The sequence below is a fragment of the Anarhichas minor genome, unplaced genomic scaffold (genome assembly GCF_050575085.1).
Source record: "Anarhichas minor isolate MPS153535 unplaced genomic scaffold, ASM5057508v1 ptg000007l, whole genome shotgun sequence".
Lineage (NCBI taxonomy): Eukaryota > Metazoa > Chordata > Actinopteri > Perciformes > Anarhichadidae > Anarhichas > Anarhichas minor.
In genome coordinates, this window is record NW_027466453.1 from 13,683,807 (window position 1) to 13,972,164 (window position 288,358).

The 288,358-nt window shown below is 43.2% G+C and overlaps 10 protein-coding genes and 3 long non-coding RNA genes across 20 annotated transcripts in view; 9 read left to right on the top strand and 4 right to left on the bottom strand.

The window, feature by feature from the left end:
* Positions 1 to 6,171, top strand: part of tfap4 (transcription factor AP-4 (activating enhancer binding protein 4)) — a 9,462-nt gene extending 3,291 nt beyond the window's left edge. The window contains exons 1-7 of one of the 2 annotated variants that reach the window (XM_076085964.1): positions 1 to 37; positions 277 to 442; positions 535 to 633; positions 750 to 920; positions 1,041 to 1,190; positions 2,853 to 3,020; positions 3,131 to 6,171. The exon at positions 1 to 37 is cut by the window's left edge and continues 2,339 nt beyond it. In XM_076085964.1, coding sequence (XP_075942079.1) covers positions 1 to 37; positions 277 to 442; positions 535 to 633; positions 750 to 920; positions 1,041 to 1,190; positions 2,853 to 3,020; positions 3,131 to 3,289 — 950 coding nt within the window. In that variant the 3' untranslated portion in view covers positions 3,290 to 6,171. The remainder of the gene's footprint in view (positions 38 to 276; positions 443 to 534; positions 634 to 749; positions 921 to 1,040; positions 1,191 to 2,852; positions 3,021 to 3,130) is intronic. The other variant, XM_076085963.1, reaches the window with a different exon arrangement.
* A 1,844-nt stretch (positions 6,172 to 8,015) lies between these two features.
* srl (sarcalumenin) lies at positions 8,016 to 20,156 on the top strand. The gene is made up of 7 exons (XM_076080534.1): positions 8,016 to 8,076; positions 15,646 to 15,750; positions 16,134 to 16,229; positions 17,078 to 17,113; positions 18,343 to 18,459; positions 19,001 to 19,234; positions 19,345 to 20,156. The coding sequence occupies exons 1-7, from the start codon at positions 8,016 to 8,018 to the stop codon at positions 20,154 to 20,156; spliced, it is 1,461 nt and encodes a 486-aa protein (XP_075936649.1).
* A 4,626-nt stretch (positions 20,157 to 24,782) lies between these two features.
* LOC142937556 (adenylate cyclase 9) lies at positions 24,783 to 53,578 on the top strand. Its single transcript, XM_076080545.1, has 10 exons — positions 24,783 to 27,590; positions 45,875 to 46,047; positions 48,569 to 48,679; positions 49,117 to 49,373; positions 49,670 to 49,772; positions 50,508 to 50,716; positions 51,324 to 51,483; positions 51,627 to 51,769; positions 51,946 to 51,969; positions 52,255 to 53,578. Exons 1-10 carry the CDS (start codon positions 25,778 to 25,780, stop codon positions 53,576 to 53,578), a joined length of 4,317 nt encoding a protein of 1,438 aa, XP_075936660.1. The 5' UTR covers positions 24,783 to 25,777.
* Positions 53,579 to 58,159: 4,581 nt separating this feature from the next.
* On the top strand, positions 58,160 to 96,909 carry LOC142944824 (heat shock protein 75 kDa, mitochondrial-like). 5 transcript variants are annotated; one of them, XM_076085970.1, is made up of 49 exons: positions 58,160 to 59,059; positions 68,499 to 69,094; positions 73,859 to 74,026; positions 75,018 to 75,270; positions 75,963 to 76,076; positions 76,879 to 77,118; positions 77,233 to 77,332; positions 77,596 to 77,733; positions 77,860 to 77,977; positions 78,156 to 78,330; positions 78,494 to 78,556; positions 78,872 to 78,993; positions 79,466 to 79,654; positions 79,810 to 80,184; positions 80,326 to 80,505; positions 80,804 to 80,981; positions 81,196 to 81,314; positions 81,439 to 81,678; positions 81,768 to 81,856; positions 82,837 to 82,917; positions 83,076 to 83,132; positions 83,238 to 83,315; positions 83,461 to 83,528; positions 83,663 to 83,825; positions 84,292 to 84,438; positions 84,549 to 84,662; positions 84,766 to 84,931; positions 85,834 to 86,001; positions 86,242 to 86,403; positions 86,703 to 86,984; positions 87,093 to 89,170; positions 90,216 to 90,222; positions 91,489 to 91,651; positions 91,750 to 91,832; positions 91,923 to 92,063; positions 93,113 to 93,184; positions 93,292 to 93,452; positions 93,552 to 93,661; positions 93,737 to 93,810; positions 94,036 to 94,191; positions 94,347 to 94,467; positions 94,556 to 94,625; positions 94,763 to 94,910; positions 94,993 to 95,178; positions 95,283 to 95,421; positions 95,527 to 95,612; positions 96,045 to 96,190; positions 96,286 to 96,358; positions 96,676 to 96,909. In XM_076085970.1, exons 1-49 carry the CDS (start codon positions 58,975 to 58,977, stop codon positions 96,775 to 96,777), a joined length of 9,144 nt encoding a protein of 3,047 aa, XP_075942085.1. In that variant the 5' UTR covers positions 58,160 to 58,974; the 3' UTR covers positions 96,778 to 96,909. The 5 variants fall into 5 exon arrangements, with proteins under 5 accessions (XP_075942085.1, XP_075942080.1, XP_075942083.1 ...); XM_076085965.1 differs by lacking the exons at positions 91,489 to 91,651; positions 91,750 to 91,832; positions 91,923 to 92,063; ... (12 more) ...; positions 96,286 to 96,358; positions 96,676 to 96,909 and having other exon boundaries at positions 79,807 to 80,184; positions 80,801 to 80,981; positions 87,093 to 90,669; XM_076085968.1 differs by lacking the exons at positions 91,489 to 91,651; positions 91,750 to 91,832; positions 91,923 to 92,063; ... (12 more) ...; positions 96,286 to 96,358; positions 96,676 to 96,909 and having other exon boundaries at positions 79,807 to 80,184; positions 87,093 to 90,669.
* LOC142944829 (uncharacterized) lies at positions 64,175 to 81,507 on the bottom strand. Its single transcript, XR_012952883.1, has 4 exons — positions 80,759 to 81,507; positions 78,128 to 78,354; positions 74,997 to 76,040; positions 64,175 to 69,077 (listed from the first exon to the last, which is right to left on the bottom strand). It is a non-coding gene; the product is annotated as an uncharacterized LOC142944829 (long non-coding RNA).
* Positions 96,910 to 97,418: 509 nt separating the features above from the next.
* Positions 97,419 to 103,726, bottom strand: LOC142944826 (MAPK regulated corepressor interacting protein 2-like). The gene is made up of 5 exons (XM_076085974.1): positions 103,185 to 103,726; positions 103,014 to 103,083; positions 102,333 to 102,472; positions 100,962 to 101,060; positions 97,419 to 97,905 (listed from the first exon to the last, which is right to left on the bottom strand). Exons 1-5 carry the CDS (start codon positions 103,237 to 103,239, stop codon positions 97,835 to 97,837), a joined length of 435 nt encoding a protein of 144 aa, XP_075942089.1. The 5' UTR covers positions 103,240 to 103,726; the 3' UTR covers positions 97,419 to 97,834.
* On the top strand, positions 102,261 to 113,721 carry LOC142944830 (uncharacterized). The gene is made up of 3 exons (XR_012952884.1): positions 102,261 to 102,661; positions 105,889 to 106,114; positions 108,324 to 113,721. It is a non-coding gene; the product is annotated as an uncharacterized LOC142944830 (long non-coding RNA).
* Positions 103,931 to 108,960, bottom strand: LOC142944827 (glycerophosphodiester phosphodiesterase 1-like). The gene is made up of 6 exons (XM_076085975.1): positions 108,346 to 108,960; positions 106,842 to 107,017; positions 106,558 to 106,663; positions 106,274 to 106,366; positions 105,887 to 106,098; positions 103,931 to 105,676 (listed from the first exon to the last, which is right to left on the bottom strand). The coding sequence occupies exons 1-6, from the start codon at positions 108,604 to 108,606 to the stop codon at positions 105,529 to 105,531; spliced, it is 996 nt and encodes a 331-aa protein (XP_075942090.1). The 5' UTR covers positions 108,607 to 108,960; the 3' UTR covers positions 103,931 to 105,528.
* On the bottom strand, positions 109,036 to 131,359 carry dnaaf5 (dynein axonemal assembly factor 5). 3 transcript variants are annotated; one of them, XM_076085972.1, is made up of 13 exons: positions 130,817 to 131,359; positions 130,143 to 130,327; positions 129,898 to 130,022; positions 129,646 to 129,764; positions 127,772 to 128,001; positions 127,198 to 127,419; positions 123,154 to 123,297; positions 121,356 to 121,524; positions 118,534 to 118,681; positions 115,322 to 115,472; positions 113,422 to 113,578; positions 112,954 to 113,145; positions 109,036 to 109,734 (listed from the first exon to the last, which is right to left on the bottom strand). In XM_076085972.1, exons 1-13 carry the CDS (start codon positions 131,352 to 131,354, stop codon positions 109,580 to 109,582), a joined length of 2,535 nt encoding a protein of 844 aa, XP_075942087.1. In that variant the 5' UTR covers positions 131,355 to 131,359; the 3' UTR covers positions 109,036 to 109,579. The 3 variants fall into 3 exon arrangements, with proteins under 3 accessions (XP_075942087.1, XP_075942086.1, XP_075942088.1); XM_076085971.1 differs by having other exon boundaries at positions 127,772 to 128,004; XM_076085973.1 differs by lacking the exons at positions 109,036 to 109,734; positions 112,954 to 113,145 and adding an exon at positions 114,075 to 114,137 and having other exon boundaries at positions 113,448 to 113,578; positions 127,772 to 128,004.
* A 1,201-nt stretch (positions 131,360 to 132,560) lies between these two features.
* On the top strand, positions 132,561 to 189,205 carry prkar1b (protein kinase, cAMP-dependent, regulatory, type I, beta). The gene is made up of 11 exons (XM_076080557.1): positions 132,561 to 132,697; positions 133,751 to 133,939; positions 145,863 to 146,033; positions 148,586 to 148,677; positions 165,797 to 165,858; positions 168,800 to 168,846; positions 172,810 to 172,968; positions 177,477 to 177,537; positions 180,022 to 180,143; positions 187,427 to 187,508; positions 187,719 to 189,205. The coding sequence occupies exons 2-11, from the start codon at positions 133,766 to 133,768 to the stop codon at positions 187,889 to 187,891; spliced, it is 1,143 nt and encodes a 380-aa protein (XP_075936672.1). The 5' UTR covers positions 132,561 to 132,697; positions 133,751 to 133,765; the 3' UTR covers positions 187,892 to 189,205.
* An 11,800-nt stretch (positions 189,206 to 201,005) lies between these two features.
* pdgfab (platelet-derived growth factor alpha polypeptide b) lies at positions 201,006 to 220,626 on the top strand. The gene is made up of 6 exons (XM_076080569.1): positions 201,006 to 201,399; positions 202,694 to 202,790; positions 207,177 to 207,311; positions 208,569 to 208,756; positions 217,076 to 217,202; positions 218,558 to 220,626. Exons 1-6 carry the CDS (start codon positions 201,337 to 201,339, stop codon positions 218,569 to 218,571), a joined length of 624 nt encoding a protein of 207 aa, XP_075936684.1. The 5' UTR covers positions 201,006 to 201,336; the 3' UTR covers positions 218,572 to 220,626.
* A 53,257-nt stretch (positions 220,627 to 273,883) lies between these two features.
* On the top strand, positions 273,884 to 274,913 carry LOC142938511 (uncharacterized). Its single transcript, XR_012949651.1, has 3 exons — positions 273,884 to 273,927; positions 274,302 to 274,370; positions 274,765 to 274,913. It is a non-coding gene; the product is annotated as an uncharacterized LOC142938511 (long non-coding RNA).
* Positions 274,914 to 282,614: 7,701 nt separating this feature from the next.
* The window catches only part of LOC142945286 (nuclear GTPase SLIP-GC-like), an 11,422-nt gene continuing 5,678 nt past the window's right edge, over positions 282,615 to 288,358 (top strand). Inside the window, exons 1-8 of the mRNA XM_076086703.1 lie at positions 282,615 to 282,681; positions 283,716 to 283,828; positions 284,012 to 284,056; positions 284,714 to 284,747; positions 284,898 to 285,008; positions 285,252 to 285,342; positions 286,638 to 286,854; positions 286,952 to 287,179. Of these exons, the coding sequence (XP_075942818.1) occupies positions 282,615 to 282,681; positions 283,716 to 283,828; positions 284,012 to 284,056; positions 284,714 to 284,747; positions 284,898 to 285,008; positions 285,252 to 285,342; positions 286,638 to 286,854; positions 286,952 to 287,179 (906 nt within the window). The remainder of the gene's footprint in view (positions 282,682 to 283,715; positions 283,829 to 284,011; positions 284,057 to 284,713; positions 284,748 to 284,897; positions 285,009 to 285,251; positions 285,343 to 286,637; positions 286,855 to 286,951; positions 287,180 to 288,358) is intronic.

The window sequence follows — 288,358 nt, forward strand, 5'->3', positions numbered from 1 at the left end:
GAAGTAGACTGACCTGTGAATGGATGTCAGTCAACAAGTTAGTATTCGTTATAAATGTGTTATTGGTAATGTTTTGGTTTTATTTTATTGAAAAATTGACTTTTTGGTAAAAAAAAAATGGTTGTATAACATTTTGTATGGTTCTAGCCCGTGCTGTCTTTGGATTAGGGTTAAAGTTCACTCTGTAAGGGTGATGCTGCTGAAAATGTTTTATTTTCTCCATTTGTCCAACTAACTGCTTTCTTCCCCCTTTCCTCCCCCTTTCCTCCCCCCTAGTCTGGCCAACATTCCTCTGACCCCAGAAACAGCCCGGGACCAGGAGAGGCGAATTCGCCGAGAGATCGCCAACAGCAACGAGCGTCGGCGTATGCAGAGCATCAATTCTGGATTCCAGTCACTTAAAACACTCATCCCACACAGCGACGGAGAGAAGCTCAGTAAGGTGAGTCACGAGAGAGGTCTGAACCAGTTAAAGGGGGCCACACGCACCTTCACGACAGACCTGTCACAGCCTTCCTCTTCTCTTTTCCCCAGGCTGCCATCCTGCAACAGACGGCAGAGTACATTTTTACTTTGGAGCAGGAGAAGACGCGCCTATTGCAGCAGAACAGTCAGCTCAAACGAATCATACAAGTAAGGCATCGCCGTGCGAAACCTGGAAAGGCTTTACCGGGATTTTCTGTCCGTCAGGATCATCGGTTTAAGTGTTCATCTGAAACGGATATCAAATTTCTGTTTGCTCTCCCTAGGAGTTAAGTGGTTCCTCCCCTAAGAGGAGGCGTGCAGAGGAGAAAGACGAAGGGATTGGCTCACCAGACATCCTGGAGGAGGAGAAGACTGAGGACTTGAGGAGGGAGATGATTGAGTTAAGGCAGCAGCTGGAGAAAGAGCGCTCAGTCAGGATGATGCTGGAGGATCAGGTAAAAGGAACAACCCACGACATGTAACGCAGTTTCGGACAATCCTAAAAGTCTGTGTCCAGAGAGATGCAGTGACTAACATGGTTTTGAACCTTCATCTCCTGCTCTGTTGCGTGTCAGATGCGTTCCCTGGATGACCAGTTGTACCCAGAGCAACTGAAGGCGATCAGCCAGCAGGCCCAGGAGCACCAGACCCAAACACAGAGCCTTGTCCGTCTGCAGCAGAACAAGCAGCTGGAGAGGGACCTTACTCCAGCCCACAGCCCGCAGGTTGGAAACGTTTGCATACGAGTGTGACTCGCACATAAACTGTTGGGTCCTTTTTGAGAATTTTGCTGATAAATTTCACTTTTTGTAATCGGTTAACTTCCTTAAGTCTGATGTACGAAATCCAGAGTACACATTTCATGCTTAAAGGGCCAGTGTGTAGCATTAAGGGGGATCTATGAGAAGAAATGGGACAAAGTATTATATTAAAAAGCATGTTTTTACTTTATAGATTCTGTGTCCAACATTTAGAGATTTTTTTTTAAACAATCATCGTTGCAGACAAACTATTTTCAGCCCAGTATATTTTTAAAAACAGTGTTTTAGGCTCTTTACCCTAAATTCATCTGGCAGCTGGCACCAAAACTCCCCTCCTCCCTTCTGTGTGTAGCTGAAAAAGTTTATAGACTTCTTTGAGTCGATCACGTTGAAGCATATTGCTTTTTAAAACACTTACACACAGACACGTGAACTAATCTCACAGCGTACTGTAGATCCCACCATGTCCAGAGTTGGACTCATTTACAGCGCGTCAAAGGAGCAGCTTACACAGCTTCCTGCCCTGACAGCCACAGTATCCTGTTTCGTCAGACTAACCCTAACTGAACACGATGCCAAATCAATTGGAGTGTGCTGTCTGCCCAGCCACTACTTGTGGCAGCTGGGTGCTGGTAATGAAAGATGATTGATCGACTCGGCATGAGACACTCTGTGACTCACCAAGCAGATCTGAGCCATATGGCCTCAAATCAATATCACCGTGAATTATTGACAAAATGACCTCAGTAACGAGGAATTACTGGAAATAAAACGACTCAAATATATCGTGTTTTTTGTTACAATCATGGCTCCATAACAACTAAAAGCTTGATCTGCTCTAATATCACATTTTAACTTTTCTGTATTATTGGAAAGGAAACTCATAAACATATTATAATATATGCATCAAATCTTCAATCAATAACAATAAAGGGAAATTGACAAAAACGTCAACAAAAGCTTCTCTTACTAACTTTTTCTGGAGCTTTCAAGTGCATCTCTAGTTATTGGATGTTTTTAAGTTATAAAAATAGTTGACATTGATTTATTTTTCTGTTCAAATGTCAATAATTAATAGAAACAGAGGCAGGTTTTAATGAACATTTAAATTGCGAGTTGTTCAGCGGCAGATTGGGCGGCCTGACGGATCCGTTAATGGGAGCTTAATCATTTGCACCAATATGGGCTTGTGTGCTGCTTTTAGCTGAAGCTCGGGTTGATCTAAAGCACCGCGATCTGAGCACCCCCGACTTTCACCACTTCAGAAAAAAACTAACTAGCTCCCCACTAAGTTTTGTTGTTAGAGGCAGCCTTAAAACACTCGCGTGAAACATCCCAAACACAAGTACAGGACACCATTTAGGTTGATGAGTGATTCCTAACATCTGGCCTGGTTATTATTCAATATGCCGACAGCTGTATTCCCAATTTTGTGTGTAATATAGTGCCTGCGTATGTGCACAGTTTAAGCATGTTTGTATTTATATATATTTATGGTAGTTTCCGCAGGTTTAAGTGTTCTCTCCATTTAACGTTACTCTACGATACTACTTGACCGTTACAATATGTTATCACAGTGTAGTGGTGACACGAGAATATTGTGTAATAATGCCTCCTTTCCACCAGGTGATGGCCCCGGCTACCCCCCCTGCACCTACACACCATGCCACAGTAATCGTCCCTGCGCCTGTGCAACCCGCCCCACCCCATCATGTCACCGTGGTCACCATGGGCCCGACATCGGTTATCAATACGGCGTCCACATCTCGACACAACCTGGACACCATCGTTCAAGTAAGGGCAGGAGTAGACTTGTGAACCGTTTTTAAGGTTGGATCGGTTTTCCACATCTGAACACCAGAGGGTGCTGTCGTCACTGACATCGCTTATCCTCTTGTCTCCAGGCGATCCAGCACATCGAGGGCACCCAGAGGAAGGCTTGTGTCGGCGAGGAGGAGAAGCGGAGGGCGGTCATTGTCACTTCAGGTCGCGTCCTCTCCGACGCGGCGGGCTCAGACACGGCCTCAAACAGCGACGGGCCCGACGACTACTCATTGCCCTGAGTTCATCCCTGACGTCTCACACGCCGTACACTTACACACACACACACTTACACGCAAAAGGCCCAGGCAGACCGGGGCTACAGGAGGCTTCAAACCCACAGCACTCTAGTTCAGTGGACATTAATAGGGCTGGTAGACAGATTGAAGCACTCCTTTTTGTTTTTTCTTTCTTTTCAGTACAGTCTTACGTGTTTTGTTGTGATAGGCAGCCCAAATAGGTTTACACTCGTACATGCAGTCTCCTCTGCGTCTGTTTTCTGCTTATCTTAAACTCCCCTGCTCTTTCACACACACACACACACAAACTCATTCCTCTCCATTAATCTAGAGAGGTTATTAGAGTACCTACTTCACTGACTGATCTATAACGATCCGTCATACTGGACAGTAGAGTGTCTGCTAAACATCACCATTAATCGCCCGGACTGTTCTCTTTATTCGGCCCTGAAGAGATGTGACTGATCCACGAAACCAGAGACACAGAGCCCAGCAGTGTGGCGTCATCACCACCCAACACCGGAGCGTTTTTGTTTAAGATAAACATCCTTTAAACCTCCTCCTCTGAGCTGTTTGGACAGACACTGTGAGCCAACGAGACTGTTTCAAAGTTCCACCTTTTTAGACTTCTGGATGAAAGAATATGCTGTTTTACTCGTGTGAAGTCTACTTTTCCATGTTTTGTTTCTTTAAAGCTCCCTTATCCAGCAACTTAAAGTGATTGTACTGGAGGTAAAAAACAGCACAACATCAATGGGGATTTAAAAGCTGTTTTTATGGCTGACTGGTGCTCACAACAAAATTAAGCTAAGGTTGGGGGGAGAAAGTGCGCTTACAGGTTTATAGCTGTATTCTTTTTTTATTTTTTTTGTTTGTTTTGTTGCCATTTTTTACTGGGCTGGGTTCCCGGTAATCCCACATATGTATTAGGCATGTTCTTCTTTTTACTCATGGCCTGACAAAAAATATCAGTGCTTTGACATGTCCTGACAACGTCCCCTCTTGAATTTAAAAGCACATAGCTTGTTAAAATAAGCTAATCTGTGGGGACTTTTGAGTGATTTCCACTGGTGTGTGTGTGTGTGTGTCCGTGTCCCATTTCGCGTTTTGAATCAGCAGGGCTTAGCGGTGTCCCAGACTCTGGCAGTCTGCGACAGCACAGCTTTTGCCTTGACGTTGAGGCAGGCGCATATGTGCACACAACATACGTACAAATATGACTAATATACAATCACTTGTTTGCGCAATCGTAAAGCCCGTTACAGTGTAGCTTCTTGTCCAACTGTTGGGACATCTATCAAAGCAGACTATACTTAAAATACAAGGAAAGTGCCCGGTGAAATTGTTTGAATGTGCCATGGAGGTGACTGGGTTGGCCACACATGCTCTATGCATTTGTCCCTTTTTGCGTGCTTTTTGTCTAGTGTACCATGCTATTGACACGTTTCTGCTTAGACCATACTTTAAATGTTTTTGCCTGGAACTGTTGGTTGACAGACGGACATAAAGACTTGTAGAGAGAGGCAGCAGCTTGCCTTACTAAGAGCCCGTGGGTGCAGGGAGGCACTGTGAAGCCAGCCTTAACACAGCCTGAGAGATGTACCTGAACACTTGATCTGGGCTGGTTGGTGGCCACTGGAATCCCTCTGGTTTCCCCCTCGCCCTTCCAAACAGGCTTGTAAACACCCGAGTGTATTCGAGCATATATCCCCGGGTATTTTGTCTATTTTTCTATGTTTTATTATGTTTGCCACAAACATAAATAGGTTTCTGGTGTGTACTAATGCATTCAAGCTCTCTCTGATATTCCAAAATGCATCCAGTACTGACTCTTGGTTAGATTCACATGTAGATTTGCAACCGTCGGCCCCTTCATGTGCACTATTAAAGCCAGAGCTGTGGTTAAAAAAAGAAATTCCACAATGAAATGTTGACATTCCATAAAATGTTACAAATTCTTCCACGTCAGGTTGAAGTGAAACCTGGTCTATTTTGATATTAGTCACATTTAGCGCTTTACACACATTACTGCTATTATATGATTGCATTTAGGGACAGCGTCATCATTAGAGTCCTCTGCATAGATGGAGCTTTGAACTGCTGGACAGATAACGTGTTCGATTGAACGCAATCTCATCTATCATGATTTATGTCATGGAATTGCCCTTTAAAGAAATATTGATGTCAGCTGCACTGAAATGAGTGACACATCTGTCGAATTAAATCATGGGACATTTGTCCCAGTACTTATCACTAGAGGCAGGGGATTCCTGGATATTGAAAATGTGTTTTGCAAGCTCTGCTTTTGTAGAGCCCTGTGCTTTTTCTCTCTTGAGTATCTGCATTTGATAGTTTTTCTGCTGAATCCCAGACCTGTTTTTGTTCCATCTGTGTTTTGTGTGTTAGGAAACGTTACGTGAACATATCGACTTGTCAGATGAGTAGGGTGGGCCTGGGGATCATTAACTAGGGTCATGATTACAAAGCACTTACTGTACTATACTGGAGTCCGCCTCTTTCGTTTGTATAAAGAGGCGTCTCCTCAGCTGAAGCTCTTTAGGTAATGAGTAATAGCCGCACAGCTGTGTATCCCCCCTTTTCCTCCAACATCTTGTCCTGTTTGCGCCTCTCATCTTTTTTTTATTTTTGGAAAACCTTTTATGCTAACTTTGTTTATCAATTGTCAATATCTCTCGTGTCCCTTCACATTTCGCTCCCTCCTCTTGTCTTATCTGTAACTTTTTGTTTTGTTAGACCTGTGCATATGGTTGTCAAGAAGCTATTTTGTGTCTTTTTTGTTTTTGTTTTTAAGAGAAATGTTTTGGGGATAAAGAGGCTTGTGCCTTTGTAAAGACAGAATAATAAAGTTTGTACTTTGTTTTTTACGCATTGGGCCCATTGTGTGTGTCTTTCTCTGTGTTTTTTGTGTCATTTAAATACGTATTTTATTCTTAATATTGACTGTTCATTGGCGCAGACAGTTTTCAAACCACGAATAATGACATAACCAGCTGAATTTGTCTCCTCTCCGGTTATGGTTGGCCGTCACTCAAGCAGTACAGTTGATGCACAAGTGTCTATTCCTGATTGGTGACTGGGGTTTTAAAGCCCCCCCCCCCCCCCTCCCCTCCCTCTCTTGCTTAACAGCTCATTGCTAAATTAAGATCGCCCACCTTATCTGTGACAGTTAAAATGTACACTAGGGACAGTAGATGGCATCTCTTTGCCATCATCCTCTGACATGCATTCATTCATTCCAGGCCTCCTGTTCACACCCTCACACGTTCATTCAGAAATACCTCCGTTTTGTGTGTCCACAGAGGCTCAATCATTTCAAATTTTTTGTATCTTGTAGCATATGCTAATAAGCATAGACGGAGTTTCCAAAAACAGTTTACTGTATTATTAATATGTCATGATATATTAATATCATATATGAAATTCAGTTGTGGGATATGGACCAAATGGCAAAACTATGTGCGGTATTAAGGTGGCATCATGTCAAGGAGCAGAAGATCAAAGAAACATTTAAGGTAGTCGTGCAACAATCGACACTATAAAACCCTGTAGACATTAAACAGCTTAACTACTGTTATGCGGTTATTTTCCATTGCAGTGACGGCAGCATCAAAGCCGCAGCTAACATTTTAAAGTCACCTCAGTCATCTCTAATTAACAAAGAATTAATGTTCACTAGAATTTATAAAAGCTCAGCCAAAGCACAGTTTTTCTCATCAACAAATCATCCCACCACCAGTGAACTTCCTGAGGATTAAGGCAGTTTTTACGCACCAAAATGAACACACTGTATTGTTTGGACACGCTTCCCGAATCATATGAGACGGACTTGCACGAGTAAGAAACGCCTGCCATATTTGGGGATTAATTCACAGTTGAGATGTTGATTCCCGAGGAATTGTGAGATTATGTTCAGCCCAGTATGTCTGCTTGAGTGTGATAAAGCAGTAATCCTCTCAGTGTCTAGCTGTGTTAGGGTTTCTAGGTAGACTAGAGGGCCTATATGTTCCAGTCATTCCCACTCTTCAGCTCTTCCTCTCTCTCTCTCTCTCTCTCACGGTCTTATAAAGGATCATTTTACAAAATTTTGTTTCAGAGAAACAGGATATTTAACAGAATTTAAAATAGAATATTTTAGAACTGTTAGGTTCAACATTCTGGGACATACACATATTCACCTTCTTGCCAAGAGTTGGATGAGAATATTGATACAAAGTATGAAGCTGGATCAATCAGCATATTTTAGTATAAAGATTAGAAGCAGCTGACCTGGCCCCCTCTCCAAATTTTTAAAATCTGTCTAAACCTACATCTCTCAAGCTCACCTTAATTCACTTTATGTCTCGTTTGTTTAATTCTTACACATATTGCTTCCAATACTTAGGCTAAGTGGTATCAACCTTCTCATCTCACCTTTCCTTCAATACTGCTGATTTCAAACCAGTTTGCCTTTTAGGTCCTAGTAGCATATACAGTATCTTTTTTGTTGTGTGATCCAGCACTGACACATTTATGCCAAGGTCCGAGCTGCGACCGCTCTAAAAAGGAGAGTCAGCTGCTTGACTCCTGCAACACCTCCAACTCACAGACCTCAGCCCCTCCACCAACTGGCCCCTCCCTGTGCTCCGCCTCTTCTCTCTGCATGCCCTTTAACCTTCCTGCCTTGGTATATATAGTCTGTGTGACTATCACAGTTCTCCTGGCAGCCATCATGAAGGGTACAGTCTTGATCTGCTGTTTCCTCTCCCTGCTGCATTTGCAGGCCACAGCAGGTAAGACTTTTAAAGATAGCATTCGGTCAAACATCTGGCGGATTCCTCGTTTTTTTTATGTTGGGCGGTGCATTGTGGGCACGAGATACGTTTTGTGTACAAATGCTGCTGATGAATGAAATAGTGATGCGGTGTAAATTTAGAGGCGGGTTAAATGAATGTTTAATGAAGGCTTGATTGCTCTGTTAGCTTGATCATACTGTGACCCTTCAGAGATTCAGAGGCTGTGATTCGGACTGTTAAAAGTAGATGGCCTAAAGTAGCTCTTGTGTCTATCGTGGAGGCAGTTTGGTCAGGAATGGCACTGTTTTCTAGAGGCAGAGTGCGTTTGGGGACGGTGACAGTCATGAGGACACCAGCCGAGGATAGACAGTGACAGTGACAGAGACAGAAATGTAAGCCCTGTGCAACCAAGCAGGACTATTTCAAATCGGTCTCAGTTTATAATTAGATTTGAGTGGCACTTTGTCGTCTTTCTAATCATCAAAATCCAAAACACACTCGACACTTTTGATGCATGAAGAAATGTCTTATCGTACATTTAGGTGACTCCACAAAGGAGAGCAGTTGAGGATCATTCAAACTAGAGTTCAGGCTCTCCTGTGGACTGACAGCATGTCAGCTGTCCTAACGCATGGCACCAGCTGATGGAAAGTCTTAGTCTAACCAAGGAGAGAACAGCCATGCGGGAACTTGAATGAACATTCAAAAAAGTGATCTCTTTGCTTCATTCTTGAACTTTATTTTCCACAACTTGGTTTTGAATTGTTAATCCAGACTTTTAATACCTTTAGGGGGCAACATTTCCTACAGGGATCGAGACAACTTCACAATACAGACATTAGATGGCACCCATGAAGTTAAATGTCATACTGACAACATCTTCTCCCAGATTACCTATTCTAAAAATGCGGACTGGTCACTGGGTCTGGACTAGAGTGGTTGGCGTTACCCTTGTCCGTCACCCTTGTCCGTCCTTGGGGTAGCTCCACAGCCCGGGCCCAGGGCTCCATATTCCACGCTGCTGTCAAGTGTCTAAGATTGGAAGGCCTCCTGAAACCCAACACTGTTCATTACAGTTCCTCCCTCCCTCCGCTCCACTCCCCGTCCCTTCTGACTCCTCACCCCTCCCAGCCCCATGCTTCTCTTTAGATACACGGCACAGCTGCTGTCACTCTGCACTGTCACAATCGCAATTTATTCCCAGCAGTTGACCTTATAGGGACATGCATTCTCCAGGCAGGAGGGGCCCGGGCTTTGGCTGCAACTCATGCCTTCATAGACCCCTTTTGCAGCCCCGTGCATCTTTTGGTGGCCTTTGGTATTCATTTTTTAAAGCCGCATCGCACACAGGAGTTCTGAGTCCAATACCTGCAGGTTATGGACAATTATGAGAATCCTGAACTCCTTGCCGCTCAGTGCGTAATCAATTGTGTTATTGATCTGTTACATCGATATCAGGAACTCTATTTAATATATTTTATGTACAGTTTGTGAGAAAAACAGCTGACACATTGACCTGGTAATCTTGATGTTGTTGATGTCTTTAATTTCAGTTGCCAGTTGATTACACCAATATAATTGTCTACATTTTTATGTTAAGCAAGGACACCTTGACTTTGGAAATTGTAGGCGGAATAAAGGGAATCATTTTGTTATCAAAATGCATTCCTATGTGTGTGGTTAGACATCATTAGGCTCTGGTGTAGCAGTGTGAACACACCTGCAGGTGTAGTAAGGCCAAAAACATCTCCCAAGCCTGGTGAGCTCATCTGGCTCTGCCTCAATAATTTCCTCACAGTCATTTACCAGCAGCTGTTCAATCGCTTCCATATTTTATACCAAAGCAAGGAGCAGAGGGAACCTATGTTTTTTTTGGTGGTGGTGAATGTGTCAATAGGTTACATGGCCAACCTGGCCCCATGATGCTCACATGTCATGTAGGAGTAAACATAGGTTGCTATAGTAATGATTGGGTTATTTTAAGGTTGCCAGAAACCCGACACTAATCAGGTCTTGTGTGAATGGCGCTGACTGACCAATTACAATTGAATCCATGTCCAGATTTTGATGTTATATGTGGCGTTTGAGTGTGAAAGGGGTTTTAAGGAAGCTGCGAATACAATATACAATGTCATTAGTGCAAATACAATCACAACATATTGCTAAAATGCAACACTCAGAACCTGAGAGCTGACTTTTTTTGATATACAAATATATCACAGCCTCTTTGGGACCTTGATTGGTTCTTCACACCAATGTGTTTATACTTGAGTGGTAACACTATCCATCCTCGATACAGTAAAAACATCTTTGACCTCCTCGCTTTGCGGAAGGGAGACATACGCACTGTCTCCACGTGATCTCCTCTAATGGTATGTGGCATGTCTGGGACATCCCTACGCTGGCAGTAGTAGAAGGGACGCACCAGTCACACTCCACTGCCTTACAACACACCCCTTCTTAAGACAAGCCCCCCCCCCCACAGTCCCAAGGGCACCTGACGTCCTCTCCTGGCTTTTAAACAGGAAAGCAGAGACAGAGGCGTCAGATCAACACCTCAGGGTGAAGTGTCTTTGCCATTGCGCCTTCCTTTGAGCTTGTCACTCAACTAAATGTCTACTTGTCAGTGACCCCTTAGAGGACTAATACAATAAATTACAATCTGGATGTGTTTCACATAACATGGTCTGTAAGGGCCAGTGGCAACCCTAAGGGTCAGTGATGTCTTTTGTTTGGTTGTTTTTTGTAAAACTAAATACACCAACATTTGCATCTAGAAAATAGTCTGGCTTTTCTGTTAAAGACTGTCTTTCTGAAATAAATAAATTTTAATTTAATTTTAGTTTGGAAGTAATGAATTATACTAGTGATTGAACTGTATTTCTTGTGTAAAATGCCTGAGGTACCAGGAAAACCATAGTGTGTCTTATTTGCCAAGTATCAGCACTGTATTTGAAGCTCGCATGAGCTACTGAACCAGTTAACAGTAGCTCTCAGTCCATTGGCCCGTATTACACAGTCCGCTCTAGGGATGTGGATGTTTCTGAGTCTCCAAACTGACTAAAATAGGAGCTACCAATTCTGCCCCCTCCTCTGTCCATCTTCTGACCCATTGTGGGTCTATTTTTGACGATGGGGGAGTTCTAGCTACACAAGCTGTGCCACCTGTTGCAATCCGTGGCCTCTTCTCACCACGCCCTGCTCAGGCTCTGCTGACTGCTCTCACACCTCTGACCCCTGCCAGAGGGAAAAAATAAATCATGTGCATTTCTATGGCTATAGGTTGACTTTGTATTCACTCGCTTCGTTTTGAGTGAAATGTATAAGCCATGTCCTTAACGTGTGCAAGAGAATTGGTTCGTGTTTTTGTAGCATTAATGCTATATCCTTTGGTATTTTACAGACCAGTGGTTATGTGAAAAGTGTCTGCTCTTTTTAAATTTGAATGAAGCCGATGCTTCTCTCCATGGATCTTTCCAGTGGAACCCCCTGGCCTTCAGTTAAGGTTGCCTGAATCCCCCTGTGCTCAGGATAAATCCTCTGACTGGGGATTCCAGGCCTGTCACCCTCATCATGTTCATAATTCAATGTACCTCCGCTGTGCTCCAAGCAGAACATGATCCGGGTTTTTTTTATACATACACAGATATACCTAATATATACAGAGTAAGTGCACATGTCTGCAGATACATACTAGCACATAATTCATGTCCACATCAGATGATATTATGCACATAGGGTAATCCCGGCTTGTATGTTTTGCCTACATAACACTGTTTGCTTGTGTTCTTATGATTGTCTGAATTAGTTGACAGAGCTCAAGATACATTTTTGTTTAATTTATCTCCATTTCAGCAGAATTTGCTGTGTATTTCCACAGTGGATAGTGATTGGCTCCACAAACCATACACAAGAACGACTCCTATTTCAGGGAAGTACGAAGCCTTCTCCACTCAGCAGAGTAAATGTGTTCATACATCTATCGATCTTTATAGTAAAGGTGGTCTTTAAAATTGAGCAAATATAGACGTTTCACACTTACAGTAGGTGATTGACCTTCCTTCTGATGATTGAATAGCCTCCACACAAGGATCTATAGTTGAGGTGTGACTTACTCGGCCGCTGATGCCGCGGTAGGCTTAAATCTCCAACATTCCCACTGGATGTGCTGATGCCACCAGAATGTTTCTCCAAACTGAGGGAGGGTTGTGTGGCAACGGGCTCATTGCGGACACATGGTCCTGGGCGCAGATGTCCGGGGTTCAACTCCCCTGGCGCCTGCAGGGTTAATTTTGAGCGCTGATGCAAGGCCCGCCTTCTGCAGGCAACACTACCTCTCTGATCTTTGCAGACCCCTGTCCCAGTGCTTCCATCAGGGATTGACTGGATTGGGAGGTGTTAACACACTCGAAGCAGTTAAGGCCCACTCAAGAGGCTTGTGTTAACAGATACGACTCTTCTGAGTGATGAGTCAAGTTACGGAAGCTTGAGTAAGCTCTGTGTGCTACAGGGACAGGCCTGGCACTGTGAAGATATGGTTCTCCTCAAAAGCCACTTCAGCCTCCAACTTGAATCATCCTTAGTGTCCTCTGAAAGCCGGCTTCTCTCAAACACTTCCTCATTGTGTAATTCATCCTATCTTGTAGTCGTGTGTGTTCAGATTACTTCAATTCCTGCTTTGCAATGTTTCTCTTGACTCAATTTGACAGTGTGTGTCATTGCTGCCACCCTGCAAAAGAGCAACTGTTGAGGTCTCAATTAAAGACGAATCGTCCTAATCGTCACATCATTGTTTACCTGTGCACATACTGTACTGAAATACCTCTTTTTGCTTTCTGTGGTCTGATACGCTTTCAAATCATTTGATTGATTGAAAGTGCTTGCTGTGTTTTTCATGAATCGAGAGACTTTCTTTCTCTGCTTTATTGACCATTTCATTGAACGAGAATATATTTCTACCCGTGGTTCATTAATGCAATCAAAACAGTTTGCTTCAGGCTTGTAAACACAGAGGACTTCAGAAGATTTAGCTTGTCATTCGATGACGCATCCGTTTTGCCCAAAGCAGAATGCCATTCTGACTTCTGTCCAGAAACACTAGAAGTCATTGACCTCATGCCTCATGACCGGTGGTTGCACTCCAGGCGAGGGCGCAGGATGCCATGACAGTGCCGCCCTCTCATTATTTACAATGTATACATTCATCGAGACAAAAATCCATAAGCTTTAGCACTAATTTAGTACCATGGTGGAAGACATAGAAATGTGCAGAAGGTCAGCGATGATGTTATTTTTGTGATACATACATATTAATAGGTGGCATACGTTAAGCAGATATTTGACAAAATTGTCACTTTGATTATATACCATTTGTAATACCTCAAATGTTAGCATTAATGAGGATCAATCAAAGTGGAGAAAACCATGTCATCATGTGTTATTCCTTTGTTATGATATATTTGGTTCTGACTCCAGAAAACAACCATTTCTTAGCATCTCTCTCATCAAAAGATGGTTAGTACACAAATGTACAATTAGGTAGTCTTTGAAAGGACTTGTGAATGTGGATAAGATGGTGAGAGGGGCGTAATGGAGTGTGTAAAAGACTTAAAGCTGTCACATCTAAGTTCCAACTCAATATGCTGTAACTACAGAACAAAATGACTGAAGGGAGACTGTATCTGACTGCAGTGTACATAAAATGATTGCAGTATCATCCCTCAGGTCTAAGATGTCTGTGAAATTATATTTTACCTTCCCACACCAAGTGCTTCTGCTTCACACCAGTCCATTTCTGATTGGTGATGAGTACTGCAGGCAGAACCACCCAGCTGAGATCAGAGGGTCCCTGGGAAACAGTGCCAACTTTTCATGCTTTCTGATCCTACAAACATGCAGATCTCCTAATCCGAACATACGATATTATTAGTTTTCCGTCTGCAATGTTGAACCGTTTTTTGTCATATTTATGTCAAGGAGAGGTGTGCAGCTGAGGAGGTTAGATCAAACTTTTGAGTTGAGCACTAGAGCACTAAATTTGATCTGTTTTTTGAATTTAGCATCTTTAACAATGTTAATATGTTTCCTGTGCCAGTAAACTCAATTTAACTGGCCTGTGCTGACATGAAGTATGCAGATGATGCGTTTATATAACAAGATCAATATTCAGACTATGCCATGTGTTTTACACGGCCTGATTTACAATTGAATGACTGCAATTAATCACCCCTACAACTACTACCGGATTTAAAATTCCAGAAACAAGCTGTAAATACCTTTAAAATTCACTAACAACTTTATTAAGGCAGTGTCTGGAAGCTAGAATTCAAAGACCAATAACCCTTCAGGGACATAAAGGTATGAGCCAGGAAGACTTCCCCGCTCCTCCTATATATAGCTCATAGCCGTAGCAGGTTTGTCTGAAGCCGGACTGTGTGGGAGGGGTTACAGGGAGGCCTGTTCTGAGGCCTGGACACACAAGGACAGGCCTAACAGTGCGATAGGTCTGTGATAGGTGGGTAAATATAGAAGAGAAAAAACACAGGATTGCACATCATTGTCTCATAGTGTAGCCTATATTCCTCATGGGAACACTCAGTCCAGCTCTGAGTTCTCCTCCCAGTCCATAATGCAACTGGGGAAGTCCCCCTTTTTCTCTGTCTCTCTCTCTCTCGGCCCCTCTCATCTTTGCTGTGGCTATAAAGCCCATGGTGATGCCAAACAAACTATGTTTATTTACAGCATTTGCTTTCTAAATTAAGAGCTGATTGTACTAACAGCTGAGATCTGAACGGGCCGATATGTTCCAAAGAGATATGAGATCATGTCATGGTTATTTTATGCACATTTACATTAAAACTGATGAATTTGTAGGCTAGAGCGCACACAGGGTGAATTTAGTTCTTGTTCCTAATGGATGATTCACATTTATCACACAGCAGGAAAAGGACATTGTAAAGGATGTGTGCCACAGTGTAATCACCAACAATTGTCAGTTCAATAAGCTGTAATTGTGCATAGCAGCTAGCTATGCATTGTTATTCATGCATAGCTAGTTATCATCATTCAGGTTTTGTAATTAACAAAGAAAAAAGGGAAGACAGAAAGGTAGATGTTAATGAAGATAGAGCAGAAAAAACAATGTTAAGAGGCATTCGCTGTGCTTGTGGCTGCAGATGAAATCAAAGCTCAGGTTGGAAACATCTGACGGCTCAAATATCTGTGTCTGAAGTTGCTATTAGCATCTAATGCAAAGCTGTCACTCGGTGCTTATTATCATTTATCTGTGTGTCACACTTAAATTCCCAGCAGTCGTGGTACTTATTGAGACGGAGGATGTATTGACTGACGTGCATCCAGAAATAGCTACACCGTTGGTCTCTATTGAACATTGTATTGAACATGTACAACTGGCTGCCATCAGCCCTATAGTGAGAGCATCATAATGAAACTGTCACTTGATTGGTTTGCAGCCACCTCGGTCCACTTCCATTATTCATGTTATCAGATCATTAAGCACATACACTGACAAAGTTACATTTTGTTCATTTTTTTTTTCTTTTACAGAGGAAGAAGAAGGAGGAGATGATTTCATCTCCACCCTCAGGGACAGATCTCACATCGACGAGACGCTGCGGCTTGCAACTGAGGAAAAATCAGGAGACTATGCAGGTGAGCATCAAAGATTCATTAGAAGTGTTTTTTATAAAGTTTTATGCTCGCTTGTACTGTGTCTGACGAATTGAAGTTACCTCAGTGAAGCATGTCAAGCAGTTGAATACTGTGTTATCCTTTGAATCTCACTCCCTGATTTCCTTTCAGCTTTCATATGTATTCCTCAACTTTGACATTTGTTTTGCAACACATTTCTGCACCATTTTAAGGCAGAAAGGCTGGGAGCCACTGTACTATCATGGTAGAGTGACATTTTACAAAATTGGACTTTTATTTCTCTCCTTCTTCTCCATCATGGCCTGTATAATTATCCCTCTTGCCTCTTTTTAGATCTCTAACGTCTTTATCATCCTTTCCCCTCTCTTATCTTGTTCCTTCAGGGGCTATACAGCGGTTGCGGAACGTCTACCACTCATCCATCAAGCCGATGGAGCAGGCTTACAAGTACAATGAGCTGAGGCAGCACGAGATCTCAGGTATCACAGAAGCTTTGGCTACGTCTGCACTTTGGTCTGATGTGTGGGTTTCTCTGTTTGGGTTGCTTTGGTGACTGATTTGTTGACTTGTTTGTACAAACACATCATCCTCACACCGTCAACCGATACATAACAGAAGGATCTTTTTTTCCATTGTAGGGGATTTCATCGTATGTCACTTTTTATTTTATTTTTATGGGGGGGGGGGGGGGCTCTCAGAGTCACTGTTATGTGAGGGTACTCTTTTTTTTTACTTGTATGAGTACCTTTAGAGGTAATTTGTAGGCTTTTAGGTACAGAAATAGTAAAAATATACCTTATGTAGTCATTATCTCTCCATTCATGCTCCTTAAAAATATTTCTTCCCCTTTTCTTCTATTCATTGACATACTTTTTGAAATGATTTTTAAATGAGTGTGTACAGTTTCTTCACTGTAACCTCAGCAAGGACAAACTCTACTTTCCCACAATGATGTGAAGCTCGCCCTCCTGTGGCTTTTTAGGCTGTAGCATGCTTGCAAACTTGACAAATATCACTTGAATCATGCTTCTAATTTCAAAATATATATTTTTAAAAGACAGTAAAAAAACAAACGGACAAACGATTCACCTTATCACCCGACTACAAAAATGCATACCATCCATTTGCAGACGGACATGTTTGACACATCAGGTCAAATATGGGACTAGATTGCCACCCGTTCATCCACATTGTTACTCTACCCCTCCCTGTTGTTACTAGAGACCTCACACCCTCACTCCTCACTCTCCTCCACCTCCTATTCCCTTCGCCTCTCTTTACTCCACCCTCTCCTGTCCCCATCCCCTCCACTCCCCTCATCTAACAGCCTACCCTGGACGAACCCTGGGGGACTCATCCGCAGGTTGGTGTGGGCGGGGCTTACCTGTGCATGGCACAGCCTGAAGTGCTCAGCCCCTTACTCTCCCCCTTCATTTGTCCTCATACATGTGTGAGCCACTCAGACTAATTAATACTGCACTGCTCTCTGTGGGTCACACATTTCAAGCATGTTTCACTTTGGGTGACACCCAGGTGTACCAGCCCAGATTGGGGCCTATAGTCAAAATGATCCATAGGTGAAAGGTTCAACCCAAACAGAGCAAAATGGATTTACACTTTCTTGATTTAGAATCGTTTAGAGTTTCAACCAAAGCTCCATAATTTAAATTCCATATTAAAGAAGTAAAAGGGAAGAAATGTAAATGAAACAAGTTTTAGAAATTTTAGGATTGATAGTGTATTTACAGAGAGAACAAGCATTAAGTTGCGTAGGGTATGAAATGTAAAATATAGAGGGGGTTGCATGTGCAGTTCTGGCTTTAGCAAAGGACACATAGGTGTGAGACACTGGTGGGAGAGGATGGTCAGTGTTCGGCTTGTAGGTAATTGACTGACTTTTTGTCAAACTTTGGTATTTTTTAATCAATTTCAAAGCCACTAGATTCAGAGGTGTTTTGATGAGGACATTTTCTCTTTGTTCTTCTTCTGTTTTTGTTCTTTTGACATTTGTATCCTCGTCGTCTTTTGAATTCATTCAGCTTTGGACCAGTAGGTTAAAACAGAACTTGACTGCACCCTACCACCCCAACACCATGTCCACTCACAACACACATGGCAGCTTGTTATGAGACACGCAGCTTGCTCTGAAAGCCTCGCAACTGAGGAGTCAATGGCACTGCTTTGACGTGTGTCCCTGAGTTATGGCTGTATCACTTTGTTGAGACCTTTCTTATGCTAATAAAGAAGCATAACAGCTTTGACGCGCTTTTCTTTGCTCATATTTCTTTTTATTTGCTTTCTTAGTCTTACAAAACATTTCTCTGCGCTGCTCATTAAGAGTGACAGTGCTATCCTGACGTGCCTGTACTGTATAGTTAACACATACATTTTGGATGGATTATATTTTGGTTAAACTATCTTTATGAGGATAATGGAGAACGTTGCAAACATTGGCTTCTTTTGGCAACATGAACAGCTCAAGTTCTCGCGCCTTCTCTTCTCAGCCGCAAATAAAATCCCAGCATAACTGGTAAGCTCGTAATTTTTCATGTAAACAGATTTTAACCACTGTTGTCTCTCCTTGCCCGACAGATGGAGAGATTACCTCCAAGCCCATGGTGCTGTTCCTGGGACCCTGGAGTGTAGGAAAGTCCTCTATGATCAATTACCTCCTGGGCATGAACGACAGCCCCTATCAGCTCTACACAGGCATGTTACACAGATTTCGTTCTCGTTGTTTCTTTCTTTTTTTTGAACTATAATTTAATGAGGATAAAGTAACCCTTAAATGTCATTATAAATCTACAGGACTATTAGAGAGGCAGCTACTTTATCTAAAAATTACAGGATTGAGCAAGTCAGTGCAAGAATGCATAGTGGTTATCAAGTAGGCAGTCAGCATCACAGAGGTTTTGTTAAATTAGATCCATGACCTCTTAAGAAGACTCAACAATGATCTCTGACAATTTAGTACCACTGCTCAATATATTTACAGCAGCTTTGATCTATATTAATGTTAATGATGTTGTTCCATAACTGCTGGATTTGTGAATTTGCTAAATTTTCCGTATCAACTTAAAAGCTGATGATATGACAACATCAAGAAAATAATTTATTGCGGGTTTAAACGTTTCCCCTGTGCATACACATCATGGGATTCTCTTTCTTTAACATGTTTCCGAATCTGTTCCTCTTCTTGGTACTACCCTTGTTAATTTCTCTCTCTTGTTTTCCACAAATTTGTCTTCAGGAGCGGAGCCTACTACCTCTGAGTTCACTGTAATTATGCACGGCGAGAAGATCCGCTCTGTTGAGGGTATTGTGATGGCAGCAGACAGCTCTCGGTCCTTCTCTCCCTTGGAGAAGTTTGGCCAAAACTTCTTGGAAAAACTGGTCGGTATTGAGATGCCCCACAAGCTGCTGGAACGCGTGACTTTTGTGGACACACCAGGAATCATTGAGAACCGCAAACAGCAGGAGAGAGGTAAAACAGAGTTTTACCTTCAGTTTGCAGGTTTTCACAAATCACAATTCAAATACGAAGCAGCTGGCTGCAACTCAGCATTCAGTGATTTATTTATTCTCTTCTTCCAGGCTATCCCTTCAACGATGTTTGCCAGTGGTTCATTGACCGCGCTGACCTGATCTTCGTGGTGTTTGACCCCACCAAGCTGGACGTTGGCCTCGAGCTGGAGATGCTCTTCCGGCAGTTAAAGGGTCGCGAATCCCAGATCCGCATCATCCTAAACAAGGCTGACAACCTGGCCACCCAGGACTTAATGAGAGTCTACGGAGCGCTCTTTTGGAGCTTAGCTCCCCTCATCAATGTGACCGAACCCCCTCGCGTCTACGTCAGCTCCTTCTGGCCATATGACTATGCACCTGATACCAGCCGTGATCTCTTCAAGCGAGAGGAGATCTCCCTCCTGGAAGATCTGAACCAGGTGATTGAAAACCGCATGGAGAACAAAATTGCCTTCATCCGCCAGCATGGTATCCGCGTACGTATCCACGGCCTGCTGGTAGACCGCTACGTCCAGACCTTTAAAGAGAAGATGAGCTACTTCAGTGACCCTGAACTAGTCTTCAAGGAGATTGTGGACGACCCAGACAAGTTCTACATTTTCAAATCCATCCTAGCCAAGACCAACGTCAGCAAGTTTGACCTGCCCAACCGCGACGCTTACCGTGACTTCTTTGGCGTCAACCCGATCACCAACTTCAAGCCCTTGACGGCTCAGTGCTCCTACATGGGAGGCTGTCTGCTGGAGAAGATTGAGCGGGCAATCACCAACGAGCTGCCTGCCCTTCTGAGCAGCATTAACTCTGGTAAGCAGCCTGGCCTGTCCTCCTGCGAGACAACTGGCTGTGGTGAAAAGCCAAAGAATCGCTACCGGAAGAACTGACGAAAACAAAATAACTTGAGTGGGGAAAGTAAGAAGAGAAGGGGTCTGGTGGAAGCCAACCTTGCTTTTGTCACAACGCCTGTATTGTTGAGGAGACAGAGGAGAATAGTGTTTGTTTGTTTTTCTCAGGAGAATATTGGGAGGTGCATTTAGGGACTCTAGGAATGAGGCAGATAGAGGGAGGGAAGGGTCATTGTTTGATAAGGCAGCTTAAGGACAGAAGTCCTGAAGAAATGAGAACATGCCACTGATCACTGAGTTTTGTTAAAATACATGCTCTCCTCTTTCCCTTGCACAATCACTTTGGACTGTCTGGGATTTGGGGGTTGGGAAAGTAATGATGTGAAGAAACACAGAAATGAAAAAAGTAAGATCAAATAAAAATTGAAAATCCCGAGACTGAAAACAGTCAAATACCAGCTCCCTTGTATGTGAATAAAATGGGAAAAAGTAGAAACAGGACTTGCAAATTTGTGTTGTAAAATCTTGAGAATTGCATTGCAGAGAGTCAATTCCATAAGCTTCAGAAGCTGATTTTGAAGTAGCCTTTTTGTGGGTGCTATACATGTTTGTCATCCAAACCTTTGCTTTTGACATAGATTAACTTTAACATTGCATGTTAGATGTTATTTAACAGATGCATGCATGTCCTGCTAATATAAAGTTTAAGTAATATTTCCTCGTGTAACTGAAGCATGAACCAACCCTGCCATGCAACAAATAAGGCCGTTTTTCGTTTTTGTTTTATACGCTCGTCAGTCCTGGTTGTTGACAACCTATGAAATGAGCACTGTGATGGAAGCAGAGGTCAGGGTTCAAGGGTCAGAGTCTTCAGAGCGGGGTGGGTATGTTCATTCTGCTTCACTTCTTAACTGTTCTTACTGTTTCTGTCTTCGTCTATAAATTTTGTCTTTGGCAGAAATTCAATACTGTGTTATGATTTATTTCTTTTCTTGAACAATAAGCTTCCCAGCTTTTAGCTGAATGACCATAACAAATAACACATGAAGAATGTGTTGGATTATAGCTATCTTTAGCCATTTCTTCTGCGGGATAGCAAGCTATTTATTGATTTGTATGTAAAAACTTTCTAAATGGGCATTGAAGTTGGCTGTGTATGTGTACTGAACACCAACTGCTATATAATTTTACTACCCCTGCAAGATTGTTATTTCCCAGCGTGCGAAAAGTGAGCTTAAGGTAAAGGTAAAGTGGAGGACTCATGAGTTGACCCCTGACCTCTGTGGAAAGAAGGAAGAATTAAATACTGACTTTTACACCCACAACGATGTTGCAGTGTCATAGCTGCAAAGTCATATGTAAGCCTACCTCAATGAACTTCCCAGAAGTGTGGCATGGTTATTGCTTAAAATAGTTTGACATTTTGGATCGGCTTCACTTCCAACACAGGGATATTTCTTGGGCAGTAACTTCGTCACCATGGGTGAGAGTGGTGTCAATCTACCAAAATGTCAAACAATCCTCAATGGATGGATAAGTAGTAGGCCTAGGTTTCGAAAAAGTTAACTCATGGACAAATGCACTTCCAGTTCCCTCTGTGTCCTCCCTCACTAACCCCATTGTGAAGAGTGTCTACCCAACTAAAACCTGAAACATAGCTAATTAAAAAGAAAAGAAAACTAACAAACACACACATTGCTTAATTTTCTCTGTTTATTGTGAGTGTGAGTGCTCCACTGGATGTTAGTACGTTTACACTGCAGATCCAGAAGATGCCCACTAGAGAGTGCTGTGTAAAAGTGTAAAAAGTTATACAGACCACGATCACTCATCGTGGCAACCATTTATAGTGGTCGAGTGATAGCGTGAGCTAATTACATTGTGTGGTTGTGCTTTTGGTATATTTCAGCATTAATCATCTTAATTTACCTGTGAATTAGATCTGGAACGGATGTGTGTCCCATTTAAGTAGTTGTGGATTCACTTTTTTTTGTTTTGCAATCAAATTTAAATTAATCTTGGCCCAACTTTGGAAGCTTGATGATAAAGAATAAAGATTTCTGATTGACTATAGTGAAACTTTGTGGTTATTGTGATAAAACTATCAATCCTTAATCAGGGAGACTCAAAAAAAGAAAACAGATCAAAACTTGTACCAAACTGATTTTCTTCACTATCTCTGTTTCTCTCCTTTTTGCTTGGCCTACAGCTCTTTATCACAACTCAATCTACATCCATTTCCTTGTTTCTTTTCTCAGAAGGTTCAATCTCTCACTTTTGGATTTTCAATGACTTTATCCTATAGCTGCAATGCACCAACAGTTTGTCGTGACTGGAAGTGGGGAGGAGACTGTGTGTGTGTGTGTGTGGTAGATGGAGTTTGTATGTCTGGGTGTGAGACCCCGAGACAAACTGACTTCAACCTGCAAGTGTTTCTCCGTGAGTGTATTTCCACTCTTCCTCAAACATTATTTTGCATATATCCTGAGGAGACTGCAAATGAAAAATAAAGTTAATAAGAGCTCAAACACTCTTAAGGCATAGACCAAAGCCAATTTCCGGCTTTTTTTTGTGTGTATGTACACAATATTTTATACACAATGACCTTAACAAAATGCTGCTTTATGTACGCGTTTTCAAAACAGTCCTTTATGATTGAACAGACATACACATTGGCATCAAGAAATGCATGGATCATATACAATAAACACGTAGCGTAGAGGGCAGTTTTTTTTACCAGCAGCAGAGTAAATGCTTTGAAAATCACCAGTTCAACACAAAGTTTTATTATAAAACTCAGCATTGCAAATTGCACTCTGATCCAAATGTGGAGGAAATCCTGCCATCTTGCAAGAAGTCCACTGTCCCTCTTGGGGATCTTCTCAATATACCGTTCAACTGTGAAGCCACAGTGCTGACTACAGAGGGCTGTTGTTTAATATTTCTCTCAGCTCACTGATTTGAGAAGAAATCTAATGCTTTATTCTCAAATCAGTGAGCTGAGAGAAATACTAAACAACAGCCCTCTGTAGTCAGCAAGTTCTACTAGACTGTGCTGCACATATATACTGTAGGATTATAGGATTATATTGTCTCACCCCTGAATAGTCATCGTTTTTTATCATGTTGATGGTGCTGAAATATTGCAGTGTGCATTAACATTAATATAATCCAATATTCCGGTTACATTTGAGTGTCTAGAGCAGTTTAGTGACCTTGTATTTAGGATACTTTGTCTCCTGTGGCTTCAATAAAATACAATTACATCATTGTATTCCATTTCCCTCAAAAGAGAGCTATTCATTTTCCTCTGTTGTCATCCCGAGGCAGATGTTTGCATCCATACAAAATGAAGCAGAGTTTATTCTAATTGTAAAGGGCAGTGGGAAACACGAGAAGGTGGGGAGGGGGTGCGCTCATTGCGGTCAAAACAAGACGTCCCCACCCTTCTCTACAGTGCGCGCTCCTTACCTTTCACGCTTTCTACCAAGCGCGTGCACGTACCTCGACCGTACCCCTCCCCTCCCATCAATAGTGAGTCCTTTCTTTCCTCAGCTCGCCAAACACACACAGCAGCAGCATCAAGTCAAATGTAACTACCAAAACGGAAGCACATCATTATTTCTTTCAAAACAAATTACTTTGATTTTCACTTTTTGGGTTGAGGCTCACATATTTTAGAGCCTTTTCCTTAGCCTGGCAATGTATGGCTGAAGTTTGAATACTTATTAAGAGGACGAATGACAACACTAGTACGTAGGCTGCGGTGTAGATTGCCATCAAACACACGTGTGATTTTATTTTGAAAAGAAAAGCGGAAATCATCTATATTTTGTTTTTGCGTACTTCACACGCGTATGTACACGCACGCACACACACACACATACACACTCACACACATACTTGCGGCTGGACGGCTGTAAGCGCACAGAAGATGGTGGCGGCTGCTGCCACTGCGATGCCCACTGCGCCTGGATAGCACGCACAACAGATTTCATGCAGGTGTCGACGCTGCTGCAGCGCACACACACACTGGTCAACTAACGGCGATAAGACAATCTCACTTCACTGTGGACGATGCAGGGAATGGAGAGACTGGACGATGCAGCAGCCCTAAGCCATTATTTGTCTAGGGTATAAGTGGAATTCTTTGGAGGTATGGATGTGTTTTCTAGTGTATCCCGTGCAATTAAATTCGAGTGGCTGGATCACGGCAGCACTCAGCCTTGACCTGTGGGACTCTTGGTGTGGGGGGCGTGGAGCGGAGGTGGAGACCTTTTAATTAGCCCGACTCCCTCCGGGCATTTCGTCGTCTGCCGTTTAGAAGGGGGTCTGAGGAGCCGTGGCCAAAGTTTACTTCAGAGGGGGAAAAAAAAGACAATACTTCATGTAGTCAGCTCAAGGCTGCATTTTCTTTTTTTTCCCCAACCGTCTGGGTGACAGATAATACAGCCAGGAACCGGCATGGTCAGCATATCTGGACAATTTCCTTGGGGCGCACTGTGACGATGAATTGGCGACATTAGGTGTGTGACTGTGGAAACCAAAGCTATACCACTCAACGCTGATCCAAGACCGGTTGGTGCATAGCCCTGGAGGAGCGCGTTTACACACGAGTCACTGGCAGCTAAGCTCTTGCAATAGAACTGCTAATCGGGTGTTTTCTGCGCACCACGTCTCATGCATTTGTCTCCTGCGGACCTGTGTGCACACGATCCCTTGTGGGTTTGGAGACGCAGCGGTTGCGGAGACTCCCGACTAGAAAGTCAGGAAAGGACGGGGCTCCGTCCACGGAAATAGTCGCGATTAGGCCCTGCAGCAAGGAGCGTTTGGGTATAAATAAAAGCGCTGATGGCAGTTTTTGTGCTCAGGTTCCTATTATCTGGAGTTGATGTGTGTCTTAAAGTTCAAAGCTGACTTTTTGTATCAAGACGGGAAACAGCATGTCGAGTCAAAGCAAACAGAGAGGAGGATGCGTTTTGGATGAAGTTTTGTAGAGTTGTCAACAAAACGTGGTGAAGGTATATCAGTAGTTAAACTGAGAGGAACAGAAAACTGAGAATTGACACGCACCAGTTATGAAAGTATATTGACTGAAGCGGGCTCTTCATCACAAGACATTTTATATTCCACACGCAGTTGCGACATCTCAAGGACCCATTGATTCACTTCTTTGGCTTTTTTTTTTTTTTTTGAAACTTTCCCCGTTTCGCACATTCTTTTGTAATTCTCAGAGTTTTCCTAAATACTTTTCCAATGAGTGATGCAGTGTGTAGGCAGCTGAGTGGGTTTGGACAGGAACCGAGAACGCATCGAGTGAACCTTGCAGTCTCAAGTGCGCCAAAACAGACGGGACCATAGAGGAATGCAGGGACTGACGTCAAGAGGGGCAATAATGAGCTTTTCAAAACCTTTGAAAGGTCTGCTGGCGTTTCTACAGCCACTACACTGCTAACGGAGTGGAATTTCCTCAAACGGGTTTTGTTTGTGCTCTCCTTTTAGTTATTTTTTTTAACTTTGAAGAGTAAACAATCATTGCCCTAGTTGTTATACAGCCTCCCCATACCTTGCCTTACTTCTTTATCAACTTTATCTTTGCAATAACTGTCCTTTCTGCATCGTCTTTGATTTTTTTTTTTTTTGATAGATTAAAAAGCAACATGGCATCCCCACAACATCAACAACTGCTGCCTCGCAACACAGAAGTGAGCTGTGACTCAAGTGGAGATGGAGGCGTCTCAGTGAGGATTGGCAGTAGTGTCAAACACAAGCATGGAGGCGGGCCGCTGGGTTCAGTCGGGGGAGGCTTCATGGGGGGATCCAAGCACTGCAAGTACAGCATTTCCTCCAGCTGCAGCTCTGGAGAGTCCGGAGCCAAGAGGCTCGTGGTCAGGAGCAATCGCGCACATAAGAAGATGCCTCAGCTTTTTGAGAGATCTGCTGGTCATTTCTGGGACCCAAAGTTTGACTCTTCAATCCTGGAGGAGGCCTGTAGGGAACGGTGTTTCCCTCAGACCCAGCGGCGCTTCCGCTATGTGCTCTTTTACCTGGTTGCCGCGGCCCTCCTCTGGGGATTATACTTTGCTGCCAACCCTTCCCGCTGTGACAGGACTGCCTTTCTCCTTCCCACCGCGTCCTTCCTCCTTTTCTGCCTCATTCTCTTCCTCTTAACTTTTACTAAGCTCTACTCTCACTGCTACAACCAAGCGTCTCTGCTGCTCATCATTGTAACCTTCACCCTGACCCTAGCCCCTCAGATCCAGACATCAAGCTTCAGGGACCCGGAGACTCCCTCACCTGCACTCGATGGGGAAGAGTTCAGTGGCATGGGACCCACATACAACCTGTCTTATGACAAACCCCTGGGAGGTAACGCCTGGTCCCCTTGTCTGTCTCCTGTTGGCACCTTCTCCCTCTGTATCGAGGTTCTTCTGCTGCTATACAGCGTTCTCCATGTTCGTCTCTATGCTTCTGTTTTGCTTGGGTTTCTCTACTCTGTCTTTTTTGAGAGTTTGGGCTGGCTGCATCTCACCCAGGCAGGGGAAAGCTGGGACTTAGCCTCTCAATCAGACTGGGATACGTTATGTTGGCTTGGCCCAGCCAAAGCTCTGCTTCATCTCTGTGCCCACGCCATCGGCATCCACCTATTCATCATGTCTGAGGTGCGGTCACGCAGCACCTTCCTTAAGGTGGGACAAGCTATCATGCATGGCAAAGATCTGGAGGTGGAGAAAGCCTTGAAGGAGCGAATGATCCACTCCGTCATGCCCAGACTTGTGGCTGATGAACTGATGAAGCAGGGTGACGAGGAGATAGGTGATAATTCTGTCAAGCGATACTCCACCAGCGGTGCAGCAGCTGTCATCTCCAGCCCTAAAAACAATAAACGCAAGAAAACCTCCATCCCTCGTGGCCAGATTATCTTCAGACCCTTCAACATGAAACGGATGGAGCCTGTCAGCATCCTCTTTGCAGACATTGTGGGTTTCACAAAAATGTCTGCCAACAAATCTGCTCATGCCCTCGTCGGACTTCTAAATGACTTATTTGGACGTTTTGATCGACTTTGTGAGCTCACTGGCTGTGAAAAGATCAGTACTCTGGGAGACTGTTACTACTGTGTGGCTGGTTGTCCTGAACCAAGACCAGACCATGCCTATTGCTGCGTGGAGATGGGCCTGGGCATGATTCAGGCTATTGAACAGTTCTGCCAGGAGAAGAGGGAGATGGTCAACATGAGGGTGGGTGTCCACACTGGCACTATACTGTGTGGTATCCTGGGCATGAAACGCTTCAAGTTTGATGTTTGGTCCAACGACGTCAACCTGGCCAACCTAATGGAGCAGCTGGGAGTGGCTGGGAAGGTCCACCTATCACAGGCCACTGCTAACTTCCTGGATGATCGCTACCAGCATGAAGATGGACAAGTCATTGAGAGAATAGGACATAGTGTGGTGGCTGACCAGCTCAAAGGTAGGTGCTCCGTGAATGTATGGCTTAAATGTCCCTGCCAAGTAGAGATGTAGTGAGTTGAGTACATTTTGCTGCCTTTTCCAGACTTTGTTTGTTGAATTCCTAACAAGAATAATAGAACTCCAAAGTCAGGTTCCTACAAATTGAGACGTATTGCTGCAATTGTTCCCCCACGAGCCCACACACTTTTTTTTAGGTATTCTGAGGTGCTTAAGTTAATGTCCTGTAATGCCTCTCTGCCAGACCTAGAAGAAGTGTGACAGCCTATGCCAGCATATTTGCAGTTCATCCCCCAGGTGGATCTCACCAGTGTCAGGGGAGCATTTGCATTGGTAAAGATCGACATCGTGTTTTAGCATCATGTAACCTTTACAGATGGGCTAGCAGTGGTTGGAGTCTGCTACGTGCCCTCTGTGGTGTTGGTATTAAGTGACTGTATCACAGACGGACGCCATCTTCTTTCCCCTCCTCCCCTCCACCCTGTCTATTCCTACTCTTTGTTCTCTTGTTCAATTACGTTGCCTTCCAGACGTCCTCAATGTGTCCTGTTCTCTTAACCTCACTGTGAACCCCAGGGATGGCTTTACAACTTAATGCAACTATCGCCTTCTCTAATAGAGATTTGCCTGCAGCTTTATATTCAACCCTCTCTCTTATCCTCCCTTTTAGTTGCCTCTAAAATTCTTGACTGCAGCTTTTATTTGATACATCAATGCAAATCGTTGTAACTAAATGCTGTCTTAATGGCTCTTTTCATCATTCAAGGCTGTAAGTGAAGTGGCAGTGTCTGACTAAGGCGGTGCAGATGGTGTTGCCCCTTTGCATTAGCATTTCAGGTTTATTTTTGTTTCAATAGATGCTGAAATGTGCTTCCTTGGAGGCTGCATGCCTGATTTTGTACAGAGCAGGCATGGATTCATATCAACTGGTAATTCATGCAATTTGTATGTGCACATTAATAATTTGTGCGCATAAGGTACCAAAACATGTTATTCCTGCGGGACTCTGCACAGATTTCCATTATTTTGGCCTAGAAGTAAATGCTGTGACCTGTCAAGGAACAAGATGGAGCGAAAGTGCCTCTTGTTTACCAGCCCGCAGGAGTGATTCATGGGCCTGCATTTTCCCCTCATCTGTTAAATTAATGAGTGACTACCACTTTTGCTCTTGTCCTTCTTTATTATATTGTGAGGATAAATGTGTTACCCACCGTGTTATTGCCACACCTCACCTCCTCCTCCTCCTCCTCTTTCTCCTCGACTTCTTTCTTACCTCCATCATGTATTGAGTTCCCCTTTTCAGATGTATCCTCTCCCTCTAGATCTGCTGTGCCAGTGAGAGCCCTAGCTGTCAGGAGAGTTGTGATCCAGAGTTGTAAAAGTCCCTCCACGGTGTGGCTCAGTCTGGGTTAATCACTTGGTATTGCAGCCAGACATGGATCCTGGCTGGGGCTGGTCCCTGTTGTCTGACTCTGAAGTAATTTGCTCTGACCAAGGCCCTGATTGCTGTGTCCTTTTTGAGACAGTGGGATGTTTCACTTTCTCCCAAATAGTTTTTGGCTTATGAGTGATTTTGCAGTTCCACTATAACTTCAGGCTGAGGCTTTAGCGTCAAGTTTATTTTGTCTCATCCTGTAGGTGCACATGTTTAAAAGTGTATACTTATTTTTAGCTTCCCACTGTAATTATAAGCTATTTGTGGCTCATTGTAGCAGAGGTTCACATGGGGTGCAACCACGTGTGGTCAGCTGAGTGTTGCAGCTGCATCCTGTTGGCTCCTCAGCACTGACCCGAGGCCTGTGGGTTTAGTAAGAAATGGAGATGTTGTGGCTCTGTTCACATCCCACTGGGTGATAGCTGGTGTTTGAGGTTAAGTAAGACAATTTGACAAGATAGTTTTGAGGCTCTAACTAATGATTCATTTAATATTTTCATTACCGCTTAATCTGAATTTGTGATTTTTCTGATAAATGTATTCATTGTTTAGTCTGTTTGATTGATATACGATTTATTCAATGTCAAATTGGTTGATTCATTGTCTGATGATTAACAAATTAATTATTTCAGCACCAGTTGGCTTAAAGAACAGAACATCTGCAAATTGTTTACCCCTTACTGCTTAATCTGCTAATTATTTTCTAAATTTTTAGATTAATCTATAAAATGTCAGAAAATACTGAAAAATGACGGTTAAAGTTTGGTCCAGAGATATTAAGTTTACATGATATGAAACGTCGAAAAGCAACAAACCCTCACAGTGGAGATGCTGGAAGTAGAGAATCTTTGGTATTTTTGCTTTAAAAATATAAAATAAAATAAAAAGAATCGCAGTGCATTGCAGACGCATTTCAGATGCACAAGAGAGCACAAGACACGGGTTGAGGGGAAACCTGGCGGAGGGGTCGCCTGTAGCCTATACCTGTGTGTGTGTGTGTGTGTGTATGTGTGTGTGTGTGCTATGTGTTACATTTGCAACAGGGACCAAAGTTGTTGTTGTTGCACTAAGGGTGTTGGATATTTTCATGAACAAACATAACACAGTGACTGGTCTTCATAGGGGAAATAGTAAAGACATCAGAACAGTACGGAGATCTTTGAAAGTCGTGTACTGTGAACATGGTTAGTTGCAGCTCTGTCTTTAACCGCAGCACAGCCCGTTTGAAGGATGCACTGAGACAATCTGTGTTTGTCTCTATAATGGGCTGCATGTGAGGCCAGACGTTGTGCATTTTTCCTTTCTGGAAATGGGAGCTCTGTTTCCATGGAAGGTACCATCTATGTCGTACCTTATGTGCTTAATGTAGAATGATTGCTCCTGCAGAAGATTATCCCTTCAGAGACTGTCAGTTTGGTCCTATTATCTCTTTGCTGATGACAGAATCCCCACAGAGAGACAGAGGTGGTTCTTCTCTCTTTCAAGCCTTTGTTTCCAGGGGAAATTAAATTGTTTGTGTGCTGATGTTGTCTAAGGGTTGTGTGTGTTACAATACAACTGGAGGAAATGTAGTCATTAGAGTCATTGCCAGTTGTTGCTTGAATGTGTAACAGTACAGCACTGTTGCATATCCCAGCTGCTTCAATTATCTTTGACTACAATGCCAAGATACATGCTTTCGGTGTCTGAGTGGCAGGCATTAAATCATCTAGAATGTTTTATTTTTTTTTAAATATAAAAATGTATTAAATAACAATGTGAAAGGGAAATCTTTTGTGTAGTGATGAATCTGCAGGAAATGATCACCTGAATCTGCAGCTCACCCTCGGCTTTACGGAGCGAGTTTCAGACCATTGTTTATCTGTTCAGCCACAACCTTACTGTTCTGCTTCACTCTCACCGCTCTCTCATATCGTTGCAACAGCTGCATGTGTAAATAAGCAACTGTTTGCAGACAAGTTTGCTATAAGTGACAATATGTCATTGCTGTGTTCACAACTTGTCTCCACTGCAGGTTTTTAAACACTCGTCATGCTTTTGAGAGTTTTCCTGTTTTGCATTCCTTCCTCTCACCTGCTGTGAATTATTCAGACCATCGCTGTAATGCAGTGTGAATGAGTGACAATGTATTAACCCAAATGTACACTAGCTCCACTTTGATGATCAAAAGAACATTTCGATTAATATGAGCTTCTGACAGCTATAATTGCACAGCCCCTTTCCACTGTACTAATTATGTGCTGGGTTCTCAGTAACCCGCCGCCTCAAGGTAAGGCATGTTCTCAGATTCCATTTGAAATTGTGAGTATGACCTTTTCTAACTTAACTGCTGAGCGAAGCTGTGCCAGGCGGCTACGTACAGTATATCCCATCCTGACCTGCTCTCTCGCCTCTTTGCCCTGCGAGAGATTTATAATATTGCAAGACTGTAATCTCCTTGGCTAAAGTGATTAATGTTAGTAATTCTCCATCATCATATCTTCCCACACTGGCCTGGTGTTATACCGACCCCAAGAACACACCAGCCACCTGCCAGCCAGTCGTTTGTATCACAGCAAAAAAAATTTGATTGCCTATAATGAGGCTGTCATGGCTGTGCTTATTTATGATGAGGCAACAAGAGAGGGTTTCACGTCATGTGGATATTAAAGAGGACCAACAAAGACCAGAGGTTGTGCTGGCTTTATAACGGAAGATAATTTGTATTCTGGTCCACGATATGAATTTATCCCGATTCCTTGCCCACCTTTTAAATCTTCAGAACAATAATGGATTAGCTACATTAGGACTGATTTGAGCACAGCACAGAATGTAGCTGCAAATGGTCCTTGTGATGAATATTCTGTGTCCCATCACTCTGCCCCTATTACTTCATGATCTGCAGCAGGTATGGTTATCGGGAGAGCCATTTGTATTTTTGGGGAGACTCGCATGCATACACACACACACTCGCACTCACACATCCCGTACCCTGTGAATGATATTCCTTAGGGATGTACTGTCTTACAGCAAAGTGTTCAGTATTCGCCTGAGGCTCAGTGGAGAATAACTTATAATGGCTGCTGTCTCTGACCTTGAAAAATTATAAATGAGGCTGCTGTTGAGTTTACACTTAAAGACGCAGGGATGGAGGAAAGCGAGAGAGAACTAGACAGGGAAAGTAGATGAACTGCCCTTAACTGTGGTCCAATTCTGGTTTTTGGTCCAAAGGGTTGTGGCACTAGAGAGCAGAACCGCGGCAGCGTTGCCTAACCACCATTACATTAAGCCACTATGTATGTGTGTGTGTGTGTGTGCTTGCGCTGTCAGTCAACACTCTGCTGTACTTGACAAAAAGTTAAACGATTTGGCTTTACACCCTAATATATCCACAGCTGTCTTCTCCCCCTGCCAACAAATCAAATACCTGGCATAAATTTCGTCTAGACTCTTGAGTCTAAATCAGTATGCAGAATCAGCATCCAGCCCTTCTGTAGAAAGACAGAGGGGGGTTGATAGTGAAGTAGAGTGGCTTACTACAAGGAGGGGGTAAGGAGGGGTAGACATGGAGCTAAAGCATGTTTGACCTATGGTGGCAGCTGTTGAGATGGTTTATAAAACCAGTGGTAAATAGGAAACTATTACACAACATACCACGTTCTGTATAGCTGCCCTTTCCTCTGAAGGCTGGGAGGGGAAGGTGGCTCATCAGAGGCTGCCAGGGATCAAACTGCCATACCGAGCCTGGCCTGGAACACCTTGGCTCTGCAAGGATAGATTACAGCTGAGAGGGTAATGACATAATACATCGCTCCGCATTGTACAACATCGCCCTGTGCTGCGTATTATGGTTCAGCACAGCATGGCATCGTAGCCTACAGCAACGCAATCTCATCATTTATTATCTTTGACCTTATCATAATGAGCTTCAGCATCCCAATGACATGCTCTGCAAACATGGGGCCATTATGGCAAGGTTATTTAAGGTCTATGATGTGGTGATTAGCTGGATTTTATAGCTGCAGTCATTTAGGTTATGTGCTTTGTCACACTAAGCAGGATGTAACTACTTGTACTCGTCCAGGAGGACTGTGCAGCAAGCGTATTGACCCAGCAAGCAATAATAGATTTGTACTCGGGTGGTGTAATGACTTTCTGGATCAAGAGCAGAAAACCAGAGAGCTTAAGTGGCCAAGTGAGTTTTCTATTGAACTGACGCTGTTGGGGATTTTTGTCGGAACATCTACGTATCCTGTTGTACTCCACTTAATCCTGACAAGTGTCAGCAGACCCTACAGAACTCCCGGCCCCCCCTATAGGCAGCTGTCGTATTGACTCAATGGTGAAGTGTCCTGCCTCTATCTACTCTGACAGAGATGACCCAGGGCGAGGTGGATGACAGCGCCTGATATCAGTGCCTATACCGTCTGTCTGATAAGGAGGCACACATGCGAGCAGCTAACACAGCTGAGCCTTTGACGTAGAGGTGGTATGTGGAGTGCAACATGCTACACAACGTGCTGTCTATAGCAAACGCTTTTTCACTTTGTTAGGAAACTCCTTGCCTTTTAAGCGCACAAATCAATATCAATGGCAGAAATGACAAAGTATGATGATCTGATGACTTTGTAGTGGACTTCTTAATCCCCTGATTTTTGTTTTTAAAAGAGTAACGTCATCTATTTTCCCATGTTTTTGTGTCTAATTGACAAACGAACAATTTTTGAAATTGGTACAGTATTGAGTCAGTTCGCTACAGACGGCGTCCGCTAAAGTGGCTGCTATGCAATGGCTCGGGGCAATTCCTTACCGACAATGCACAACAGGCTCAGATCGGAATTGTGAGTGTCTCACAACATTGTGGAAAGGACCCTACAGAGACTTTACCTTCTTGTTATTGTGTCTCACTCGAGGAGAAGTCTTGTTGTGAAATCTCGCGTCACATCCGCATTCTTGGAAACCAGCTAAATATTCAGCCGTGACGATGAAATTTGCAAATCTGTAAAATTAAGTGTCACCAAAATCTTTTAGATGACACTAAGCTACGCTTTCTGTTCTCCAACACAAGAAACTCTGACAACCAGGGGCACTCATCCCCCCCAACTAGCACTACACCACCATTGTCTTCCTGCAACAAGTCACATGGCACAATAACAAAAAGCAAAAGGTGAAGAGAAACATGTTTTCTCTCTGTAGGGTCCTTTCCTTGATGTTACCATACACTTATGATAACAATCTGAGCCTGTCCGTGGCAAAAACAAGAACCTTTGGTGGCCATAAATTGACGGCGAGTATCTTTGTGTTTTCAACCGTTGGTCAGACAAAAAAGAGACACTGGACACCGGGAACTTATGACATTTACAGTGTAAGTCCTCTTATATTACCTTGGGATATCATTGTATGAATCAGCACATATAAAATACTTACCGGTTTCTCCTGGTTATTTTTAGGTACAGCGGTATTTTATGAGTACTGGGTACTTACGAGTTATTTTAGAAGTAAGAATAATTTATACTGTAAATATTTTAGTAAGTACGGGGTATTTTAGAGGAAAGGAGAAATTATTTATACTGTACTATTAAACAATAAAATAATTATAGTATTACTTATTTCTGCTTTCCTCTGAAATTCCCAATTTTTAGTCCCTTGTTCCGCTGCACCTACATTTTTAAAAGAGAATAGAGACTTACCCAAGACCTGCCTTTCCACTTTTCCACAGAAATAACCTCAATTTATTTCCCCCTGGTGAATCTGGTATGGTGAAATGGGAAAATAATGTTCTTTGACTCCACATTTCAGCTGCTCCATTAGCTACCATTAAACTGTTTGGGTGATGCAGTGAAGCCATGCATTGGTTTGTTGTGTGGAGGTAGTCATGTGGCAGATATTTACTGTCTAATTATAATTAGCCCATAACTCACAGAAGTTCTGAGTAGTGGAGGATGGAGGGAGTGTTGATCTGCAGGATAGTATTAATATCTTTGTTGTGTGTTGTTTCTGATTCAAACTACAAAGTGCTAAATAGAGAAAGCTGCTAAATAGAGAAAACATGCAAATGTAAATACCGCTAGAATTTGACTCTTTTCATTACATTAGGTGACAAAACTTCAGATATGCTGTTTTGATATGTTTTACTATAATGTAGATTAATGTCCCATAAAGTTCATCCTATTTAGGCCTTTTGTGTGGCTCCAGCTGGCTCACAGTCATAACACCAGCCTCAACACAACACATGAAAGAGGAGATTTCCCATCTGCGGCAACACACGCACACACACACACACACTTACTAAGGCCTACCCCAGTTCTGCACCCTGACCCCACCAAGGCTAATTGCCATGGCAACAGGCTATTGAAAGGGGCATGGGTCAGCTGGTAACTGGAGGCTCTTTTTAGATGGAAGGACTGGTGCTCGGACTGGGAAAGAGGGGCCAAATTGAGTGTATTCAGCTGAAGCTCTGGCTTTCATATTGAGGTAAAAGCCAAGCGAAGGCCTATTTCTGTGTTAGCCCAGCAGGAATAAGCCGAACACGTGCAGCCACTCTTCACCGCTGCAGCTCTAAAGGACTCCTACACAGATGCAAACTGCACACATTCTGACTCTCAAAGAGATGTAAACCTTGAAAAAGTGAAAGAAATGTATGACAAGGCATCTCTGTGTGTCTTTCTCCTGATGTTTCTATCTTGCTGTATTAGATCTCTACTTGTGCAGTGGGGGTTGAGATGCGCATGGTGCTAAGCTTGCTCTCCTTGCGGTTGTGCAGATGCTCGAGTGATAAATTGCTATCATGAGTCATTGAGGCATCCTTAGTTTTTTTCCTTTGTTATCAAGGGTACAGAAAACGCCAGCACGCCTGCTAACAGACACACAATAGCTTTTACTGACATTGACAGATGGAGCTGAGTCTTAAGGTGACGCACACAATAACCCCCCTCCTACGCACACCCACACATTCACTTGCACAAACTAACTTTATACACTGCGTTCCAATACATTAAATTCAAACATTCACTTATACATCCGCATCCTGTCTGTGTTTTTCAGATGACATTTTTGCATAGACGATGGCTTTAAGTGGTCAAACAACCCTCTCTTGGCTTTTTGTTATCAGACTCAAGATGACACATGCAGGAACCCCCTCCCACCCTCCTACACACACACACACACACACACTTACACAGACTCACTTTCTGCACTTTGCAATCAAGTACACTAAATGCAAACACCCACACATGCAGCTGTACCCTGTCCGTGTTTGTGGGCTGTAGTGACTCGTTAGTGTGCACAGCGGGAGAGTGTGTGTGTGATAAATGCCTGTGTGAATTATGAATGAGAGACGATGACTGGGGAGCCAGTCCATCCTGAAGCCTGCTACTGCACTCACCCTGCAGTGTGTGTGTGTGTGTGTGTGTATTGTACAATAAAAGTGTGTTTTCCCCTATGAATTCCTTCAGTATATTTTATAGCTGCATGGCTAGGTATTTTATTATCAGCATTGTAAACTGTGACATGAAGTGTCTCAGGCCAGCTTTAAGAATGAGGAAGCATCTATTTTAAAATACTCACACCCTCTTCCTGTGTTTCTCTGTTTTATTTATGCAGTAAATCAAGAGACTTTTATCTTAAGTTATTTTCTTTGGCTCACTCCTGACCCCCCTGCACCCTGTCTCCTCTCTTCTTTTATTTATTCTCCTATAATCTTTTCTGTTCTCATTATCTGTAGCTATTAATCTTTAATCTACTGCAATCCTTCTTGTCCCTTTATTTCTTGAAAATAATATAGAATTTAGTTTTGAGGAAGTGAGTGTGTTTGTGGGTGTCGTAGAGCTCAAACAATCTGCCAATTAATCAATTAGTCAAGTAACAAAAAACGCATGGGATGACAGTTCTGTTGTTTTATTGATTACCAAAACCGGGATGAATAAAACATGCCGACAATTAACTCTTTGTATTTGAGGTTTTTTGGCGATGCCTGGGCCTGTGACCCTGCTTTTGTCTGCTGCCCGGCTCACAATGCACCCAATGGGTCTTGTTCACAAATGAGGGTAAAGTGGAGTGTGAGATAGACAAGTGGTCAGTGTAGAGCCACTGCTCCTTTGCGGGGTCAGTTGAGGTGGTTTGGGTATCTCATCAGGATGCCTCCTGGGAGCCTCCTGTTAGAAGTTGTCCGGACTGGTAAGAGGCCCCGGGGAAGACCCAGAGCAAGTTGGAAAGATTATGTATCTTGTCTGACCTGGAAAACGCCTTGGGGTCCCAGAAGAAGAACTGGAAAATGGATGATTGGAATACTTTGCTTAGCCTGCTGTCCCTTTGAAACAGCCCTCGGATAAGCGGATGAAAATGAATGGATGGACATTTGAGGTGTTGCTTGCTTTTGTCTGTCAGATTGTTTTTTGTGGTTTTGGTTACTCGTGAGAGGCACCTATTAGTTTAGTAGTTTTTTGACTAGATAATAAAACTGACTAAGCAAAAGGATTATTGAATAATTGATAATAAAAGGTTTCTTACGCATATACTGGGCTTTTTCCAGGCTGATCTCAGAAACATCTTGCATCATTTGGCAGTTCTCTACTGGAATTTCATGTTTCTTATTGGCTGACATCCATTAATACTAATATATCGTCCACAAGGATATATCAGCGGTGCTTTAGGTGTGGCTGGTTCCTGAGCTCCCTGCCTCAGGCTCAACTCCCTCCGTTAGCTTCATTTGGGGACCTCCCTCCCGTGTCGCCAGCTATCAGCTGCTCCTCTATCCAAGTACTTTATAGCCCCAGGAATCCCCCATGCTGTCACGCCTAAAGGCCAATCTCTGACTTACTGCGTATATGTGTGTGTGTGTGTGTGTGTGTGTGTGTGTGCTAAGTGAAATATTCCTGACAGAGGTCATTCCCTATTAATCACTTTCAATCTGTGTCTCTTTGTCTCACTTCTCCTTTCTGCCTCCCTGTCCCCTGTTTTTTCTTTTGTTTTCGTACCATCCATCTTGCTGCTGTCTCATTCTGCAACTGTTGAGTCAGAGTGCTGCCTCCACTGTTTTGTAAATGACACCTTCATCAACAAACATTACAGCAATGCTCATCTTAACAGGCTGCATATCAAATTGTTCCCTGACGTCCTCTCTGTGCTTGACCGTGAGATTTCATTTAAAACCTGTCAATTCCGATTTTTAGGTCAACAGTGCAAGCAGTCATCAGCATACATACAAGTTGTGTCTCTGTCTTTGGCAGAATATGATTCAGAGGTTCCTGTGGTGGTCTGACGTTGGGTTATAGTTAGCAACCTTATTTAATCCTCCTGTCATCGGCCTGCTTCAGATAAAGTCCTCGGGGAGTGGCGCAGTGCTCAGCAGAAGATCCAGCACTTTTTCTTCGTCAACCCCCTAGTGAAGATGCCATTAGTCAAAATGTTGAGTAAGCAGAGTCTGTGGTACGAGAGCAGAAGGCAATGAGAGGATGATGCATGAGAAGGAGGGAGATGTTTGTCTGCGTTGCCTGTTTGCTTTGATAATTTACCCAGAGTCACAAATTCTGTCACTGTTTGACCGATGAGCGAGCGATGCTCATGACTGCAGGTCAATAGCATCTCAGGCCCAGATAATACAGCTTGTGATTAAATTGAACAGAACATCATACAAAGACCTGCTTGTAAAAGTAATTATTAGCAGAGATTTTAATCAGAATTTTTAATGTCCTGGGCTTGAAGTGAGAGTCCTAGATGTCTAACACTAAAGACATGGCTTTTCTGTTCATAAAAACGTTTTCTTATCCTGCCAAAGTATTTCAACTGCAGAGCGGTTCAAACTTTGTCTTATACATTGTATCAAAATAAATGAAAAATTGAACAAAGGTGATTTCATTTCTATTACAAAACAACAAGCAAATCACTATAAAGAAAATTTCAACTGAAAATGTTTGAAGCAAATGGAGCAGGAAACAAGTGAACTGGACTGATGTGCTGAATAGCATAAGGAGCCATATGGTCCCCATTATCAAAGAGATGAAAAGTGGGTGGGGGCATTAGCATTCAGTGGAGCATGCGTGGGTAAAGGGTTTGACAGATTAGAGGACGATGGTGTAAAAAAAGATGATGGAAAGTGAGTTTGAGCTTTTAGGATGATGTCAGCCGTAAAGCCTGCGTAGCGATGAGTTAAAGCACAAAAGAACAGGGAGGATAGTACGGTGAGAGAGAGCGAGAGGGTGAGAGAAAGACAGACAGTAAGTTACAGTGAGATTGACAATACAGGGAGAAACTACAGCCCACTGAGCAAAGGGTGGACGCAGGGGGGGTAAAGATTTTGGAGGGGTGTCAACTGTCTATCTATTGTTCTGCCAGCAGACCATGGCAGCCTGGGAATGTCAAGGATGGAAGGACCAAAGACACAGAATCCAAATCGAGTGCAGAGTGTACACGAGACAGACGCAGCCAAGCGAGAGTTAAAGACTTTGGAGAGATGTCAAGTGTTTCTATTGTCGTTTTTGAGTGAGCCACGATGGGGCCGGATTGCAGCCAGGAAAAAAAAACACGAGCCAAAGATCGAACTTTTGTTTTGGTGCCACCCCTGTTTACAGCAATGAGGGACAGAAAGAGGGGAAGGATGTTTACAGATGTTACTGATTGCAATGGGAAGAGAGACCTTAGCATGGCTTGTTGTTTGTGTCTCAGTGGAGAAGTGCTGTGACGTAGTTCACAGATAAGAGACGTGTTTTTGTCCCAAACCTGGAAAGCTAATGTGCTGAGAAAGGCCAGGTGGTGTCCAGGACTTGATGTCTCTTTTTATGGCTTATACAACTCGTTCCAAGAGCTCACTGTGGGTTATCTCTGGTGTTTGTGAAAAACTGTATTGGTTTAGCTGCGCCTCAAGAGTGAGTTTGACGTGTTCACAGAAGGCACACCGTCAGTTGTATCCAGATAACACCTTGTTTGTCAAATACCAGTGCTCCACTGCAGTAGTTCCCTGCAGTTTGTGCCCCCTAAAACAAAGAAAACATACTTACCACCCATCATTATCAATTACATGTCAACCAATATGTGTGCACACATTTGTTATATGAAAAAAAGTCCCAATGAGGTAAAATTACAACAATTGCAAGAAGTAAAGGTGTCTTAAAGATTTTTTCTTCAGTCAATCATCTTGCAGCCCCTTGTTGGGGGTCTTGGCCCTGAGGATGGGGAACCACTCTTTTTGTGCACCAGTGGGACTAAATAATGTGAGGCAGCAAACAAGTACAATAACTAAAGAAGAAGCAGTAACACTTTAAAGTGACTGATATGGAAACTTGCAGCAATGACCCCAATTCAAAGCCCTGAAGACGGCACATATTGAAACGTCAGCTCATGGAATTAAGCTACGCTGAAACTCCGTCATTGCAGAGTGGAAGTGCTCCTGCATTTTTAAAATGTCAATACACTTGTTTGAGTCCAAGGTAAAGCAAGGCTAATACAATTTCTTTGAAACAGTAGACTAAGATCTCATTCTCAAGAGAGTAATTTAATTTTGTAACATTTCTGGCATTATAATATACATTATTTTGTTTCTACTAATTTACTCAAAACAAAGAATCGAAAAGAAAAACTATTACATTTTAGTAAAACAAAGTAGCCAGCAACGACTAGTGCTAAGTAAGGTCACCAAGGGGAAAAAAAGTTATCTGAAATGCTTTGAATGACACTGTGTAAACTAGTGTCATTAAAGGGTAGAAATGAGAAAATCATTGATCTGCTTTGGGGAGATTGATATCCATAAATCTTATAATTATGCTAATAATTCTATTTTGCATCATCAATATATTATTACGATATAGTAATTTTCTGGATTTTCAATTGTGAATTCATTTTATGACAAAATAACCAGATGAGAGCTTTTTAGGGTAATCTAGTGAATGAAATACTCCTCATCAAATTGATGCTAAAATCTATTAGACCAAATAAAAAGCAGTCCTTAACCTAAACCGCCTGTTTCAACCGGAGATAGAAATATTATATAGATAGAAACAGCAGGTCAAAATCTTTACAGGTTGACAAATCTGTGTTGTTTTACAGTTCTACTATAAATCCATCAGAGGCTTACTTAAATTATACATATTGGGCATTGATACAGTTTGTTGTTCCATGCCCAGTGTGCTTATAAGCACACAATCTATATTTAAAACAATCAGCATTTAGCTCAGCCTGCTTGTTTATGTACGTAGTAAACTGAGCAAAGTGTGAAACATCCTGTCTTCTGTATTATTCATCATACTTCTCTTCTTGACTCAGACGGACACTCTGCCCAAATTTAACATTGTGAATAATTCTGCTCATTTCCTTGCATGCCCTTTAATGCTTTAGACATAACAGCTCAGCAGAAGTGTTCAGCTGTAAAAAAAAAGGAAGGTCAGAGATGACGGTGTGAGTCCCTTGATGATTCCTTATGAAAAATGTAGATCGTCTTTCATGCTTTCTGACTGAATGGGTTCACTCATAAACGGCACACAACTCACAGACTCACTCTAGCCTCCACGTCTTTCATCTCTGCTATCTTATCTCTGCCTCCTCTCCTCTGCAAACCATGCCAGGGTAATGAAGTCCGCCTAAACAGCCTGTCATACTGGACAGGTTCCCTTTATGTTCCTGCTGCCCTCTCCCCCCCCCCCGATAGGGACAGCAGGATGTACAGTATATCCCAGGAAGTGGGCGCAGTGGTGGGGGAGGGTGGGGGCTGCTCGCTGGCAATGCCAACTGGCATGGAGAGCTGTCCAGCCGAGCAATGCTAGTTTCTCTGCGCCACCTGCTCCTCTACCCTCCTGCTCCAAAATCTGGCCCTGGAAGGCAAACCTGTCATTATAAGAAGATAAGGCGCATGATGTGTGTGTGTGTGTGTGTGTGTGTGTGTGTGTGTGTGTGTGTGTGTGTGTGTGTGTGTGTGTGTGTGTGTGTGTGTGTGTGTGTGTGTGTGTGTGTGTGTGTGTGTGTGTGTGTGTGTGTGTGTGTGTGTGTGTGTGTGTGTGTGTGTGTGTGTGTGTGTGCGCTGATCCAAGCATTTCTGCCAACTCTCCTTCCCCCACCATTGCCCTCTGTGTTCTGCTGCTTTTAGTAAACCTCCCCAGGACAGCAGCATTGGCTGTTCACTACCATCTTCTTTTTTTCTTTGATAATTTAGCCTTCCATTCTTTATTCCCTCTTTTTGTGTGTGTGTCAATGTAAAGATAGATTGATAGACAGACAGACAGACGAATAGACAGCTGGATAGATTGATAGATAGATAGACAGACATAAATGTAGACTAACTGTCTGTCACAAAGTGACATCTATTATTCCTTGACATATAGAGGACACTAAAAGTGTCTCTAGCAGCCAGGCTTTTCGTACCTGGTCTTTTGCATTCCAGCTAGTTGTCCATCTTTCTCGGGCCAGATCGAAGGTTATATTGGTAGTGTCGGAAATGACCACTGCAGTCACAACTTATGTGTTGTCTCCACCTTTTTATCTATGTTTGTTTGGCGCACCCAACCTCTGCACTGAACTCCTCTGAGCATCATGCAAAGAGAGGTTCAGGGGCGGCTGCAGTCCCTGAAGAGTGTGGACGTGCCGAGAGGGAGAGAGGTGATGGTGTTATTTGGTTGCAAAGTGCTTTTCTCGTGTTGCTCTCCTCTGTCCGGAAACAAAAGGGCCTGGAGAGGGAGATAATAGGAGTGGGCTCTCATGGGGAAAGGTTGTCTACTGTTACCTGTCAGCTGATAGCACTGGACAGGACACTTCAAATTGCTATAGAGGCTTCCACTAATGATGCTCTTCAATTAGCCCAGGGTCAACAGACATGGAGAGCGGCAAACACACGTACATGTACTTGTATCGCAGATCATCAAGAAGATGTGCACAGACTGACCGATACGTAGTCAGACACACTCAGCTAGAAAGAAACAAGCATGGAGTTTCCTGACCCTTTCCCCTGCCACAAGGCCTTTGGGGCACAGCTGTTCTGATGATGTTGGAACCTGTTGAAGGGGACATTGGGGCCAGCTACTGGTCAGGCCAGGTTATCAGAGCCACAATTTACTACGACAACAATGTAATTTCATCTACCACAAGGTTGGATTGTTACTATGAGAGATTGTCCCAGAATTGCCAGAAACAAGCGGACAAACATCTGCAGACACTTGAACTCATATAACCCCCTCATACAAACAAGCACGGATAACATGCTGTGCACCTTTGCAAGCCCCTGCAGTCGATTTATCTTGCTCTTCTCTGGCTGTCAGGACTCTCCCTGAAACAAACTGTCCACAAGATGTGATCCATCTAATATACATCCGCATTAACCTCTGAAAGAGATGGCCATGGATTCCTGTCTGTTCTCTGCTGTCGTCTGACAGAAGGGGAGCTCTGAAATGTCTGAAATCAAGCCAGCAACACATTTATTTTGACGTAAGTCAAAGCCAAACATGAGGTGATAGGAGGGTAGACTGCAGCTGATCTCCCGCCCCCTCACTCAACAACAGCTTGCTGTGGTTTCCTTCAGTTTTAAGAGTTTTATTTATGAGTTTTGACCAATTTTTCCCTTTTTTTTGTTCCACCTCTTATCCAGTTTTGTATTCATGTCTGGTATCTTGTTTGTAATTGTCTTTGTGTGTTTTTTTAAAATATTGAGTCATTATTGTTTGATCCACTATCAAATGTTCTGCTCTAGTAATGTGTTGCTGTGTGTATTATCTTGCTTGAAACACTTAATTATCTTTCATAAGCTGTTACGGTATTGGGGAATAGAGGCAGAATGGTTCAGTGATTTCTGTTTAGTCGGATTTGGCTCTGTCCCCGTCATATACAGTTTTATTATTACTCAGCAGCCACCATTGTTTTTACAGCAGATATATGATTTGCATTAATCGTGACTCTAAATATATTAATAAATAACACAGTGTGACTCACATACTTTGGAAGTTTTGTGTTTTAGCCTGAAACAGACATGACCGTCTTTTTGACTCAAAAAAGAGAATCTTTTAGAAATTGCCGTGAACAGACGAGAGAGCAGTCCCATCAATGCAAATCTCTGCCCACGGTCATGGGGAAAATGAGACATCGTTTGACATTTTCTTTGCTGCCCTACATACGTCATTTCAAGATATCTTTACCTGTTTTGCTTTTAGAAAACACTGTGTTGAGGCAAAGACAGAAGACAAAAGCAGAAACCAAGAGAAAGGGGGGGGGGGGGAAAGCAACCCTGTTGACCTATGAGCAGAAGCAGAAGTCACTGAATGTCCTGGTGGGAGGCAGAGAAGGATTTGATTAGCAAACTAATGAAATCAGTCAACGCAGTGTGTGAGTATTGTGTGTGTGTCTGTGGATCTCCCTTTGACACACAGTCACACTCACACATTTTCATCTTTAGAGGCAGTCAAAGATTCCTCTTCTTGCGGGCGTGTCATTCTGCATCACTGGTGCAGGGAATTAGTTCTTTGTTACTGCTGTTTACCGCCTTCGCTTCCCATCCCTGAATCCTCATCCATCTGGCTATCGACCCAGCTACAGCGAAGCCGTCCATCCACACCTCCGCTCGCTCTGTGTGCTGTATACGTATGTATTTGACTGGGTGTGTAGGTGATTGGAGGTGCTGTATTTCTTTTTTATATATATATATATATATGTATTTGTATATATGTGTGTGCATATGTATCATTGCAAATGAGAACATGTGCCACATGTGTGGTCTGTGTGAGTGTGTCAGAGTGCAGCTCCAGGGTTGCTCAGCAGAGGCTCAGCAGTGGCAGGACTGTCTGAAGTACTTAGGGCAAACAATGCTCAGAACCAGACGCTGCAGCTTCACCGACAGTTGAAATATGTGGATAAGCACACGGTCCCAGGTACTTACCTATGTTGCTGACACACACACATACACACACACACACAGATACCTGTTACTGTGGATGTGGCTTGCCACTGCAGTGTTGCAGACAGATGCGGGAAATATGAAGAGGGGATTCGGTAACAAACACTTAGTCTCAGTTAGTTAGAGTGTAAAAATATGCAGGCTTGTGTATTTCCGTGCATCCAATGTTGAAAGCAAGTGAAATATGTTGTGTGTGTATATAAGCAGTTAGATCATTTGAAAGACATCTCTCCACATTGCCATGTTTTGTCAGTGTCTTGGGCGAAGTGGTCAATTTTGTTGCACACAGACACACACACACACCCCTACAGACACAGACACACACACCTTGTAGGACTGATGGAAATGATAACATGTTGATAGAAGTGGGAGGACGCAGGTGTTCAAATATTTGGCCCTGGCCTGTTGTGTCTGAAACTCTTACTGTCTCTCATGAGGACCTCACATTCATGCATGTGCACATGCATTCTATGGGATACATTTATGAAAGATGAATTATCTCATTACAGAGAAAAATGGATTAATAATGATATATGGGAGGATTTCAGCGCTTCTATAGAGAAATTCTTCCTCAGGCTATGGAGTTGGAGCAGAGAATTAGGTGTGATGAGGAGGGTGCAAAAGAAATGACAATGGCTCTTCTGTCTCATTCTAGAGAAAGAAAAAAACATACAAAACATTGCACAGATGCATCACACATCTTTTCGATGTATATGTTTATGGAAACAAGAATGAGTCATGTGTGACCTTGGTTTTTTCATCTAACATATATTGATATTCTCTGCGTCTCCCTCTCTTTATTCTATACTTTCATGCGAGAACCTGCTGACATGATTCACTGGGGAATTCATTGTGCCGGGTACTGAGCCTCTGCTGAATCCTAAAACAACTCCCCAACCACCAAACAGGGATGACTAAACCCAACTCAGGCCTGTACCAGTTTCATCTGAGAGTAACAACTGATCTGCCACTGACATCTTCCTCTCCCTCTCTGTTTCTGTCCCTCCAGGCCTGAAGACCTACCTGATCTCTGGCAGGAAGGTGGAGCCTCCCTCTCTCTGCAGCTGCTCTCAGTTGGGTTTGGCGGGGCCTGAGCTTGCAGATCGTCGGAGCCCCACTTCCAGGGTGCACACACCTGATGGAGCCCCTGCAGCCTGCAGCCTGCCTCCAGACAGTGCTAAGGTAAATGCACACTACCTCTGAGAAAATTATACGAAACATCAGCCATGTTGTTGAGGAAGTGGGATCAGTTTTTTTTTTTTGCAGATCAATATTGCCTGAGGCAGAAAACTGAGCTGCAAGTTCTGCTACAGCCTCTTTGCTATTCATCTTTTTGCTCTCTGTGTACTTTTGTTTATATGGGTGTATCAGAAGCTTTAATATTTTCATTTTTTTTGCATGCAAGTAGCTTCCTTTTTGTCTTGAGTGGAGGCAATTAAAAAGAATGGCTTTCACCCCTGTCATTACCATGCATCTGAATCGTTAAGATCATAAAAGGCAGGGTTGGTAATCTTCATCAAATCTTTTTGGGTGCCATTTGTGTTAAAATTCTCACCACATCCCGACAGCAATGAATCAAATGCCTCGACAAAAAAAAGAAAATAATTGGGTCACTGTGGCTATCGCAGGACTGTAATAAGCTCATTCAATCATTTGATTCGGTCCAAATGTAATAATTGGACGAGCTACCTGCTTGCATGTCTGCTTGCGAGCAGTCTGTCCATGCACAGTCTTCCTCAAACTGCTCGTTTGTTTTTCTTTTACTTTTCATTGTAAAAGAGTTGTCAACATTGGTCTGGGTTTTTCAGTCGGATCATTATAAAAATTTAGTGTACTCTTGCTAGTAATTACATGGTCTTCACCTTGGGTACCCTGCATGGTTAGAACATCTTTGTTTATTTCTCTCTTCACTTTTGGTGCGTCTGTTTGCATGCATCCACACATGCCTCCATTAGTGTAGTGCCTCAGTCCTCATTAAATCCGTATTATAAGAATCTAAGAACAAAACAATGAGATCTTACTGATTCATTTGATTAATTAGGCAATGAAAAGCGCTGTTCTCCCCAGCAGGCAGTCTATATATTAACTGAACCATCATCATGCTCTGCTCATCAATCTGGAAAATATCCATCCACTGTGTCCTCCTTAACTCTGCCTTCAAGGGAAATGTCTGATTTGCTTCCAAATCATACCACGAGGTCATGGACTCACAGAAACTGTGCAACACATTATTCCCTTATAATTACCCTCAGAACTCTGCACCGCTGTGCCTTAAATTCACCCCAATTAATCCTCATTTCACTGTACACATGTGCACCCCATTATCCCTGCACAGATCTTTCAGATCTCTGCCAGGCCAGGTGGTGGGGGGGGGGATACTTGGGGGAGCAGTGGGGGTCCTCAGTATGGTGATGAGCTCAAGCAGGGAGATGGGAGGTCCTTCTTCTCAATTCTTTCTGCCTTCATCTGACGACTCCTCCATTTACAGCTTTTCATCTTCAAGCGTGGCTCTCACTTATATACAGATATGGCTCACACTGAAGGATCATACTCTTAAAAATCTTCAAAAAGGCTTAATAACTTTTGAATTTGTGAAAGGGTTCATAGGGCAGGTGTGGTAATCCATGTTTGCACAATTAATGTAGCATGCAGAGTGTATTGCGACCGAGACAAGACCAAGACTTTAAGGGGTCAAGACCAAGTTAAGACCAGGACCAAAACCAGTGCGAGTCCCATACCTCATGACAACTTCAGATAAGATGTAAAACATGCAAACCATAGGCACTTCTCAAATTGATCTGAAAGATCCACATTCCCATAAAAACGTATGAAGATTCTCTTCATGCACTTCTTTTATTTTCATATATATTTTATATATGTGTGTGTATCAGTATTAACACATTATTGATAAAATAATCAAAGGGAATTTTGGGGTGAATTTTATTTGTGGGGGTTTTCTTTTGTTTTCTATGAGCAATCACAGTAATATGTTTATGAATAAATCAGACAATGTACAGGCAAGTTAATGATATCCACACAGTCGTGGCCTTGACCGGTCTTGAAATAAAATCCTGAGTCCTCCTTGTCCGAGAGCGAAACAAGACAGAGTAAAAATGCGGCCCTTTCCGAGACTGAGACCTTCAAAAAGTGGTCTTGAGAGCGGCCTCTGGTACTAAAACACTGGGGTGTGTGTTTTGGCTTCTCAATATTTCACAGTGCCTTGCACATGTCAGCACAGTTTAACTGTCACACAAATCTCTTTCTCATACACACACACTTTCCATTCTGTTTGAAGAAGATGAGTTGGATGAAAATAAAAACCTTGAGTCTGTGTAGACGTCTTCATCGGCTCTTGTTTACTTCATTTCTTTATCTGTCTTTCAGTAGCTACTGCCGCTCTTGTTAGCATTGTCATCGCTGGAATAAGTAATGTTGAGCTAATACAGATTTGTAAGATGATAGTAAGACTCGTCAAAGCATCCTTAGTTTGCGTTTAAATGACAAGTTTTCTGATGAATGTTTTTTTGTCATCTCTCTTTTGTAATTTTGTCGTCCCTCAAGCCTCTCGGACTCGATCTCTGCCATCATTTCATGTTTTTCTCTCCTTACATGCTTTCTTTGATCTGTATCTCTCAATGTATTAATTATCTTTCTTCGTTCCTGCCCCCATACGTTTCACGCCCCAACCTCTACCTCCCTACAGTCTCCTTGTATATCCTGCAGTGTGGTACTGATACCAGGGGAGGATCAGGTTCTGGAGGAAGCAGCTGTGCACAATGCCTGCCCTGACGACCACAAGACCATCATTAACAAGGTTAGTCTGTTGTTGTTACCTTCACCAAAATGATAATACTCTAAACTCTTTATCTAAGATGCTGTTTGACTTTTCACAGTTCGAACAACAGTTTGGCACTATTGATGTATGTCCAGTGTAGTATATTTTATGTAGTTATTTGCCATCACTTACCTATCAAATATTGGGGCATCGTGAACCAATTCTACATTTACTCTTGCCCAGCAGCAAAACGATGGACTTAAAACTAGTTCAAAGAAATAGAACTCATGAGTCCCAGATAAAATGTGTCACACACACATGCATTGGTGTAACTGTAGCACACTCTTTAGCTTTATATTTCATATTTAGACTACTTCTTATCAGTGTTGACCCTGTTTCCAAAGCAAAAATCCATTACCCATGTTTTTTTTGGGGGGAAAGTCAGGTTATCTCTCCCCCGTCTTTTTCACCTTTAGGACATTCCAAATCTGAAGTGTTCCCCAGCTGTTTCTGCAGGGCGCAGCCCCAAAACCCTAAACGGCCTGCTGAGTCCTCAGCTGGAAGCCTTAAACAACAGCCAGACGTCCCTATGTGAGATGCTGCAGGAGAAGGAGAAGAAGACGTGGAGCGGAGGAGCCATGGGCATGGACCATTCAGCGCTCATCCCGCTACGCTCCAAGAACTTCAGGGAGAGGAGCGATGCTCACTTTGTGGATGTTATTAAAGAAGACAGGTTGGATCCCGCTGCTTACTGATGTTATCATCCAGAATTTAACTCATGTTACAATGAAGTTAAACATATTTGATATTATTGGGGCGGCCTCGATGAGGCTGTAGAGCCCGGCTTTCGAATGACCTAAAAATACATGCAATAAACAAATCTTGCGACATTTAAATGTACATTCGACGACCAGGAAGTCAATCTTGATTTTTAATGTCAATTTTCCAGAACATTTTAAGTAAGTTGATTGTAATGTATAAAATCTAGGATGAACATATTATACTGACTTTCCTCTCTGCCTGTTACAGCCTTATGAAGGACTATTTCTACAGACCTCCCATAAACAAGCTGAGCCTCACCTTCCTGGAGAGGAGCCTGGAGTCTGCTTACCGGATAAGCTACCAGGAGGAGGTGTGTGTGCGTGGTTGTGAGAGCTGTTTTTGTGCATGACATAATGGTGCATGCGTGCCTGTGAGTTTAATGCGTGTACATGCATCTGTTTTTATTTTTGACATTATCCTTGAAGCTTAAAGTAGTTGTCTTAAGTCTTACTGTGAGTTTTACAACTGTCAGAGAAAACCAGTGTGTTTTTGTAATTCCAGTCATCCCAACTCTGCTGTCTCCACCTGTGAGCATCTACCTGTATTTGTGCATGTCTTTCTGCCTGTTTGTGTTTCTCTGCGAGTCTGTGTATTGTGTCTGGGAAGCCTGTTAGCACTGCGTTATGACCAGACTGGGCAAGACTGCGGCAAAGAGAAATCACTGCAGGACCTTAAAAGTAGTTTTGTGTTAGTTTGTGATGTCCTCTGCTGGTGTAACCTCAGAAGTGCATCGTCATTCTTCGGGCTGCAACTGTTGCTCCATCATGTAATCAAGCGTCTGAGTCAGTGACTTGGGAATAGGGATGGATTTCAGTAGACACTTACTTAAGTCATTGAATTATCATTGATTGTTGGTTAATTTATTTCCAAGTCATCCTGAATGGTGAGACTTTTTTGGTCATGCATTTGTGCAGCTGCCGTTTGGTTGGATTTCACTGACTACTCTTTATGAATGCCTTATTTGTATGTTTATTTATATTCTCATATATTTTAATTTTTGCTATGTTTTTCCCTCCCTCTCTCTTTCCCTCTCTGTTCCTCCCAGGTGGAAATCCAGGCACCAGTGCAGACTTTAGCCAGTCCAACATTCAGTTCTTTCCTCGACATGCTGCTGTGCTGTTCAGTGTTTCTGGCTCTCTCACTGGCCTGTTTCCTTCGACCGCTTGTTTCTCAGCAGAGTTTGTCCACACCAGCACTCATTCTGACAGCTGTAGTCGCCCTGTTGGAGGCACTGGCTTTGCTGTTTGCTATACGGTGAGATACTGAAAATAAAGTATGAGTCTTAACCTTCGGGCCCATGGGCTAGATCCAGCCTGCGAGACAATATCAGAAGAGATTACTGGAAGATGTATGTTTTGTAAAATAGTGGTGTCTTGTAATCCCGTGTGGGATGGAACAGAAGTTTGGCATGACACAGAAATGAAAAAATTAATAATTTGGATTATTAGTTTCCATGATACTCGTGTGGCCATATTGTTATTGGTCATGTGCTTTCTAATGGGGAAATAGAGCGGGTGGTGTGTTTTCAGGCAGTTGGAAAGCGGAGGAAAAAGACGGACAAGGGGAGACGAGGCAGATAAAATGTTGACATGGATACTTATTTGGCTTAAAGGGCAAACTCAGGTAGGGTGTATTAGAAATAAGGGGCCCTGGAGCAAAAATGCCTTTTAAATATATTTGTATTATCTTGATGTACCCACTTTGAATACAAATCAAGGTGTAGACAATCATGTCTGAAATCAGGCTGGGATCCGACAGGGGTTAATCAGGACACTCAAGTATCAGATAAACACTTCATGAATCTCTTATACATCATAATAATCTCTTTATAAATCACATGATATTGTTTCTCCTCTCCCAGTATGGCTTTCTACCTGGACACTGTGCTTAATTGCACTCGGGTGCTGATGACAGCCATTTCAGGTTGGATAGCGCGTCACTTTATAGGAGCCGTCCTGGTCTCCCTGCCCACTGTGGCTGTCTTCTCTCATGTCGCCTGTGACATGCATCTCTCCATCCAGGTGGATTTGAAGTTTCATATTTTTGGCATAATAGTCTTTTAGTTGTTGGTACAATATGTTAAATTGCTAAAAGTCATTGGAATTTATGTGATAATCTTCTGGGCTATTTTGACTAATGACTCTGTGCCCCACATTTTCCCCAGTTCACCATGTTCATCTGCTGCGCTGTCATCATAGCTATCATTCAGTACTGTAACTTCTGCCAACTCAGCTACTGGATGCGCTCAGTTCTAGCGACTTTGGTGGGACTAGCACTGCTTACCTTGCTCTTCGGCTCCCCCTGCAGGTATGGCATACTCAAGAGATAATGAAAGGAAAGATTTGTAAAATGTGATATAATTGAATAATGTGATGACACTTGACAACTTCCAAGAAAAGAGCACAAGTTTATGTTGGATGGTGCTGAATTTCTACATGCACTTGATGCATTAATTAGGAATATTTGTGTTTTATCTCTTCCAGTGTTGCTAAGAGTCTGTTTTTCTGGTAAGTGCAGTGATTATTGTAAGAGTTAGTTCACTTCTTTTTGGTAGATGATTGCTGGTAGTCACTTTTGTGTGTTGTCTGCATGATGCAGAGTTGAATTTGGTAAGGTGCAAGCAACTTTTGCCAAAAGCTTCTGTAATTGTGATTATTACTTACAGCTATAAAAGCTGCAAATTTATTTTTTAAAAACTAAATATTTATTTTATCCTTCAGTTTTACAATTTTTCTGCATTTTTCTTTCTTTCTTTCTTTCTTTCTTTCTTTCTTTCTTTCTTTCTCTACCAGGTCAGATGGCCAGAGCTATAACAGCAAAAGCAGCAGCAATAGCTCCAATGTCATGTCTGACAGCCCAGCAGACCCAAACCCACAGGACCTGCTAGGCCCTGAGGCCTGCGTGGCCTTTTTCCTGGTCCTTCTCCTCATCTGGTTCCTTAACCGTGAATTTGAGGTCAGTCACCGCCTGCATTACCACGGCAACGTGGAGGCTGATCAACATCGCATCAAGATCCAGAACATGAGGGACCAGGCCGACTGGCTGCTTCGCAATATCATCCCTATCCATGTGGCCGAGCAGCTGAAGGTCACCCAGAGCTACTCCAAGAACCACGACAATGTGGGTGTAATATTTGCCAGCATTGTTAACTTCAGTGAGTTTTATGAGGAAAGCTACGAGGGAGGCAAGGAGTGCTATCGTGTCCTCAACGAGCTAATTGGAGACTTTGATGAGCTGTTACGGAAGCCTGCCTTCTCAAATATGGAAAAGATCAAGACCATCGGTGCCACGTACATGGCAGCAGCAGGACTCAATGCGCAGCAGTGTGCCGATGCGGCACATCCTCATGCTCACCTCCGCGCTCTTTTCGAATTCGCCCTGGAAATGATGCGTGTGGTAGACGACTTCAACAAGAACATGCTGGGCTTTGGCTTCAAGCTTCGCATTGGATTCAATCACGGGCCTCTTACAGCCGGGGTGATTGGCACCACTAAGCTTCTCTACGATATCTGGGGCGACACAGTCAACATCGCCAGTCGCATGGACACTACAGGTGTGGAGTGCCGTGTCCAGGTCAGCGAGGAGAGCTATTGTGTGCTCAGTGCCATGGATTATGAGTTTGATTACCGTGGCACAGTTAACGTCAAAGGCAAAGGTCAGATGAAAACCTTCCTCTACCCGAAGAGCAGCGACAGTGGCCCTGTGCCTCAGTACCAACTCTCAGTCTCACCAGAGATCCGGGCCCAGGTGGATGGTAGCATTGGGCGCTCGCCCACTGATGAAATTGCCAGCATGGTGCCAACAACCAGCATAACTGCAAGCAGTACCAATACTATAGTACCCAGTGCCAGCGCCGGTTCCTCTACTACCACAGGGCTTAACCATGAGAAACAGGTGGACAGCCGTGAAAGACGTCCCTCTACAGAGACCTCTCATGCCAGACGTTCTACGTCTCACCAAGAAGGACCTCATTCTTCTGCAAATAAACAACTCAGCTCATCCTCAGTCCAGCAAGACACACCCCAAAATTCCACAACAATGTCCCAGAAAGACATCAAGAAGGACAAATGCGATGGTGATTATGACAGCAATGTCGGAGAGTTAACCAGACTTTAAGCATTTGCTACAATGGCGCTTTTATCATAAATCTATCTCTACCCTTTAAGCTCTTGTTCCTGCCGGTTGGCATTCGTAGAATCGCTGTTTATTTGGTCCTACCCAAGGTTAGAATCTGAGAGAAAGACCCACAGGCCTCTTCTCTGCATCAGCAGCTTGTTTTTACTGTCCATCTGATTGGCTGATGTTATCAGTGGAGGGATCTAGCTGGACCACAGAGTGAGTGTCAGGCAGCAACACTCAGAGAAAATGGGAAGAAGTGATGGGTCACTCTGAACCTTCTCTTGCCTGCTACAGATCCCATCGTCTCCCATTAACTTACTTGATTATCTGTATACCTTTAATCCTAATTATTTCTTTCATATGTCTTTTAAGTGCCTTTAGAGTAGAATAATGTGTAGACTAAGCCTTTTTTTCAGCAAGGGAAGCATAACAATAAGGGAAAACTGTAAAAAAGCTAACTTTTTGTAAAAACCGCAATGCTTTATTTTACTTTATTTTGTAAACGATACTTTGCTGTGTTATATTCCCTTTTATCAAAGATGAGCTCATCTTACGTATGGAAAGTGCTACAGCGTGAGGAGAATCACAGTATGTGTTAAGTAAAGGGAAATACGATGTTACGCCAAGATATGTATTAGTAAAATCTGCACTAGTGCGTGTTTCCATGTTCTTCATGAGAACCAGAAAACTCTTCATGAAAGGCACAGCAGAGACTAATCGATGCAGGCTAAGGGCAGGAGGGGCCGAGCTGCGTGTCGTATGAGTATATTTGCATGCAAACCGTGTGTGTGTGTGTGTGTGTTTATGTGTCTTGTGTAGTAACAAAATCACGCAGGCTTAAATAAGGAGAGGTCCCTGCGAGTTACTTGACTGACTTGATGAAACTGCAGGATGATGACGAACAGTTTAGGAACGCAGTCGGTAAAACAAATCTTGATTGCCGATGTGGCGAATTTCTTCTCTGGCCTCGGTTAAGATCTTTGTACTGCCTCAGTACTGAGGCACGATGGTCTCAGCTACATTTAATCAGCATGCTTGCAAAAACAGCATTGTAGACGAGGTTAACTGTGACTAATGTTTGTGCCCTCCCCCATGATCCTGGTTCTTATGGGAACGCAGGCTGTGTTAAGTGTTGATGAGTATTTCAATGGACGCTACAAGGCACTGCTGTACCTGTAGAGTGTCTTGACTGTAGATCGATTAGAGAAAACAACTGTCTAGGTTTCGCTTTGAATTTCACTGTGTGTTAGTTGATAGAGCTGTTAAGAAATGGATAATCAAAGTGGAATGTCCCAAATCAAAACTAAATGTGTTTTATTGTATTTATTGTTACACAAAACTTGAACTGTTTAAGTGAAGCTATCCTCTCCAGTGTTTAGTATTTGAAAGACATTACTAGATGGAATCACCTGGACGCATTCGCTGCTTCGCAATTTTAATGGCATGAAACTTAATGTACTAGCACAGTAAATGCAAAGGCAGTGGAATTTTATACTATAGGTGTTTTTATCTTTATTTTATACTTAATTGATTTAATGCTATTATATCATATTACTAAGGATATCAAACTGATTAAACTGTACATCTCTGTTGCTGTTACAGTTTCCCTCTCTCACTGTTTCTTAGCAAAAAGGATTGTGTGCTCAGAGGCAAAAAAGTTTTACCATGAAATCCTCTTAATTGTCTTATTTTGGACATTTCAGTACCCGCAACACCTTAACCTCATGCTGTTGAATTACTGTTTCATAATTCGTACTAAAGCAAACAAGACAAATACTGGAGAAAAACAAGTTTGCCTTTTTTTTTAAATCATCAAATCATTTATTCCAACTGCCACATTTAAGGTTACCCTAATGGATCAACATTATTCTATGTGTGCAGATAAGGTTGCTTGTGCCTTTTAACTTATAACTTGAATTTCCTTATCTTTTTTCTCTGTCTGCTCTGAGTTGCTTTAATTTTTATGGACAATACATATTTCCAAAGGCTCATGGTAAGCAGGAGAATGTTCACTAATGCTTAATTTTGATGGTTGAGGTTTTCTAAGGTCATGAAATTTGAGCAGTGCCTTTTCTTAATGCAAACAATGTAAACATACCAAACATATTCAATATTAGTTGGCCTTAATGAATTTTGTGAATCCCTTGATGTTTGGCCTTCCATTGTGTTCTGTATCTATTGCTCGGATGGAGTTGGGTTGATTTAAATGCAATAAAAAAAGTTTGCAAGAACAAATTACCTTCTTTACGCTTATGAGCACACAGCCCTTATACTAGCCCAAAATTAGTGTTTGTTATACTACAATAAAGGGACGTTTATAATAATTATTGTCATTATCCATGGTCAAGTTCTTCATAGAGGTTACGGTACTTGAGTGTCAGATAAAGCGTATAAGCTACATTTCTTTTTTTCTCCTCCTTGTCCTTGTATTTTTTATGAACTCTGAACATTTGTTTCTGGATTAGTGTTGTATGTGGGACAAACAGTAACACTTAGACAGGTGCGTCAACTAATAGCTTTGATTGCCACTTGTTTTTATCAATCCCCCCCCCCCATGTTTTACTCTAAACGTGAGCTAAAATGTTGATTTGGTTTGATTTATCGAGATGTAAGTGACATTTCTTCTTAGCAGAATGGCACACTGTGAGAATGTGGATGCCAAAGAGTGTAATTAACATCTCTTGGAGTTTCTTTGTTAATCTTTCTTCTCCTTAATTTGCAGGTTGTGTTGTGAAGATTCAAGAAATGTCATTCATATATTCAATGTTAAAACACATTTGCACAAGACGCTCACTTTTTATGTACAGTATGCCTTTATATTGTATAGTATCTGAGCATTTTCTATTATTTATACAAGCGCATGTACTAGAGTATTAAACAGTCTAAAGAACTGGGTTATTTTAACAATGTTGGAATAATACTTGTGTGTTCTTGCCTGCACGTGTGTAAAAAAAAAAGTGTTTGTAAAACTGTGTGGTTTTATGTGTTTTGGAAGGGATGCTCCAATCTTATTTAAAAAAGTAAGTCACTAATGCTTCAATCAATGCAGACGTCTTGTTTTCCTTAAATTCAAACTGGCCAAATACAATGGGCGAGATACTACCAGATGTCTGCAGGTAGGCAGTGTTTCAGTAGCCTGCTACAGCCAAGTTTGAATGAGTTGTTGCATTCTTTGGTAATGTTTTTGTATATAGCACGCTAATAGGTATGCAAGTGAAGGTTAAAACTGAATAAAGTCAGTTGCTGGGAAATGTTGTCCGGTTGAATTTATAGCCTGTACACTACATCCGGTTCTGCATTTACCCGTGGTGGATTGTATCATGATCTCAAGTACTGTTCTGAAGTAACCAACACATTTGAGGTAATTTTACTTGAGTATTTCTTTCATATGCTGTTTTAGACTGTATGCATTTAATACTATACTAATCCATTGCCTTACAGTGCTTTTTAGATTAAGATTTTACATACAAAACATTAGACACATTTATTAAATATAAAACATTGTTATAGATTCAATTACCCAACATAACACAGAGTAGTTTACATTACCTTCACCTCAAATCAGCTACACCATTAAATTAAGCAAACTTTTAAATGCAGAACTTTACCTTCAAATTGAGTATTTTTCCACAGTGATTGCTACTTTTACCATAGTTAAGGATCAGAATACCTTTTCTACCACTGGTATACTGGTACCTATACAGGGTATTAAGAGAAATGAGAATTACTTGGCGTCTTTTGTTGAGTACATTCACTATGTTTAAATAATGTAACTGCCCAGGAGTATTTGAGTATGTTTTTAAATGTTTTAATCAACACTGAACAGTGCTCCTATCCTGACAAAATTATTTGTTTCAATTTCTTAACAGCTGGAGCTGTGCACAGCTGTGAATGGCTTCATCTAACCTTTGCTGTTTAATTTGCACAGACTTACTTATTTATGTACTTACTGTTCTGTATTCATGTACTCAATGTACATAAATACTTGTGGGGAATATGACTGGTAGAGCTGATTAGAAAGTTGTTTTAATAAAATGTATTAGTATTGGGACTTTTACGAAGCACTATGTTAAGTAGTTATGGAAGAGGTATTCAAATTGTAAATTTTATATATATATATATATATATATATATATATATATATATATATATATATATATATATATATATATATATATATATATATATATATATATATATATATATATATATATATATATATATATATATATATATATATATATATATATATATATATATATATATATATATATATATATATAATACAAATCATTTTATAGGAACTGTTGGGATTTAAGTACTTCGTTTCATCGCGAGTGATTTGTGTTTTCCCTAAAGTGACCATGTTCTATTTGAAGTGTTACGTGTTTGTAAAGTTTAAAGCAGTTTAAAACATAGTATATTCAGTTTTTGGGGGGTTATTCCACCCTTAGAGGCTACTTCACGTACGTCCCCATGACGCACGGTTGGGGCACAGGTTTACGTCAGGGCGTCATAGCGCGACACCTCCCCCTCCTCCCCCCACAGTCTAGCTGGGAAGAAAAAAAAAAACTTTTTTTTTTTGTATCGGAGGAATCAACAGCCGCCATCTTGACGCGGCTCAGAATCGGGATTTCGGGGGGAGCATTAATTTTAAAAACCGACCGGAGCTACTCAGACCGGGCTCAAACGGCTTTTTTCTTGCAGAAAATCGAAGTGTTACTCCTTCTGATGAGAATTAATGCAAACATGTGAGGATTACATGCGTATTTATCGTCTCGAAAGGCCACTGTATATTTGATTTCCCTTTTAGCGAGCGCCGATTCTCGCCGTATCTCCGTCCCGAGACGCTGTATTTACCGGGAGACAGCGACGACAAAAATAATCCACCTCATAGAAAATATTTTTTGAATTTTGCTCTTTTTATTCGAGCCTGAGATAGATTTTATGGCTGCTCGTTTCGACTGCGAAAAAAATGATTCTGTACAGACGTGAATCCGGCGATCTGCGGAGAAAAGGATTTGCCTACGCCTTGTGTAATATTTTATGATTGATTTTTATTTATTTTTCTCGAAGCTAAATAATTTTTGGACGTAATTATTGAGGATAATTATGTGGGTGTTGGGTGTTGGATTATCATGGGGTGATCTTCGGCGGCGAAGCGTGGCGCTGTTGCCTTTCTTTTGAAACCTTTTTCTCCAGGCAGCATTTCGCTAGTCTGCCAGTCAAGACGAAGAAGAAAAAAAAACAAAAAAAACAACCTCCAAGATACATTGCTCCTTTACGCTCAACGTAAAGGAAAAGTTACCAGTTATTACGAGCCACAAGCCCGACCAGGGGGACTGATCCTGCTGTTGTTTTCCTGCATCATCATCCATTCATAACCGACCAGGATGGCTGACAATCTGCTGGATGTCGGACCCCCCACTGCAAAGCGACCCAAGCTCAATTCACCTCTCTCAGTGTCAGATGGCCCAGGTAAGAAGGACAAGACATGGTGTTACAAATGTGAATTACTGACTCACAGTAAAAGTTATATTTATTATACTTGCACGCTGTTCAATCCTGCTGCACTCACCTTTTAGGAAAAGAGATACGGCGAAGTAGCCTAAACCGATCCGCCACTTCAGCTGTGCACATATCACAGGAGGAAAACTGTTATATCGAGTCCCTGGCTCGTGGGATTGTCTGATTTAAAACCTGCAGCTGATTAGAAAAATACCACAAATTGCATTAATACTGTCAAAAGTGCGAACTCACTCCCTCTTCATCACATGAGAATTACTCAACAGGGAGAGTGTGCTCCCAAGTTATCAGTCTTCAAGGGTTAACGGCTAAGTTACAAAGCATAATTGTGCTTTGTAACTCTTTTGTTTCCAACTAAGCAGCACAGAGGAACATGTTGCCTCTGGACTGGACTTGGTGTCCTCAGTGCCTCCTCGACAGTGCAGATGCAGCACAAGCACTTTGAAAGATAATCTCTCACCTCTGGGTCAGTCTGCCACTGAAAGCGCAGTCCTTCCTTCCACAAAATGTTTGACTGACCTGGGTTAAAATGTATCAAATAAACAGGAAGATTTCATGTGTTTCGTACCTACATCCACAACTTTTTTTCAGCAGCCGTTATAATTGGCTAGCAAATGGGCATCATGGAGCTCATAACGGCTGCCATGTTAAATATCAGAAACTAGTCCTCGGCTCTGCATCTTCACCAGTCCAACCTGCAGTGACATTTTGGAAAGTAAGTTGGGACAGTTGACCTTGTAAAAAAAATATTGTGACATTTTGTGTCCAGGACATTGCGTAATTACATAAAATAGTAGCTGAGGCTATGCCACCCTCTGACATAGAAGTTGTGTGCCTTGGTTATATGTTTTCAACACACACACACACACACACTTTGTGCATGTGGTCAGTGGTTGATACAGATATATGAGCATGCACACGATTGTTTTGTGATGAGTTAAGTAGTATTCATAATAGCTTTATTATTTAGAAATCATGTCTAATCATCGTTATACGTCCCCAGCCCATTTTTTTACAGTGGTCATTCTTTTTTTCTAGTTGTCAACTATTACGCAACAGGTGCATTTTTGGAAAACTTCAACTGTAATATAAACCCTTGTCACCCAAAGACATTTGCTGGCTTTTCAAGAAATTGTTGTGTTTTGTTAATCTGTGAATGAGAAATGAGTCCAGATTAAGCAACACTCTCAGACATTTGATAGGAGTGGAGAACAAAAAGTTTGAACCACTACCACTAACACCTGCCTGCAGATATTACGTTTTTTTTAAATGTCAAGAAACAATGTCAACTGGACAAGAGTCAGACTGATAATACTAATTTAATACACTTGGCACCAGAAATCTCAAACTTTAACAGAACTTTTGGCATCTATTTGTCCGACGAGGACTTATCCTTACAGGAGCTAATTCATTTTACATGGTCGTTTTATGGATAGGAACTTTGAGAAGGGATAACTGCTGATGCTGCAATCACATCGGTTCTACATGAGAAAGAGGTTTTAATGCATCTCTCAGTAGAAATTTGGGAAAGGAGGGGTGTTAAATGGCTGCACTAGCTGTCAGTGTGTAAGATTAACAGGCAAAATGACAGCGTCGATGAGACTGGAGTGATGTGAATTTGCGATGGCGCGGCGCGTTTGACGCAAGTTGAAATTTTTCAACTCGGGTGAAAAAAATCGCGTGCCGCTGCGGTGCGATAGCCTATCAGCGTTGAGATGCTCCTCCTGTCATCACTGACGTCCTGCCGTTGTTGAATCAGGAAAAATATATTGTAGCCGTAGGCGTTCACCCAGAGCTCTACGATGTCTCATATTAGTAGAGACCGGGGAAACGGTATTAATGTATGTGTGTAAACCATATGGTACAAACAATGAATAGACGCTGCCGTATTTACGCCTAGATGACGTTATGTTGAGTGTTGATGGAGCTGCTACAATGTTGGCATAGAATAGCACCAATCGATCCGAGCTCCAATGAGAAAACAAGTATTTAAAAAGTTATTTACTTCTCGTCTTGCGGAGAGAACTAACAAAACATGAATTCAAACTTTTTACAAATCTGCATCATTGCGTAGTTATTTCGGCGTCCCCTTTTGTCCGTTTACAACTCAGGGAGCAGACGGGGACAGTATCAAGACCCCAGAAAGAGCTCCGGGCTTTGAAGCAAATTTGACATAGTGGACAAACGATGGAATTACAATTTCCAAGTCCCTCCACGGGCCCAAAAAGACTTTTCCCCATAGACTTACATTGGGCAAGCAAATTTTCGCATTGCGTTACTCGCGGGACCATTTGTGGTTATTCGCTTCATTTGCGCTAGAGGCGCCGGAGAGGAGGAATGGCTTATCTCCGTTATCAACTAAGCCATTTATTTCCGCCATCAACCATTTAAGAAATAACTGCTATTTCTGCTTAGTACTTCTTGTGGAAGTCCCAGATATCCTGGGAAACTAAACGCTGTCTTGTCTGGGTTCATATCATCATCTGGAGGCGATCCGTGGATTTCATCGAGGTGTATTCACTGTATCTAGCAAGCCACACGTCGGCTGTTTTACTACAGCTGTATGAACCCAAAATAAACAATTTTGCCGAAATAACTCCGAAATAACTACATAATCATGCCGGTTTGTAAAAAGTCTCAATTCATGTTTTGTTAGTTCTCTCTCCCGCAAGACGGCAAACGAATACCTTTTTAAAATACTTGTTTTTTCAATGGAGCTTGGATCGATTGGTGCTATTCTATGCTAACATTGTAGCAGCTCCATCAACACTCAATAACGCCAGTTAGGCGTAAATATTACAATTGCTGTGGCGATTGCTTTAGCCCTGTTTGAATCGGTAGGGAACAGCTACCTAAACGCTGCGGGGAGAGTTTGTAGCGTGTGTGCACATTGTCTGTTACGTCGGGTGGGTTGCCATGTTGAGCGCAGTGGCTCCACCGAGAGAACATAATATTTCCCACAATTTAAGCTTCTGCATCTTCCAAATGCAACAGTATTATTCAAACGTATTGTTCGGTTCATAATGCGTACCGAACCGTAAGCCTCGTAGCGAACGGTTCAGTACGAATACGTGTATTGTTACACCCCTAATGACCATATATTGTACGACAAGTTGACAACGTAGTTATCGTGATAGGCCTATACGATGATATAAAACAAAGAAAAGCAGAAACTCAGACATTGGAGAAACTGACACCAGAGAATGGTTGGCATTTTTACTGAATCGATTATAAAAGTTCTTCTTAATTTTACTGGCAATCAACTTATTGACTAATTGTGCAGCTTTACTTAAGAGCTGAAAACTTCTCGGTGAGCTCCTTCCACTTTGACTTTAACTTTATTTTTTCAATTACAAAGTCTGAAAAAATGGTGTGAAAACAGTTGGGCACCAATTTCCGATGCTTATGAGCTAGAAGTAAAATACTGCTTTTATTCTTCGGTGTAGGGTTCATCGGCATGTCTTAGTTGTGAATACTTGCTGGGTACTGAACATAGCTTTGTTGGTGTCGTTTGTGCAGTAGCTAGCACCAAGCATGAAATAGCATGGACCGTCTGATTTCAGTGAAGTCAGTTTTGGGATTGCACCACCACAAGCACCTCTTAACTCATCTTCTGTAGAGTACAAAAACGGGTGCAATTGCTTAATTTAAATTGCAGTGGATATCAAAAACATCTGTCTGCCATTTACAAATGGCGAAGAACGTGAAGTTTCTTTGTCACGTCTTCTGTGGGCAGCTGCATTATCTAGCCGACAGTCTTCAGCCGAGGTAGCTCATCTTCTCAGAGGGGCGACGGGAGCTTTCGCTGGGCAACAAAGCGGCTCTACACCGAGACCGACTCCTCCCCCACCACCGCCAGAAGCCCTTTCTGTCTCAGTTGACGCACACGCACACAAACGCATGTAGTCAGTAAGACGTTGCACAGTGTCTCTTGTAGACCTGCTCTCTTTGAAGTCCTGGATGCAGTTCAGGCTCTTAAGTACATTGAGAAGATTTTAAGTGCCAGGCTGCAGATGGGAGGATAAGTACATTTTCTTTTTTTCTTGAGTTGAAAAAGCCCTAATTCTGAGCAGATCTGTGAACCTGTAGCTTGCAGCCTTTTTCTTGTGCACACTCCACAATTACATTTACTTGGTTTCTTTGAATTGGAAGTTTATGAATGAATGAAGTGAATCAGAGAATCTGTGTGGTGAACATAAATTTACAAAGAATGATTGATTTCGGGTTGCACGTGGATGTTGCTGTATAACTTTCCCTCAGACCTGTAGATGGCTTATCCTGGGCACCCTGGATGTTCATATGTGAATTTCATATCTCAACAAACCCCACCAGTATTTGGTTGCTTTTAAGATTCAATGCATAATGGCAATTATTGTTTTTTTGTGTTTCAAAGGGGTATCATGACAATGTACCCGAGTGGGTTTGGCGTACTTAGTCCTGTCTGTTATTGGTAAAGCCTTTCCATTATTGGTCGTCTCAAAGATAACAAAGACGTGTCTCTTTGCCACATCCAGCCCACAGCCACAGATTAGCAGCCTGTCTTTGATGTTTATGTTAATGTGTGACAGGTTTTTTATGGTGCTCTGGTCTCGTGTCAGTATGTGCTTGCGCCTGTGGCCACAGGCCAACGCTGGGCTTGTTTTCATTTGTGTGGCCGGGTGGGCGTATCAGCGCCAGCGATGAGAAATGGGCAGCCACTGCCCACCCCACTGTTCACCTAGCGGGGTTTCCTCCTCCTTTGTCTGGCATGTGTGTAAGATCACCAACCCCTGGTTGAGTATTATTCAGCTACATTAGCGTTAGCTGGCGTCAAGTGTTAAAACGTTGTCTTCCACCAGCGTGGCGAAGTGGTGGCAGACGATCCTCTGGATCTGGCTAATGTGTCATCTGAGGTGGAACTGATTGGGATGAGGAGAGCGGCGGGTGGCGGTGGATACCATCCAATCTGCCACCCCCAAACAGCCCTGCATTGCAACCCTCATCACCTCTACCACTTACCTCCCACTGCTCTCAACCTTAGTCACACAGCCCCAAGATGCTCATGTCCTCTGGAAATAGACTGTAAATTTCAGTGTCTGACTGCAAGAGCCAAATAAAACAGTGTTTGCCGTCTCAGATAGGGTAACTATAGAAAAAGTTAATTTTTGTCATCTTCTCTGAATAGCTGTAGTCTTCATAAACACTGCAGCAAATCGCTGCAGCCCCAGCTTTACAAGTACCACTAATTTTGTACATCTTGAAGTCATCATAGCTCCTCTTATAAAGCACCATATTAAAAGTTTTACAAATGTACCGCCAATCATATGTGTGGAAAACACCGTGCTCCCTCAGTTTTTAAATGTGGCACGACATTTTCACAATGTTGCTGTTAATTCTACCAGTCTGATGATAAAAGAATGTATCCATCAACACTAATTGTTAAGCAAACTAAGTTAACTGACAAATATGAATAAGAATTTTGTCCGATCTGTTTAACCGTAAAAAGAAAGATAAAAAATATAAAGCGGCTCAAAACTCAGGAATGTCTTTTCACTGAAAGGAGAATAGCTGGTCCATCTTAAAGGTCAGCCCACCTTAAAATGAGCTGGAGTCAGAGTACAACTCTAACTTCAGGGCTATCCCCCTCCGCATTAATCAGCAGGTTGCAGGCTGCTGGCACGCAAGACACGGGAACTGAACCTGGGTCTTGAGGAGTTGTAGCATTTATTCAAGTGAGTGTAACGGATGGTATGGTTATAGTGGTGTAACGGATCGTCGTTGATCGGATCCCCCCTCACGGTTCGGCACGCATGTAAAGCGTGGGTTAATTACACAGTTTAACGATCACAGTGTCAAAAAAAGTTTTACAGATAACAGTTATCCGCCAATATTTAGTAAAATATGTGATCAGAACATCGGCATTTATGCTTTTGTAGTCGCCAATCTCTGATAATGTTACATCGTAAACAACCAATCTGTGTTTATATTGACAGGAGAAGAGCTAGTAACCTACTTTTATATACAGTCTATGGTAACGTTAGCAGCATCGCTAACGGCTAACAGAAGAAGGTTCCGTTATGATGTGTTCAAATGTTATCTCGTAAAGTGACTAACTTGAATGAGTCCAGTTGTGTGAAGGAGATGTTTTTACAACATGAATAGATATTAGAGATGAATTATGACCTGTTTACACTAAGCTCTAAGCAGTTTACAATGCATTATTAAAACTACTAATAAAGATTTGATTTAATCAATAAAAATACAATCTTTTCTAATGTGAATTGTGTGTTTTTATGAAGGAAAAAAAAAACCACATTTCAGAGTGGTTGAAATGATTTTTAGGACGGTGGTAAAAAAACAAGAGTCTGGGGCCTTGTAGACCAGCTGCTATGATCAAACAACAAAGATCTTTATCTGCCAGTATGGATCATCAATGATTGGCAATTAGTGTCGGCGGCAATAAAACGTGCTCAGCTATCTCTAAAAGTTATACTCGCTCCCTTTTTGCTTTTGTGCTGATCCGATTTGTGATCCGATCCGTGATACAATCCCAACCGTGTGTTTTATGATCCGTTGCACCACTAGACGGGAGCAGTCGATAATTATTATGGCACTCCTACAGTATATGAGAACTGTTAATAATCAACGGGCATTATTTTAAAGCTCACAACTGATTTATTTTTCATTTAATAGTTAATTTGACATGCTAGTACTGCTAATATCTAAACTAACATGCTTCAGTTCTGTTCTCAATCATTTAAGGATCATTGTAACTAATACAATAATGATAATTGTGTAATACTGTGAAACCGTGATGTTTTCTGAGCTGGTTACTGTACCGTGAAAATCTCATACTGTTACAACCCTATTCACTTAATGTTACTCAATATCGCAAAAAAAACACACCGGGGTCAAAAATACCTATTTTCTGGAAAAAGGCAGAGAAGAAAACTGCGATATCAACTTGAGGCAGTGTGAGCGGGGGATCAAGGCCACTGTTGCTGCAGGGTTTATGATTTTCAGAAGGGAATCGAGACCAGACAGAAGGCCCAAAACGTCCATGGCCGCTGTGGCTGCTGGTGAAATTCCTGCCCTTCTCTGATCTATAAATGTCAACTTCAAGGTGGTGCTAGAGATGAATCAGGCGATCACCAAAGGGTTCATCCTCAGGGGACCATAGATTATTAAAAATATCTTTGGAATCTATACATTTTTTTTTTTTTTTTATTTCAGTTTTGACCAAAGTGTTGGCCCGACAGACCAACATTGCAACCTTAGAGCCGCTCATGTGATTTAAAACGATGATAAAAGCTCAGGCCGTTCACCGTGTCTCAATAAATCTCTGAATGGAATTCTTCAGTTTTTACACATGTTGATCTTTCGAAAGGCAAAAAAAGGGAAAACCGCAAACTTTATCTAAAATGTGCATTTCTTTGGATATGACTTACATGGCAAAGCACTGGAAGCGAGTAAGACGCCATTATTCTCAAAGTAAAGACACTGATATTATCTAAGATAATATGTTTGTTCTCTTAGATTGTTATCTTAACATTGTAATATTTGAGAGTGAGTTCGGTGTTATCTCATACTGGCCATGACCATTTTCTTTTTTGTTTTTCTATTTTGCAACGTAACCTCTCCAACATGCACTGCTGGATGTTATAGGCTGCACCCTGACCACTTTCCCAATGTTTAGCCTGGTCCATTACAAATCGAATGTGTCCCTTCAGCACTGCCAGGATTGCAGAGAAACTTTGCTCCCTCTCTCTTGGGGAGAGATTGGGGGAGGGGGGGGGGTTGTGGCGCGGCGGCATCTTACCCTTTCCATCTTATCTCTCTCTCTGACTCTGGTAAAGCAGCAACAGCCTGCTTGAACAGCCTGTTATTATCTCTCAGACTGAAGAGTCTAATTGAAGATCGCTGTTGAAAAGCTTCGGGTGAATTACAACCGGCAGCAGCCATGTCTTCTTCAGGTGAGAATAGTGCGACTCAAGTGTTGGGATTCTGTGGTTAGTGGATGCTTCAGTTGTCTCGGCATGTGATTGCTTGCTGCTGGATATGCTCATCATATCCTTGTTGTATAAGGGGCAAATTTAAATTGTACTCTCAGCCTTTTTGAAAAGAGTAACCATGCTAAAGGCTGTTTTTTTTTCTCCTTCAGCTAGCTTTTTTTGCTCCACTGTATCTTCTCCCTCTTAAAGTTGTGTGGTTTCAATCTTGTTGCTGAATCGTTCTCCGGCGAGGCACAGGTGCTTGCTCTCAACTATGCGACGTTCATGTCTCTTGCTCTACTCGGGGACTTGTTGCATTAACCTCGTGCGGTTAAATGTTGGGCACTCCATTTAAAGCATGTGACCGTAATATTTAAGCTCCCATTAATTGCCACTATATTATATCGATGACGGTTGGATTTCTCTTCAACCTTTTAATAACCGAGTGGCCCCAGACACTGAGCCAGGCGTGTGTGAGGATGTGGCACTCGCACCCTCACGTGAAGGACCGTGGCATCGAGGTGTGATCTGAACGGCAACCCTCATTAATTTTCTGTTAATGTTTTTCTTGTTTACTTTTTCTCACGGCACACTTCTCCCCTTGTCCGAAGGACTGAGCTTTTTTTAGTGTACATGTACGCACAGGCACACTTCTACAAGTTACACGCTACGTTTCCAACACAAATACTTACAGAACTACACTCATACAGTTTAGTGCGTTATATTGTCGCATGCCAAATGAGCCTCCAGGCTCACTTAAGGTGGTATGACTTTTTAAGGTGGGCCATCAGAGTTTAATCTGAGTTAAGCTTGTGTTGAAGCCAACACACCTGCAAGTGTAACCTGAGTGTGTGAAGCTCTGTGGTGTGAGAGCGGGTGCCGTTCATTAGACGATTGCCTGCGTGTTCTGAGCGAGGCCTCATCTGCACACCTGTTCTGCAGAGACAGAGCCGGTGTGTTGTCTATGTAATTATTTATTTATGAGGTAACCGTTTACTGTAAGAATATGGGGAGTATACATCTCTATTATTATTTATGACGAAATAATATCTTTATTTAAGATTTCAGGGTTTTGTGCTGCATTATACGATGACTTTCATGAATTGAATTGCTTTTAAATGGATCACAATGTTGGGTTCAGTGGTCGATGACTCAATAGATTTCTCCTCCTATATCTGATTCTTTGTCCCTTTTTCCTAACTCTGATTAACAGTACAAGGTAAAGTCATGTTACAGTTGGGCTTAACCTTAAAGCCACGGGCAATTGGTCCTACGTGAATATACCTTCTAATTATCTCTTGAAACGGATACATTAGTTCCTCTGCACTTGGTGGTTTACAGCTTCTTCTGTTGTTGGTTAAAGGGGATGAGTCAGTGATGAACACTAATTCTTATTTCCGTGTCTCTCTCTCTCTTTTTAGATCTTGTGTCTCTGTTCGACCTGGAAAACGACCTTCCAGATGAGCTCATCCCCAATGGAGACTTGGGAATGGGAATGTCCTCTAATGGTGGTCCAGGTGGAGGGGGTCCTGGTCTCAACTCCATCATCCCCGATGCAGCTGCCAAACACAAGCAGCTGTCCGAGCTTCTGCGACCAGGGAGCTCCTCCATCTTGGGAGGTGTTCTCAACTCTGCCAACCCCCAACAGGGAGGCATGGGAAGCCAGCTGGGGGCTGTGCTTGGTAAAAGTCCACACGGGCAGGGTTCTCCCAATCACCAGTCTCCCCAGGCCCAGAAAGGAGGTACTGCTGCTGGACAAGGCAATGGGGGCATGAGCTTCAACCAGGCCATGTTGAACAGTGGGCAGGGCCACGGGGTCATGGGCCAGACGGGACAAGTGATGAACGGGGCTCTGGGACCAGCAGGCCGGGGCAGACCTGGCATGCAGTACCAAGGCATGCAGGGGGCACAAGTGGGTGCTGGAGGCAGTGTGCTGGCAGAGACACTCACCCAAGGAGGGCCACAGTTGGGTGCACACAACGCGTTGAATGCTCAGCAAGCTGGAAACATGAATAAGGTGAGGTTCAAAATTCAGCTTAATTGATCCCACAAGTTGTAAAGCAAAGCACAAGACGGGCACATAGCATGGAAGATCAGAAAAGTCTGTTGAGCACATAAACTAACCACTGCAGTCATGTTACAGTTGCATTTAATTTAATGTTCACATGTCCGGATTTATCAGATTTTTCCAATTTTGATTTTAAATTAAAAGTATTTAGTGAACCCTAGCAGCAGTTATTAAATAACCCTAATTACTTTGTGCTCATCATGACCTTTTCTTGTCACAAATATAGAAATGTAAATTTTCATGTGTGTGCTTTTCAGTCAGTCAGTGTTATCATTTCATATCTATAGTGGTTATTAGGGCTATCAACGAATATTCTAATTTGTAATATATATTCATAGTAGTAATATTCATAATAGTGATTGGCTGAGTTGTACTTTCTATCTTCTAACGTTTGTACTTTTTAAACAGAAAACACAAGTATAATATTGTGATATTTACTGGAAATGATGATATAGCCAACAGCAAGAAGAACATTTTCCTTTAGCCATCTGCCCCTTTATTTGGGGAATGAGCAGGTGTTATATAGATAACTTCTCATTTCAACTTTACGAATCAGCAGTTCCTCATCCATTGCGGCGCTTTCAACGTTAGGACACGATGTCATGGAAATAATGTGCAAAAATAGATATTCAAATAGTTTTTGTAATTCTGGGCAATTTTGACAGCCCTAGTGGTTATTTGCATAAAAACACACAAATCAAATCATTAAGAAATGAAAGATTGTAATTTTATGGATTAAATCAAATCTTGTCATTAGCAGTTTTAATGTATTATAAGCTGCTTAGAACTAGTGTAAACAGGTCATAATTCCCTCTCTAATATCTATTTATATTGTTGTAAAAATGTCTCCTTCAAACAACTGGATTCATTCAAGTTTCTCACCAACACTACATTTTACGAGATTACATGTGAACACGTCATGATAGCGTTATAATTTACCTTTGCCCAATTCTCGTTTTCACTGAGCAGAGCCTGAACGCATCCTAATGTAACTGAACGTAACCTTCGTTGGTTGGCCATTATTGGTGCTACCCCCGTCACCATAGACTGTATATAAGAAACCGTATCAACAACGATCCGCTACACTACTACTTCCAGCTAACGGTAGTGTTGGAATGCTAAACGGGTCACAATTCCCTCTATATATTTTATATTTCTATGAAAACATCTCCTCTAAACAACTGTATCCATACAAGCTTTTCGCCAAAAAACAAATTTTAAGAGATTACATGTGAACAAATCCTGATGATGTTAAAATGTACCTTTGCCCAAAAGTAATTTCTATTGAGAGCTACAGCCAAAATGCACTTTAATGTAACTTAATGCAACCTAATTTAAATTTGAGAACATCATTTGGTGTGTTGGTAGAATGAGGCCCATCCAACCAAGGGGAAGGACTAGAATGTCTTATTTCCTTTGCCTAAGCCCTACAGCGTGCTTGTCGTCAGTTGTCTCCCCCTCACTTTGTACTGACTTGTTCTTCTACCTGGAGCTTCCGTAGGAAGCAGTCACCCAGTTTAGGGGGTTGACTCTGTAGTCAAGTGCATCAGTCTCTGTGCGTCTAACTCGGCCCACCACATAGTTTTGTACCAGTGCTGATGATGTGTTTTATTACCGCATTCCTGTGCCTCACACATCTGAGAACCAACTGCAGTTGAGTGATGGTAATACTACACAGCTAAGCTTTATGAATGAAAAATACGTACTTGCTGTTGGTTGTTTTTCTTTGTAAATATCTTTATTATGAAGACTTACTATGAAGTGCTCGATTTCAGAAAATGTTTCCCCATGACTAAGATTCTCGGGGCTTTGTGGTTTGACAGGAAACAAAGGTTAAACCAGCACCCGAGTTGTCACTGAGATTATTTTGACAGACATTGCCACATGAAACAAGCCCCTCCTTTCCCATACAGACGTATACAGCTGAGGCCCTGCGTATATTGTCTATGTTGTGGTAGAAAAACAAATTGCTTGATGTGTGCCTGTGTATTGGTGAGGTATGTTATATTCCATACAATACTGAAACAAATGCCTTTTACATTACGTTGAGATGCCAGGGTTGGGTTTGAGGTTTGATAGAACGTCATATTTACCGTGCATAGCTGCCTTCAGAGAAACATGGGGCCAAAGTGTGGGAGGGGGATGTTAGATTTGCCTAACAAGCCGCCCAGCGGCAACGGAAAACACAATGCACAAACAGGTTGAATCCATCATTTACCGCCAGCTTCAGTGTACGCGCAAAACGGGCAACTCTCTCCAGTTCACCCGCCCGCGAGAGTTGGTGTTGAGTGCATTGTCGTGGACACGTGCTGCCACTTTCCCCGTGTCTGTCCGGCATTCCCTGTCAGGGTTTTCACCGCGTATGTGGCGGTCGGTGAGCATGAAGTTAGCAGTAGCGTTATAGCTTTGAACGTAGCAGTGCGGTGTGTGTGTGTGTGTGTGTGTGTACAGTTCAGGCGGTTTGTCGGTGAATTAAATGCTTCAGCTCCAGGAAGACCAAAGCTAAGTTCCCATGTCTCTGCTTGCCACCTGCTGATTAAAGTGAAGGGGGTTAGCCCCAAAGATAGCAACAACTTTGCCTGGGTTGAATTTTTTTTTAAACTGAATACTCAGTCAAATGTCAGTTAACGGCCACATGGTTTATTCTTAACATCCAACATTTATAACAGAAAATGGGACTGTTGGATCAGATTGGAATCATCAAAAGATGCGCTGTACAAATAAAATGTATTCTTATTATATTTGCAGGTATTGCAGTTATATTGGTGAGCTAAGGCGACGTTGTCTTGCAGGTCACAGATTCCCGTTATTGGTGGTTTCATTCATTTCTTCTTGTTCCATGTCTTGCTTCTGCTTATTGGCCAATATAAGTACGAGACTTGTGCAAGAGATACACCAGTGGAAGTTCTTGACTATAGCCTCAGGAAGAATACGGGGTTCAGAGTTTGGAGATGGTTGCTGTTTGTTTAAGAGCCTTTTGAATGGAAAAATCCAATTCATATTTTCAAATTAAATTATTTATTGTTCATTGTATAATATTAATCTCGGTCTTGCAAATGTGGTCAACAGTTTGTGCTATAAACACATTTAAATGTATTGCAAACTATTGACTGACTGGTGAGACACTTTAGTTTCACTCTGCTGATAATGTGTTGCTGCAATAGCAAAAATGTTAAACTGACCCAAGTTTTGCAGCAATGCAATGTCCTTTTAGATGCTTTGCACTTTCTTACCCCAATGAGTTTTGCAAATAGGATATTGGTCTCTTTCAAAAATCCCTGGCCAGCTTGAGGTTACCAAAAGGCTTCTACACACAATTTTTGCCCTTACTTTTTAAAGTGCACACGCTTAGAAAACGGTGGCAAATTGAAGTTAAAAGTGACATTGAGCAATCACTTCATCGCTAGTTTACACTCCTAGTCAGGAGATAGAAATGATGTACAGGTGGATTTCTGGTTTCACATGTTTTTGTTGATGCTCATTGTTTTCTCTTTGCTTTCTTTTCCACCATCTTTGTGTGCTAGTATTCACTCTTTTTTTCCCTCAACTCCTTTTTCTTCTCTTTACCGAACATATGACGTCTCACTCTGGGCCCCCGTGGCCTTTGATAATGGAGCGGTAAATCATATTCAGAAGAGCCGGTTTGAGTGTTTTTGTGGGGGGCAGGTGAGAGAGGAAGGAACCGAAAAGGACATGTTAAAAAAAAAAAAAAAAAAAAAAGGGAAACACTAGAGGCCTTACTGTGTGACTGTGCCGTCCTCTTCCCTTGTGACACTCCTGTAGTAAGTGCGGACCGTCGAGTGGGAGAAGCCGTGTGTGAGAGAGGATGATGACGCTGTGCTCATGTGTGAATGGGAGGGAGCTGGCAGGCCAGCATCTGTGTGTTTGTGTGCAGCGGAGGGGGGAGGGGCAGGCGGCAGTGCAGCGCTCTCTGCTCAGCTGTTGAGCAAGCTGATCTTCCGCTCCGTGTGTCCCCTCCCTTCTCTTTCTCTGCTTGGCTGGGCTTGCTCGGTCTGCCTGAGCACTACTGGCTGTTGGGAACCTCTGCGAAGCAAAGCAGCAGACAGATGCACGCTGAGGCCATTGGAATGGATTACTCCTGAGGGCCTGAGAAGAAACTATTACCTGGGTTGATTGTGAAATAAAAAATTATTAATTTCGTAAAGATTTTCTGTAGATGTGAACATTTATTTTACTTTTTGGAATCTATTTTTTTCCAGGAGATAAGTAGTTTTAAGGTGTTTTTTATGACTCGCAATTTTTATTTTTCAGTATGGAAAACAATCGGTGCACAAATGCGTGTTATATTTGTCCCTATTGCTCCCTCCCCCAAGAACAAGAGGGATGACCAGCAGTTCATTAAATCAATAATGTGGCTTCGTAGAAATAAAATTTATATTAAAAAAATAAATATATAAAATAACAAATACACACATTGATCCTCGGTACAGATTAAGACAACTTTAAGCCCATTTATCATAAAATGAAATGCCCAAATCCCTTTCCTAAAAGCTTTTTAATACTTCCACAGTTGTATGTCCCACATAGGACAATAACACTGAATAATATTTGGACGCCTTATTATTTTTGATGGATGTGTACTGTGTGTTTGCATTCACACAAAGCGTCTCAGTTCAGGTAGAAGTGCTGTGATGGTATGCTGCACGGTGTGCAAATAGTCTGACCTCTCTCTGTCCTGATTGTCTACTAAAGATGGGGATGTCAGGAGGCCCATTTGGCCAGCAGTACGGTCAGGCTGGGGTGCAGCAGATGGGGGCAGCGGGGGTCAACGCCCAACAACTCCAGAACAAGACGGCCCTTTCCAACAACCTGCCCCAATTCCCTACAGAGCTGAAGGGAGCTGGGAGTGTGCCAAACCTGGTGAGTGTCACCTGGATCTTATATCTGTCTCCGTGCCGTTTCGTTTTATGGGAATATGGATCCGTGTCCACAATATCAATGTGTTGCACTTGTCAGCGAGGGGAAGATATAGAGCAAAAACATGTGTAGAGGTGCATTGATACTGTAAATATACTCCTGCTATAAAATACTTGTACCATGCTAACGTCAGCTAACATGCTAGCCGTGCTATCGAGCCAATCTTGTAAAATGTAATTTTTGGCGAGAAACTTGAATAAATTCAGTTGATTGAAGGAGATGTTTTCACAGCAATATAAAATAGATATTAGATGTTGGAGAGGGATTATGACTCGTTTATCTTCCTAACACTAACGTTCGCTCTAAGCATCTTATTTTATTTCTTAATCATTTGAATTGTGTGTTTTAAGCAAATACCCACTATAGATGACAATAACAAAGTAAAAGGATAACGGCCAAGAAAACTCATATCGGTGCATCTCTAATACTAACCCTGCTTACTTAAGCCCTCAGTCAGGCCTAAACTTCACACAGCCCATACACATTGTCTGCTTCAGCTTGTGTGATAAGATAGTGCTACAACCATTTGTGTATATTGCTTCCTTGCTTTGTAAAACAGAGCCTGGAGCTATGCAGATATGTGTGAAGGACGGGAAATGGGCCTAATACAGGCAGGAAATGCCAGCCCATCAATTTTGAGAAAGTTAATACTTAGATTTGATTTTCCTCGTTTACCAGTTCCCTCTCGTTTCTTTGTGGTTTCACTCATATTTTCTTTTACGTCTTTAGCTTTTATATTATAACTTCCCATCTTGTCTCTTTCTTCTCTGGTGTCTTCATTTTCATTCCGTTATTTCTTTTAAGCCCCTCCCCTACATCAAGGTATTCTCATTATTGGTTTATTTTTTTATTTCTACTTTAAACCCAGAAGTCTAAAATGAGGAAAGTGTGATTATTCTGGTCCGTACCTAACCTGTGCTTGTATGTCGATCAGTCCCAGATGCAGCAGCAGGTAGCGTCGGTGGGCATGGTCCCCGGGGCTGGCGGCGTGTCAACGGGCCCGACGGCGGACCCCGAGAAGCGCAAACTCATTCAGCAGCAGCTGGTCCTGTTGCTCCACGCACATAAGTGCCAGCGGCGGGAGCAGGCCAACGGGGAGGTGAGGGCCTGCACTCTGCCCCATTGCCGCACCATGAAGAACGTCCTCAACCACATGACCCACTGCCAGGCCGGCAAGTCCTGCCAGGGTGAGTGAAAGTGACATGAATGTGCTCACCTGTGTGACCACAATGTGCGAACTGAAAATGTGTCACTCATCGTAGCATATATCTGTCTCTTGTCTATTAATCACTGAGATGTTATGATTAATATACAGATGTTTTAACTGTTATGAGCAACCATAATCAGAGCCTGTGATTCAGCAGCTTTACACACCACAGGAACAGCTCAGCAAAAGGTGTTGATGACTTGTTGCTGCCTAAAGCGCCTGTCGCCTTCAGCGCTTCATATAACCGCTCGTCAATCTTGTCCTTCGTAAAATGATTTATTGATCTATATGTGTCTGACGACTGGTTAAGGAAGTTTCGTGAAATTTGCATCCCCTATAAGTTAACAACCACATTGCTTTGTTGTTAGACAGGAGGTGTTATAGTGTTTAAAATGATTAATGTTCTTGACTTAGTTTAACTTCTATTCAATATTTCTTTTCTTTTTTTCCAATGCACTGTATTTGAGGCCGACGTGGTGCTGGGATTAACCACATAATATATCGTTCTTTACTGAGTCGACACCAGTTTTACTTGTATATATTGTGGCGTAGTATGAATTCAGTGTGTTTCAGTCTGTATTTATAGCCTTAACTTTTAAAATGTCCGTTAGTGCTGAATTACTGAATTACCACACCTCATTCTGTCTCTTTTTCACTTTTATTTCTCCCCAGTGGCTCACTGTGCATCCTCCAGGCAGATCATCTCCCACTGGAAGAACTGCACGCGGCACGACTGTCCGGTCTGCCTGCCTTTAAAGAACGCGAGTGACAAGAGGAATCAGCAACGTGAGTAACTCCAGCATTTATACATCCAAAGAAAAATGGGTTACAAGTTAATAGAGAGCAAATATCATGCTAAGATATCATTTTATAAATCTGTAAGCTTGTAAACTGTTCAACAAGGCAGTTGTCACTCCGCAGCGAGTGTGTGTGGTGTGTGAAGTGCTGCCCCCTGCAGGTTGTGTGTCTCCGCCGAAGCTCTGTACCGACGAGAGCTCAAACAGTGAGAGGATTCCTCTAGAAAGGCTGGACCTGTAATCTGACACCCGGGGGAGGGGCTACATGGCCCTGCTATCAGTAGGGGCAGGGTCTTGGGACAGCATGCTCTCTGATTGGTTAAAAGGGCCTATGACAGATTTAAATCCCCACAGAGGCAGCATGCTCCCTGTCAGCAATCAACACAGCAGGGAGCAGTGCAGGGATTGTAGATTGAGGGAAGCAGCTCAGGAAGACGTTGTTTTGCATAGATATAAAACATAGATAAAAAAACAAATGTATATAAATGTATATAGTCAAATATTTATGTTTACCTTGTTCAGCTTTGTTCTTGTTGTGGTTGATTATCTACTTCTGTGTATATACATTGATATAAACAAAAAACAAAAAAAATCCTTCTATGTGTCCACATTCTGATTCTGATTCTGATTATTTATGTAAATTATTTGTGTTTCATGCCTTATATTCATGTTTAGAAATTATGAAACACTGGAAGCAGCAGGTTCTTCTCAATTATGGCAGTGTTTTAATTAAATGCATTATTTAATATTGCAAAACTATTTATTTATATTTCCTTGTCTTCTCCCTCCAGCCATGCTAAGTTCTCCTGGAGCTAGCCTGCAGAACGCTATCAGTACAGTGGGGCCTGGCCAGCCCAGTGCCACAGCCATCAACAGTGCTGCCACACACATCGACCCCAGCTCTATGCAGAGGGCCTATGCTGCCCTTGGCCTGCCGTACGGGAACCAGTCCCCTGCCCAGGGACAGGGACCCTCTCAGCAAAATCCCCAGGGCCCCCAGCACCAGCAGCTGCGAAGTCTGAACCCACTAGGTACCAAATCGATCGGACTTCACTTCCAATTCATACAAAAGATAACAATACTATAAATCTGTTGCTCCGTCATTTTCTTGTAAACCCTTGTAAAAGACTATGTGTGTTTATTAGGCACTAATCAGATGAACCAGATGGCAGGAGGCCTGGGTGTCCCCTCGTCAGACCAGGCTGGCATGCACTCTGACTCCTCTCTACCATCCACACTCAACAAGTGAGTCCTTAATATGTCACACAAAACACACGGCCCTTGCTGGCATGATCCTTATGTGATGTAGCGGACATTTATTTAATTTATAGACCAGAACAACATCCAGTGCATCTGCTGTTGACAAATAATCATCCATGATCTCAATCTGCTCTGTCAGAAATATTTTAAACAATGTAAATTACAATTTACGGTCACATGGTATTATTAATGAAAGGATTTGTAGAAGCATTGTTTTGGAAGTAATTGTTTCTTTCTCTGTCTTATAGTCAGCTGATGCCAGATGGGTCAGTAGTGGGAGGCATGGGAAACCTGCCCACTGCCACCCCTCTCTCTTCTTCGGGGGTAAGGAAGGCCTGGCACGAACACGTCACTCAGGACCTGCGCACCCACCTGGTGCACAAACTGTAAGTGCAAAAAAATGAAACTGATGTATTCTAAGTACTCGAGTTCGGTCATATGAAAACAGAGAAAGACGTTGGTGCTCTCCAGACTGTTGCTGAGTTTTGTACTTCTCTGCTGTCTTTCTTCAGTGTACAAGCCATATTCCCCACCCCAGACCCTGCAGCGTTGAAGGACCGAAGAATGGAGAACCTGGTGGCGTATGCGCGCAAGGTTGAGGGTGACATGTACGAGTCAGCTAACAGCAGGGTAACTAATATAATACATTATCATACCATTACCACCGGAGTGATGAAAGGCATCTTTGGCTACTTTTTAGGCCTTTCTCTTGAGATGAGAGCAGATCATTTTTATCTGTACCAGAGACTGAGAAACACTTGTATTATTATTTTTGTTTACCTTTCATTTCATCCTGTCTTGTTACTAGGATGAGTATTACCACTTCCTGGCAGAGAAAATCTACAAAATCCAGAAGGAGTTGGAGGAGAAGCGGCGCTCACGGCTCCAGAAACAGCCTGGCATGGTGGGCACAGCTGGGCCTCAGCAGCCTGGAATGGCTCAGCCCAACGCCATGGGCCCAGGACAGGGCGTCCGGTCTCCCAGTTAGTAGCCAAACTCTCTACACTCTGGGTGACAAAATACAAAAGGGGGAAGATAAGAACACTGACGAAGTATTCTGCAGTCCTCAGCTGATAAAAGAACACAGCATTTCTGTTACTGATAGCAACTTAGAAATGAAAACTGTTTTGTCCTGTCTTCTCTCAGATGGACCTGTGCCTATGCCCAACATACCAAATCAGATAATGAACCGTATGCAGGTGCCCCAAGGTTGGTGTTTGCTGTTTGCTTTTTTTAGCAGTTGTTTACAGAGAAAATAAATCCACATGTCCTTCTTTGGCTAAACCTCCTAGTTCTTATTGTTTCAAATATATTGATGAATGTTTAATTGTTGTACAGCAAATTGGTGAGCCTTTCAACACCCGATTGTTTAATCAGTTAAAGCTGAATACATTTGTCAGAACTCCGATGTTAAAGTGAGCCGGTTCAGTGCCTTTGCCAGCCCAGTAGGACACGGATTATTAAATTACAACGACTCCTAAGTATGATAAACAAGTATATAATTGTGTGTATCTGTTCCCACAGGAATCAATCAGTTTAACCCAATGGCAATGCAGAGTGCGCAGATGTCTCAGGCACCCATGGGAGCACGTGCTCCCTCCCCCATGAACCATCCACAGCAGATGAACATGAGCTCCGTCCCAGCGGTTAGATCTTTCTCCTCTGTCTCCCTGCTTTTATACAAAAATATTTCTCATTTTCCAGCTTTTTTCACAATGTTTGTTTTGCTTACAGTTTGTTCAGTTCCTGCTCCATTCTCTGGCTCTTTCCTCCACCTTTCGCTCCTCTTGACTATCAAATGCCCCACGCTATTTCACTGATTGTTCATTTCTTAGTCTGAAATTTGCTGCATGTGGTCGACACAGGTCCTGATCAATTTATCAACCAGCCGCAGCAATCTGTAATGTAAACTTGGCATGGCTGAGCCAAGAGCTGTGTTTTGATTCGGCACATTGTTTATTTGGGATTTACACCACATAACATTTAGAAAACCGCTGTAGTAATAGCGTGCATGCATGCTGCATTCCATTCATTTTATTCTACTTGGCAGGCGTTCAATATTAGTAGCCTGCTGCCATAATGACTTTATCCGTTCCATCTCTCTTGTCTTCCTTTTAGATGGGTATGTCCCCGTCAAGGATGCCTCAGACTCAAGGAATGATGGGTAGTCATGCTAATAACATGGTAGCGCAGCCAGCCAACCAGGGCCAGTTCCTGCAACAGGGCCAGTTCACTGCTGCTGCAGGTGGAGCTATGAATGTGAATGTAGGCTTGGGTCAGCCCATAACGCAGGCTGCTGTCACACAGGTGAGGATATTTCTGCTGTGCTTTACGCTCCTAGCGTTTTCAGGGCTCCCTGCATTTTGCTGTCTGAATGTGGCCTTATGAGTGTCAGCATGTTGCCTGCTTAATTAGTGGTGTGTATTGGTATGCTCACCGCGCATCCCTCTTTGTCCCAGCAGTCACAGAACTCTAACCTCCCTCTGAATGCACTGGGATCCCTTGGCTCCCAGCTCCCCTGTGGCCCTTCAGCCCAGCCTTCCCTTGGCACTACACCTCCACCCAATGCCTCCGCCAGCCTGCAGCAGCAGCAGCAGCAGCAGCAGCAGCACCATGCTTCTGCACAGGCCCAGATGCCACCGCGACCCACTACCCCCGCCTCCACGGGTGGGCCCTCCTCCACCCCAACCCACATGCCCGGTAGCCTCCCTGGCCCCCCCTCAGCCAAGGGCACACCTGACCCCTCCCAGCCTATCACACCCCTGCAGCCGCAGACAGAACCCCACAGCCAAATGCAGCAGCCCACCTCAGTGCAGGCGCAGCATCCCAGCACACCGGTGAGATACTGGTTGTCACGTAAAACGAACTATAGGGGATCACTCGCAGTCGATCCTCAATGTGCTTATTAATCAATATGACTTGATTTATATATATTATCAGCATCGTGGTAAGATTTTCTCTTCCTCCTCTCCTTACAGTTGTCCCAGGCAGCAGCGAGTGTAGATAACAGAGTGCCCACCCCAGCTTCTGTGGCTGAGCTGAACTCCCAGCAGGCCCTGCCGGACAAGAGCAGCGCTGAAGCCAAGCCTGAAGTCAAAGACGAAGAAGATGACGGCGGCGGCAAGTCTGGGAAGAAGCAGCAAGATATAAAAATGGAGGCATGTTCTTAATTTATCATTTACTAACAGAAAGAATATAAAAAGAAGCAATCTTGCATCTACTGCAGGTCAGACTAGAAGCCATTTGCTGTTTGATCTCCTGTTATTGTAAACGCAGTCCACCACATCTAACCCTGCTCAAATGTCATGTCCAAAGAAGTAAATCTGACTTGTGGTAGTGCCTTAAAGTGAATTAAAAAGAAAGAATAAAAAAAATGAAATGCATTAAATACTTGATTGTTTCCTGACTCACCACGGTAGGATAGCTGATTAAACCATTGTTATGTTCATGTAGCAGGATGATGACATCAAACCGATGCTGGTGAAGAAGGAGGAGCCAGATGCAGCACAGCCAAAGCAGGAACCAATGGACACTGAGGAAAAGAAGCCGGAGATGAAGACAGAACCCAAAGAAGAGGAGGAAAGTGGGGCCAACGGCACATCAGCCACCTCCAACACTCAGAACCGAAAAAAGAGTAAGAACACAGAACTCGTGTGTGTATATCAAGTGTGTCACAATATGTTGCGGTATTACATTTTGGGCTAAAATAATGTATCTCAATATCAAGTAAATGTATTATTTTTATTTATATATAGTGTGTGTGTGTATAATGAACTACAATCTTGTATTTGCCAACTCCCATATTCTGTTTGTGTTTGCGTCTTATAACATTGTTATTGTCCGTCCAGTTTTCAAGCCAGAGGAGCTGAGACAAGCCTTAATGCCAACACTTGAGGCCCTCTACAGGCAAGACCCAGAGTCACTACCCTTCAGACAACCTGTAGACCCTCCAATACTAGGCATCCCTGTGAGTTTCCTCAACAACACACACACACACACACACACAATCATTCTGAAATTACAAGACCCACAGAAAATACTGTTAAGCATGATTTCCTCATTCCTGCAAATGCGTCTCTCGTGCTTCACAGGACTACTTTGACATTGTGAAGAATCCCATCGACTTATCCACCATCAAGCGCAAGCTGGATACGGGTCAATACCAGGAGCCGTGGCAGTACGTGGACGACGTGTGGCTCATGTTCAACAACGCGTGGTTGTATAACCGTAAAACATCCCGTGTCTACAAGTACTGCAGCAAGCTGGCAGAAGTGTTTGAAGCAGAGATCGATCCCGTCATGCAGGGCTTGGGCTACTGCTGCGGCAGGAAGGTGAGACCAAACGAGACGGGGCACAAAACTGTACTTATTACTGTATTCGTCTTTATGGATTGTTAATGTTCTCTCTCATGTTTCCGCAGTATGAGTTCTCACCCCAGACGCTGTGTTGTTATGGCAAACAGTTGTGCACCATTTCCAGGGACGGCACCTACTTCAGCTACCAGAACAGGTAAAATTTGACTCTTCTGAGGAGTTATGAAGAGAAAGGTGTGCAGCTTGATCCTCAAAGATTAAACGCATCCAAACATACCGCCTCACATAAAGCCATACAAGTCAACAACGTTATCCACATTACCGTTCCTTTATAGGGGTGTCGCAGGCACCACTGAGAGTTGTATATTGTGGCCAAGCAGAATGTGCATTATCTGGCCCTGTGTTGTCCTCGTATATCTGCTGTGCCCAAGAACCAGCCCCAAAGCTCCCCCTGCTGTGCAGAATCTGCTTCTGCACCTCAAATCATTCCAATGCAACGCCATTCAATTATTGCAGATACTCGCTATGAAATGAGAAGTGAGGTTTAGGACAAAACGTCAGTGTTTATGAGAATGGAATGGATTCCTTACATTATTCTAATCTTCATCTAAATTCCTCAAGCATTAGGACTAAAATCCCCTTGACGTAAATAACATTACGTCCGGTAACTGAACACTTACTGACAACACCTTCACATTTTATTTTTTGTTGTCCCTCATCTTGTCTCCCCCAGCATGACCATATCATTCCTTCATCTGCTCATAATGCATGTTGCTTATGTTATAAAGTATTGCAGTGAAACAGTATTTCTGTTATGTTTTCATATTCCAGTTAAATGCTGTCGTGTAGACATACAGTAGTTTCCCGCACATTCATTTGTTGTTGACAATCATTACCATTATTAACATTTGAGCATGTTTCCCACATTTCTGTTTGAATGAATGAGAGTGGCTGGATCATGACCATTTCAAGTGTCACTAACATGTACCTCTGCATGTGTGCGCGCGTGTGTGTGTGTGTGTGTGTCCCTCCGTCTGCACGTTGCCCGTGCTCCGTCTTCGGTTGTTGCCGCGTGCGCCGTTTACTCTGCATTCTGCCACCTGTACGCCGGTTTGCCTGTGCTGCTACTGTGTGTCCTGGCTGCAGTTCACCCAAATATGGCCTTATTGCCGACAGGTATCACTTCTGTGAGAAGTGCTTCAACGAGATCCAGGGCAACAGTGTGACCCTGGGGGACGACCCGGCACAGCCACAGACGTAAGTTACCAGGCCCTGGTGGCTGACCACCAGCTGATGATCACCTCGCGAGATTATCAGGCTGTTTTTTCTCTCGATTTATTTGTGTGGAAAGGAGTTTCAATCACAGGAGCAAGCGTGAACTTGGTTGTCTCTTTATCTCTTTTTTGTTTGTGCAGCATGATATCAAAAGAGCAGTTTGAAAAGAAGAAAAATGACATGTTGGACCCTGAACCGTGAGTAGTAGTCGTGGTAGAGTTCAGTTTGACTCTCGTTGATGTTATGGCAGTAATTATTCTTTCGGCAAAGGAAAGCACAAAGTAAATATTTGTCCTTGCCAGGTTTGTTGAATGTAAAGACTGCGGGCGAAAGATGCATCAGATCTGCGTGCTGCACTACGATGTTATTTGGCCGACAGGGTAAGTCTCGCTATGGCTATCCAGCTATTTAAGCATACAGTCCATGTTTGACTTCAACAGAATTCTTACTTCTTACTCGGTATTCACTTATGCCAGCGTAACTGTGTGTTGACTCTAAACGGCAGTGTAATCTTTCTTCTTCCAGCTTTATCTGTGACAACTGTCTGAAGAAGTCTGGCAAAACAAGAAAGGAGAACCGGTTTTCAGCCAGAAGTAAGTTGCGTTTAATGGTAAAAGAACCGTAACATATTATTTGATTTTAATTATCCTTTATTTGATCACGCTAAAGTCTCAACGTTTACACCTCGGATTGATATTAATTGCATTTTGTTCTTGTGTTTGCGCTGGCCTTTGTAAAGGGTTGCAGTCCACCCGGTTGGGGACGTACATCGAGGACAGAGTGAACAAGTACTTGAAAAGGCAGAACCATCCTGAGGCCGGCGAGGTGTTTGTGCGAGTGGTGGCCAGCTCTGACAAAAATGTGGAGATTAAGCCTGGCATGAAGTCTAAGTAAGGTTCTCACCTGCAGATTACGTGGGCCTCTTGTGATTTGCAAAACATTGATTTAATGTTTTTTTTAGATGTAACATTTGTTTTGGGGCATTTTAGCCTTTATTTGATAAAGACTGTGTAGGGGAGAGAGGAGGGATGACGTGCAACAAAAACACCAGGACACCTCCACACATCGCCACTTTTAATTCATAGATTTGATTGTGTAAATAAAGACATCCTCCGTATAGATCTCTATTGTGGTGACCTGTCGCTGGAATAATATAAATGCACTACAAAAGTACTTTGTCTTTGTTCTCAAAAGCAATTGCTAGCACATCAGTTTTCCTTTAAAAACGTATAAATCTAAATCTCCAAGTAAGCAAACGTGCATGAAAACCTGACCATGGATATGATCCCGCTGTAAAATATGCAGATTTTTCAAAAAAAACAAAACCCTGTAACTTGTGCTTCTCTGTTCCCATAGGTTTGTGGACACAGGCGAGATGGTGGAGACCTTCCCTTATAGAACCAAAGCACTTTTTGCATTTGAGGAAATAGACGGGGTGGACGTTTGTTTCTTTGGGATGCATGTCCAGGAGTACGGCTCAGAGTGCCCCTTTCCAAATACCAGGTAGAACTACAGGAAAAAAAGAAAGAATCGCGCATGCATGTTTTCCTCAGTTTATTTTGGTACTTTGTGTGTGTTGCTCTTTGATTCAATTCTCCATGTTTTCTTTGCAGACGGGTTTACATATCATACCTCGACAGTATTCACTTCTTCAGGCCCCGTGCGCTAAGGACTGCAGTTTACCATGAGATCCTGATCGGCTACCTGGAGTATGTGAAGAAACTGGGGTAGGTTGAGAGTAACTGTACACAGTGTAGTGTTGCACACAATTTCAAGCTAATGCTGCAAGTATCATTCCTGCAAGTGGCTGAACGCTCTTGTTGCCCTCAGGTATGTGATGGGTCACATCTGGGCCTGCCCACCCAGTGAAGGAGATGACTACATTTTTCACTGCCACCCTGCTGACCAGAAGATCCCCAAACCCAAGAGGCTCCAGGAGTGGTACCGAAAGATGCTGGACAAGGCGTTCGCTGAGAGGATCCTGCATGACTACAAGGTCAGAAAATGATCACATCGACTACAGTGGGATGTCGGATGCCTTACCATATTACTGTATAGATTAGATTTATTTTAAATTGCACGCTGATTCTCATATTATTTTGGTTTAGTATGCATACAGTGTTCTCTTGATCCTTTCTGTTTACTGTTGGTGGGTAGGCGATGATTTAGTTTTACTGTCGCTTCATATCATCGTATTAACCGGATTCTTTCATAAAGAGATGGCGGTTCACTGTTGCACATGTCTGAATGATGAGCAGCCGTGGGAAGTAAATGGAATACATGGAGCGGTGCTTCGTAATTATGATTCAAAAAAGGGTAACTGTATTCTGTAACAGCTACAGAAAGAAAAGACGTAATCAGATTTCCGAAAAGCAGAACAGGAAAACATTTTGCTTTGAAGTGGTCTAATCTAATGATTTTCATCTTTCAACTAACACACAAAAAAGCCTAATGGGATTAGATTAGAGTTAAACTTTACTTGACATATCGACATAGACTGTTTTTAAGTATTCCAATAGTATTGTCTATAAGGCCCTTTTCAAAATCATATTATTAATATGCTTTGAACCATCCTTTCAGTCTCTGCCAAGGAGACAAGTGTGTATCAGCATGTCGCTGTGTCCGGTCCAAACGTGTGCAGTAAAGGAGGGCTCCCCCTTGTGTTTGCTATAGTTTATTGTAAAAAGTAGGAGAACAGAAACTACAACCCTAAAACAATCTATGGCTTAGGCTAATCTTTACTGTATGCTTTAGGACTGACATGTTTATTTTACCTTTCGAATTGGTCGTAAAAGGCTGCTGAAAGTTTTAAATTGTACTTTATGAAACTTCCAGACATTTCCTTTAAGAGTTGTGTTACTATCTTGCCTGATGGAAGTCTTGTGCGTTTGGGTTCAGGACATTTTCAAACAGGCAACCGAAGACCGGCTGACCAGTGCCAATGAGCTGCCGTACTTTGAGGGCGACTTTTGGCCCAATGTGCTGGAGGAGAGCATCAAGGAGCTGCAGCAGGAGGAGGAAGAGAGGAAGAAGGAGGAGAACACGGCCTCCTGTGAGGCACCAGAGGTGAGTTGGATGGACAGGCGGCTTGAGCATGTTGAAATGGGTTTTTATGAAAGGGTCGCTCCGTTTTATGCAAAAATCAACAGCCTGGTGCTTGGGCTTCTGTTTCAACCCAGATTTTATCATCCTCAAGTGCTCATTATATAAAAGCTTTCAGCAGTCATTCAGGCATTGTGTAACCACTCTGCTTAATTGCGTAACCTCATCTTGTCTCTCTGAACCTTCGTGTCCATCTATTTCAAGGGGGCCCAAGCTGACAGCAAAAATGCCAAAAAGAAGAATAACAAGAAAACCAACAAAAACAAAAGCAGCGTCAGCCGAGCCAATAAGAAAAAGCCTGGGATGCCGAATGTAGCCAATGACCTGTCCCAGAAGCTCTACGCCACCATGGAGAAACATAAGGAGGTGAGAAACCCGAACAACTGAATCAATCCACTTTCATGCAACATTGCAGGACTTGATACTTTTAAGCCAAGCTGGTAGGTTTAATAGGTGACCAAATAGTTGCACAGAACAGGTTCTTTCTCGTTAATGCACATCTTAGAGGTACATCTAGGCACCAAAGTACCCCAGCACACAACAGAACCCATTGGCTTTAGAGCAGTGCAGATACTTAAATCCCATGTAGGAGAGACCACCTACATGGGATGGACTGAGATTTTGTCCTTACAACTAACACATTTCTCCTCCTTTTCTACTACCAGGTGTTTTTTGTAATCCACCTCCATGCCGGGCCAGTCATTAACACCCTGCCACCCATTATGGACCCCGACCCCCTGTTGACCTGTGACCTGATGGATGGTCGGGATGCCTTTCTGACTTTGGCCAGGGACAAGCACTGGGAGTTCAGCTCACTGAGAAGATGCAAATGGAGCACGATGTGCATGTTGGTGGAGCTGCACAACCAAGGCCAGGACCGCTTTGTGTACACCTGCAATGAGTGCAAGCACCACGTAGAGACTCGCTGGCACTGCACCGTCTGTGAGGTAGGAATAAGGACACTACCTATATCTTTTGAAATTTGTCTGTATTAGTTCTGAATTAAATGTTAATCTTAACATAACCTTAACGTGGTCTTCCTCAACTTTCATCAGGACTATGACCTATGCATTAACTGCTACAACGCTAAGGGCCACGAGCACCAGATGGTTAAGTGGGGCCTTGGTCTAGACGATGACAGCAACGGTGCGGGTGGAGAGGCCTCCAAGAGCCCTCAGGAGAGCCGCCGTCTCAGCATCCAGCGCTGCATCCAGTCCCTGGTCCATGCCTGCCAGTGCCGCAATGCCAACTGCTCTCTTCCTTCATGCCAGAAGATGAAGAGGGTGGTTCAACACACCAAAGGCTGCAAGCGCAAGACCAATGGTGGCTGCCCTGTGTGCAAGCAACTCATCGCTTTGTGTTGTTATCACGCGAAGCACTGTCAGGAGAACAAGTGTCCTGTTCCCTTCTGCCTCAACATCAAGCACAAACTCCGTCAACAGCAGCTGCAGCACAGGCTCCAGCAGGCTCAAATGATGCGCCGGAGGATGGCCACCATGGCTGGAAGGGGTATGCCCATGCCATCTCCACCTACCTCAGCTGGCCCCGACACCCCCAACTCTGTGCAGCAGCCTAATACACCGCAGACACCCCAGCCCATGCCCAACCAGCCCCAACAACAGCAGCCACCAAACCCTGCCAATATGGCCCAAGGCTTCCCCAACAATGGCCGCAGCAGCCAGCCCCCAACACCGGTGCCGCAGGGCAAACCAGGGCCTCAGTCATCCCCTCTTCATCAGCAACAGTCACCTCTGCCTAACATGCCCCATCAACAGCATCCTCAGCAGCATCCTCAACAACAGCAGCATCCTCAACAACAGCAGCATCCTCAACAACAGCAACAGCAACAGCAGCAACAGCAACAACAGCAGCAACAGCAACAACAGCAGCAACAGCAACAACAACAACAGCAGCAGCAGCAGCAGCAACAACAACAACAACAACAGCAACAACAGCAGCAGCCCCTGCTGGCAGCCCTTAAGGTGGCCAGACAGATCGAGATGGTCGCCAAGGCGAAACAACAGCAACAACAACAGCAGCAACAACAGAATTATACCATGAATGGGATGCCCATGAACCACCCTCGAATGATGGGGCCCATGCAGGGTCAGATGCAGATGATGCAGGGGCCACGGGGCCCCCAGGTGATGCAGGCTATGCAGCAGGGTCAATGGGGTCCAGGGATGCAGAATCCCCAGGGCCATCAGCCACAGGTCCCTCCTCAACAGGGCCCTATGGGCCCTCAGCAGGCTCAGGGAGCACCCATACCCCAGCAGAACCAGCTCATGCAGAGGCCCATGATGCCCCAGCAACAAGGTCTCCAAATGACTGGGGTCATGCCTCCACAGGGGCCCTCACAGCAAGGCATGACACCACAGCAGCAAAACATGCCACGAGGGATTCCTGGTAACATTGCGCCGAGTGCCCTGCAGGAATTACTGCGCACTCTCAAATCTCCCAGCTCCCCACAGCAGCAACAGCAGGTCCTCAACATCCTCAAGTCCAATCCCCACCTCATGGCCGCTTTCATTAAACAGAGGACAGCCAAGTACCAGGCCACCCAGCCGCAGCAACAGCAGCAGGTGCAGCAGCAGAGCGCACAGGCCATGCTGGGGTCTCAGGCAGGAATGCAGGCCATGGCAGCCATGGCAAACCAAGTGCAGAGGCCAGTGATGGCACCTCAGCAGCAGCAGCAGCAGCAGCAGCAGCAGCAGCAGCAGCAGCAGCAGCAGCAGCAGCAGCAGCAGCAGCAGCCTCCTCAGCAGGCAGGGCCCCAGGGCATGGCAACCATGGGCCCCCAAGGCCAGATGATGAATGCTGCTCAAAACGGCAATCCCCAACTGTACCGCAGACAGCAGCTGCTCAGGATGCAGCAGATGCAGCAGCAGCAACAGCAGCAGCAGCAGCAGCAACAGGGAGGCATGCCTCAGGGCCACGGTCAGTTCCCCCAACAGCAGACAGGGCCAGCAAGCTACTCCCAGCTCCGTATGCAGCAGCAAATGGCTATGCAAGGTGGTGGGGGGCCCATGGGACAGCTCCCTCCCACATCTCAAATGGGTCAACCTGGCATGGGCATGGATGTGCCCCAGAACCTTATCCAGCAGCGCATGCTTCAGCAACAGCAGCAGCAGATGTTAAAGCAGCAGATGGGCTCTCCAGCACAGGCTAACTCGATGAGTCCACAGCCTCACATGCTCCAAAGCCAAGCCCAGGGAGGAGCTCACTTACCTGGCAAGACAATGGCAAACACCCTGGGAAACCAAGTACGCTCCCCAGCCCCAGTGCAATCGCCCCGTCCGCCTTCACAGCAGCCCCCGCATTCCAGTCCCTCCCCGAGGATACAGCTCCAGCCCTCACCTCAACACGGTGCCCTCCACTCCAGCTCTCCCCACCCCAGCCTTGGAGGCCCAATGTCGGGCTCCATGGAGCAGGGACACATGGGAACACCGGAGCAGAGTGCCATGCTCCCGCAACTCAACACACCAAACAGAGGGGGGTTGAGTAATGACATGGGTATGGTGGGTGACACGACGGGAGACACGCTGGAGAAATTTGTTGAAGGATTGTAGCATTTTGGGACAGAAGAAAGGCCTTGTTCTGTTTTCAGCTGAGAATTTTTTTGTACTTGCTGGTGTAAAAAGCGAAAAGAAATACAAACAAATGAGTCATACGAGGCCTACAGACTGTGAACTTTCCTTAAACCAAGGGACTGCTTTTTCTTCCAACACAGTGAGAGTGATTTAATACTTGCTGTTAAAAAGAAGACAACAAAGACACACAGAATATATTTTTTGGTTCAGACCAGCCATGCAAGAATTTGCCCTGGTCTTGGTGTTTTAATTTGTTTTTCATTTGTTATGCTCTGGTATTGACTTTTTTTAACAAAACTTCTCAAAACAAAAAATATTTCATTTTATTATTCAATTATTTTTTTGTACCTTTGCAGATTAATATGGTATTTGTGTTGAGAAGACTGTAAAATTATTTTGTCTGGGAATTGTTTTTGCCAGGTTTCACCTCTTGCTCAGTTTCTCTGTTCCTGGATAATTTATTCTAATATGCCATTTTTCAAAAGGACTGCCTTTGGGAAAGCCTTAATTTCTTTCCTGTTTGCAGAGTCTATGGGAGATAAATGTATTTGTATAGATCTAGGAACTATTGCACACATCCAAACACAGAAGGCAGGTGTAAGAGAAACCTGTCTTGAAGCTTGTTAATGTTCACAGGTGCCGGAATGTTCTTTTTAGGCCTGGGCCCAGTATTTGTCTTGCTTCGTCTTTCCCTCGGTCAAAAGAAATTTTCATCAAGTCCTGAACCTCTTTTGCCTGTGGTGGGAAATTAACTTGTTTGACTGCTGATTTGTGTTCAGAGAGGGTTTTGTGCATCATTTTCTCTATTGCATTAAACTTGAATTGATGAACTATTCTCTAATGTAAATCATGCAGCTAGACAGTACTGTAAATATGCAGAAAATAAGAATGAAATCACTGTACAAACTGGTTCAAATGGCTCATTTCGTACTTATATACCATATTGTTAAATAAACCTGTGTGCCACAGACTCTGCTTTTTATGTTTCTGTTTGGAAAGAACTGTTCTGGTAAGAGTTTTAATTATAAATGAATCTGCAGATTACTGTCTCAATTATTTGATTCAATCAGTCATTCAGTGTATACAATACTAGAAAAAGTAAAAATCACAATTTCCTAGAGTTCAAAGTGATGATTTTGAAGGAAATGCTCCAACTTCCACATTTGAGAAGCTGGAACCATCGAACGAACGTTTAACATTTTTTGTTTGGCAAAATTACTCCCAGCAATTAATCATATCAAAATACATATATAGTCCTAATGTATTGGGATATTTTCATATTTTTATTTGTTTATCCTAATTAACACTGTTTGACCTTGACGGGCAAATTGAGAACTGAAATGACAACCTCAAAAAATGGAGGGTACAAAATAAGACGATATAAATACTTACAGTATTACTACGGGTTTTTCCACACATATCGACGAACCTAAACAGTGCACTTAAAATACTTTTATACATGAGATCATTTAGAAATCAGTCATTTCCGCTTTTCATCAGGCAGTGTAATGGACGCCCCCACTGGCGTCATCACAAGGCGCAAGTCACGGGTCCTAACTGTAGAGCGCTCGTCCCGGCGTGTGTTCCACGGTCAATCGAGCTGTCTCCTCTTATCGTCCCCCCCTCTGTCATCATGTCTCGCTGCCTCGCGCTAGCTCGGTTCGCCTTGGGTTCCTCTCAGAGGGTCAACTCACGACTAACGGTTTGTGCACGAGGGCTGAGCAGCGGAATTACCTCGCGCTCCCTCATTGGAGGTAAGCTGTGTTTGTTAGCTTAGCCGGCTAGCTGGAAACATGTCAATGCCGCAGCTTTCAGCCCAAGCAGTTGACTCCTGGTGTCCTCAGACCTGCAGGTTGGACAGCAGCAGCGGAGGTGGAGCAGTCGGCCCGGAGTGTGGAGCTCCCAGCGGTCCTGCCTCGGCCAACAGTCTTACTACAGCACCCAGGAGGCCGAGAAAGAGCCAGAGAAAGAGCCCGAAGAGGAGCCTCTGCACACCATCATCAGTGATACGGAGTCTGTTCAAGGTGCTGCAGACACACTTCTGCTTTGATGTCAGGGTGAAGCTGATCATTTGTTAGATTTAAGATGATCTGAATCTTGCTATTTCCCCTGAACCCTGCAGGTAGCCTGTCCAAACATGAATTTAAGGCTGAGACGAAAAAGCTTTTGGACATTGTTGCCAGGTCCTTGTACTCGGAGAAAGAGGTGTGTGTGTGTGTGTGTGTGTGTGTGTGTGTGTGAGAGAGAGAGACACACACACATCTATAACTTTTCTCCTCTTCCACGTCCCACCAGGTGTTCATCAGGGAGTTGATCTCCAATGGCAGTGACGCTCTGGAAAAACTGCGCCATAAACTGATGACAGCAGGCGGAGAAACTGCTCAGATGGAGATCCACCTTCAGACCGATGGTGCCAAGGGAACCTTCACCATTCAGGTATATATATTATATACTGTGTGTGTATATATATATACATATAGCCAAGACTGAGTCACATGTGCAGTCTGCATGAAATATATTTGATTGGTGTTATCCTTTTATCCTTTTTCAGTTAAACAAGCAGCATTATAGACACTGCATGGACACAATATGAAAATGTCACCGTTTTTTTCAACACCATGAAATACACACTTTTACATTCATTCAATATATAACGCAGCATAAAAATGCTGCATTGACCCAAAAGAAAGAAAAACAAACGACAACTTAAAATAAGAATGCTCCTCTTATTTTAATAAATGTTATTCTCTACAAAATGTTGTGTATATATTGTAATTGGATGCAAAATAGAGCGGTGGAAGTATTTAAAAGTAAAGCAAAAATTCAGAAACTGCTTAGTGGGTTCTGCTTTTGTTTCCATTGTTCTCTGCCTGATTTTGGGATGAGTTTCTGGAGCTAACAGCAGTAATCATCATTTTACTATTTCCTCTGTATCAACCAACTACTACTATTCTAAAGAAGAATGGAGCTAACAAATATGTCTAGGCCTTCACTAGTCTGGCAGAAATTGGGATACAAGATTGTAGAATAAAATAATCACAATGTGTTATATCGCACCCTTTCACGCTCATTCAACTATAAGCGGTCATTGCAAAGCACCCCATGAATGTTACAGCATAGAAATGAAGCTGCTGATTATTGGTTCTTTATGTTGAATCACAAACAAAGGAAGAAAATGAGTTTAACTGACAAAGAACACTAATATGTCACATAAAGGTCATAGTGTGGTACATCTTAAAACAAAAACTCAGAGTACGTGCACTCCTTCTCCAGCGGCGCCCCTCTCTTGACTTGACTTACTCAAAGTTATGGTAGTTCGTCCTCAGTGTGCTGATCTGTCAGTTAATGAAGGATTCTGATAAAAAGGGCTTCTGGTGAACTCTGGCTCCTTGTGTGATGTTGATATAGACGCCACCTGGTGGATGAATATTGTACAACACGCTATAGTGACTTCAATGAGTGACGAGTCTCTGTCCTCCAAACAGGACACAGGAGTGGGGATGAACCAGGAGGAGCTGGTAGCCAACCTGGGGACCATCGCGCGCTCCGGATCCAAGGTGATCTTTCAAAGACTCGTGTGTTTATATATCTATGAATGTCGCACCTGACTTGTATCTATAATGTATCCTCCTCATTCGGTTCCTCTCTTCGTCACACACCGCAGGCCTTTTTGGACGCCCTGCAGAACCAGGCGGAGGCCAGCAGCACCATCATCGGTCAGTTCGGGGTGGGGTTCTACTCTGCCTTCATGGTGGCCGACCGCGTTGAAGTCTACTCTCGGTCCGCCGAGCCTGACGCACCGGGATACAAGTGGTCCTCAGACGGGTGAGAAGGAGGGAGGGATGATCGACGTTTCAGAACAAAGAGTTCTGCGTAGTGACTACAACCAAGTGTGATAATCGCACATTCTTCTGTCTCCGTCAGCTCTGGGGTTTTTGAGATCGCCGAAGCCAGCGGCGTTCAACGGGGAACAAAGATCGTGCTGCACTTCAAAGACGACTGCAAGGAGTTTTCCTCTGAGGACAGAGTGAAAGGTATGACTGCCGGGAGCGATAAAACGCGTTAGTGTCGCATCACTCCCGTGTGCTCACGAGCTGTGTCTCTTTCAGAGGTTGTAACGAAGTACAGCAACTTCGTCGGCTTCCCCATCTTCCTGAACGGACGGAGGCTCAACACTCTGCAGGTGAGCCTCTCTAATAGAGACAATACTGACTTACCTTTCTGCACACATTGGCACCATTCTAAGTGCAATATTTTCTACCAGGGTGGCTGCTGTAATTGATGATACTTCACTTTCGCTGACATGTTAATATTGTGCATCACTGCTACAACACATGCTTTGACATTTATGTCCGTGGGATCTTTTCTTTCTAAATGAATTGCTGTGTGGCCTCTTGTCTCCCATCAGGCCTTGTGGATGATGGAGCCGAAGGAGATTAGCGACTGGCAGCACGAGGAGTTCTACCGCTACGTCGCTCAGGCCTACGACAAGCCCCGCTACACGCTGCACTACCGCGCCGACGCCCCGCTCAACATCCGCAGCATCTTCTACGTCCCGGACTCGGTGAGTTTATTTTGACGAGCAAAACTCTCACCAGCCTCTTTCCATACTCGACCTGTATTAAAGATCATGTTGCGCGTCTTTGTCCCCTAACAGAACATGTTTTCCGGTGGTAGTGAGTACCTACGTTTACTAAGAATAACTTATTTTGTCAACAGAAGCCGAGCATGTTTGACGTGAGCAGGGAGATGGGCTCCAGCGTGGCTCTGTTCAGCAGGAAGATCCTGATCCAGACCAAAGCCACGGACATCTTGCCCAAGTGGCTTCGCTTCCTCCGAGGTCTGGACCCCACCCTAAGAAGCTCCACGAGTGTTTTTCATGTTTCAGTGCTGAGCTAAACATTGTGTGTGTGTGTGTGTGTGTGTAGGTGTGGTGGACAGTGAGGACATCCCGTTGAATCTGAGCAGAGAGCTGCTGCAGGAGAGCGCCCTCATCAGGTACAACACACTTCTGTCTTCACCGTATTTTCTGATGCTTTTCCATAACATCTACATTTTCAGGAATATTTAAATGTGAATTCAAAATGCATTTCTCAGTTCTTTTAACTGTCGTTTTTACTTCCCTGTGGCTTCAGGAAGCTCCGTGACGTTTTGCAGCAGAGGGTGATCCGCTTCCTGCTGGACCAGAGCAAGAAGGAGCCGGAGAAGTACAACAAGTTCTTCGAGGACTACGGCCTCTTCATGAGGGAGGGCATCGTCACCACGCAGGAACAAGACGTCAAGGTGACTTGGAGAATGCAACCGGCTGATTACAGATGTGATTGTGGTATCTTGACTGTGGACCCTCCTTCCTGTCTCTGTGCAGGAGGACATTGCTAAGCTGTTGAGGTTTGAGTCTTCAGCCCTGCCGGCGGGTCAGCACACCAATCTGATGGAGTACTCCTCCCGCATGAAGGCGGGCACGCGCAACATCTACTACCTGTGCGCGCCCAACCGCCATCTTGCACAGCACTCTCCCTACTATGAGGCCATGAAACAGAAAGACATGGAGGTAGTGATCAAAACTTCGATACGATAAGGAATCCATCGGCACTTTCGATATGAGAAAGAAGTCCAGAAAACATATGTTTTATCACGTCTCTCGTGTCCGTCCAGGTGCTGTTCTGCTACGAGCAGTTCGACGAGCTCACCCTGCTCCACCTCCGCGATTTTGACCAGAAGAAGGTGATCTCGGTGGAGACGGACATCGTGGTGGATCACTACAAAGAGGAGAAGTTTGAAGACAGCAAGCCCGGTGAGCTCCGCTCTCACACCTCCAGTGTAGCACGACACCCGTCACCGTCACGTCACGTCACGGCTGTAGTCTTGACTGCGGTTTATCGCCTTTTCTCTCCCGCAGCCTCCGAGCGTCTGACGCAGGAGCAAGCAGACGACCTGCTGTCCTGGATGAAGAACGCTTTGGGCCCCCGAGTCACCAACATAAAGGTAAAGATAAGACTAATGCTGAGTCACCAACATAAAGGTAAAGATAAGACTAATGCTGAGTCACCAACATAAAGGTAAAGATAAGACTAATACTGAGTCACCAACATAAAGGTAAAGATAAGACTAATACTGAGTCACCAACATAAAGGTAAAGATAAGACTACTAATGCTGAGTCACCAACATAAAGGTAAAGATAAGACTAATACTGAGTCACCAACATAAAGGTAAAGATAAGACTAATGCTGAGTCACCAACATAAAGGTAAAGATAAGACTAATGCCGAGTCACCAACATAAAGGTAAAGATAAGACTAATGCCGAGTCACCAACATAAAGGTAAAGATAAGACTAATGCTGAGTTAAAGCCTTAAATGTGTTGAAATCGTCTGTCGTGAATTCAAACTAGTTTTTTTCCCCTCATCTGCCCCGTAGCTGACTCCTCGGCTAGACACCCACCCAGCTATGATCACAGTGCTGGAAATGGGAGCTGCGCGACACTTCCTCCGCACCCAGCAGCTGGCTCGCACCCCCGAGGAGAGAGCTCAGATACTGCAGCCCACACTGGAGATCAATGCAGGGTGAGAGAGTGTGTGTATGTTACTAGATGGAATAAAATAAAAACCAGTTGACATTACTGTGTCCAGCTCTCACATTCTTGTGCTTTTTCTAACAGACATGATCTGATCAAGAAGTTGCAGGCACTGAAGGACACAAACTCTGAACTGGCCGGTCTGTTACTGGAACAGGTACTGTGGGTTGTTAGAGCTGCGTGTGGAAAACATGTTCATCTTTGTTTTCTGATCTGCCTGATGTCTTTAAGTTCAGGATAATGTACGACACATTCATACCGTTTCTCCTCTGACACTTAGTGGTAATGACTTCACACTTTAAAGCTGCTCACGGGAGGCTTTTAATTTGAAACGTGCAGGAAGTCTTCAGTTATTGACAACAGCTTAAGAGCACTCGAGGAGTAGAAGTGAATGTTCACTTTCAGGAGAAACCATTCTGGGGAAAAACACAAGACTTGTAATCAACTTTTTGTCTCTTTGTCTGTATTTTGCAGATCTATGATAACGCCATGATCACAGCAGGCCTGAACGATGACCCCCGACCGATGATTTCCCGCCTTAATGACCTGCTGACTAAAGCTCTGGAGAAGCACTGAGAGCTGCGCACCAACGTGAGCGGTTACAGACGGACTCTGTTTTGATGACGGTGGCTTGTGAAGCATTTACAGGCGGAGAAAGCTGGAGAACTGCAGGCCTTGTTCATCTGGAGCCATAAAATACCGTCCAAACCCCCCCCCCCCGGGAGTATTTCACTATGAGAGCACGTAAATGCTTCAAAAGCACAGCTGGCGTGAGGATGAACTGCTGGAAGCGTCTCCGTAAAACACTTGTATGTGTTTAGCACTATTTCATCAAGCTCCATGTCGTCCACATGGATGAACACCAGCCACAAACAATGAGGGAAAGCAGGCATTAAAAAACAAAACAGGCCAAGAGTGTGGAAGTAAATCTGATTTCTAGAGTCACATTTCAGAATTCTCTTGATATATTCTGTAACGGCTTTATAGTGAAGTGTGGATTAGAGCTTTGAAACGATAAGATGTCCTCACTGCTAATTAGAGCCGTTAAACTGTTATAAACCCTCCAATATCCATGTTTTTCACATTATTTAATATTTTGTTGACTTGCGGTTCCAGAAGCTGAAGACCTGAAGGTATATTTCATGTAACTGTGTCAAATAAAAAACTGTTTAATGTGTATGAGCTGCAAATGTGACTCAGTGGTGATTCTCATCAGGTGTCATTGAATCTAATAAAATGCTTTTTATTTTATGTAGCTGTTGACGTCCTGTGTACATTATCAATAAGATGAGTAAACATACCAAGACGGCTTCTTGAAAATACAATTTTACTGCATTTCAAAAGGAACATGACATCTCTCTTGTGAGGGCGGCAAGATGAGCTGAACCCCACGTCGTCCTGCAGTCTGACGCAGAATATTTTTAGAGAGGGATTGGCAAGTTCAAAGGCGAGAGTTCAAGTGAGGTGATTCTGTGGTTTCTATGCGAGCGTCCCAGCGCTGTCCGTCCATTTAAACCACATCGGGGCCTCTTTCAACCCGTCACACCAGCCCAGGCCTCCTCTCTCCACTGTGAGCCTGCTCCAGGTCTCCACTCCCGACCGTCTGTCAAGATTCACAAATTCCAGCCGGATGTCAGGACAGCTTGTCGATGTTGGCGAGGAAACGTTTTGCCCACCATTCATCCAGATCTATGGGAACAAACTCTGGAAAAAGAATCAAAAAGATTAAAAGTCTGTTGGCATTTGAGTTTTAGGGTCTTTACATCCTAAACCAGTTGAAATATGCAGAGAAAATTTCGCAACCATTTTTTTTTTTGGGTCCTAAAGTAATGACGAACATTGAATAGCAGTAGATACATTTATAATATATCTACAAATATATAAAAATAGAGAACGAGACATGCCTTGATACTAAGTTGTCGTTTTTGTTGGTGATATTTTAGTTTTGACGCTGATCGGAGCTGACCGTGAGCCAGTGTGCATTTACAATACTGAGTGTTTGTCGCCCTCCGGTGGTCACGGTGAGAAACTGCAACATTAAGTTAAATTCGTAGCTAACAAACTGGTTATAATATCTCGTTTAAGTCAAAAGGTGAAATCAGTATGTCTACAGAGAAACGTATATAAATCCATTGTGTTCTCATGCGGTCAGTTACAGATTAGAACGACGTAATACGGTATTTATATTTAGAACGACCGTTTGAATCATTTGAGGTAATAACGGAATCCCAAGTCACACGCTGCCCTCTGGTGGTTACAATGAGGAACTGCAATATGTATATCAATTAAGCTAACGCCAATACAGCAGTTGTAGCATACTTTCAAAATAAGGTGAAGAAAATGAAAACAAATAACACGGAAGTAATCACAATTTCTTTATGAATAAGCTTTCTAAATCTGCCTTTTTATACGACGTTTGATTATGGTATCCTATACTATGGCATTGACCTATGAGTTTTTCAAAATTTGATATGACATACTATATTAACACCTTATTTAATGATACGTTATGATTTCTACTTTGACTATATATATATACTATAACTTTTTACTATACGATTTTTTTTAAACTTCTTTTCACATGACTTTCAACACTATAGCTACGGTCGTAAAGTCAAACAATTACCTCCTCACGTGTATTCCTAAACATTTTCCTTGACTTCGAAGGAAAAGGTAACAAGGTCAAGGAAGTATGTGAAGGAGAATTCTTAAGGATTCAGGAAAAGACAACTGTGGCACTCAAAGAATCCGACACTACAACAAAGAAGGACTACAAAAGTGCAACAGAAATATGGCCCCATGAAGTCTTCAAAGCTACAGCATGCAGGCTATATCAACAGAGCCTTTTCTGACAGACTGCTTCCCTCGTGGTGTGTGATAACAAAATGGTTATCACGGTCTATTCATCAACACAAATCCCATGTTTTTGACATTCTAACTATACTATGACTTTTGTGGAAAAAAAAAAAAAGTCAGTGCTATACTATGACTTTATTATAACTTTTTTGGACATACTATTTTTTTTACTTACACTATACTATGACTTTTAATGGCATACTATACTATGGCATTATATTACTTACTATCATGTGACATTTTAATTACACACAACATATTTTTTTTACGGCACACTATACTATGACACTTTATTATGAAATATTAATGACTTACTATACTATAACTTTTCATGGCATATTATAACGTGACATCTTTTGTGACTTTTTATGACATACTACACTATGACCATTTTATAGCATACTATTACACTTTTTGGTGGTTTTTCTATAACATTCTACTATGACTTTTATATGGCATACTATATGACATGTATTGGGCCTTTCTTATGGGTTACTATACTATGACTTTTTTTCATCACGTACTACACTATGAATATTTTATGACATGCTATACTATGACATTTTAGTGACTGTTTTATGGCATACTGTACTATGACTTTTCATGGCATATTGTAATAGGACATCCTTTATGACATGCTATAACATGACTTTTCTATATCATAATACAAAATGACTTTTTGCGACATACTATACTATGACTTTATTCTTACAAATTTCCCCCTGGGGATGAATAAAGTATATATCTATCCATCTATCCATCTCATTCTAGCATACTATAACTTTTTTTTAAAGAGAAGTCCGTTTTGTACTGGGAGCCAATGAAGTTATTTCAGGACCAAAATAACATAAAGTGTGTGTGAGGACTCATTTTATTTAAGCTTGAGCTTACTGACTGTTTAAATAGAGTTAAAGTAGTCGAACCCGTTTGAGATGAATACATGAACCAGTTTCTGAGAGTCAGTTGGAGATGTGAATGCTCGATGACATTAGTTATAAAAATCTCTTATTACATTCTTTATCAATTAATATACTATAACTTTGAGGACTTTTTATGACGTTCTATAATATGACAGTTTTATGAAATGCTATTTTATGACTTAATTATATTTTACATAAAATACTATGGTATGCCTTTATATAACATTTTTCCATGACTATTTTTTATGCATTTTTTTTATTATTTTAAATATTGTTTTTTATGCCATACTACTATACTGTGACATTTTTCTGTCATCCTATACAACGAAATATTTTTGTAACATAGTGGAGACCATAGTGTTTGACCATCAGACAATGATATTCCCGTACATCACATAAAGAAACGCATAAATGAATGAAGTGAAACAAAGTGGCCATTCATCCCGTTTATCGTGCAAGGAAAAAATTGATTTCCTCGAAAGACTGGTTGTGTAAGATTGTCATGTTGGCTACACATTTGAGTTCAGTGCTGGCTGTAGCAGGATTTTCATTATTATCTGCATATGCTAAGAACACCAATAATCCAAAACTGAAGCGTACAGACCACACGCATGTGTCAACAAAGTTGGCACAACTCATGTAGACCACGAGGAGAGACAGGCTTGTGACCTCTGCTGGCTTCCCTCCAGCTGGACGGATCAGAAGCAGGTCCACTAATCCTTGTTTGGCATAAACCAATGCAACCTATTAACAGTAGGTCTTTGGGCTGTTGTCATCAGACAAAATAACAACTAAAAAAAATGAAGGATTCACCACTACTTCAAAGAAAACGTTCATGAAACACCTGTGTCAAAGCACATGTCCTGTAGATGCTTTACATTGACATATTTGGACATGAAAATCTTGTTTAGTTACGCCGTAACCATTAAAATGCACATGAATGCGAGGAGGACCGTGGGGAGGAGGAGGAGAAGCTGTACTCACTGTCCATGTGCAGGCTCGGAGTGGTTTCTTTGTACTGGACTGCTCCCTGGGCCTCCTCTGGCCCCTGGCCGGGCCCCTGCTGCACCACCTCCTGCCAGGCTAAAAACACAACGACTCGGTCAGCACATCTACTACTAATACTTATAAGCTAATATACAGTATGTTGACACTTGAAGACATCCCTTTGGGCTCTGGGAAAATTTGGGGCATTTTTTTTCCAGTTTTTCCAGCCAATAAATTAATCAAAAATAATCTCAAGAAGCAGATTAATCCATTACAATTATTATTATTACAGCTAAAATAAGCATTAGCTGCAGCTTTAACTGCAAGTCTATAATTTGCTTTAATACGCCTCTGATAAACAACAGAGCCTGTGCAGGAGCCAGGATTCAACATAGTTGATTTATAGTTAGAATAAATAATGATAATCTGAACCCAAGAACATAGTATTAAAAATGTAATTAGTGGGTAATGGCAAATTGTATCTACCAAGTTAAAATCGTCTGCACCCCAGTGTCACAACCACAGCAAGAAACAAATAGTCCACAAGGCCAACTGCTTCAAAGGGCCTGCTTGCTACTCCTGCCACTCATTGGTATTTCAAAGAATGCACCATGTGGACTGCTCCCATGTAGTTAGTGTGTGAGTGTGTGTGCGTGTGTGTGTGTGTGTGTGTTTGAGTTGTATCTTTGGTAGCTGCCCTCAGGTCATGACTTTCAGAAAACCCTTGTTTATAGCATGTATTGAGTTATTTCAGAGAATGAATCAACCCTGAACAGCTCTCTTTCTCAACAGGGGGGGGGGGGGGGGGGGGGGCGGGCCTTCTTTGTGTCCTTGTCCACTAAACACCAAGGTTACTGGAGTTGTTTATGAGTTGCTGTGGCTGAGCTTCAACACCAAGCAGCCAAGCTACATGAAGTCTCCCAGAGACTGAATGAGCCTGTGCATGTTAAAGAGAAGTGCTCACTCCAAAACTGGGTCACAGAGATTCATCCAGACCCAATAAAACACTTCAGCCTGTCAGAAGTCTTTGTTTACCTGAAAGGGGGACAACAAGACTCCTTTCCCTGAGTGGCTGCTAGTTTAAGCCAAAAATGCAATTTCCTTCAGCACATGTGCCAGCGTGGGTCATGAGAAGTGTGATATGTGGGTGTGAAGGCATTTTTCTGCTAGGTGCCTATCATGGCTATCAGTGTCAGAGCAGCTGTGTGTGGGGGAGGCCTCAGAGGGGGGGGGGGGGGGGGGGGGGGGGGGAGGTTAGCATTTCATCTAAACACTTGATGGTGAAACAATGGCATTCACAAAACAGTCGACGAGGGACAGGTTTCTGGTAACGGTGAGACAATAAAAAGTGTTCATGTGTTCCCTTACCGTCATAGACAAATTTGACGTTTTCCTCGTGCACAGGTGTGAAGCTCTCTTCCTGCTGGTGGTCTGCAGGGAGAGCCGGAGCAGGGTGATGGTACTTCTTACCATTCGGACGGCTGAAAACTATCTTGGGTGCAGGAAGGCTGATGGGTATAAGAAAAAAAACAACATGTCACAAATTAATCTGATATTTTCTGCAAATTCTGCACATCTGACAACTCTCATGTCTCAAAAGTATCAGCCTTTGGGCCTAAAAAGCAGGGTCGGTTGTGTGGGAGTCAGAGATTGAACAGCTGAATGAAGGACCATGTGCCTCCTTGACTTCCTACAAGGTCAGTCACACACACACACACACACACACACACACACACACACACACACACACACACACACACACACACAGTGGTTTAAAGGTAGCAAAACAGCCCAGCAGGCAGACTGAGTCTCAGTGAAGCTATTGTGTGAAGAAGTTATAAATCATTCAGGCTGATGAACAAACGCCGTCCGTCTCAAGCTGGTGACGTCCACTGCTGCGATAGAACACTGTCATTCACTAACACACGCTTTAACGAACCCAACTTAATCTGGACACACATGAAAAAGCATCACAGACGCAGTACTGGGGGCACTAGGGTGGGTTTTCATTACCAGCAGGAGATGTCACTCCAACAGTTGCACACTTACTCAGGGATACTCCAGGACGTCTGTTTGTGCTTGAAGTCGTTTATTTGGTTGTCAAGTTGCTGAGTCTGCCCTACAAATTAAGGAAAATTCATATTTTACTTTTAAAAAAAACAAGACAAAACAATTGGTACCAAGTGAATGTCTGCTGGATCGGTGTGTTCAGTGTCTCACCTGTCCGTCGCTGGGTGACCAGTTTGCTGGGACCTCTTGTAATTGTGTACATCATGCGCAGGAAGAGTCACCTGTGCAATTTGAGTTTGGCACTTTGAAGTAACAAGTCCAGACGGTGCAGGTACAAGGGGGGCAGCACGCCTACTTTAATCAAGGGCACTGTAAGTCGAACACGTTGCTCCAGGATCTGTCGATGAATAAAAGACTCCCTCGATGTGATAAGAAGTGTCAGTCCTCTCCTCAGCTGATCAGGCTGGATTCCACTCACAGGGCGAAAGTTTGAAGCCAACGCAAATGCACAGAGCTGACATGAGACGACACAAGGTGTTTGGTAACCGCGTAGAGAACAGAACCGTGCGCCGATTTCTTCTCCGCGTAAAACCAGCAGTCGGGGCGCATCTCATCCAGCGACCCTCCCCCCTTTCACCTGCCGGTGCCCCAGTCCAGACCTTTAACGCAACTCACTTTGGGTGCTGAAGTGTCCTGCACTTCCACAATGTCACACAACCTGAAACAGCGTCTGCCATTCATGAGTGGACGCAAACACCGTCGAAGCGCACCACTTCTTGACGTTCACACACGCCTCCCTCGGCGTTTTAAAGAGACAGTGTCCCCCGACATTTAGACCGAGGTCCACTATTTTCTTCACAATTCCATAAATAATTGTATTAATAATTACTTCCCCCGCTACACATGTTCCTGGATGTTACATAAATAAAATGCTACCAGATGAGTTAAACTTGCAGAATGAGAATTTATTCAATGGAGATCATGTGTCTGCTGCTTCATGTGGCCCCCATGTGCCCAACAGTGTTTACAGTACACGCAGGTGAGGTCAGGTGCAGAGTGCAATCACATACACAAGACTATGTTTACAATGCAACCGAGCTTTACTAGAGAATATACTGACTGATAATGTGATCAATTAAAAGATGGGTGGACAAAGATACCCAGCTGGCAATCAACAGAAACCAATACAAAGAACACTCGTACTAATACTTTTTTTAAAACTATAATTTAGGGTTTTCACTTAACCTCCATCAGTTGAGTCACATTCTTTTATTTCAGAAGAGGAACATAAGATATTTTGACGAGTGATCTCATGATTTATCTTAACACTACAGGAAAGAGAAAGAAAAGATACATGTTTATATATATATATATATATTTAACTCTGAGAAACAAGTTTAAATATGACCGTTTTCAGGCAAAACAATTAAGTTCGATTAAAATAAGAGAAAGCATTTCTCCCTCTTAAAGCTCTGAGGAGAGTTGTTTAAAGCAGCATTAGATCATTATAACAGGAAATATGACTGAAAAGTTAAATGAAAAGGTTTTATGTTATCTAGTCCAAAAACAATTTCGCAGATGACATGGTAATTTGCACCTATACTTTTATTTGATTTTGTCATGATTATTTTTATTTATAATATTTTCTTTTTACAATTCAGGTACGAGCCAATATCACAAACAAATTGTTTTCCTTCTCTGATGATTCATTATGAAGGTATTAAAGAAGTATATATGAAGAATATATTTGAGTTTACACTCACACGTGTCTCAGGATTCATTGGCACACTTACTTTCCCTTCGTTGGAGCATCAAATCTGATATTATTTCAATTAAAATTCTTGTGTATTAGTGCAGTTAATGAGTAATGATAGAAGGCAAGTTACTGAACAATCAATGATCATCATAACAGACTCGAGAAAATCCCTTGTTAATAGTCTATTAGTAAATAAATCTCACGATGGCAGGCATTGATATGTTACAAATATAACGTTACAACTATTTACACGGATGTTTCTGAAAGATCAGAACAGAAGGTAGAAAAGTCTTTTAATGGACCATAATCCTATGTAACCTAATCCTGGTCTAGGAGAGTTATAGGTACTGCTGCTGGTAGTAGGATAAAGACTAGGAAGTATAGAGCTGGGTCTTTGTGGTTTACTGGATTTAAAAGGAAATGACCTGTATGCCAGCTACAGGTAATGCCGTGTTCTTACCTCTCCAGTAAATCACATGTATTTCTATAAAGCTTGGATTGTTCGATTGCCACAACAAAGTTGTTTAGCACCAAATATCTAGCATCCCCCCCACCTTATAATTAACTTCATCTACATATTATACATACATTTATTCATACATATAATTTAGTATTTTATGTTCTTTAAAAGGACAATAAACTGGGAAATGTATTAATTATGGTAATTATGTAGTCTTGTCAAACTAAGGAGTTTCCAAAATGTCATCTTTTACAAGTTGAAAACACTTGAGATTTAAATCATCCCTGTCTGTGTGTGTGTGTGTGTGTGTCTGTGTGTGTGTGTGTCTGTGTGATCGTTCAGTAACGTGGATCACAGTCTTCCAGCAGACTCTCAGTGATGTAGCCAATCTTCAGCAGATTTTGGTAGTAGTCTTTCTCCACAGCAGTGTTAACAATCCAGCCCACCACCTCCACACCTCGGTCGGCCCAGTACTGAACGTAGTCCCTGAGCGACAGAAGGAAGGAAATACATTTACAGCTCACTGAATAAGATAAGCCCCACAGCCAGACAAATATCTTTTAGTTGCAATAAGTACATGATATAGCATAGTGAATATATATATATATGAGAAAGACAGGTATATCGTTAGGCATCGTTAGCCCTGAGCTTTGCGGCTGTGCATTTTAACGCCAAAAAAAACAAAATGTCACCTACAGTGAGATGAAGTCTTTCTGTACGAGGATGGCAGAGACACCACAGAGTTTCCACAGTATGTGGTGGTGGGCCCAGTCCAACAAGACGTCCAGAATCCCCATCCACAGCTGACCCGATGTCGTCAGGGACCGAGAAGTGCCATCGCTGAAGCGGCTCAGTCTCCAGGGGCGGTGGATGAGAGCCGTGACCACGTTGGGGTCCGTCTGGCGCATCTGTGGGCCGCAAGAGGTCGGAGTCAACAGAGTACTGTCAGAATTAGAAAAAGGGTCTGCCTCTTCAGGCAGAAGCAGTCTCTTCATCAGTTAAAAGCAGCAAACCAGAAATCCAAACATTGTAATAGCTTTCTAAAGACTTTCATTTGTGTTAATCAGTCATATGTTTTGTTACCTTGTAGATGACTTTGGGTTCAAAGGAAGAAACAATGCTGGAATTGTAAAGGACAGGGAACTTCTTATACATCTCACGGAGCACTGATGCAGCCTAGAAAAGAGGACACGTTTTCAATGTTCCATAAAAAACAAGAGATTACCAACAGAACATTATTTAAATATCCGATAATAAACCGTCTAACGTCTCTGCATTAAAGCATATCTTTAGGCTACAGCCAGCTTACATCATTGTTCCATATATGCATGCATTCATATATATTTTTATGAAGTCCTTTTTAGTACCTTATCAGGTTGACCTTTGACATCAAAGAAGATGGTCAGCTGGTGTCTGATGCATTCCTCCACTGCCTCCTGCAGAGTTGGGACCTTCTCCCCACTGAACTTGTCCCTGGAGATGAGATTTCTCCCTTATTGTCTTTCAAATTTGTGACAAAGCAACCGAGTAGAGATATTTTAAATGGTGACAAGTACATCTTATGTCATGGTACCACTGTCCTTTGTTTCTTTATCCAAACATTGAATCACAAGCTAGACTAGCAGAAGTGACGGCTCAATGTGCAGCTTACTTCAGCCTGTGACGAGCAGCAGCATCTAGTTTCTTAAGTTGGACCAACAGCAGATTGCTAACTGGTCCAGAGCCGTTGGTGGTGCGGTCCACAGTCTCATCATGCATCAGTATGGGCACTCCATCCGCTGTGAAACTCAGGTCCAGCTCCACTCCAGTTGCCCCGTTTCTACTGGCCTAAAGCAGGGCATCACAGGGACATCACAGTGACATCACAGTGACATCACAGTGACATCACAGTGACATCACAGTGACATCACAGTGACATCACAGTGGCATCACAGGGACATCACAGGGCAGAAGAAGATGTAAAGATAGATTTCTTTTGCAAAATGGAAATTTACTGACAGGTAGAAAAATGGTTTTGGCTTGGGGTTGGGAACAACGGGAGAAAACGAGTAAGTAAGGAAGTTCAACTCAGTAAGTTAGTATTTAATAGTAAGGATATTTCTTCCATATCTGTGGACAGTGTGCACATCTTCCAGTGCAACAGCCACATGCAGAGTACAGTAGATGTGTAACATGAAAGAAGAAGAGGCAAACAGGCAACGTATTCAAATGGCGCATGTTGATTTGAATGTGTCTTTAGAACACATAGAGTTAACGGATATAACATTTGAAGGGTGGATACTCCAGTTTTAGGTTTTTTTGCACGTCAAAAGGATGCACATAATTGTCACCAGAATGCCCACAAATGGTGCAAACCAGAGGTACCTGCCCATGTTCAGTAATACAGACAAGGTTCAGTAGCAGCAACCTGGAGCTCTCCTCCATCATTATCAACTCCAAAACAGTTGTTTCAGTGCTGTGCCCGTCACAAAATCTAGAGCACAATTGATTACGTCATCTTATCCTCCAATTTCAATAGCTGCCAAGCTGCCGAGGGAAGGTTAAATAGGCTAATGTGTGAGAAGAGGCTTTGTAGAACAAAAGAAACTCATCCAGAGGTGAAGAAACTGGACAGGTGAGAGGCATTAGGAAGAGTATAGAGCTTAGGATGCTAACTGCATGTAGGACAGTTACGCCACAAGCACAGCCGACTCAGCACCTTCAGTATGTGAAAAAAAAAAAAACAGAAACAGAGGGTGGAGAAATGGTTTATAAGTGTGTAGACTTCATCACGAAGATGGAATCAATTCATCAGAGCATAATGAGCCACCGATCGGATGGAAAAAAAAAGCTAACCAGCTATAGTCTCCCTGTCCATTCAGAATTGCAGATGTGGCGCTCAGCTTACGCTGCACAATGGGAAGTCACGACATGCAAAGCATAAACAGTTTAATAAGCTATCAATACAATTATTATTGCACAAAATCGGTCATTGGCTTAATATTCCTTTGCACCTGCAGTGCTCTAGATTCCAACAGAAACTAAATATAGAGAAGTATTTGGGTGTTGAATATGTAGCTACATTTCTACAGCCTATATACTTAAGTTGTATAGTAGGGCACACAGTCACAGCTACATATTTGCATTTAAACAGAAGACTGATGCCCGCATGCCACCTCTCTGATCGCTGCCACGGTGTTCTCCGGAGCGTCGTAGCTGCCTCCGCGGAGCGCCACCACCGGGACGCCGCCCGACGGAGCCCTGGGCCGGAGGACGCGGCCGGCCTGGTCCGCTGGCACCGGAGGAAAGCGGAACATCACCATGAAAACGTAGAGGAATGCGGTGAGCAGAGAGGCTCCGGTGGCGCTCCGCGTCCCCAACACCACCAGCAGAAACACCGCCGAGAAATACACCACCTCATCTCCGATCTGCAGCATCTTGAAACGGGCCCGGACGCAATATTTATGTCACGATCGGAGCGGAAAGAGTCGTTGTTGTTCAGAAAGATGCCATGGATGAAGCTCTGTTGTCAGCACGCAGGTGACTGCATGGCGGAGAGCAGATTAAACGCACGAGGACTGCAAATCAGCAGCTCGTTTCGTGAATAGATGGGAGGATGGAGAGGTAACGTTACCGTCAATGTCAAGTTTGAAAAAATAAAATAAAATAAAAAAATATATATATAAATAAATAAATATATATAAATACATAATGACAATTAGTCCATTGTCAGGTGTTTAAATACAGTTTATAGAGGTGAAGTGACTTTAGGATAAATGTGTAAAGTGCTATTTTGATTTTCACAATTTGTATAGAAACCATGAGTATTACTTTTATATACATTATTTAATAATGGGGTCATTCAATATTGAAAAGATTCAGATTTATTTGAATGTAATTTGCACTTGTACATCTCAATATTGAAGTATTGTTTTATAAAAAAGAAGAACAAACAAACACATGACCCCAGCTTCTCTTAGACTCGGCACCATCTGCAGTCAGGGATGGTGAGAGTTTTGGGTACAGGAATTCACAAAGAGATCTTATGAGTGTATCACATTTAAAACACAACCACAGTGCATCAAACATCGGTTTGTTTTCATTAAAGCCAAACATCAGAACCAAAGGATTACAGTCGCAGGAATGAACGCAGAAAAACAGTTCTTGAACAAATGGTCAAGGACATATTCTGTATTAAAAGGGATATTGAAAAGTTCAACTATAAATAAAAGTCATCTACTCACCCACACGAGAGCTAATTCATTCAAGGCAAGCATTTTCATTTTAAGGGGAACGAGTCCTAAAGTGAAAAATACTCCACCGTATTATTACCATCATGTTAGAGGTTGTTCATCAATGTTGTACAGTTAAAAGTGAGAGAGCTCTTTGAATTGAGGCACAACCTTCATGTCACTCAGGACGCTCTGCTGTGGCCTCTGTGGGCAGTGAGCCGATGTGCTGCAGCAGCTGGTCGCAGTAAAGACGACTCCGCTGTTGGTCTCTCACTGCCTCCGCCTCCCTTCTCAGAAGCGCCGGGTGGACCGAGCTGCCTTTCTTCAGAATCTCTGGACACACACAAACAGATAAAAAACAAAACCAAAGACTCAGGAGAGTCGGCGGCACTCAGGATGTGAGATGAAAGAGGACACAGCAGAAACACTCAAAGTTCTGCAGAAATATCCGCCATAAAAACTGCAGTAACCAAAGTTTTGACATTAAAAGCACACAAAAAGTATTGATTTTCTCATCTCAACAACCTCATTGGGCAAACTATTCCTTTGAGCCGAATTCTTCAGGGGTCTCCCAGTCCAAGTATGGAAGCTTGTGACCATCAGTTCAAATGAGTTGATGGTCTGATCACACCTGCTCTGATGCCTTTGTTTAAATTATTCTTCCATGTTGCTTTTGACAATGAATCAGGTCAATTTTTCTACATAAAACATGTACTTAGAGGGGAGAAGAGTTTCTCTAAAATTCAAATACTCAGCAAAAATGAAGTTTTTAGTTTCCAACATGGTGCAGGCAGATAAATAATCTCTGGATTTTATGTTTTCTGTAACAAAGTCAAAAAGCAGTTATGACGCCAGCAGATGGCAGTGATGAACTACAATACGTGAACCCCGCAACTCACACCTTGGATGTGCAGGTGCCCCTTTCTTCCGCTGGGAGGCAATGATCATCTGGTCAAATCTATCCCCCTTACTGTTCCCACACCGTCTGCTGGTTTTCAGAGGTATATTGAATTACTTGGAATTGCTGTCAATGGGTAAATGCTTCGGAAACCACAATGCAAAAGTGCTGTTCCAGCGGCGACACGCCATCACTCTGGATGAGTTAGCTCATGTAAACTCATCATCCGATACCCGCCTTTGTTCTTCAAGGAGATGAAGGGGATTTTTTTTTAGCTTTTCTGTATACTGTACTCAGATAGGATGGAGGTGGGGGTGGTGGGACTTTGAATCCAAGGAGAACAATGATGACTTGTGAGAAGTGAGCGTTACACCCGTGCCAACAGTCTGCGTGATTGAGCAGGTAGCAGCCTTGCTGCCAGGACGTCGGGATTATTAGGGTGGAGGACTAGATGAGTGAGAGAAGGAGGGATGAGAGGGAGACAAGGGGAGGGGGGGGGTGTCCATCATGCTGTCAGGACATGATGCACAAATCTAGCCACTTCACAGATATGCGTTTGAAATCCAAGAAGCATAAGAATGGGATCAACTATTAAAAGGAACAAAGAAAGATGGAGAGGAAGAAAGAGCGCGAGGAGGACGGGGAAAGAATAGAAAGCTTCAAACAGAGCCGTGCACGAGAGGGAGGAATGCCTCCACATTTGCGGCGCAGGCGGTTACGGGTGCTGTCAGATACACACGATCACTCGGCAAGATGTGAGGTCATCTCCTTTCACAAAGAGACTCCGAGCTGGCTCGGAATCTACTGGACTTTATGGAGATCACAGGTTGAAGAACACACAATGGCTCATATTTGTATCTTTACACTGTTTGGTTCAGATATCCTGAAACACTCTCTGAGGCTGCCCTTCTTTCATTAGTGGTGCACTACCAACATCTTCAGACATGAGAACTGTTTAACTCAACAAATAACTTAGGTTCGTCTGGTCAGCTAATTATGTTTACAGAATAAGACAATATTCTATATTTTTATCACTGTGAACAAATCCCATGAAAAGATTTAAAAACAAAAAACACCAACACTCAACACTTTCGGTCTTCCCTTGCCGATCTTTGAATCTCAAACCCAAATCAATTTGTTCCCACTGAAAAGGACATTTTTTTTAAATAAATGAGTCACACATGTACTGTTTATATTGTTATTAAAAAAAAGAAAGAAAAGGGGATATAATCTCTTAAAACAACTGTAGTTTTTAGCAAATGTTACTCAAACAGGATTAAATGCATGTTTATTCTGCCTTCTGCAGTCAAGGTTACAGACACTTTGATTAACTAATGACATCAACAAATCTTTATTGTCCTCGGAAGGCTTTCAAAAGCTGTCTTGCAGCGCTAGAATTCATGGTATGAGAACTACTGCTGCATCTGTGTGTGAGTGCCTTCGCCTCATTTCTTCTTATGTGAAGCAGTATGATGAAGATGAGAGATCCTGTAGAGAGGCCTCTCTGTGCTGGCTAAGGCTTCAGCCCTCACCTGCATCCTGTCAGAAGTAATGACAGCTAACATCCATGAGAGTGGGAGAGACTGAAAGACCAGAGGAGCCGAGCCTCGGTTACACACTTCAGGAAAAAGCCACTCAGACTTTCCACTGATACGTCAACAAACACAGCCGTGAAGCTAAGGGTTTGTCTGAAAACACAGAGTATGAGGTGAGGACGTTCGACGCACGGATAAAAGACGGGGGGGATTAAGCGGGATAGGTATGGGGACAGATATGGAAAGGTGGCGAGAGGACGGGGGCTCCCCCCATGTGGTTGTCATTAGATGTTCTGTGTTGGAGGGAGATCCTAGGTAGGGAGGCAGAGATTTGAACAGCCCAGTCTATGAGACTTCACTGGCAGGGAAGTTAATCAGATATCAGGGCTCACATATTGACCTGTGAAGTGTCTCTCTCATGTGGGTGCTTATCCATATCTGGATCTTGTGCTCCACTCGAGGGCCACCTCCCATTCAGCCCCTCGGGGGCTTGCTTTGGCAGGAGGAATTGCTTGAGCTGCTTTTGGTGATAAATTATGTGGAAAAGAAGGATAAAAAAAAAAAGTATAGGTGGAATCTTCTGGCAGCGAGCCAGGCAATAATCTAGTGTTTGATAGAGGATACCCCTATTCCCTCTCATCCTTCTGTGAGTGTCTGGAACACAGCAGGCCGGTCTGCAGATCATCACGGCAAAACTCCGCTTCCATCGCCACCAGCTTTACTATCTGTATCAGCCGAATGTGTTATTTCAAGCCATATACAGCATACTGTATGCACATAACGTTATCTTCACAATCCCTCCTCGTTCTTATCGGCACTAGCATCAAGGACGGTCAACAACGCATTAAAAGGCCAACTAGAAAAAGGTTTGCCGTTTTTGACAAGAGTTACAATTCTGATTAATAGTCAGGAATCATAAAGAGTTCAAGGAAAGGCTTCGGTGCATTCCACACAGAGCAAATCTTTTCTAAGATCCAGACTACTTATTCATGTTTACACACAGCATTATAGGGCCATGTGCATATCCTCCTGTTAGGCCCTTACCTTTAACTACCGATCAACACTCCCATCCTCATCTCTGAGGGTTTGCAGGTTCAAAACACCCCTTTCTAATCTTACCAAGCACTTTGTCCTGGACTGAGCCGTCGGGGTCATCCAGGTGCAGGAGGAGCTGCTGGAAGAGGAGCTGCAGATGAGCAGCACAGAGCTCAGGGTTGTAGTCTTTGGTTAGGCTGGACAGCCACAGCCCGAGGGCCTGCAGGGCAACGGCGCGCACCTCCTCGCTGCTGTCGTCCAGACGCTTCAGCAGCACTGTGGCACAGAAACAAATCATTCTAAACTATTTCACTGTTTAGTCTTTATCTTCATTATAATCAATGCCAAATTGAGGATGAATTTTCAAATGTCACATTTCTGTCATCCACAGTTATTTTAAATGTGAACAGACATTATAAATGAAGTAAAATGTGTCCCCATGCAATAATTGTGACATGTGATTTTATAGAATTAAATGGTAAAGTGTACATTTCGGCAGGCAGTGTGACAAAATGTAGTGCATTCATCTCTGTGTGTACGTTCAACACCTACTGGGATAGATCTTGTTGAGGGCCTCTGGGTGTAGACTGGTTCCTATGAGTCGGAGTATGGCTGACAGGGAGCGACAAGCAAACAGTCGGCCCATCTGAGAGTCTTCTTCCAGGGCCGACAACACCCGGGGACTCAGCTTCTCCTCCAGACACAGCAGCTGCACACAGAAAAGGCAGAGACCAGCATTCAAATCTATTAAATGTTGAATAACAAGTTCAATATCCGCGCACATGTGTAGTACAATTCAAACTCACTAAAAGGAGATTAAAGCAGTTTACAAAACGGTGGTTTTGTGTAAAAAAGTACTATTTCTTTCATGTAGATTTCCATAATGGTGAAAAATGCAAAAAATAAATACATTTAAACTTTCTAGAGTGACTGATTTGAGGCTGCATAGTCAGGACCACTTATTTTAATTCCCCCCCTTTCTAAAAAAATGTACTTCCATTTAATTTACAACCCTTATGATGATAACTACGGGCTGTAAATTAAATAGTAGTACATTTTTTTGAGAACTAGAAAAAACAAGGCCGATTAGTGAAAGTGGCGACACGTACCGAGCAAAACTCCTTTCTTCTTTTCAATTTCCAGACTTGTCTTCAATTATTTACATTGATTTATGCAGTTGTTTTGTATCCAAAGTGAAATATCACCTGAAGCACGACAGATTCACATCAGGCCTGGATTAGTTTATACAGACGGGGCATGGAGCCCAGCTTCAGAAGTACAGCGTAGACCGATGTTTTCATCACACCAACAGATGAGAAACAGAGGAAATGGACAAACAAGGTGAGGCTGAGCACACAGAATCACAGGCCATAGAGCTAATGGCTAAAACCTCTGTAACGCCGTCTGTTTGCTATCGAAACCGTGCGGGCGAAACAGTAAAAACGGGAGCGAGGGAATGAGACAGAAAGAGGCAGGAAAATTTGGCAGAGAACAGATCCGGCATTACATCAGTGACAATCTGAGGGTGCCGAGTGTAACTAGAGCTGCTAATTGTTTTCACAGGGAGTAGTGAGGAAACAGTGTCCTTCAAAATGAAATGCTGTTTGATGTGCCCATGGAAACAACACATAACCTTCTGTTGTTATAAGGACATGTTGTATATTTCAGCTATACTGTTACCTCATTTTGAACCTAAACTTGGAAGGCAACACTGCCCTGTTTAGCCACCACTTTTCCAGATTTTTTATTCTTGTGAGGACGTTTGGGTGCCATTAGATATTAAAAGTTGGATCACACACCTACACCCACGCTCACATTGTCCCCCCCCCCAGCTGTTTGCTTTGCCTTGTAGTTAAAGACGTGTGAATAGAATAAGTGTGTGAGCCGGTTTAAACTGGTCACTCTACAGAAGCAAGGGCAAACACAGCCATATGAGCGTGTGTGTGTGAGCACAAATACTGCAACTGGGCACATGCTCGGACAGGCAGGTGCAAGAGCTTGTCCCGGTGATAGTTCCTCCGTACAACAAGGGCTCAGAACAGGGGAAGGACTGTTCCTTCGGGACAAAGGTATGCGAACCCGTTGGCCCCCACGTACACCTGCTACCTGCCGCGGCCAACTCTTTCAGCCAAGCGGAGCAAGATGGCTGATATATTTTCCTAAATGACCAAGTGGGAGCGTCTATTTTGTTGTGAAATGGACAAAACAGAGAAGTAAATGTCAACTCCTAGTGGATTAAAAGAATGCAGTAACACATCTTTTCCTTTACAGCCAAGTCAATAAAAAGTGTTTCTGCAGAATGGATCAGGAGTACGTACTACTGGAGACCTTTGATATCTGGTGCTTGCATCCAATGCTCATCAGTCATTCTGCACAGGTGGAAATAGATGTAACCCCTGGGGTGTCATATGTGCAGGGCCCCTGCAGCTTTTATGTGTGTGTGTGTATGTACCTGTCCTGGTGTGATGGCCCCTCCATGCAGCAGGGCCAGCAGACAGCTGAGGGCGGAGGTGCGGACGGCAGCAGCAATACGACCTGCCCGCCACACCAGGTTAGGAAGCAAGACGTCACACAGGAACTTCTCCGACTCATCACGGAAATGCCTGGAAGGAGGCGGCGAGTAAAAATATTGAGACAGAAACAGGAGCAGAGAAAGACATTTCTGTTGCTTCATGTAGGAGGCCGATGGCGTTTATATAATTTTAACAACCAGCCAGCAATACTGCCAATTTTGAGGAGAAGTGAATTAGGATGGCGCCTGGTAATGCATCCATCCATTATCTGTAACCGATCATCCTGTTCAGGGTCGCTGGGGGGCTGGAGACAACCATTCACGCTCACATCCACACCTACAGGCAATTTAGAGTCATCAATTAACCAAAGCTGCATGTCTTTGGGCTGTGGGAGGAAGCTGGGGAACTCCAAAAGAACCCACGCTGCCAAGGGGGGGGATGGCTATACTGCAGTCACTTTCCTACACTTGATGTAAGACAGAAGCGGGGGGGGGGGGGGGGGGGGGGATAGTGGAGGACTGCACTGCCCTTTCGCTCCAAACCGGCTCTGGTAGATACCTCTAGCCTCGGACTGTTCAGCTGGTGTCACAACTTTGTCGCGACATTAATGTGCTGTGACGGTTCAGTGCCAGTAGGGGGAGACTGTGTGCCACTAATACAGCCAGGACTGTGTACTAATGCACTTGTTCAGTCTCTTCATCTTGAGCAGGTGTTAGAAGCTCATCATGAATGACGCCAGGAGATGGAGAGACATTTTTCCAAATAGTCTTTACCTTTATCTTGTATGTCTGTGCACACGCACATGCATACACATTTCCAGGAAATTTCATCCGTACACCTCATGGGTCTCTACACATTGGAGCTATCTGCACTTCTGTGCTGGTCACAAAGCAACTGCAGAGCACACAACAACCTCCCTCGCAGCTTAACAAGTCAATGAGTTTGTCATCAAGTAGGACTGGGCAGTGATTCAATTATATCGATTATTAGATTTCATCGGAAGTCATTTTATGCATTCTTTCTACAAATGTCTTTGATTTAAACTAAATTCCCCATTTAAGTGTTTGACATGGATGAAGAATTTGGTTCCATATACTGCAGAACATCCTCTGATTTCTTTATGGATGATTATGCATACATTTACCACTTCGTCCTATATATAGAGATTGTGGGAAATATCCAACATATTATTGTGATAATGTTATAAAAGTACATTGTCCATTGCTTTCTCAAGTCTTGAAATCTCTGCCATTATGTTGAGGTGAACTCATGTTACATATATATAATTATGTCACCTTATATACATTTTAAGGGAAACCACATGAGACATAAGAGGAATATCTCACCCCAATAGCATTTCTTTCTTGTTTTATGTCTTGAAAGCTGACATTAAGACTTTTCCAGTTCACGCGTGCATTAAAGCACACACTCTTATCTCCCTTGTAGGGGGCAGATGATTTGTGCCACATTCAGGGGAAAGAGGATGAACTTTCATTTCTCACACGTCACCTTCTACTTAAATTTCACATTCAGCTTTGTAATCACAGCACACAAATCCACATGAAACAAAGACATTATGTGTGTGTGTGTGTGTGTGGGGATGAAAGGAACTTATGAACGTATGTGTAGACGCTTACTTTCCCTTTCTGCTTGCTCTATAGTGGAGCTGTCATTATGTCATTTTAGTTGCAGAACAAAGAGAAGAGTTTTCTGTATGACTATCATTGCCCTCTTGATGACATATAGCGTGTGTGTGTGTGTGTGTGTGTGTGTGTGTGTGTGTGTGGGCTACAATCTGCTGAGCAAGCTCAGGTCATAAATTATGAATGGATGAATGGATAAAATGAGTATGAATGGAAATATTATGGCAGACTGCACCGCACAGCCCCATATACAGTAAGTTAAGCATTTGTTTGAAAGCTTTTGAAGGTGTAACATGATTTCTGTCTCCTGATGGTCCTGTGATCACCGGAGATACATGAGGAGGCAGTTAGCAGCACAGGTGGCCCCGCTGGGAGTGGCGAAGAGACAGAGGCTCCTTTTGTCTAAAACTCACTTTATGGATAAAATAATATGATGAGGGCTGAAAGCAAAAGGTCCAATTTCAACGTTTTTGGCAAAGGTGGCAGAATGTTTTGGCTTAAGAACACTTCCTGTTGTTTGTACACATTTTTCACTGACAAGGATATTATTTTGTCTGATGTTCTTTACACTGCTGCCAGGCTCATGCCAAAAGCGATCCCTCATATTAACCAGTAGAAACACCTGCCAAGCCTTATGGACCTTTTTATCTGTAGGGTTAGGATAATTTACACCCTGCACAGACCACAGACGGACAAACCTCGTCCACGGCAACCCCGTGGACGAGGTTTGTCTTTGTGATCGACAGCAGCAGCTGCTATGCTCGCTGGGACCCGGTGAGAGCCTCAGGTTTAATGCATTCCCTCAGATTAGAGCTCTGAGCCCGGCCTGAAGGCTGGACAGCTGAGGGCTCGGGGGGAACCCTGGAGGGTGAGAGTGGAAGCACAGAGGAAAAAACCCACAAACCAAAGCTTCTCTCTGGGTGCCAGACATCCCTCCTATCGTTCTTCTCTCATTAGTCAAACACTCAACGGTGTTACTAAATCACAGAGGAGCGATTGTGTTCTTCAGGCATGCTCGGGAGTGATTAACTAATATTAGATAGTCTAACCGATACTCCCAAAGAAACCATGTTTACACAAATGGGACTCCTTACAGTCTATGTGGTATTTGTAATGAGGTTAATCATTTTTTTTGTATAATGAACTGTATCACGCCTGATATACACCCCAATCATCATCATCATCATCTACTAAGTCCTAAAGCAGCTGATGAGGTTACACTGTTTTTTTTGTATGTTTCTTATTATGATCCCTAGTGGGTGCGGTACTAATTTGCAGGTTCATGTGAGGTTTATTCTAAAAATATGAGCTGAGCTAATAACGATGACTTGGAAAACTCAGACTAGATGAACACAAACAGCTAAAGTCCAATGTGACATCATGCACAGATGAAATGGCAGAAAAATTCACCTGCAATATAGCTGTTATGGGTGTCTTTGTTTCACTCTGTGTGTGTGTGTATTGAGACGTTATTCTTTGCATAGATTGTGTGCATGTGCCCCTCTCACCCCTGGGAATCCAGTGTGTTGGTTGCATCCAGTAGCAACTTAGCAAGCATTGTGAAGATGCTCATCCTCAACTCTGGGTCTCTCTCCGGTTGAAGGCAGCTGGACAGCAGGGGCATCAACTGGCTCACAAACTCTCCAATCACTGGACCTATCACACACACACACACACACACACACACACATATACACACACACACACACACACACACACACACACACAGTGGGTTTTGAATTGCTGTTATTGCAAGAGCTTTTTTTGGATATATAGATAGAAAGTATGGGGAGAACAACATGCATCAAAGGTCACCAGCCTGAATTTAAGCAGGATTGTAAACACTCATTTTCAGTCCAACCACTAAATACTAAACTTATCGTTAAAAACTTGAGTGTTCCCTTTTTTCGGAGCGAAGGCACATTCATTCACACATTTTTATTCTTTGTCCAGACTCCAGGCCAACTGTCAAATGGTAAACAGGAAAAGGCCCACAAAGACTTGAGACTTGTTGTGTTTAGTACAGACCAGAGGGCTTGTCATTGAGACCTCAATGGACTGGCGAGCCAGTGACACAGCGCTTTACGGAACTGAGACATAAAAGGGTCTTTGTGTACGCTTCTAGTACAAACGCTCTCTTACAGGAAAAATAAGAAACTCACAGTGCAAATATTCCCAGTTATACTCATCCCCACACACCCACCAACCGTCTGACTGTATATTTACAGAGCTATATATAGTAATCTGCGTGTAATGAGTGATAACAGTGTCCATGCCCTGTTTGGACTCTGAATTGTTCAGACATGAGAGGAGACAGAGGAAATCCTGAGACTGCCTGAGGGTGGCAACCAATGTTAGGAAGAGATATGGGAAAACAGAGCGACCGACCCATTTTATCTGATGTGAATCAAAGCGTGTGTCATTTAACGAGAGGTGTTAGAGGAGAGGTTGCCACACGCCATCTACGGATATGACAAGGCAGCAATAGGACATTTCACTACACTAATGGAGACACACGCAGACAAACACACCTCAGTACTGCTAAGAGAGACTGTCAACATGTATCCTGTCCTTGGGCAAGGCACTAAAACCCAAGCAAAGAGAAGGAGATAGAGGGAGATTGCTCCAGTTTACACACAATGGACCAGACATTCTCACACCATCTGAAGGACAAAAGACTGTGAGGAGGATATGAGAGGGCAATAATTATTCCTGTCTCCACGCACACAGATGGAGGGTGCGAGAAGCTGATGAGCAAGCAAAATGACCAATTCTCAGTTGTCAAATTAACTACCGTCAATTGTTCAGCGGAGGGTCGATTTCCCCGAAATATGTGCACATCAAACAAAGCAGCCACACGCTGTCTGTCGGGCTGGCCGTAATGAAGTCCTTGGGTCATGTTAACAGACAAAAGATCAGTAGAAATGAAACCAAGGGAAACTTAGAGCAGCATTCAACAGGCTCAGATAAAACACAGACACACACACACAAAGAGCTTCAAAGTAGCCTTGATCCAGGCTAAGGTCAAGAGCAGGCGTCTGTGGTGATGTTTGATGTAGTGACCTGGGGATCACTGAGTGGACTTAGAATGGACTGGTCAGTTAGCCGTGGGACTGTGCGTGAGACTCTGTGTGTGTGTGTGTGTGTGTGTGGGAGGGATTAGAGGGGTACCCGGCTGCCCAGTCAATTAGAAAGAGAGAGGAAGGAGGGAGAAAGAGATGGGGATGAAAGTGTGCTACATGGAGGTGCTGATGATGGAGGATTATATGGTAAAGAGGGAGGTAATGTGAAGTCTCAGCACCAAAGGCAGGGTCACAGCTTTTTAACCCACTGCACAGACAGACAGACACAGAGACACACACACAGAGACAGACTAACCCCTCCAGACAAGTCTGAGACACAACGACTGACAAACAGGGGGAGCAACAGGAATTTACAAAAGTCAGAAAGCCAACTGGCCAACTGGCGTCTTTTTTTTTTTATCTGTGTATCAACAACCCTGTTTTTTTTTTTTTTGTTTGACCGTGAGCCTCTTTGCTTGGGTAACAGAAACAAATGTCTTCCACTGTGTCTTTGAGTGATGGCCATTGATGGGAAACATTTTGTAAAACAACAATGGAACAGCACGCATCCATTGGGGCGCCAAGCAATAAATCATACTAAAACCTGTAATTTATTGCTTGACGCTCCAATGGATGGATGGACCATTAATACTGCGTCATTCGACAGCCCTCATATCCATCAAGTGGTGCTGACAATTGCTCAGACCACCATCGACACGTACATGTCTAACTTAACTGCCCATGTACGTACCTCTCAGGAGCAGTGTGCGACTATAGGAAAATATGGTTGAGGCTTTTTTGCTTCTGCTACGAGTGCAGCAGGTACTAGATCACAAACAATTTCAAGAAACTATCTGGATCCTTTGTACAAGAGAGAATCTGTGCTGCTGCTTTGACAGCTGCTGGTTTTGATGTGCTGCCTCGATGATGGATCATGTACGAACAGGAAAACAGCTTGACGCTTAAAATACGATGTAACACGCGTCTGAACAAGTTAAGGAAAGAATGGCTTCACAAACTACACGACGCAGTAATGTTTAATAAAACATGATCTGGATTATATAGCCTCGTCAAAGTGTTGAGATGGACTCAAAGAGCATGTTCAGACTGATGACTGACATAGTGATTTTCCCATCATTAACAAGTAATTTGACAGACCAAATTCTCAGAACCGTACTACATATGTTTGATCATCATTGTGTCTTTATATGTGCAAATTTCAGCACCTGCTGTATAATTTGGTAATGTCTTCAGGCTTCACTTCTCACCTGATTGTATGACTGTGATATGCAGTTGAAGTCTCTGTGGGGAGTAACTGGACCAGGTGTTGACAGAGCCAGATAGCCAATCCAACAGCTGGCCCATATGTTGTCTATAAAGCTCCATCGCTGAGTCCAGGCCCTGCACCTTACTCAAGAGCTGTACACTCTCCAAGGCCTGCAGGAGAGAATGATAGGTGGAGCAAAATTATGTCAACACATTGTTTAACTTGCATTCTTTACATAAAATCATATGACAAAAGAGACAGAGAAGATTGGGTGGGAGAAAGGCTAAATGAAGAGTTGATGAGGAAAAAGTGATAACGGAGCAGTGGGTATTGTGTTCAAGTTCAACAATTACAGCCGCTTTTTTTTGTAATTTCAGGAATTCTTCGGGTCACGCTCACACGAGAGGCACAACACTATCATGTGAAACCATGGGAAGAACAACACTGCAGACATGACAAGGTCTCACACATAAAGCCACTTTAAAACAAAAACCCAGACAGATACACAGGATGTCACAAAGGCACAGGAACCCACAGGAACCGACAGAAACACACACACACACACACACACACACACACACACACACACACACACACACACACACACACACACACACACACACACACACACACACACACACACACGCACACGCACACGCACACGCACACGCACACACACACACGCACACGCACACGCACACACACACACACAGCAATAAAACTGAGCTGGGAGGAAAGTGCAGGAATGAAAGATTGGAGAGTAAATAATTAGCTAACTCTTCAGGTCAGGGGAACTGACCTTTAGGGGACTTCATACTTCCCTTCATAGTCCCTCAGGGATCGACAGGGACAGAGACAATGTCTGAGTCACAGATCGGCCCCTTCAGAAGAGAGCTAGACAACCCTGAGCTGTCCACTGATGGGAAAGACGTGCCCCTTTTCTGGGAAAACAAGTTCCGCTTTTTCTCTGGGTCCGGGAATGCCCAAGGCCATTCTCAACCTCCCTCTCTTTTTCTTAATCCATTCCATTCTCATCCCTAACATTGCTCCCTGTCCGAACATACACACTGATGCAGACGGACATAAACACACACTCACACTGGTGGCCCGTGTGGTGTCTGGTAAGCATCGCTGCCAATCCCTTCCCGCTCTCCGCTCCCTGTCATTAGCCTCCTTCGGCGACTAGCCGCTAGGCGATGCGCTGGCCTCGGATACCGTTGGCTTCACTTGTCACTGTTCCTGTTTGTTCCTTTGCATTTAGAGGTTGACCACAACGTGCAAGCTTGTTACTTTTATATTGCGTGGCTGCTGTGGCCTGAGGAGGCGTTATGGAGCCACAAATGGGGACAGGGCCGATGACACACACCTGCTAAGAAACACAACTCACCTCTCCCTCCACACTTCTCTCCATCTGTTTTTCTCATCTATTTCTGGCTGTCTTTTTCTCCACCTTTCACCCGCCTCCTTTCACCCAGCACTGGATTTAAAGTTCCTCTCCAAAGGTGCAATTTCAGCTCCCCTGACTAAGTGGGTAATCATACAGTTGGCCATGCCTACTTTGAACTCATACAAATGCTGACATTCCTCAAATAGCTCTCCTGCTTCATAAAACCTACTTACCTTTCTAATAAAAAAAAGGATAGAAAACATAAATTTAAGGGGTAAAAAAAAGGTGCCATTTCAAAGTAGAATTAAAGAATTACTCGGGTGAGGTGATCTGTTGAACAAAGTGATGTTCGAGCTGCAGAGAAGAAGTATCTGGGATTACATCTGCCAACTGTTGACTTGTGTTTTCTCACCTTCTCGCTGAGACGTGGCTCAGTGGAGAGACTCTGGACAGTGACCAAAACCTGCAGCAGCTGCAGGCTGACTGAGCCGTGGTCCGACTCACACAGACGCAGCAGCACATCCACGCAGGCCAACAACTGCTCCAAGTACATGACCTGGGAAATAGGGAGATATGTTATAAGATTGTCTTGTCTGGCTTTTAACAGATGTGAGAAGTATTTGCCTTGAATGTTCAGCCCGTCTATCAATGAACCCCAACGCACTTCAATCCTCACGATCTCCTTTTTCACAGAGTGAGAACTTTCCATCTCCAGACATGTGTGTGTGTGTGTGTGTGTGTGTGTGAGAGATTGCTGTCACTTGTCAGCCAGTGTTGTGCTGAGCTCATGTTTAGACAAAGACCTGCAGCTCAGGCTAATTTCTATGCCATCACTGGGATCATGGCCTCTTTTCCTGTTTTCTCTCAGCCTGTCATTAGGGCTGGATGAGAGGGGAGGGTGGAGGTTTGAGGGGGATATGGAAGGTAAGGTAAGTGTGTGCGAGTGAGAGTGAGAGAGAGAGAGAGCGCGAGTGTGTGTGTGTGTGTTTTTTTGTATATGGAGAGTTGAGAGCTGGTTAAGCGCCCTCCAGGTGTTTACTTTGGTCTGGTGATGAGGAGTGGGGTGGTGAGGGGGACTGAAGTGTGTGTGAGGAAGAAATACCCAATGCAACCTCCACATATGCTCCATCGCTCAATACACACACCCCGACAAATACCACAGCTCGATCACCAGGGGGCACACTATCTTTTCACAAATTTGAGTAGCTATTGTACGGCACAGCTTGGCATTAATGTGGAAGGAAAACAAGTGTTGAGCCAAGTAAAGATGGTCAGCGCGTTAAAAAAAGGCAGGACCTTTGAGTGCTGAAAGAGGGCTCAGGGACTTCCAGTCTGCAAAGGTAAATGTTTAAATGTTTTCATTTTGCAATAGTGTGTTTGAGCACACATTGGAAAAAGCTTGTTATGCCTATCTTAAGTCCAGGGTGTCAGTTATGTGCACAAACACATTTTCCTGAGGCAGCCTGAGGCTAAACTAAACTTCCATGTAGCCCTGAACAACCTTGACTTGCAGCAGCGACTTGAGTGCACTGTGCACTCCTGTTTGAATGTGTTCACGCAGTCATTGATGGGGGAAATCCCTGCCTATGGGTCAAGCCATTCACTGGCACATAAACACATGAGGAGTTCCAGGGAGGCAGTAGTGGAAATAACGTGCAAACAGTGGCAGACACACACACACACACACACACATTAGTGTTCACACACACGGACACCTATATTATACATGTGCAGAAAACCACCATTAGGGCTGACTGGCCGAGAGAGAGAGAGAGAAAAAGAGGGAGAGCGGAAAAAGTGGTGCGGCGTAATGATAAGGTGGACACCTGGAGCCAGGCGCGATACACCTGGTTTCATTGGCCTCGGCACGCTCCAGGGGCCTCGTTACGCAGTGTGTGCGCGCATCAGTCCACCACTGGATACATTAACTACACACATACACTTAACTCCACTTTAAGTAGCCATACCAGAAGAAGGATTCCTATCCAGTGGGGAGCCCCCCACCCCCCCCCCCCCACAGCTATTGATGTTGCTACAGCAACAGGAAAACAAACACTGGCGGTGCATGGGATGTCGACCCCTTGTAGTCAGGTAAAGTTTGCTATGCTGCCTTTCTTCTCCTCGTCTGTCATTCCGTGGAGAAGGGGGCAGTATGCAGCTGTCATTCGTGACAAAGGGCAGGCATGCAGGAGACACGCTGATGTATGGCAGCGTGTATGTGTTCAGCAGAAAACTGGTCGTTTGTGACACCAGTGCGGAAGTTTCTCTGTGCACAGACAAGAGGACATATAGCCTACTGTTCTCCCTGCGCTCCTACGGACATGTTCCTATAGGCTACTGTAGGTCAGGCACTTTTTTTACAAAGCTACAACAAAGCAGCATATTTACTGTGAACAAGCTTGGTTGTGAACATGCCTTCTAATCCGCTGTCAGGCCCCTTCTTTATGCCGTTATTCCTCTCTCTTGGCTCGATCTTTACCAATTTACTCCAGCCCTGCAGATAATGTGATGCCCCCGTCACCATGGCAAACCACAACACAGCGACACTCAGCTGTGTAAGTTGTGTGTGTGTGTGATGGTGGGGATTTGTTAATCCGCTGTGGAAAACCCTTTAAAAAAAACAAAAAAACCCTGCATGTTGCATAAGCAAATGCCATCATATATCTAACTACAGAGGGTACCTCAGAACATGGTGGCTTCTCTAACCACTGACTCGCTTTTCATTTTCCCTCAAACCCTTTGACATCATCTGAAATTTATGACCAGTACTTCTATTTTTCACCGAGCATCTGTCATGTATTTTTATAAGCAGTCTTTTTCTTCTTCTGAAATAAAGAAAAGAAAACAGGGACTTGAAAGAGCCGGCGAGGTTAAGTCGCACAGAAGCATCGTAGATCAGTTTCAAATCTTCATCTTGTTCCCCAAACTCCCCACAGAGCCCTGCAAGTTCCCCCTGCCTCTGTTCACTTTGAAGATTATTTATATTTCTTTTTTTTTCCAACAGGCCTCATTTTTGTCCAAGTAAAACATTCATTGTTTGTGTGTATACAGGTAATTAAACCGTTACCATATACTAGTAAATCATGAAGGATCTAAGGGCTAACAAACTATTTGGATTGAGCAACTGTTATTTAAAGGAGTGCACACTATTCTGGGTCAGCCTTTCAGCACAGGGAGAAAGAGGGAGAGAGGGATGCAGGTGCTCCTGTCTCCAGTGGTGTTATTTACAGCTACACAGTGATCTGGCACTGCTCCCTGCGATGAACCCTGCCTGTTGTCAAAGAATGTTGCAGGTGCTTTGTCTGGGTTAGCTCTTGAATCCCAACGCTTCATGCTGTGCTGTCAAAAAACAGAGACAGACAGGAGGACAGAGGGAGATAGATGGCGAATCAGAGAGAGGGGCAGCAGAGGTCTCCCTCCATCTGTGTAAAAACGTGTGACCGTCCCGTCCTGTTAGTTTTCTCTCTGGTTGACCCCGCCGGATAGCAACGAGGGGGTCAACTTCCCTGCCATTTATCACCGGCCTTGACCAGGCTGGGCTTTGAAATTTCAGGGATTCTTTTAATGCTTTGGATGAACCACAGTCGGTGCGGAGACCTTGCACATGGCTATAAAAGAAAACAAAGACTATGCACTGCCTTGTCTGCTTAGAGGGGTCAGAGCAGCTTTGCAGGGGGGTCACGTGAAATTAGTAGATTTTTGTTATCATTATCCCAGGGAGGAAATTCTTGCAGGCCTGACTGGGAGGGGGGGCGTAGGGTCATGGGTAAAGGTGAGTCACTAGTGCGGCAGGATCAGAAAATAGCTTCTGCCAGACAACTGTTATTTTGATCCTGAAAGGGAAACATATTTAGCACGAGAGAAAAGGAAGCGGGGAAGAGTCTGCTCTGGACCTGATGGTATTTTTCCACTGGCAGACTGTTGCAGAGACAAAAAAACATTAAAAAAAACATTTTTAATCACTGCTGCCATGTAAAAAAAAAAAAAAAAGTTGTGGGAGCACATTTCACAGATGCGTGTGAGCAGAGTCGTTTTGATCAGAGACACGTAATATTAGATTAGATAAACACCATGTGGCCGGCCTGTCACTTTAGCAGGGTCAGCATTTTAGTAAATTACTCAACAGTGGACCCGCTGAACTCAAAGTGTACAGTAGTGCTATTGAAAACTTTCAAGCCCTTTCAAGAGATGTGGCATCTTATCAGGAAACCTATTTCTATAAGGGACAAATGGGGCAAGAAATATACAGCATGACTCACTGTCAAAAATAAGAGTGTTAAAGTACACCGGGAGAGGAGAAGATGACCTTCTATGACACCACCAAGATCCCCTAACAAGACTGGAAAAGAAAAACAGCTGATGCTCAAGACATGCAACGCAGTTCACAGCAAAGAGGAGTCATTCTCAGGTGAATAAGTAAAAAAACAGGTCACCCACAACCAACCCCTCTGCTGACCTGGTGATATTCCTGGCAGACGTCGGGCTGGGACAGTGTGTTGGCAATCTTTTCGAGATGTGGAAGGAGGGTTTGGGAGCAGCCTCCCAGCACCGCAGCCAGCACCATGAGGGGGGCCCAGGGGTGAGAGGAAGAGCAGGGGGCTGTCACTTGATCCAGGAGCAGCTTGAGGAAGACGACAGGAGGGACAAAGGTCCCCAAGAGTTTAGCAGCTGCCAGGCACTAGATGTTGGTACAGAGAGAGAGGGAGATAGAGAGAGAGGGGAAGAGAGCGAAGAGAGACACATGAGGGAGTGTAAAGGAAGATGAGAACCACAGGAAGTCCTTTTTTGATCCGCCACACATCAAAGATCTGCAGAATCCTCCGATGTAAACAGGTGCATCCCAAGTCCTTGAGCCCTGCTCGGCCCGGTCTAAAGCTCAACAGATGTGTCCTGAAATCCTTCCGTCTGGTAATAACGATTATCAGCAATAAGCATTATGAAATGCCACACCTGATCCAAAAAAAAAAAAGGGAAATACAGTGTGAAGTATAACAGTCTGCTGATCAGATGACTAGCTCTCTGGGACTCACATTGCTGACCACGTCCCTCTCTGTGTCCGTGCAGGCCGTGTAGAGGGTGGCCAGGAGGGGCTGCAGATGCTGGGTGCTGTGGTCCTCGGCATGAAGCAGCAGCACAGAGAGCAGTTGAGAGGTCCTGACCCGCGTGGGCACCAGCCAGTCGGTTATGTCGTGGGTAATGGCCGGCACCAGCCGACCCAGGTTTCTCACCACAAGCTCTCTGCAGCCCAGCCCTGGCCGCTCTACTGGAGGAGAAAATGAAGAACATTCACCTTTTCATATTCCCCTCTCCTAATGTTAGAGATCAGTATTTGAAGAGGTCATTTAGTTAGTTCAGTTAGTGAAGAATTTAGCTTTGAACAAACTCCGTGAGATGGGCAAGTTGTTGATTCTCAATTAAGGTTTCTGAATGACATATATACATATAGCCAGCAAGAAGCTAGCACCTTGTTCATGACAGCTCACTGCAACATCTTTTCTGGCTCCAGTGTCTATGTATCTTTTATGAGTGTTCGGATAGTTTACTACGATATAGATTACAAAATCCAACAAGATCAAAGAACCCATAACTTTTTACGATTAAGATTTCCCCACAAGGGACTTGTCCGAGCAAGTGAAAGACATTCTCAAATAGCCCTCTACATTTGAAATACAACAACCCTCGCTCTTTCTCTGCCCCACCTAATTCTCCTTCTCCCATAGGCTCACTAATGAGAGAGGAAGAGAGGACTAAAGGAAGACCGATATAAATCAGATAAACACACCAGGACAAGACAAAACAAGTCCCTTTTTGGTTGTCTCTCACTGTCTGACAGTGACCTCTTCACACTGGGAGGCCCGGCAGATTTATGACGGCAAGACAGAGAAAGACAAAGAGGAAAAGAGAGCCTCTTCCTTCCCCGTCCCCAGGCAGAGCCCGTACTCATCCACACTGTCACATGTGTAACTGTGGGACACATATTGGATCTTTAACTAAGATGCAAAGCCAAAGAAACTGTACCCCTGAAACACACACACACACGCACACACTTATTCCCGGCCCCGGGGCAGATACTTATCTTTCCAAGCCAGTGCCTGCCGTGAAAACTAAGATGTCCTGGGCAACATTATTTTTACTGTAGGTTATAAATTTGGACAGCGGTAATAAAGAGAGATGATTTAATGCAGCAAAATGTGCAGAGATTACTTTTACATTCCCAATGTACTCTTGCATTTGACTGGTGTTTCGGGAATATAGTATACATGCTGAGAGACCAGTGAAGCCAATGCACCAGCAGGAAACGTTGCTCTACTCTGCAACACTGGATTTCAGACACCATTCCTTAGAGTTCACCTAAATCAATCCTTTAATAAGATAAGCCAGTAAGATAATCTTAAAGGATGTACAGAAGTCTGAGTCGATGGCCTGAGCTTTACCTGGATCCCAAGGATTTCCTTGCAAAGTTTATTTCACTTGGAAAACATCGGGTCTGTCTAGACAGTCAAGTCCTTCTATCACCAGGTTTCAACATTTGGTTTCTTACTCTCTGCTTTGTTGAAAAATAGTAACAATGGATGCTAATAAGAGCTTTGGGTGGGCAGTAGTAATAGTCTCTCTCAATGCTACCATCCAATCCTGTACTCACTAGGCTCTACGACAGGGATGTATGAGTGTTTCATAGCTGCAGATGTTGCCAGGAGCAAAGCCACTCTTCTTCAAACTTTAAACAGGCATACTAAAAAAAAAAAAAAACAATGACTCCAAAGGTTATTCTCTTTAAACCTATGCATCTTACGATCAGCTAGTTATACGCAAATTAAATGGGACAATGAAGATGATTGATGCCAGCAACTCCCACAATATATTAATAAGCCTTTTCTTTGCAACCATGCCGACAGTGACTGACCTCCTGGTGGGTAGAAGGGAGGTGGGGTGAGGAGGAAGTCCATCTTATCCTTGATTTCGTCCTCATTCTCTTTCTCCCACTGGGCTCCTACCTGCTTCCATAAATCAGCTGATAGAAGTCTGCAGGAGGGGATGTGGAAACACATTGTCCCAAAATATAAGTATACAAAGCAGAAGAATGGATGGCATATAACAGATTGTGTCACATTGTATTATAAAGGAAAGAATAAAATATCACAATGTCCAATTTTACCTTATTTCTGGGATGTCATCATCGATACCGGTCAGCAGGAGCGGGATGAGTTTGTGGAAATAAGAGTATCTGTCTCTCAGGTGAAGTAGCCAATCACCAACAACCACTGTCACAGCTTTTCTTACCTGGAACCAAAGAGAGAACGATAGAGAAAGCAGAATTGAGCAAAAATAAGTTATTTAGCAGTACACATAATGCCACACAGAGGTACTTCTAACATTGATTAGTTGTTGTAAACTTTAAACCTGCGGTGAGTCGTCAAACAGTCTCTGTGCCAGGTGGGAGAGCACGTCATCCATGTTTTTCCCAGTGCCGTGCTGAATGACAGCCCCGGTGGCTTCAACGGCAGACACTCGTACCCGGGAGTGTTGATGAGAAATCGTCTGCATCAGAGGCTTAACAAGACTCTCAGCCTGCATGTGAAAGTGCTCTAAAAGAAAAACAGATTAAATGATTACCACACCATTCAATTCAGTTACTATCAAGCTGATTGATGGGATATAAATAATGAGATACGAGTCCATCTAAGGGGTTGCAAGACTCTTTCTTAAAATGATGCATTACTGAAAAAAAAAAAATCTTATGTTTTCAGGCATCTAGAAATGATTCAGCTGAAATAAGGGAAGAGAAAATGGTTGACTTGTCATAAATCATAGACATTTAGAAGTAGTGACAGTTGGTCAAAGGGTTGATTGTTGACAAACCGCTGCACTAAATGATTAATCAAAAACACAACTGACAGATTAATCGACAATAGTATTTGCAGGGATATTTGAGACAGTGATGGAAGTAAAACACTGAAACTTTTGTAACATTGAAGAGAAGCAATTCTAGTGTTTCAGTCGAAGTCACTAACGTGTGCATGCCTCGAAACCATGGGAACAGACTATCAACAACAACAAAAAACCTTTCCACTAACCGGGCACACACTTTGCAAAGTGTATGGTGCATTTGCAGCTTTCTCTTCGGACATCTGGGAAAGGGTCCACGATGGTTATCCGCAGTATGTTGATCACTTCGGTGAGATACGGCGCTAAATGCTTCCCGCACACCTCCACCATCAGTGTCAACAACTCCACGGCCGACAGCCGAAGCTCCTCCGCGGGCTCCGGGAGCTCTTTCTCCCCGAGCCTCTGAGCCAGACAGGGCATGAGATACGGCAGCGACTCCTCCGGTTTTGGGACACAACGAATAAACTCTGTTATCATGGTTATCGCGGTTTCTCTGCATCTTTCCATCGGGTCTGACAGACATTTGAGGAGAGGCTTGAGGAGGGCAGAGAAAACCTCTTGTAGGACGCTGCTGGGATGTCCTTTATCTACAGTCTCTCTCTTGATTAGCTCAAGCGCTCTCTTTCTGGTCGCCTTGTTGTCTTCGTTTAGACAGTTTAAATGTCTGGCGAGTCCTCTCAAAACTTCAGAGGCAGCATGTTCGTCTCCAGCCGCCATCGCTGCCATCTTGACTGTCGTTATGACAACCCGGAAGCTGCGCGACAAACAAACGGCTACTTTACGGTAGCTTCCGATTCAAAATCTCAAACTTTATTTACATTCACAACATTTTTTCTGTCGCATCAAGCTCTCTCCTCTATCTTCCTGTTTGTATTAACAAAACTAAATCAGGCGGTGTCACGACCCTAAACACACTTAATTCATTGTTTTGACGCCAAATCCCCTTATTAGAATATGAATGACAATAATTCGGATTTAAAATAATCAGATAAACTTGCGACTGTGTGCAACATACACACAATTTAAGAATTATTTCAGTGATATTTGATGAAGCACACTTATAAGCCTCTTTGACATTAAGCTTGGACAAATTGGGCAAAGGGGCATGTGCAAGTCCCTTAGGGGCCCCCAATGCCAGGTGTATGGTGTGTCCTTTCATTTGTAATATTTTTATTGACATTATCCCTCAAAATGTCACAGTCAGCTTATTCTAGGACCTTTGAGACTTGCATTTATGTATTATCAGGAGGCATTTGTCGGGTCTATTTACATTAAAATGGTGACCAAATCCGTGGGTTTCACTTTGATTGAGTGTTAAACCTCGATGTGCTCACAGGGGTGAATCAGAAACCCCTTAAAATACACATGTTTGATTTTATTGGCTCATTTCAGTGTTTCTTGACTCAACATGTTAACTGTGCTCATGTGCAATATCATTGAACTAGCACAATGTACATTTCATATTAAGGCGGATTTAAAAAACAAAAAAATAACAATGACAACAAAGCTGAATTATAACTATATAACATATTACACGCATATTTATTGTGTACACACATTCAAACATATGCTTATGCAAGTCATACTATTAATGTTAATAATAATACATAGTGCAAAGAGTGCTGGGATGAATAATACAATATAAAACATTTCCATTTGATGTTACCATTTTGGTAAAAAAAAAAGGCTCTGACTGTGAACCTGCACCAAAGACGTCCACGGGTTCTCTCTAAATGGCGGTACTCATCCCACAGTCTGTCTTTAATATCTACAGGATAAAACATTTCCAGTCTTGCAGAAGCGGAGGTTTCCTTTTAAAGATGCTTTACCTGCAGGGGGGCTGGCCCGGGCGCGATGCCGGTGGCCTCGAGAGAGCGTCGCTGCGGTCGAGGGCATGACAGATTGACGTCATCGGGATTGACGCAGAGCGAGCCGAGTTATCAGAGAGACACGAGAGCAGCAGCAGGCAGCAGCAGCAGCAGCATCCCGGCTAACCAACGGTAGCCTTCCTCACTAGTCTCCCACCGCCAGCGAGGTGTTTTCTCTGTGAGCATCCTCCACAAATAACGGTAGGGACACCGGCGAGAGCACCGACTAGATCGTGTTTTTATGAGCACATAACAGCGGCTAAGATCAGGCCCTTCACAGCGTTTACGTCGCAGTACATCCCCTTCGTTGTGGTTTGGTTGTCATTGTAATGTTAGCAGAGCTAGCGGGGCTAGCTGTCTATTGAATGCAGCTGAACAGGTGCTCAGCTTCATCACCAGCTCCACAGTATGCATGGGGACATTGTTATGTGATGGCACTGTTTTGCTGTTTGCGGTGAAGACAACTTGGTATAGATGCCATGACCTGAATGCATAACTGATTTAGATTTATTATGCAATGAAAAAAACACATGATAGTGATTTCCATATAAGGAAGTGATACAGGGTTAACAGTTAGCTACACCTGCTCAGCTTCCTGGCTTGTTATGAGAGACATGCTACTATGTTATTTGACATAACTGTAGCTTGACATAATCATAGCTGTTGTTGGCAGTTGTCATTACACCATCATATGATTTGCTTTGCCTTCGCCCGCTGAAGTGTTTAACTTTCACAAATAACCAGTTTCACAGTAAAACGTTCACACTTCATACATACATACAATACCTGTTCATGTATTAGTTATGCATCCAGGGATACACTTTAATAACAATATGTGAACCAAATATGACAAAATAGCTACCATGGTATAAACAGAATGACAAATTCTCAGGTGACCAATTCATATCGTCTAATGGTCGTCATATTGCCCAACCCTGTTTACAGAATTATCTTTTTTATTTAACTAAGAAAGTTATACACTTACACAACTATTACCTTCATCGTGCACTCTCATGTCATGCTAAGGGTATTGCCAACTGACAATAGTTCATGTCTGGAGGACAAGAAGCAGCAAGATGTGAAATGTCCACTCACCTCCTTCCCACGACTATATTGCGCCTCCATTCTACTTTCCTCGTATCATTCTGTATGCGCTGCATTTTGCCCCTCCTTTGCCCCTGTTCTGCCACTTTCTCTATGGAGCTTTCTCTCCCCTCCTCTCATGGTCCACCCTGTTTTCTCCCACTGCCACAGAGATAAAAAGATAAGATGGCCACCTCCTCCTCCACTCTGGAAGAAGACGAGAGCTTGAAGGGCTGTGAAATCTTTGTGCAGAAGCACAACATCCAGCAGATCCTCAAAGAGTGCATCGTGAACCTCTGCATCGCGAAGCCTGAGCGGCCTATGAAGTTCCTGCGGGAGCATTTTGACAAGCTGGAGAAGGTTGGTGATAACAAAGTTTAGTAGGATTTAATTTTCTCAGCCTGGGTATCTCTTTCCGTAATTTCTGTGTTGCCTGAAATCTTGTGTGGTGAGTTTGAAGTTGTTAATTATAATCTACTTTCAACCTGAATATGATAAACTACATGAATGTTCATTGCAGTGAGTGCCGGTTGCCAGGTAGTTGTACTTCTTTTCTGATTGCCAGGTATTTTTATTTTTCTCATAATGTATAATACATGCACAGTGTGTTGGTATTACAGGTGCACAAACATTGCTTTATTTGTTTATTACATTGCATTTCTTCAACTGGAACTTGTAACGCCATCATAAATAAGCAGACAGAGAACAGCTAGTTCCTGTGTTAAAAAGGCAGGACTGTACTCAAACTGTTATAATAGAGCTTCCATTTTTTGTTATCCTATAATAGGAGAATCCATTAGGGAATGTGAGAGGAGCATCCATAAAAGGCCAGTGTCCTGTTTGCAGGCTCGGGGAATAGGACTGCCTGCCTGTGCTGCCTGTCTGTCTGTCCGTGAGCAGAGAGAAAAAAGAGGTGACACATTCATTTAAAGATAATAGCTAGTAGATAATAGCTAGTAGAGAAAGGCTTTTTGCGAGATGAGGGAAAAGAAAGATCACGACTGGAAAATAGGTTATAACACTTACTTCTGTAGCACATTCCCTGTGGCCCACAAACAGTGTGACTGCTCAGAGTGTGCTTTGCGTCCGTCTCTTTTAGGCAAATGTGTTGGCACCGACTGGCACCGCGACAGTGGCGAGATGCTTTTTTACATTAAAGTTTCTTCACAGACGCCTGCTGTATTTATTAGGTGTGTTTGAGCTAAATATCGTGGAGTCTTCTTGCAGGCACACCATACTGATGATTTAATATATAAGAGTGCTCAGATTTTTTTTTTTTAGCTTTTTATGAAGTTTCAAAGGAGATACAGGTCAATTGTTATTGTCCCTAATATGCAAGTTAAGTTGTCTCTATTTAGACCAAATAGATGATCTTTCCCAACGCTTGTCTTTGATCAAGCAGAGACAGTAGTTTGCTCATGAGTGGATCATATGACTTCTTTGTTCAAACAATGGGCTCTACTCTTGCACTCTTGCACAAGTAGGTCACAAAGGTGCATGAGATGTAGCTGTAGGCTGTCGATGTTGGCCCGATGAGGGTTTCGGCTGTGGAAAGAAGTCTCCAACAAGAGAAGCGATTGTGAAGCAGCATCAGATGTAGCAGGGCTGAAGTTCACCATCCTGACGCCTGGAGGAAAGTTCTCCATCCTCGCTGCAGTCATGTGCACGTGTTCGCATGTGAGAGTCATCTGATTTGATCATCATGTTTATGCAAGTGATGCTTTGCCTTCATGATGAATTCTATATATTTATTCATGTATCACCCTGGTATTTATTTATCCAGACAGACCAATCAAACACTTATACTCCACGACAGTTTGCACCTACAACATATTTAAGTCTAGGTTTTCAGGACAGAGCCAACAAAAAGTGTTTGCATCTGTCTGCTACCAGAATCTGGAGCAGTGGTCCTGACAGAGTTATGTGGCCAAGGAAACAGTGTGTGAGCACAGCGCGGAGCTTCTGCTGCTGTTAGTGGCTGTAATGCTGCATAGTCAGAGAGGCAGCAGGAATACTAATGTCCGTGACAGAGCTCAGCAGAAGCATACTTGTGGCACGTTGCGAGTGATTCATGCTGTAAAATTACATACCGCACACTTGCACAATGTGTATTCCAGCTCAATAACAAATGAGCATCAAAGCAGTTATTTTCCTGAAACTTGTGCTCCGGTGTCCAGAGGCACCGGAGCAATCTGCATGAAGGATAAATACATGTGTTATTGGTGGGAAACAGTGTTACATGGGACATGCTCCGCTCTCTGCATCACATATTCGTCTCACCGTGAGCAAAAGGTTAATGCGCTTAAGCTGCCGTGCTCTGCGCAATCATGCTTGCTACTATCGTCACTGCTATTGGTTAAGTGTAGCATTTAATCAGCATCCACCTGTGGGCTCTGATTGCAGTGTCCTCTGAGTGTTTTTCTATTCTCATTTTCACTCCTCAATCTCCCCTTGTGCTGGCTAAATGTGTCAGACGCAGCAACCATCAAACACTGTCATTTTAAAAACAACAATAATCTGACTGCTTCCTTGATTGCAAAACGAACAGCTCCACTTAATATTTCTGTTTACATGACAGGAAATAGCATTTTGATTATCCAGAGGAAATGGGGTTTGTCGTTTTGACACATCATACACTAGTGCAGTGTTTTTGATAAATGACACCTGATTCTCGCTGTCATCTTGCAAGCCAAAATGCGTTGTTGTTTTTAACCGGCGGTAGGCAGCAGTGCACTTCACGTGCCTATAGCGCTAACATTTAGAAGTTATAGGAAGAAGAAGTCAGTCTTTTCCTTGTACCTTCCTTGAACAGTTATGTTGTTGAGTGGTGGTCAGTGAAATCACCTGGTGTATACAAGTGGTTAGAATAAACAAAAAACTGCAGCTTTCAGCCCTCTGAGGCCCACAGTTGCCCAACACTGTTCCAGTCAAGCCTTCTAAATCTGTACTTGTGTTGTGAGGTCAGTCATTCGTGGAATTTAAACAGGCCACGCTTTATGCTTTTGTGGTGTCCCAGTTATTTCAGAGGCTTATTGTTCTCCTTTCCTCTGGCGCAGGTTGACTTTTAGGACAATATTTTGGTTCATGTCCATTTAATCTGGATTTCATTTTCTATCTTGTATCGTTATCAAGTTTGATCAGTGTTCTATTGCTCAACACATTTATCTCAATCTTGAAATCTTTTGAAAAAAAACAAGCTGTAGAGGAAGACAATTTTTAAAATACCAAACAACATTTAAAGTTTTGTTGAATCAAGGTGTTGGATCTTTCAGAGCAGGAAGCTCTTGTTCTCAACACAAAGACATAGCAGAAAGTGGTCTTTCGTCGTCACACATCTTCTCCTGTGCTTCACCTTCTACGTTGTCTGCGTTTCTCTTTCTTTCTTCACTCGTCGCCCAGTACAGGCGGTAACCTAGGGAACAGGGGAGGATAGATAGACTGTAGTCTATCCAGTGTTGAATGAGCCCCTTTATTCACAAAGTTTAATCCATCTCTCCCTCATGTGTTCAGGTTATTTTTTTTTGTGTGTGCCAATTAGATCAGCGGGGTACTCTTTCTCCCCATCTGCCAGACCTGAGTTAACCTCATTTCATATCTGCACAGGATCCAGTTCATATGGCATTCACAGTCTTATCTGGAAAATATTTTTTCTTTCACCAAGTTCCTCCATCATCCGCTCTCAAGGTTTTGTTCTGTGATGTTAACTCACACACACACAAACTTGATAACACACTTAATCATCAGTCTGACTAGTGTGTTTTTAACTTTTGTTCCGATATAATGACATGTCTTTGGTACTCAGCTGAAATAGTGAATGGGAAAATAACAGGCGTCTCGCTGCCTTTCATCCTGCCTATTTATGCATGGTAATGATGCCTTTGATCGCTACAACAGTATAGCTTCAGATGGGGGTTCTCATCTCTCCATCTCTTATCAGCTCAGCTCAGTGTGTCATTTTCTGAGGAGTGAACCCTAATCTTTGGCACACGACAGTGTGAAAAGACAATAATTCCACAAAAAAGCATTCTGACAGGACAATCTGAGGACCATCTCTGAACTAGTGTGTTTGTCGCTGCTATTTACTGAAAGTTCACGGGCAAAGCTGTTCAGTTTACAGTGGAATATCTTTAACCAGGCACTTAAGTTTGATTATTTTTAATACAAAAGTTTGTTGTCTCTCCTGAACAGCAGAGATATTGAAACAGTGATGCACAGAGACTGAATTTCTAATACACAGGGTTCATTGTTGCAGTTCTTTTGGCCGCGATCATGTGCATAATAAGGTGACTTTTTCTCATCAGACTGCATCATTACGTATTTGTGCAACAGGCAGCATCTAAAAGTGCAAGAACTGAATGTGTGAGTGTGGATATGTCCCTCAGTATATCAAGTGGGCAGCTGCCACTGCAGATGTTTCATTGACTCATTGACTCTTCAGTGTTCTAAAGTGTTTTCTGGACCGCCGTCGCTGGCTTTGTCCGGCCATTTATCCACAGAAGATCCTCTACTTTCCCCGCTCCTCTTTCTCTTTCTACTACCTTCCGTGAGAACATATATCTGATGACTTAAGATGCGTCTCTCTCCTCCAGCAACACTTTGATCACCAACATACCACCTGCACTGGCAACCAAATGTTCACCGCATGACAGCCGTCCCTCCTCAACTCCATCTGTACTGTATGTGTGTGGTGCTTGGATCTGAGTCGAAGCACCACATTTGGGTAACTGCATGCCTTCGGCACTGTTCTGTGATCTCAAATCGAAACTTAGGACCTATTGCAGATGTTGCTTTGTCATCTTTTGGGTTGTTGTTCCCCATTAATAAAGCAAACAGGTTTAGCTTATTTTTTATAAAGCCCTTGCCATAGAGCAGCTGCTAAACAGTTTCTGCATCTTGTGTGTGTGTGTGTGTATCTGTTTGTGGTTGTGTGTTGGTGTGTGTTATCAATGCCCCTTGTATTCCTTACGCTCACAGGGCTGTCATATGTTTGGGTCTCATGATTCACTCCAGGCTTTTTACAGTTTCTCTATTATCCGTCTTGTCCTTCATCTTTTCATTCCCCTCTCTTCCCTCAGCAGTTATGTACATTCAAGTTTTTTTGTCATCCACTTGTATCCTGTCTTTATAGTTCACATATTTTACCTCTGTATGCCTTCTCCTCTGTCATGTCACATGTCCTTTGTTGACCATGTAACTCAAACTTGCTATATCTCCATTTCTCCACTGGAACTAAAGAATCCCCATTTTAGCATCCATTCACTGCCTGTTGAATACATATAAACAGGACTTTATTGTATACAGCTTTAAATTCATAAGCTAAATACTAAAAGCTCTATTCCCATTCCATTGCAAATAATTGTTATCCTCATTACCAATTCATTCTTTGCTTGTTTTGTCCGACCAAAACCCAAAGATATTGAATTTACCATCACATAAAATATACTTAAAGAATTAACCAATTATCAAGATAGCTTTCAATTATTTCTCTGTTGGTTGACTAAATATCTATACTTTTTATTCTTATGTTTTCATTTACTATTCATGGTATTTTTCTGACATGTCGTGACTGCCTTAAGCACTTAGTAACTAGCTATGGTTGTTTGAAAGAAATAACATAACAGCATCAGGAAAGCTCTTTCTTTGTGTCTCCACACCTCTACAGGCAAGCGTTGCATTGATCCCACAACAATGATGTTCCCACAACATCAAGAACGCACGCCGAGTCAAACAAATGTGAACCGTGCTGCATCGGCTCTGCTTGTGAAAGATCCCATCACATTGCATTATGGGAGATCCTCACTCTCCGTCTGTCAGTCTATCAGTCAATCAGCCACTGTCTCGCCGTCGCCCCTGTAAGACGAGAAGCATTTCCGTGCTGCCAGCCATTCAGCTGTCACCGGGACCTATCATAACAAATCCAAGCCAGTCCCTTCAAAGGCCTCTGATTGACTATTTGTCAGGAGGGTTTGGTTGTTTCTTGAGTCCACTGACAGCATTTTAGAGCAGAATTAGTTGTAGCATTGAATTATCTCCCCTATCAACTTTTTCTTTTCTTTATTTTATGTTGTCCCAGTCTTCCTCTTGTTCGGCTCTATGACTATTTAGCTCAATCTATGTGTGCCAGTGATGTATATGCCAACAGCATATTAGCAGTACTGTTCTATAGGTGCATGTCCCATACATACGTTTTGTAGCACAGTGTGATTAGTGTCTCCAGCCTCTGTGTTCACTCATCACCACCGCTATGGGAGCGGGGTGTTTTGTCAAATCATCCTGGGGTGCACGCAGTGACCCAGGCCTAAACCTCCACCCTGGGGGGCCCCTTCAGGTAAATCGGGCCCCCTTGCCCCTGTTTCCCTGGTGGTCCTTCTTTGTCCTCTCTCATCTGCCCGTTGCATCCCTCCTCCCTCCCCGACTAATCTGTGGTTGGTGTGAGAGAAACAGAATAGGTGTCAGGTGTACAGCACTGAGATGTAAAGGGCAAGTCAGAGACAGCAAAGAAGACAAGTACAGAAACTACACAACAGTGAACTAATGTTACATCTAGACAGAGCATTGGTAAAGCAGGCAGCAGCGTTTGATATTACTAGTAGATCGCATAAGAAATTCTAAGGCTGCAACTAACAATCATTTCCATTATCGATAAATCAGAGGATTCAAATGTTCGCTTTGTCCGTCCAACAATCCAAAATCCAACGGTATTATGTTAAATATTTCAGACAAAGGAAACTAGCAAAGATTCACACTTGAGAAGCCAGCAAAATAAATTACTTATATGATTGATTCGCAAAATTGTTTCAGATTTAGTATTTAGTCAGTTGAGTGTAATCAACACAGCAATAGAGTTTCAGTTACGAAGAATTCCCTTTTTTAATCTGATTTTTACCGGCATGGTGCAGTCTCGATAGATGTGAAACTTATCTTATAGATTTACTGAAAATACTCAAAGAACTAAGCAACAGTGAACCCTCAATACCGAAAGAACTCCCACTAACATCCTGCAAGCATGAGCAAGCTGTAGATGTGATGTGAGGAGCAGGGTTTCAGTCTCGCTCCTGCTCTGAGTCTTTGGCTGTCAGCTCTCTGTAGCTGCTGTCATAGTCTAGCAACAGTTTGATCATAATTACTTGGGGACGGAAAGAGTTTATTTTCGAATTCAGACTTCGTTTACCGTTTGTAAATGGTTTCAGCAGTTAAATTTGAGGGTTAAGATTAGAAACATGTCAGAAATGGAGAGTTAATATTAGGATAGCAAGACAAGTCTTTGTGTGCGTGTGTGTGTGTGTGTGTTGCATCCATATAGAGAGTGAACATTATTTCATAGCTAGGAGGCCAGCACTGCACACACACACACACACACACACACACACAAACACACACACACACACACTCACACAGTCCGAATACAGCAGCGAACTTTCTGTCCATTGTGGTGCTGTAATGGTGTGGAACAGAGTGATGAGTAGACTGTTAGCTCCACTGGTGGATCAGCTCTCCATGCTTCATTAACTATGTGTGTGTGTGTGTTTTATGTGTGTGTGTGTGTGTGTGTGTGTGTGTGTGTGTGTGTGTGTGTGTGTGTGTGTGTGGCACCTTGTTGTTTTTGGTTCACTTGCATGCTTTCAGCTCTGGCATTGCAGAGTGAAACTGTCTCCGTCACTGGATTAGGGCTACCTAAGGTAACGGCTTATGGATGCTTCCGGTTTTTTTCAGAAATGATTTTCATGGAAGAATAGATATTTTGATGTATTCGTGCTGCGAGCCCACTGAGCTTCTATGCTAGGTTCATGATGGGTGGAGGGCTGATTCATATTGGTTAGTCACAGCTATTAGGATGAGTGTTAGTTCTAACTTTTGTTCATATCTGCTTGGTGCAAATTGGCTCAGGGAATAAACAAAACAGGAGAGGCGCATTTAAATATGACGTCCATAAATTAGTGGAAATTGGAACAACGGTGTAATAACGGTGACTTTTGATTTAAGCGAGTGTGGCTGTAATTGCATGTGTGTCATCTTTTGTCTGTGTGTCCATTCTTTGCTTTAAACTCCCACCCACACGTCACTGTGTGCAAAGCCCACTTTTTACAAAGCTTCTGTGTCCTGCTTTCGACTGTGTCCTCTGTCTCCTCTCCTGTCCCCTCTCTCTCTCTCTCTCTCTCTCTCTCTCTCTCTCTCTCTCTTTCTGGCATCCAGCCGCTGATGATGACGCAGGGAGAGCAGGAGGAGAGAGGGAGGGAGAGAGAGGCTGACACAGAAATTACACTAAGATAGTATAGCAAAAAGGGTAAAACTGTTGCAAAAAAAACCCAACTGCAGATGTGTTTTGCTTTGCTACTGTGTGCCCTGGAAATGATAAATGGCGCTGCCTCAAACTGCCTTGCCTGTGTGTTGTTACAGAAGAGCTAAAGCAAGAAAAAGTTTTCCTCTGCTGCTGCTGAAGACACATTGCAGCTGCTCTCAGCTCACCTCGGTCTAATGAAGCCTCCTCTGCACTGTATATATGCATTTACACGTATGAGACGTCAGAGGTCATGCTGCCGTGCTGCTGTGTCCCTGTGTTTGAGCACTGGGGCCAGAACAGTATGAGGACTTGTTGGAGGCAGACACAAAGTCCTCACTTGATGCAGCGTGACCCTCTGACCCAAGAGGAAAGCGTGCGGGTGGGGCTTAAGAACAGCAAGGAGTGAGGGAGACACTGCATGGTACGGAACAGTGTCTGGCACACTGGGCGGGGCATGGGACGATGATGTATCCCAGTGGGAATGTTTGGAGCCATTGGCACACGTCATTTGGTCAGAACAGAAGTCTGTATTGAGGGGATTCTGTGAATCCCTGAAGACGGATAAGTGAGGGAGAGACAATCTGTCAACAGGCGTCAGAACGGGTGTGAATGTCGGTGTTTGAGCCACCGTTGCTTCCAGCTCAGACTCGCCGCCAACTATTCAGGATGCTCGCAGTACCCGGTCGTCATAGTGACGGGGGGGGTGGGGGGGGGTGGGGGGGGGGAGGAGCCAGCTGATTGTGAGTGTGTGCGTGAGAGAGAGAGGGAGAGAAAGGGAGTGTAAGAGGGAGAGGGCTGGAAAGCAGGGACACAGAGTTGCGCAGGAGCGATGGCGAAACAGGCTTTCTGCTGTGATCAGTGTTTTCATCAGTAGTCTTGTTCTTCAGCTGCTCTGTCGTGGGGATTGCAGGCATTTCGCCACTCTCTCACTCTCTCTCACACACAAACTTGGAATAATCTCTGATTACTCACACACACACACACACTCTCTCTCTAACCTGACACACAAGACGTACACATAGCGGTCGCTGTGCTAGCATGGCAAGATGCTGCTGCTGCTGCTGCTGCTGGGGTGTGACATGTGTGTCAGGTGTGTATGAGCTGGGGATCCGGGCGTGTTGATTCCCATGCACACTTTGACACACTCACACTTTGACTTGATGCCTGGTGCGTCTGACAGGCCGAGAGGACAAACAGCACGCCTGGCCAGGGGCCCTCCATGCCAATGGTAAATACCTCTGCTAAGAAACATTGCCTGTGGTTAGCCTCCTGGAGCTAACCTGTGTAATCTCATCGAGGCAGGAGCAAGTAGTGTACAACACTGTGTTTGTTGTCGATGCATGTGAAGTTTCATTGCAAGGCAGCTAGTTTGAGTGAGTGTGTGTGTTAACAGTGAGCGTTTTTATGCATGTATCGGCACTGCTTGAAAGAAAGGGAAGCGCTGTCTTCAGCGATAGTAGTGTGTTACCTGATTGCAGACCTTGATTAAGCTGAAGTGTGTGAGCTCTCCCCCCCCTCCCACGCAATCCGCCTGTGCATGTGTTTGTGAGATCGCGTCTTGATGCTGCTCTCCGCCTCTTCCTCTCCTCTTCTCCTCCTGCTGGCCGCGTTCGCTCGGGCAGTGACTCTGCGTAAGCAAGATGTGCGCGCGTGTGATCTGCATCATCACACCGTTTTACACAGACAGCGAGCGAAGCGTCACAGCAACCTCAGGATGTGATTAGCAGGAAGGACACAAAGTCAAACAGAGAACGCAGTGAAATGGAGAGAGACAGAGAATGATAATGAGATGAAAGGATAGCAACTCAAAGACTTGAGTGAAAGTGCAAGCTGAAGTGTCTAACAGGCTATTGCTATTGTATTGCTGCTCTCCGTCCTTATTACGTTATGCTGCTGGGATGATCGTTAAGAAAGAGAGAAGTGCTGGAAGATCTGGATTTGACAGTTTCGTTTGTCTCAGTTTCCAGGTCGCCCCCTCTTTCATTCTGTCGTCTTTGCGAGCTCTCTGTCACTCTGTTGCCTTCCTCTTCCTCCCTGTCTCTGTCTTCACCTCCCTGTCAGTGTATGAGCATGAGTGAAGCAGCAGCCATTTCTGCTCCCTGCTCAAGGCACTCAGTAATCACCCTGCTCCCAGCTGCTCCAGGTCTTCTTCTTTTCTTCTCCCCTCTCCAGTTTGCAGAGGAAAAAAAAAAAGTTGCCTCGCTGTGTTTCAAAGAAAATGGTGGTACTTGAATTATACAACGCACTCTAAAAATGTAGAGGCGGTGGGAACTCAATGGGGCCACAAAAGCCAGGACGCAAAAAGTGTCTGCTTTGCATCTTTTGTCTGCATTTGCTCTTTGTGGTGTGAGCAAGAAAATGTCCTTAATTGATTGCTGTCCTTGTTAAAGATCAATAATCAATTATGAATGAAAGGTGATAGAATACAAACTGCTTTAAACTTTTTACATTGCTTATTGTCTCAGCACAACCCAAATGAACTTGAATCATAAATGAATTCGAACCACAGTAAATTGTTTTATTCATCGATTTAAATTATCTTATTATCTGCAACTGATGCTTATTTTTCGTTATCGAGTGACCTGCTGTGGTTCTGGTCTGTAAAACAATGACGAATAGTCATCACAATTTGTTTAAGCCCAAAGTGTTTATTGAAATGGCTCGTTTTGTTCGACCAGCAGTGTGAACACAAAGACATTCAGTTTACTATCGAAGAGTTAAAAGAAAAGCAACAAATCTTTGCTGTTGAGAAGATTGAACCAGAACATATTTGGCCGTGCTGATGCATTTTTTGTTGATCAGCTCATTGACAATTTTTCAATGTGTCTCTCGATTAAACCGAAATGAGAAACCCAGCTTGCTCACGTGATGGAGCAGGAGAGACCACGAGACGGATCACACAGCTGCCTGCCTTCCTCCTCCTTTACACCATCTCTCTCTCTCTCTCTCTCTCTCTCTCTCTCTCTCTCTCTCTCTCTCTCTCTCTTTCTTTCTTCTGGTTATTTCTGTCGGTGTGGTGTTTTCTGTACTGTAATGTGAGAGTGCCACCTCTTGCTACTTGCCTACCTGGAGTCCTGTCCCTCTGAGACACCTTTGTTTATTTATGACTACCCAGCAGCAATGCAGTGAACCAGCCAACAGATGAGATTGTGACCGTACCAAAACATGCGATGGTGAATAATACTGCTGCCAACTCATTCCCCGCTGTGCTATTAGACACCCCAATGCACTCAAATAAAGGAATAAACCCACTGTGCCAGCAGGTGCACACACACACACACACACACACACACACACACACACACACACACCAGTCATTGTTGGTGGAAACTCACAAAGCAGTGGATGTTGGCTACCTTTGCACACACTGTTATCCCACTGCCCCTTGTCTCACAGCACTCTCACACAATAACTAGCCTGCATGGGTTTTCTTGTGTACTCATGCTAATGTGTTAATCAAGTGTGCAATCAATAATTCATCACCTGCAGCAGTTAAAGCAACAGGCAGTCAGAAGCACCGAGTCGCCCCTTTCATCGTTGGTTTTTGGTCTTTATTTGTTTTGTTTGTTGATTATCTGAGAGGAGGAGAGCACCTCGCTGAGCCTTCTTCTCTCTGCGTGTTCAGGCCTGCAGGTATTAATATTTGATGCCTTTCACGTCATACCATAGCAGCCAGATGTCCAGACAACGTGCACTCAGGACTAGGACATGTCCACTGAACTGTCTGACCCGGTTAAGAATCCACATGACGCTTGACGTCAGAAAGGGTGTTCAGAGACAGGTTTGTCTTGACTGAAGCTGCAATAGTAGTTGATTTTATTTTCCTAGGTATGCACCTTTTTTTTCTCTCGCATTTATTGAGTTTGTCAACAGGGGCCACTGGTTTGATGGACCATCTGCTATTTACGCTTGAACTTGATTTTTTTTTTCTCTCCCTCTCTGTGTGGCGCTCTCTATGCTTGTCCCTCTCTAACAATCTTGTCTCTCCTCTTCTTTTCACAGGAAGAATGCAAGCAGATCATGGCACGCCAGAAATCGAACAGCCAGTCGGACTCACACGATGACGAGGTTTCTCCCCCACCGCCCAACCCTGTTGTTAAGGCCCGGCGCCGCAGGGGAGGGGTCAGCGCCGAGGTGTACACTGAAGAGGACGCTGTCAGCTACGTACGCAAGGTCAGCGTTGAAAGATGGGTGCATACGCAAACATGTGTGCACAGGCGCATCGTGGCACGCACAGCCGGAACATTGATATGCATACACATCATAGACAAACATCCAATACAAAAATTTATTAATATGTGCATAAGTCACAGGGCTCTCATCTAAGTAATCAGTGTAATAAATAAAAAATTCTAATGTGATCAAAAACACATTTATTTGTTTATTTGTTTGGAAACAGAGCTGTTGGTCTGATGACACCCACTCAAGAGCACGAATGTAAACACATTCATCGAAACATCGTGACAGTGCGGAGGGAGATAAGCTGTGTACATTTATGACAGCAATTAATGAACGGACAGGGACGCTGACAGTGAATTTATTTGCTGCAAAATAGATGTTCTGCACAGATGCTGAGAATCAACTCTGTGACGTTAGATTGCTTGTGATGGACTCCCACGCAGGTTCTTTGCAGGGCAACGGTTTTCATTCATGTTAGTTTTATTTACTCGCTAACTGAGCTAAACCACCTCAACGTCAGATGGACCCCCACATTTCAATGCATTTACATGCGCACAAGAAACCAGGTTCATCTGTGGAAGCTCACTTATTAAAAGACTTCTAGAGGCTACTTTGTTTCAGTTTTTGAATTAAATTGTTCTAAATGCGAGGATGCATTGTTACATGTAATCAAATTTATCTCGTGAAGTGACTTCATGTTTTCTCATTTTGGACAGCATCGTCTTGTCATGTGTTCATTCCACAATTTAATGGAGCTAGTGGAAAGGGTGCCCTTTAGCCAGAAACTATAACTCACCTTTCCAGACACACACTCACATACTGTACATACTTATACACCCTAGTCATTGTATCATTGCCATGCTTGCTCATTTGTAATTAACTTGACGCGCAATTAATTGCCGGGTAATGACAAAGCGGCACGAACCCCCATCACCACGCTGTAATCGCATGGCCACTGGAGCATGCAGTGAGTGTGTGTGTGTATCAGGTGTGTGCACACACCCACGAGCACTTGTGTTTATGGCTCTAAAGTCTCTACCAGACACTGCAGTTATGTGTCGAGGCAACAAGCCTGCCCCCATCTCCAGCCTCACTGTCCCTCACTATCTCACAGACGGACACACACACACACACACACACACACACACAACACACACATGCAACGAATCAGACGGCCACGTCAGCTGCATGTGAAAAAGAAATGAATTCATGTGCTTACTCAACACAACAGGCCATCAGAGACGAGTTCATTAAAATTGAATTAGAAGATGAAAGCCCATTATTGCTTCAGTATGAAAGAGCGTTTCATCTGGCCATTGATGTACACTGAGGTAACGGACACACAGTCACACACACACACACACACACACACACACACACATGCACTCTATGTGCCAACATCTCCCGACATCATCATTTCCATTAATGACTCCACTGTGAAAATCAGCAGCTGTTAAACAGAGCACAATCAATTAGCTAACCCTGCTCATCTGATTAAAAAGAGCTTTGCCGTAAATCGCCATGAGTCTTAATAAATTGTTAGGCCTGTCGGCCCGGAGATGACTCTGACAGAGTGAATTGCAGGGCTGGCGTCAGATTGATGGGAACTACTGTGGAAACCCTCTTGACGAGCTGGAAACAAAATGGGCACCCAGTCAGATTTTCCCTCCAACTTTAAAGGGTTCTTGTGGGATTAAATATGGAGCTTTGTATCACAGCTAAAATCCCAATTTACCGTATGTAAGGCTGGTGAAGAAAAAATGCAGATGGGGGCGTAATTCTGAAGCCTAACTTCACTTTCTCTCTTTCTCATTCTGTCCACTGTGTAGCCAGGCCCCGAGTGCTGCAGATAGATACATCTTGGTACTTTTTAAAGTCATATGTGATGTGGTTTTGTGTGTGTATTTGTGTGCATGTTGTGCACAGCGCTGCGTGGTCGTCTTCATGTGGAGACATCTGTTGCTCTAACGTAATTACAACCTACCCCCTCCTCTCCCTCACCACCAGAGACAAAACACGTGCACACACACGGACACACTCCTCTTCCCTCCTCAAGTTATTCTGTAGCAAGAGTGGTTCGGCTTGGTCACTCTTCCTCTTTCTCTTTTGCCTTGCCTTCCTCACCCACGGTAAAAGGTTTCTTCTAGGATGCCACTTTATATATACAGACTTATGTGGCTTTGTTGTGGCTACAGACTTTGCCATTCCCTTACACACACACACACACACACACACACACACACACCACAGAATCTGGGACATGAAAATGCATGTTTTATGAATGAGTTCAGGCCCCTTGTGAATTTTTAAGGGCTGTGTGACATTTTGAGTGTAATCCCTGAACAGATGGGCTTTCCCAAAAATACGCAGACACACGTGTGGGATATTCCTTTTAGAGTTTGCCAATACGCTGCTCTTTAATTACTCAATTTAGTCCGCTTTTGAAGTCAGGCCCATTATGTGTTTGTGCTGGTCTGTTTCATGTGTCCACCTGCATAGTGTTGATGCGGTATACTGTAATGGATATTACTGCTTCGTCCACACAGGTGATCCCTAAGGACTACAAGACCATGACCGCCTTGGCCAAAGCCATTTCCAAGAATGTGCTGTTTGCTCACCTGGACGATAATGAAAGAAGGTACAAAACATTTGTGAGCTCACTGGCTTCTTTGATAGGTTTGCACGACATCCTGCGTGATGCCAGCAATCTAAATGTGCGTGTGGACTATGAGTGCATGTGTGTAAGCTGATAGAATCATCAATGGGCCATTGTTCCAGAGTGTACTGCCCTCGTGGTCTCTGTGTTGCCTGCTCATCTCAAGTCTACGGAGAGACATGAAGGGGTGAACATGGACAGATGCAGCAGAAGAGGAGGGGTATGCAGCAAAGGGTGGCCAAGTTGTATTGTGTTTTGTTGTCGGTTGTCATGTTAACCTGTCTGTATGTCAGTATCATGTTGTGTATTCAGATATGGGTGGTGGCGCTCAGATACATTGCTGAGAAATCAACGATTCTCCATAATCATCTCAGAAAGAGAGGGACGCCAATTTTCCTCTATCCCTCCCTTTTTCTTACCATCTGCCCCTTTTCATCGTTCTTTCACATTCCTCCTCTCTTCAACCATCGTCTCTCCATCCTTCCATCTGTCCCAGATCTCCAGTGATGGCTGGGTCTGGGCTCTGGCAGAGGAGGGGGTGTTGTGGGAAAGGCTCTCAGGTGGCGGCCGCCAGCCGGAAAAAAAATGTTTCATTGGCGGGGAGAATCCATTATGCCCCATGGAGAGGAAAACACTGGAGCTTTCCTGTTGGCTAAAGCCTCCACGGACCAAACCCAAAACACACTCTTTCCAGTCTTTCGTCAGCTGACAATTTACAGTGCTTCCTTGGCACAGGCACGCAGACCTCTGATTGCACGTCAGTGCTTCTGAAGCAGCCCCGAGCAGAGTGCAACATTTGATAGGTCCGGACAGTCTAAAAAAAAAAACACGTACTTGGGTGGCTGATGTGGCAGATTAGAGTTACACCACAGAAATATCTGGCAGTAGACCATAAACCATCAGGTTTGAATGCACTCAAGGCCCCTTGGCATGCCAAGCAGTGTAATGGCGTCGTCGTCGGCCCATGAAACCATGCATGATGTAGAATTTATTCGACTGGCTGTCGTGTTTGCTGTCTCGCTACACACAGCCAGCATCAACCATTAATGCGGTGCACACAGGAATTCTTGTTGTGTCATTTGTGGGTTAGCAGCGCTGAGTGCTCTTAGCTAGTGAAAACCTTGTCTGATTTGCTAGATTGGACAGTGACATGGCAGATAGTTGGCTGTTCCTTCGTCTAAAACTCTCCACTCGTCTTTCTCTCTCTGTCGCTCTTACAGTCGCCCTCACTCTCGTCTGTTCTTCCTCATTCTTCACTTCCAGCTGATGATGCCGGACGGCTGGCTGGTGGCTCGGTCACATTGTGGTTATGTTTTGCGGTTGTCGCGCCTGGAGCCCCTACCGACAGAAGTGTGTTGATGTATGGCCAATGTGATCCTCCGGCATTTATGGGAAACTGCACACAGCAGCCAGCAGGGCTTTGCACATGGCTCAGTGTGCTGTAGAGCACACTACATGCTCTCATTGGTACAGTTTGGCACAAAACTTTGACTGAGAAGCTGCATCTGTGACTTCAGCTCATCCTAAATGATCTCAGAAATCGACTGTAGCAGTGCATGTTCATATTACTACAGGCAAATATCAGCTTTAGAGTAATGAATTTTGCATGTTGATGCCTTCTGTCGTGCCATTTATGAAGTCACGGTATGAAGTACATTGGCTTTTTTTGACGTGCCAGAACTGTCAGGGACTGACGCACATTAGCAGATGGAGTCTGATTGCACGGTCGTCTCTCTCTGTCTCTCCCTCCTTCTCTGTTTCTCACTCCTCCCTCGTTCTACAAACAGCTGGCTATTTGGGTTATCAGATGTTCTTGCACATGTGGTCTCATTGGGTAGGTAGTGACAGTGGTCCATTGCTGTATGGGCCTGTGCTTGACATCAGGGGGTTGGGTCAGTGAATGCATCACTGGATGACAGATGGCCACATGCAAGAACTTGTGATGTCTTCTTTCTCCTGGCTGCTGGTTGGCATTGGCAATACTTTTTTGTACTTACTAAATTATTTGAAACATTCACAAAATGGCTATTTTTGTTTGAGGGTTGAGTGCGTGTGACACAGAAAGAGAAAAAAACGCAGCGCTAGTAGCTGTCCGTGTGTCGAGGAAACATGTTGTGTGATTAGTCACTCAGCAGTTATGTAAGCTGAACTCCACGCTATTTGTTCCCCCATTAGCACTATATTATGCTACCGTCTTTCCCTTCAGTAATGAGCAATGAAAACAATGAAGCCCTCTTCGTTTCTCTCATCTCTCTTTTTCCTCTCATCACTCTTTGTCTCTGTAGCTCTCCTTTTCCGTGTTGTCTTATCCTCTTTCACAATGTCTTTATTTACTGATCTGCCCTTCTAGGAATCCGGGAAGACTGTACTGGTTCTGTAAGCATTTTTGACAAGTCTGCGTTTTCTACTTTTTCATTTTTAAATTATTTTTGCTTCTGCAGCAGCCATATATTGTGCTGTGGTATTGCACATCAGCATCTATTTTAATTTTACAGACCAATCCATACTAATATAGCAACATACATAAGCAAAATCTATATATATAAATATAGTTTTCTATATGGATCATGCTTCATATCTGCCAGTTTTGAACACTAGGACCACTTATCATGTAAAGATGTCAGGGTTTACGTGTGTTTGATTGCGTTCTGGAGAGATGTAAACAAAGAATATAGAGGGGCATTTAGAGCATGAGTAAAGCCATTTGTTTTCCCTACAAACTCAACACTTTTTTCCTGTTCCACCTGAGCTCAGTTCATGAAAGGTGAGAGATAAAGAAGGAAAGAGGCAGAGACAAATAAGAAAGAAGCTAGAGAGATGTGGTACTGTCTCTCTTTCTGCTATGGAGACCCCTATTATTTGCTCTGCTTCATCCCTCTCAACAGATTTCTCTGATCAAGCAAATCCTTCCAATAAACTATATCAATATAACGTTTTCATGGAGATTTAAAGGGTAAAGTTACGGAGAGGTTTAACAGAACAAATGTATAAAACCTTTGTAATGTTAAAAGGGTGTAGCAATCACATTCTATACACACACGTGCAAAAATCAGGCACACAAATACCACCCTATCACTACAAAGGGTGACAGGGATTACATTATCATGAGAAACACACACACACACACACATAAGGACATTTTCGAGTATGCATGTCAGACTGTGTTCCCAGTGAGGCTGCCCCAGCTGGGAGCGTGGAGTCTTTGATTAACACGCCATTCCATATGTCAAACTTTATGGCCTGAACGTTTCTGAGCTCCACCAGCCGTGTGTGTGTGTGTGTGTGCGTGTGTGTGTGTGTGTGTGTGTGTGTGTGCGTGTGTGTATTCCATCTTTTCTCAGCTGCCTGGAAGGGAAACCTTGACACATTTCTGCCGTCCAGATTTCAACTAAACACCGTTTTTATAATTAAAAGGCAGGTTGTTTTGCGAGCTGAGGAGGCTATAGAGATAAAGAGATCAAAACAAATACTTTTCTTTTTCTTAAAGTATTTTAAATATATATTATTCAGATTTATCCTGAAAGACACACATTCGTATTGCACTCTTGCATTACATCAGCGCAAATACAGTTAGGAATATGTAGTTTTGCTGAACAAAAATGGTCATGGTTTGTTTTCAATACAAACTGTGAGGGAATGAACATACACTGTACCATCCGTCTGTTTATCTCTGTGACCTTGGCTGGTCTCTAAATTGACGTGTGTCATTGTGTGGCTGCCAGCGGGCGGACCCCTCTATTTGCTTCCCATTAGCTGCCATAATGACCTCATTATGATATGCCCACACAAACAGACAAACAGGCACACAAGATAAGCTGGGAGCAGGTGTTTGACTTCACATTGTGCTGAGCCTGCTTTACTAACACTGAAATCAGCAGGCCACCACCTGTCTCAATACTGTATCCGTGGCGTTATCGTGTTGACTGAAACTATTATGTCACCATGTGGATGTGTGATTATTCCGTTTTGGTTTCAGCTAACTAACAGCACTTAGATGAGAGTTTTCAGATCAAAGGTTTTGATAAGAAAGCGGCATTGTTAGATTACAGAAAGAATCACAGGTCACACTGTTTTGCACCAATTTGGATACGGATGTCAAGTTTACAGGCCTGTGTGTGTGTGTGTGTGTGTATTTGTCCAGGTGCACCCTCAGCCTATCTAATCCACCACCTCCCCACTGTTAAATGCTAGTTGAGAATCAGTCATTTAATGCGGTCATTCGCGCTATCGCCTGTTTAAGCACACATTCTTTCAGTTTCAGTGTTTCTTATCTAACTTCCTACTGAAGTGATATGAAGATTTGTGATAGCAGTAGACCGTGTGCTGTATGTGTTAATGTTGGCCTGTTTTTGTCCGGGTTTTTTTTGCCCACCTGGATAGATGACCTTGATGATCTCCAGCTCTGTTAATGTATGAATGCAACGATGGAGAGAAAGCAGGATGGGACAGACCCAGGAGCAATTCTTTGAGGTCACATTTAGAGAGAGATTAATTACAGAGGAAGAGCCTAAAGGAAATCTGTCAGAGGTGCATTTATTTTTCCCTTGACACAAACAAATAGATCATCGGTTTCTCCTGTCCGCATGCATTAGTCTAATGCCCTCATACCACAAAACACTCTCTCGGGGACAAAGCAGACACGAGAAGCCCTGCTGTCTGTCTAACCACATAAATTGTCTGGCAGAGATGAGGGAACCCATGTTATCTCATTCCTCCAGCTACCTTGGCAGTGTTTCCAATATTCAAAAATAATATTACCATCTGGTAGCAGGAGTTGTTAAATCTCTTCAGTTCAGGACCCCATTGTAAAATTAAGCAAATACAGCACTTTACTTATAATATGTAGAGAACCAGAACCTGATCGATTAAAAGAAAGGAGCACAATCAATCTGCAGTTAAAATGTTATAGCAAAGGATGTAATGGCTTGTAAAGAGGTGGTGCTTACCTCATCCTGCCTGCTTTAATCCCTTTATTAAGAAGCAGAGTAATGAGTTGATGAAGTGACCGATTAGTTGACCCCTGACCCCTAAACCCTGACCTCTGCACCTTCCCCACTAGCCCCTGCCGATGGACAAGGAACATCTTTAGTGTACTGGCACTCTTTGTCTGTGTGTGTGTGTGTGTGTGTGTGTGTGTGTGTGTGTGTATTTGTGTGTGTGCTTAAAGAGGTGTAAAAACAATAATAAATAAATCAGGGAGAGACAGAAAACTTGAATAAACAAACAAAAGCGAAGTGAAAGACACCAAAAAAGTGCCCGAGAGAGATCGTCTCGTGTTCCAGCGGAAGTTTATTTAAGGCCTGTGTGAAGGGACAAAGCAACAAAGAGGATGAGATGTGAGATAGTGCGCTCTGCAGCCGTATCAGATGAACACAGCTCTCATCATCATATCTGAAAGCATTTATTTGAATCAGGTCCCAGATCAATAGATGTGGAACTTGAGCTCTGTGCTCCGGTGAATGGCTTCACAGACACGCTGTTTCTAAAATGAACCGTAAAGGCAACATTTGTTTTTTTTGGTAGGCTATAACAAAATGCACAGTTGTCCATCACTACTTCCATCTCCATCGTCATGGTCATGTACACAGTGAGACACTTAGAGCGTGCTGTTACCACGAAGCAGCCTCTAGGGGGTGTTTTTGCCACACACTATCTCTATCAACTATCTCTTAAGTCACAGCTTCTGCGAGTCAGCCACACTAGTCCTTGTCCTGGACGCAAATATATATACACACAAAATGTGTGCGCCCACGTGTTTGGACACTTGTCTTATGTGACGTCCTTCCTGGCAGTTTATAGTGCTGGTGAAACAGGATGCAGTGGCCCTGAATGGATGGCTGTTTGTCTCCCACCAAAATCTGTTTTTCACATGCTTTTGGAGTGACTATGAAGGAAGTGTCCTGCAATCTCTGTGGTGTGGCTATTTGCGTGTCTTTTCTTATCACTGAGAGGACCTTTCTCTCTGTGTGTTCAGGTGGACGACTAGTTTAACTGTTTAACTGCGTCTGGGATTTGTATTTTATGGCGGGCTGTGCAACAAAGGCATGAACAAATCAGCAGGTTTCTGTCGTGTGTTGTTTAGTCTATTTGTTTGCGTGTATGTTTGTGTTTCCTGTCCTAACCCGATGCCCTCATTGACTCTCTGTGTGTTCTCATCCTCGTCTCGTCCTGAGAGCGTGGTGGTCCTCTTTTTCTCCCTTTTCTCTTCCTGTCTTTCTCCCTGTCTCAGTCATGCAGGCTCTTTCACATCTACATCCACACTCACATCCAGTCCCTCCCCCACATTCATCTCTCCGTCCCCTGCATGGCTTTGTGCTGCTGCCACAATGCCAGGGGCCAGGCGATGAGGTCACTCTCCACAGGAGAGCTGCAGGCCTGACTGAACCGCGACCATCCCCACCACCATCCAGTGCACAGAGGACTAACAGGCCAGCAGCCTCACCTCCCCCAGCACATACATCTGTCCCTCAGCTCAGACACCTTTACGCCCATGCAAACCACAACCACACAAACATATCAATTGCAGGAAGTTCATATCTGTACATGTATGCTTGCAAGCTAGTGCAGATAAAACAGACTCAAACATGCACATTAACAAGTGCACACAGTTACACACACAGCTGCACGTATTGCTGGAAACTTTTGTCCTCTCTCATACCCTCTGCTGTGCTTCAACCTGTCCCCTGCTGCCTCTTCCGCCCCCTGTCTCCTTTCTCAATCCTTCCCTCCATCCATTTCTCCATCCAAACTCTTTAGAAAGCAGTGAGTCATGGAGTGGTGTTAGTGTCTGGAGTCCTTTAAGAAAGTTGTGTTTCCTCCTAAAAGGTACCCCAGAGTCTGTGCAGGACAGTTTTCCAGCTTGCTATGATTCATCCCTGCCTTTTCAGCTGCTTATGCCATCAATGTAAGTGAGTGAGTGAGTGTGTCTGTGTGTATGCATGTTTTCCCGTTCATGAATGTATGCGCAGGTTAATGTGCAAACTGTCTGACTGATGCACATGAATGCTTAAACGATGGTGTGTGAATGTATGTTTCTGTACAGGTATTCATGTCAACTAGCCTCCGATTTTAGATTTGAGCAGCAGTTGGATCAAACAGTGGGAGAAGTAGCGAATCACCTCAATCTCGCCATGATCTCTCCCGACAAAATGGCCCTCAAACGTGCTTTAACTGCTGAGAGAGTGAAAGTCAAGAGGAACAAGTAAAAGAGAGAAAGCCTATTAAAAATCACTGTACGCACTTAGAAGCTGAGACGTGTGTGCGTGCACAGTCGTGGCAGTATATTGATTAGGAGTGACTCAGGGCGTGAACATGGACAGTGGCACGTTTCATTTCAAGTCAATGAATATGTAGGGTAAATGTGCGAGTGTGCACGACAGTGACTTCCTAGCCAGGCTCTGCCCCTGCTGTGAGGACATGGATGTTCCTGCAACCCTTCGGTGCCTTCATAGCTCAGCCAGGTCCAAAGCACAACCCACACATGAGCCGGGGACGACGGAGCAGCCTAGCGCCCTACAGAATAGCCTGGCTTGGCCCATGGCCTCCTATTGTATACATCCCGTCTGCTTTGTCTACACTACTGAGATAGGTTCCAGTGTACAGGCACAGACAACAGTCTTGTTATAGCGTGTTATTCTCCCATGACCTCCTCGTTGGTTTGTGGACATGTCACTCTGGTTGAGTTTCATTTAGATTAGAGGTGCTCAGCTCATTTCCATGCTTGAGAAGTTTGAATGTGTGACGTCTCAAAGAGCTTGTGTTATAGAATTTAGGTCATCGTAGAGCAATGTGGCTTTTTTTTTTTTAGGTGATTAGACTCACGCCGTTGTCTAGTTTTCTACAGTACATACAGTGACTCAAACTTTCAAGTGGGCTCTCAGCTTTAGGGCTGCATGATTATCTATTGAAACATCACACATGATAATGATTCTGCTGTATTTGCAGTAGCAGGGACATCTCCCAAAAACTCATTTCATGTTAATGAGAGAAAGGGAGAGAAATTTGGGAGTAAAACAGTTACAAAATTAGCCGTCAGAGAAACATTAACATTCAATCTTTTATTGATTTATTTTTTTGACATTGGTTTCCTCCCACATTTTCAAGAATTCAGAGTGTTCAAAGTCAAAGGAAGGAGATTTGTTCTTAGTTTGTGATATTCTGCTTTGTCGTCTGTGCTGTAATAGTGGGATGGCATGCCTCAGAAGTCTAATGTCTTGCTTCGTAAGATCTTCCATTAGTAAGGAATCAACATGAGCCTCTCTAAACGGTGGTAATAACATGACCTTTAATTCCTCATCTATGTAGGGACGAGCTTCAGACCTCAAAAGCTCAGCCATTGAAGTGAAATCAAGTAGTTTCAGCATCCATAACAGGAACACAAAGAGAATGTTGTTTTAATTACAAATGTTAAGAATTGTATCCAGCAACTTTCTATGAATTGTTGTTACAGTCGAATGACGTTTCCAGTTAGCAAGTTGCTAACATTAGCACATTCCATGGTGTTAGCACATTGTACACAAGGTGCTAGTTGGTTGCTCAACACTCTCCAGGTCTGCAGGCTGTGTGTCTGATGAAGCTGTCTGTTTATAGCAGGGAAGGCCTTACGTCAGTCAGATGTCAGCTATTGAATGTCAACTATTTCTCTCTCCTCCAAGCACCAAGTGCACTTCTTACCTCACTGCTCACAGTACTGCATGGGGTTTATGCACACACACTCACACAATGTACAGTTTTAGCCTTTAGTATTTCTACAGTGGATACCTCGTCCTTCCCTTTTCCCCGTCTAATCATCCGCTCATCCTCCCCTCCCTCTTCCTCTGGCCCTTCTGGGCATTTTCTCGGTCTCAATTGCAGCCTACATACCTATCTGTGTGAGCACGCATAATGTGCTGTGTTGTGTAAACACTTCTCAGGTTTAAACTCCAACAAAAGACGATTTGTGTCCCGATCTGCTTCTCTAATGCTTATCTTGTTCTAGTGTTTGTCTTCTGTGAGGTGGGAGTGAGGGAGCGGAGGGAGCGGAGGGGAGGGCGGAGAAGAGGAAAAGACATGCCCGCGGGACAGCGGCATGTCTTGTGATGTTTAGCGACGTGTCAGGATATGTGTGTCTGTGTGTGTGTGTGTGTGTGTGAGAGAGAGAGAGAGAGAGATATAGAGATATAGAGAAAAAAAGAGAGAGGCACAACGCATCTGTACACAATATACACAGTTATGCATTCAGTTAAATAACTCTTTTTATTTTATCTCTGCACATCGGATGAGGACAAGAATGTGTCTCCCTCTCTATGTGACATGTCCCCTGTAGACACATAAGAGCGGTAGAGGCTTAGTTCCGTCAGCGCCTGATTCAGCCTGACCCCTTTTCTCTCTAAGTGGAGGAAGAGCTCGCTTTTTCCTGTCCTAGGGCAACAAACATCAGAGACAGAGTGGTCTTAGGAAAGTGTGAAAATGCTAGTTTTGAAGCGTGTTCTAGACCGACAGCATGAGGAAATCGAGTCAAAGTGAACCGAGGGAAAAATAGAGACGTGAAGCTTTGGTCAAGTTAATCAAGAGCATAGACGTCTAATCTCTACTGAACTATTGCAAGAATGGAAAGAAAGGGAGAGGAAAGAAAGGGAGAGGAAAGAAAGGGAGAGACTGCATGGTCGGACATGTTTGTGATGTTTTGAGGCTGACATCATGGCTGCATCAGCAGGTGGTGTGTGTTGGATCATCAGGTAGGCCTGTAAAACAGCCTTGTCATACTTAATACGCACAGCAGTCGGTCAAGAGGGAAGCAGGGAAGCTCTAACCATGGCACCAGAAGGCCAGCAATGTAGTGTTGAGATCCAGCTGAATGTGTGAGTCAGATGCATTTCTTAATCCTCAAACTCAAATCGTTAAAAGTATTTATAGACGTGATACAGGACAAAAGGAAGACATACATGATATGGGCTAACTCTACTGTATTACAGGTACTTTGCTTGGGAAATGATTCAGCTATTCTCTGCAGTGGCATACTATAACCCTATGATTCTAAACATCAAAAGATTCTGATGAGGCGTATATTTACAATCGAGATCCTGTCAAAGTATTTGGTGTTTGTTCCCCGCCCTGTAACACATCCTCATGTCTCCTCACATCCTCCTATCAACTGCCCCCTCTTTCTTTTCTCCCTCTTTTCCTCCTCAGGATGGTCCTTTCTTCCGCTGCCATGCAACTCTGCCTTTCACCTCCCTGATGCCAACCTGAATGTGTACATGTGTGTGTGTGTTTGTTCCAAGTCACGGCGGAAGAACGAGAGAGTATGAGAGTGTTAAAACTTTTGGAAATTGTTGTAAAAAAACAACAACAACAACTTTGAGCTTGAATATGTGAGTGTGTAAAAAGCTGTCTGGTACAGTGTGAGGAAAGCAGTGGTGCTCGAGGTACTGGGCATGGTAAGGGTGTGACAAGGCCGGATTGATCTCTCATGAAGTTGGCGTTGGCAGGCGAGCAGAGTCCAAGGTGCCGGTGCCAGTTCAGTGGTAGTTCAGTCTGATATTTTATCTGAGGACTACTGCTTCAATTAGGCTCAAAGGTTTGAGGAAAGCTACCATGTCGGTTAGTCTTTCCCTCCCTCTCTGTTTTACAAGCTATTGCTTATGTTTGTTTGAATCATTGTCGGCATTTAAAAAACATTAGCAAGTGTTTACCTCGGAGCAGTCGCCACAGTAACACGAGCTGCTGGAGTTATTTCTTCATTTGGACTTCTGACGCCTCGGACAGTGATGGATGGTTATTGGCAAAGTTTAGAGGAGTGATGTATCATACTTTATCTTTTTTTTGACATTCATGCCTTCATAGTGATAGTTGAGAGAATGTGGAGAAAGAGAGTATGGCAATGACATCGGGCAAATAAACCAGGAGACTAACTGCTCAGGGCTTTTACGCTCATGTGATGTACGCCCTAACCACTCAGCTTAAGATTCTCCACTGATTTTGATTTTCAAACTGGAAAAAGATGCCAGCATGTTCTGGAAATGTCTTTCCAAATTTCAATCAGTTCTCTGGACACTTATAAACAAAACTGAGCTTTTGGGGTGTAACGGAGCCTTTGCAAGGTTAGAGAACGTTGCATCTCATCACTGCTCAAGTAGATGTTGCACTTTTATTGTGTAACATGTCAGACAGAAATTGGACATGTGCACCTCACCACTGCACTGGTGGACTGATCGCAGGTGTCAGCAGCAGTGGTACAGGTCACACAGATCACCAGCACCGGCCCTCAGGTGCTCTGGTGCACTCTTCTACACTTTGTGGATACAGGAGGCAGTCAGGTTCACACCCCTTATAAACCCACCAGGCCAGGTGTGTGGGTTTAACGCAGTGTGCTCCCTTGCCCTCTATTGGTTTTAAATGTAACTTCCAATATTTAATTACACAGCTTACTCAAGCTAGAACTCTTTAGCCTTCAACGTATATAGATGTTAGCCTCCATCAGATCTTAGATTAGAGACAGAAATATCAGAGTCAGAGGCACTTTTAAATTCTATAAAAGATTTGAGAACTTTGTAGTTTGCAATGGACAATGTCAAAGTAAAAAAAACTAACTCTACGTTTGTTTTGGAGCGTATGATGTTTATCAGAGGCCCAAGAACCAAAAGCCAAGGGCAGATTGTGAAGAGGTTGAGTTTTAGAAAAGTGAGGGTTCTCTTTCTCCTCGGCTGGCCTCGGCCTCCTCTCTCCTCCCACATTGTTGACCATCTCTAAGTGGTCATTGCCACCAGCCGTAAACTGTTATGTCCACCTATAAACCTCCAGGACCACCTCTGCGCTGTTGCCTGTACACTCAGTATAGGCCAGGCACATCGGAGGACCTCGTAAAATCACTCAGAAATAAACTCAACCATACTTTAAAAGAGGAGCAGAGGGAAGATATACAACAGTGTGCATAAAAATAAGAGTGTGTAGCTTTGGTATTTTTTGAAATATCTGCACTAAAGATGGCAGAAAACTATGGTACCGCCACAAGCTACAGCCAGAAATATGTGCACTGAAATGCTTTGCCTTTTGGAGTGTGTTTTGCCTTCTCAATATGCAACGCCTTTCATTGTCTCTGCTGCTTAGACTTTTGTGATGTGCAAAAAGAACTCAGTTTACCCGAAAAAAACCCATAATCAACTTGTCTGTTTGTCCCAAGATATACGAATGTACATTAACAGGAATTACAATTTCTATTAACAGTAACAGTTGTAAAAAAATATAATGAAAATTCATCTTCTCTCAAAAAGCTGTTGTAATATAAAGTATCTTGTCCACCTCTATTGTTGAAAATCATCATTTTAGTTTTAAAAGTGGACGCCGGTTGTGATTTGGTGGACAGAGGGGATCTTTGTGGTGAGTTTTTATTAAGTAAGACGGATCACTCTCTTGGAGTTTGGAGGCCGATGTGAAGTAACGGGCAGCAGCTGGCATGGCCCGGGCCCTCCATTTTCCGCGAAGCCTTTAGGGAGAGACAAGGCACGCGCCAAGAGCTTTCATGTCATAAATATCCTCCCCGAGTGCTTCAGTGCTGTATAATTACACCTCCTTCATCTCTCCCTTTACTCTTTCTTACTCACTGTAATACTACTGCCTATTGTCAGCTCTGTGTGTGTGTGTGTGTGTCTGCATTTGAGTGTGTGTATGTGTTTATATGTGCATACCAGGTTATGTAATTCGGTGGTTTTAAAAAACGAATGTCATTGTGTCCTCACTAACGCAGCTCAGTGGGGTGAGTTGGTTGTTCCGTGTGAGTAACATTGGCTGCTTGTGCTCAACTTTAAACTTTAAACTGTTACTCCACTTAGTCAGCCTCATAAAGATATTTTCCATTTACTGTGATATAGCCATAATGAGTCACACAACAGGCTGGTAAACAATTCGGTTAACCTCCATCATCTGTGAAAACCCAATTTATTTTGTCGTGCTTTTTTTGTGTGAGTTTGCTTGTGCTTTTCACATTGTGCTGACTAAGCACAACTCTTCACCTGACAGCCAAACAAAAGGCAGTACAGTCACGCGTGTGTTTGTCATACAGCAACCTGCCACTGGCACTACAGTACGTATGCAGCATAGATTCTTTTTAACAAGTCACTCCGGAGCCTGAAAACATAAGGGATGAAACCTTTTTTACGTGTTACAGGTGTATATTTGTGTTTGTGTTGTCAAAAATATTGAAGTATCGATAGATGTCGATTTTGAATATTTGGAACAAGTTGAACCAAACACTGCTTTTTACCTTTCAATAAAAATCTAAAATGTTATGCCCTTAATCGCTCCCTGTGGTATCGAAAATGACACTGAATATCATTGTTTTTCAAGGTAATGAAGTTAGAAGTTCCAGTATCATGACAACATTTGTATGTGATTCTGCTGTTCAACAGATCATTGCTACCTCGTATGATTCTCAGTTGATCCCTGTAGGGATTGTTTCTGCTCAGCATCTCACCCTGCTGCCTCTCTCAGCCGACAAAACTTATATAAACACATATTCCTCTGGCCAGTACTTATATCATGGAATTTTGCAGACTTGTGAAACAAAGACTATTGTTCTAATCTGCCAGAATAAGCAATCTGAATTACTATCAACTGTGTTAGGGAAAATTAATCCTTCAAGCACTAATGACGTAAACACTGTGCCAGCCAAACCAGTGGCCCTTCTCTGCCAAGCCAGGACACAACTTGGAGAGCCGGGAAGTTCCCGTGTGCGGCGCAGTTGTTGATTGTTTTGGTTATTGCTCAACGTCTTCAGACGAGTGTATTCTGGATGGGTTCCCCATTAAGGGCTTGTGTAACTCAACATTCTGCGGCCCATTAGGTAACGCAAAGACATGGCGGCACACTGCTGTGTTAAAGAGCCCCTTGGTGCTAATGGCGTAATGGCAGTGCTGAGGTAGTAATGTAAGAGATACAACAAAGAAACAGCCGTGTTGTAGGAGAGACGATGAGGAAGGAGGGAAGAGGTGAGGTGAGTGAGAGAGAGAGAGAGGCAGTCCACGCCAATGATGAAGAACAACGAGCAATCCAGCTAAAACAAGCAGGCCTGATTTTCTTTCATTAAAGACTGAAATCCCCCAAGCGAACCACATTTTTATGGGCGTTTGAGAGCAATAATAGGCTGTTGCTGCGTCGTTGTGTGCATGTGCGTAAGAGAGCGAGAGTGAAGGCGCACATAAGCTTTTCCATTCATTCTCGCACAAACAGACGCCTACATTTGTGTCGTACAACTTGCAACCTGACGTGGCAGCTACATTTTCTTGTGGCTTGATTAATCTGACTACAAAAAACAGTTCGCTGTTGAGCACAACACAATGCAATGCAGGGCGCTACATAAAGGTGTCTCTGCGCTCTTAATTGCATCCATTTTGATAATAACTCCAACCATGACTGCATCTTTTGGCATCATCGGTTTCTCCCTTGAACTTAAAACTGCTGCTTCGCTGCCATGATTGGAATGATAGTTTGAAAATAATTAACAATTGGGCATTTACATGAATACATTTTTGCATTTTTTTCTTAGTATGTGTTCTTACATGCATGTTGCAGGGAAGTATCTTCACATATCTGAACCATGACACAACCCATATCTTCCTCCCGAGGCTGGAGGTGAACTTCTGAGCCCCCTCAGAGTCTGCAGGGTCCCCCTGTCTCTCTCTCTCTCTCTTTCTGTCTCTCTCTGTCAGAACAGCACATCCATTGTTTGGGGAGGGGGGGGGGGGGGGGTGCTCTGCCTTTACATAAGGTCAGACGGGCTACAGGTATCAGAAAAGACAAGATTAATCACTTCATCTGGGACAGGCGGGGGGGGGGGGCGATAGACCGAGAGATGAGGGAAATAGGTGGAGCAGCGAGAGAATTAGAGGGAAGAAAGGGGTAATTGAGAGGGGAGAGGAAGAGAAAAAGTGACAGGGAGGAAGTTGTGGATGAAAAAAGGGAAAGAGGGACAGGTAGAGACGAGAGGAAGTAATTACCTGCATAAGTGTCTTTGTCGAGCTCACCGATGCATTCAGCGGGAGGCAGGGCATGGAAAGAGAGAGGTGGTCATGGGTAATTACCTAACCGCAGGTTCGCTCACCTTTGATCCTCTCGCTATGACTCTGTGTCTCAGGCGAGAGCCTCCTACTTAGCTGCGTGATGCATCATCATCAACAGCATCATCATCACCACTGCGAAAGGGCTCATGCCAAAATACAACCCATCCTGAGTTAGATAGCACTGAAATACATTTTGTCCCTTATAATATATGATTTTAACATCATTCATGGATTTTCAATCTGTATTTTTACTCTATTTTCAAAATGACTTTCTTCTTTTGCTATGGTAATTATTAGTTATACGTGACCAGCTCCCCGAACAAACAGACTCCATGCCGAGAGCAGGCGGTCACAGATGTGGGGAGAGTTGAGGGCACTCTTGCAGATGTTGCTCTGACTAATCACCATCAAAGCGAGTGAGTTTGTGTGTCATACGAGAGTGCCAGTATGCATGTTTTTATCGAGAATGCCCATGCTCAAATATGTTGTTGTACTTGTGTGTGTGTGTGTGTGTGTGTGTGTGTTGACATGCACAACTGAGTTCTGGTTTCATGCATAGTACCACGTGCATATATGGAGGCTGTGTTGTGTATGAGAGTACCGAAGTGTGTCTGTGCATCTTTTACCCCGTGCTTTTACACTTCAAAGAGAAAGTTTGTTCTTGTGTTCACAATTATGTGTGTGTGTGTGTGTGTGTGTGTGTGTGTGAGTCAGTGGCCAGCTGCATTGCACAGGGCCTACCTGTGGGTGTAGTTGGCCCAAATCCACCTTCTTAAGTCCGTTCACTTCCAAACCGCTCAATGGCATCCTCAGATCTTTCCCCAAAATCTGTTGACCTTTAGTTTTTGTCTTTTTTTTCTTTTTTAGCGAGGATCATGTCAAGCAACACTTTTATGTCTGTAGTGTGCAGCAAGGTGTGTGTAAGCCTGTGTAAGCCTTTTCATTTTCAAGTGCTGCCGAGTCTAGTGTACTGTCATGAGCACAGACGTATTCAACGCCCACACATTATTTTGTACAAACCTGCGTGTTTTCATCGGCAATACACACTCAGACGCAGACACACCGGATCATCACATTCTGTGACACACGTGCATATTCGAGAACGGGCTCAAACTTGCCCCACATTCACTCAGCGGGTCTTGTAAGTCTTTGATATGCCTGACCCTCTTATTGTTTTTTCTACATTTCTCTATTGGACGCGTGGTATGCAACTGATTAGATAAATATAGCCTGAAGGTGCGAGGCAAGCAGAGAGGAAGGATACAGAGTTTTCTCTTGTCCCAACACATCTCAGCGGTGGAACTTTAATCTAGTGAGGCTTCATGCATTTAAACGGCCCGATTAGGAACAGTCTAACAGGCGCTTTTCCTGCAGGGCTGAAACAGAAATTATGTGCTTAGGCACAGCCAACATTTTGTTTGTTTTCTCAGCGCCTCTTTGCACACGGAGATACGGGCTTTGATAATGAAACAACACAGAGTCATGTTCAAGCCTATGTTCGGTACTAATACGATGTAAAGACGCAGAGAAAGTGGCTGAAGCGTTGCAATGTTGTTTGATCTGATGTTTGGGACTTACATTGAACAAAGTTCAGTCCAAACACCAGTAAAAAATAGATAAGTAAATTCACTTGTTTAATTTATGCTTTAACTGTGGTTGATTTGTTGTAATAAACCGCATATAATCTTATTGGCATAGGTCTGTTCATTATGACGGTTTTAACTGAAAGTAGTGGACGATGAAGAAAAAATCAGTTGTGCACACATTCAGGTGGGTGCGTTTAGTGCAAGTGTGTGTTTGTGTTGGGGTCATCCAGAGTTCTCAGGCCTGTCTCTCTGGCTATGCTACCGGTTGATAGAGTCAATACAGTGGTGATGGCTGCCCTGCCTTTCCCAGCATGCCGCTCTCCCTCGGTACAAACTTCTGTGTGTGTGAGTCAACAATTCAGAAGATCTCTGGGGTAAATTACCGTAATAGCATGTATGTTGGGAATAACCATGTTCTCCCTCCTTCTTTCCTTTCCTTGTCCCTTCTCCTTCCTCCCTCTCTGTCTGTTTCTCCTCCAGTGACATATTTGATGCCATGTTCCCAGTCACCCACATTGCGGGGGAAACAGTCATCCAGCAAGGTATGTGCAACTGTTTTGTTTAAGTGAATTTATGGCATCAATCTGTGCAGTAAATCACAATTTGAGTTCCAGTAATTAATAATCCTAAAATATCTGGAATGTTACTAAGTGTTAGAAGTTTCTGTGTTTCCATTTCTGTCCATTTGCTCCAATTCTTTATTTTGCTGTTGGTGACTAAATCAAATTTGTGCCAAAGCGCCAACAACTCACTTGTCTTGCCTCATTTGATTTAACCTCCTACCTGTTTGCGCCTCTCCTCCCACCTGTGTGCCATGCGCTGGCCACCAAAATACCATGCAGTCAGAGCTTTGCCTGCCTTGGCCGTTGCGTTGCCATAAAAACAGGGCCCTCTTCCTTCCCTTTCCCTCTCTTTGCCCCACTCATACCATCAGTCTGCACCAGATGTCAGGTCCCTCTCTTCCCGCCTCACCACAGTAATCAAAGCCTTCACTCTAGACATCCCTGGACTTTGAGGGAACACAGAGCTTAGCAGGGCCAGACTGTATTTTTCCAGTAAGCCTCACCCCAAACTCCTATCACATACAGACATAGACATGTTTAATCACATATGAAGTCAAAGTATCGGCTGTTTGGACACACACTCGCTTTGTCACTCCCACCCACTCCAAGACAGCATCCAGAGGTATATCAGTCCTAATTTGGTGATAATAAAGTCTAGCTAACTGTGTAGGGCCCCCGGTCCCAGAAAGCCCATTGTTATACACACTATAGAGTATGGTATACAGTATATAGGGCGTTGATGTCATTGCTAATGTCTGGACCACTGTACAGCTTAAAAAAAACACCCCAGTAACTGGCCCATCGCACATTATTCAGACACAGCTAGGAGTTATCGACCCTGTGGCTCGAGTGGTATTTAAACAAAGGGAGAATCATCATTGTAATCTATTTAATGTGCTGTATCAACTTCATTTCATCTGCTGTTTCTGACATTTATCAAATTTTTCAGTTATCAGCGATTGGTTCTCTGGTTCAAGATTTTATGCGTGATTCCAAATTTGAAATAATTTTCAACATGAACTCTGTTTTGAAAGATGGACATGTCTGACTTAGTGGTGCATCATGCAGCATTGTGGGTAAGAAACGCCTCAGAGGCCGAGGATGCAACCCATGTTTTCCTTTTGAGCAAAGTCAAAGAACCTTAACAGTGTTAACGGCAATTAGCTTGTGTTTAAACGAGGCCACACTGAGTACACCTTCTCGCCTGTGTGTGTGTGTGTGTGTGTGTGTGTGTGTGTGTGTGTGTGTGTGTGTGTGTGTGTGTGTGTGTGTGTGTGTGCACGTTCTGGTCAAATATTTGCCTGCACTCTCAAGCATAGGGGGATTGAAAGGGCACAAAACAAAGACTCCACCAAAAGTGTGTCTGCATGTGAGTGTGTGTGTATGTGCTTCAATGTGATAAAAGACAGGAAGAGTAGAAGAAAGGAAAGACAGAGCGAGAGGGAAGTGAAAGAGAGATAGTTGAGATGAAAGAGAGAGAGAGATAGAAGAGGGCCAGGTTGCAGCAGGTTGTATGTGTGTGTGTGTGTGTGTGTGTGTGTGTGTGTGTGTGTGTGTCTGAGGTCTCCACTGGGACAGACCATCAGACAGACAAGGAGCATTTTGTGTGGCAAATAGAGCTGTATGATTAACGAGCACTCTCCACTCAGTATTAATTAGCCGTGTGAACTCCTGTGAACTTTACACACAGGGTGCTCTCAGCCTTTCAACTCTTCAGGTGAACATACACACAAGAACACACATGCACACACACACCCTCACGAAATCCATACATGCATGCATACTTGTGTCATGTAAACTCGTGCATCATCACCCAATTGTACCTCTGAATGGAGTTGCATTTGTGTGTCATTGCAAGAGTGAGCTGCAGGGAGAGCTTCACAGTGCTATCGCCTGTGGCTGTCATCCCCTTTCCATAATTTCCCCCTGAGCCCCATGTAACGGATACCATAATTAAAGGAACACTTCACCATTTTTCAGCCTTATCTCCAGACTAGATGCTTTTAGTGGACATCAACCGACCAGATCCCATGGCTCTCTTCAAGGGTTAGCTTTGAAGGCACAGCATGCCCCACGTCAATGACACAACAGGGAACCAGTCAGCAAACCAGACAACATTTTGCGTTGCCAGTCATGCACATTTGATAGCGATTAGTTGCGGCGGACCAAGCCAGCGAGAGATGAAGGAAACACAACACAACAAACAAATCTAACTGTAGAGCTGTAGCCACTGTGGATGCATGTTTTGTCTTTTTGACAAGCAGACGACAGGAAACTACGACAACCTTTCTGCTGGTACCTTTAAAGGAATAGCTTTACATTTTGGGAGTGAAACTCTGATGCAATGTCTGTACTATACTATGAGTCTCTGTGCTTTACATTGCATTGAGGTGTTGTCACTCTGCATGCTCAGGCTTTTAAGCCACACAAGCAGCGGTAATAAGCACTGTGTGTTTGCTGGCGAGAGTCCTATTTTACAAAGATAATGCCAGGCCCAGTGAAATGTGCATTCTGGAGGAGGCAGCATCATCTCTGACACTTTCTGTCTGCCCAGAAGCTTTCAGAGGGCCTCCGCTTTTAAAGACCTCAAGAAAAAAGAGCGAGACAAGAAATCCAACAGTGATTTTATTAAGAACAAGGGATGGAAGTTGACAGACATGAGGAGGAGTGTGTGTGTGAAAATGTGTGTTTAGACGTTTCTGGATTCTTTTTGTTCCCCAGCTCACAGAAAGTGGTATTTCAAGTGTTTGACAAATGATTTTAATCTCTTAATGCACCTCTTTAGGTTTAATGGTTTAAAAGTTCTCCTTTGAAACCTTAAGCAGGAAGTAATAAATAAGTGTAAGCTCCTGGTACCTTTCCTGCTTTTTGTCCTGCTCTTTCACAAACCCCTGTGTTTCTCCTTGTCTCTCCCCTCCAGGCGATGAAGGAGACAACTTCTATGTGATTGACCAAGGTGAAGTGGACGTAAGTGGTTGACATGGAGAAGCACACACACTAAAAAACGAATTTCTCTTCAGAGTAGCTTCTTTCATTTTTAGTCAAATTGACTAAAACAAATAATAAAGGGGATTCTAGTGTGCAGTGTGCCAATATGTTTTATATATATATTTATTCACCTGTTTTTAAGGCCAGGCCATACGAAGGGTTTTGACTCAGTGGGAAAACCCAGCCTTCTCCACTCATGTTGACACAGTGTTTCCCTCGAACAATGGACAGGTTGTATTGGGTTGCCCACATGTTTTGTTCTTTTCAAAGTTCGGTTCCACTCTGATGGCAATCTGAACACGGCGCTACAGAGTCCAGCGCACTGTGAAGGGAGCCAAACTGCGAGCGTCTTTTGTCTTAGCGAGCCAGACGCAGAGCGATAGAGTTAAGTGCAGAGATAAAACAGGAGCTGACGGAAAGTTAAACAGGAAGTGACCTTATCCGCTTACAGCGGTGATCACAGACACGGCGGGTGAGAGGAGAGAAGCAGGCTGGCAAGCTCGGCCGAGCGTGCCTCATCGGCCCACCTGAGAGACGGAGAGAAGGGAGTGTATAAATACTGAGATGGTGCCTTGATAGAGAGACTGCGTAGCAGATAACTCTGGACAAACGCTGGTGAAAACAGTATTGGTTGTTTTCTACAGAAGGATAGCTTGTGTGCACATCCACTGCTAGTAAAAGATGAGGCACAAGATAGGAAATTCAGTGAATGAAGAAGCTGAGAATATCTGCACACTGGATGATATCTCCTCAACCTTTATTAGACTGAACAAGCCAAGTTTTAACCTTGAAATGCAACTTTGCCTTTTTAGTCTTAACTAGATGATTTGTTCACAAATTGTGCGGATATTCACTTCTTTTTCCCTCCATGTTTCTCTTTTATTCAGCTATCTTCAGCGTTTGATCGTCTTGCGTAAGATCTGATATTCAGTTTGTGAGAATCGTACTCTCACAATGGAGACAAGGTTATTTTATAATCTGTGGCTTGTCTCTTTGAGTGTGCAGCTGTGTTGAAGCCACTCGGTCTAGTTGGTTGTAGCCGCGTTACCTTTTACCACAAGTTGCTCCGTACAGCTCTCTCTAAGCTGTGTCACTTTAAAACCTTAAATAAGACTTATTTATTCATAACATACTGTTTTTCTTACTGTGTGCAGTGTGTCTGCTGTTATTTTTCCATAAAACTGTCTTCATGTTAGTTTTATTGGATTCACACGTGGTTTGGAGCTCTGTCCGGCAGCTGCAGCGTCACATTGTGTCTTTACTGTTCGGCCTGCTCTGGGCTGGGACTTCAACCTCTTTCTGTCTGCCAACAGTGAATCTTAGGCATCTGCACCCACAGCCAGGATCATATCATTCTGCATCCAAGTCGGGGGATGCAAGACCCCTATCTTTGGCCTCAGCCCCGTGCTCGTCTGAGTCTCCTTCACCTCTCCCTCCAATCCACCCCTCTATCTCTGCAGACAGCTGCTGCCTCCCAGCCACCATCTCAGGCACTAAACTACTTCAAGCTCAGTGACGAGGTTATTAAAGTTTGGAGATGTCTCTCATTAGAAAGGGGTGTAAATCTGCTGGCATCCAATAAACTGCCTAAAACCACTGCCACTGATGTAAACACCCATCCATGTCTGCACACAACTGTATTCACTTACAGACATTGGCCTGTATTTATATGGCTGCACCACAAAGGAAATTAAAGCTTTCATTTCAAATTGTGAGATGATCTTGTTGTAAAAAAAACGCTATTTGTAATTAAATATTGAATATCTGGTAACCCTTAAGTTCCCCTGTTTAGCATATAAACAGTATACAAACATTAAATGACCCACTTAATAATTTGTAACACACTATAATGTAGTTGTGAGTCAATATACATGTTTATTAATGTATTTGTAAACAACTATAACTCCTCCTGTGAGCACCCATAACTGCTGACTGGTGTTTAAACAGACGATAGATGACAATATTGTAAAGCACAGTGTGTTTTAAACCATTTATTAAATGTTTATGTCCTGCAAACAAAATGCTAGATAGAGGGACTACTTAAAAGCAGAATGAGTTGGATTTTCTCCACACAAAAACAAAGTACAGACTCAAACAAAAAGTCTTCGTCTCAATCATCATCACTTATGACCCCGGTGTCTGTATCTGCAGAGACTCTACTGCCTGGATTTCTTATTGTGCTGTGTTCGGGACGTTTCTCTGCGTCAACCTCTATAAAAACGTTGCGACCAGGTGCCAAAGCATAAGCATGCATCCAAGTGGAAGCTAATTAAATGGTGGACACAGCACCGAATCTCTCCCCCCCCCCAAACCGAGACTGAATCTGGGGTTGGCTTTCACCCGCTGGCGAGCACAGTAGCCCTAACCACAATCAGGGGGTGTGCACTTCTGGTGTCTGGGGAGGAGGCCAAGTTTGAATCTTGTTTTTACAAACTGCCACCGACAGTTGCACACTTTAAAGTGCCTTTTAATCACAGATAATCACAGATGATTCATCGTTTTGTGAGCAAAAGTCTTACAATACTTTTACTGTAATACAAGCAATTATGCTTATTTTATTTCTTCTTCTTATTATTGTTATTATGATTTATATGATTATTATTATTACAGTAGATATGGCATTTGGGAATGCAGCTAAATAATTGCTGCCCAATACACAACAAAGAGAGACAGAACCTCTCGCTCACACACTTTTGCACAGAGCAACACACTGCATGTAACAGCCTACTCCTCCACCTTCCAGGACTTTTGATTTATTGCTTTTTAATTACCACCAGCCACACAGTTTGCTGTAGATATTCGCACTGTGAAAATTCAGTGACAGCTGTGAGACAGCATACACGGTTGGAGACTGAATTGTTTCATTATGTACTCCATTTTACCTCGTGCACAATGCTGACTCGATACAGTGCAAGTGTTTCCTATTACGGTCCTTGTTGCAGAAACCTTTTCTGCTCCAGCTTCACTTTCCTGATCCAGTTAGGACATAATGCTGATTGTTTGATTGTTCGTCCTGACCTGGAGTTGCATGAAAGTGTGTGTGGGACGTTATGGGATCAGATTCACAACAATGAATGCCGAACAAAGACTTGCAGGTCAGGAGACACTTGAGGACTAGAACGGGAATAAATACTATTACCTGTACTGTATGCGCTGATGTAACACTTTTGCAACACTCACATGATTGTTCTTCTATGGTTGACGTAACCGTAGCCAGCACTCTGTGTCTCTTTGAAGCCATCCCAGTTCATAGTGAAGGATGAGTCTCTTGTGGTCTTCTCTGAGCCTCGGATAATGGCTTGCAACAATTCTGGCAATTCACTGCCCCCGGAGGGATAAACCCTCTCTCCCTTCCTCTCCTTTTTCTCTGTGTTATTAAGTCAACAAGATAGTGCACAGTGTGTCGACAGGTGAAACCGTAACGGCCCCAGAGACAGCCTGAATGAGTCTCAATGAGCTTGTATTGTCTGTCGAGCTATAGTGGCTGGCCTCAATAGAGCTGTGCATGTGTGTGCGTGTGCATGTGTAGGCGAACAAGCATTCAAGTGCTAATACGGACCGAGAAAGTCTACCACGGCTTTCTGTCCTCCGTCGCTCACAAATCAAAGGCGAGGTCCTAACAAGACAGGACGGATGAAATAAAAGGGATGGATGGAGAGATAGGAGGGATAGAGGGCTTTTTAGAGGGTCTCATTTGGGGGCTTAGTGGGGCTCAAACACTTAGGGACAAGCCTAGTCAGCATATCACACTGCTAGGGAACTGAGGAGAGGCAGAGGGGGAGGAGAAAGTTTGAGGAAGGTGTCTCAGGATGGGTAGAGAAGTTGAAATGACAAAAATAAGGAAATTCTTCACGATCTACCCAGCAGTGATTGACAAACCTCAGAACCATTTGAGCTTATACAACACCCTCTCCATCACTCTGTTTCTTGTCCTTCCTGCAGGTGTATGTGAACGGGGAGTGGGTGACCAGTATTGGAGAAGGAGGTAGTTTTGGAGAGCTGGCCCTGATCTACGGGACTCCCAGAGCTGCAACCGTCAAGGCCAAGACTGATCTTAAACTGTGGGGCATCGACCGAGACAGCTACCGACGCATTCTCATGGTACAGACTTCAACACACATGCTGTAGCCTAGGATAATTCTCTGTTGCAGCCTGGTTGGGTAGCCATTGTTTTAAATGTATTGTTATTGTAGACAAACAGAAGTTATGTTTACATTCAGTGTTACTCACCACAATGCATTTTGTGTATCCTTGAGGTCCAACAAACACGTTGTATATATTCCTTTCCTCAAAAAACTTTTGCCAAGCAGATTTTTTTTAAACATATTTTTAATGCTTCATTGTTTACATACATGTTAACCAGCTTGCAATCTTCTTCTTACCTGACTTTGCTGGAGCATTACAGCTCATCGTGGTTGTTACCTCCACCTGTAGATCTCTGAAATAGTCTAAAACCATTGGCAGGAATTTGCATCGCGTCACCTGCGCATTAACAAGATAAACAGCACGAGGACCCACTATAGAAAAACTGCTGACAAACAAAAAGTTCTGGTTAGGACCCTTCGTCTTACATTTCTGAAGTAGGAGTACACATTGATGACAGACCTCAAACGCACACACTTTGACACAATACAGAAACACTAAGTGTGACGTACACACAATAATATAGTATGGTAGTAGACTCTCAACGCTTCAATCATTTGTGATTCCTCACTTGTAATATTTTCTCCCACTCAACCACTTAAAACTCCTTAAATACTTAAAACAGTCGCATTCATTTTTATCCTCAAAATACACGCTCGCACATGCATTCCTCCGCGTTTAATGTCTCTCTAGATCTGTCGGTAGGTGAAGAATGGGGGGAAAAGGGAGGGCTGTGGAGGAGAGACAGGGTCAACCCTAATGCCTCGACACACACACTTCCAGCTCCAGGAGCTTATCTTTCAGGAATGTCTAAATGTTTAAACTAGAAACACAAGGTGCTCTGCCCATAGCTGTCATACTGATTCACACACACACACACACACACATTTCGGGTGATAACCTTCTGTCTTCGTGCCCAACAAAATACTTCCTCAGATGTTCCTCACACTTCACTCCCGAGTAAATGAGATAGCCTCCAATTAACCTTTTCAAACACCCGTGTGCCTCTTTAGCCTTCATCAGCAGTGCACATTCTGCTCTGTGTCAAACAGTTTGAACCCGCAGAGATGGCGGAAGGTCTGTGTTTGGACCTTTCAGCTCTACGTAAAGTTGGCACAGGCCTGCCTTAGCACTCATGTCACCTCTTAAGCACATAGTTTAACTGAGGGCACAGTCTGCCCCGGTAACCTTTCTTCGAGAGGATTCTCTCTCTTTCTCTTTCTCTTTCTCTCTGTCATTCCTTCGTTCCTTCCAGCAGCAGCAGGAGGGGAGACGGGGTGAAGCAGAATTCAATTATGTGAACCTGTAGTTAATTATTGCTGTCAATGATTTGTAAAGCTGTTTTTATACAGTGCGGTATTCTGGCAACGTCTTAAGCCAACACAATGAGCATTCTCTGTGTGTCTAAGTATGTGTGTGTGTGTGTGTGTGTGTGTGTTTGTTTCCCAGTAAAATTATGCAGAGTGCTTATGTCTGCAGCTAGTTAGTCAGGAGCTCAGGAAGGTGTAGCTGCAGCTACCATCAGTTTAACTGTTTGCACATTTCTTTCTCTGCTGGATCTCCACATCGTGTAATTAGGAACTTGACTGAACCAGTTTTACATTAAGATAAGTAGAGAAGTCAGTCAGTTAGATCAAGTAGATTAGTTGATTCTGATTCATTGTATCATCTCAAGGAACTCAAATTTGATCAACTTTTGCTGGTCACATAAAACTTTGTTTAGAGGTTCTTCATGATGAGGATTCAGCTACTTTTTAGGTTTTGTCAACCTCAGAGAAGTTCACAAACCATTGTGCCAATTTATCTTGGACTAAGATCCATTGTAATATAAAACTCCAACAAGTTCGATAATTAATTAATCAAGCAAAAATTGCAAAAGTTCTCTGGTTCCAGCTTTCACGTTAAGCACTGTTAGTTGGACAAACAAAGACATTTGAAGAACCTCCTCTCAGAACCTCTGAAGGACATTTTTACAATGATTTGATATTTTATAGACTAATCATTTGATCAGTTAATCGAGATGAATCGATAACGAAAGTCATAGTTAATTCCAGCCCTATTTTGGAGCATGTACACGTTTGCATGTGCCCTTGCATGTCACCTGACAGTGATTTAACCCTGGAACGTAGTTTCAACCCCTGAGGATGCTGATAACAATAGGAACACGTCATTAGTCTTGTGCTGTAAAATGTGAGCCTTGAGCGGCCTTTCAAAACCACCTCACCCTCCGCCTCCTCCTCTCCTCCTTATCCAGGAGCGCATTTAGTAAACAATGTAATACCATTCCCTTTGATTAACACACTCTCTCCATTGTGTTGCTGCCAGTCATACAATACCCGCCTTGTTGTGTCATCATAGTCTTTGAACATGCACAGCGACAGACCAAGTAATTAACAGACTGACAGACCACTGTCAACAAACAGAACACAAGACAAAAGGAGACGAGGAGAAATGATACCAAGAAATGAGGAGGGATGTGGGGGGGGGGGGGGGGGGGGGGGGGTTCTGTGGTTTGCATTGGACGGAGATGAAGGTGATGGGGCGCAAGGTACGGTTGGTTTAGTCTGGCTTCGCTCCACACCTCAACTCTTTGATGATTCTACCTCAAAGACAGCGAGCAGACACAGAGGCTGGTTCATCTTTAACCTCGGAAAGAGCGAGCGCATTATGGCCAACAGGAGTAGGGGAGATTTGTACTTGAAACATGTGCTCAGGCCCTCCCAAGTAGACAGTAAGGATAAGGACGGATACAAAAGAATGCAAAGAGAAAAAAAGATGTGCACCGACAAAACAAATTATGTTCAGAAATCAGAATTTTAGAAAAGTATCATTTTCATTCCATCCAACGCGGTCAACCTCTGTGTTGGCCCACCCAGCCCTTCCTACACCAGGCGAATAAATCAGACCTGCTGTGTAATGTAATGTTATGAACGCATGGTGAGCCTTTAAGCTCAGCAAGCCTGTCTGAGGAGCTCTATGGGGAAGCTATGAAATCAGGAGACCAACTGAACATTTTTGAGGAAGGTGCATGTGCTTGTGGGTGCCTGGGAGATTGTGTCGGAGCCGAGGTAGAGTATACACGTGTGAGTGTTTGTATTTGCTTGCTTAATGAGCATGAAGTTTCGTCTCTGCAGAGACAGCAGCGAAACATAAGTGGCAGAACTGGCAAAACAGACTGCACGCTCCGCGCACACACACACACACACACACACACTCAAATCATTTATCCAGGAGGGAGGCGATGCAGCCTAGAATTCCTTTAATCAAGTTGTTTACGATTCTGAGCTTGACGTTGGCTCACTTGGGAACATTTTCTCCCCTTTTAAGACAAAATGTGAAATTATATGAAATTAGAGGCAGCAGCGGGACTCGGGCACTTATGTACTAAAGACACCCCAAGCCTCAATATATCATTTCCATATGCAGAAGCAGACACAGGGCAGACAAGATCGTCTCTCCTCACTCTCTCTCTCTCTCTCTCTCTCTGTTTCTCTTCATGTTCCCGCTCTCTCAGAGAGGTTCTGTGCAATGAAAGAGGGAAAAAAGGAGAAATGCAGCTAGGGAAGGGGTCCTCTGGGTCTAGACTTGTCAGGAAGCACCTGATGTTCATAGCAGAGGCAGAGAGGGGAAAGTCCCCATGCCTTTTGGGCGGGGTAGGCCACACACAGACACACACACATCCAATGATTATTACCACACAAGTGATACACAACTCCATAAGGGTGACCCCATGAACTGCGTCAACACTATTAAAGAGCACCACATACTGCAGTTTAAATTTTCTCCTTATTTTTTTATGTAATGTGGCACGACTGATATTAACACACTTTAGTATCGCAGTATTAGGTTTTGTGATGGTGTGTTCTTTATACTATTACAGTGATCCGAATATTCGATTTTTAAAAATGGCAATATATTGCCTTGCTTACGGTATCTTGCTTAATGTATCACGATATATTGAATAGCAACGCCTGTATAATGATACGTATCGTATCGCTTGATTTTCGACAATTCGCAGCCATAATATGAAGTGCTTCTATTGCGCGTGACCAGTGAGTGAGCACCCGTGCGAGCAAAATAAACATTTGAATGAAAATCTGTGAGTTCAAGTGAAAAAGATAGGAAGAGAGAAATAGAATGGCTAGAGAAGTGTAATAAATGGAAATAATTATCTTTCCTGGAAAAATATATTTTCAATATCATTGTCTGTCATTCAATGCTCGATTTTAATTAACTGACAACAAACATGAACAGTTTTTTCAATACTTTTTCCTAATAGCAACTCCTCAAAGTAGTAAGTATTTGTTTAGATTACAACCTAAATCAGTTCCTTCAAGACATAATGATCACAATGTTTTGCAGAATAATCGCAATTATAATTTTCATGACAATTGTGGAGCACTACTACCATACAATTTCAGAGAGAGTGACTAATGGTGAATGTCTCTCCTTTTTTTGTCTTACAGGGCAGCACACTGAGGAAGAGAAAGATGTATGAAGAATTCCTCAGCAAGGTGTCCATCCTAGGTAAGTCTGTGAATATTTCAGTTTGTGTTTTACTGCAGTAGTGTAGTGTATAGTGCACGAGTATGTCGTGTTTCGCCTTCATCTTAAACACTGGGTCAAAGAGTCCAGAGTGCAGGCAGTTAAATCTGCCGAGTTCAACGTATACTGTAGATTAGCCCACATAAACACAGGCGCACGTTGTCACACAGGGCCTACAGCTGAGTAAGGTCTGTGTGTACAGTCCTAATCTTCTCGCACTGCTCATGCTAAAGCCAGTCACACTCTGCAATGTCGCTGCGTGGACAATTAAAGAACGGGGAGTTAAGATAAGCCTCTATTTTCCCACTGGAATTTGGATAACACCAGCCTACACAGGCCGTCGGAGGAATGGCGAATGAGATTCATTCAGACTTTCAAAAAGAGTTGCAATTGGAACTGACATCTCCTCCCTTTCCACTTGATCGTGTGTGTGTGGTGTATAGAGTAAGGCCATGCCCCCTGTACAGAGTTATTAACTGGCTGAGTAAACACATACACTCAATTCAGGTCTTAAGAGAACGTCTCTGCGAGATCCACTCTCTTTTCATTCACCTCCTTTCTTCTGCGCCTCCCTTTTTCGACAGCCTTGTCGAGGCCTGTATTCAAAGGCCCGCCTCCCTCTTCCAAGTGCCTTTCCTCTCTTCATTCCTCTTTCTGTCGCTCCGCTCCTCCGCTCCACCTCTTTGAATTGGAGGAGGGGTAGGAGGCGGCGGTGTTTTTGTTTGTCTTCGATTTTCGTGAGATAGCCACGAAATTGGGTACAAGCCCTTGATGTCGAGGAGTGAAGGAGGGGTTAAAAACAACACGTTCTTTGTCTCTCATCCCAGTGGCCTATTCCCCGAGTGCATGCTCTGTATGTGGGTAGCGAGGTGATCCAAGTGGGTGCAGGCTCTGCGAAGCATGAAATGTAGGTTCTTTAGTCAGCACATTTGTGTATCACGTTACACGCCGAGCTGTTAAGGATCACTACTATAGGACCTGCTGCCTTTAGCTTGCAGCCAGAGAGAGGACATCCATCTGGGGGCCGGCAGACACCACGGCCCCACCGGAGGGGACACTGGACACCTCCATCCGATCGGACTTCACCTAAGTTAATCCTAAGAACATCTACACACACACAAAAAGATACACACTGGGATCAGTTACTGAGCACATCAGGAGACAATAGCCTCAGACAAAGAGATTCGGCTGTAGTTTTACGCCTCTAACTCGTGTCTTAGTCAAATCAAAACACTGAATCATCCTTTCATCTCGACAAAACGAAAGATCACGAGTGTTTTCACTGCAGATAAGTCACATTCCACACAGTAGATGTATAGACTTTTAAGATTAGGCGACAATAATCTTCTGAATTGTGAAATAAGGATGAGCTCATTTGGCGAATCTTCTATGTGGAGGTGTTTAGTTATTGTTATAAATATCAATAGTTCAGAGTTGCTCAAAACTCCTCTGGTTGGAACATTTTTCCCAGTGAAGATGTGTGACCGTCTGTGTTTTTGGTTTCTGCGTGAATACCAACAGCTTCTAGAAATATCCCCGGGTCTAACCACGTCTCTGTACATGTGGTCGGACAGTCGGAAAGACAGCCGGCTCTCAGGATGAACACAAATTGAAAAAAAGATAGATCCTATAACAGCTTTTCTATCGCAGGACTTGTTCATAAACGGTCAATTCTCATACATTCAAGGGCATTTTAGAACTGACTGAAGCCAAGAGAGGAAATCATTTCTATTCCAATGTTTCACTTATTGTCACTTATTGAATCTAATTTGTTTTAATAATATATATTGGATTTCATTTCAATTGATTTAATCTTAACTGTATTATTATAATCCCGTACAATTATATTTCTAGTTCCATCCCTGAAGTGTAACTAAATCATATTTTACACGATTAGAGGGGAAATATTTAGTTTGAAAACAGCAGCATTAGATCCTCCCAACACCTTCATGTATTCCAGCCATTTAACAAGCATTACTCTCACATTGATCTGCACTACACTCGATTCATTTATGTGATTACAGTTCATGCTGTAACTACAGCCTGTGCATTATCACTTTTACAAGCACCAAACAGATGCTCTTATCCATCCATGCCGCTTTGAGCGAGCAAGGCACTTGCCCAAGGATACGCGACTGTCTTTGGGATAAAGATTTTAGATCTCTCTGTCACCACACCCCAGAATCAGTAGAGCTGAGGTCTTACAGATCAAGGAGTTAGTGTTGAGGTGTTTGTGCTCCATGAGGCTCCATGAGAGGAGTGAGGAGGCAGGGGGTTCTGCGACATAATGGTCCCTGATGAATGACTGGATTAGCTCGAGGTAGGAAGTTATCGTTCCCAACAGCTTACTGGACTTGAGCAAGAGACATCCTCTCAGACCTTGGAACACACACAAACACGTAGAGCATCTGTGTATCTACTGTTGCATTCATCAGGCTAAATAGCACATTGTTCTGTTGTTCACAGAGTCTTTGGATAAGTGGGAACGTCTCACTGTGGCTGATGCTCTGGAGCCAGTTCAGTTTGAGGACGGAGAGAAGATAGTGGTGCAAGGAGATCCTGGGGATGACTTCTTCATTATTACAGAGGTAAGATCTGTGTGTGTGTGTGTGTGTGTGTGTGTGTGTGTGTGTGTGTGTGTGTGTGTTTGTGAGAATCGTTGTGCTGTTTTACTGTTTTGACAAGTCTTTTAGAAGATGTAGTCGTAGCGCTAGTGAGACAGGATGTGTTGTAACTTTCTTTTACTGTCACATTTCCTGCAAGCTGTGCGTGTTGACATGCGGGGGCCAAATACCGCGTGTGTGTCATCAGGTGGGCACCCGGGTTGATGTACATGTCATTATGCAGAGACGTTGGTGGGCTCTTTGCTGAGGCTGGAACTGATCCCAGTTTATAGCCACCAGCAGACAGACTACCTGGTGGTGTTCCCCTGCCCCGGCCCTGTGTGAAGAACGCCCCCCCCCCCACACTGCAGGCTTTGTGGAGCTGGGGCCCCTGGCGCAGCTTTCGTGAAGGGTCCCCTGCCTGTCATCCCAACACACTTTTGATTAACTCCATACTTACACAGCTTTCACCAGGGACAAGTCAAGAGGGCCCTGTCTAGAAGGGTGGGGGCTTGTCCTTGCCTCCTACTCCCCAATCTCATTCTTCGAACGAGAAGGTTAGTCTCTCAGTCAGTTGCTCTGTCTATCTAATGTCCAACAATGTTCAGAGTGAGCAGTGCATTGGTTACAGTGCATGGGAGTGGTTAGATGCAGTAAAGCAGGAGGAGGATTTTATCAAAGGTGCTGAGTGATGTATTGCTTCTTATCCTTCCTTTGGAAGCCTCTGTACTATGCCTCTCTTCAAAGTTATATCGGAGTCTGTAAGTATTTGAACAGTGAGACATTTCTGTTTTTTTGGCACGTATCCAGCACATTACATTTGAAATGCAACATTCACTATGATGGTAAAGTTCTGACTTTCAGCTCTAGAGTTGTGATGGTGGTCATGCTGGGTGAATTGTGTTGCACTTGTGGCTCTTTTTATACATTACCACCAGTGAATCCAACTTGTGTTTTACTTGACAATGTCACTTCTGCAGAATAGCATCCATTGTGGCCACAAGGGGCATTAATGGGAAAATGTTCAAACAAAGTATAACGTTAGTACAAGAAGAGTCAGAAATCCAGTGAAAGTGAGTTAATCAGAAACATCTGTCTAGTTTTGCTAACATTAGCCACCATAAGGTACTGGTCATACCAGACCATAGACCGTAAATAAGAAGTGGACGTAGTCGTCGTGACGTCACCCACTGGTTTATGGACTGTTGTTTTGAAGCCTCTAGTCCGGCATTTTGGCCGTCGCCATCTTGTTTTTTTGCAACCAGTGAGCGTAAGTTACCATATTTGGACTTTGGAGGAGTATTTTAGAGACACCGTATACGGACCTGTCAATCACAAGGTAGCCCACCCTAAAGTATACCCTGCTTTATGGTCTATTTTATTCTTAACAGGACCATATTTAAAAACATTAACATCATGCTGTTTTGAAGAAGACATGAAACTAGTGATTGAGACCATAAACTCATGCTTACAATGTTTACTGAGGTAATAAATCAAGTGATTTTCTCATAGACTTCCATACATTCGAACCTATTTATGCAACCAATACTGAGTGTATTGAATTGAGTGTTATTTTTTGTCTATAAATTTAACTTCTTTTAATATATAAGAAGAAAAATGTTTTATTTTTTGTTTCAAAAGTAACACAGTTTCGCTTTAAAGCTCATAGAACATTGATTCATATCAAACTAACAGGCTCAAGTACAAAACAGCAACAAATGTGTCCCAGTCCAAACATTCATAGACAGCACTGCATATATCTTGTTGTTCACCTCACATTATCCAACCAGTGTTGGTCAAGTTCGAAACCTCCAATTGAAGGCTCGTGATGCTGCAGAAATCCTTTAAAAGCCAGTTTGACTACGCTGAAAATGAACCCAATTGGGGTTCAAGAAAACAAATATAGCTGTTACCGTAGCAATGTATAACTCATCAAACTGAGACTTGTACATCTCAGAGAGGAGAATGACAGAATATGCAGAGGAATCTGGGGGATTATAGGATGGAGAGACAGGCAGCAGGAAGAGGGGAAGGAGGAGACACAGGCATGGAGTCTTCGTAGGCCACCAGCTCAGTCCAGTATGTGAGTGAGTCACAGCACACTCTGAGCCTCACCCAATAGAAGTCTTGTCTCTTTCTTTAATCCCTTTTCCTTCTCTCTTGTCTATCTTCCATTTCCCTCTAAGCTCTCACTCTCAGACCCACCCTTCTTTGCTTTCCCTCCGTCTCTCTCCATCTCTCGTGCAGCACGGCCCTGACTTTCCCAGAGCAGGGTGGACTGTGGTGGAATGTGTGTCGCTGACTTTCACACGGGGTCAGGAGACCCAGCTTCCCGGGAGTGAGACGAGGGAGAGAGAGAGAGAGGGAGGAAGAGGAAGGATGAGTCAAACAGGGCAGGGAGAGAGAGGTTGATTTGAAAAGGACCACATACAAGGCGGGAGAGAAGGATTTTGTCAGCTTTCCTCACTTGCCATCCTGTTTTCTTTTTCTCCCCGTGCACGCCTTTATTTCTATAGATTAAAACAAGTTGAGATGTCAGTGCTTAGTTCAGTCAGACACCCTCGTTTTTCTCATTCTGTCTCTTCTCACTCTTTTGTTGTTTCTGCAGTTTTGTAGCATCAGCCCAGGACAAACCCCACAATCACTAATTAAATGCTGCTGATGGGACGGATTAACAAAAGGGAGTTCTAGAGACATCACTTTTCTTTGCCAGCCGCGAGGAATGGGGCCCTAATGAAAAGTGAAATGTTTACATTTTTGTGCTCACATTGTACAAACAAGCCTTTACAGAACTCCAGGGCCGTGAAGACTCATCGTCCCTATAGTTCCTCCTTCTTCCCTAGGGCGTCTGCCCCTACTCACCCAACACGCACTCTTTCCTCCTCATGCTCATGCACTCAAGCCTAGCACCCTGTCATTCATGCTCTCACAAGTGCCAACTAAAATGGTGCATATGGAAAGAGGGAGACAGAAACTTGTTCAGTGTCAGAGATGTCAGTGAGAGTTTTTCAAACATGGTGTTAAAAGTAATTTCTTCCTCGAGTAAAAACTCCTTTTCAGACGTCTCTTTACATTAATGTGGTGGCAGTTTGACATGTTGGTCTTTGTAGCCGGTCTCGCTGCTACACCCCAACACAGACACGACAGCCCGTTCACTGAGGCGTTTCTTACAGGCCGGTGTGGCCGTCTGTCCATAATGTGTGGCAGTCATCAGAAGTCCAGCACATTGCTGAGTTTAAAGGAGAAGGTAATTAGTCAACAGGCACCAGCTGTGCCATTCATCTCACCTGGCACTGCTGTTATGAGCTACCTCTCTGAATGCCTACCATGCTCAACCTCCTCAGCCTTATTTCTATATCTGCAAGTCACAAGTCATTGGTGTTGGTCTCAAAGAGGAGTTACAAGCGTTTTTTGATTATGATGAAGTCAATCAGACCCATGACTCAAGTCAAAGTTATAAGACTCAAGTTGACTGTTTGCGGCGTCCGGATAACAATTGAGTGCAATCAGGCTGTTCATCCTCGTGACGTCCTCAATCTAAACAGGAACTCAATGTGCTTTCTCATAATTGACGCTGCGCAAAAGTAATCGCACTGAGGGGATCCAAAGGGTCCCTGTGGGTCACACAGACGAGAAATCCTCTGTGGGCAATCTACAACATATCAGCTGTTACTGTAACCTACGTGTGTATGCGCTGAAGTGCAATTTAGCTAATGTAGCTTAACACTGCTTTTAAAGGCTGAAGATCGATGCAGTTAATGAATGAAGACATTTTTTTAGTGCGAGTCACAAGAGCAAAGGTGAAACCATTTTCTGAGTCATTTTTCTCTTTGAAAAGAAGCCGTGCAAGAGTCCAATCTTTGTGTGTGTGTTGAGGTTTGAGTGAGAAGGTGCAGACACTGCTGGTGCTGGGTGGCCTGGTGAACAGGCTACTCAGGATACCTTTCTTCCTCCATCTCCTCTTTATTTCTCTCTCTGTCTCTCTCTCTCTCCGTGTGCCTGTTGTTCATCCAACGGTTGTTACTTCCTTCATGCAGGACGGTACTTTTTGACATGTCTCTCTACGAGACGACTCGCTACGCTCTGCATGTGGTATGTAAGTCGATGTGTGCATACGAGTGGGTGTGAACGTGTGTGTTTTGGTTAAGGCTAGCAACGAGTGTTATCTGACCGGCAATATCACGTAGTAGTGATCATTTATTACTCCCGATGTTAAAGTTGGCTCACACTCTACCATTTCCTTTCTCCTTACTCTATGACTTCATTCATTCATACTTTTCTGTTTGTCCTCCTTTTCTCTATCTTGCTATCTTGTGTTCTTTCCAGTCTTTCGCACCCAATTTGGACGCCGTAGCGGTGGAGGATCTTCAATGTTTATAAAAGAAATATCTGTGGAGCAGAGCGCTGCCCCTGGGGTGGTACAATACACGATGGTTATCTGGACCACACCAGGAGAGGCCTGTTTACGAAAGAACTACTGTACTTGATGGCGCTGCACTGTCTCACTTTCTCTGTTTGGACATGAATGGAAAGGAGAGGAATCGACCGATTGTAAACACAGGAGCTTCAATGCCCCCACCCCCCCTCATGCTCTCCCCATTCACGTCTCACTCTCTGTTTTATACCACTTTCCACTCGAACCGCTTGTTTGGTGGCTGTGATGAAGTTCAATGAAAGTGGTTGCTACAGTGTTTACACGTGAGATGGCCGATGGTGCAGATGAAGTGGTATCATTTTACGTGATTTATTTTCTTTGCTCACTCCATTAATAACCTTCACTCAGACGTCAACAATCATGGTTACCTCTCTGTAATTGTGTAATATGTTTTTATGCATATTTTCAATTAATAAAAAAAGAGTGGAAAGTTGTCCAAATATTGGAAATGTAGACGTATTGATAAAAACAAAATGAGACAAAGTGAAATGGAAAGGGACTTAGTGAATACACCACGACTGACATCAACGATGGGACTTATCTAATCCTAGTATCAGAAGTGGATGTAACGTTTTTTGGACAATTGTTCTGGAAGTTATTGTTAATAAGCAGAGAGACGACAGGAAATGAGTGGAGAAAGGGTATGACATGCAACAAAGGTCCTGAACAGAAATGAAGGTTTGCAGGGAGTAAATGTCACTTTTACAGAAGCATATAAACTGTCACTGTCAACATCAAGGACTGTTACAATAATACTCACGATAATACTCGCCGTTTTCTTAAAGTAACTTCAAGGAGATTTTAACTGGTTATAAAAAAGTCACACTTTTTTTTTTGGTAAGCACATTGTATGGTAAGTTTCACAGTGAGTAGTGATGTTACGTTAGTCAGTTAAAATGAGGCAGGAAGACATTTTTCATTAGAGAATGTTATTTCGGACTTCATATTTTGTGGTTATGGCCGATAACTGGGGCGAGATCAGCAAACAGAAAGAGTGGACGAAAGAACAACAAAAGAAAAGCTGATAGGACATTCAACAGATTTTAAAGGATTCAAAACCAGTCCTGAATCAATCTTCCTCCTAGACTGGAATGTATTTTTGTCTGTTTTATTCATGAAATACATTGCCGGACGTGGTTTAACAGCAATATTTTGATTTACGTTGGTGGCCCAATCACAGTTTATTTTGTTTCACCATCTACAGTTATTAATCTTACACAGCCTTACAGAAGAAGTAAGAAAACAATGATACTTACATGACTTATCCACATCAATGCACGGCTACAGTGTTACTGCCCTCTATTCCCATCTCATAGCTAACTTCCCCGTGCCGCATCGTACGTGTGGTGGTCATGGCCTTACGAGACAGCTGGGTCACCTCTCACACGCACACTATTCCCCGCTTACTTGAACCGTATCTCCCACTTCTTCATCGTTCATTTCAAGCACAAACTCACTAAGTCACACACAAATCCCTTTCACTTGAAATACAGTCTCACCTTTGTGTTGCTGCAGCAAAGATCTGGCAGTTTTTGGGGTTCTCATTAAAGCTCATTATATTCATATTTAGCATTATTAGCCCGGTCAGCAGAGAGGGATTAGAGACAGGGAGAGGGTGCTGGAGCGGTCAAGTCTGTTTTGCGACGCGGTCCAAGACAAGCTGGGAAGTTCCCCTGCTGATTTCTTACCTGCTACCAATTTGAAGCTGAACTTGAGTACACGCAAATGTCTAGACATCGACATTAAAAACACATATTCCACCTCTGTCCAAACATATGCACGCCAAACGCATGCTCCATCACACACGGAGAGAGCCAACGCGTTGAGAAACGTGTTGGCGAGCGTTAATGTGGGTATTAACGGGCATCAAGTACAGCTCCAAACACCAGGCTCGTATGCAAAGATGAATATCCAAACATGACCTCATTCACACGCACACAAAGTTCATCAGCAGCTGCAAGATATGACAGCATGAACTATTATCATCTGTTGGGCAGAGTGAACGGAAATCAAATTTCCTGTGTTGTACTTTTTCGGTGACTCACTCACACAACAGCAACCAGCGGGCGATGTTAATATGCGTGGCGTGGTTGGTGGTCAGTCTGTCCAGCAGACATCAGCTGTTGGTTTTCTCACTGAATGTTAGTATGCGCATTTGCGTGCGAGTTTGTGTTTCCCTCTGGAACCATCTGTGTCTGCGTTGCTTGTTATCGTTGCCTGCATGGCTTTGTGTTTGCAAATGCAGGTTAGATACAAAGGAGGATACAAAGTTATGGGGTTTGTACATGAGCTTATATTAGTGTTTTAGGGTAATCTGGGGACACTATGTGGGAGCGCCGTCACTCTTGGACAATACAGTTGTTTCCATTTTGTGGGTGGATGCTGATGAAGTGGATTATGTGATGGAGACACTGAGCAATCAATTCAGCCTCTTATGGGTTTAGATGTTTGTATTTATTACACTCTGGAGGAAATAAAGCAGAACCAATCACCCCGTTGGAATATCTGAGTATGTGGCGTCTTGTGTTTCTGCTCCCACAGAACAGGTGTCCGTCCCACAGGAAAGTGGGCTAAATCCTGTGCACCTGTGTTCTTATGAAGCAAAGGAATTTCTCCTCGGCATAATCCTCTTGACGATTTTCAGCCCCTTGCTAAATAACTCCTCCTTTTTTCCCCTCTTTCTCCCCCCCCCCCCCCCCCCCCCCTTTCCTCCATCTCTCCTCCCACTTCACCAACACCCCCTCCTCCTTTTATTTCTCCCCCTCTTATCTTGTTCTTTCTCTTGTCTCTTATTTTCTTTTCCTCCATCTCTCCTTTTCTTCTCTGTATCCAGGGAATAGCCTCTGTTCTGCAGCGCAGGTCTGACAACGAGGAGTACGTGGAGGTCGGGCGCCTGGGACCCTCTGACTACTTTGGTGAGTGGCTCTGGGCCGATGAACAAGAAGTCAGTTTTATAGTATCTGAGTGCATTAGAATTACACATTGAGGACATTGAGGCTGAAGTCTAATTTGTTTCAAATGCTTCCTGCCACAACATTAATTGTCATCCGTGCACAGATCATACACATTAAGACATTGTTTTACAGCTCAAAACAATAGTTTGCCACGTCTCCTTCTTCCTCCAGGTGAAATCGCCCTGCTGTTGAACCGTCCCAGGGCAGCCACCGTAGTCGCTCGCGGTCCGCTCAAGTGTGTGAAGCTGGACCGGCCCCGCTTTGAGCGCGTGCTGGGGCCGTGCTCAGAGATCCTCAAGAGGAACATCCAGAGATACAACAGCTTCATCTCCCTTACTGTGTGACATGTCGGCCCCTCTGGGCCCCCCACCAGCAGGGGTGGGCAGCATCAGCATCAGAGTTTAGGTGCGTGGGTGGGAATAGGTGAGGATGCGGGGGTGAAGGACATGGGTTTTACATCCACAACTACAGGGCGCTCATTTTCTGCCTTTTTTCCATTTCTTTCGCTATTCTTTTTTTCTTCCGATCTTGTGCACTTTGACCTGTGCTGTCACGTAGCTTTATGTCAAAACCAACACGCAGGAGTGTAAAAATCTGAACGAGGACAGAGATAATTCAACTCATTAAATACTGTAAATGAATCATATATATACAGGGCGGCAACTGTATGTGATGCATGCTTCTAGACTGACCAAGAACGGCACTTTCATGAATCTATGAAAGGTACAGATGAATTCAGGAAATAAGAAGGATGTAAAGTCATGTTTACGTACAGCGGGAGGAAGTGAATACACGTTTATTTTTGGCGCCGGCTGTTGTTTGCCTTTTTTTTCACCTCTGGGTGTGCGTGGTGTCATTTCTAGGTCAAATCAGACCCGCACTACACAGACCCCTGTTCCCCTAAAACGCAGCTGTACAGGCTGAAAGAAAAGTAAATACTCCGCCGTTTCATTTTGAATGCTTCTTAAGTGTGCTTTTACTGCTATTATCAGTTGGGGGTTTGTTAAAGGCAGTGGGATGCTGAGTTAAGATTTTAATATTATGTCAGCCAAATTAACTAACAAATCTGTTTTTTTCTCAAGAAACCGTCTCTGTCCCATTAGTTGTGGGATTCCAAAGGAGCAGTGGTGTTATCAGTCCAGTCCGCACAAACACAAAGAGAGTCTGAAACACGCTGACATGAAACACTCAACCATACTGTATATGCTTACACTGTCTCAGGACAATTTCAATCTTCAACACAAACACACACGTCTTTTCTGGCGCTTTTGATTTTGTTCTCTGTCATATTGCTAGATGAAAGCTTTTGCACCACTTTAGAGTTTGTAACGTTGGGTCAATACAGATGTTTGATTTAGCTGTTTTTTGAAATATGACTTATATGTTTATGAATATATATAAAAAACAGAAGTAAAAAATATACTTGTGTTGCTTTCCTTTGATCTACTGTATTTTGTCAAACTTGCACAACTGACCCAGCGACTGATGTTGTATAAAATGGGACCTGAAAAGACTCTTTCTATTCTCTCTCTCTCTCTCTCTCTCTCTCTCTCTCTCTCTCTCTCTCTCTCTCTCTCTCTCTCTCTCTCTCTCTCTCTCTCTCTGTCTTTCTTTCAACTATCCAACTATCTTGAGTAAATAAAGATAAGCTTCTGAAATCCTCTTGATTTAAGTCATTATTTTCTCTTGATCAGCTCCTCCTGTGAATGTGACTCTTTCACATTTTTATCCCAACTTCTGGCATCCTCTCCTCTCCTGACTGGACTTAGTTCTCTCTCTTTCCCTTTATCTCATCTCATGCCCACACCCGATATCCTCTACACATTATATCGCTATTAATCTCCCTTGTCTTTTCTCCAAAGCGCAAACTGTCCTCTTCAATCTCCCTTTTCACATTTTCATCCTACAGGTACCTCCTCTTCATCCTACAGGTACCTCCTCTCCATCCTGGCCTGCCTCTTCTCTGTCTGGCTCTGTCCACTCCTCTCTGCTCTCCATCCTTCTTACATTAAGCCAAGTGTCAGTCATCCGTCAGTCTGAGCTGATAGAGTTCCTCCCAACCAGTTAACACCACAGTGGGCTAAAGCCTCTACAGCTTTGACACATTCCTATTCATCGTAATGCCCACTAAATCAACTAAGGAATGTGCCCCCAACTCGCCAACATTCAGTTTAGTCCCCTCCTCCCCTCATATACACACACATGCACTTCATCGCTTTGACAGTACACACACAAACACCCGCAAGTATTGCTCCTCCATCTTCAAGGATTTGGGGTGGAAAACATGTGTCCACTCATGGCGGTTAACCATGACTATTTTATCAAAACATGATTTATCCACATGCATGTCGTGCATGACTCCTCTTTCTCTCTCATGGACATGCTTACGCTGTCTGTCGTCACTTATTTTCAGACTTCGATAACATTTTAACACTGCTGACTAACAGGAATTAACATTTTACTCCTCTGTCAATCTGACGACCTTTGAAGAGGATGCAGCTGATGTTTTCAATCATCCTAACTTGAGAAACAGAAGGTCATTCTAGATACCCAAAGGGAGGATGGATGATTATTAAGTCAAACTATTATTTCCAAACTTTCTGAACTTTCAGAATTGTCCCCCAAAGGGGCTTTGAATGCAATCGTAACAGGTACTGAGTCAACAGAGCCATCTCAATGGCTACCAAGCTTCATAAGCAGACCTTGAGCTGGGATTTTGTCAACCAACCACCATGTTCTTCTCTCCTAAAGAAAGCCTATTTGATATAACTGGTATCATCAAAATGAAAACTCAACCTGAGCTGACCTGTGTGTGTGTGTGTGTCCAGAGCACCTGATTAGACAGGGCCATTACTGTGCCATCCTGGGTGGGCCAGTTGAGGACAAAACCTGGCACTGTCGCATGAGCAGTAAGATGAAGCCTTGATACCATGGCACTGTGCCAGTGTTCAAAAAAGAGAGCACAAGCAAACACACACACTCTCACACACTCTTTTACCAACTTTTAATTTAGGTCACTCAGTTCTGTGTTTGGGTCCTTTATGCTTTCATGGCTTAATAATCCGTCATATGGCTCCTGCAGGTCCCACTGTGCCAAAAACATTTCGCCAGCTGAGCTGACATCAGTTCAGGTAATCGCACTTTCACAAAGAAAGCGAAATGATCACCGGGCTATAGGAGCTCAGCCATCAACACTCAGAGGTCAACAACAGCCAAGTAAAAACACCTTTTTCAATGTAGTAACTGACAAAATGTCTGAAAAGTTTAAGCTTCTCAGTTGTATTCAGTTTTACATGTAGCACTGCAAAAATGTTGCTTGGAGATCCAATGTTGTGGCTGATATATGACGTCCATACATTTTTGTTAAATGTCCAAAGTTGGTTTGCTTTTCATATATAATCGCGTAAAAAATATATTTTTCAGTATAAGGAAATATTACAAGAACTGCCTCCTTATTTTCTCTAAAGACGAAAGTTCTTTGGTTGATGCATTTTCAGTTTTTAAATCTATTGTCTTTTTGACGTTTTGTTTTTTAAGTCTGATTATGAACAGGCTCGAGGCTGAATTAATAACAGTATTGTTGATCTTATATAGTATAAAGTGGTAAAGACATCTTGAGAGCCTCAAGGTTTTCGCTCTGTACCTCTCTTCACTCTAATTCAGTGCAAAACAGAAGCAGAGAGGAGGGAAGCAACATAGCAGGGAGGATGAATAACCTCAACTGCACCACTGTCTCCTCGAACCCCTCCATCCTTTTTTCCCCAGCTGCTGCACCTTGGCTCTATATCAACTTCCAGCTACTCCCACAGCGGAGTCTATTTGGTGCGAGACTCCTATGCATTTGTTGTCCAAACAAACAAGACGGCCAGACTCGGTGAGTTGGTGGGGAGGAGTAGAAGAAGGAGACAGAAAGCATGCAGAGGATAAAGACGATGATCATGCAGGAGGAGGAAGAGGAATGCTGTGCCAAATTCATTGACCTCTAACATGCTCTCCTTTGGGTTTTAAGTGCACCCCTGAGTGGTGTGAAGTCCACTGAGAACCAGTCAAATATTTTAAAGAATTTATTTCCAGCATGGGAACGTTTTGCCTCCTCATTTACAGGATGGCTTCCTTTGTGGATCCCTCCGAAGTTTTATATAAAGATTGCCAAACATTTACAAGATAGGATGGCTGGGAGTGATTTGGTATGTTTGTGTGTGTGTCTGTGTGTGTGTGCATGTGTATTTGTTGCATCCTATAACTAGACACAGTCACCCATGATCTCATGAGAGGATGTTTTATTTGGTGCTGCATATTTAGATCTGGCACAGTGAGTGTAGCCCCCGGGCGTGCAACCCTCACCCCCTCTCTTTCTCTTTCTCCCTGATTCTCTCTCTTTTGTCCTCTCCTCCTGCTCTCTGTGTAGCTGCCATCTCTGCTGCTTTCTATCCCTTGTCTGGGGAGATCCTGGCTAATTAAAATGCCTGCCAACACAAGGCTACAACCTCCATTGATTCTCCCTGCCTTCTCCCTCCTCCATGATCCCCACACCCTGGTGGAAAAAAAAAATCAACCCCCAACCGCCTGCTAATGGCCAAAGCCTTTGATACGCAGCTCTTTTCTCGTCTTTTCTTGATATATTGGGTGTGGCAACCTGACTGTTCCAGAGTTCAGCCTGGCTGGGTCGAAGCTCTCGGTCCAGGGGCATCTCATCTCTGCCATGGTCCCCAATTCTGCTGCTCTGATTCTCAGCTCTAATCGTGACCTTCTCGGGTCAAAGGTTACCATCTAGGCCTGGTCACAGGTGATTGAGCAATAGTGAGGCTGATGGGATTGAAAGGTTAGGGAGGCGAGGGGGTGTCGGGCCGAGGTCAGGGGGAGAAAGAGAGTCAGAAATTGGGTCAGGAGATCATCACAAGGTCCGGCTCATTTAAACAGCAGCCCATTTGGTCAATTATGGTTTTACTAGAGCAAAACAAGAAAAAGACTCCAATAACATTCTTGGACAGTTCGAAAAAAAGTATCAAAATCTCTGACGAAAAACCAGAGCTACAGTTTGGTTTATTCCAGAAATTCTTCTTCTTCAAAACCTGGTTCCTACATCACCCACAATGCAACTTCACCGCCAACAGTTTGCTGAGAGATTGGGTTTTGTGTTAGTCTCAGTTAGAGATGAGGAGCGGGCTGCAGATGTCTGGTAAACTCACTTGATTTTGTGCTGCTCTCTTTGGAGCCATCCTTGGGCAAGACACTCAACCCCAGACCGTAGACTGTGCCTGCGGTGTATGAATGGGTATGAATGATTAAATAGTCCCGATGGGTGAGTGACTTAATTCTCTGCTCAGTTAGACATTACACCACTATGTCTTTACATAGCAAATATTTGTTTGATGCTAATGCTCAGAATATAAAATGTAGCACCTTTAACAAAGCAATCATTTTCTTCTATCATTTTCAATTTCTAGTAAAAGCAACAGTCATGAGCCAATTCTAAGTAGTTGAAATGATTGTCCCACTTCCTGCTGCTGTCTTTAAAGGCAGTTTGGACACGTCCGACTGCCTCAGAGAAAAGTAAGAAGAAAGAGAGAAAGCAACAACGAGGGGGAAGAGATACCATCTATTTGTTTTTCTGCTTTTATTTCCCAAGCTTGTTATCGTTCCTCATTTCCTGCTGGACGACAAGTAAATAATTCACATATATACACATGTACCGACACTGAGCCCGGGCCTCCCTGAGTCGCCTAGATTTTGGCCTCGGTTTCAAAGCAATTCCAGCTAACGGAGCCTCGGTGACTCGCCTCCAAACTATGTGAAGGAAAAACAAACAATAAACCGAAATGTTCTCCTAATATTCTGCATGCTCGAGGGGAAAAGAATGGGTCAGTAGGACTTTTCTGAGTGAGATATTCCATCTTGCACATGACTCTGCAATCTCCTGCCCACATTGATTCCTACCCGGCACAATCCATCTCTTCTCTTCGACTCTGACTTCACTCCCTGGGGAGGCAGCTCGGCAATTGTCTCAATTGTTCCTTTTTTTTTCAGTGCCTCCTACTCTAAGGAATCGTTAGGGTTTTGAGTGCAGATCATAAAAGTAGTTTTCACTCTGTTCTAATCACATTAGGAAGATGAAGGAATGTAATGAGTGAAAATTCCCTGTTGGGGAAATGGTCTCAAATAATGTTAATCGATATTTGGCCTTTGAGACATTTCAGATTCATTATTTGCTCCCGATTTTTAAAGCATCTCATGTTTCAGAATCAATTGTCAGCTTTTGAGATGTGATGCTCCACTTTGTGTATTGACATACTTTAATATCTGGATAACATTTGGCATCTTTCCCAAGGATTACCAAGTTGTTGGACTCTATTTGATGAGAGTGCATCACTAAATAACTAACCTCACGTCCCAGAGGATTCACCTCATCCCCCAAAACACAGCCACCCTCTGCAGGTGTGCAAAGTCACAAGGCAAAGGCTGTCAAGTGTCCTCTGATTTTCAGGCCACCCTCGATAACCACAACCCTCCAGCCCCTCCTGAAGGACCCCCAAATCCCTTCAATATACCAGCTGCACCCTGAGCAATGCCCTTGGGCTGAGGCAGCGACTGGGGAGCAGAGCCACAGGGGTGACCCGGCTCTCCCTAAACCTTGCAGGAATGTGTGGATTTGAGTGAGTGCTGTAACCAGAGAGCACTCTCTCCCATCTTTAAGCCCATAATGGAGCCACTTCCGGTTGATAATCAGTTTGTTGTGATCTCTCTCTGCCTTGGGATTTTGACACTTCATCTTGAGTCCTGGGAGGAGGAGGAGGAAGAGGAGGAAGAGAGGTGTTATTATGGTTCTGTGTACCATAATGACAGTATGGGCTGGCATCAAAGGCTTGGGGACCAAAACAAGTTACTTCTCCAATTTGAGTCTAGATCCTACAACAAACTTTTGTGTATGCATATATGCACAGACACGTGCATGCATGCACACGTTGCTCAATGTGCCATTCACAGGACAGATTGCTTGCAAACAAGTAAGGGGCTCTTGGGGCTTCCTTGAGGGCCAGCAGATTGGGATGTGAGCCATGGGGAGGTCTCCAGTTAAATTCCGGCACGGTCATTTTCCCTTTTTTTCTTGTTACTTTCTACTCTTGACTGTCATATAAAGGCAAGACTACCAGGAAATACAATAATGGGGGTCTTGCTAAATCCATGCTGTCTTCTTATTTTTCCCCTCTATTTTTCACTCTCTCTCACTCGCTAACAAACATCCCTCAGTGTAGGACCTGGTGCTGCTTTTATGGCCTCCAATAATAACAACAAGAACAATAAAGGAGCCAAAAACCTGCTTTAACTATTTTTAAAAGCGTCTATAGTGTTTCTTCCAGAGGAGCGACCTGGGAGCTCGTTGGGGAAGGGGGGCTCACATTAAACACTGTTAATCGTTACCACGGTGCGTGCGAAATAGCATCACGGTACGGCCCATAAACAAGGTAGGGCTTCTCTCTTGGAGGTTAAGTGCTTTGCTCAGTTAGGTGTGGTTGCTATAGGAATGGTGCTGTTTTGAGGGAAATCTTAAACTCAATTCAGGGCCCTGCTCCATGTCATAGCACACCTCAAGCCATATTGGGCCCTGGGGCTGGTAGGCAAAACATTGAATAACCAGGTGCACCAAAGTGGATTCTCTAACTGGTCGTAATCATCCTTTAATCCAGGGGTTTACTTTTCGTGGTATCTTTTCCTTTAAACCCTTGCAACCCTTCCTAGTCTCCTCACTCCTTCCCACCCCCTCCTTCCATCCAAGTCTTTCCTCTTCATCTCTGTCACGGATATCTAACGTCACTCAAGTCAAGCAGAAATCTCCCCTTAATCCCCCTGATACAGAACCCTGCCCCCCTCCCACATGCACATCACCACCATCGTTATCACGACCACCACTAGTTCCCCCATCTCATAGTCCCTAAACCGTGAGCGTGGCGGCCTATAGTGAAAGACAAGAGGAGAAGGAAGGGTAAATAACGAAGTGAAAGCCCCATCTGACATGCCAATTGATGTAATTATGGGCTTATAGGCCCCTAATACATTTCTGAGGACAGCTTTGTGTGCCCCCTCTGAGAGCTGAGCTTGTCTGTCATGTCATAAAGGCAACTTGTCTTTGGACCTGTGAGTGATCGATTTTGCTTAAGATATGTTTTATAATTACTTTTCATGAAAGGCTCTCACATGGAACCCACATCTACTTTGTCACTCTTGATATTAGTTTCTTGCTATTTGTTTGGATGACTTTTCTCTGCTAGTCAAAGCCATTTCTTTCCGCTTACCATTGATGCATAATCCTCTAAACTCTCATATGTTTATTATGAGTATGTCCCTGTATATGTTTCATTCTTTAATGTACTCATTACTGGGCCAGATTTATGTAAGGCAATACCAGTCAACTATTTTCCCATTGGCACCAGCAGAAAGTGTACATTTGTGTCACTTTAATGTCTGGGCTCTACACATAGACCTTGAATTTTCCTCCATCCCCTTGGGACCACAGTGAGACAGGGCAGCTCTGTCTCCCCCTGTCCTTTCCACGTCCTCCTGTTCCGCCTTTGATGTCCCCCTGCCAAGAGTCTGATTTGTGGGTTAGCCGTGTGCTCCCCTCCCAGCCCCGAGCCCGCAGAACATGGGGACGCAGTAGGAGTTCCCAGTGTTTTGGGGAAGTTGGAGTGGAGAAAGGAAGGGGGGAGGTTGGGTCAGACCACCACAGAGCCGGGGAGACCCCTGTCTTCCTCCTCGCCGGTTCCCACCGCTCCCCACCGCTCCCAACACGGCACACACATGTTGAAAAGGTCAGGTCTTGATAGACAACAGAGCACCGGCAATTACGTTGTTATTTCTCAGTGGCTGGAAGTCCCCCGTTTTCTGTGTGAGTGTGTGTGTGTGCAGAAAGAGAGAGTTTTTTTTTGTTCATAGAGAATAAAGAGGCAGTGTTTTAAGGGGAAAAGGAGCCTTGTACAGGGGGAACTGCATGTAAGGACTTGTGCCCGAAATGCTTCATGTCTGTCTGTCCATTTGTGGAAATTGGAGAATGCACATGAGAGAGTGCAGGTGTGTCAGTGTTAGTGCACACGTCTGTCTGTTCAGTGTAGATTCCCACATATAGAATGCGTGTGTAGGTTTGTTCATACCTGAGCCGCAAGACCGTTTTGTTTTTTTTAAATGGGATTTCCATTCAACACCTGGAGTCTTTTTGTTTGCTGCACACACTGTGCACTGTGCACACTGACCTAAATGACGGGGTCTGACCAAGAACTGGATGCTGAGGTTGCAAGGGCCGTGCAAAAACACACACGTACAAACACACACTCGGACTTCTTCCAGCGTCTTCCCAGTATTTTCTCTCTTCGGTGAAATTTGTCCTTCACACCGAACACCTATTTCTAGCTCTCTAAGGATGGCTTTCATGGAGGAGTGCAGAGGGAAAAAAGTCAAGGCATAGTTATGACAAGAGCAGACCACAGTTTGACAGATCTGGAGATCACACGGAGAGGATGCCGCGGTCCCTTAACAACCGAAAAGTGCTGCTGTAATGTATAATGTGTTGCAGCTGGAAGTTTGCCTTGCATACCTTGTACCACCAGCTTTTTGCATTTATGAGCGCATGTGGTGTAATTTTTGATCCCAGAGGTGGACTCAACTTATGAAAGAGCAGTTTGGGCATTGTGCCCCCTGAATGCCTGCACACCTATAGTGCCTGAAAGGAAAAGGGGTCCTGAGGGGTGCTGGGAGGCCCCACAGAGCACTTCATTCAGGTTGCTATGCATGTTAGAGAGATGAAGGCCTCTAAATGGCTGCTAGTAATTGTCCCTATAAAAGAGCAGCTGCGTGCAGTAGTAAGCTGCTGTACTTGGCGTCCCTTCGCTGCTTAATATTCAGGTGAACAAGCAGTAAAAGTGTGTGTGTGTGTGTGTTTGAGTCTTTCTCCGCGTGAATGTGTCTAGCTGCTTGTTTATGCGTGTAGAGGTTGCCCTGGATATGCACTCTGCTCTGGATAATTTCCAAGTCCAATCTATATCGCTACCAGCCTCTGGAATGTACCTTTGCTCCTGGGAAACTTCACCTGAATTACTTACCCGTGTGCGTGTGTGTGTGTGTGTGTGTGTGTACATGAGTAACCAACCATAAATGTTACCGCTGTTTCTAATGGGCCTATTACAAGATACAAGCTTGTGTCAAATGACACACAGCTCCGCACTAAAGACATGAACACACAACCCACCAATGGAATGAACTTTGTCATCATAGACACTGATGAGCTAGTTAGGGCTTTAGTTAGTGAGGCGTAATTCTACCCTGAGGAGGAGGGAGGAGATCTGCAAAGGACCTGCTCCTTGTGCCCGTGACTCATGCATGCTCATGATATGGCTGGGTGGAGCCGGCGGGAGACACCAGGTTAAAATCTGTGTTTGTTTCTCTGTTGCAAGGCAATCCACTCTGTGTTTGACATTATGAGGTGTCATAGAACGGGGATACCCAGTGGAAAATAAATTTAGTTGGAAGGGCAATATAACAATTGCAGGTATAATAACGTGATTATGTGGCTATCAGCATGTTGAGTTTCTATTGTTACCTCTGCAATCTTTTTATGGCTCCCCAGCACACTGAAGTGTGAGATTCCTTGCTTTCATTGCAGGGTCAGAGTTCAACCGTACTGGGATCAAGTTGAGATTGGGTTACGGATGAAAGTGTGTGTTATAACTCTTACTGTACTGAGAAACCGGGTCTTTTACTTTGATTCAATAGGTGTCAGGGCTGTATCAAATAATACAAAAATATCACAGAAAAGAGCCATTTCTCAAGCACATTTAGGTAAAGCAAGATACAGGGTATATTTTAGGAATTCATTTACTGGATCTGACTTCCCAGAGTCTTCATTTGGTTAAGGATAATGATTAAATGCCTGTATCAATCTTGTTAAAGGTTGGACCAGGAATGATATTATTTCCATATTATAATTATTTTTAACATTATTTATCTTAAAGGTCAGGGATGTTGTATTTTATAAGTCAATTTTATAGATCCATAATCATGTTTTACCTTCTTTCGTTCTAAGGTCTTCATTAAAAACTCTTCTTTTTTAGTTTATTCCAACTATAAAACTGACATGAAACTATGCTCAACCACAATTTACCCAAAAATAAAACCTGTCCCGGCTTAAAGATATTTGGGCAGACAAGGTCAAGACTCCCTCACTACCCTCTTACCGTGGAAATGGATGATAAGAACAGACAGACTCAGAGACACACTCCGATCCCCCAAAGGCAGTGCAACTCATTTCCACCACATTCCGAGAAAATTCCCCCTTTTTTCCTACGCTTCTCTCACTGGGAACTATGTGTGGCCTTAGGGGGAAACGGGAGTCATCACCTACCTCGGATAACGTTCTCCCGGAGCGTCTTCATGGTTAGATTTACTGTGCATCAGCGTCTATAAAACCATTTAACGGGCTTAATGTTGTTAGGTACACAGACCTCAGTTGCCAGTAAACATGTTGCCTAATAGTTCACACAGGAGAGAGAGAGAATGATTTTCAGGTGTTACTGTTTTCATTTCTTCTTCTCCCCCCTAAAATGACAGTCCAATGATTTCTCTCTTTTGCTCATTTCAATTCCCCCATTTGTGTAAATGTTTGCTTTTAATCCACCTCTACCATCCCCTCCTTCCTACATGCACATCATATTTTGTCTCAAGCTCTATTTTAAGAATCTTTCCTCCACATCAAATCATCAAGACACAAACGATGCATCCTCGTCTGCAAGTTTTTCCTTTTACTCACTTCTTCACCTTACATAAAACAGTCACTCTCTCCCACTGTGTGGCCCCGCTCTCTCATCTCTTCCTCTGACTCCCAGTCTCCCACCGTGATGCAAAGTGTAGACACATGATTCATGCATTTCAGTGAGGGTGCACATCCAGGTAGGGAGGCTGACCTGTGATGTAACAATGACGATGATGTCATGATGAACCTGCCTGCCATCGCATCACATACTTTAATGCAGAACGAGGAATGAACGATGATTGCGATGCAGTAAATTTACAAAAGGAGGAACAGCGTGTCACATAAATAGCTTAGGGACTTACTGTAAACATCTTGAAATCATTTTACAGCACTGGTCCTAAATTGAGCTTCACTGGCCTATTAAAATAGTTGCATTAATTACTCCACCAGCTGCTGGAGCTCTTTCTGCAGCGTCTCCAGCCACAGCGCCTTCAGGCTGGCCTCGTGCTATGTGATCCAGTTGAATGGACAAGGTGGAAGGCAGACCACCTGGTTGGCTGACCTATAGCTCCCTGCTGATTGTCACCTCTGGCTGATAATGTGCGTGCACGCTGTCTCTGTCTCTGCTCCTGTTGGTATGTCTCGTTTATCAGGCCCTCGGGCTCTCCTCCCAGACCTCCCAGCACAGCACAGCCTCCAGCTTCCTCGCGACAAGTTAAGACCAGTCTGTCGTTAACCTGCTGCTAACTAGTTGCTTCCTGTGTCCCAAAATCGCGCCCGAAGGTGTTAAATGCTCATCGTCTATGTCATCATCACATACATTCACAGACATGTTTATATATTTATTTGTGCTAAAGTGCTCAATGTCTGGGAATGACGCATGAAAAGGTTATTTTGCCTTCAACTCAAAGGCACAAAAAAAAGAGCTTGTGTTACTATGAGTCACCACCGTCATCACTTTTATGATAATAATCATCATCTTTTACATTTTTGTTCACTTTGTCCATCTGATTACATCATTAAAATCATCCTGAGTGATTTAATATGCATTTTAGTGTTGACTTCCTCTGCCCGTAATTTGTTATCCAATTAAAGCTAATTAGGACAGACGTCTCATCCTCATCAGCATCCTCATCCTGTTTCTCTCAGTTCGTCCATAATTATTGCTCAGTTTTGCATCCTTTCAAATCAGTGATAATCAATATCAATTACATCCTGAATCTCTGAATGGGCTCTGTGCTGAAGGGAATACCCACACACATACACACATACACACACACACACACACACACACACACACACACACACACACACACATACGGGTTGAAGGGGGATGGGGACGTGGAGTCTTAAGTCATCCAACCAGCCAACCAGCTCCCCTCGCTGAATAGATGCACGATCACAGAAACGAGAGGGGAGGCGCAACGGGCACGGAGCTGCTGGCTCTCTATATCCAGCGGCTCAGAGGCGCTCTGACTCCATTCACTTCAGAGTCCCACACTGTCAAGGACCTGTGCAGACTGCTGCAAGACAGACTCTGGATAGCACAACACGGACAACTTTCTCCCTTGTGATTTTCCAAGAGGATCTGCTCGATTGGATTATATTCTTCCAGGACTATTAAATACTATCATAGAAAAACGTGCGTCTTGATTCTGGTTAATTCTAACAGCTGCGCTTTTTGTTTGTTCAGTGGACTGGGCTGAAGTTTGAAGCTGGTTTGTTAAAGGGTGAAGGACAAGTGCAATGCTCTTCAGACTTGTCTCTTAGGATTGTCCCACTTGCGCCCGAGGAGCTGTATGTCGAGCAGCCCGCACAGATCTTGTTCAAGAGGACGCAGTCCAATGTGAATAACATGAGTCCAGCCTCTTCAGTTTTTTCACAGTTGCAAGCAAGTGCACGGAGTTTGACTGAGCCCGCCGAGCAGCTCGGATACCCCGGTTTCTCCCCCCGAGGGGATGGTTGTGGATCCTGTGGGGCCAGGAGCGATTCTGCGGCTCCTACAGAATAGCACCCTTTTCTCGTTCGGGGTTAAATCTGAATTAAAGGGAGATGAGAGCCGCACTTTGTTACTTCCTGCTGTGGACGACGTACCTGCTGCTGGCCACCTCTGAGGTAAAGTTATAGGACTCTGCAAATCCTGAGCAGTGCGGGGCCGGATAGACTGTGTCCCACTGGCCCCATGTCACACACACACACACACACACACACACACACACGCACACACAGTGGTGCGGGGTTGTATTCCTGTGAGGGTGCAAAGTTCCCACGGAGCGCGCATTTCTCCAACAGCTACACACCACAACTTCATACCCAGAGAAAGAAAACCATAGAGCAGTAACACAACGTTTTTGGGTTGAAGGATGAATTTAGCCTCGAAGATACGATTATGATTATAATTTAAAGCATTTCTTCATTTGAATCAACCTGTAACCGATACAAACTGTCTTTTAATAATAATAATAAGGGCATAGACTGAGACGCTATTATAAGAGCAGTGTAAACATGGGTTCATTTTTAGAGAATGACCAAATAGCACATCAGCTCCAGCTATCATGAGGGTAGTGGCTATACTCGCTTTTGAGAACCAACATCGCGTCTGCATTTGGAAGCATATCACAGTTATTTTTGGCGTTTGTGCCAAATCTGTTTGTAGCCCGAGCCAACTGGGCAAACGTTTTGGTTGGGCTAAGCGTTCATGGGAACCGCTCCGGGGCGATATAAATAGCCACTGTTCCTGTAAGGCTGCGCGTTAACTTTGAGGTGCCTGCATGACCGCAACAAGTGCAAAGTGTGGCGAGCTGCAGTTCACACGGGCAGATGTCGCCCCGATCCGTGGTGCACGTCAAAATCCCGACGTTTCATCGTGCCGCAGTGAACAGGATTAGTCAAACAATAATTCGAGTCGGTCATCTGATTAATTCGGCATCCAATTAATAGTCAAAGAAGTAGCTATATTAACATGTTTTCAATTTATGATCTTTATGATGGTTTGCCACCATCATTGTCCTGGAAATCTCGTGAGTAATCTATATAAATATATCTATATATATTTATATAGACTACTCAGCATATCGTAGAACATTTCTGATGAATTGCTTTCCAGCCCTGCAACGTTGCTCCCTTGCAGAGCATAGGCTTCCCTTGATTGCATCATTTCTCAAGGGGGTTCTTCTTCTCTCCGTGTATGAGGGGGATTTATGGCAAAAGGGGTAGATCTGCTAGTTGTAGTTGGCACACGGTTGCAAAATTGTTCTAGCAGTGATCTTCCTGGTGGTTGTTTGAACCCTGCACGTTTACTTATACAGACAAACAATTACACAAACGTTTTGCCACTGACCCGACACATCTCTAACCTTCATCTCTTGTTTATTTTTCTGCCCCCCCCCCCCCTCGCCGCCCCCTAAAGGAAGTGGAGTTTCCCCAGGAGCTGATAGACAGACTGTCCCACAGTGAAATCCACAGCATCAGCGACCTCCAGCGGCTACTGGACATTGACTCCGTAGGTAAATTCAGCCTCTTGATACTTTCACAGACATGTTTAATAATCCCGACGCCATACATGTTGTTCACATGTGACACTGCTATTGTGGCTGTGACGAACACAGAGTAAAGGGTGGTACTAAAAACAGCTGCAGCATAATTACATAAGCAGTATGCCTTTATTAGCTGTATAATTTTGCTCTCTTGTGGCCTCACTTTTAAACATAGCCTTCTTGGTAGTAGGCTACACCTGAATGTGGTATGGGGACTTTCCATATATATTTGTATAGTGAGGCAAAATGTGCTCGCTTCAGGATCAAGCCAAATAACTATTCCATAAATGTATACAAAGGTTATATCTAACATAATCATGCCTGCCTTGTTGTCATTTAAACTGCAATAGGCTCAGTACCACTGCTTGATGGATAGGAGAATTTTGTAAAAATGAATCACAGGAACCACTGATAATAGTGTTCAGCATTCACGGATCCACTTGTGTCTAACAAGTGACAGGTAGCTGATGTTTGAGTGACATTTGAATAAATAAGATGTATAGACTTCAGCCAATCCTTCAGGTTTAGTGGATTTAGTGAAAGAACAAGATCACCTGTTTTTGGCACATTCTGCTTATTACAAGTTGTTACCCCTGAAATCAAGCCCTGGTGTGCGTGATAAAGCAGTTATAGGTGTGTTTACTGTACACATGTGACAAAGATGGACTTTCACTGGCAACTTTGTTGTTGTGCATATTCTTTCAGCTGCTGCAATAAACTGGCTTTATAGCAACCAGACCGCCACATATATGTTGCCCTGTAAACAGAGACAGCGGCTCGCCGGTCAGGCAGGTTTCTCTCAGCTTCAGGTTCTTGGAGGTGCTGCTTCTTCTGTGGTGGGGGACCGGTCTGTCCCATGGCTGTCCTGGATTAAGTTACAGGGGTGTGCTGGAAGAAGCTGTTTGCCTTCACATGAGCCTCTATTTACACAGGCTTTGGCCACATATCAAATTCAGGGCTCTCCCCTGAAGATTTGTTGTTGGAAATAGGTATTTACAAAAATTTGCTTTAACAGTCCCAAATCATGTCAGCTACCTGAATGGTCGTAGCTCATTAGTAGCCTCAAAACTGATATTCAGCAGAGCAATAGGACCAGACTTTCACTCAAGTATTCTTCTGTATAACCACATGACTGCTTTTCAATTAGGATGAGTAATAGCCCCACATCATTAGTGTGTTTAATTTATTAATTCACACTCAAACCAACCTGTACTCCACAGCAGTGATCGCCCCACTTTATGTTGAGCCCAGAATAGATCCCTGGTTTTGCTTCTAGCATGAGAAGAGGTGTTTATAATTGAATTAACATGCATTTCTTCAAACACAGGAATGTTTTGCAGGGTAACAGTAGTAGGCTGATTATTATTACGAGGACATAAATCTGTCTGACGGCCAGCTTGGCGGCACAGGCGAGCCCATTAAAAGACCTTTGACGCCAGCCAGAGGGGTATTTTCAGAGCTTTTGTTGCAGATGGCCAGGACAGCAAAGCTAGTATAGGCTGAACTGTGCATAGCATAGCATGTCAACCAGGGAAGGAGAAAGGAAAGGCTTATATGAGGTGTTGGTTTAAACCTTTGATCATTGGTACCTGGAAAATGTAACACGGACTGATGCTGCGTTTTAAAGGTCGCACCCAGGAAATCCTTGATATTTTGTTAAAGTCATTATCATATCATTTTGTCACTATCTGAGATAATTTAGCCTCTAAGGACGTATATGTGTGTCAGGATCCCTGGGAAGGCCTGCAGGGCTTTTCTCGCGGCTGTGTGTGTCATTTAAGGCTGCTTTGCTCAGTGCGAGTCTATGTGGACACGTCCTCTTGGATGGTGTCTCCTGCTTTGACTGACAGATGAGATGACCCCGCTGAAGTCTGCAGATGGCTGTCTGGCCCCTGAGGTGCTCCTCTCCTCGCTTTTCTTCCTCTCTAACCCCGTCTCCCTCCTTGGGCGGCCCCCTGGCCTGTCCGCCCTTATCTCTCTCAGTGAAGGACTGACAGAGAAGGGAACCTGACTCTTGGCGTGGGGCAGAGGTGGAGGAGGGAGCAGGAGGATTCTGGAGGTTCTGTTTCTGCTACACTGCCCTCAGAAAGGCTGCAAGTTGTTGTGCAGTCCACTTTCTGACAAGCTGGCAGAGTGTTGGCAGCACATCCGATGAATTACAGTGCCTCAAAAAACATATTTATTGTGCTTGTGTTCCCACCTGCTTTCACACCTCGCCCATGTGACCTACAATAATACGTGTGTACTAACTCAGGCATGTAACTGTTGACAGGGAAGAAACAAGGAAGACAGACAAAGAGAGGGAATTATGGAGGCACTTGTTACAAGAAGTCAAAAACATGTTGTACAAGTAGAGGAAGAAAGAAAGAGCGGAGGAGGAGTAAAGGGAGGGAGCCGAGGCCCTCAGCTAATGGAGGGAGTAATTTGCGAGTCATGAAAGCCTGATTCATGGCGAGAGACTGTCTCTTGTCCTCTTTTCTCTTGTCTCAGTTTCGCGACGTTCCGGGCATGTTATTGCTTCTTACTCACCTGGAACCAACAGAGGAGCAAACCCCTTACTCTCTTTCTATTTGTGCCTCCCTTAACTTCTCTCTTCTCTCTATTTTTCTCCTGCATCATCCTGCCTGATCACTCTGATTGCCTTCGTTCCCCATGTTTCTCCTTTCAGCGCAAAGAAAACACCCTCAGAAAGGTCCTTTTATTGTGCTGAGAAAAGGACTCCGCAGTCTATAAAGGACTTCTTTATGCTCTCGCTCCCTTTCTCCTGTCAGCTCTGACACAAACTGTCTCCAGTGGTCACAGTGTGACGCCCTCCCTCACTCCAGTCCTCTGACAGGGGGGAGATGAAGAGAGGGCTAGGTGTGGTGGAGAGAGAGGAGGCACAGTGGGAGTTCTGTCAGTGACCCGCAGTGTTAAAAGGTTGTCAGGTAGGAAAATCCTCCAGCTGTCAAAATGAGTCCACCTGCAGTGCAGACAGCCTAGGTGTGTTTGCACATATATGGAGACTATATGTGCGACATATATACGGCATGTTCATGTGTGTCCGTACACTGTTCCTCAGCTGCAGTTGACACCTCTTTCCTGTGGACCTTTAGTTCTGGGTCACTGGCTGTCTGACTGACGGCAAGACAGGCTAAGAGAAAATCCCTCCACTCTCCCCGAGGAGCAGACCTGAAAAAAGGAGGCATCCAAAAGCAAATAAACAACCAATCCCAGAGGGGGATTGTGTATAGGCAGAGGAAATCCCTTCAGATGACTCTGGTCAGAGCACAAAGGAGCTGGACGAGGGCAATGTGTTTGTCTGTGGCTAAGCTTTGTTGCTGGTGTACATTGGGTTTTAGCATGTTACGGAGGATAATGAGAGGAGTTTGTGTAGTTGTGAGTGTGTCTTTATGTTAGGTGTACAAGTGTAGGATTGTGTCAGCCTGATGCTGTACTTACAGACAGGTAGACCCACCCTCTTAGCAAACACTCTCAGACTCTGCTCTTTGGGAAAGGGCTGTATTCTGCGAACAAGCTTTATCGCTTTATAGCTGCTCTGGCACTCTTCTGTAATCCAACTTGTATTCTGGGTGGGGACCAAAACAAGCAAGCTTTATCAGATGACCATGGCTGTGAATACGCTGAGCTGGCTATATTAGTCTGGAGTTACGGAGTCTTAAGGAGCTATCGCTGCGGTATAACAAAACATTTACTTTTCCAAGCGGCTGAATGATTGAAAAAGCAAACATTTTCTGGTAAATGAGAGACACCAAACCACCAATTAGGGGCAGGGATAATGGCGGCTGAGTACCACCTGTGCAATGACCACTTTAGTCCGCAGTTCGTCTGTGAAAGCTGGTTGTTTTTGAAGGAGCATGCTGACTCACCTGCCATCTAGATACTTTATTCCTGCTGGGAAAGTTCAGCCAAATGAGTGAGTTAGGCTGACGCACAAAGCTTGCAATTACACAGAGGTTTGTGTAATGTGTGCTTCATGCCTGTACCATGTGTACTCTGCACTGTTTACTTCAATTTGTGACATCATCAGCAGTTGCCCTGCCAGCCATCATATTGAAGGAAACCCTAAGCACTTCAGGGAATCAAAGCATGTGTTACATACAGCACAAGAGGCCAGTAGGAAGTTACCATCTCATTAGGGTCGTGTGACTAACCAGCACATTGTTAGTTGTGGAAGGGGTATATAAAACATCAATGGCGGGTCACATTCAGCCTTCTGGTGAGGCCTAGCAAGCCCCCCACCACAGTCTACGCCGTGATTAACCGACTCATCGCTGGTTTATTGGTTTAAAACGTTTTTTTTTACTTCCTTTCTGTGTGACATTCATTAATGAGGCTGCCTTCTGTTTTGACGAGGTGCGGGAAACAATGTTATCGAGGAGCCAAAGCACCACAAGCACCACAACCACCAGAAGAACTACTCCCGTCATCACGGTTACTACAATGACCTGAAGAGCTCCCAGCTCCACAGCCGACGCAAGAGGAGCATCGGTAAGACCGAATGAATATTACATGCTTCACTGTGCAGCTAAGAGGTTGCATCATGATTACATTTGGCTCTATATACTGTACATCACAACTTGGCACAGCTTATTACAGTGTCATAATGCCCTAAAAATAACCTCCATTTTAAATATCCCCCCCTGACATTTGAGTTCCCAGGAGATGAAACCGATCACTTTACACACATTTCAAACAAAGCTAATAGTTAGTGGCTTTTATATGGCCTTTCTGTGGATAAATGCTACCCTAATGAAGACGTCTACCCAGTATTTATGGCAATGAAGGAATCATGAGAAACGAGACTGGTGTGTGAGGTTGACGAGGACGTCTAACATGAAGCCTTTTAATTGGCCATGGGCTTGCAGATCTAAGACACACGCGTCAGGAGAGAAATATATCCTTGAGCGTGGAAATTCCAGGCATTCAGGGCTCAAGTTGCAGCTCGCCTGGGCTCTCAGTCAGATTTCTTCATAAAACGCCACGCGGTATGATATCTGATCGAGGAATAGAGAATACCATGTAGTGTGCAATGTGTGTGTCAAGACACAGCAGTACAGCATTGAAAGTGACACAGGGTAAAGTGGCTGCTTGTATTTCATGTATGTGGCCATATCATAAGTGTTTGATACACATACCATTTTGGCAGCTGTCCACAAAAGCCCTCACATTCTGCACATGCACATATCATCTTTACGACCTAATGCCATCTTACTGTACACCCTCTGTCACATCTTTACGTGTGAGTGCCTGTCAGAGCATTCAATCTGAAATGAATGCTTACTGCCTTCCTCTTTTCACTATATGACCAACAGGGTCAAAGGCCGTTATTAGATTTCCCACCAGCGGACATAAAGGTTTTCTGGCCTAGTAACGCCATTGCATGCATTAATGCACGCCATGCATTAACCCCAGTTAGGACTCTGAACAAAGGAGCAGTCACTTTCTGTCTCACCGACTTCAACCCAAAGCTCCTGAGCCGATACGAGATCAGTTTTTTGGATAGCTTGTCTTCTTAACATCCTTAAAGAAGGTTGGGTGTGATCCGAGGTAAGATGAACAGCTCCCACGTCAAGTGAGTCATCAAATAATGAACAGGGAATGAATTCATAAAGCAGCTGGGAGTGAAAAGAACGGTTTCCAACAATACAACAGCACACGCATGCATTCGGAAAATGTGTCACGAACACCCATGCAGACCAGGTGCATTAACCGGGCTACTCCTTCTCCCTGTCTTTCTTACAGCAGAGGAGGCGGTCCCGGCGGTGTGTAAGACGCGGACGGTGATCTATGAGATCCCCAGGAGCCAGGTGGATCCCACGTCTGCCAACTTCCTGATATGGCCGCCCTGTGTGGAGGTGAAGCGCTGCACAGGCTGCTGCAACACAAGCAACATGCGCTGTCACCCTTCCCGCAAGCACCATCGCACCGTTAAGGTAAGACACACACACACACACACACACACACACACACACACACACACACACACACACACACACACACACACACCTACAGGCGAGATTGTGTCCAAGCTTGTTGACTTGCTGAAAAGTCATATCCTTGCAATCAACCCAAATCATTAGTGCAGGGTTGAACACGCAATCATATTCACCTCATTCATTCCACAAACACACCCACTTCCACTCACGAATCTCCACCACTTTCCCTGTCACCAGGTAAGTAAATCATATGAGAGGTAAGGTTGGGTTGACCTGCCTACCTTCACGCTCCTTTCCACCCTTTTTTACTCCACCGCTACTCTTCGCTTCAATCAACCTGTCTCCTCTGAGCCTCCTTGGCCAGTACCCAAAATAGTGGCCACCTTACCTCCGCTGCCCCCTCCCCTCTCTCCTTCCATTACAGCCGATCACCACCCTCTCTCCTCATCACTCTATCCCATGTTTGGCAAGAGTCCAGGAAGTGAAAGAGAGAAAGGACAGGGAGAGAGGGCTGTTGGCACCTTCAGCCGGGACATCTGTTGAAGGGTTGACCAGAGAGGGATGCTCCTTCCAGACATAAGACAGACAGACAGACAAAGAGAGAGAGAGAGAGAGAGAGAGAGAGAGAGAGAGCGAGGGAGAAACAGTTTCCTGTACCTTGAGAATGTCTGAGTGTCGTCGGTTACTGCACAGCCATTCGTCCGCTCTCTGTTTGTTTGGCCCTTTGTCTTTTCTGGAAACAGGGAGCCTGGAGGGGACGAGGCGACAAAGAGGAAGAGAGAGGGATCGAAGGGGGTTGCACTGTTCTCAGAGGCTCTTTGGCGTCGCTAGCTTGAAAACATGTCCTTCTGTTCAGGATCAGAGGAGACACCGTGGCTGGAGCTGAGTCGTTTTTCTGCTCTATTTACACTACAGACTGTTAGCCGGTGCACGGCTCTGTTTGGAGGTATGGGAGTTATGTGCTCTGTTCTGTAAGAGTAAGAGACAACCGGGGGATAAACAGGATAGCCTGGAACACTCTGACTGTGTTTGTGCTTCTCTTTGAGTCTATCCCTGGACTCTGTTGTCTCTTTAATCATTGTGATCTTGCCCGGCCATGGGCACTGGGACATCAAGCAGGGTTTTAGGATGCCGCCTCAATATACTTGCAGAGTAATAAAACAAATACCAGCCCCGTCTGGCTCCTTCCCCTTGTCACACTGGCTCAGGTCAGGAAGGATTTCCGTATGGATGGGAGGAAATTCTCCTCTTTTGGTCGTTTATTCGTAGAGCAGACGGTAACGCTGCACTGAAAAGACGACTATTGTAGGGCACAGGGAACTGCATCCAGCGCACAGGGTTTATGATCCGAGATGCTGATTCACAGTGCGGTAAGAGCTCTGATATACACCACAACCTGTCTGAATGCAAGCTTGTCAGTCTCTCGGTCTGCCAGACAGTAGGCGCTTCATTAGGAGTTCTGTCTGTGACGAGGACGACGACGGACAATACACTATAAGGCTATAGATTCCGCTATTCCTGGAATTTCGTGATTTATGCAGCTTTGGCCGTGTCCCCCTCGTGACAGTGAGGACAAAATGAGCACACAGACGGGAGACGGACCGTCAGGCGTGGTGGGCAGGGATTCATGGGGGACGTTTTTCCATGCGTTTCCAGTCGCGGGCGAGGGGGGCTGCGAGGCGTCGTATCCCTGGAAAGGTCATTCGTCAGTGCTCGCTCCGGTCAGGAGACATTCACCACTTTGTGTGTGAGAAACATTGTCTCATGCCAAGTTTTTTTTTCTGTCTGTCCTCTCAGCAGTTAGTCTGAATAGGGGTTCAGTTTGTGCTTCTCCCTCCGTTTATTAGAAAGCTAAAAATGTTGCCCGTCTACCCTGGAACTGACTTGTTTTCCTTCTGCTGGCCAAGGATGGGAAAAGAACACATCTGCTGTGTTTCTTTCCATCTCATGCCACTATGCATTTGTCCAAATGCACCTTTATTTATTTATTCCCCCTCTTCTGTTTATATCCCTCTTTCCTTTTTCATGCTATGGACCCAAAAAAAAGGAGAACGGGTCTGTGCAGGCCCTTTACTGTACAAGCCTGTCCTGTTCAGTGGCAGGGTAATAAAAAAGGCAACTTTAAATAGGACTAGCCTGAGGGAGGAGAAGGGGCAGATATTAAAGCCACTCTCTTTCTTCTACATGGACTCCTTTTCCCCCTCCTTATGCATTTGTGCAAACTTCTTTTGCACTTTGGTCTATCATTTTCTTCGGTGTATCTCTAAACCTGTGTGTGTGTAGGTTGCATCACAGTTGATGTCAGCATATAGACAGAGTAAATGAGAATGGTGTAAAGACATTTAGAGCAGGTTAAGTATTGAAAAAAGAGATTAAGTGAGAGAGGCAGAGATGCAAAGAGAGACATAAAGTCGTGGAAACAGACAGGAGAGAGGCAAACAGAATTCTTAATGAGTTTTTATGTATTCAGGCTCTATCATCCCAGCATTCCTTTAACTCCTCCCTCACCCCCATCCCACCTCCTTTTGCACTTTCAATGACACCACATTCACTCCCTCTATCCCAGCATCTTGGCTCTCCCCCTTTCTTTTCCATCGAAGTGATTCCTTTTGGTGTTTTATCACTGAAGGCTGGCAGAACATTTTGGACATTTTGCCAGTGTTTTTGCGTCTTCGTGTTCTCAGAGTTGTTCGAATCTAGATATGACATGAAATACCATGTCCATGACATTAAATAACAGAATTTGTTCTATAATTGGTCCCCTTTGGTTGTTAATTTATACCCTCTCCTGTCTTTTTTTACTTCCTTCTCCCATGTTCCTTCTGTTCTTCCACCTCACATCTTTCCAGCTGTGTCCAGTATTCCTGATAATTTCCTCAGTGCACTTGGCTACGATGCTTGCTCGACAAACTTGCTCATAAAACAACTGGAGATTTTGGACAGGCAGGACTGAACAGACTAGTATACAAGGTGTGTGTGTGTGTGGGGGGGGATATAGAGAAATAGTTAGGAAGAGATCTCAACGTCCACGTGCATTCTTTTGCACATTGTCTTTGTGCGTATGAATGTGTGTGAGTCTCTGTGTGTGAATCTAAATGCCTCTCTGTTTGTTCTTCCTATGGGGTTGATTAAACAGCCCATGAAACAGGCAAAGAATGGAGCTGTCACTCATCCGCTCACTCATTAACTCTTAAGGCTTCTGCAGTAGATTTGGTCTCTAAGTTCATTGTATTCTCCTTCCTCATCCACAAAACCACATGGGAAGACAAGTGTTACAAGTAAGGTTCTCCGGGAAATCCAAAAGGTTACTTGTGGTTTCTGCTGCAGGAACACACAGTTGACAGTAAATGAGGTGCTCTTCATGATTCAAGGACAGCACAGAGAGTGCTTGGAATTATGGAAACAAAAAAGAAGCAGAAAGAATAAATTAGCTGCTAATTATACTCTTGAGTCCCCCAAAGTAATAAAAAAATATATATAATATATAGAAATTACAGTATTTGCGCTGTAAACGGTATTTGAATATTCTTATTTTCAAAATAAACACAATTACGATTGATAGGAGCCAAACATGACAACTAACCCTTTTCATTGCCTCCATAAGGTGCCTTAATCTAATCATTATGGTATAATTTGCCAACAATGAAGCTCGGTTTCTCTCGTTTGGTTTGGTTTAGTAGCAGGAAACATTTGATGGTCCTTGAAGCGTATGTACAAGTATTTTGCAGAGGTCAGAGAGGGTCGTCAGCACACATCTGTGTAAACCCAAGAAGGGAGACTGTTTGTGTGTGTGTGTGTGAGAGAGAGAGCGCTCTATGCTACGTAAACCCGCCCACCGCAGCGCAGGGACAAGGCCATTTGTGTGAAGCGGCAGCAAGAGGAAGACGGGCCACAGAGTAATGAAGTGTTGATGGCTGCTGGATCAAAGTGGGGGCTGACAGAGGCCAGGCGGATATAGCCACAGTGCTGAGTGTGGGGGTCCACACATCTCCCTGCACTGGCCCTGGCCCCGACCCCATCACACACACACGCACACACCTACACACACACACTGGCAGTTACCTCAGCGACAGCGGGTCAGAGCCGGGTGTTGGGGGAAGCAGTAGCTGTAGCCCTGCGGTTGTGTGGGACCCTGACTTACGGGGTGTTTCATAAATAAAAGGCAGTGTGACGGTGATACAGTGAGCATGATTTATGGTCGTCAGAGGGGTCCTGTGGATTACGTGTGGGGGGGGTTAGATGGGACTGAGGGGCCCCACTGTTTGAAGTTCCTTGCAGCTGTGAATTATTTTCCCTTTGATTCACTCAGCTCTTCTAGATGAAGAAGGGTGAGGGAGTTTGTGTGTGTTGTATAAACGTGTGTGTGTGTTGTGCACGGCGGGGGTTGCGGGGCGGGTCAGAGACCATGGGAGCGTCCTGACTACGCCAGAAGCCAGAGAGTTTGGCTACTGCTGCACCGGCTGGAATGCATCAGCTTGAGCAGGAAAAGTAGCAGCCGTATTTTAATCATATTTTACTTCATTTCTGTATTTTCCTTCACTCCTCCTCTCCTGTCCTCCCTTTCGCTCTTCCCCTCTGACTTCATCCTCCCCCTCCAACTCTCTTCTCCGCTCAGTCTCGGAGTCTGATTGTCTGTTATGTGACATAGTTGTTCACTCCCTCCTCACTCTTTTTGTCTCGCTCCTGCAACAGAGCCATCTCCCACTCTCTAATTTTACCCCTCTGCCAGTCTTTGCCATTTACCGTATCGTTTTTGTTCTCTTTCATTAAAATCATATTTACTCTTTCAAGTGCTCCGCGTAATGCCTTTCTCATCTGCAATTGTTCTATAAAGACATAGGCGGGGGGGGGGGGGGGGGGCAAAACATGAATGGAAAGATTACACATCTTTGGATTCTTTGATATTTGATATCGCACGATGGTTCTTTTGGTCTTTGAGGGAAAGGGAGGCACATGATGAGGTCAGGGCAGATAGATATTCGCATCCGGTGATACATTAATATGTCTGTGTGGGAGAGAGAAGTGAGGAGTAAGAGGTGTGCCATGAAGTGGGTTAGGGTATTGGAGACCTGTGAGTGACTCTCCTTGCTTCCTCTCCTCTCCACACACCGCCTGTGATAACCCCTTCCACCCGAGTGTGTGTGTGTGTGTGTGTGTGTGTGTTGTGTGTGTGTTGTGGGGGGTTGTAGCAGAGGGCAGCAGCAGGTTGTCTCGGTTGTTCTTGTCTGATGTTCAGTCTACGTTTTCTGTGGTTTGCTCTCTCTCTCCCTCTGCATATAATCTTGCCTTTCCTCTGGGTGTCTTTTTTTCTTTGTCTGATTTCAAAAGACAGACAGACGGAGATACAGAAAGTGTCTTTACGTTCCCCCGTCCTACAACTTTCCCCACCTTTCCTCCACTTGTTCAAAGTTGTAGCATCTCAACAAGAGCTCTTTGTTTGTGGGGCACAAGCTCTGCGAGTCTCCCGCCTGATAAATGAATTGCCACCCCACTCTGCCTCTTTCCACCCTTCTCCAAACACACACATACATTCTTAATTTTTGTTTTTGTTGCTCGATTCTGTCACTGTTCCAGTTTACGATGGCCCGCGGTGCACGTTCACAACCCTGTCGTGTTTTCCTTGGACAGCCGGAGTAAAACTTTCCCCTCCATCATGCTCTCATCAGTGCTCCGTGCTCAGGGAATTCCCAATTAGTCCGACCGGGACAATCGGCTCCACACAGAGGGCCGCGGAGACTCTGAGGACAAAACCGAAGGGGGTGCACTTCCCAGAGCCCCCTGCCTCACCCCAACCCTCTAGATCGGATATCATTCCACAGCCGCTTCTCAGGGCCCTGGATTTCTAGGGAGTTTAGATCGGTTTGATTTATACAAAGAGAGTGCGGGGCCCCTCGTCGTAGCATGGGGGTCTCTTTCTGATGTATGTTTTATGTGGGAAGTCATTGACTCTGCTCCGGGTAGGAAGCCGGTGTCCTTTGTGTGGCGAAGAAGTGACTTAAAATGGGAAAATAAAATATGGATGTGAAGTGGAAAAATTGTAGGAGTGAAGACACAACAAACAGGAAACAAGACAGAAAGAGAGTGTGTTGACAAAGTGGGCAGAGCAGGATTACAGCACAGTTATAGACATTCACAGACAAATATGAAAGTGTGAGTGTGCTTTTGTGTGTGTCCCGCAGGGAGTGTTTTTAACCATGCTGTGTGAGGGGCAAAAGACAAACCTACCGCTGGGCCTCTCTTCAAGGGGGCTCATCGCTTTATCCGTCTGTCAATAGCTGTTTGTTTGGCCAGAAGAGTTTGGGTTTGTGTGTTAGTCATAAGGATCAGCCTCAGTAGGAAGTGTCAGACATTACTGACTCTTTTGGCCTCCGACTTGCTGCTTTCGAACCCCCCTGAGCTCAGAGATTCAGCAGAGACAGCTGCATGTTTCATCTCTCAGTCACATCCTTTGATTAAATATTACCAGTGGTTTTCTGGGACATTTGTGTGTTTCTGTGTTACTGTCTGCACTTTTGGTAGATAACAACAAACCTTTGATAACTTCTCTATCTATCCTGTCAGCTTTAGTGTAATAAAAGATCCCCAGTGAGTAACCCAGAAACTAAATGTTAATAGGTAACACATGAATGTCATCTAATGCTAGTCATGATCATGGTCAGTCCCCCATCCCCTTCCTTAAATAACACCCTCTGTTTGCACACACACACACACACACACACACACACACACACACACACACACACACACACACACACACACACACACACACACACACACCATCGTTCCCTAATGACAATGATGGTCCACCTTCCTGCTCAGTTCTTCCCTGCTTTGGCCCTTTCACCCGCCCTCTCTCTCTCTGTCAGGGCCCGATAACAGCAACCCAGACACCATTGTCCTCTGTTTGCTCACTGCATACCTTCTCTGCTTGCTTACCCTCTTTTCACTCCCTCTCTTCTTTCTCTTTCTCCTCTCTCCGTGGAAAGAAACAGTTGCAAAGGAGCAGCTGGTGAAACCGCCGGCCCCTGATTTCTGTTTTAGCCTCCCCAGATGACCCTCCAGTCATTGTTACAGCACTGATGCGAGGCAGCTCAAGTTGTGTGAATGTCAACATTTTACTTTGTTTTATCAGACAGGGATTGGTATGTTCGTTTTTTTTTCCTGCTTGACTAATTCACCACTGAGAGCCAGCCTTGGCGGTATGCCATCACAGGATAGAGGAAGAAAGCCTCTCATCAGTTTTGGCCCTCCGTCTGTGCATGTGTGAGCCTCATGCTGACTGCAAAACAGTGTTGTTCATAACACCAGAGAGCGCTGGGAGATTGTCGGCCAATATCCTCTCTCGTGCAGCGACCAGGAAGATGGGTGAAGCAGGGGATATTGTTTCCATGTGGCCCCCGGGCCCTCAATGGTGGATGGGAAGGTTACCTGCCCTTGGCACTCACATCAGAGAGGGAAGAGCATGTAGCCACCTCCCAGAGTTACACAACAAGATCATCATAACCTCCAAGCAACCTTTCTCTATTCAGCTTTCATCTAAGCTTTAACCAACATAGCCTATTCATAACCCTCCGAGGATTGGTCCTTTTCATTACTAGCTGTTGGGTGGGAAGTGGGGGTCAGACCTGAGAGGGTGTTAGCTGGACTGAGGGATCGGAATTCCTGCATTACTTTTGTGTTTGTTACATTGGAAGGCTGATTTCTGGGGTTGTACTGCCTAGATTAGACCACGTAAGCTGTATTTCTTGCATGCACATGTTAGAGAGCACTTTCCCTAACCTATGAAGAAGTATTAACGTGGTTTAAAACCAGCCTACATGTCAGAACAAGGCGAGGGAGTTTAGGTGTGTGTCTGTCTGGATGTGGATGCTCCATGCCTGGAGCGAGGGGGGGATCCCAGCCTCTCTTCTCCTGCCAGGGTAAAGCTTCCCTGGGCTTCAGGGCGTACACCGCTCACCCCTACCCTCAATCTCTCCTCTCCCATTGTTTGAGCTTGCTTGGACAAGGTCATACACTCCATTCAGTATTTACACACCTGATCAACAGCCCATAGAGCACACAGCGAGCGGAACCCGATGCATCAGCCTCTGAGGAATGCTGCCGTCACACTTCAAACACAGGGAGGCGAAGCTACGGCTGGCGTTTTTTTTTATGAATCGGTTTATGAAAGAGTCATCAGTCACAGCGCTACACCTCTTGATGTTAGCGGATGGGCAAAGAGCGCGTGTGCTTATTGATGACACAAGCGTGGCGAAGAGTAATGATGGCGCTGGAGCTGGCTCTGTGGCTAACCTCTGCTCTTTTTCCTCACTTCAGGTAGCGAAGGTGGAGTACGTGAAGAGGAGGCCCAAGCTGAAAGAGGTCTTTGTGCGGTTAGAAGACCACCTGGAGTGTGTGTGTGCATCACAACATCATGTGGTGGAGCACACAGATGCAGAAACAGGTAAATGTGACCCTCAAACATATTATGCAATATGTATATTATTCTTACATAATCCCAAATAGTGTCCCAGCATTGCCCTTTTGCAGAAAAATCACACTGAGGTTGAGTTTGATGGCTGAGTCCCGCCCTCATCCCTGCGTCATCATGCATCAATGTGTTTCCCGTTCCTCATGTCTGTCTGATGGTCTCTCTCTCTCTCTCTCTCTCTCTCTCTCTCTCTCTCTCTCTCTCTCTCTCTCTCTCTGTCTGGCTCTTTGGCTTTGCACTGGATGACCTTTTTCTATAACTGCTTCCAAACAGACAGACACGCCTGTGAGGTTGGCCTGCTATTGCAAAACTGTAACGCTTGTGTGTTTGTGCCTTGTTAGACGAGGATGTGTGTGTGTGTGTGTGTGTGTGTGTGTGTGCGTGTACGTTTGTGCGTGTGAAAGTGTATGCGAGTCTGTGTGTTAAGGGAGGGTGTCCAAAGGCTGCTTGGCATGACAGCAGGTAACTCCGCCAGTGCCTTGATCTGAAGCCTTTCTCTCCCTGGGAGCAGATAAGCGCTGATGTGTGTTGATAAGGCATCTGAAGTATTTATAGTGTTATATCTTTGCACTCTCTGCTTCTGTCCCGGGGCCGTTGTGCCTCTCTCTGTATCATAAACCCTGCTTCTTGCTTTTAACCCTCCGTCCTATCCACCCTCCCCGACTTTGTGTTTTCAGGCCACCGTAGGGCTAAAGGTAAAAAAAGGAAACCTAAAAAGCTAAGGCCCAGCAAGGATTTATTGGCGACATAATAAAGTTGCACTCATTACCCAAAGTCCACTGAAGAGCTGTGAAGGGAACAGGTAGGACTTTAGCAACACAGCGTCCTCTCACCTTTTGCCACTGCAATTGCCCTATCGGGGCACAGGGAGGCCTGCCAATCACCATCACCAATCACATCACAGCCAATCAGTGTGAGAAGAGGGAGGGCTAAGGCGTACCATGCTCTGTGACGAATGCTGCATGCTGATTTTGAGGCCTGCTGAGCATGCACACCACATATGCTTTGTGTCACAGTTTCGTGCCTGTCGTGTGGTTGTGTGCACTGTTTCTGTTGTATTCTACAGTAACGCCCGTTGTGTGTCACACACATTTTGTGACTGTACATTATGACTCGTGGTCTGATCACTGTCTTTGAAATCTGGAGAAACATGATTCAGAACATTGTGGGTCTTGTGTGTGTTGTGTCAGCTTGTTTGAAATGCATGAGTTATGCAATTGGGCACAAAATGCAATTAATGTTTTTCTTGTCATGATGAAACCCATGTGTTTGTTTAATGGTGATATTAATCTCAGCTTTCTCTCTCTCTCTCTCTCTCTCTCCCACAGTGGACGTGAGGTGAGACCAATCAGAACAAGGGACTCCAGCGTGGGAGGGACCTAAATAGAGGATGTCACCAACAGGAGACCTGCTCTGTCCTCTTGCCCACTGCCATGCGACCTTCGTTTTAAAAAGGACAAACTTTTCTGTTAAGACGAGAGACTGAAAACAAACAACAGACAAAAATGAAAAAGATGCCAAAGGTGCTTTTAAAAAAACAGTAACCAGTGATGATGACTTCGTCTGTGGAACGCCACCTACCCAGACAACGTGCTGTAGCTCGGGCAGGACAGACAGAGGCGGAAAGGAGATGATGAAAGGGATTCATGTTGAACATTTTGAGACTTTGTTTGAACAAAACGCACAACAGAAACAGCTATGGAACTGTTGGATCAAACTTTTGTGGGAATCCGGCGCTCAGACTCCAAAACAGCAGTGGATGACCTCCAGCTGGACAACATAAAAGTGCCCTGCCCTGTTTAAATGACTCTTGCTTACACAGGAAGAAAGAAAGAGAGATAAAGGAAAAAACAATGGAAAGAGAGAAAGAGAGAGAGACAAATGGAAGTGTTTTTTTTTCTGAAACCTCTGTGGAGTATCAAACATTTTGAGTTTTTGGATGTTTGCTCTCAGTAAAGAGGAGATCTTCTCTGAGACCCCCTGGTGGTCTGTGACTTTGCCCACTTGCTATGTACAGTTGAATTCTGAAAAGGAAGATGCGCCGCTACTTACAAACTATTTATATGTGTGGACGATTGCTTTCTGTCTCTTCCAGAACAAAAATATGTTTTAATGATCTTGGAGACATGCAAGAGTTCTGTGTGGTCTGGTTCTTTGTAACCATCAGTATCACAATCTCAACGTCATTTTTTTTTTAGTCGATGTTATTGTTGTCATCCATGTTTCTTATTATATTACAGTATATCTGAATAATGTCAAGTCTTATGTATATGGTTTGGATATATGTGTGCAAGGAGAAGGTATGAGAGTCAGTACAGGAAGATGCTTTATTTTTGTTATGAAATATATTAAGCTTACTTATATCCAAGCAGGAATGATGTTTATTTCTTTTGTTGTGGTTGAATGCCTGTATTTAATCCATTGGAAAAGATGCAAAAATGTGGGCAGGAGGTAAAATAGACGAGGGAGAAAAGTCTGCCACTGCCCGGTCCTTTATATTCACAAAAACATGCATACAGCACATTGAAGTATGTTCATGCCAATCACACAAAACATGTTAGAGCAACTGTAGCGTGCGTGTATCCCCAAATTATCCCTAATTTCTCTCCTACACGAGGCTATTTTTTACCCACATCACTCTTAACATTGATAATGAAGATGCCCGCCCGCTCTGCTTCACAAGCACACACGTTGTTCCTGCAATGAGCAAAGTCCACCTTAAAGAGTGAATGAGCCAGCAAAGCAAATCGACAAGCGCATGAATGGGCTCCTTGTTTGGTTAGGCTTTGCCCCTCTGTTGACAGGAGAGCAAATCTCTGATCACTCCACCCTGTGAAGGTACTGGCACCTTAAGCAGCCACATACCACCAGGACAGATGATTATGAGTGCTCAGAGGTGACCTGACAAGAGCACAGTGATGGCCTGAACCCATGCCCCGATGGAACAAACAATGACTTCCTTACCGGCTCCTGTAACAGCGATAATGAATGTGTAAGCGGGCCAACGCAGTACGAGAACAACGGTCGTCTTCCACCCCGTGTTCAAAGGCGAAAGAGTGAGTCACTGTGAAGTGAGTCGAGTGAAAGTCAAACGAGAAAAGTTGAATTGAAACATGGCAGATCACACAAAGCCCATCTGTGAATTAACTAACAATCAGTTGACCGGTGCTATATTTATAAGGCTGATGTTTCATCACTGCTTGCATTCACATCCATATAAGATAGTGTTCTCAGTAAACCCGGGACCACGCTCAGAGCTATTTGATTAAAGAAAATGCCATAACACTAAGCCTCTATTACTTTTATTTTTGGCCTTCCATTGGATAAAGACAGCAATAATCATAATTTATATATTTATGTTTTCAACAATAAATATATTTCTGCTTATGAAATTGTTCACTGAATGTTGAGTCCCATAATTTGTTTGGTTTGTGTTTCAAGGATGGTATTTAAGGATAAATGTAAGTATAGAACGATGTAATGCAGCACTGAATACAGAGACAGTCTAATGGGCACAGAGTGAGGTTATGGAAAGAATTAAGTAAATCAGCAATATTAAACTATGGCAGAAGGAAAGAGGAAACGAGGGACCACCTTGCACTTGAACAAACCCTTACCTACCTTATTAGTGACAGACTTTCTTGTAAATGTTATCCAACTAGCTGAATAATATGCAAAAATGTGAAAGATTATGTTATTTTACAAGAATGGAGTCCACATGTGTTGGTGCTGCCGCAGGAGGCAGGACAGAAGCTGGATGTGAGGGTGGTGTATACAGGAAATGTGAGCTTTTCCAGGCTTGAAGGCTGAGCAGGAGCTGGGCTTTACTCCAGGATCCACCAGCAGCAGACGGTAGGTGCTGGGGGCTTTATTACTTTTCCCTGAGCAGCTCACCCTAATCCCAGGGCTAAGGGACATGAAAGTCTCCCTCCTTTGAAGAAAGGCAAAACATGAAAGAGAGAAAGGATCAGAGAGACAGCAGCTCTGCAAACCAGTGGAACAGGGGATGAAGTGAATAAAGTAAAGATAAAAGGAAGAGCAGAGGCTTGATTGATTTTATTGTTTTTACCTGACATTCACAGCTTCATTCATAAGGACGAAGGGAGGGCAGGATTGAGGAGTCAGTATAGTGTGTGCAGTGTATTCAGGAAATAGAGAGCAATATGTCATGGTGGGGAAAGAGGGAGGAGGAGGATGGAGCACGGGAGAGAGGGGCGAGAATACCATGAGGAGTGAGAGTGCAAGGGGATGTATAGAGAGGGACAAACATGAAGAAAAGAGGGAATGAAGTGGACTCAGGATGTGGGTAATCGGCACCACAGCGAGAGGGGGCAGACAGGGCAGCACTAAGTGGACATGCTTTCATAAACAATGCCAGAGGGGGACGAAGGGGCAGACAAGGTGTGAAGAGGGCTGCTGAATGGGCTCTGTGTGTGTGTGCAGTCAAACAATAAAAAGAGAGGTCTCGCAGTGTGAAACATGGACCACTGGAATTTTGTGATTTGACTACCCACAATGCACAGGGTCAGAGTTCAGGGTCCGGGGGTCGTATGGGGGATGTTGCTGGTGGTGCAAAGTGGCGGATGCATTGTAAAGCTTTAATCATCTCCCTCCATTTTCATGTTTACTGTAAATAAATTGTACTTTTGGTAAATGTCGTGTTTCTACACTGTCGGATGCAAACCTAGATCTAATTGACAGAAGCTGGTAGTTTACAGCCTCGACCCCCTCAGAAGCAGCGTCGACTACTTCCTTCCCAGATTACCGATCTCGTAACCTTTGCTTCATTACTTACACCCCTCTCTTCCCTCTATCGTCCTCCCTTTCCTCTTTCCCTCCATGTCGCCCTGTTATGTTTCGCCTCTCTGCCCCCAACCTGTGGCCTCTGGGTTTTGAGGAAAGGCAGAGGACGCCTTTGAAGATGCCGACAGCCAAGTTTGTCCGGGGCCACAGGCATGAATGCACGTCTTTGTCCGCCGCTCTCTCACGTCTTCATATCCTGCCCCCGCTACACTCCTCATCCTCCCTGTGCCCCCTACAAACTTACACGAACACGCTCATGCCCTCGCCGGGGCCCCCATTGCACAAATGACCCCGCTAATTATGTATTTAAGGTATTTGGCTCCTGTGAAAACAGCTTTGGGTTAGCGGTGGAAGGTGGTGGGGGCGGTTGGGGAGAGGAGGGTGTGCAGGGACGTGGGGTGGTCCATGGTCTCATGGCTATCATTACTGCCCAGCGTTTTATGTAAACACTGGATTAGGGCAGCGAGGGTTGATTGAGGAGAGGATTGGAGGAGGTGGTGGTGGGGTTTGCCACAGGGGTAGGTGAGCGGGTCCCTTCTGAGTTTCTGGTTTCTCCCCTGGGTGGCAGTCCCTCAGAATTGTTTTACTCATGTGCACACACATCTTGCCTCACTCAAGTAATGGTTTATTAGCAACAAAGAAGTGATGAAACACATAAATACTTACTAATCTCCTCTCTTTATGGTGTTCTTTTCTCCTTTGAAAATTCCTGTCTCCAAACTTCCTGGGGTCGTTTTTAAACCTTTACTTCCTCCTTGCCTGCAGGCCCAATTTAAGGGTAATGAATCACAGAACACAACATGATGCAGCTCAATGTTTGTCCCTGGTGATTTTCACCTCATTCATCCTCCTTTCTCCCTCCACATTTTGCCTTTCTTCTCTCTCTTTGTTCAAATGCTATGTCACAGTCCCATCACCTGTCACGTCTCCGGGCCACAACGAAGGATGGGGCTCTCCCGTCGTGAGCGGTCCCCCCCAAAAAACAGCTCTGAAACCTGATCGCTTCACTTTGGATCTCCCAGGGGAAAGGGCTGTCTGATAGTTCTGATAAACCTGAACAGCAGCCTGCTCGGCATCTCAGCGGGTTCCCATGCTGACACAGAACCCCTCCCTCCGCTTCAGTACCAGCACTTTGTGCCTCACGTATGATATTCTTTCACTTAATCTCATTATTCTGTTTTGAGCTCCACAAAAGACAAGGAACACAGCCAACCAGCGCCAATTCATTCAACCCAGTGCATTCAGGTTTTACCGGTAAAAAAATGTTTTCATTTCCTCTGAGTCAAATCTGTCTTCATCTCTTTTAAATGACTGTGTCAGTGTCTGAGGAGGTTGATAGAAATGAAATCCTCACCAACTGATCAATTTGTACTTAACTTGTGGGTGACTATGTGGGTGAAGTGAGCCTGGCAGGGACTCTGTCAGGTCTTGTTAAATGGAGGGAGTGAAGGAGGGCATGGCAGAGGAACTACTGAGAGTGTGGAGGTCTCTGGAGGGAGATAAGTCAAGATCCAACGGGAGCTGAAGTTTGTATGTGTTGTAATTACAAAGGGAGATGCATGGAGTTGTGCCCTACTGTATGTGTACGTGTGTGTGTGTGTGTGTGTGTGCAAGAGAGTTAGAGTGTGTGAGCATGCATGTTTTCCGATGGGAGCGCAGCTAAGGAAGCCAGTTTTCCTTTGCGCATCAAATAAATCAAAAGTCTAGAATTAGAAAGGAGTAAGCTGTGTTTGGTTTGTGGGAAGAGAGGATGAAAGCTTGGAATGTGTCACTGCTAGTGAGGAATGAGGAGTGTGTGCATGTGTGTGTGCATGTGTGTGTGCATGTGTGTGCGTTTATACGTGTGAGGTCGGGAGTAGCCGGCCCAGCCAACATTCTTGGGCAGCAGTATTATCAACTGTGGTTGAACCATTATCAGTGTTTACTTTGATCCAACCACCATCAGAGGAGTAATGGACTCAGCTGAACTGTGCCTCCTTTTCCTCTCAGCGAGTCTCGTCTTTACCATGATGATGTTCAAGATGTTCTTTGCTTCATTATTTTCAACACAAGAAGGACTGGAGAGCTAAAAGGAGGCTTTAATTAACATGCTGACTAAGTGATGTGTTGGCGTAGGTGTGTGCGTGTGTGTGTGTGTGTGTGTGTGTGCATCCAACACAGACCATTACACTGATTCTGTGGATGAAAGCTGTTGAACCTTCTCTGAAGTGAGTCAAACACAGAGGACTTAGCGCTCCTCTGCGTCCCGTAATTCAACAGTGAGATAAGACCACCTAGTTTTACAAGCTTACTAATACTAGGAAACACACACACATGGGTGCACACACACACACATGCACACTGCTCTCTTATCTTTAAAGCAACACTCTTGTCAATAGACAGGTCAGAAACACACACACGCACACGCACAAAGCCTTTCTTGTGCTGACAGAAATTAAAAAAAAAGACTTGAGCTGCACTAACATAGGACTCTGGACCTTGGTGTGTGTGTGTGTGTGTGTGTGTGTGTGTGTGTGTGTGTGTGTGTGTGTGTGTGTGTGTGTGTGTGTGTGTGTGTGTGTGTGTGTTCATGCAGTTTACATTCAGAGTGTGGGAATGACTGAAGAAGCAGCCAAACACCTATCTGTCTGATGGGGGTATGATGAGAGCATTACAGAACAGACATCACACTGTTCACACCGGCTGGCAGGTGGCAGACGCACCTGGTAATGAAGCTACACACACACACACACACACACACACCTACACACCTACACACACACACACACACACACACACACACATCCATACACACACACACACACACATCCATACACACATTGTCTTACAGGTGTGACTAAAAACATCAATTAAGGCTCTCTTTACTAAAAAAGACAACTTAATAAGTAAGTTTGACTGTTTTCTGGTGAGGTAAACGTTGTTTTTAGGCATATGAGTAAATCTGGCCTGCATTTTTAATTATTGTCAGTTGAGTAATTGTTATTGGTACACTTATCAAAATACATGTAATTTAGTTGTTAAATTAACTTAGAAATTATGGAAAGAAAGTACTTCCTGCAAAACTGCCCCTAACTTCCTCCAAAGCTTTAAAAATCAAAGTCATATAAATATGTGTTGTGGTTTGTTTGCTTGGCAGGACGATGAGCAGCGTCAATGAGCAACAGAGTAAATCCCTCCACACTCTTGAGAAGAAACCGTTGCTGAGATATTCCTTGGGGAAAAACTAATAATTCAAAGTACAATTCACATTTTATTATTGTTTAAAACAACTTTAAAAGTTCAGGAAGACGACAGAGCTACTACATCAGGGAGTTAACAATCTGTCAACCTCAGCATCTATACTTTGGTGTGACAAACCTTCTTGAACTACTGGCTACTGGCTGTCGACTTCCTGTTTCATACACTTACAGTCTGTGTGTGTGTTTCTGTGGAGGTATCTATGAACTGTCTTCATGTTGCTCTTTTATTGCTCTGTTCCAAACTGTTGTTCACAACCTCCTGTTCCTTTTTCCTCTGTTATGCTTTTGTTATACTTTGACATCTTCACAGTTTGTCTGTTTTCATAGACTCAGTTTTCTTTCCCCATGTCTTTTTTGCTAGGTGAGATGATGTCATTGCAGAGTGTGCGGACCCACGTGCATGCGCAGTTCCCCACTAACTCCAATGCTTTATATTCAGTGGTTTTCAACTAACCTTAATATCTCCGACATGACTTTCACCAAAGCTAATAACAGCAACAGGATAACTGCTACCAGTGCTGCTGGAAGTTGCCTGGCAATGTTATTGTCGCAGGATGAGAAACAGGCCCAGTAGTGGTCGGGAAACTCAGTGACCTGCATGCCAGTTTGACTGCACCATTTATGTGTTTAATTCAAGTTCAGTCATAACCCCTTCTCTTTCCCCCCATACACACCCCTAAGTCTTTCCTTCTCCCACTTTAACTTGCTTTCCATGAGCTAAGCAGCATGCAAACACCTGCTATTTTAAATGACATACTCATTGCTCGTGCAGAGCTGGAGGTGTAAATCATTGAGGGCCACTGCGCGAGGAAGCCGTGCGTGTACACTCAAACCTAAATGACTGACACCTCCGACTCGCTTACGGAGGAAGGAGGGCAAAACAGAACATGCGCTCAGCGTCCAGGAATTCACCTTTCACTCCCCCTTCTTTATTTAAGCTCTACACAACAGCAGACACACAGCTATCAAAGCCTTTGTAGATTGTTCAGTAGCTGCTCCACGTTGTCTTTGCTATGGCGCTGGAGTGTGTGTCCTGCTGTAAGAACTCTTAACGAGGTTAAGTCTACAGTCTGGCTATTGAGGGAAACAAAGGAGATGACCAAAGTCATCGAGATTCATCCTCTGGGGAACACAAATGTTTCAGTGGAAATGGTGGAAACAGAATGTCCAGATATACAGTGTAGCATTAAAAACAACAGTTTGTTTACTTTCATTTTATTTTGGATGTGAAATGTTCAGAAAGCCAGTAAAATGTTTATAGTGAGAAATGAGTATAGCATTGGTTGTGAACATTTCTACAGTTTTAAAACTCCAACAGAACGATGTATGTCGATTTTTTTATTAGGGAAAACTGACCGAAATAAAGTACCCCAAATCAACCCCAAATTACATGAAACTTTTTCACTGACTGCCGCTCCACAGGGGGCCAGTTTCGAATTCTTACAACATTGGGCTTAGCGGATGCTGATCTCTACTGCATGTAGTGAAACATACTAGGGAAAACATAATTCCCCCAAATAATAGTGCACAATAAGCTATTTAATTACAGACGTTGGGAGTAAATATATATAATTCTTTATTTTTCTTCTTTAAGAAGTTTCTAAAGCAAATGGGTTTTATATGCATACACACACAAACACACACACACACACACACACACACACACACACACACACACATAGAGACATAACAGTTGATACTCTCCTCTCTGTGGAGTTAATGGCAGACAATAGGACGTACATTAGCATGTCTGTTTGAGGAAATATGTGCATGTGACTATGTGTGTATTCACAGAGCATGTACGTTATGCTGTGAACAAGTGTAGAGCAGCGGGGGGGCTGCGGGCCGTGGACAGAAGTGGTCTCTATAAAGAGCCCAGTAATCCCCGGCTGTGCGGGGAGGGAGGGAGCTGAGGCCATTCTCTCATTGTAGCCACGGACACTCACACAGTGAAAAAAATGCTTTGTCATCATTCATTCACTCTTTGTCATCATTCTCTATTGTTACACTGCTATAATAACCTCTCTACTTTTTCTCAACTGGACCTCGAATCGAAAGTTGAATGCATTGCTATCAGATGGAGCTTCATTCATTTAAACTGAGGCAGTGTGTTCAGTGTTGGACTCATTTTAGTAATATTTTACAGTAATAAATGTGAGGTATTGTGTTTGAAAACACAAGCAACATATTTTTTTTGCCCCATTTTATAAGACTGAATCAGAGCTGCAGTGAAAGTTTATGTTGGAATAACACAACAACAGGGATTAAGTGTAATTGTGGTGAAAGAAATGCCTGAGGGTGTGCTCTGAGTAGTGCCAGACCGTTGATAATGTCATTCAGTTATTTTCTTCTACGTTCCTCCTGATATAATCACTCCAGTATTCTTTTATTACCAAGCCTCTAATGAGATCACTCCGCACCACAAGTAAAAGCAGTGGCTTTGTCTCTGTGCACAACCCGCTCAAAGTCCCATTAAAAACAGATTGTGCTGTTGCTCAGCCTGACTCCTGAATCCCATTAGAAACACCCCGCTGAAGTAAAACAGTCATTAGGGGAGTGAATCGGCTTTAGTAATTAACTCTCTCTCCCACTGCCAGTCATTGTGTTTATCGTTCTTTTGAAAAAAAAAAAAAAAGCCCTCCGGGGCCCAAATGCGGCGAGTTCGTCAATGACGTAATGTTTTGGTTTACCTGAAGTCCTGCGGGCAGGAAGTGAGAAAGAGCATTTAGATGAAGTGTGATAGGAAAACAGGAAGTTGAAGTAAAATAAACAGAATTTTGGGTAGATAGCTAAATTCCCTCAAGCCCACACAGGCCCAACAAGGGACTTCATTGTAGCTGAGGCCTTTTGATTCAACACAGAATAACACCACAAGTTCCCAAACTAGGATTACTGTAGTGATTACTGTGCTTGTGTGGTATACAGTAATTGTGTTTATTTAAAAGATTTAACCTCCCATTAGCTCAACATGTAAATGTGGAATATGAAACAGAACTGAAATAACTATATACTGCACATGTTTACATACCTGAAAAGAGCTTAACCCCTTTCCTCTGTCCTCTTTCAATGAACATCTCATTCATTTGGGTCAAAAACCGCTTTCTGTCCACTTTGCTGGCCAACTCCAGTACGGTTTATATACCCTATCATTCTCAAAGTTCAACATTTTTAATGGAGCTGAAACTAAATAATGCTCCCTTTTAACGCTCAAGTTTTCCTTTCCCCACCACCCGTATCAAAGAGCTGGCCTGATTCTGTCGGCGCTGTCAGTGCTTCAAAGGCTGTGTTTCAGAGAGGGGCTCTATGACGTCCAGTGGCAGTGTTTCAAATCACCTCTGGTGCAGTAGATATAAAGATAGCATTCATCTATTGACTGCTTTATGTTCCCACTGTGGCACAGATAACTACCTTACTGTCCTAGGACAACAGGGCCTGTGTGGACCTTTGTTGCTCATATGCCAGTGGCGCAAGTGTGCATTACAGCTCTCAGTTCATCCGAGACATTGAATGCTGAAGGGCTCGTGTGTATATGAGATTCGGGGAAAGACAATGATTGTATGTTTGCACCAGCGAAACCAATACCGCAACAGGAAAATGCTAATGTATTTGATAATTTGATGATATTACAGGCTTGAGACATTTGTCTTGGAGCAAATTAGGACAATGGCACTTTGTTTTAAGACAGGGTTTGTCACTAAGCCTCCTATGTGATGATATGTAAGCAGAGAGGAGGATGAGAAAGAGGTTAAGCGAGAGAGCGTGAGACAGAGAAAGTGGAGGAGAGGAAACCGAAGAGAGGGAGAAGAAGCTGATAGAGAAAAGAGGGCAGAGGGAGAAGAATAAGGAGATTCAGAGTAGAGATACAGGCATGCACTGTATTTCAGGTATGCAATTTAATACGACTGCCGTATTCAATTAATCAGATCATTCAGGAATCAGCTTTTGCAGAATTTCTACTGAGCGAGTTAAAGAAAACAGCTGGGAGGAAAGTGATCATTGGGCATGTATGTGTTGCGAGATGTTCACGTCTATGACATGTGTGTTTGAGATTTTGCAGCAGCCTTGGTTCGGTTGAAAGCTGCCCTCCTGTTGCTGCAGAGTTGATGGAGAAGCGAGATAGACAAGCAAACAGCGGGCATGTCCACACTGCTCTCTCTGTCTCTCTTTTTTCTCTCTCCATGTCGATCTAAGCTCTGCGATAACACACAAAGATGAGAAATCAAATCCCTGAACTACTGGCAGAAGCAGCAACATTCTCTCCTTCCGTCTCTTTTCATCTCTTGTTCCCAGACAGAACAAATGGTCTCATCAGGCTCTGGTGAGGCACAAGCGTCTGGTTGTGGGTGACAGGCTTAAGTGCGGGTGGCGTGCTCTTTCTGAGCAGCTTTTTTACACTGCGGTTGGTGCTACAAGGTGGCATTGCGTGGTGAAGAAGAGTATTCTGGTTAACCTCATAGCTTCTACACAATGATGAATGCTGCACTGATTACTTCATGCTATGGGCATTTGTGTGACTAAAGATCCACTTCGAAATATACTCAAAAATATCTGTGACCCAAAGAACTGCATTGTAATGTTTTCTTCATGTACGGCAATGAGGTTTTTGTTAGACAATCAATTTTCTGGTCTATTGTCTCAAGAAGATTCATGTGCATCTAAAGAAGGATAACCGCCGTGGTGGAAAGAGCCTGGAAGACTGAGGAGGTAACAGATGGGGCTCTTGAAGGAGAGAAGGTCAACAATATTGGGGGCAGAGACAGACAGAGTCAAGTAATGTTGTTGAACACCTGTTTGTGTCGCAGGTCGCAGCACCACTGAACGCTACTTTGTAAAATACGGCCTCTCTGACCTGTTCTGTCACTAATAGCATGGGAGGACAACAGAGATCCTTTTTTCTGTGTCTTTATTCAGTCTGTCTTTTCTATACTTACACCAGTATTCCAGTTTTACTAATGTTCTTCGAAGTGGTCAGATCAAGAGACATATTCAGTGGGTGTAGATCATAATTCAAGCACCCCCCCTGTGAAAATAGCACTTCACAACGAGACCAAAAATAACAACAGAGGAAGCCAGAAGCCAGATAGCCAATGGACGATTTTTTTTCTTATTTCTATTCTGGAGTGTGACTTTGCGTGATCAGAGATCAAAAGCAAACTTCTGCAGGCTCACTGGAGTTACAGAGGTGCCATTGTGCGAGTGCATGGCCCTTCCAGCAAGACTAGCTGTTTGGTGCCGGAGGCCCGCTTGCAGCAAGCGCTGCCTTTGTGTTGCCATATGAAACAAATCTCACTGTGACAAGCCGGTGCCGGGGAATTCACTGCTGCTGTGGAGTCTCAAGCGCCATGAACGGCACCATCACCAACAGCCAGTCAGTGACGTCTCTGGAGTCACAGGATCTGAAATTTCCACAATTGCGGCCATTAACTTCCTTGTTCTTCTTTTTAATATCATTGCCAGGAGTTGCAGGGTGTCTCCATGGTGTCAGCATTGTGATTCATATCCTGTTGCACCGGAATGCACCGTTGACTCTGCTTTGTGGTCTGTTTTTCACCGAGGTTGCAATATGACCGCATGTCTTCAGTGTTTCTCTCAGCTCCCCAGGAGCTTAATGAGTTATAGATTAAGTGTTTTCTCCCTATTGATTTAGAAATCCAAATCAGCAACTTGACTTGCATCTAAAAACTTCCCAGGGGACGAGGTCACAGCCTTTTGTTTTCATGTCAGGGCTGTGATGGGGAGCCGGGCCGGTCCGCCCCACATCTCCCAACAATCTCGGTGTCACCTCATTGACCTCTCACCTCTGACCTGTGCAAAATAGTGGGGTCACTGTGCGACTGACAGCGGCTCCTGTTGTTACAAACAAGGCAACTGTGGCATACAGCTCCCTAACATTAATATAGATGCACAGCTGTGCAGACACACAGGATTTCCTCACTGACACACATACACAAAATCACTCCACAATGCCTGACATACCTGCTTAATCGCTTTATACTCTGCAGTTGCATCGCAGGGTTTCTCTTTGAGTGAGAAGGAGCTGTTGAAAGCTCGTCTGGCATGTTATTTTATAAGGTCATTTGCTCAGATTCCATTCCTGAGGTAAAGGTAAGTGAGTGCAGCTTTGTGCATACCGTTACGTATAGTCATCGTCAGTGTATCTCACAGAGGACTACTGGGTCACAGTGAAGGAAGAGTGTCATGCTGACGAGAAGTGTGAAATAACTTCTCCATCTTCTGTTTCTCTCGCCTCTTCTGTGCCCCTCTGCCTCTTTACTTCCAGCCAGTCACATACCCTCTCTTCTTGTTTTCTCCCTCATATCCTCTGAGGGCCTCACAATCTCCCATTTTTCCTTTTCTTGTCGTATTTCAATTTCCATGCCCTCTCTTTTGAGCTACGTTATTTCGATACCAACCTGTTGCCTCATAGATCCGTCAATCATTTCGTCCTCTCTTTGTCTTGTTTTCTTTTGCTCGTAAATAGAGCAGGGAGAAGAAACGAACAGGGTCTCCTTGGAGGAATTTCCCTCACTCCATTTCTCTCTTTCAGTCCCTCTTTTTTTCCCTCCTGCTTTTGGCTGCTCTCCAGACAATTTTAACACCCATCAGGGCACGCTGGGCATCGTCCAACAGATGCCCTTGAGGGGGACATTCCTGTCTGGCACAACTCCTCTTTTCACGCTATTTATACTCAAATATCTAAACACTGCACTGGTACCAGTACATCATGCAACCAGAGCATTGTTCTCAAAATAAAAGGAAACACATTCTTCTCACATGGTAGCATTACAGAAAGGCAGTGAATGATAATAATAATAAAAAACCGACATATTATTTCATAACTACATAACACATTTGTGACACAATGTTAATATTTGTTATTGTTATAAAAATGTTAATTCAGATATGGGCACACAGATTCGTTCAGAATTTTCTTTATCATCCTTTTTCTAACTTGTCATTTTATTACCATTACCGAGTTATGGCTTTATTTGTTTAGGATCTTTTTTTTTTACCTTCATCCTACTGAAGAGGAATGATCCACTTCTGGGTAGTAAGGACAGAATGTACCATTGTCACAAAATGGAGAGGGAAGTCAAGAGAGGGTGTTCTGAGAAGTGCTCATTGAACACTGGAACTATTTCTTTCATATAAAGAGCCTCATCAGACTGACGCTTTTGAAATCCACTCACTGTGCAGCTCTCCTGCTTCAAGAAGCTCCGGTGAAAAGATCCGAGGGAGGGAGAGAAAACAGTGTTGAAACTGACAATTTGTTTGCCTGGTTTACGCTAATTCAGGCACGTCTCACGTGAGCTCTTGCCTCATCAAAAACAACGGTGTCAGTAGTCCACTAAATATCATTCACACCATAAAGGAGGACCTTGGGAATGTTTTTCTTCTTAGTCTAAAAGTAGCCTGCACATATACACCAAATGTATATTAGTTTGTCAGCTGGCCCATGGAAAAACATAGACTCAGCACACTTGTATATTTGTCTTTGGTTTGTGCATGCTTGCTTTTCAATCCATACTTTATGACCATGATCAGGTTTAAACGGGACTACTTCACATGTATAAAATTAACACCTGTGGGGTGCAGAATGCCTCCACTATTGCTGCATATCAACAAGATCAAGGCAAACAGAGAGCGACACCTTTGAGAGCTACACTTAGAAACACTTAATACTGTCATCAAAGCCGGAGCTGGGGTGGAGAGGTTGGTTGAGGACTGTGTGCAACAGAAAGCTGTTGGGAAACAGCCCCCCTTAAAAGGCTCCTGTGTGGAAACATGTGATGGTCAGCCTCCTGTGCACACCTGTAGTGTATTTACGCATTTATGCAGTAATAAACTAGTACCAACATCTTGTACGGTCCTTTCTATCTACATTACAACACAGTGATTCTAAAGGCACAGCCTAGGTACTGTATAGCCTATGCTGTATTTTTTAGGGTTGACAGTAACGAGTGATTAGAAACATAAGAAGAGACAAACATTTCATTAAAATACTGCTCCATCTCCCGCACCGGTGGTGTTATCTAGCCATGTAGATAGTTTGTTTTGTAGTGGAAGTAACTAGACATTTGGTTTGTGGCGCTCACAACATTGAGACTACAGCTATGCTAGCAGCTTTGTGAGGCTGTAGGCTACTGAGGTACAGCATTGCTCTGAGCTAAATGCTAATGTCAGCATGCTAACATGCACACAATGACAATGCTAGCATACAGATGTTGAGCAGGTCTAATGTTTAACGTGTTACACATCTTAGATTAGCATGTTAGCGACATGTGTTGATTAGCACCTAACAACACTGTTAATTAGTTTCGCATTCATTTGATTCAAGTATCGGAAAAATTGAAATTTTGAGCTGATGAGTGTGCAAAATGAAAAATTTAGGGACCAGGTCAATCATCAGGATTCATCTTCTGGGCCACGTGGATAAGCCTATCAACACAAAAGTTCATTGGGGGGAGAATAACAGCAACCTCCTCTCCAGGAACACAGCCCTGTTACGTAGAACACACTATCAACAGTTTTCAATTGTTTTTAATAGAGAGTACATCCAATAGATATCCTGAGAGAGCAAACAGCTCAAAAGCTGGGCAAACAAAACAAAACTACCTGCATGGCTTCATACCACTAGTGGTAAGTGAGAAAAGATGTTTCAATGTAATTTGGGTGACTTGACCCTTTAACCTTATAAACTCCATGAGACATTTTTCTGTGAACTCCAAACCAACATGTTTCCTCCTCTGTGATTAAGAGCTGAGAGGTGGACTGAGGAAAGACAAGCTGTGTGCATTTTTTAACAGGGGTTAGTAGGAAGGTTCATAGGTCGACGAACTCCACCAGCGTGACCATCTGAAGTCTGCTCTCTGAGGCTGTTGTTTGGATTTTAGATGGAGCACCTGTTTAGGGTGGAGACATGTGGACATTTATTGGCCTTATTCAAACAAAGGTTTATCTTCCTATTCTCATCTTCAGTATTCATCCTTCTCCGAAAGCGTTCATAATTGAGCTTCAGTACAAGCCAGATTTTCTCTCAGTTTATACAGCAAGCGGTGAGTGTCGACGGCTTTTGGGTTTATCCAAGGCAGCCGTTTAAAAGTACAGGACCACAGGCGTAAAGCTGTCAACATGTGGACACGGTCGTGGAACACAGCCTCGCTTGTCCCCACAGCAACTTTATAGGAATGTTTAACGCCCCCACCACCTAAACATATATGTCCTCTGTATCGTATTTTTCGCCTTGCCAGGCTGCTTAATATGCAGGGTGTGATTTCCCACATTCCTCCAAATAAATCTCCACTTAGGATCTTTCTAGAACAAAGCCGTTAAGACTTGTTGGGAAATCTCCACTTTCATCTAGACACTTGCCCACCTATGTGTGGCTTTTTAAGTTGTTCGTACTGATATCAGTTTACCCTTGAAGGATATTTGCGCTGTTGATATGAGCCACTTAAGTTGTCTGCGTGTGTCGGTTTATGTGTAGAGACAAAGTGAGAGGTTTTTCCGCCTCTTTGTAGTGTACAAGATGGGACGGGCCAGCCTGTCGCCATGTCAGTGATGAGCCTTTGATGTGTGATTAAAGGAGTGATGTACACCTTTATGTAATCAGCTCCAACGTTTGACAGCTTGCATCCTACAATGCACCACTTGTGAGAGAAGATTTTAAAACATTATTATTATCCTGCCCGTGCTTTTTGATCATCTGTTGGTGCCCTCCTTGTAGGCCGGCAATGAAGGTACACAGTTACAGAGTTCAGTGGTTAAGTGTGTCTCTGTCAGACTAATTATTGTGTCAGGTTTGCAGGATTAGTCAGTTGAGGGATCAGCAAGCGACGTACACATATAGGGATGCCTGGGTTGGCTGCATCAGACACACAGTCGTTACCTTGGTGGGCTCACGCTAATCTTTTTGGGCGTTCCTAACGGTTCCTCAGAGAGGAATAGGAAATACAAGAGTGCTGCCTTACACCCTTTGCAGCATAATCAAAGCAACAATCTTAACCCTGGCAGTCTAATAGCGCAGCGATAGCATGTGATAGCATCAGAGGCGGCTTTTTTGAAACGCCAGCCTAGGCCTAAGCCTCTCTATCAACATGGACATCAGCCAGAACCCGGCTATGCAGCCACGCCAATTTTGTTTTACTTTGTTCTCCTGCTACTTTCTCCATCCCGTATTTATTTTCCTGCTTGATACTCTCACTTTAAAGCGGAGTGACACACAAGCTGGGCTTTCCAGCACAGGTTTCCTGTGTTTGGAAGAGGGGGGCAGGGATATAAAAACAGAGAAAGGGGTGAGAAGGTCACACGGAAAGAGGGAAAAGGGTTGGAAAGTGTGGAGGTTAATTGAGAGGTAAATCTGAGGATAGACCTTTCTATTCTGACGTTTAAAGTTCAGCCCATGATCCCAGGAAGAGTCCACACTACTATGGCAATAGGATTGGGAGCTGAGTAAAATAAACAATCTGTTAAATGAAATTTCATGAAGCTAAACCATTCTTGACATTATCCTTACGTAGAGCAGCTGAGTTAAGAAAGTAGCAATGTAATGGCTGGGTATACGATGTAACGAAACCCCGAAATAACAAGACAGCTTGAACATGAAGTCACACTCTATCACCTATCCCAAAGACTATACAAACAAGATAATACCTGGTTTATCTCCTAAACATGGCCACAACAGAGACGTCGTCAGGCAACGACCACAGCAACCATATTATCAGCTCTAGATCAATGATATCACACTTGACGGAAAGATTGTAGCCACCTGGCTCGTGGATAGTGTTAAGGTGTTACAGCCCATTTAAGGAGGAGCACAAAACAACATCTTTGTGTGCTACAAAGTGGGGGAGACTGGGAGCGTGATGCTGTCCAATACCAACAGCTTTATGGACAACAGACAGTTAGTCAACCTCAAATAACCCCTCAAAATATTATGTAAAGATGAACACCACAAATGGAAAAGAAAATGACACCAATTTATTTTTTTAAAAGCTGTATTTTGGTTCAAACTTACAAAACACCTATTTTCACGTTTACCTGACAAAGAGCCGTGTGAATTGAGACTCTCATCTGCTAAGAGCATTAATGGAAAAAGCATGACATTAGCTGTGTTTCCATTCACATATTTTCATGCCCATTTGAAGTAGTGCATAAGAGAAGCTGTAAGGAAACGGCAAAAAAACATTTACGCTTGCTGCTGGTGGTTTTTGGTTCGGTTTAAGGGAACATCATGCTTTGGGTTAAAATGACAGCTTTGTGACGTGATCTCATCCCTGTGCAGACTTTGTCGCTCAATAATAATGTCATTTGACTTCCTTGTTTGCTCCCTACTTCGGCGGCTGGAAGGGTTTGCCACTTGAACATAAACATGTCTTTTGGGGGTTGTTTTCTCACCACATAGTTTTGTAACCCAAACCACGATCTTTTCCTCAACTCAACTTACGTCGTTTTTGCACCTAAACCTATCAGCACTGTAACCAAAGAGGTCGCAGATTAGAAAATGCTCACAAAACCATTAACTTAGAGGCACTGGGAACCTCTCTTACAATAGAGATGGGAGTGATGTTGTTCTTCATGAGCAAACAATTTTCTGCTGACGTTATAACCATTTTCACATTTGACACTTTGCTAGGCCCCACCTCCGTCAAGCTGTGAAAGCCACCATGGAGCTAACTGCACTCCCTGCATGAATATTATCTACATTTTGGGAAACAAAAAGGATCAGAAAATCTGAAACCATTGCACGAGTCTGTGGAGCAGAGACGCATATTGTCGGACCCTGGCTGATGCTACGCTGTGATTGGCCAGTCTGCGTTTTAGTGGCGAGACTCAGACTCAGGTTATTACCTGATACTTCTCAAGGTCACACTTAGAGCAGAACACATTGTTGATGATGTGTATGGTTGGATATGTTTTTCTCATTCCCATCCCACAAACTTCCAGCCCTCTCCTTCCATCCCCCTTCAATTTACTCATCCAAATTATGCAGACAGCGTTTCCTCTGTCCTCTGTCCATCTGTCTGTCTCTTATTTGGACCAAAGACTGAAGATTTTCCTCTCATGCTGCACCACAAAGTTGTTTTTCTTATTCTTGTACCACATGAGGATGCAATGGAGTTACCAATTATTAAAATATTGTGGTAATAATCTCAATAAATATCCAGGGATATCAGGTACAAAGGCACCAGTGTCATCATGGTAAAATGATGGCTCTTTGCCGTTTATTTATGTCTAGAAAAGAGATCTAATAATCGTCTGGCTTTTTGTTGGTATGAAGCTATTCCATTAGTCTTCAAATGTCAAAACACAGCGGAGGTATAACATTACCGTCTACAACATCCGCAAGCAGAACAACCATACACACACCCTCCTCTCTTCTCTTCTCTTCTCATGCCCCTGCTTCCTCCCACACTCCCTTCTTTTATCACTTTACCAGTCACATTGCATGATATTCTCCGTCTCCCTCATTTGTTCTTTGTTGCTTTGCCTTATGCTCCTTCAAACCTTACACCACTTCTATGTGTTGTGATTATTGAAAATGGTCCCAGTCAGGAACTACTGTTCTGTAACAAAACCCAATATTGGTTCAACTTCCACTCTCATGAATATAATAGATCCACCACACTGCAGTCAATGTTTTTCCACATGCCCAAATAAGTGTTTTCTTCCTCCTTTTCTGAATGACAAATTCACGCAATATTCCGGAGTCTTTCCTGTCCTTCATGTTTGAAACTCATTGCTCCAGTTTGAAAGGAAAGGAAGTGGAAAAAACTGAGGCCTGCTGAGGCAAAGATATTGACCTGCTTTCAGCAAAACTATAAGACACAGGAGGAAAGCAGACACACTGAGGAATGTCATTACTGTGAAAAAAACCTGCTTACGTATCCTAATCCGCTCCAAGATATTAGTCAACACCTATCAATTGCAAGCACACATACACTGTACAGATGGGTTTGCACACACAGAGACGCAAGGTTGAAGAGGACGTTTCCATAAATTACTCATTAAAACTTCTTGGGAGGAAATATCAATTGTGTCTGAATCACTGATTGAATTCAGATGGCAAACCTGTGGAGATGTGTTGTTAAGTCGTCTGCTAACAGACAATAACGTTGAAGGGCTCAGCCAATAGAAGAGACGTGTTTGTCCCTTATGTGTGTGTTTGGAAGATCGTCGAACAAACTTCATAAATCGTCACATTAGACGTAGAAAAGTGAGTCTTGTGACTTTTTGGAAACAGAAGTCGTCCAAGAAGCACAAGGCTCACACAACCAAACTTTTGGGGTCTGGTTTGATGGATAGTATTGGAAGAGCTCCCTCAATGCATTCCCATTCTGGCTGCAGCGAGCCATGAGACTGCTGTGGATGCGCAATTGTGTATGACAGTTTCCAATGCACCTACTAGCCTTGCAACCAAAATAAACAGACTCTTAGTCATTATAGGAGATCATTCCAAAAAAGAAAAGCTAATCACAGCCGAGTGTATGTTGTGTATTAGGCTGCGGTTATGTTTGCCGGTTTTTGCTGACATTTAGAAAAGATGAAACCGAGCTGAAGCTGGTATCTTTTCAACAAAACATTACAGCGGGGACATAGGTATGATGGGAGTGCGTGAGATTGAGTGGCAGTGAGCCGTGACCAACACAGAAAGACAAGCTGAAGAAAAGGAGAAAGACAAGAAGAAGAGGGAATGTGATAGGTGCGATAAAATCCACAGCAGATACAAGGAGTGTGTAACAAAGTAAGAAAAGGGGATGAAGGAAAGAGAGTGAAAATAGAGGGCCGATGAAAAAAAGTAACAAAATAGTGACAAAATCAACAAAGTATGAAAGGCAGATAGGGAGAAGGGAGAATGTGCGTCTGTCAGGTTTTTTTAGGGTTCTCGTATGTTTTTGTTCACAATCAGCGTGTCGCAGTGTCTCAGCCAGTCTGTTCTGAGGAAGAATTGTTTACAGCTGTCGAGATAACATCAGCAAAACACATCTGTGGACTCACGCTACACAGCCTTGAGCCACCTCTCCACTCGTGGTTACTGTCTCTCTCTCTCTCTCCGTCTCCGTCATCACACAAGTACAAAAGTGCTGCTGTAGACGCTACATAAGCCTGTTAGAGATGACTGCAGGTCGTGCATCATACTTCAAAAATGAGATTGATGTCGTTTTGGGATGACAGCACACACGGTAGGCTAAAAGGTCCCCTGCCTTACTGCGAGTAGACGCTAAAATATTTAGAAAAATTATCAAGAATTTCCAGTCGAGGAATGTAACTAAGTACATCTACGCAAGTACTTAAGTACAAATTTTAGGTACTGAAGTACTTGTTTATTTCCATTTCATGCACCACTACAATCAAGAGGGTAAACATTGTTATATTACAATATATATAACTCCACTAAATATACTTTTAAATATATTTACTTGACAGTTACTATAGTTACTTTGCAAATATAGATTTTACATACAAAATATATGATGAGCTCACAAAATATGATGGACTGTTACACATTAAACCAGCCAACATAAGAAGTAGTTAGAATTCGCTCCACCTCAACCAACCACAGCGGTAAGATGATACTTATAAATGATGCATCCCTAATGACTCGTACCTCAGGGTACAATGTGTGAGAGTCAATGGGGAAAAGTCCCCCCATGTGCTGTTAACATGTATAGTCCAGGGGTCAGTTCTAGGTCCATTGCTATATCTATATCAAGAACCTACTTGCCAGATGTATGCCGATGACACGGTTCATTCATACATCTGCCAGAACATCAAGGAAGGCCGCTGACCAGCTCACTGAATCCTTACATAATGTATCGCAATAGCTTGACTCCTTACTGAACACTGAGTATAAAGAAAAAACAGCTTTCAATTTTTTTGGACACGAAAATGAAAGAGTCATGGTAAAAATAAAGAATGAGGTCATCAGTGAGTTTAACAATGTCAACTACTTATGAAGCATCTTGGACTCACACCTAAGATTTGATGAACAAGTGTGTAATATCTGCAAAAAAGTGAAAGTGAAAATGGATTAGCTACACTTAAAGCAATTGTGGCACAGCATGTCATGTCAGCATTTGAGCGGTATCATGGTTAAATGTTTAAATGCATTATTATGAGTTATACTCATATAATGTTTTTTTAGGTTAGAGCCCCTCATTTACTGTACGATGAGATTTATTCTTGTCTTCTTCAACTACTAGTTTTCATCTATATCGGGACACATGGATGTGCTCATTAATCTTGAATAAACCCCGAGCTTTCCGAACCCAATATGTTCGGCTGTCATGGGTCCTTTGCCTCACTTTTTTTGTAATTTTCTTTTCATCCTGTCTCCACTCGCTTTCCATCCAGGTATGACATCTTCGCTCCACACATGCAGGCTCTACGTCTGTCCGCACGCTGTCTGCGGGGCTGAGGATGACTTGGGGAACTACCCCTCCACACTTTGATTACCTGAACAATTTTCACGTGTGCTGGCTGTTGCTTCAGAGCTGCAGATGAAAGAAACCCAGAGAGACGCACTAGGTGTGTGGGATCAGCATGCAGCTTAAGTGTGTGTTTTTCATTTGACTTGGATACGATCCAGGTCTGTCTTCTGTCATCATTTTCTGCTTTTTTCTCTCCTGTGTTTGATATGTTAGTCAGCCTGTATATCTAGTCCATATCTCCTCTGCTGTCTCTCATATCTTACTTTTATTGGGTCTTTCTCTGCGGCTGTCTCTCTTCGTCCTTCTTTTTCTAATAATAATCAGTTTTCTCAGAGTTCTTCTTATCTTTTTAATAAACTAAACATCCACAACTATCATTAGTTTTTCATGCTCCAATTTATTCCACACCATTTCAACGTTTCTCAGACTCCCACTTTTGCCCTGCTGGATTTCTTTCAGCAAATGGTTACATGCCCCCCCCCCCTGCATTTGCCTCCCATACCCCATGTCTTTTGGAGCTGTAACAATTATCTGTTGGTGGGGCTGAGCCATAGGCCTGGGCAGAGAATAACGCAGGCTAGAGGCAGTAAAGCCTGTTATTCTTTCCTCCCCTCTGCCTGGCATGTGTGGAGAATGGAGATTTGGAGCCTGCACTGCTGTAATTTCAGCCCGTCCATCTGTGTCGGCTGGCGGGAGTGGGAAGGTGAGCCTGGTTCTATGATAAGGGGAGGGGAGGAGGTGAGAAGGGGCATTCACTGCTTTTTGTTCTGCTTACAGAGCACCTCAGTAATCCTTAACTTCACCCAACCCTGTCGACACCGACAGAATGTGGTTTTCCCAGAAGAAGGCGTGAAAAATGGAAGAGTGCAGAGCACATCGGGTATATTTATGTCTGCAGCGTGTGTGAGTGCATGTTTCTGTCCATGCATGCAGCACCGCCATGCATCTTCAGTGTTTGTGTATTTCTAGTCTGATGTTCTTATTCTTACTTTTGACAAAGTTTCATACCATGCACTGCAATTTGCAGATGTTTTCCACTGACTTTTTCGATGTGTAATACTGTAGCTTCAAAGAGTTGTGAAACAGTTCGTATACTCTTCAATCCAGTCTTTTCAGGTCAGTGTCAGGTGTGTGTAGCCAAAACCAACAGTCCCATTTAACAACAAAATGCAGGCACACTGACAGAAAAAGTAGAAGAGTTTCTCAAAACGAAAAAAAAAAAAAATATTTATTCCATGAGCCAAAGTGTCAGCACAAGCTACAGACCATGTAGTTCTAGAGACATGAATAGTCTGACTAACAACAATAACCAATCAAGAGAAGCAAGCTATCTGGATGTAGCTGATGTGTCTTGAACTCTACTCATGTACACAACAAAATCTAAAGGCAACAACGTTAATCACTAGATGGACAACAGAAAACAAGTTAAAGACGATTCCTCATTGAGATTCTCTGGATGTAGTGTTCTCATCTAGACTCCAATCTAAGCCGTTTTTGATCAACGTCACCTTGAGCTTCTGTAATCTGTTGGATGATGCAGTGTGAAAGTGCTGCTACTGGATGACCAGCTTCTTTAAAATGCCTTGTAGCAGATGATTTCATATCACATCATATTTTCTTGCTGCCCTTACTGAGAGGAGAGTGTGTGGTGGCACACAAATAACTCTAATGCCGTGTTAACACCAAACGCTGCATTTAAGTCATCGGTTACGGTGTACAAATCAAGTTCAAAGTCAATGTTTTGGCAACTTTAGTGCAGCATACAGGCAAGATTCCATGTGGTGTGAGTGAATTCCCAACATGAATGCACACTATGTTCATGTGCATGTGTGCAATAATGTTAAACCATTAGTGCATGTGTGTGTTTTGAGTGAGGCACCTAAATGTGAGAGAAAAGCAGTAGGATCAAACAGCAGAACAACTCTGGGGTTCAGACCAGCAGCCGAGAGAGGGCCAGACTCAGGACCCATGCCTGGGTCTAAGGGGCTATGTGTGCGAGTGGTGGTGGTGTTGGTGGTGGTGGGAGCTGTTAGCCTTTAGATGGTTGCCAGGTTCACTCACCAAACCCCCACCTGGGCCTGGATTCCTCCAATCAGCAGCATTTGCATGCAAAGAGGGAATCTGCAGAGAGAGTATTGATTGAATGACCAACAAAGACAGTTGTGACGTTAAGTTGAGGGTTCAGGAATGACAAACCTGTGGAAGATATGCTTCATAAATTGGGACTCATTTGGTCTGTATGGAGAAAATCTCTCAAAATACAAAGTCAGATTGCATCTGCAGGACCTGGAATGTGTGATTGGCACAATGTCTGAATTCAGGAAAACATCAAATAGGTGCTTCAAGGTGATCAGCCTCTCCATCTTCTCGTCACACTAGCTGAGCTGTCGAGTATCCTCATCATTAGAAAAATGCCACAAAAGACAAGAAACGCCTATAGGAGTCATTTTAAGCTCTGCCCCGACAAGTACAGTTCTGCTCCCCGCAACACCTAACTGATCCCTCCTCCGTTTACTTTTCCAGTTTTTAAAAAGTAGTACAAAGTTACACACACCGAGGGTTATTGTTAGGCAAAAGCAAGCTGGGTTTTCCCCCTTTTTTTTAAGGGCCATGGTGGAACATTATAAAAAAGCCCAGACAACACACCCCTGGCAAAAAAAAAAAAGTTTAAAAAGAGCAGCTGAAAGGTGCATTGTGTAACGTATTCTTCTGGGAGTTCAGTCTAATAATCTCTGGGTTGGGAGGGTTTATTTTCCAAATAAGACTTCAAGGAGCTGTGTATTAATCTCGGCCCATGTAACCCTGTCCCACTTCCCCCCCGCTGGAAAAAACATATCTGTGGTCAGAAAGAGTTTTACCCGACCACATCCGACTCTCATGTCCCAAGACCCCCCCCCCCCCCCCCGTCCTGTTGCATATGTACCCATGTACACGTACATGAACACACAGACACATGCTTACATGTTTAGTGCGTTCTTGGAGAGCAGCAGAGTACAGTACACACAGGTAGCGCTGTTCTGAGGGTTGAGGACTTAGTGTTACCTAATGGCTGGATATGTGCTGCTGTGAAAGGAGCTTTGCGAGGATCCTCTTCAGCCCTCATAGTGCTTTGATACTTACCTCGTTATACATGCCGTCATCTCTTAGTCAGGGGGGGATTTCTCAGCGGTGCACCCAATGTGAACGTGGACTTAACAGCCGCATTTCTCAGAATTCCGACAAATGAATGAAGCAATAACTGATTTTGTGATTTTCTGACTTATGTGGTTCCACTCCGTTGCCACCAAAGCATGTATCACGCTGATCTTAGGCCTCTTGACTTTGTTTATTGTTAAGCCATGACGTTTCCTCAGTGCTACAGCCAGACATCTCAGCTTGGCCAGGACCTGGCTTGCCACAGGCTCCACTGCTGGACAGGAGGCCTGCAATTATAGTTCACTTCAAAGATGCCAGTCAGTCAAAGACGGCATTCATGCATTTCATTTTGGCAAACCCCCATCCACTCCCCCTTTCTTGCCTCCTCACCTTTCCACCTCCCACCTCCCGCCCCCTTGCTCTTCTTCCTCCTTTCCCACCAACCCTCAAGCTTGTTTAGATGAGAGATTAAGGAGAGAAACAAGTGCAAATGGAGTTTGGTTTGGCACAGATCGCTATTGACACACAGTTTACTGAAATATCTCCCTGCATAGTTTTCCCCTCACCTAAATTTGGACGTGGTGGATGTCGGCAAAGATGAGGGGAGGAGTGGGTCTCATGTGTCCAAACAGGGAGGCTTTAGTCCTGGGGACAGAGACCGTCCTCTGCCTCCTTCTAACCCCACCTCCTCCAGCTGATCCAGAAATAAAACCCAAAGAGAGGGGGGCAAGAGGACATGTTTCACCTCAGGCCATCTGCTCTGTGCAAGCTATTAGATGTTCAATTAACATGGTAAACTGATAGTTTGCCATGTCAACACAGCACTGTATTACCAAGCATCAAATTATTCCCCTCTACTGTATATCCGAAACCCCCGTTCAAACCACAAAATAGGCCAACTTTAAATGTCAATGACAAATTTAGAGGAGTGTTTATTCACTGGCCCTTTCATTTTCTGCCAAGGTTTATTTGATTATGAGAACGCTGTGTATGTAAGGGACAAATAACACTACTTCCTAAAAGTTGCACAGGGGCTTTTTATGGCAAGAGATTTTAATTGAGAGGAACAGCTGGTATATTCTCTCCATATATTCCAATTTATTAGAGGGGCATCATCTACCATACAAGTGATCATATTTCCCAAAATTCCAGTTGTCTACCATCTGCTGGGTGAGACTGAGCCTTGTAAACTGTGGTGGCGATCCAATCTGAGACCCAGGTTGGCTGTGATTGGCCCTGTAACTCCATCACTGTTACAGTTACAAGGCTCAGGAGCTTTGGGTGGTGGGAGGTGCATGTGTTGTTTGCTTGAGCTAAAGCAGGTGTTAATCTGTTCATCTTTTTGTGTTTTGGGGTTGGTGTATGAGCAATGAAGGGCATTGAGTGGTATGTGCAGGAGTGTCAGTAAATGTTTGTTGTTAAAGAAAACCAGACACCTCAGCCCCACTGGGAAGGAGCTCCACCATCACAGCCCCTGGAATCTGAAATCTGATGCTGGAAGTTGGGCAGTCAGAGTGATTAGGGGGACCCACCACGCTGGTGGTGTTACAGTTTGGCTCAGGTGTCCCATTCGTCACACCACAGACCAGCCTCAGCTCACACCAGCCTGGGCCGACACCCCGGTCGCAGCACTGTCTCTGGGGCGGAGTCAGGACCTCTCTCTAGGAGCCTGTATGGCTCCCATGGGTCCAACTTATCCATCCGTCTGCTCAGGCTCCTCGAACTCGTTAAAAAGCACAGACCTGCGGTGCTAAATCATCAGTGTGTCACACACTTCGCACACACCTGGTGGGACTTGTATCCCAGTAGAACAATAACTGTCACATAAGGGATATTGTGTGAACAGTGAGAAGTGGAGCGAACATTTCAGGCTGGAGAACAGAGAGAGATCAAATCAGATATACCACACCGTATGCCAAACTCACACACACACACACACATACTCCATCTCGGTCTGACAGCAGAGGTAGTAACGGGTCAAAACCAGAGTGGCTTCACATAAAGGCAGCTTTGTTAGGACGCACTGTGCTCCGAATACCATCCAGCTCGGCCACAAAACCTTACAGGAGAGAGAAGACACGGTGAGGAGGGAGAGGACTGAGGTAGGATCACAGCTGTTAACTGTATAGGTGGGACCTTGCTGCTGCTTACCTGGGAGGGAAGTTTTTAACCGATATATATATAGGGCTGTGCACTCACAATTACACATTCTGTGTAGACACTCACTCAAACACAGTTGAACACTCCCTCTCGGCCTTCGGCACTTGGCAAGCGGCCTCATTCTCATCAAAGTGCGATCCTGAAGTTCTTTTTCGTTTCTGTCCCTTCGCCAGTGTCATACCTGACAGCTTGCAGAAAGGTGCAGATCGTTAACTCACTCACACACAAATACTGTTACTCACAGTCCCGTCTTCTCCCCACACTTTGGCTGGCATCCATGCAGGGCTCAAGATGAAAAAGGATTACAATTTACAGTTTGCTGTCCTTGACTCCACACTGTTTATATAACGTACGGTGAAGTTTTGTCGAAGCAGGACTTGTTTTGTTTTTTCGCTTAGACTGTCTTCAGAAACTTTTGAATATGAAGTAATATCAATAATACAGTAGCTGCTATTTCTAACTCCAAATAGCCTACAGCCATGGAAGAGATGTTGAGGTGGTTGTTTTATGTCTCTTTGTCGACGTTATGGGTGTCTTTGTTTGGTGGTTATGCCAAACTTTCATTCACTAAATGTAGTTTGTCTGTAATGCTGGTTAAAGCTTAATTAAGTTCAATAATAATAATATTAATAATAATATTAATAGTTATTATTAATTATATTAATAATAATAATTCATATAATAATTATTATTTTCTGTTTAACTCTTCTGCGTCAAGAAGTAAACAAACGACTTTGGCTCTACAGCAGGTGGCCTTTAACCCCTCCACACCCTCCCGTCACAGTCGTGCCTTCAGGCGGCATTGTTAATGGCTCTCTCCGCTGGTATGCAGAGAGCGTGAGCAGAACAGAGAGGATCCTGCCAACATAGCTCATGAAAAAAAAAAAAAAACCGGGCCCTTGTGTGCATTAGGCCCTGCAAACACCTAGGTGGTCCTGAAAAAGATGGGAAGAGTGGGAGACAGAGAGACACGGGAGTACAAGCGAGGACAGAAGTTATGTGGGAGGGAGACTGTCAGGTTGTCTGTGTCAACAATAAGGAAATAATTGGCCTCTGTAGCCCGTGGGCCTTCTGGGATTGGGTGGGGCATGGCCCTGGCATTACACACAATTAGGCCAACAAGGGGGTCAAATGGGGAGGCAGGGGAGGTCCAGCCCTGTCATTCATGAAAGGGATGTCTTTGTGCCCCAGGCTAAACCAAGGCAAGGCGCGGGTCACAGGGAAAGACCCTGAACTAGTCCTCAGTCTGGAGATGAAAGCTTCATGTGAGTGTTCTGCTGATCTGAGACCAGGCTGATGATTCAAATTACAGAGGAGGAGTTGATCATGGGCAGGTTAGTGGTGGACTGAGGATGTTAACATGTCGGTATAAATAGGTGTTTGGTGGGCCAGTGGATAGAAAATATGAAATTCTGGAAATTCAAGAAGCTTCTTGTTGTTTTCTTCATCTGCTTGTTCTTCAAAACCTCAATCCTCAATTAATCACAAGCATGTTCTCCCTCTTTACCCGTAAAATCAACTAAATCCTTCTTAACAGGTTTTGTGTCTGTGGTCACGCTCTGGACAGTATCATAAGCCAGACTGCTGGATGGAAGCCCACTAGCCCCTGTCTGACTTGACCCCCTCCTTGACCTCTCACTAATGTGATAAACATTCCCAATCAATGGAGGAAACAGGTTTGGAAGTGGACGGGGCCGTAAACTTGACCTCACGGTTGGCTTCAAACATCCAGCGATTCTCTGTTTACACCTAATCCTCACCGTGTTCTTCTGATAGAGCAAGCACAGTCAGAGATGGAGGGAGGTCGGCTAGTTCAAACCTGACAACGCTACAATCAACGTGGTGTTCTTGGTAAATCAGATATATACGATTTTGTATTCGTTGCCATAACTACCTTTACAAACATCTAAGCACACAGAGACTCAAGCATATGTATTTTGTAACTGTAGAACTGTTGATAATTGAGGAGCTTGAACATGGGAATGTTTGTTTTTGCTTAAACAATGACACAAATGATCAGTCAATTAACTTAAATTAAATGATCAACTGATCCACTACACGTTTAAGCCCAACTGTTGTTTATGATGCCCATTTTCACATAATGTCCTTCATGTCTCATACCCCATATTGTTGCATATTTCATAATCCTTGTTCCATATTCCCTTTTTAAATAACGTATTGCATTATACCACCTGTACTTTTAGCTTTAATATGCTTTTTATAACATTTCTATTTGTCCTGATGTACCTGTAGCTTCATTAATTTTTGTATTACATTTTTTTATCACTTTAAGGCTAATGTGGTTTAATTTGTTGTAAATACATCTTTGAACATGAAAACCTACATTTATCTGCCTGATTGTGCTCCGTTTCAAGATTAGAACTGCATTGAAAGGGACAATGTGTTTTTGTTGACACATTGCATCAATATGAATCAACCCATACAAAATAAACAATAATCATAATATTATGAATGTAAAATGATGTGCTTAGTATATGAATATAAGTTACAATGTTTACATGTTTTGTCTTATATTAATATGGTCACTTTTATACAGATTGAATCTAACTGTGTAACTTTTCTATATGTTTTATATAACTTCGGTCATATACAAAAGTTTTAAACATAAACTTATATGATAACTGCACTTTTCAGAATATCTGAGGGAAACTCTTTCTTGCATATACTGATTATCAGTTTCTGCAAATGAAACATGAGTTGCATAATACTGGTTTTCTTTGTGACTGCATAGCAAGACTCTTCATTGGCGTCCATTCAGGTCTTCACCGTGTTCACAACTTTGTTCTTATCTTCAAACAGTATACATCCAGCATCTCACATTCTCTCCGCAGAGAGCAGAGAGCCGGAGAGCGCTCTCATGTTCTTCATGAATGACTTTGTGTAACAAGAGTATTAGGTAGTAAATGATCTCCACTCACACAGCCGGGGTCCATGTTCTGCTTTCCTTGCAGATTCTTTTCTACAAGAGGAAGTGCTACAACAACCTGACGTCATGACAAACAATAAAGTATGACCTGTCTGCTTCCTGTGTTTTAGCCAGTTGGCTTTGCGTAACAATATCTGCAAAAGGCCATTTGTGAGTTTAGTAGCCTGTATTGGTCCCCCATGTAACTCTATCTGTGACAGTTAATGCTGCGCTGCTTTACCTCTACAGTACATCCACCAACTAGACTCGCTCCATCCTACCTTCTCCCAGCAACAGCATGCTCTCCTCGAGCTAATGGACACACATGCATACAGTAATGCCACATGCACCCCCGCAGGAATTCGCGGCTGGATGAAACAAAATATATGTGAGAGCTCTCCTTTTACTGAGGCCTTTCGCTGCTTCCTCTTAAAGTTTAGGACATGATCAAACAAGACAGAACAGGAAAGTGGCATAGCATTTAAGTGTATTTGAGTTGGGGGCAGTCAGACTGTGTGTCCCTGGGGAGGAGAAGGGGATGGGGGATTGTATCTGTATCTCTGGTCCCCACCCCCCACACACACCCTGGCCCCTGGGGAGCAGGCAGGGCTGCCGCTGAGACCGAGTATAGGGCTCAAGTTTTGTCAACGGGCATCAATCTCCCTTGTCTGTCAGCCCTATAACTCGCAACCCCTGACCCTGCCCCACCCTCTCGTGGCCTGGGTTACAAAGCTTCCTGGATGGGGATTGGTTGTCAGGGCAGCTGAGAGACAGTGGAGACAGTAATCTGGCCTGTGATGCCGCTGTGTCTCAGGAGGATGCAGCTCCTGTTGCTCTGGCCAGAACTTAACAAATCCAAATGTATGTTGAATCTTTTCTTCTTGCCTCTCTGATGTCGTCCGTTATCTCTGTTCTTTAACCGCTTTACTGATAATAACATATCCTCTTCTACTATCTCTTGGTCACATCAGTCCATTTCCCCTCCCTCTCTCTTCAAGGTACAAAGTGTCTTCATCCATCTCTCTTCTAGCGACTGAACAGTCTGTCAGTGAGTTACCTCTGGAGTGAAGGATGTTGGTGTCATTGAACAAAGAGGCTCACTTGTTCTCTACACAAGCACACATGAGTCTGGTCGGAGTCTGGAATCCTGGAGTCGGGTCTGTGTTGTGTGTGTGTGTGTGGGATAAAGATATGGTGGGAGGAACTGTAGAGAGAACATGACAAACCACTTGTGGCATGGTTGTCTCGTTGCATCTCGCTGAACTATTAATCCTTGCAGGGCCCTGCTTGGCTGCTGTCCTCTGTCAAAGCCTCTCTGTCAGTGAACGGCCGAGGTCAACAATTCACGGAGCATCCCTGCTGCATTCATCTTTTTCTTTCCGTCACTACATTTTGGGGTTTTAGCCAGGAGACAGTGCCATTTTTTTTTTGCGGGTGGGGTATGAGGGCAAACAGAAGGCAGGTAGGGGTTATTGGGGTGAAGGGTGGGGGGCGTTGAGGTACTCCAGCTGTAGTGTTCCTCAAGCTACTCCTCTTTATCTTTGTCACCCCCTGCCACCCCTCTCACCATCTCCCTCCATCACTCACTGTCCCTTGTCCATCAGCATCCTGCAGGTCCCTGATTAACGAGAATTTCTCTTTAATGCCTCCAACTAACAACCCCCCTCTCATACTCTCTTCCCCTGTTACTCCATCTTCTTCTGTCCTCTCTTTCATATCTCCTCCCCTCCCGTGTGAGGCGATCTGGCTCTCTTCCATCAGCTTGTCTTTGGAATCTGCGAGCTGAGCCTTGGTATGCGCCCGGCGTGCTCAAACTAAATGCTTTTCCATTCTTTTTTTTATTTCTTTTCTCTCTTCATCCCCCCTCGGATTTGATAACTTGAACATTGCTTACCCAACAAACAGGTGGCAAGCTGAGGTAGTCATGTGGGTCCAGCCTGGATTGAGAGTTTAGTTCACTGACTGAAAGAAAAAAAGGAAAAGAAAGCAGCTTTATTTGCTTTTTGCTTTTATCTATGGTTCTTCTGTTCTCCAGAAAAATTTCAACCAAAATCCCCACTCAGCTCTCGCCTGTGTTTGCCATTAGTATCAGGACAATACACCTGGTTAACTGGACCCTTTGTCCCTGCTGCCCAGTGATCGGTGAGATGCAGCTGACGTCGGCACCACTATGGCACTTAACGAAAGACTCAAATCAAAGGCAGGGTGAACCTGTATGATGGTGCTTTTCGCTCACAAACAACTCTCTGAAGCAGAGAGGCCCTACCCTCATGCAGGGACCCTCAATCATCATCAAATCATCAGTGGCGGCTTTGATGCTCCATTCAGTTGATGGCCCATTGTCGCAGTTGCCTATTCATCAGCACCTGGGCAGGCTGGCAAAGTTAAACCCTTCTGCTGTGTTATCAAAACAAATGAGTGACCCCGTTCAGAGGATTGGATTTGAGATTGAGAGTCTGTGTTTAAGAGAGCAGTCAAGTGAACAGAGATGTCCTCTCTTTCAACAAGATGGGGGCAAGTGCAGAAATCCTTAAACCGTTATCAGGTTCCAGCGGGGGCCAATATCGCGATATGGTTTAAATGTGCAATTGTACATATCACAAGGACAAACTAGATAACACTTTCATTCCACTAAATCTCATCTAAACCACATAGTAACCTGTGGCCTTGCATTCCTAAAGCAATGTAAAAAAGTGGGACTCAGATTTGTAGAGACCTACATGCAGTCAGTTCTAACATGAACAGAAGAATTGGGAAATGCTGACCTGGTTAAACTGTAGTGCTTGTGGAGCACTTCACAGCTGAGCAAGGTAGGCGTGGGCAGCAGCGGGCAAGACACCCTGGCACCATCACCTTGAGAGCAGCCAAGCCCGTTCTTGTCAGCTGTGTGAATGTGGCTTCAGACGCCAGCCAGCGTGTCCCCTGGGTGCCTCCTCACCGCTGTAGCCATGGGTGGGGGACAGAGTCCTCCTTCATCACCTCAATGTGAGGATGGGATCAGTGCCCAGAGTGGCCATGCCCAGGCAAGTCCATCCCTAGCTGAGCCACAGCACTGGGCAGAGCAGCTAGGGGGCTCTGGTCCCACTGGATACAGTAAAACTGACAAAATATGACTCTCCGTTAGCTAAACCGACATGGGTAAACACATGGAGATCTATGAAAAGGTGTGTGCTGCCTGACAAAACACACACGCAAGTGCCCGTGTATGTCCATGCATACAAATCATACACTAGCGTCCCTAAATTAGTTTTGGCCCGGAAAATTGCTGTTTGGAAAAGATAACAACAATAATGGAGGCTTTGCTGTTTGCCCTCATGTTGGTCTTTCTGAAAATAGGGTCCGAGTGTGAGAGGGTGAGAGGAGCGGAGACAAGGCTGGTGGTTCAACTCGGTGTCTTTGATGCACCGTTGTTCCGCTGGCCGCCCTCTCCTCTCTGTGTAGCCTCGCGGTTTGGCCTTGGCTCCATGACCCTCTTCACAGCCCTCCGGTCCAGCTCTACCACCGCAGGCGTACTTCTTTAGCACGTGTCAATATTAGCTCAGGATTATTTCTAGAAATCCAGAAGGGTAAAATCCTTTTAGAGATTACATAGCTGACACAAAATAATGAGGAAGAATCTGAGGAACTGTGGAAGAACCATTAATGAATATTTATTATTTGCATAACAAACACAGATGATTTAACTCAGGCATACTGTGGGAAGCTAAATTCGGGTGAAGCCACATGGTGTCCTGGGTAACCTCAGCCCAGAATAGCCTGCGATGAAGACAGGAATCACAGTTGTGTGTTAGGCTCCTTAGCTGACAGATGAGGATGAAAACAGAGTGAATAGAGTTAAGTCCTTCCACACAGGGATGATCCTCAATAAAAGACTTCATGTCTGGGTCAGCAACTGGCATTTGGCATCTCTTTTCTGGGAGAATGAACTGGGAAACCTGGCAGCCGACTGGGTGGTCAGGCCACTCACAAATGATTTTCCTCATTCTTTTCATGCTGTTTAATAGCAGAAGACAGATGTAAAGGAGGGATGTAAGAAAATATGCTGTGTTTGAAAGACTGAACTGTATTTCCATGATCTCTGAACGATTCCCAGGTGGGATGTCCTCCTGCAAAGAAGTTCTAATTGTTTGAAGCGGTCAGCAATTAGTCACGCAGTTCTTAAAAATGCTTCGGGGATCTGAAATATGTCTTCTTAATTTTTTACTTGACTAGATGAGGCTACTCACTCCTTTCTCAGCCCAACTGGGTTGGATTAGACGACTGGGACCTACCAAAGTAATTTAAGGATAAAATAAGTCCTTTTAGCCAAAGAACTACTTCAGCTCAAAGATATGTAATGCCTTTAGAGTGTTATAGGTCCTGTAATAAATTTCCCCTTCAGTGCAGAAATTGTGTGTCATATCACCCATTTTCTGTATTTCTCACATAATATCACAGTTCACACGTTGTCTTAATGTCTGTCGTAGAAGTATACATAACACAGATTATTGTTACCTGTCGGATACCTTGACATCTTGGCTGGGGATATGAACGAGTTGAAATAGCTTTTGAGTCACTCTGTTTGTCAAGCTGATAAATGAATTAGGCAATACAAGTCAACTTTTCCAGGCAAGGCGTTGTAGGTAAAAAAAAATCTATCACTCCAGGGCTCTGCAAGTTCAAAAGTTCAAGTCCCACATGACACCTGAACTGGGTGATCTGCAGAGCCACAGCCTTGTCTGGTGATTCAACAGCAAGTGTCTTGTTATCGCCATACATTGGTCTGTTCACATCAACAAATGAAGTGATGTAACCTTCACAAGAGAATGGCTTGCACTTTTGTCTGTACCACAGGGTGTGTAGCATGACGATATGCTGCTCACAGCACATACAGTATATCTTTGCTTGGATTAATCATCTAAGTGAGTCTGACAACAGAAAATAGAAGATGGGAGTGAGTCACCTGGCTGACTCATTTTTACACATTTCAGTTTTTGCGTTTGTGTGTCTGTATTCAGTGTCATTAAAGAACTCTCGCAGCCCCACTCTCCCTTAACTCTCCTCTTCTGCTGTTCAAGAAAAGAGTGGAAAGTCCATAAGCAGAAGTTGGAAACTACAACCACAACCAGCCAATGGACAAGACACTTATTCATAGACTGACACACACACTCTCACACTCACACACACACACACACACACACACACACACACACACACACACACACACACACACACACACACACACACACACACACACACACACACACACACACACACACACACACACACACACACACACACTTGGGGTGGGGAACAAGAGCAGCAGCAGTGGCAGTAGCAGTAAATTGGTACAGACATCCGTCACAAGCCCCATGAGTCACACTGGAAAACGTACAGCTCTCCAAAGCCAGAGTAGATATCCATCAAAAGTGATTGCGGCTGGTGCGAGCTCCTGCAAAAACACAGTTAGATATATACACACAATTATGTCCATATACACACAAACACATGCTTTCTCGCACACATAACAACACATACTACGAACATACCCACACATGCACCCGAACACACAGAGCAGAGATTTTTGTGGTGTTGACGGTGAGGCAGTGGAGGGATAACGAGCAGTGTGTTGTCCGCAGGAGAGACAGCGGGCCTGGGGGGAGACATGCGTAACCGCTGCAGAAGCTTTTATTTGCAGCCAACTTAGCTTGTGAGGTCACCTGACAACATAAACCTCAAATCGATCTCCTATTCTTTGATACGTTTAGAGAGCGCAAGCAGCTAATTGAGAAGCTGAGCACCGCCACCTGTAGAAAGTGTGCATGTGGAGGGTGTTAGGGAGTGACACAAATCAATACGATTGATCCGACAGATTACTGCTGATGTAATCTACCAAACAAACGAGCTTGAGATCTTTCTTACCAAAAAAGCAGAGAACAATCTGATACATGCGGGATATTCAAGCCAGGCAATCAGGCCTGCCGCCTGTCCCAGATTAAGTGTGTGTTTGATATGAGGAGAGGTGATTCCTTAGTGAATCCTTCAACTTTCCTTAGTCCTCTGAATATCAGATCTCACATATGGCTGCTAAGTATCACACACATGTGCTGCACACATTACACTCACACCCGAATTACGTGGAACATGAGAGAACATAAGGAGAGGCCCATGTTCATTGAAGGGATCTAAACAGCTTGGTAGTGAAGCTGCTGTCCATGTTTTTTGGGAGATTTTTTCAAGAAATCATGCTTCTGCTGTTCCTGCCACCCAGCCCGCTGTCTATAAGCTCTGCCCCTCTTTTATAGTTTTGATATACAGTATGTCTTGAGGTTATGGATATGTAAAAAGATTTTAAAAAATAATAATGCTCTAGTTAAAGATATTTATCAAGATTTATCAAGAGTTTTAGTGACGATAATGATAATTAACTGATTTGAATGTGTTTTCAAAAGCACATCATAAGTATTATCAAGGAATCAGACAACTTCAAATTAAACTGAGAAGACACAGACACACAGCACAGTAATACAGAGCCAAATATCTATCACATCTGATTACGAGCTGATGTTAGTGGCTCATCTTCTCCCATTTTTTTTGTGTGTTTCTGTCCCCTGGGCTCCTGCTTGCCTCACAGAGGGCCCAACTGTGGTGTAGGGCTCTGTGTTGTACTGTGTGTTCAGGCAGCGCGGCGCTGCTGCACAGATTCCTGAGACGTCAGACATTCTGGTGTTGGTGGGGCCAGCGGCTGCAGCCTGCGCCTCACACATGACCTCCGCCAGGTCAGCAGGTCAGATCCTGTGATAATCCTGTCCGCATAGCAGCATGGCGTGCAGAAGTTTGTCCTCTTCCTAAACCAGAGCGGTTGAAGTTGTGTGCGTATTTGCGTGCCCGTGTGTTGTCATGTTCACTTTTTTGCTGTTATGAATGGTTACTTATGGTCGCACCTGAAGGTCAACAATGGTTTTTTTCAGGTTTGGATCGAAAGGAAAACACTGCATGCTTTATTTGGCAGATGGTTTCCTATCTCATTTCCACATTTTTGCAGTTTACGTGCTAGAGCCTTTATGTGTGAGCATGTACATGTCTGTGCACGCATTTACGCTCACATAGTGTGAATGTGTATCTGCGCACATGCATGAGTGTGCAATTTGTCCCAGAGGGGGTCAAAAGGCCTACACCTGCAGGAGATCTGCAGAAAGCATCACTGTCATCTGGAGAACCGAGAACCGAGAATGAAAAGAGATGAAACAGAGAACAGAGGGGTCACACTCCACCCCCAGACATTGTTATTTCAAGCTTTTCTCATCATATTGAGGAAGAAGGGAACAATACACAGCACACACATACACTCACTTGGAGCACTCGCTGAGAGCAGCACAGTCAGCTCTTTCAGCAGACAGAAGAAAGGGAAAAATCAAAGAGCAAAGAGGCGAAGAGAAGGAGGGCCGGGGTGAAAGATATAGACCGCAGGGGAGATAAAGTACCTTATCCACAGAGGCTTTACTCCTCACTCCTCCTCTACCACTTTTACACTAGTGTGATACAAAACATGCATCAACACGACCCGAGCTAGAGGCAGCTTTTTTGTTATCTCTCTTTAGATTTTCAACTGTTTTTCCCCCCTCTTACCTTCGCCAGCTATGTTTCACAGAGTCTAAGAGAGGTGAGATGGGCCAAGGAATGAGAAATCTGAAAAAAAGGAAATCATGTCCACCGTTGAAGAAAAATCAACAGACAGATAAAAGGTTTTTATTGTGTTGACTGTGTCCTCAGTTATACTAACTTTGCTCATTTGCTTACAGTGGAAATGTATCTCTGAAATGTATTAGACTTAAGACATAACATTTTTCCCCTCGTTTCTCAATCCCCCCCTCTTCCACTCCACACTACCCCCTTCTCCAGTTGTTAGGAAGGAATGCCTCTCCTGTAGATCTAATGGCAGTTGGGATGATTGATCAGGTGGCAAAGAGACTAGAGTCATTATAGGTCTACAGTCTGAGGGAGCATGCATACATTTGTGGATTCATGTGCAGTATGCATGTCACATACATGTGTGTGTGTGTGTACCAACGGTATTTGTGTATCTGCCTGCCTGTAAATTCCTTGTCCACCCATGTGTGTCTTAGTGTGGCTTTACAGCAACGGAGACACCGGGACACTTGGCACCACACTGACGTGACCCAAGACTCGACCCTGCAGGACACCAGTGACAGTCTGACATGAAAGATGAGGCACAGAAGAGAACATCAACAGGCAGCGAGAAAACGAAACCTCACTTCAGCTCATTGCTGCTCTGGCTTCCTCCAAAACTATATCTGCAAAGTTGTTTTTAACCTGAAAAACAGCCACGCTGAAACAGAGAAACGGCAAAGACAGGTAGCATGCTCTTGCACACAAATTCATTTTTACAGTCCGTGGGGCTTACGCTGTAGATGTGTTTGTTTCTTCACAAAACTGACCTCTTTGAACCTCAGCACATTTCATACAGAGGAGGGAAGAACAGCTAAAGACAACTTCAGGCACTTGCGTAACAAACTACAAGAAGAAACATATCTGCGTGCATTTCCCCCTTGGGAACCGTCCAATATTGAGCATTTTGATGCCTCTGCTCTTACCATCTGCAATACGCTTCTGTGTACATAGTGCCTCTCCAATTGCAAGCCCTTGCCTCTCTGATTTTCTCCTTTTTTCTTCTCAGTCTTCTCAAAGAAACATTTGTTGGGTTGAAATACACTTCAATAGGCTTGGGTTATTGGCATGAAGCCACTGGGCTCATCTAGTGTTGGCATTTAACTCCCACTACAGGAGAGCAAGATAGCCAGACTTTCATTCAGATGTTATTTGTCCAACAGGCACATGATAATGTTTGAGTTACAAGACCTGCAGCACTCTATAAACTAGAGAACTACTCGTAATCATTTTTTAAACTAATAATACAAGAATATTCCCCTGGTTTGCTGACATGGTGTGAGATGTGCAGCCCCCTGAGGCTGTGGTGGCACTGGGGGGTAGGGTATACTGAATAAATACTTTGATGCACGTCCTGGTGTGTCTCCCCGCCCTCTCTCTTTCTCTTTCGTCTTCAATTGCTTCATTCAGCCCTGTTATTTCTGAACCCTTGGGCAAAACGGTTGGTCAGCTAACCGATGTAATGGGCCATCAGCTGAAGGGCTGGTAGTTACAGAGCAAAGCTTTATGACACAGGTGCATCCCACTTAACACACCTGACGAGAGCCTGTGGCTTTGGCTGGCCTGGGTGGAAGGCCTGTTAAGATTTTTTCCTTCGACTCCGGCTGGTGACCTTTATAGCATGTCATCCCTCTATAGCTCTCCCATGTTTCCTGTTAGCTTAACAGCTGGCCATTATTAGAAAGAAAAGGACCTCAGATAAATAAGAGGATTTAGCAGAGTTCAAAATGAGTGTGAACTAATATAATATTTAAGAAATGGCCTTAAAGGCCTACACTGGTACAGCAAATATTAACACTGACCTGTGGGCATTCTGGTGTGTTTTCAGGACATTTAGTGGTGAGATTTGGGACAGGGAGGGTGAGGGATTTCTACATGGGTGCAACTGTTAAGGAGTCTGAAATGCTCGCTAACACCTCAACCCCCCCGATCCTCCACCCTTTAATTGTGCCGCTGTCACGTATAGTTTTCCAGTCAGCTCCCCGTGCACCTCCTGACTTCCCCAGACTTCTTTCCAGCAAAGGGAAGAGTGGAAACTGAATCAATCAACTGCTCTTCCTCAAAGTTTCCTTAATTCTGTTTGTGGAGGAACCGGGAGGTGGATCCCAGTGAAGCAAGTCAGGCCTCCGCTAACACTGCTGCTGTATAGTCAGACAGTCAGAGAGAAGCTCCCACAGTCAGATATAGCTTTTATGTGTTTACACAGGGTAGATACAAAATGATTTGGCAGTCACCGAAGGCTGTATGTACAGAGTATAGAGAGAGTATAGTTTTCTGTTCGTCACCTTTGCAGTAGGGTGATGAACACTCTGGATTATTTTCATTATCAATGATTCTGCTTATTATTTTCTTGATTATTTGACTAAAGGTTTTGTCTATAAAATGCAATTTCTAAGAGCCAAAAGTGCATCTTTGAATGTTTTGTTCCAATCTAAGCTATTCAGTTGACTAAGAAAACCAGCAAACATGCATATTTGGGAAGCTAACTAACTCAAACAATGAATCAATCAACAAGATAGTTGCAGAAACATTTTCAGTTGATCATCTAATCGATTGACGAATCATTTGAGTCCTACTTTTGAGGTAATCATCCTACTGACCCACTAAAAAGTGGTTCGATTTTTTCTACCACACAATAGGGAAGTGTTCTTGGTATCAACACGCCTATGTGCATGAAAGCATTTTAAAGGCTATTATGGCAACAGAAATCTCTGTGAGTCAACTTCCTTATGGAAGCAACACACTTCCTCTCACACACACACACACACACACACACGCACAAACTCAGGATTCACACTTTCAGTTCATGTCTCAGTTACTCAATCATAAGGATCAAAGCAGAGACATCACTTTGTGACTGGTCATCTTGCGCCATCTGTAGGTCACAGAGGATGAGTTGCTGAATATTCTCAGACATATTTTTCACCCTGAGACTATAAAGTCTGACACTTTTTCTGTGACTCTCTCCATTAATTTCCTACAACTCTATCTCTGTTGGGATAACAGATGCATTAGAAAAATGGAGGGATGTAATTGTTGTGTGGATATAATACCAGACTTAACACAATTAGTCCTCTGCAGCATGTGTGAAGTAGCACTAAAGATATCGTCTGTGAATGGGTGCGAATGTATAAGTAGGTGTCTACTGTATGTGTCTTTCTCTCCACTTGCCTGTCATTATTGTGTGTGAAAGAGAGAGGCAGCATTCACACTGGGTCTTCCCGACCACTCCCACTCTCAATAGTTAGCGAGATTTAATTTTTCCTAAAACATTTACCGGGACGATTGGAAAGTTTTAAATAAATCCAAATGAATACAAACACAGCCTTGCTTAAAGAACAAGGATTTCTCTGAGAGCGCAGAAGCTGACACTTTGTCTTTTGTGTGCTCCATTCAGCTGTAAAGTTCCATATGACTCGTTTTATTTTTTCCCACTCTGAATAATTTTGGATTTGTTTTCTGTGTTAACGACAGGAGGGAGGGAATGACAAGAGACAAGCAGGAGAAAAGGTCAGTGTATGAATGGGCTCCTTAAATACTTTACTTAGCTACACTGCTTGTTCTCTTCCCCTAAAAGTATGTCTTGGCTTTGACGGAGCCACCTCTTTTAATAGCGTGTTCGTGAGTGCTCTCTCTCCATCTTGCGATTCCATCCATGTGTCAAAGAAGAAGCTGAATGAAACCATCACTCATGAGGACTCACTGAGAAGCAGTTGGCAAATCCAGGGAAGCTTTACAGAGGGCCTGGTGGATGAGCTGCATGATGGGGACCATAGACCACAGATCTCAGCCAGGGCCTAAGGAAAAACTTATTGTGCCCTTATTATTAAAGCTTAAACGATTAGTGGACTTATTGATTAGTCAAATTTTAATCTACAACAATACTGATTACTGATTAATCATTTCAGTCATTTGTATCCATGCTAGCAGTATGGCTAAGAAATTCTTCAGGTAGATGGATTGATCTATCATCAGGTATACATTTAAATGTGTTGTGTACTTTGGTTTACATCTAATTTATAACCAGTTAATTTAAATAAATATAAACGGTTCACAGTGAATTTAAAACAGTGAAACTGTTAAAACCATAGCCAGTATGATGAATAGTTACTCTTGTTTTAATAAAGTTAATTGAAATTCAATTAATTTGTTCTCTCTCTCTCTGCACTTAAAAAGCAAAACATAACATTGTCTATCCTGACATTTCTTATATTGTACAGTAAAGATCATTTCACAATTAACAGTTCTAAACGTACCCAGTTTATTTACTGATGCATTGCAAGGAATATAAAAACATATATATTATTATCAGCTGACAGGAAGTGAACATGGACCCAGTTCAAAGAAAAGGTGGAGAAATGAGATGTGAAGGGTGGGAACAAGAGAGATGAAACGTAATATCAAGACTTGGACACACTGGACTAAACAGTAGTACACTACTAAAAGTAGGAAAACACAATACATGCAAATGCAACTACTGTGGGCGAGAGGAAAGAGTAGAACGTGTTATCATACATTGTCAAAAATATGAGGAAGAAAGAAGGCACATAATTGAAAACCTCCAAAGGTAAAAGTGCATTTGATATAACAGTTATTCGGCAAAAACACTCAAGAAGTAAGTATTATCAAATACTAATATTATTGAGAAAATATGGGCCCGTTATTTTTAATAATGTAAGAAAAATACATCCTGATCCACACTCCATACCAGCTGGTGGCGGTACTGCACCAATTCATTGTTTGTCAACTGCCAATAAACCCAAAGAAGAAGAAGGAGAAGGAGAAGAAGGAGAAGAAGAAGGAGTAGTTTATTTCCTTGCAAACTTTCAACGTTTCAAACGTTGTGTGCATACCGGCACAGTAATACCTCCGGTTACCGCAGAGTACCCGTGATTGCAATCTGCAGAAGGCAGCCTAAATAGAAGTGTGTGTGTTTTTCATACTGTCCCCATCAATTCTATGCAGTTTGCAACAGTTTGATGCTAATCGCGATTAGCGCGTTAGCATGCTAGTGACTGTAGCATAGCTAGTGGGATGCTAGCTGTTACTGTATATTGTGTGTGTACTGTTTTTAGCTAAGCTAAAACTAACTTGCTTTTGGTTTATTAAAGTGACTGAGGAGAATTCACTTTGAAGATGTTCTAATTGAATAGAAAGGCCTACATCCTGAGAGGGATTTTAAATCATAATCTAGACATTAAATAACATCTAACTTCATGGTTCGGGTGCTACAGTTATTACACTACTCACATTTTCATCAGCCTCAGCTTTACTTTTGTGCTCTTATTTCTAATTAGCTAATGTTTGCATGCTATCAACTAAACTAAGATGGAAGACATGGTAAACATTACAGCGGAGGCCTTTCTCATTTCCGTGTTTGTACATCCTCTAATCCTTTCCTCGCTTCCTCTCCTTGCATCCCAGCACTGCCCACAGGAGATGCAAGCAGAGGAAGAGTTTTTCTGAGGAGAGAGGAGGCGAGGAAACAAGCATTTAACCAAATGACACATGATTGCCTCAGACCCGTCAGGTGTCCATTGTTTTGTTATTCTGCTGTGTTTTATGATCTCTGTCAGATGAGCATAATAGTGTTCATGACAACTTATAACATGGCATAATGTGATAAGAATATACCAATGCTATGTATATATATGTAATCATTTTATTTAACACACACACACACATGTAAGAAGAGTGCCATGTTAATGATTGAGTGATATATATTATATTGGCTACACACACAAACGCACTCCTGTCTATCTATATGACAACATTAGATACAGCAAGTTTGTGGTGAATTTTCTTATTTTATAATCATTTTCAGTGAGCAGGTGTTTGACTTGGAAACATGTCACGAGTTAGCAGTTGATTTAAAAGTGCATGATAAAAACATAAGTAGCTTAACATCAAAGGAAAACGTCATTATGGAATACGGTTAGAACTTTCCCTACACAAACAGTGACAGGCAAAATGTTTTACCACGCATTTCGTCATCTTAAAGAACCACAACTTATACAAAAGGAACAGTTACATTTGTTTATTCCAACTGTGTGTCACGCCTCTTTTATATGTCATGCTCCTCTGACAAGCCTCCTCACTCCTCGAGATGCACTTTAGTAATTGGAACGTCCTTCAAAATGGAGCATTGAGATCGATTAGCTGGTCACAAGCCGGCTGATCGAGGAGATGAGGAGGGACAACATCGAGAAATGAGAAAGGCCCCTGCTTAACATCAGCACGCTAGCATTGTGAACATGTAGCCCGCTGATGTTACCATTCTGCTCAAAGCACCACTGTGCCTAAGTACAGTCTCACAGAGCCGCTAGCATGGCTGTAGACTAAAATAATTAATTCCAGCTCCTCAAATTATCTTTGTTGACTTTCACACACACACCCGTCTGCTTGTCTCCTCTGTGTAGCTGGCTATAGTATCTCTCTGCAAGGTTATCCGAGGTGAGATGTAAGAAGTAAAACTGCATGTTTTATGGCTGTGCAGAGTAAACTTCACTCTAAAATATGTGTTGGATAAAATCAACACAGCACAGTCGATTGCGTCTTATTTCCATAGCTGGGAAGAGGGAACTCTACCCCACTGCACCTGTTTCTCCCTCCCTGCTCCCAGTCACACTCTTTTGAGCCCAGCTACAAATTAAAATTCCTCCTCGACAGATTTAGGGAAATCAAAAACCCTCAGCCAAAAAGGTTTTCTCTATCCTTTCCTGAAAAAAAAGGGGTGGTAAGACAATAGTGTGCAAGGGGGAGAGCAGGCTGGCACAATTAGGCCCAGCTATAGTGCTGCCGTAGATCACGGATGACAGGGGGAGTGTTGTGTCACCAACAGACAGGAAGAGAATGGCGTGATGCTATGCTCTCTACCTTCATAAAATCAAGGCCAAATTCTCTTCTGTCAGTCACAACCGTGTAATGCAACCTGAGATACTAGCCGATGTCCTGCCAAACACAGGATGTAGTGTCTGAACCCTGTTATTGAAAGGCTCTAGCGCTAATCCACACCATTTATTTCCTCAACAGTGGAGGAATTTTGTTTTAACAACGCAATACGGGCTCACAACACAAACGGGACAACTGCCGGAAAAAGAAATCTGAAAGCAGCGTGAGAGAACATTCAAAACTTATCATGGGATGGTCATAATTATGTGGTGTGGCCATACGAAGCCACATGTGTAGCCATGCTGGTGGGGTGAGAGAGGAAATCACAGGCGACAGCAGGATATGGAAGATGTCTCACCACGCCTGGCGGCAGACGAGCCCTGCTGCCTGAGTTCTCACGCGGGTGAGACACGGCTGCAGACTGATTCATGCCACACAGACGCATGGCGTAGCAGCACCATCAAGCGCTTCTTAGTGTGTCAGGAGAATGTCTTCACCTTTTGTAAATCAGCATCGGTAAATGTTAAACCAACAGCATCTTGTTCATTTTCCCGAGCCAGGAGGCACAGGAGTATAGTAAGTAACTGAATATTCTTGCAACGTAAATATCAGAAAGGATGTTATATGACATACACAACATAAGAGAATAAACTGAATTCATGATGATGGAAAGGCACCCAGTGGCGGTGGTGGGATGTCGGTTAGAGAGGGAAAGAAGGACTGATGTGGGATGGAAGAAAGCCGGAGAGAAAAGGGACGTTGTTAACTTTCCCAGAATCCCACAGAGTAGTGAGACAGCCTCGGCTCCATCAACAATTGTAAATGTGTGGATGTGTGCACTGCATGCCCTTGGCTGTGTGTTCAGTAGAAGCTTCTACACTCGGTGAAACACAGGCTGTCAACAGAGCAAAACTCGGCTACTACAGTCATGCCCAGTCAGATATATAGAAATGTAAAGGGGGCGTAGGATGGAGCTATGTTTCCTTTTATGTATAAAGTGCAGTCCATATATCACACCCAATCTTACTTTATTGTATACTGTATATACTTAGATACTGATTAAAGTGAAGAAGACATTGTGTCGACAGGGCACACCTCACTCAATCTTGTTTTGGCCCTCGATTTAAAACCACGAACTTTAGCTCTGCATTTAATAGGTGTGATAATGTAGTTGCTAAACTTCATGCCTGCATGGTTTTCATGAGAGGAAAAGTACACACACATATCAGTGAGTTTCATCTCTCCCATGAAGATTGGAGCTGATTTTTTAGATGCCCTGCTAGGGGCATGGGCCTCCTGGAGCTTTTGCTCTGAGTTGTTAAGGAGCAGTTTGTCGAACACCATAAAGATGCAGCAGTGTGACTAGGTCTGGGTCTGATGACAAGGGAGGGGAATGAGGAGGTGGGCTTGCAGGCAGGATGTGGTGTTGGAGAGGAGGATTCCCCCTTGCGCGTTCATCTGTGAATGGAGCTGAATGGAGAAACTGCAGGGACTCTGTGGAGTGGCACCACAGCTCCCGGTTCAGTCGCAGGCTCTGATGCCATCCATCACACAGCATCTCTGCCTTTTATGGTCTGAAATAGAGGGTGAGAGAGAGAAAGAAAACCAATGAAGGCTCATCTTACCTCTGTTTTTCCTCTTGACTCAAATGTATCCGGAGTGTGTGGCTGGTTGTGTTTGGTTACCAAGTAACAACCATTGTTACTCTTAACAGGCGGGAATGTTCTGAACGTCCCCCATAATCATGTTCCAGGTTGGAGCCTCCTAAATCAGACTGATAGCCTCACTTGGTGAAAGTATCATTCCATGGATGCCTCACTCACACACTGGCATCCTCTACAGTGTTTCTCGAGGAGGGATCCCGGGGTTTCTGAGACGGTGCCAGTCCACTTGGCTTGTTTGGATTTAAAACACACAAAGTTAATCCAGCCGCTTTACATTGGGCAGAGCCGTGTCCTCCCTCCCAATTGCCACGCACAACATCGCTACCGCTACAGCTTATCTTGGCCAGAGGCAGTGTTTACCTTTAATACTGACAAACTCCATGCACCTGTATACACACACACACACACACACACACACACACACACACACACACACACTGGGGAGATATTATTGACAACAAAGAGGGGCTTGGTGTTTCCTGTCAGAAGAGAGTGGTGATAACAAAGCACAAGTATGAAGAAAGGACAGAGAGAGAATCACATTGTGTTTTTTTCTGATACAAAATGTAGCTGAATGCACATGAATGAAACTGTTTACATGCTCATGTTCAGTTGGTATGAAGTTTATCTTGTTTATAGTCATAGTTTAGTTTGTCAGCATGCTAACAATTGCTAATTAGCAATGAACACAAAGTTAAGCTGAGGCTAATGGGACTGTCATTAGCTTTGTGTCTAGTCAAAAAAAAAAATAATTGAACAAATTGACCTGATGATGGTGCTAGTGATTAAGTCAGGGAAGGACAAAGGTTATTGCAATTTACTGGCCATCTGGTATCTTTATTACTTTAGTAAACTAGTTTACGAGTGTGTTATATAGGTGTGTTCATATCTGGTGGGTGTAGTGTACTGAATGTGAAACTTTGATTAGAGTAGTTTATAGGTGATGATAAGCGCAGTAGCATTAGTTATGGTGTGGTGGTTCTTAGTGCAAGTCTAGGTGTGTACGAGAATAATAGAAGGTTTAAACTAGGAATATACAAAGCCAGGTTTCGTTTCATACCGCTTACAGCACCTCTTAAAGACCATGCCCTGAAAAGCACCCATTCTGGTCAGAGGAAGTGGCTGTACATGCACGAATTGCAGTACAAAGACACACACACACTGTACCCAGGAAAGAGTACACACAGGTGTCCTGGAGGTTAACCATTTTCCTATTTTTGGTTCACAAGTGCACCGACCCGTATGTTTATTTGCCCCTCTCACCTGTGTTGCGCCCCCTCCTCCCACTCTCTAGTGAGATCTTAGATTTCTTTTTCTGTTAAATCTCACATCCACAGTTGAGGTGACCGCTCATCTATTTTCTTGATTTTCTCATGTTTGAGAATGTATCCGTCTGGAGGAAAATCCCCCTACTGCTCAGAATGACTGCAAATATAAACCAGGGTCAGGGCATTGAGGTAAAGTGAGGTAAACAAGGGGTAAATAGAAGAGTTGTTGTGCTGGGGCGAGCAGAGCACACCTGGGTGGCTGGGGCTGAGTCAGGTCCTGCTCAAGACCTGGTCTGACTGCCCGCCTGTCTGTCTGTCTTGAAGGAGCCGTTGTTTGGCCAGTTCTGGGATGGCGTGTTGTTCCATAGAGTCTGGGTGCAGCTGTCACCACTGAGCAGGGTCATGAAAAGGTCTGGTCAGCTGGGCTTGGCACTGGAGGCAGGTGAACAGGGACGCTCATTTGCAGAGTCACCCAGAGTATATTTGGTACAGTTAGCTACATCCACTGAACTCTAATACAGTAGCTTAGAAATGAATATGAGCCTTATTATTGGCATAGTGTGTTGATTTGGTTCTATTTGGGGCTTTATTCTGTGGCATTGTTGAACTGTGTTACAGCATACTGAAAGGTATGTCTAATATGTTGCCTTCCTCTACATAAAGGGTATAACAAAAAACATTGAAGAAACACCTTGAGCTGCAGTCTTTGGGCAACGCTGGGCTGAATGTCTGTATATAACGTGCAGCAGTTAACTTGATACTGTTCCTGTCTTTTGCCTCTGGCCTAACAGCAAAAAATATAAAATAAAAGATATTATAAATTGTATCATTAAACCTGCAATAAGGATCTATTTTGGGCCACACAGCAGAAACAAGTTGTTAACGCAACATTGGTATATTATCACCTCTTTAGTTGACATGCTGAACTTGTTAGCAAACAGTGCTAATTTGCACATCCAGCAGATTTGGAGCAACTTAGTATTCATTTGGAGTTTTTGTTTCTTGTGACCGGGTGAACGTCCAATATTCCATCTCTTTTTGCTCTGTCTTGGTCTCCAATATCTCCGAAAGGAAAATATCAGGCTCTTTAGCTGCTAAACGCTCCAAGCTCTTGAGTCTTCTCACTCAAAACAATGAGCTGAAGGACTGTTTAAAGCTCTGCAGAGTTACGTTCAGGTAAATGACCATCAGCTGTAGGAACCGATGGGAGCAGGAGAGTTAACAGTGAGAGAAGGACTGCAGGATGTCCATGTCGGCTGGGCGTTTGCTTGTATTTGCATGACACAATAAATAAAATAACTAACCAACTAACACGTCATTATTACTTATTACCCCACATTACCACCAAGCTGTCTTAATAAGTGCTACAGAAGTCCCTTTGTCTTAATGCAGACGCAGCATTTTATAAAATGTTGAGCCAGATTTACAGGCATGAATACAAATGATGCCAGACCACCTCAACAGGAAGTTACTGGTGAGCCTCTACTACCCTCTGGTGTTCACAGCAAGAAATGCTTATTGTGGGTAAACAATGTGTGTCAACCATGCTGCCCACATGCATGCACAAGAAACACACACCGGATTGTTTATTTATTTAAGTGAGTATACCGATACAGCACAAATGATTTCTTAAAAAATTTGATGTCAGCAAATTTAGAGATTTGATAAACCTCGAGTTTGCACAATTGTAAAAGTGTTAAAAGTGTCAATTTGTGAATGGCTTACAAAGAAAGAGAACATTTCTAATACAAAATTATACATCCAAAATAAAAAAAGATTAACTAAGACGTGGCATTAGTGTGCATTCAAATATCTGTTTAAGATCTGAAAAAACATAAAAAGAAAGGCCTACTTAAGGCTTGACCTGCAGTTTATTATTATTTATTCATTAAGAGTATTCAGGTCATTGTCAGATGATAGTTGCAGCGCAGCAATCAGAGGCAGTTCTGCAGGTTTCAGGATCTTTAATTAAACACTTCAAGAAACATAAAGCAACAGAAAAGCTCAGTCCAGAGCTCTATCACAAAACTAAACAAACTAAACTAAACTATTTCAGCGACCCTGCTCCTCCGGCAGCATGCTCTCAGCATGTTCTCCCCTTTATTCATCTCCCTGATGAGGAGATCAGCTCCAGGTGTGTCTCTTCCCACACTTGATCCCAATGCTCTCCTGAGGGAGTGGGTGGAGCCCTCTGGCTGGACTGTACACGCCTTTAATTACTCTGGCCATCAGCCCCCTTACAGACATATACTGTAGATTGAAATTGACCGAAATAGAAAACCGACTTAATCAAAGTTGTGGACTATATCTCAAGGAATCAGTCTATGGGAGAGAGGTCAACAGGTCAAAGCACCCTACCTATTAATAGATAATACAGGTGCATCTCAATGAATTAGAATATCATCGAAAAATTAAATTTATTTCAGTAATTTAATTCAAAAAGTGAAACTCATATATTATATAGATTCATTACACACAGGGAGATATATATCAAGCGTTTATTTCTTTTAATTTGGATGATTATGGCTTACAGCTAATGAAAACCCAAAATTCAGTGTCTCAGAAAATTTTAATATTACATAAGACCAATTTAAAAAAGGATTTTTAATACAGAAATGTTGGCCTACTGATAAGTATGTCCATGTACAGTATACAGTATGCACTCAATACTTGGTCAGGGCTCCTTTTGCATGAATTACTGCATCAATGCGGCGTGGCACGGAGGCGATGAGCCTGTGGCACTGCTGAGGTGTTATGGAAGCCCAGGTTGCTTTGATAGCGGCCTTCAGCTCGTCTGCATTGTTGGGTCTGATGTCTCATCTTCCTCTTGACAATACTCCATAAAATGTGATAGAACTAGATGATAGTAATAAACCAGCTTATCTGGTTTCTCATTATTTACTGAACAATTATGTTTTGACAAAATGAGTCCTGTTTTTAAAACTGTGCTTAAGCAATCATAAAATAACTGTATAGCGCTTACATCCTGATTGATTAGTTGACCATCAAGCTATTAGGTGTTTGACCAGGTGACACATGTATTGGCCAATTGGTCCATGGCTGTGGCTTTTTATTGGCAGTGTTTTAAAAGGACAAGTGACTTTATGTGAGAGTCCTGTGTCTCATGTAGTGAACTGTGTGCAGTGTGTTACAAAAAGTGTCACTTTGAATTGCAAATTAAATGTAAAGCAGAAAATGTGTTTAGAGTTTTGGAGACTTGACCTTAGGTTTTGCTCTCACAGTGTTAGTCTCAGTAATTGTGCTTTATGTGTCATGTTAGTGTGTTAGCATTGAAAACAACTGTAATCACAGAAGTGGATTATGCGTTTGCACATTTGTAATAAACGCTGACTTTTACTTTTAACCATTTCTAACCTGGGTGCTGTGGCTCAGAGTTAAAGCTGGTTGTCTTTCAATCAAAAGATCAGCGGTTGGATCGGATCCTCCAGTCCATGTCCTAAATAACGCTAAATAAATGAACGTGATGAATGGGTGTGAATGATAATGGATCAAGTGGCACCTGTACAAATACAAGTCCATTTACCATTTATGAACCATGTCTAACCTGTTTACACCTTTGAGATAGTACTTTTCAGGTAGTTCGCATATTAAACATGAAAAATAATTTCAACACACAAACGACTCCTCTGGAAAAAGAAAACAACGACCCTAAAGCTTCCTGATCGCTCCTCCAAGTTGTTGTGATTGCAACATACATGCAATGCTTGCAAATATTAAAATAAGCACTGACTTTTACTTCCTCATACGAACCATGTCTAACCTGTTTATGCCTTTGTCATTTGTTATTGTCTTTCTGTTGCAGCAACAACCAATCCATGTGATCTCTGTCAGTGCAGGGAGGAGACAGTTAGTATAAAAGAGTCCAAAGTACCCAGAGCACCAGAGGAGTGGAATACATAGAGTTCAAAAGTGGAAAAAAAACTAAATGTAAGTACATCTTAATTAGCAGATACAATATTGTTGCCATTGATTAAGTTAAATTCTGCTGCACAGAAATCATCTTTCAGTTTCACATTTGTATTGTTTATCATCTTGTTCCAGCTCTTCATTGAAGCTACAGTATGATATTTACGTACACAGTGAAATGTTCAGTGTTCTTGATATCAAGCCAGACTCAGAACAGAATCTGTTATAGCTGCATCATTCTATCAAATGGAAATATTCTATTATTGACTTGTATGTCATTTCATACAAATTTTACAAATATTTACCCTGACATACTTGGTTATGTTTTGAACAGGAAGTCACATAAGGGTTTGATAGATATACTGAATCAAGTTAGGTTAGGTACAGATAAAGGGAAATGAGTTGGCCTAATCATGTGTCTGCACTAGATTTTATAGCAATCTATCCAATAGTTGTTGAGATATTTCACTAAAAGTTAAGGTAATACACCTCAGAATTGAATTAGAATATTCAAGTAAGTGATTGTGCTTGTTCAATAATGCTTGTAATATTAACGAACCAATTTAATTACAGTGAATTACAATGGATACACAGGATTTTGTCCGTGACAAATTAACTGAATGGGGCTTCAGTGAGTTCATACAGAGATTTGAAGGTACTGTATCACCATTCTATTACAAGTCTGCAATTAATGACACTGAAATAGCAAAATGATGACATATCCTTGTTTTACGTGTCGGTTCCTGCTATACTCTTATCTTCAGTCAAAGGAAAGTCAGAATTTATAAAAAGGAAAAACAATGAAAGACTCAGGAAAGTCAGTTGTTTTCTCTTAATGAAAAATGCAATCACTGAGTTGTCATCTAAATGAATATTGTTTTGTATTTTCTTTTACCATTTTAGATGAAGGTATTGACAAGGAGACTTTTTTAAGTCTTGGAGATCCGGGCAGCGTCAATGTCTTGATTCCTAAAATTGGACAAAGAGCAAAATTCAGAATGAGACTCAGAGATTACTTACAGGTAATGTGCAACTACTTCTTCACCTTAATTATTAATTATACTAATAATTAAGTAGAACAATTTAATAATCCTAACTACTGTTAGGATTCCTTATTTTCAAAGGTTACAGAAGCTTGGATAAGAACCCACATCCATCTTTCCTTAAAGAAAAATTATAGGGGATATAAAACAGACTAAATGGAACACATTTCTGAAAATATGTTCTAGTGCCAAAGATCGGAAATGTTACATATATGTCACAATGTTATGTATGTTTTCCTCATTTTAACACCAATCATTTAAGCTATTTTTTGATTGGTAACAAATATTTGCTTTTTTATTTGCATTTCCACAACACATATCAAAATTATAACCTTTCTGGTTAGATTTAACCAAAAATGTTTTTCAGATTTGTTTTACAAGACAAAAATGTGTTCTCCTTGGATGATCTTCAGTGCATCCTGAACACTGTATTGTTCATTCTAGACCACACTGCAAAAGAAATAATGAAAGTACTTTGAAATAGGACCTAAATAGGATAGTTAAATCTAGTTTGTTTGTGTTTTATCTATTCATATGTATATTTTTCTTTCATAATTTCTTAATTATTTCATAAATTCATTTGACTAATAATTTAATCATTTTGATATTTTTTTTGTTTGAGTGTCAACAACAGAACATATTTTAATTAATAATAATCGAATCAGCTAAATCAATTGAGCAGCTCATTACTATTTTTCTTATTGTGTCAAATATGTCACATTGGTTTTTCTGAGACAATTACGAGTTTAAACATAATTGATTATACATTAGACATAAATGTGTTTGATAAACATGGTCAGAACAGTTTAGATGTAATGTAGGACATGTTATGAAAATATTAGAATTGTTAATTGTGTTGAAACTTACATTTAGCAACAAAAACAAGCTTTTTGAAATTTGCTAGTTCTGCCAAATGTGCTGACCAGCGAGGCAGCCATTTTGGAAGTGATGTCATTGGTACACAAATTAACTCACTGTCACATGACTTCACCAGGATGTTACGTATGTGTCACTTAGGGACTTCAAGTGTTAAAATCAAGGATAAAGCTGTATAGGGAACTTTCCAGGATATTTAAAGTGTCTGTGACAGCTGTGTCACCGTGGGTCCTTATGATGAAATAATCAATACAGGCATTTATTCTCTTTCCAGACTACTCAACCACTGAAATATTTCTACTTTTGCACAGTGTTAAAAACAATGAGCAACTTACGCAACCACAGCAAATTATATCATTACATTGCTGGCCATACAGAAACCGAAATTTCAGCCTCAAACCACTTTAATGTAAATAAAAAGTTAGAATTAAACATTTTATGAGTTTCACCTCACCAGAGTTAACCAATAAAAACAACCTGCAGTATGACAATAGACAATTGTTTTATATAACCAGCAAATATAGTTATGATAACCTGTAGTAATGGGTTCAACAAACCTTTTCCATGTGCAATAAAAAAGTGAATTGTTCAGTTGTTGTGTATTTTACATAGATGTCATATATTATACATACATAATTCTTTGTTTCCCACATTTGCAGTCGAGTTCCACGGAGACATATAACTTTGTCCGGGACAAATTAACTGACTGGGATCTCAGTGAGTTTATTCAGAGATTTGAAGGTAAAGTACTGTGTTACAGTTCTGCTTTGGTGGGCACATACTGTATATTGAGATTACTTAAACTTGTTTGTTTAATGATAAGCAACTGGATCACAATAATACCATATCATTGATAGTTTCCGCATGTGATTATTTATAGAAAACCACAGCAAGTTTATTTTTGACATTTCTTTTTATTTCAGACCAAGGCGTTGACAAGCAAACTTTCTTGTGTCTTGAGAAGTCAGCCATCTTCAATGACTTGATTCCTAAAATTGGACCAAGAGTGAAATTCAAAAAGAAACTCAGAGAATACTTACAGGTAATGTGCAACTAATGTATGTTACAGACACTTTACACCAAAACGCTACTAGTAATCAGCACTCATATGTGTGTATTCATTCTACCTTTCACAAGTCACAGGAGCATTAACTTCTGTCTTGAGTTTGTATGAAATGAAAGAATGATCTTACATCCCTAACTGCGGGAAATCCAACGCTGTCTTTCTTATTTTTTTAAATGGAATGACAGTGGCAGCTTTCTCTGATACTGATAATTTTGTCAGCCACCTACCACACTAATGTCACTTCAGTACCACTTTAATGTAAATAAAAAGACAGTAAAAAAAAGATAAAATTAGCTAAATGTAACTATTCTACAAAACATTGCGGAACAAATTACTGAGACACTGAAACAGCGAGCCACTGAAAAAGATAAAAACAAGTTGAAAATTATTGACCAAACAAAGTACTGGTAAAGAACAATTTGAGTCACAGGCGAACAAGGCATTAAGGCAGTAGTTCACACTTGTTTCAGTATGTGCTTGTGAAGTAAATATTACATTTAAACATGTGTCCCCACTGCAGGCACTGAAAAGAAAGCACGCTGATACTCCTGAAACGATGGATACTGACACAAATTCAGACCAAGAGGACAGCCCTGAACTGGTTAGTTATTTGAATACACATGCAAACTGAACGGACTGACAAATACATCTGCTCTTTTAAAGGAGTAGTCCCACATTTTGGAAACTATCACTCATTCACTTTCTAATGTGAGAATGATATTAATCTTCTTTTCTAATTATAAACAAGTATGGGAATAAGCCTATTTCACATAATATTTTATAGTTTAGTATTTTAGTTACCCGAAGGACTTTCAGCAGATGCAGAAACATTCATCATGTGCAAAGTCAATGTGAAGGACTATTGCTTATCCAGTCACATGTTATGGCATTATCTTTGCACATCATCATTTTGAGATGGTTTTGATAACTCACCTTAATATACTGCAGGTTCTAATTAGATGTTCTCATATGCAGGACCCGACTATTTTTCCATGGCACTTTGAGTCTACTTCAACATCTGGCACAGATCGTGACAATGAGATGGTAAGAAGTTATGCTGTGAAGCCCCATTCGGACTGGATTTATTTCTCAAGGGGTGGCGGGTTGGTTTTAACATTACATGTGCTGGTCAGAGATTTTAATCCCGTCTGGAGCAAATATTTGGGAATCCTCCCAACCCCAATAATAATTCAAGAATGAGTTATCTACTTTTTCTGTTGCTTCGCTGGGTCCTCTTGTAATTTAGATCCCATCCGGGGTGATTTCCTTGTATTTTAAAGTGGACCACTGATTTTTTGTTTTGTTTGTCCTTCTACTCTCCCTACGCTCCCACTGTAATGTTAATCCCTTCCGAATGGGGTTTATGTTTTTTGTTAACACACACTTTTCTTCAAATCATTGTGTTATGCACATTAAAATATTTGTTATGTCTTTGCAGAGTGAGGAGCCACTGTCCATAAGTAACTCAAGTTCAGGCCTACTTGCTGTGATACTCTTCTTTTTGCGTCACAGTCTAAATGTGGCTGTGGGTGACTTGATGGCTCTACTGAATTTTCTCAGTCCGGACCTGGTTGTTTCATCTAAGTATCTCTCTGATAAGATTACTGCCTTGTCTACTGTGTTTTACTGTGCTCTTGAAACATGTCAGAACTACATGGGAAAAGATCCTGGTGGTTCTTGTTGTCACTGTGGCACAATGTTCAACAAAGAAGAAAGTACTAAAAATGGAAACTTCTTTTTGTCTGCATCACTGAAAGACCTTCTGAAGGGCATCCTTAAGATCCATGGCACTGATTTGATACCTAAAACAGTCAATCAAGGGAATGACATTAAAGATGTGATGGATGGCAAAATGTACCAGAATCTACTTAAACAAGGCAAATTGGCTGCAGATGACCTCACGCTGTTATGGAATTGTGATGGTGTACCAATTTATGACTCGGACATATGCTCGATTTGGCCGCTTCAGTTTACTATTAATGAACTTCCTTACGCACAAAGAAATGAAAATGTGATGGTTGCAGGACTTTGGTTTGGCACAGAAAAACCTAAGATGAAAACATTTCTAAAGCCTTTCATAGATGAATGTCGTGATTTAGCCCAAAATCCCTTTCAGTGGAGCGACAGCAATGGAGCGGTTCACTCCTCAAAAGTCTTCTCCTTGGTTTGCTCCTCTGACGCCGTGGCAAGGCCACTCCTCCGGAATTGCAAACAATTCAATGGTGAATATGGTTGTGAATGGTGTTTACACCCTGGCATGGTGGTCAAAAAAGGCAGTGGATCCATGAGGTCGTACCCATATGATGAAGAGAAACAAAAAGCAAGGTCAAACGAAATGTTCAAGCAAAATGCAACACAGGCTGAAAAGTCTGGCAAGGAAACCAATGGAGTGAAAGGATTGTCCTTGCTTCCCATACTTCCCTTGTTTGACATTGTTTTTGGATTTGTACCCGAGTACCTGCACTCTGTTCTGCTCGGTGTGTCCAAACAACTTATATCGCTGTGGTTAGACCCAGTCAACTCAATGAAACCTTGGTATGCAGGTCAACACATTTCACAAATGGACTCGCGTCTTCTCCGTCTAAGGTCGACATTGGAAAAGAAACCCTCGTCTCTACGGTCACTGAAGTGTCGGAACACTTGGAAAGCGTCGGAGTGGCGAGCATTCCTTTTATTTTATGCGATTAGTGTCCTGCCTGGTATCCTACAGCCTGACTTTCTGGAACATTATTTTTACCTGTCATTTAGTGTTCACATTCTGCTACAAGAGTCAATATCCCAACATGAGCTTCAAATGGCCCATGAGTCCTTGGTACGCTTTGTGAAAGACATGAAAGTACTTTATGGTGAAGAAAATGTGTCTTTCAACTGCCATCAGTTAATCCACTTAACTGAAAGTGTACTGAACTGGGGGCCTCTCTGGGCAACGTCAGCATTTAGTTTTGAGAGAAACAATGGAAATCTAAGAGCTCTGCTTCATGGCAGAAATTGTAACCCTCGAGAAATTGCCCAGAGGTTTCTCGTTTGGCAGCACATACCCAGACACCTTAGTTCTTTAGTATTTAACCGACAATCAGATTTTGGTGAATTATTAGCCAAGCTCACAGCAGTAAACGATGGCAGTGGCTCTGACAAAACCCTTGGAAAATCACGCCCTCTGGATCTCACAGAATCCATAAAACGATCAGTAGAAGAGCTCTTAAATCGACCAGTCGTTAAATCAGTAGAAGCCTGTGACAGCTTCACTAGTGGACACACTGTTTATCACTCTACAAACTGTAAAGAGTCAGACCAGACAGACTTCGCCGTTAAACTGAAGAATGGCTCCTTCGGAGAAATACAGTTGATTTTACTTTTCAAAGAGAACTGTGTTTGCACATCCAAATGTTTGTGCCCGGCTGTTCCAATCGTTGTGGTCCACCTGTACGACATCAAACCTGCGACATTGTTCAGCGATGAACATCCTAACAAAACATCTAAGACTATCTTTGTCAGAGTTGAAAGGACGGATCAACCCAAAGCATTCTTCTTAGAGGACATCAGGTGTAAATGTAGGTATGTGGATGGTTGGCTTGTGCCTGTACCAAACACATATGAGAGATATTAGAGTCAGTGCAGGGCTAAAGCTCTTGCAGCAGCAGGGCTGCTTTCACCAACCACTCATCATGTTCTTTATCTCATTTCCTGGTGCTATGTCACATCGGAGTTATATAACTTATGGCCAACTTGACCCTGGGCATTGTCTGTGATGTTTGATGATTAATTGATAAGTTTGGCAATGGAGTTGAAGTGTTGAGCATGCAATGACTGATTAGCTTATAACAGTGGATGTCAAATGACCAATCTGTCCATAATTGACTGTAAATATTAGATATCAAGATAAGTTCAAAGCCTCTTGCGACAACAAAAATATATTGCTCTGTGCACCACTGCTAACCTTATGACAGTTCAACAGAGTCTTCAGATGCTCCAAGTAAAAAAGGGCTTTTATTTTTAAGTTCTTTTTTGAGGGTTTTGGAAAAGATTTTAGCTTTTTATCGTTTTTTCTTTTAAGATCCTTTAGATAGAGGGTGTTTTTACTTACTTTTGTATCATGTCATTTTTGTAATTTATGATTATCTTGTTATTGTAAAAATCCAATAAAACTTGATTTTATTTCATACATTCCATCAAAGTCCAGTCTTGCTCATTTCTGACGTTGTCTGCTTGGTCTCCCCTGGGATAGTAATTAATTAGCCATATTGAATAGCAAACCTACTTGCTGCGGTGAAAATGTTATTGTTCATTTTGTTGGGATTTACTATTGTGGTTAGCTCAAATAGTTTTATGCCCTGCTGGTTTATTGGTGCTGTATGTGATATCAGGGGTTAAACATAGCTGTGTGTTTGTAATGTACAATAAGGGTCAGATTGGCATTCAAATTTGGGGTAATAGGACCAGGGCTGTGAAGCTGTCATTCATAACCAAGCGAAGTTCCCAGAGAGGCCGACATGAAAGGCCTGAAATAAGCTCAGCTGTATGTTTTCTTCCTCCCTAAGCAGACTGAGACAGTCTGCGTGTAGATTTTGGAGGGACGTTCGATACCTAGGTCAGAGGTTTCTTGGACCTTGCCTAGCATAACTGATCCCCCATCGATTATAAGCAATATACCATTTCCATAATAAACTTATAGAAACAATTTCAGCTTTACATTTTTCTGGGCACTTTTCAGTCTCATCTAAAAAATGGAATTTAAACATTTACTGACTTTATTATAGTAGGTTTAGAATACGAGAATAACCTTTTTGTTAGGTGGTATGTGGTCATCTGTTTATGTTAAGATGTATTTTATTTCAATGATGTATAAATAACTATTGTGTCACTTTGGCGATTAACTTGTAGGAAAAAAAGGTAAAGAAACAGACATTGTAGCTGTAAAATGAAGCATCGCATTAGTTCATGCAGGACACAGAAGTCATACCCCCCCCCCCATTTAAATATGACACCCTCCTCATCCTTGCTACACCAATGCTGTTACAGACTGTGCTGCTGGCAAAGCTTTGCCCCCTCCACACCAGCCTCCACCCTTTTTTAGCTCAGAGTTCGTCTTGCAAAGCAAATAGTTGCAATGGTATTCAAAGTCTTACTTTGGGCTCATTCCTGTATTGGGGGGGGGGGGGGGGGGGGGTTATGCATGGTGCTCCCTGTTTTGGCTTGGTAGCTGCTTGGCTAATCCAGGAAGCATTTTAGGAGCAGAGTCGCCAGCGCTGAGTATAACTGTATTTCCATTTGTTGCAATAAAACCGCAACACGCCTACAAAGCTTCAGTGCCAGTGAGGTGCATAAACCACAGAACACTTCTCACGATTTTGAGCCTCACTTCCTTCTCCGACTCGGCAGGAAGTAGAGGTGTCACATAGTATCAGTGCTCATCTGCAGTAAACAGCAGTACCCCGGTTTCATGATATTTCCAAGTATTTGTTTAATTTACAATTTGATAAGTCAACTAATTAATTGATGAACTCTACAGGCAAATAAATAGAGAGGTAGATTTGGTTGGGGTGTGTCACACATGCCTACTGCGGGGATAAATCACACACTCGTAGAGAAGGGGTAAGATCAAGAAATAAAATCTCTTTCTTTGTCTTTAATCATTAATATTGACAGAAAATAATGTGAAAACATAGTAAAGTAATAGACAGACTATGTACATGTAATGTCATCCATACATACACTTTATCATCAAGTTTCCTGATTTCGTGTTGCTTCAGAGAGGCTGCATAACGACAGTAATTAAAGGGTGGTCTCACTCAAAATCAACAACATTTTGTATAAATGTGGATAAATCAAGAAAACTCAGTCAAGTAGCAGAATGGTTTCATTGCTTTGAATACTGAATGTGTTGTTGTTGATTTCAGGCTGACATAAAGACAGCTGTGTACACAGTCCTTCAACAAAAGATGAGGGATGAACTTGATCAAGTCAGGAAACCAATGAAAGAGACTTATCTGGCTTTTGAAAAGTGCCTCAGTGAGGGGGTTGAAAAATCTAAAAGTTCATGTGAAACAGACTTGAAGTCGGTGATACATTGTGATAATTTATAACATAGTAGTTAAGACCTGTTAGTAGGTGTGTTCACACAGGAGCCTTATGTTCTTGAAACAGAACGTGTCAACGTGTAAAGATGTGTAATTCTGTATGTTTGTGGCTAATTTATTCAGCAACTATGAGGATTATGTCTATAAACTGATATGACATTAACATTGTCATTGAAAAGTCATGTTGTTTTTGCATCTAATTTTAAACATGTAGAAAAAACTTATCTCCACAATCCAGATGCTGTAAATCTCCAAACCATTTGTCAGTTTGTCTTGATAATGATTGCTCTTCATGTACAAACAGTGTTTAATAAAGGTGTGTTGTTATTCATTTAGGATTCATGGTAGTGAAATGAATTATGAAAAAAGAGGGATCACAGAGACAATAACATCAGTGTCATTATATCAGGCCACCAGTAAACCTTCTTTTAACAAGTAGCTGACCTTGTAGGTTAGTTTCTCTTCATGATAAACTATTTGCATGAGTTTGTTTGTTTTGGGTGTGTGCTTTGGTGAGTAATCTGCTGTTGATACCAGGGATTTATAAATGATGTGTACACACGATAGGAAGAATTTCAGCACACAAACAGATTCACTTTTTTAGCTATACTGTATATAATAATCATTAAGTTGATTATTTACATTCAAGGACAAAACTTTCTGACTGCGAAACAATGTTTTCTAAGTGTGTTGATTCATATCAAAAATGTGATAGAACTAGATGATAGTAATAAACCAGCTTATCTGGTTTCTCATTATTTACTGAACAATTATGTTTTGACAAAATGAGTCCTGTTTTTAATACTGTGCTTAAGCAATCATAAAATAACTGTATAGCGCTTACATCCTGATTGATTAGTTGACCATCAAGCTATTAGGTGTTTGACCAGGTGACACATGTATTGGCCAATTGGTCCATGGCTGTGGCATTTTGATTGGCAGTGTTTTGAAAGACATGTGACTTTATGTGAGAGTCCTGTGTCTCATGTAGTGAACTGTGTGCAGTGTGTTACAAAAAGTGTCACTTTGAATTGCAAATTGGATGTAAAGCAGAAAATGTGTTTAGAGTTTTGGAGACTTGACCTTAGGTTTTGCTCTCACAGTGTTAGTCTCAGTAATTGTGCTTTATGTGTCATGTTAGTGTGTTAGCATTGAAAACAACTGTAATCACAGAAGTGGATTATGTGTTTGCACATTTGTAATAAACGCTGACTTTAACCTTTAACTATTTATTAACTGTAATATTTCTAACCTGGGTGCTGTGGCTCAGAGTTAAAGCTGGTTGTCTTTCAATCAAAAGATCATGTCCTCCCTTTAATGTTTCAGTTGTTAGTTCAACCGAAGAGACGTTTAAACAACAGTTTGAGTCTGTTAAGTTCAAAATTTCTCAAACAAAAGGCAAAGGAAAAAGCCCCCTTCTTTGCTCCTGAGCCTTCAGCAAGATAAGGCCGAATCAGCTGGTTGAAGTTTAAATCAAAAGTATTTAATAATTAACAGAAGCTAAAACAGTTACAAACTGAATCACACTGTGAATTACAAAACAAATATATATATTTCATGAAATAGATGCCCAATCCGCACCACACGACAGACTGGTGTATCTGCCCCATGGTCCGGAGGAGGTCTGATTATCTCCGGGGATTCACAGTTTCTTTGTCCCTCCAAAGTCTCTGAAATGTCTCATATTACACATTCCTTAGCCCATCGATCAGCTCAGTGATTGGCTGAACCCTTCGGACTTCAGTCGGCCACTTCCTTGACCAATTCCTCCCCTCTTCTGTGCTCAGAAACTCATCAGTAACATCCCCCTCTCTCTGATTTTTATTACTTTATGGCAGCGTCATAAATTCTCTGGCTTCTCTCACAGTGCACAATAAATTCAGTAACTCTCCTTTTAGTTCAAACCTTCTACAAGTAAACATATTGTAACACATAATATCCATCTCTAGGAGCGCTTTTAGACTTAAATTCCTCACAAGTCTCATAAAGGTAAATTATACATCATTATACCCGCATGTTTAGAGAAAAGTACATACAAATACAAATTAGATTTTTTCATAAGAACAAAAAAAAAATACATAATTAAGTAGGGAAATTCATCATGGGAGGAGTTTCAGAACCAGGAATCAAAAACACTTCAGGTTTCGTTTATTGTGTGGTGTCGGACAACTATTGAGAACAAAGGACTCCTCCGCTCGCTTGAAACCTGGAGGACAGGATTGATCTGCATCTATTGCCTACACGCTACAGGTAACTGCTGGAATTAATATTATGATATTAAGGAAATCAAACACCGCGGGTGATTCTTATTGACATTTTCACTTTTAATCTCTTATTGACCGTTTGAAAGCCGGAAGATCGTCACCGTGAGTAATAAACGAAAGGCTGTAAAATTACAATTTCAATAATGAAGTGCCCTTATCCCGACTTGATGAAAAGTTGGTACTCTTGGGGACAAACAACATATTGCCAGATAGCTACATGGGAGATTGCGTAAGCGGAACGTATGTTGATTTGAGTATTTGACCAGGCCTGGTGCTGCAGGTTTATTAAGTAAAAGGTACTGAAAGTAAGGAAAGGAAGAAAAAAAAACTCAATGCAGAAAAATAACTCCTATACCTGTCATTCAATTGTGCAGGAAGCAGGATTTTACTGTTGTAGTTAATTAATTGGTGTAGGATGGCAATTTATTATAATTTTCATTATGGATTAATCTGCAAAACTTTTTCTCTTTTAATCGATTGATTGTTTGGTTTGTAAAACTTATTTCACTACTTATAGAATGGTCCAACAAGCATTATTTTGTATTTAATATTTTTAAGTTTGGACTGTTGGCAAACCTAAAAATATTAAATAAAAAATAAATTTAGATACTTAACAATGAAAGCAAATATTCACATTCGAGAAGCTGGAGCCATAAAATGTTTGAACATGAAAATTTACTTTATCAACAAACAAAAAAAAGTTCTGCCAATTGACTAGTTGATGAATTGATTAATCGTTTCAGTTGTACTTGTATAAACTGTTGTCTATATGAGGTGTACCATTCATTGAGATGTGACTCGTGTTTTCTTAATCTTTGCTATTTCCTTGAGTCTGATAATAGAAGTTTCATAACTTCTTTTCCTTCAGTGAAATGTAACTCTCCAAAGTTGCAGTGGTTGATTTAAAACATGATTATTTGTTTACCTTCCAGTTGCCGTTCGTGGTCATGGATGGTTTTGTTCGTAATAAATTAACTGAATGGGATCTCAGCAAGTGGATAAAAATATTTGAAGGTAAAGTATTACATGCCTCTTTTTTTGGGCAACGATTTTATACAGCGTTTATATGACCTAACAATACTGAAACGTATAAGCATCTACAGAACTAAAAAAAACTATGAAAAATGCTGCAATGTTGTTCTTCAGTACAATGCTGACATATTCTTGACAGACATAGTTTTAAGAAAATGGGAGAAATCAGTTCTGACTAATGCTGGCAATTATTCTTGTTAATTGCAGAACATGAAATTAACACAGAAAGTCTTTACCTTCTGAATGATCACGAAATCGACAACTTGATCCCAAAAATGGGACCAAGGTCAATTTTCAAGAACAGACTCAAGTTGTTAAAGGTAACGTTCTGTACTGTGAACACAATTTACACAAATACTGTATTTATAATTTATAGGAGCACAGACTTCTGTTTTCATGACACATAATTGATAATAATATCTCACTAACAATAATAGCATGTGCTAGAATTTAAACATTTATTTACTATTATGGATTTGCAACTATTCTTTTATTTGATTTAAGACACAAATGTTCATGTTCACCCTCAGGGTCGTCCGTCCACCAGTGACACAAGTGATAAAGGTGAGACACACTTTATCTTATTGATTACATGTAGTGTTCATTGAAGTTTAAGGTGGTAATATCTTACTTTGACTAAAAAACTATATTGAGACAATGTTTTAATATTGTGAGAGGTAGAGGCAACAAACCTTTCTTTTTGCGTTTTTTTCAACAAAAAATATCCAATAAGGAAAGAGAAAGTCAGATCTTCAGGGTGAGTCCAGCCAATGTCAATCACCAACTAAGAAAAAACGACTTGCCAAGAAACCAGGATCAGACTCAGGTATTTATAATACACTCCAAACAATGGCAACCTACAACAACAACATAGGGTTACAATTTTTATGTAATAAAAAAATGTTCTTAGCTTACTTACATAGCAAATGTTTGACATATTCTTGACAGACATAGTTTTAAGAAAATGGGAGAGATCAGTGTTGCCTAATCCTGGCAATTCTTCTTGTTAATTGCAGAACATGGCATTGACGCGGAAAGTCTTCACTGTCTGGATGATGAAGAAATCGTCGACTTGATCCCAACAGTGGGACCAAGGTCAAGATTGAAGATGAGTCTCAAGTTGTTGAAGGTAACGTTCTGTACAGTGAACACAATTTACACAAATACTGTATTTATAATTTACAGGAGCACAGACTTCTGTTTTCATGACATACTTGATAATAATATCTCTTTAACAATAATAGCATGTGCTAGAATTTTAACATTTATTTACTATCATGGATTTGCAACTATTTTCTTTCGTCACTCGAAGGAACAAAACAGAGCAAATCCAGAAACAGTTAATTCTTCTGCTCAAGTAAGTTGAATAAAGTGTCAAGCACTCAGGTATCTTATAGCTGTCACGGTTGGGTTTTGCTATGTGTGAGTGTGGCGTGTGTTTGTGTGTGTGTGTGTCTCTCCTGATCATGCTCATTCTCTCCACCTGTGCCAAATCACCTGCCCCTGGTTTTTTCCTCTGCAAACCCCACTCATTTCCACTCACCTGCCGGCAATCCGCTCATCACCCCTCACATACTGTATACTCCCCTGCTTGCTCTGTTCCAGTTGCCGGGTTATCATTTGTCCTTTTTCCTCCCCGTGGACTCTTCGCTCTCCTGTGGTCATCTCTCGTGTTGACCCTCTGCGCCCCACGGTTTGTGATTCCCTTTTTGTGACCAAGCCCTTTTTGTGACTTTGCCTCATATTCCAGTTTGGACTTTTTCCGCTCCCCGTTGGAGTTGTTTTTGGTTTCTGTTTTTGCGTATGCTTAAGTGCCCAGTAAAGAGCCTTGCATTTTACCTCTCATTGTGTCCTGTGTCTAAATCTGCGCCAATCCTAAACCCACACGGTAAACCGTGAACCGTCACAATAGCATTTATTATAATTATATAGATCATATTTTCAATGTCTGCTCAAACTTTTATTTGGCCACTTAGTATTGATTTAAGACACAAATGTTCATGTTCACCCTCAGGTTTGTCCGTCCACCAGTGACACAAGTGATAAAGGTGAGACACACTTTATCTTATTGGTTACATGTAGTGTTCATTGAAGTTTAAGGTGGTAATATGTTACTTTGACTAAAAAACTATATCGAGACCATGTTTTAATATTGTGAGAGGTAGATGCAACAAACTTTGATTTTTTATTTTTTTCAGCAAAAAATATCCAAAAAGGAAAGAGAAAGTCAGATCTTCAGGATGAGTCCAGCCAATGTCAATCACCAACAAGAAAACAACGACTTGCCAACAAACCAGGATCATACTCAGGTATTTAAATACTTTCCAAACAATGGCAACCTACAACTTACTATAGGGTTAATATTTTTATGTAATAACATTTTTACTTAGCTTACTTACATAGCAAATGTCTGTTTCTATATCATGGCCACAGAAAATACTCTCATTTGCGAGAGAAAGTCCCTCTCACACTCTCCTCATTGTTCATTACCGCTTACTTGATTCACTGGTTCATGGTTCCTGCTGAACAGTTCTTTACTTTCACTCTGACAGAAGAAATCATACTGTCTGATGTGAAAAACATCATGAGATATGTCCATCAGAAAATACCTCCCCAAGACAACAAGCTCAACAAGTTCCTGAAGTAAGTATAAAGTTAATACATTTTCCATATTAATATGTTATACGGGCCTGTCACAGATCAAGGACACGTTTTTGATCATAACTGAACAATTCAGCTAATTATGACTGTAGTGTGAACAGGTCCTGCCCCACGGAAAGAAGGGCAGGCTCGCACTTAACACGGTGGTAACTCCGTTAGTAGTCCGACCAACCTGTGTGGGCTATTGTCCCACAGAGGTATCGGAAAAATACTTTCGGCCTTTTATCTCACCCCGTAGCTGAATTGTTAGGATTTCGGAATTATTGTCTTTCTGAGAGTCTTGTATGGCTACGCCCTATAGGCGCTCTCAGTAGGGTGTAACACGAACACCCAGTACGAGTAGTTATGTAGATCATCTATACCTTACTACTGCCTATTTTATGTTTCTCATCATTTTTGACTAACACTGCCAAGTCTTCACCCAGGGAACTTACCTTAAATTTCTCTAGTAGAGTGGGTCGTCACCTGTGTATCACATGTTTCATGGACAGGGGAAGAGGGTTAAACTAGTCTAAAGAACCAGAATCTTTAGTTTGGGTCGCAGACATTTACAAATGGTAAGGCTGTGGTTTTATTACAGGTTTTTTTCACATCATTCACTTACAACTATTTCAATTCAATGAAACAGTCTCAGTACAAAAGCTAATACTAACAATCCTGATTTAACAGGTTTTCCTCAATCAGCTTTCGCTGCTCTTAAGCTTGTCTTATATGCTTGTCTTATATGCTCGTCTGAGGCTGGTTCAACCCTTGATTTCAAGCGTCACTCACACATGAGCCATCCTGTATCTAGGTCAACAACAGAATGTAACGGGTTTGATCCTGTTTGAACAGGAAGGATTATATAAGGCTTGAGTGACTGTCTTACATGAAGCGTCTTTGCAGGTTATATGTTTAATCACTTATATTATGAAATATAACAGGTTTTATGGTGTAATGGTTATACTTTCATACTTTTCTACAATCTTCTAACATGACAATTTCACACAAATGTCTAATGGGATAAAATGATGAAGTGATTACAAAGACATGGATGTAAACTGCAACTTGACTGTTTGTCTGAGGGATACAGTCGTGAGGCGATAATTCTAGATCTGTTTGAAAATAAGTCTTAATTTACCCAAAATTTACAGCAAATGACTTCTACTGAAGATAGTACAATATGCTGAAGAGGGCTGTTTATAGACGGATCTCTTTCTGACTTTGACACATTCTTTCAGTGTTTTTATGTTTTTGAAACAAATGAATTAACCCACACATAAACTCTTATACAACAGGAAAAAAATCAGTGATTTGAAGACGGACAAGAGGGAGGTGGTTGGTGTCTTTGGCAAAACCGGGGCTGGAAAGAGCTCTTTGATAAATGCCGTCATTGGAGTGAAGAATCTCCTGCCCTCTGGAGATGTCAGTGCATGTACCTCAGTCATGATTAAAGTGGAGGCTAACATGCAGAACTCAAAGTATGAGGCAAACATTGAGTTCATTACAAAAGAGGTAAAATGAGCTGAATATATTTGTTTATTTGAAGCTATTTAAAAAAGTTTGCCATATAATTTAACAAAGTTAAAGCTATTTTTTTAATTTTATTTAGGAGTGGAAAGATGAGTTGTGGTTCTCTAAAAATTTCCTTGGGGATAATGCGGATCAGAAAAGTGATCAGAAAGTTGACGATGATTCTCGGGACATAGTTGAAAAGCTGTCAGCGCTGTATGGAGAAGACTGGAAAAACAAATCTCCTGATGACCTCATAAATGACAGATATTTCAAAGAGATCCCAGAATTTCTCTTTTCCAAGGGGAAGATTTTGACAGTCGAAACAGTGAGTAAGAGTAAAAATCTTGTATCACTTCATAAGAAGCCTTCTTGTCTGTCTGACAGAGGGAAATGTTTTTGAGGTTTATGTAATATGCATGCTGCCTAGCCATTCCAGGTTGGTTTAGTTCAACGGTAGTTCAACAAATGTAAAAGTAAAATCATTATGTGAAACCTTCTACTTAAAAACAGAGTGGCCTTGATCCACCTGTCCTCCAAAACTACAAATCCATAGAAAATGTCCCCTTTATAGAAAAATCAGAAAGAAGTTTGTATACCAGTAGATAAATATATTTATATAACTGTTTTAACATCCAATCAGGATTTTTCCTCCATCTTTGTGCCCAAAGATTTTACATTAAGATTAAATGACATCTTGTATTATTAAATCTCAACACTGCTTTTGTTCACACTTTTGTTCAGCTGGTAATACTAATAGTAATTATTTTATCTCAATCAGCAACCCAACTTCCCAGCAGGTATAATCATGACCTTTGGAGAACCACAAGGATCAGTACTTGGCCCCCTTCTATTCAGTCTATTCATGATCCCTTTTTATACAGGGACACTTAACGCTGACGATGCTCAAATCTATATTTCTCTTTCACTGGTAGGCCGTGGTACCATCGACTCACTTTGTCACTGCATTGAAAAAATCAATGGCTTGAAATTGGTCTCTTGCTAAATAAAGACAGAACTGAGGGGATTGTCTTTGGTGCCATTAATGAAATATATAGAATTATTGCACATCTTGAATCTTTATCTGATTGATTGTAAAATATTTTTTAGGACCAAATTATGTTTCTAACATGCTCTATCCATATGAACCTTCATGTACACGTCATCATCAGACCGGGGTCTGCTGACTGTTAAAGGTCAACATGAAACACAAGGAAGCTGCATTATGCTACGATGATAAACATACTTGCTATGACAATCTTGGGCACTGTCAAAATCGGATCAATTTAAAACCTAATTGTCACCCAAAATTGCACTTTTGTGTCCACTTCCGGTTTAGTATTTCATATTTATTGATCCAAATTTAGCTTTTTGCTTTTGTTGTTTCAATGATGGGGTAACTTAATCGCTCTTCTTTTATATATTTACGGCCCGAGCTACCGACGTCGGGCCGCGAAGGCCCTATTGATATTGTACCCGTTTGGGTAAACGTACGCATGGTTGGAGA

Coding starts and splice junctions, on each gene's coding strand:
- srl (XM_076080534.1), top strand. CDS start 8,016: ATGAAGGGTACAGTCTTGATCTGCTGTTTCCTCTCCCTGCTGCATTTG. Junction 18,460..19,000: donor CCCCTATCAGCTCTACACAG/GCATGTTACACA, acceptor ATTTGTCTTCAG/GAGCGGAGCCTACTACCTCT. Junction 19,235..19,344: donor CCGCAAACAGCAGGAGAGAG/GTAAAACAGAGT, acceptor CTCTTCTTCCAG/GCTATCCCTTCAACGATGTT.
- LOC142937556 (XM_076080545.1), top strand. CDS start 25,778: ATGGCATCCCCACAACATCAACAACTGCTGCCTCGCAACACAGAAGTG. Junction 48,680..49,116: donor ACAAGACCATCATTAACAAG/GTTAGTCTGTTG, acceptor TTTCACCTTTAG/GACATTCCAAATCTGAAGTG. Junction 49,773..50,507: donor GGATAAGCTACCAGGAGGAG/GTGTGTGTGCGT, acceptor TGTTCCTCCCAG/GTGGAAATCCAGGCACCAGT.
- LOC142944824 (XM_076085970.1), top strand. CDS start 58,975: ATGGCTGACAATCTGCTGGATGTCGGACCCCCCACTGCAAAGCGACCC. Junction 86,002..86,241: donor CCTCCTGTGAGGCACCAGAG/GTGAGTTGGATG, acceptor ATCTATTTCAAG/GGGGCCCAAGCTGACAGCAA. Junction 96,191..96,285: donor ACACTGGAGATCAATGCAGG/GTGAGAGAGTGT, acceptor TTTTTCTAACAG/ACATGATCTGATCAAGAAGT.
- LOC142944826 (XM_076085974.1), bottom strand. CDS start 103,239: ATGATGTACACAATTACAAGAGGTCCCAGCAAACTGGTCACCCAGCGA. Junction 102,473..103,013: donor ACGTCCTGGAGTATCCCTGA/GTAAGTGTGCAA, acceptor TATACCCATCAG/CCTTCCTGCACCCAAGATAG. Junction 101,061..102,332: donor CGTCAAATTTGTCTATGACG/GTAAGGGAACAC, acceptor TTGTGTTTTTAG/CCTGGCAGGAGGTGGTGCAG.
- LOC142944827 (XM_076085975.1), bottom strand. CDS start 108,606: ATGCTGCAGATCGGAGATGAGGTGGTGTATTTCTCGGCGGTGTTTCTG. Junction 107,018..108,345: donor CCGTGGCAGCGATCAGAGAG/GTGGCATGCGGG, acceptor GCCCTGCTTTAG/GCCAGTAGAAACGGGGCAAC. Junction 105,677..105,886: donor CAGAAAGACTTCATCTCACT/GTAGGTGACATT, acceptor TCTGTCGCTCAG/GGACTACGTTCAGTACTGGG.
- dnaaf5 (XM_076085971.1), bottom strand. CDS start 131,354: ATGGCAGCGATGGCGGCTGGAGACGAACATGCTGCCTCTGAAGTTTTG. Junction 123,298..127,197: donor TCTGCCAGGAATATCACCAG/GTCAGCAGAGGG, acceptor CCTATTTCCCAG/GTCATGTACTTGGAGCAGTT. Junction 121,525..123,153: donor AGCCACGTCTCAGCGAGAAG/GTGAGAAAACAC, acceptor TCTCTCCTGCAG/GCCTTGGAGAGTGTACAGCT.
- prkar1b (XM_076080557.1), top strand. CDS start 133,766: ATGGCCACCTCCTCCTCCACTCTGGAAGAAGACGAGAGCTTGAAGGGC. Junction 165,859..168,799: donor GGAAACAGTCATCCAGCAAG/GTATGTGCAACT, acceptor TCTCCCCTCCAG/GCGATGAAGGAGACAACTTC. Junction 177,538..180,021: donor CAGCAAGGTGTCCATCCTAG/GTAAGTCTGTGA, acceptor TGTTGTTCACAG/AGTCTTTGGATAAGTGGGAA.
- pdgfab (XM_076080569.1), top strand. CDS start 201,337: ATGAGAGCCGCACTTTGTTACTTCCTGCTGTGGACGACGTACCTGCTG. Junction 201,400..202,693: donor TGCTGCTGGCCACCTCTGAG/GTAAAGTTATAG, acceptor CGCCCCCTAAAG/GAAGTGGAGTTTCCCCAGGA. Junction 208,757..217,075: donor AGCACCATCGCACCGTTAAG/GTAAGACACACA, acceptor TCCTCACTTCAG/GTAGCGAAGGTGGAGTACGT.